Source organism: Trachurus japonicus, chromosome 17 (genome assembly GCF_045865225.1).
Source record: "Trachurus japonicus isolate A0001 chromosome 17, Traja_1.0".
Taxonomy (NCBI): Eukaryota; Metazoa; Chordata; class Actinopteri; order Carangiformes; family Carangidae; genus Trachurus; species Trachurus japonicus.
In genome coordinates, this window is record NC_140923.1 from 36,312,024 (window position 1) to 36,576,776 (window position 264,753).

At 42.7% G+C, this 264,753-nt stretch overlaps 18 protein-coding genes, 1 long non-coding RNA gene and 1 pseudogene across 37 annotated transcripts; 12 read left to right on the forward strand and 8 right to left on the reverse strand.

Annotated features, from left to right (window-relative positions):
* Positions 1 to 2,633: 2,633 nt before the first annotated feature.
* Positions 2,634 to 37,932, forward strand: lingo3b (leucine rich repeat and Ig domain containing 3b). Its single transcript, XM_085805823.1, has 4 exons — positions 2,634 to 3,168; positions 30,942 to 31,551; positions 31,863 to 32,606; positions 33,456 to 37,932. Exons 2-4 carry the CDS (start codon positions 30,997 to 30,999, stop codon positions 34,023 to 34,025), a joined length of 1,869 nt encoding a protein of 622 aa, XP_085661949.1. The 5' UTR covers positions 2,634 to 3,168; positions 30,942 to 30,996; the 3' UTR covers positions 34,026 to 37,932.
* Positions 37,933 to 42,848: 4,916 nt separating this feature from the next.
* On the reverse strand, positions 42,849 to 58,683 carry onecut3b (one cut homeobox 3b). Its single transcript, XM_085805828.1, has 2 exons — positions 57,488 to 58,683; positions 42,849 to 47,399 (listed from the first exon to the last, which is right to left on the reverse strand). Exons 1-2 carry the CDS (start codon positions 58,566 to 58,568, stop codon positions 47,038 to 47,040), a joined length of 1,443 nt encoding a protein of 480 aa, XP_085661954.1. The 5' UTR covers positions 58,569 to 58,683; the 3' UTR covers positions 42,849 to 47,037.
* Positions 58,684 to 67,829: 9,146 nt separating this feature from the next.
* On the forward strand, positions 67,830 to 72,468 carry LOC146971295 (organic cation/carnitine transporter 2-like; annotated as a pseudogene). The gene is made up of 9 exons (XR_015038118.1): positions 67,830 to 68,095; positions 68,226 to 68,323; positions 68,486 to 68,655; positions 68,773 to 68,944; positions 70,347 to 70,437; positions 70,576 to 70,670; positions 71,464 to 71,662; positions 71,777 to 71,959; positions 72,419 to 72,468. The product of XR_015038118.1 is annotated as an organic cation/carnitine transporter 2-like (transcript).
* A 176-nt stretch (positions 72,469 to 72,644) lies between these two features.
* On the forward strand, positions 72,645 to 73,147 carry LOC146971296 (uncharacterized). The gene is made up of 2 exons (XR_015038110.1): positions 72,645 to 72,779; positions 73,026 to 73,147. It is a non-coding gene; the product is annotated as an uncharacterized LOC146971296 (long non-coding RNA).
* A 1,580-nt stretch (positions 73,148 to 74,727) lies between these two features.
* Positions 74,728 to 79,372, forward strand: map2k2b (mitogen-activated protein kinase kinase 2b). Its single transcript, XM_085805829.1, has 11 exons — positions 74,728 to 75,624; positions 75,731 to 75,941; positions 76,054 to 76,200; positions 76,986 to 77,063; positions 77,373 to 77,424; positions 77,671 to 77,795; positions 78,151 to 78,364; positions 78,455 to 78,507; positions 78,655 to 78,716; positions 78,911 to 78,956; positions 79,224 to 79,372. The coding sequence occupies exons 1-11, from the start codon at positions 75,536 to 75,538 to the stop codon at positions 79,332 to 79,334; spliced, it is 1,188 nt and encodes a 395-aa protein (XP_085661955.1). The 5' UTR covers positions 74,728 to 75,535; the 3' UTR covers positions 79,335 to 79,372.
* Positions 79,373 to 84,201: 4,829 nt separating this feature from the next.
* On the forward strand, positions 84,202 to 109,110 carry tcf3a (transcription factor 3a). Of its 15 annotated transcripts, none has more exons than XR_015038108.1 (20): positions 84,202 to 84,518; positions 88,094 to 88,190; positions 88,619 to 88,691; positions 95,144 to 95,217; positions 96,058 to 96,133; positions 96,803 to 96,843; positions 97,046 to 97,181; positions 97,594 to 97,643; positions 99,146 to 99,245; positions 99,609 to 99,745; positions 99,920 to 100,070; positions 100,205 to 100,263; positions 100,397 to 100,475; positions 101,866 to 101,942; positions 102,083 to 102,253; positions 102,426 to 102,528; positions 102,884 to 103,016; positions 103,900 to 105,842; positions 106,227 to 106,373; positions 106,498 to 107,022. XR_015038108.1 is itself a non-coding variant. In XM_085805810.1 (20 exons), exons 2-19 carry the CDS (start codon positions 88,137 to 88,139, stop codon positions 106,364 to 106,366), a joined length of 1,923 nt encoding a protein of 640 aa, XP_085661936.1. In that variant the 5' UTR covers positions 84,202 to 84,518; positions 88,094 to 88,136; the 3' UTR covers positions 106,367 to 106,373; positions 106,498 to 109,110. The 15 variants fall into 15 exon arrangements, 13 of the variants coding, with proteins under 13 accessions (XP_085661936.1, XP_085661937.1, XP_085661939.1 ...); XM_085805810.1 differs by having other exon boundaries at positions 100,370 to 100,475; positions 103,900 to 104,141; positions 106,498 to 109,110; XM_085805811.1 differs by having other exon boundaries at positions 100,370 to 100,475; positions 105,601 to 105,842; positions 106,498 to 109,110.
* Positions 109,111 to 109,717: 607 nt separating this feature from the next.
* On the forward strand, positions 109,718 to 112,755 carry uqcr11 (ubiquinol-cytochrome c reductase, complex III subunit XI). The gene is made up of 3 exons (XM_085805843.1): positions 109,718 to 109,855; positions 110,547 to 110,677; positions 112,364 to 112,755. Exons 1-2 carry the CDS (start codon positions 109,806 to 109,808, stop codon positions 110,665 to 110,667), a joined length of 171 nt encoding a protein of 56 aa, XP_085661969.1. The 5' UTR covers positions 109,718 to 109,805; the 3' UTR covers positions 110,668 to 110,677; positions 112,364 to 112,755.
* A 948-nt stretch (positions 112,756 to 113,703) lies between these two features.
* Positions 113,704 to 120,855, forward strand: mbd3a (methyl-CpG binding domain protein 3a). 2 transcript variants are annotated; one of them, XM_085805837.1, is made up of 7 exons: positions 113,704 to 113,836; positions 114,736 to 114,901; positions 118,219 to 118,359; positions 118,665 to 118,755; positions 118,852 to 119,029; positions 119,747 to 119,909; positions 120,020 to 120,855. In XM_085805837.1, the coding sequence occupies exons 1-6, from the start codon at positions 113,823 to 113,825 to the stop codon at positions 119,895 to 119,897; spliced, it is 741 nt and encodes a 246-aa protein (XP_085661963.1). In that variant the 5' UTR covers positions 113,704 to 113,822; the 3' UTR covers positions 119,898 to 119,909; positions 120,020 to 120,855. The 2 variants fall into 2 exon arrangements, with proteins under 2 accessions (XP_085661963.1, XP_085661962.1); XM_085805836.1 differs by having other exon boundaries at positions 119,747 to 119,902.
* A 1,431-nt stretch (positions 120,856 to 122,286) lies between these two features.
* LOC146971301 (RNA-binding protein MEX3B) lies at positions 122,287 to 130,991 on the forward strand. Of its 2 annotated transcripts, none has more exons than XM_085805807.1 (4): positions 122,287 to 122,391; positions 123,117 to 123,699; positions 125,497 to 125,738; positions 125,830 to 130,991. In XM_085805807.1, exons 2-4 carry the CDS (start codon positions 123,192 to 123,194, stop codon positions 127,105 to 127,107), a joined length of 2,028 nt encoding a protein of 675 aa, XP_085661933.1. In that variant the 5' UTR covers positions 122,287 to 122,391; positions 123,117 to 123,191; the 3' UTR covers positions 127,108 to 130,991. The 2 variants fall into 2 exon arrangements, with proteins under 2 accessions (XP_085661933.1, XP_085661934.1); XM_085805808.1 differs by having other exon boundaries at positions 122,295 to 122,395; positions 123,119 to 123,699.
* A 1,200-nt stretch (positions 130,992 to 132,191) lies between these two features.
* LOC146971302 (protein unc-13 homolog A) lies at positions 132,192 to 165,976 on the reverse strand. The gene is made up of 41 exons (XM_085805800.1): positions 165,814 to 165,976; positions 161,344 to 161,373; positions 160,973 to 161,072; positions 159,116 to 159,233; positions 158,839 to 158,962; positions 158,190 to 158,260; positions 157,903 to 157,957; positions 157,455 to 157,484; positions 154,937 to 155,150; positions 152,139 to 153,266; positions 151,913 to 152,015; positions 150,574 to 150,617; positions 149,901 to 149,979; positions 149,225 to 149,299; positions 148,897 to 149,116; positions 148,011 to 148,238; positions 147,627 to 147,768; positions 147,368 to 147,537; positions 147,083 to 147,198; positions 146,415 to 146,578; positions 146,048 to 146,201; positions 145,658 to 145,726; positions 145,356 to 145,445; positions 144,813 to 144,947; positions 144,543 to 144,670; positions 143,757 to 143,842; positions 143,456 to 143,582; positions 143,261 to 143,357; positions 142,137 to 142,280; positions 141,937 to 142,014; positions 141,419 to 141,496; positions 141,240 to 141,328; positions 140,995 to 141,138; positions 140,639 to 140,762; positions 139,917 to 139,973; positions 139,724 to 139,804; positions 138,791 to 138,938; positions 138,372 to 138,428; positions 137,480 to 137,566; positions 137,192 to 137,348; positions 132,192 to 135,532 (listed from the first exon to the last, which is right to left on the reverse strand). The coding sequence occupies exons 1-41, from the start codon at positions 165,833 to 165,835 to the stop codon at positions 135,244 to 135,246; spliced, it is 5,652 nt and encodes a 1,883-aa protein (XP_085661926.1). The 5' UTR covers positions 165,836 to 165,976; the 3' UTR covers positions 132,192 to 135,243.
* Positions 165,977 to 168,527: 2,551 nt separating this feature from the next.
* btbd2b (BTB (POZ) domain containing 2b) lies at positions 168,528 to 173,499 on the forward strand. The gene is made up of 9 exons (XM_085805824.1): positions 168,528 to 169,075; positions 169,208 to 169,327; positions 169,525 to 169,681; positions 170,139 to 170,244; positions 170,337 to 170,534; positions 170,670 to 170,862; positions 171,950 to 172,037; positions 172,134 to 172,280; positions 172,371 to 173,499. Exons 1-9 carry the CDS (start codon positions 168,552 to 168,554, stop codon positions 172,530 to 172,532), a joined length of 1,695 nt encoding a protein of 564 aa, XP_085661950.1. The 5' UTR covers positions 168,528 to 168,551; the 3' UTR covers positions 172,533 to 173,499.
* A 1,108-nt stretch (positions 173,500 to 174,607) lies between these two features.
* LOC146971304 (elongation factor 2b) lies at positions 174,608 to 183,389 on the reverse strand. Its single transcript, XM_085805804.1, has 14 exons — positions 183,265 to 183,389; positions 181,547 to 181,761; positions 179,798 to 179,979; positions 179,477 to 179,688; positions 179,208 to 179,386; positions 178,921 to 179,026; positions 178,406 to 178,658; positions 178,123 to 178,318; positions 177,874 to 177,997; positions 177,486 to 177,728; positions 176,376 to 176,729; positions 176,099 to 176,281; positions 175,851 to 175,983; positions 174,608 to 175,296 (listed from the first exon to the last, which is right to left on the reverse strand). The coding sequence occupies exons 1-14, from the start codon at positions 183,265 to 183,267 to the stop codon at positions 175,103 to 175,105; spliced, it is 2,577 nt and encodes an 858-aa protein (XP_085661930.1). The 5' UTR covers positions 183,268 to 183,389; the 3' UTR covers positions 174,608 to 175,102.
* A 6,541-nt stretch (positions 183,390 to 189,930) lies between these two features.
* Positions 189,931 to 198,369, forward strand: LOC146971305 (cyclic AMP-responsive element-binding protein 3-like protein 3-B). The gene is made up of 10 exons (XM_085805830.1): positions 189,931 to 190,065; positions 190,316 to 190,411; positions 191,497 to 191,770; positions 192,330 to 192,460; positions 192,658 to 192,768; positions 193,038 to 193,144; positions 195,341 to 195,409; positions 196,538 to 196,622; positions 197,529 to 197,622; positions 197,711 to 198,369. The coding sequence occupies exons 1-10, from the start codon at positions 190,045 to 190,047 to the stop codon at positions 197,896 to 197,898; spliced, it is 1,176 nt and encodes a 391-aa protein (XP_085661956.1). The 5' UTR covers positions 189,931 to 190,044; the 3' UTR covers positions 197,899 to 198,369.
* An 8,238-nt stretch (positions 198,370 to 206,607) lies between these two features.
* Positions 206,608 to 208,225, forward strand: LOC146971306 (relaxin-3 receptor 1-like). The gene is made up of 3 exons (XM_085805838.1): positions 206,608 to 206,892; positions 207,089 to 207,532; positions 207,614 to 208,225. The coding sequence occupies exons 1-3, from the start codon at positions 206,686 to 206,688 to the stop codon at positions 208,223 to 208,225; spliced, it is 1,263 nt and encodes a 420-aa protein (XP_085661964.1). The 5' UTR covers positions 206,608 to 206,685.
* An 8,573-nt stretch (positions 208,226 to 216,798) lies between these two features.
* Positions 216,799 to 226,957, reverse strand: sirt6 (sirtuin 6). The gene is made up of 8 exons (XM_085805834.1): positions 226,784 to 226,957; positions 225,580 to 225,707; positions 222,717 to 222,899; positions 221,287 to 221,346; positions 219,485 to 219,580; positions 219,310 to 219,390; positions 218,238 to 218,364; positions 216,799 to 218,066 (listed from the first exon to the last, which is right to left on the reverse strand). The coding sequence occupies exons 1-8, from the start codon at positions 226,847 to 226,849 to the stop codon at positions 217,749 to 217,751; spliced, it is 1,059 nt and encodes a 352-aa protein (XP_085661960.1). The 5' UTR covers positions 226,850 to 226,957; the 3' UTR covers positions 216,799 to 217,748.
* Positions 226,958 to 228,624: 1,667 nt separating this feature from the next.
* On the reverse strand, positions 228,625 to 232,672 carry LOC146971308 (ubiquitin-conjugating enzyme E2 R1-like). Its single transcript, XM_085805840.1, has 5 exons — positions 231,894 to 232,672; positions 231,479 to 231,565; positions 231,267 to 231,364; positions 230,623 to 230,757; positions 228,625 to 230,523 (listed from the first exon to the last, which is right to left on the reverse strand). Exons 1-5 carry the CDS (start codon positions 232,077 to 232,079, stop codon positions 230,313 to 230,315), a joined length of 717 nt encoding a protein of 238 aa, XP_085661966.1. The 5' UTR covers positions 232,080 to 232,672; the 3' UTR covers positions 228,625 to 230,312.
* A 675-nt stretch (positions 232,673 to 233,347) lies between these two features.
* On the forward strand, positions 233,348 to 239,194 carry cactin. Its single transcript, XM_085805803.1, has 10 exons — positions 233,348 to 233,666; positions 234,398 to 235,004; positions 235,116 to 235,211; positions 235,305 to 235,450; positions 235,634 to 235,796; positions 237,095 to 237,209; positions 237,379 to 237,571; positions 237,698 to 237,820; positions 238,008 to 238,378; positions 238,491 to 239,194. The coding sequence occupies exons 1-10, from the start codon at positions 233,359 to 233,361 to the stop codon at positions 238,979 to 238,981; spliced, it is 2,613 nt and encodes an 870-aa protein (XP_085661929.1). The 5' UTR covers positions 233,348 to 233,358; the 3' UTR covers positions 238,982 to 239,194.
* A 705-nt stretch (positions 239,195 to 239,899) lies between these two features.
* sema4e (semaphorin 4e) lies at positions 239,900 to 245,817 on the reverse strand. The gene is made up of 15 exons (XM_085805805.1): positions 245,667 to 245,817; positions 244,288 to 244,600; positions 243,976 to 244,121; positions 243,421 to 243,483; positions 243,235 to 243,333; positions 243,027 to 243,126; positions 242,816 to 242,926; positions 242,538 to 242,689; positions 242,194 to 242,372; positions 241,902 to 242,058; positions 241,505 to 241,727; positions 241,281 to 241,396; positions 240,982 to 241,139; positions 240,845 to 240,897; positions 239,900 to 240,765 (listed from the first exon to the last, which is right to left on the reverse strand). Exons 2-15 carry the CDS (start codon positions 244,394 to 244,396, stop codon positions 240,092 to 240,094), a joined length of 2,340 nt encoding a protein of 779 aa, XP_085661931.1. The 5' UTR covers positions 244,397 to 244,600; positions 245,667 to 245,817; the 3' UTR covers positions 239,900 to 240,091.
* A 1,284-nt stretch (positions 245,818 to 247,101) lies between these two features.
* On the reverse strand, positions 247,102 to 251,713 carry stap2a (signal transducing adaptor family member 2a). Its single transcript, XM_085805841.1, has 11 exons — positions 251,548 to 251,713; positions 250,603 to 250,674; positions 250,384 to 250,503; positions 250,207 to 250,263; positions 249,958 to 250,109; positions 249,741 to 249,872; positions 249,577 to 249,646; positions 249,032 to 249,134; positions 248,845 to 248,940; positions 248,632 to 248,760; positions 247,102 to 248,545 (listed from the first exon to the last, which is right to left on the reverse strand). The coding sequence occupies exons 1-11, from the start codon at positions 251,653 to 251,655 to the stop codon at positions 248,490 to 248,492; spliced, it is 1,095 nt and encodes a 364-aa protein (XP_085661967.1). The 5' UTR covers positions 251,656 to 251,713; the 3' UTR covers positions 247,102 to 248,489.
* A 317-nt stretch (positions 251,714 to 252,030) lies between these two features.
* LOC146971312 (endophilin-A2-like) lies at positions 252,031 to 263,020 on the reverse strand. 2 transcript variants are annotated; one of them, XM_085805831.1, is made up of 9 exons: positions 262,843 to 263,020; positions 259,187 to 259,255; positions 258,810 to 259,026; positions 258,438 to 258,571; positions 257,987 to 258,145; positions 256,337 to 256,440; positions 255,774 to 255,907; positions 255,559 to 255,615; positions 252,031 to 254,719 (listed from the first exon to the last, which is right to left on the reverse strand). In XM_085805831.1, the coding sequence occupies exons 1-9, from the start codon at positions 262,885 to 262,887 to the stop codon at positions 254,535 to 254,537; spliced, it is 1,104 nt and encodes a 367-aa protein (XP_085661957.1). In that variant the 5' UTR covers positions 262,888 to 263,020; the 3' UTR covers positions 252,031 to 254,534. The 2 variants fall into 2 exon arrangements, with proteins under 2 accessions (XP_085661957.1, XP_085661959.1); XM_085805833.1 differs by lacking the exon at positions 255,559 to 255,615.
* Positions 263,021 to 264,753: the final 1,733 nt, after the last annotated feature.

Genomic DNA, 264,753 nt, shown 5'->3' on the forward strand with positions numbered 1-264,753 from the left:
TCATTCGATCCCTCTATCTGCGTGCTTCAGGCAAAATGGGGGAGGTGATTAAACAGAAGAAACCCACTGTGAGAGTGACATTCACAAAGAGTCATTTTTGGAGCCTAAATCCGCTTTTTGTATGTTGTGATGGATATGATATTGTTTCAGGGCAGCTTGGTGTGTGGTTCGACACTGCAGGAAAATTACTCACAAGACCACCAGTCGAATGCAATGCAACCAGATTTTTACCGTGCAGATTTTAAGATTTGAATGAATATCCTGAAGGCATCTCAGAATCAGCTCTCAGTAGCTGACATGCTGAACTGGACTCTTGCAGTCAAGGGTCTTGACTCTCAGGAAATTAAGAGAGCTGGCTCTTTATCTCTGTATCCGAAGACGTTATTGCAGGAAAACAGATATTGTGTGTCTCCTTTAGCCAGACAGTTTGTTTCCCATTATCTCATTCAAGTCACAGAGCCAAGCATGTGTTTCTCTGCAGGTTAAAGCCCTGGTTGTCTTTGAAAAGCCCCAAAGGTTTAACATTTAACTCCTACTGCTGTCAGAATGGAAAAAAGGAAAAATCCACTGCAAGACAAGAACAAAAAAATTGCACTGGTTTTCTTGAATGCAAACTTCCCATCCAGGTAGACAGAAATGACATCTGTCTTATGGCGCTTTTCCACTGCAAGGTCATGGTACGGCTCAGCACGGCTCGATTTAGGTGCTTTTCCATTACAGCTGAGTTCTTTAGTTCCTCCTCAACGTGGGTGGGGTCATCATAACATGGCGGCTACGTCCACGTTGTCTCGCTGTCTTTTTTCAATCCTCTTGTCAGCTCCAAACCAAGGGGGCAGTTGTGGGTCTGAGAAGTGAAGCTCACTTCCGCGTTCAAAAAACTGCAATCCCCTCGGATTCCTCTGGGGGCTGGTGTCAGAAGGGAGCATTCCCCATAGACCCCCATGTTAAAATCGCCGACTTTACATCCTCAGTAAACATGTTAAAAGCCTGGTGTCAGAACGTTTTTTCGTCTCAATCGATAGTTTCTACCCCCGCACACACTCTGAGGGGGGTGAATTTTTTTTTAACTCTACCGTTTTACTGTTATTAGGTTAAAACTCTGGCCAATTAGGGCGCGGAAACGTTGAGTGACAGGTCCGAGCAGCTCCGTGGACAGCTGCTTCGAGGCCAGTGGGCGGGTTCTCGGCCGGCCAATCCAACATGGCGCTGTTCAGGCCGCCATATTTGAGTCACAAAAACGACTCCCCAAAACCAATGGATGACGTCACGGACGCTACGTCCATTCTTTTTACAGTCTATGCTCCAAACTCACTCGTCTGCCCCTCGTTAATGGACCACAGCGTGGTTTCCCACACAGCAGTCATTTAACTCACATGAAAGAACAACAACAGTCTCAGTACAGATCAGTGGGCGCTGTTGTTGGTGAGTAAAATTAGCGGGTTTGATTCTCGTGTCGGACGTTGCACTCGCGACTCAGTGGAATCAGTGGAAGGCAGTTGGCTGGCGTCATGTTTTAGTATCGCTTCGGCTCGCTTGGAACCCGGGCTGAGGCGTTACCAAAAAAGTACCAGGTAGCTGGTGGAAAAGCAAAAAAAAAAAACGTACCGCACCGTTCCTTGCCGTGCCATACCACGCTAGTGGAAAAGCGACATTATACAACAAAAGTCTAGTAGGAATGTTATTGTTGGAAGTAACATTTATATAGATAAATATAACTGATAGAAAACTGATTCATGGTGCTCAGGTCATACTGTTCATGTGTATTGATCCTATCAGAAGCTACCACTTCTGACAGGATCATAACCTTGGGGACTTTTCACTTGCTTGCAACTTCCAGAATTTGTCCAGAATTTTAAATTATTTTTACAAAAGTGCAAAACACACAAGCGCCAAACGCTACATGTCAAAGCAGCTGCTTCCATGGTTTTCTATGCAGAACACCACCCGAGACGCATGTCAGCGTGTCTCGCTGTTCTGCACCGCGCCTCTTCATGCCAATGTTCATGCTGCCACCACAGTTTTCCCTATCGCCCCCTGTTGGCCACCCATAGTAGCTTCTTACTGCATCAGTCAAGACCGCGTATTCTTTTAATCCTCATATAAGAAACTGTTTTTGAAATACCTTCAAAATGAAGATAAATGTTGACCATCACCTTCCACCCAAGATTACCTTCATCAAAGATTTTATCTTTCAGAAAAACAGATCTGTCCTTTCATTTCATTTTTTTCTTTCATTTAATCCATTCATATTTTTAAAACAACAACAAACGAAAAAAACATCCAATTAGCTTTTACACACCTGTAATTTACACATTATTGTCTTCATTATTATCATGAGTATTTTTCCTCTGTTATTTGTTAGAAATGCAGTCGTGTCCCTCTCTCCCGTTTCTCCATTCCCTAATCTCAGTCTCTTCGTTTTTTCCCGTGCCTGGCTGTTTAGAGACACTCCCTAAACCTCACACCCGGCGGCTCACTGAATTGTAAATCCAAACAGCCGGAGCAGCAGCAGCAGATAGACAGTGACTGAGAAGAGAGAGAGAGAGGAGAGGTGGTGAGAGATAAAGAGAGAGAGGGAGAGAAGAGGAGGAGGAGGAGGAGAGAGTGAAAAGCATCCTAAGCGCGAGAGAGGCGATCACAGTGAAGGAGGCGGCTACAGCAACAGCAACAGCACGCTCCTTCCTTCCCCATCATCCTCCCTCTCCTCTCTCTCATAATCCCACATCCACACCGGGGGGAGATGGAGGGCGCCCCGACCCACTGAGGAGCACTGTCTGAAAGAGAGGAACATCTCCAATGAACCTCCCCCTCCTCCTCCTCCTCCTCCTCCTCCCGTGAGTGGTGGGGGGGGGACAATAACCAACAAGGAGTGAAAGGAGGTGTGTACATACGAGCCTGCTGGAGGGAGGTGGAGGAGGAGGAGGAGGAGGGAGGAAGAAGAAGAGGAAGAAGAAGGGGGGACGAGTGGCAGGTTCGGCACAGCTGCTGATGCCAGAGTGTGAGAGTGAAGCAGACTGAGAGAGGGGGGATCCGAGGAGTGCACGTGTGGAGCGGAACTTGTGGAGCCAGGAGGAGGAGGAGGAGGAGGAGGAGGAGGAGGAAAATACAGTCACATTCGCGCACAGCTGGACAGATGAGGAGGCATCAAGGACCACGCTTCAGTCCTGGGTATGTCCACCTATACTACACACACTAACACACAAACACACATACTATAGGCTATATGTAGCTACATTTTGTCCTCCGTCGTTGCTGTTGCTTTTACCATCGGAGCGCAGACACACTCGAGACGCAACAGTGCGTGTTTGCAGATCCTCAGTGTTGACGACTACGCACCCTGACAAGTCTCCCTACTTGCCCTGAGATAGTTGTTGCAGCAAAGGAAGGAGAGATACCGTGTGTGCGTGTTTGTGTGTGTGTGCGGATTTGTGTGGTCATGCTTTCTTACCATCTACATCTTGTTATAACATTACTGATTTACTGTGCACCACTAGAGGCATTTCATAATGGCTTTCGTGAGCTGTCAGAGATGATGCAAATAAATCCTACGTGTCGTCGGACAAATTAAACAATCCACTCGTCTCAGCACACACAGCGCCGCTCATCACATTAACTTTTGCACAGCTCTTCGTCCTGCACACATAATTTGTGCACACACAAAAAAAATGATGACAGGCAAACTTGTCAGTGTGTGTGTGTGTGTGTGTGTGTGTGTGTGTGTGTGTGTGTGTGTGTGTGTGTGTGTGTGGGAAGAGTTGAAGTGAAGACTTGTCTGTGAGCTCTTGTGTGAGACATGTTTAGCTCTGCTTACCCATGCTACGCTGCAGGATGCCATGTGTGGTAACATGACATGAGGGGCCATGTGTTATGTCACGTTGTGGCAGGGTGCATATGGCTCATGGCAGTCGGCCTGTTTCTCTCTACCTCTCCACCTGAACACCTCCCCCTCTCTTCTCTACACCTCTTTTTCCACCATCGTCCCTCTTTCTCCATTTCCAATTATAGGCTGTCACCCCCTCTCCCTTTCCCTCCTGATCCTATCTCCTGTTTCATTCTCTTGCTAAGCAATTACCTTTACCTGGCTCTGCCCCTCCGGACAGCATGGCCGGCTAGTTTCCTGTCTGCCTTCTCAACAATCAAAGTGAAGGATGGGGTGGTGATTTCATGGCCGTTTTCTTACGGATGCCCAAACCTGAGTGAAAGGAGTGTGACCCTGAACGCAGCAGCGGCTTCATGTTATTGCTGCTCCACCTAGATTCAGAAAAGATATGCAAATATGAAATAGCTGTGGGAGCCGTTCAGTGTACAGACGAATTATGCCTCTAATCATGCAATCAGCTCATTATTTCCTGGTCCTCATTAACTTGTTTGGGTTCCTAACTTTATCGCTGTTCACAGTCTCGTCTTCAAAACAAAACAAGAAGGGAAAAAAAACCCAGACAGAGCTGGCGGGCAGATCGTTCTCAGCATATGGGCAGACTTGCTGTTGGCGTCTGAGAGAGGAGAGATTTGCCAGAGAGCTGTAACCCCCCCTGAATCATAACCTCTCTTTCCTGCTGACTTCTTGAACCACCTTTTTGTCTAGCTTTTCTTCTTCTTGTTCTTCTTCTTCCCTGGCACCTCTGTGGTAATGATCCCACTTTACAACCTCTTCCCTACAAAAGTGCTACACACATATCCATATATTACAGGCACACATACCTCCAGCACCAGCCCAGTATAATCCTTTTAGCGCAGCAGTGTGACAGCTACCTGAAGTGTAGCAGTCCGTTCTCCTGCCAAGCCCATGAGACAGTGTGAAAAGACACAGATGGAGCCTGATACTGGAAATGTGACATATAGTATAGTATAGGACCACTGAGGAAGATGAGAGGAACAGGACGTAATGAACAGAAAGAGGGAGATGGGGAAAGCGATTTAGTCGTGGATTACATAAAAGAGGGCCGAGGTGAGTGTGAGGGGTCGCAGGGGCCGAAGCACTTCAGAGGGTGACAGAAAAATGAGAAAATGTGGGTGAAAATGTTTTGGCCCCGGAGCTTGACAGGTGCTGATTGCTGATGTCATTTTCCAGTGAGTGGACACAGTGGCAAAGTGATAGTTTCCAGACACACCCTGGGGACAGAGGGTGGAGATAGAGACGGAGAGACAGAGATTCACAGATGGAAACACAGAGTTTTATTTATTTATAAAACACCGTCTGCTGCGTTCAAACCTTTTTCTCATTTTGTGTAGTTTTCCCCATCATCCTATCAGTTAGATAGGTAATTGAATGATAAAGATTAGACATTCACACCACCATTGTAAAACACAATTCATTTAAGACATTATTTATTTATTTATTTATTTGGAGAAAATAGCACAACTATTATAACTTATTTCCTTATATTTTACTGTTTAATCTCTTACTTTTCTACTTATTTTTCATTATTGTTCAATTATTTTCCTATGTTATTTGTTTTTAAACCGTACCAAATTTGATCTTTGAATATGTTGGGTGAGGTTTTCATATAAGCCCTCTTGGGTTTCATACCTCCCCTTTGCACATCCCAGTAATGTTGATTGTTCATGTTGTTTATTTATATGATATTGTTTGTGCTAAATAAATAAATAAAAAAAATAGCACAACTATGCACATCCAAAATGTTAAACTTCACATTACAAGCAAAAACTATGTGGGCCCACTTAATGTTGCCAAGCATGGATCAGTCAGGACATTCATGTTACAGTTTACATTTTTTTTTACTGTGTATTGAAACATGGCGTGTGATGTATTGGCAGTCGACTCCTTAATAAATCTGGACGAGCTCGACACCCACAAACAGCAAACTTGTTTTGGTTCAGTTTCACCACAGGACAAGCCTGTCCTCAGCCAAGTTGCGATGTTTAGTCTGGATAATAATTTCACCGTTCATCTTAGTTTTCTCTTCACTGTAATCAAAACATAAATAACCTAGTGCTCAAGAACAAAACTTTTCCCCTTACCTTTCCGCTTTTTTATTCACAATGTGGCAGTGTTGCCAGATTTCAGCAACAAATTTAGTGAGTTCAGTGTCCTCGTAACAGGGAAGAATGATGGGCACGGCTATGAAATGAGACACAGATTGTGTTTAAGTTGCTATAACAGAAGGTTTAAGCTTCAGAGGAAGATGTGAGCACACTGTTCCTGCTGGAGGGAGAGGAGGGAAGGAGCTATGATGGGCCGCGCACGAGAGGCTTTGATTGGGAAGGTGACCGGGGGTACGTAGGCGTGCTGAAGGACCTTTGATCTCAGTGTGAGGACGGGTGTGTGTCTCAGTGTGTGTGTTTGTGTGTGTGAAGATGATGATTGACCTTGAGAAATGCACCAAGGGTCTAAACGATGTCCTGCGTGGAGATTTGCTGCTATTAGATTGCCAGATGGTGATTGAGGCGCATGCACGGACAAGGGCGCAGACACACTTCTACAATGCCCACAGCTACACACACACACACACACACACATACACACACACATACACATACACTAGTTTTATTATTAAGTGTGGAATTACAGCACAGAGCCTTGAGGTTGCATCAGAGGTCGTTCACAAAACCGAATTTAATGGTTTTGCTTCCAGTATCATTCAGCACAACAGCGTGAGTGAGGGTGTAATATTTCCACTCAGTGTGTGAATGTGTGTGTTCACTGAGGTTATTAGGCTTCTGAAGCGCTGGCTGCTGCTGGTGTCGTCGCACACGAGCGTGTAAAATACTGGGTATGAGCCCAGTCAATAAATGAACAAGTGGGGCTTCAATCTCAGGGCAAATAACCCGCAGATGTGAACTCAGGACTCGTCTACAGGCTCAGGCTTCCTTTACCGCTCTGCAGTTGCCCCCCCACCCCCTCCCCATCACCTTCTTCTCCCCCAACCTGCTACTCCCTCACCTCTCCTCTTTCTAATACTCTCCCACCCTTTTTTGTGATAAATTATTCTCTCTCACACTTTTGCTGTTTTCCTCACGATGCCCTTTCGCTTTCCATTTCGCTTACTTTAATTTACTTTCCCGGCTGCATTTTCTCAGACGTGACCCCGAGGCCCCTCAGATTCTGTTGCTCGTTCTTCCGCTCGCGGACCTGCTCGCTGTCTGTCTCTCTTTCACTCTCCCTCCTCTCTCTCTCTCTCTCTCGACTCTCACATTCAGCTCTGTGGCTCTGATAGGAAAGTTTTAAGGTCACCTGGTATCTCTCGTCCAACACTCATAATGAATTAGCATTTAGCTTTGCTTCATTTTTCAGTCTGATTCAACCGTCCCTGGAGCCATTCCCAATCTTTGTAAAATAAACTCTCAAATTGAATTTAGTGATGATTGAATCTTGCCTTGAAATTACAAAAATCTTCAAAAAAGTCCTTGAGGATATGTCCATCCCATTCTGCTGCGATCACTCAGCTCGATACAAATTCATTTAAAAGTCAGATAAAGGGTCTCATTTTACTTTCAAACCCTTTACGTGTATTTTTAAAGAGACTTGATTTCATTGTCTAAAGTTATTTTATGGCTTCACCTCTTTCAGAAGAGAGCTTCTTACTTTGACACCTTACTTTCTTAAGACATTTCTTTGTTCCATCGCAGGAACCAGAAAAAATATACTGAATGGAGACAGATGGCCTTTAACCATAACATCACATAACTGCAATTAATATTACTCCCTACCAACAACCATTTCCATTTGACAGCTTTTACAAAGCAGCGGAAAAAGAGTCAAGGAAATAAACCGGCCTGGTGCTGGCTATGAAGAGATTGGTTCTTACAATGTGTAGTAGGAGCCAGTTTTGGGTTTCATTTTGATGTTTATTTTGTGCTTTATTTTGGTGGGGTGTGTTTGGTTACTTCTTGGGGACAAGGAAGTGATGTAAGGCACTACAGGTCACGGGGGTTATTTGATTAGGGTGAGCAAGTGGCTGATGAGGCGCACGTTTCTTTTACCGTGACATGCAGTGCTGGAATTTAAGTTATTTATGGTAAGGACAAATAAATCCATCTTGAGTAACATTGAAACTTTCGTTTGGACTGGTTTAATTGCACCCATGCGCGTCAATATCGTGTATCAGCCACAGTATAGTGGAGAAAGAGAAAGGCCACTCCACAATGGACACATTAAAGCAGCTAATTCATTGACCTTTGAGCTTCAAGCCTTGAACAGACACTGCTACGTTGTTCCTCTGTTCAGTCAGTAAATGTAATTTCACTGGTATTCAAGCAGCAGCTGATGGTTCAGAAAGAAATCAATCCCGACTATTTACAATCTTAACAAGGATGTGAAGAGTCAAGCTGCTCTCGGATCAATCACACAGCCAGACCTCTGTCTTTTCTCTCATCAGACTGGTACTTCAGTGTATTTCAACAACTCACTTTACTGTATATCTTTATCCATTTTCTCCAGATCCCTATGAGTTTGATGAGCCTAAGTGAGTGTGTTTGTGTACGTGTACATGTGGCAGACCTCTCATTACCTGCATTGCTTGAATTAAAGACTCATGTTTCTCAGACTCCATTAAATGTTGATGTGGGTCATGAAGTTTGTCCTCCACTCACCTGTGCTCCCATTCCCTCCGCAGATGTTAATGCAGGTCAGTGAGAGAAGATTACCCTTTACATATGTGCGTGAGAGAGAGAGAGTGAGTAAGTGTGTGTGCATTCACAAATATCTGATAGTGTTGATTGAATGTCAGTGCAGGCTAAATAGTGTCACCTTACGTTTTAATAATGCAACTCAATTAATGACCACACGCGAGATGCAGGAGCTCCGCTTCCTCTCCTCACTTTCTCTTTTGTTTTTGGCTCTGTGTTTGTGTTTGTGTGTTTGTGTGTGTTTTGTTCCTCAACCATTGTCATTTCGGTCGGTCCGGTTGAGACGGTTAATTCTTGGGTCTTAGTGGAAGGGTTTCGGGGTTTAGACATATTTGTGTTAAGTTTTAAGTGAGGGGCCAAGGAATTAATTATGTTAATGGGTGTCCTGTCCTCACAACTAACATAGGACGTGTGTGTGTCTGTGTGTGCGTGTGTGTGTGTGTGTGTGTGTGTGTGTGTTACCATCTAATGCCATCTGTAGAGCAGACCTTCAGGGCAGGGGGGACGTTATTCATTAACTCTAACCGCATGCCTTCTAGGCAAGAGCACAATCGAAGTGTCTCTGTCAGTGTGTGCGTGCATGTGTGTGTGTGTGTGTGTGTGCGGCGCGTACTCTTAATACACATAAGGTCAATCAGTCTCACTTGTACGCTCTACTTTCCCCCTCTGCTCTCTCCTCCCTCTCTCTCTCTCTCTCCTTCACTCTTTCATCTGTGATTCTTAGTAGATGAACAGCTTTCTGATCCATGAGGACTCTGTTAATGAATGCTGTATTGCTATTGATTTCTCCTCTGATCCCTCAGTTTGTTCTGGCACAATACAAACCAGGTTTTCCTGTCAGGTTGAGGGGAGGGTTTGGCTGATAGCCATGATGGAGTGTTGTACCTCGGTGCCGCAAATTGGATTTTAATGATTCAAGTATCATTTCTTGAACACTGCTTGCTCCCTGCAGAAATTAAAATGTGATGCCCTTTATGGAAGACTGAGTGAGAAAGGGTCAGGGAGGAACCAGAGTTGTGTCAAAATACTTTAAAGTGTGGAAATAATCGTGATTTTTGCTTTAAAGGATCATAGGGCAGGATTTGTGAGAAAATACCGGAAAATACCCATGCGTTTTACGTTTTTTAAATAATAATGGGTGAGGAAGCGTTCAAAACCAAAAAGAACGAGCCCACCCGCGTATCTCTCCATTGCTCTGAACGGGGTCTGTGCTGCAAAATGCGCTGCAATTCAGGGGGTGAATTTCGCGCGCTGGCCGGCGGACCTGACGTCAGCGCGTCCACGACTGCCTTCGAATGGATCAATGGAATGGAGACATGAAGAGGGCAACCGCGGCAGAGCCACTGATATAGTAACAGAGTGGCGACACTCCCTGTATTATAACACAACTGAAAGCCCTGTTAACCGCCCCCCCCTCTCCCCCTCCCTTCACACACGCACACAGCAGCAGGCAGGCCACTAACTTACACACCCTCTCCCTCTTCACTACTGTCTTATTATTAGCCGTTAGCCGCAGCTAGCGGTTAAAAGCCGACGTTATAACTTTAACAACGTTATCAGGCAGGTGGACAAACGTCCTCTTTTGCCCGGACACGTCCACTTTTCACGTCCTGGCCGCCGTGTCCGCGACGCGTCCGTTTTTTTTTTTTTTTTATGAAATCATGAATATGTCCGGTGTTTAGTGGTTTTCATGGGACCGCGGACCCTGACAGATGCGGCCCGACACCCGGACCCGGCGCGTTAATTCTCGGTACCGGCCTGTAGGAGCAGGAGCCCATACAGATCCATGCAGAGGAGCTCAGAGGAACAGACAAGCAGCCTCCTGCTGCAGCACAGTGAAGGTGTGTGTGTGTGTGTGTGTGTGTGTGTGTGTGTGTGTGTGTGTGTGTGTGTGTGTGTGTGTGTGCGTGCGTGCGTGTGTGTGTGTGTGTGTGTGTGTGTGTGTGTGTGTGTGTCTGTCTGTCTGTCTGTCTGTCTGTCTGTCTGTGAGAGCGAGAACCTACAGTAAAATACCCCCCCTCCCTCCCCAGATAGGAAAGACTGTAAAAAGTAAAGTAAACAGTGAAGAGTCTGTGCGCGCTCCCGTGCCGGTGGCTTCCCTGGTTGCTGTAGTTACGCGCAGCGGCCGTCGCGTCACTGGCCGTTCTCATTAATCCTGCCCTATGATCCTTTAAAGTTGAACCGAAAATAAAATCAAGAAATCAAAAATAGCTGTAGTCAAACTAGTGTAAATCTCCGTTTCAGACTAAGAATTTGATTGGTCCGATAGCCTATTGTGTAGGTGGACACAAAGCAGTTTATGATTAATATGTGCAATGCAGCTATTTTCCTTTCCGATTAAATAAAACCCAGACTGTATTGCCAATACAGTTGAGAGCAAACAGGTTTCATAAAAAATGAACTGGGTCACAGGTGTGCGTTTAGTAAGTTATGGTGTGTTGCCTGTGGAGTAAATCATTTAAAATATATATGTATGCTTTACATTAAAATGCACTGGAAATAAAACAACCATTTAACCATTCAATGTTTTGAAGATTATAATAATGAAACTTAGAAATGTGTTTATGTAATTGTTGTAATTGTTGTGACAGCGATATTAATTTCAGATCTTTAGCTGTTTACTGTTGCATGAATTTATTTATTTCACTTTAATAACCAAATATTAAATTAGCGTATAATTCAAATATGAATCTGAATAAGTCTGTGGTTTTATGAAGCCAGGGAATCCCAGTTGTTTGAACGTCAACACACACAGTCTGCAGCCCAGAGAGATGCGTATCACTTTCCTACGGTCGGTGACAGTGATAAACGTCGCCTATAGCTACACGCTGTCTCTCTCTCTGTACCTGGATAGTGTCTGCCACAACTAAAGGACTCTGTGAGTGAAGTCTGTAGCAGCATCTCTGCAGCTGCTCGTCCTCAGACCGCCGCTGTATTACCTCATCATAGTCTGCATTGTGATTAAATCTTGTGCAATGCTTAACAAGATTTGTGGTATTGCCGCAGTACTTTACAATCCTCCCACGCACATCACATCGAGAGTCGTGGCTGCTCTCGGGACAGAAAAACTTCCACACGAGATTGCACTTACGGTCAGCCGCCATCAGTGTCAACACATACTTAAATTAAGCAGTCAACTTAAACTGAAACTTCACTGTGTGACGATCCAGATTAAAGTAAACAACATTATCCAACAGTTGTGAGATGGACACTTTGCTAATGCCATGTAACCGTGGCCATGTAACCACCATGTGGGCCTGTTGGGAACAGCGTGCTATGTCAACATTTGTGGGCTACGAGGCTATGACATGTTTCAGTGCACCAGGGAAGTTGACAGTGCATTGCCTAGCAACGCATCCTCTCAAATGTCAGTCAACCTCTTCCATGGGAAAAATGCCCACCGAGAAGCTTGGACGGTGTCTCCACAGATATGTCAAACATGGGGTTTGTCTTGTTACGTTGCAGTATCATCATAGTTTGTATTTCTTTATGAAGAGAGGGAGAAATCAAATTTCAGTTGGACCTTAACAGATGTTGTGATTTGAATGTGTCTATAGTTTTCATCCCAGTGTGCAGTTTTTCATTTTAAACATCCTCCATGCTGCTGTGGGAGTAATTTGTTTGGGTGAGTGTAGATGGACAGATTCTTTGTAATGTCCTTCAGCACTGACCCCGTGTTCTGCACACACACACACACACACACACACACACACACACACACACACACACACACACACAGACGCATATTTCGCTCTGAGGGAGCACAGATTCAGACATTACTTCTGCCTCACTGCTACACAAACAGGCTTGCAGAAGCCTGGGGACTGTTCACCATTGGTGTGCGTACATGTACACACACATAGACACACACACACACATTTGCGCAGGCATACATGTGCGTCACCCTCTCTGCAGGACTTGAGGCATGTGGAAGTCACTTGGGGATGCCAGCACATATGTGTCACTTTGTCCTTTATGTGTGTCACTATTATAAAGAGGCCAATAGTTGAGTCACTGCGTAGATGTATACTGGTGTCTCTAAAGGTTCCCATGGAGCTAAATGTTGCCTCTTTAAAATGAAATCACTCTTTACTTGGCTTCTCCTCTCGTTTGTACAACAAAACTGTATCGAATCATGTGCTCAATTGCGTGTTGACCTCTGTGTTTTTCACCAGCGTTATATCAGTCTGAGACTTGTTGCCCTTTAGCAAGGCAGTCAGGGTGTGTTTTAACATGTGAAAACAAACTCCAAAGCAGAGACGCTGAGTTTGAGCACTCTACTGTACACACACTGAGTTGCAGAGAGTGATGAACAGACAGAGGTTAGCTCGCGGTCTGCATGGTGCCGTGTGTCCCCTGACTCAGTTTGTTTCTGCAACTTGTTAAAAAATGCGAGAGAACAAAAGCCTGTGGCAAGTTGCTTCTCTGCTCCTTTGTCATCATGCGTCTCCTTCTGCAGATCATCTGGTGCTTTGCTTCCTACAAACGACTGTACTGGCCCCATTATAAAGATGACCCAGCTTTGTTGTTTTTTTGGAGGCCATTTGAAGACAAGAAGCACTTTAACGGATGAATGCTGTCGGACAAGTTTCCCTGGGACACTATTAGTTCAGGAAAAAGATATACAGTAGTTCACATTGTTACATACATCCATACATCTGAAACATGCCGAAAAGGCAGGTGATTAGATGAACTATCCATCTATCATATGACACAACACAACAACAAGCCACAGTCTGAGGAGCTGCACTATTAATGTCCAAGGAAGGAAGATTTGCATTCAAAGACCAAATAATACCAAAACAGCCACTTTTCTGTAGCTGCCTTTAGGAAACTGATTATTTTGATTAATACAATCCATAAATAAATAGCTTGTTTTCATTTTTCCTTCATAAGAAACCATGTTAACTTTCATAGGTTAACACTGAACTTGAAGAAACAACCCATGACAAAACTAGAGTCTTACATTCAGACCCGTACAGTTATTCATAAACCGTAGTATTTGATTCACTCTTTTCCTTTTCCCGTTTCCCCACCCAGCCTGTCAGCTTCACTCTCACCTGATCCTGCCTTAATATGCTGTGTCAGCTGTGCCTTCATGTGTGTGGATTTTTTTTCTTTTTCCAGAGAATCTACTTTAACCCATTTATCTCTAAACCCTCTACATCCGCTTCCACCTGAGAGCCTTTATTCCTCAATCTCCTGTTTTCCTCACACTGCACCTTCCTGTGTCATCCTTGTTTCACGCTTTCACCCACCTGGCCTGAGCCCCCTCCCTCCCTCCTCCATCTATTTTCCTTCCTTTTAAACATAGGAGTCATGAATTTATTATGTGAATCAAAATAGAGCAATGACTCTTTGTCCCCTTCTCTGCATGTCATTGCTCTACAATGAATAATTCAGCCACTGTGGATGAAATTAGGATCAGGGAGAAAAAGGGAATTATTTTGGAGACGCACTGTTCAGGCTATTTTCGAAGCGGCGAGCTGTCAGCGCCTTTCCTGCAGCTCTCACTCTTTCTTCCTCTTCCTCTCTTCGTGCCTCTCTCTCATTCCTCCCACCAGTTCATTCGCTATCATTTAAAGATAGAGCAGATTCTTCTCTGTCTTCTCTGTCCTTGGGAAAAGACTGCATACTAAGCAGATGGGCTAGGATTGATGGTGTATAAAGTCATCTTCTGTGTGTTTGTGTATCTACAGTATAAGATTGCGTTGTGTGTGCATTCAACCATGTGTATTGGGGGTTGCGTGCACATTTGTTGTGCCTTATTTTTTGCCATCTTTACGGTATGTTTGTTGATAGGGTGATTACGGACACTGTGCTGCACATTTCTGATGAATAGCTTTGATGGCACAACATGCAACAGAGAGTTTATTTCAGCAGCTCTCTCCCTCTAAGACATCCACTGATCTCATTATGGAGCACTTGCCGTCTCACTCTGTTTGACTCACATTCGATATTCAGCGTTTAAGATGTGGAATGACGGTTATTGAACGCCCCGAAACAAGTCCCACCGGCTCTCTGTTTGAATTTTATGATACTTTGCAGAGAGAGAGGAAGTAACAGGGGAGAGGTTAAAATGCTTATCAGCTCACATCACATCTCCTGTTTGGGATGCAAAATGGTGCAGCGACTTGAAGCGGCAGGCGATCCGATAACCCCCGCGAGGGCGCAACAGAGGCCACTGAGCGGTCAGCCACCTACACGTCTATACATGATCTCCAACGCGGAGGGGGGGAAAGAAAACGCACACGCTCCGTGCGCACATAAGGTCAATCATGCGGTCGGATACACACACATAGATGCAGACGCACACTTGGATGATTATTCGCGGCCTCCTGGGGCATCATTGAAACTTTTCAGCTGTGACCTCGCTAAGAGGGAGAGAGGGAGCGAGATGAGCATTGGAGAGAGCGAAAATGAGAGACGGAGAGAGTCCTTGAATTTTAACCGGATGCTCCCTGGGGAGAGCTCCCATCATCTCTGTGTGTCTTCAGCGCCGCAGCGGCTTTCTTTAGGAGCACGAGGACCCTGACTACTCTAATATTCTCTCAGGAAAACTCGTACACCATCACTCACTTCTCACGGGAGAGAAATCATTTGATGAATCAGTGGCAGAGGGGTTCTCATATCTGGTTTTAACGCTGGATAATGACATTCCTCCGGCGGTAACCGGTTCTTCCAGAGCAGAGGATGCACCTGCGGATAAAGACTCACTATGATCCATCCCTACGGTAACATGCATTATCATCATCATCACCATCATCGTTTCTTTCAGTGGTGAAGACATCGCAGACGCCATAGTGGTTCAAAAATATGGGAAAACAGCTTCTCTGCGTTCTTATATTGGAGTCTGTCAGTTCATGTTTGACCTTGGAAACAGCAGTTCAAAGTTTCACCATGACGCCCAGGAGCAGCTGGCCATCGCACAAGCTCCCTGAGCAGATGGAGTTTGTCCAGTTGTGCTGGAACTGCAGATGTTTCTAACCATGATTTCTCCTCTGTGCTGACGACGTGATACTGTTGAAGTTTCTTACCTCTCAAGTGCAGAGTCCACAGTCCAGGTCAAGGTGATTCAGTCAACAGCTGCAGAGGAGCTGTTGTTGCTGTCGGTTCACGTGTCAGTCTCTCTGTCCCTCTTCATTCGCCCGCCCTTAAAATGAATTTGAAGGTGTTCAGAAATGGCCGTTTGTCCTGTTTGTCGCGCCTCCTTCCACAAGTTGCCGCACGAGTTTACCCGAGTAAGGAAAACAAATTTGATTGGTCGTTATCGAGCGGGCGGGATATTCAATGTTTGGGGCGAGACCGAGCTTGTGTGTGTGTGTGTGTGTGTGTGTGTGTGTGTGTGTGTGTGTGTGTGTGTGTCTCAGACGTTTGATTGACAGATGACGGATCCAATATTAGTGCGAAAAAAAACTACCCCACTTTCATCCTGGATTTACTCGAAAATAGAATTTTGCATGAGTTTGGGCTACATCATCTCACCTTTTTTCAATTTTAAGTGAATCATTGAAATTCAATTTTGAAATAATTTTCTCCCTCATTTTCTTAACCTTGAGGCCAGGATGGGAAACCTGGCAAACAAATTCTTCTTCATAGTCATCTTTTATTTCAATCTGAGTTTCTGTAAGGTTTAAAGAGCCACTTGTGCGTAAAACATTCCAGCAAAAACAAAAAAATCCCCAAAAATCTAGCAAGTTTAACAAATTGTACATTAATAAACACAAATCTGTAGTCTTTCTTGACTTACCTTCAGTTCTAGACACAAATCTGAGCTCATGGACGTCCTACAGTACTAACGGTGCAAAATGCAAACAAAACGAGAAATAAAATGAAAATAAATAAATCAAATATTGCCAAAGAGTGCCCACACATGTATGTAGGCGCAGACATGAGGAGGCTAATAGAAGCTGTCACGGTGCTCTGACTCCAGATAGTCTGCTGTCAATCAACAAACCGACCCTGAACTCTCCCTAAACCTGTCAACCTGCTCCGCATCCACAGATCTGTCTCTTCCTCTGGCTCATCCTCCCTTTAATCTCCTCCTCTTCTCTATTCTCCCTTCCTGTGTGTTTTATTTTTCATTTTACCGTCTTCTCACTCCTCCAACATCCCTTATTTGTTCAACCGCCTTTATGACCTTTCCAGAAACTTCCTCCCCTGTGATCCCTCTCCTTCTCCTCCTCCACCTCCTCCTCCTCTTCTTCACAGTAATCTGTTTCTTTTCACCACCTTGCTCTGCAGTGTTTACAAAGCCTTCACAACCGCGCGTGTGTGTATGTACATATAAAAGTGTGTATCTGTGTGTGCGCGTGAGAGAGAAAGAGAGAGAGAAAGGATGGCTTGTTTGTCCTCCTCTGGGATCTCTGGTGAGAAGAGGATCCAGGAAGTGTGATGATCACCTAATGTCCTGTGAAGCAGTGTCTCCTTTTACACACACACACACACACACACACACACACACACACTCTGTTGCTGCTGTACAACCACAAGCTGAACAGTTTTATCAGTGCTCAGGGATTGTCGCTTTTGTTTCCTCAGTACAAAGGATCCAGCTCTCTCCTCCACATCCCCTGCTTTCTTTTATTCCACATCTCCATCCTTGTCACTCTCCATTTTCTCTCCCCTCCCCACGTCATCCATTCCCATGTTTTTTTTCTCATGCCTTCACCTCTATTTCTCTGTCTTTCTCCCCCCCTCTCTTTCCAACCCCTTCATCCCGACATCTGAAACGGCAGCAACGGCTCCTATTGGTCGCTCTGGCAGAATCAGAGAGACGGACAGCCAATAAGCTTTTGGGCTAACAGGGTCACTATTATCCATGAAGCAGTGCAATTACTCTGCTGTCTACATCCCTGCCATGTATGCATATGCAATGCTCTCTCCGTCCTTGTACCTATGCTACACATTTCCACTGTACGTGAACATCCTTTCTTGGTAATATGGTTTTATCTCACCACGGATTGAATGGAAGCGAAAGGTCATTTAAAATGCTCGAGGCTGATTTGATGTCAAGGTCTTGAGAAATCCGACAAGATAGCACGTCAGAGAGTCTGAGTGCATTTTAACATACATTTGCAATCAGTTTATGCATTCAGGTCAAAGCTGTGTACATATTCATCGTAAAGTCTTCCCGTGTGAATCCGGCACCATGCTGCTCTTCAAAGACTAGGGAAAGGAAAGCTGTCACACTCCTCCCATCCCCCTCCGTTCTCCCTCCAAGTCATTCCTTTTTCTCTCTGTTTACTTGCCGCTCAGTTATATATTTGTGCCACGTACCAGTCAGTCACTCAGTCAGGCTGCGTTCAGCTGTACAAATCACACAGGTTTTTCCTCTTTTCTTTCGTCTTTCCCTGGACATATGTGACCTTTTCAAACTGTAAAATGACACTTGAACATTTTTTGACATGTTGTGTCTCATGAGCAGAGGATGTTTAATATGCAAAAATCCAGGCATGTGTTGTTGCGAAACATCGGGCTTCCTGAGCCTGGCCTCTCTCTCTCTCTCGCGGCGTCTGATTGAGCATCAGGCCTAATTTGCATCATTCGATTCTCTCAACTGTGGAATGGCTTTGACCTTCCTCCATCATTAGTGACAGAGAGAGACAGAGCGTCCCCCCACCACCACCACCACCGCCACCACCATCACCACCCTCGCCCGCTCTTTTCCTGCTCTTTCATCCATCATACTCTCTACTTTCCTGTCCTCCGTGTCCATCACTTCTTCCCTTGATGCCCAAATTTATCCATCGCTCACATCGCGGTCATATTATGCAGCCCCACACTTATTTGTTTCAATCTTCCCCCTTCACTTTCTTTTCATCACACTTTTTCTTGCACCCGTCTCATTCGGGGTGGTATATTGAGAAGGTGTCGTCCGCCTTCTGTCTTAGATTCCCCATTTGGCTTCCACCGATCTAACGAGCTGGAGAATCAAATTAATTTCTCTTCTTCTGCAGACCAGAGGGATATAAAAACACATCTTCCACACTTCACACACACTCACAAACATGCACACTAGCACACACAAACACACACACACACACACACCACATTGAGCTGTGCATGGTGAAAAAAGGGGCCGTTGCCTTTCAGGTGAGATGTCTCTGGGGAAATGTTTTCCTTTACAGAAATCGGCCAGCTATCATCACAATCTGCAGCTGCTCTGTTGGCGCGGAGCAGAGGACGTGATTTCCCTTTCCAATGACCAGCCCTTGGGATCAACCCACCATTTTGTTATCTGGGAACTCATTAGCCTTTAGAAAGGAAATGACACCAGAAATGGACTCCTTTCATATCCCATCTTGAGGCCAGTCATCAGGGCTGTGATGACAGGGTCTCCCGTTTGCATGAAGGCGAGGTCTGTCTTTTTCTGCAGCAATAAGACTCCACATTCGTCAGCATGACCGAAACACTCCACCGATGGGCGAAAATGAGACAAAATATTCTGTATTTATTGAGGTAGTAACATCATATTCGGCTGGTGGCGGTGACCAAGCTTTTTCGAAGCATGTGTGAGATAATTAATGAGTCATTTCAATCCACACCAGTAATAAGGCCACAGATCCCCAAAGGGCAAGACTAATTCCAGGCTGTTCAGTCACTTGTCGTAGTGTGTGTCACTCAAAATGATTGGTGTCTGCATGTGTGATTTTTTTTCTCAGGGAGACAGGTCAAGTTTGATTAAATGATTTTTATCTCCCTGCTGTTCTTAACTCTTTCTCCCCAACTTGCACTCTTGCTAATGGTGTAATAATCTCTGCACTCGCTGGTTAATTACATCCCAGGATAAACAATTGCCACACTAAATGCTTTTTCTCAATACACTTATAAAAAGCCATGTAAACAGTGGCTTATTCGCGTGCATGCACAGGCACAATTTGTGCAGCTTTGTGTAGCTTCAGCAGCGCACGTACCAGACTTAATGACTTGTAAGTCTTCTATCTGCCTACCAGCTGGCGGGTGTCCAAACCTCTGATCTGCAGAGCAAGCTCTTCATCGTTCCTGAAAAAACATGATGGTGCACATGCAGCACCGTATCACACAGACCGGTGCACACGACACTTCAACACATCACACATCTGGGTTCAGAGTCGAGCCTGCTCAGCTCTGAACCCAAAACATGAAGGTGATTTTGTTCATCTGTCAGCATGGAAGAAATGGACGCTATAGTTTCTCCATCCTGCTCACTAATGAGGCCCATCCTGGATAACAGGACAACTCTTGTAGTTGCTGTAACTGCTGAATGCACATGGAAGAGATGTAGTGAAGGAAAATCTAGCAATTAGAGAAACATTCTTGCACATTGCTTACTTGTGAGGAACAAGAGGACAAATTTGTCTGGTGTCAGTACCACAAAGTTTTTGTGATTCTTGGTCTTTACTTTCTAGTATCTGCCTGTGTAGGTAGTGGTACTATATGTGGCATCAATGTGTACACACATGTGAGTCAGAGCTGCCTCTGACATAAATATATAGAGTTGAAACAATCTCAGTGATTTAGTGATAATGAGTGGTGGACTTTAGCTGGGATGTAAACCAATCTGTTCTCCTTTTAGCCCCGGTATGCCATGAATGTCTGCCGACTAAGCCCGAATGACCACTGCACTGGAGATTTATTATAACACTGTGACCCCTGACCCCCTGCAGATCACATGACTTCATTAGGAGTCGCAGAGGAAAGTGTGATGTCATGTGGTGGAAAAAAGTGCGCACAGGTCTACCATGACTGTGACAGAGAGAGTCGAGTGAAAACCTAACACCAGAGCAGAGGCCATATGGCTGCGAGGCGAGGTTACAGATCTGATAAGCTCGATTTCTGGGCTTCTCTCGGTTGTTTGTTTACTACACTATATGTATCTGCCCGTGTGTGTGAGCCTTTTCATGTTTCTGCGCTCTCAGCATGTGTAGCCATGTGCTCAGGTTGTAGCCAGAGAAAAGCAGGTCAAAACACTGCAGGGTGTGAGAATCATCAGAATAGCTACAGCTAATTAATCGTGCCAGACCTTCCAGTAAAACAAAGGGATCCATGTTAGTTCGCTGAGGATGAGCTCTGATCGAAAGTGACGCCTTTTTGTTTTCAAAACATCACACTTTGGATGAGTTTAGATGCCTGAACAACCTTTAACCTCTGCAGACCCACTGTCTACTGTAGAGGAGCATTAAATACTGTATGTATTGGTCTGGGGGCCAATGAAAATACACTGCACTTTATGAATGAATGGACTTTAACCAACCAGTTTTCACCCGACAAGTTGTTTGGTGACACAGACATGAAGGACTCACAGAACAGGAAGAAAGTTTTTTAAAATGTCAATGAATTGTATGCAAGCTGCTTTCTTTTTTTAAACATGGGTTACACCCCAAGTGCACAAGTATAGAGGTGAAATAACAACATGATTCATGTGTGTATGAAATTTAAAGTTCCACTACAGCTTGAGGTCTCACCATGAACAGAAAGAAATAACGTTAATGAGCATTCATAAAGTCTAAATAATCAAAGTATGGCCATTAAGAAGATTCTTACAGAGAGACCCACTTGGCCTTTAGATTTTTAATTCATTAATTATTTTTTTATTAGGTGTCCTAATTCTACCCGTATACTCTATATTTTTGTTATTGTCAATACATATCATCATCCATATTTTCCTGTCTGTGGCAGCAGATATACTATTTTTAATGTTTCACTTTTTAAAATTGCCATTGTAGTTTTTGTTTTGTTTTGTTTTTTGCGAACATTAGTCAAGAGTAAACAGTGCATTTGTCTAAAACTATTTTCAGATGCAGATTATTTATGCTCAAAGGATTTTCCAGCTGCAGGACAGTGAATGTGGGACTGACCCAAAATAAACTACAGTGTGCATCATGTTCATGATAATGAACAAACACGTCACCCAGAGCCACAGTGTGTTTTTTAGTAGTTGGACAGTGTAGGTCTCTGTCACAGAGCAACAACACAGAACAAACTTGTTATGAGAATCAGTTCACAGCTGACAGTAACAAACATGTGAAACTTATTCTTATCATTAACTTCTTAAATGTGAAGAACACATGATATCATCTCAGTGGAATAAAGATGTGATGATGACAACGTTATTCTGATTGGCTTTCTGGCTTTAGTCAAAACAGCCATTTCATTTGTTTTGTTATCTTATATAACCTGCAAGTTACATATTATCTTGTCTTATCAAAGACTTAAAAAAAATAAACAATCAGTCAGATGATTATGATGACTAGTTAATTCTGTAACTTTAGATTGTTTTTGTTGTTATTTTGGTCCTAATGTTTGTTTGTTTGTTCAAAATATGTAATAATACATCTGTCAATCCGTGTCAATGTGCGTTTGTTCCACAAGAGTCAGAAATAAAAGGCAACAGATGGGACGCAACAGCATTATAGATAAATTCATAGACGTTTGTTCTACTTTTGAAGAGAACAAACAGTGTTTGAAGTGATGCACTGGCTGCTGCAATGTTTTGTTTTTGTTTTTCCCTTTAATCCCACCGTCCCTCTGTGTATATTTATCACAACTGTCAAACAGAGGACTCTCCTCAGCTGTCAGATTACACCCAGAAAGAAGGAGAGGAAACAAAGACAGGCGGAGAAAGAGGGATAGAAAGTGTGGGTGTGAGTATGTGTGTGTGTGTGTGTGTGTGTGTGTGTAGCTTTACATGTAGGACTCCACTTTAATCTATTTTAGTTACACAGGGGATTTGACGTTAAGGTTGAAATACCAATGCTGTGAAAGCCGAGACACAGAAAACTGTTTAGATCTGAAGTTTGGGATTAGGAATACTTTTGTCCAATTGCCAGTTGTCACTCTAACCTGAGTGGGTTCAGCTGCTGTGACGCTTCCACAGTGGACAGTTTAGCGAAGGCTTCACACAGTTTCTTGCTGGTCTGCGAGGTTTACAGTGAGCTGAGAGAAAATAATTACAGCAGAAAAAAACTGGATGTACTGATATGATCACTTCAGAAGACTGAAGCATGCCCACACACACACACACACACACACACACACACACACACACTTCATTGATGTTTGTCATGGATTTGATGATCTGGACTACACAGCACTGTTGCTCATTATAACAGAGAGGAAAATAACAAAGCCCACATTGAGTGGGAGCAAAATCAAGCAGGGAACAAAGTAGCACAAGACATCAAAGACATGAAGTAAATATATTGTATCTTCCCAATATGCATGTTCTCGGTGGCACAATTGATTCAAAATCTTCCACTAAATTATATTTGGAGCAACAAGGACGGTGAGATCTCACCAACATCCAGTTGTGCATCAGATACTTGTAGTGAAGCAGTAAACAGACACCAGAGAATGAGGCAGCTTCTCTGTTCTTCAGACCGGAGTATTAACAGTATTTGTTGATTTTATATCTAGTTATTGTCAGCAAACTGCGTTTATTTCATATTTCCCTGAGGAGAGGCGAACAGACGTTAATACCATGGTTCAATAAAATAATTTACAAGCTATAAGAAATGTATTTGTTGATGAAACGTCTCCTCCTGCATTAATTGAAGGCTGTTTTTTTTTGTCTCCAGGGCAAAGGGGAACCCTGTACAGTGTAGGTGCAAGTGTAACCGGTGGTACAGTCCTTACAGTATCTTTCTTGCTTAACTAAAACTGTGAGATAAATGTAGGTCTACTGCAGTAGAAAATGTAACATTCCCAGTGGAGTGGAAGTATAATGTCATATAAACTGGAAATACAAGCAAAAGTATCCGAAAAATTGTACAGGGGCGGAGGCGCAGGCAACAGGGCAGGCAACCGAGCTGGAAGGCCCCCCCACCCCCCCAGAGACGTCTGACATTGGTCCTTATCAATGACAACATGATGGAGCCCCTTTAGACACTGCAACGACACATTGGTAATGTCCCTGATGGGCCCTCTCTACCTGCCGGCTTGGGACTGGTGGCAAATCCATGTATTTGCAAATGAAACATGAAGCGAATTTAACCAAGAGGAGGAGGAGTTATTTATATTCTTCATTGTTATTTATGACCTGTAAGAGTAGAAACTATTTTTGTTAAAAATTAAATTCTTGATTATTTAGTGAGTCATCAGTAGTTTTGGATTAATTAATTAATAATGCACGTAATTGACCAGGTCGTTCACCTTCACATTGTAGCCTGCATGGTTTCAGACATGAGATCGCGTCACCCGACAGACAGACAAAACAAACAGGATCTCCTCTGCAGAACTGTTGAATGTTGACAGTTTAGCATTTTCCTTAGTAACAGAGTATAGAGCAGGGCTGGTAACTTACATAAACCTCAGTAAATATTCAGTGATGGCGTCGTATGGATTAGCTGCTTGTGACTAATCACTTTGAGTAAGTTCTGCTGCAATGAGTGAAACTGATACAGACTAAACCTATCAGTGTCATGGGATTTGCCAGTCAGACTCCCCGCTGTGCCAGGCACCCCTCGCTGAGGTCTCAGTGTTGGTGAAGTTCAAAGTGAAAACATGACACACACACAAACACACACACACACTTGGATACACGCATACAAACACACACACATGGATAAAACGACCTTTTGGGCTCATCTCCCTTCTAATCCACTTAACGTTGTCTACCTCCTGCCCACACACCAACCCAGACAGCTCCTGTCTGAATTCATGGACATTTATAGCGTCAGTGAGTGTGTGTGTGTGTCGGTTCTGACATTAAAATTATTTTTAGCGTGACGACAGTAACTTGTTTTTCGATGGTGTGATCTTGTCGGAGAAGTCGTTTGAGGACTGGAAAAGAGTTTCCCCCCTTAACGAAAGCAGCATATGTATTTTTATTATTTTATGATTGTTTGGGGGTTTCATCTCAGCTTGTTTTAGCTGTTTGTTGCGTTGTTGATGCTCGGTGGCTGTCAGGCATTTGTTCTTGATGCACTGAGCATCGTGTTCTGTTTCAATGTGATTCTGGCTTTGACTTTGATGCCGGTGGAGAACTGAGGCTGAAGTTTGGCTTCCTCAGTTCCTGCTGCTGCTTTTTTTGTTCCTAATAAAAAACTCTCAGTACTGGTGATGTCTCACTTTGGTGCACTTCTCAGGAAAGATGCAGCTCAGAGATTTCACAGCGTTGTGTGAAGTATTTTGGGGATCACCCGGCTAAAGGGGAAACGGTACAGTAGGATGCTGCGTGAGTCAGAAAGCGTCTCTCATTTCGTGAAACATCATCCTCTGCACGAGGAGACATCAGCAAGGATGCTTCTTCAAAATGATGATGAACCGTTTGTGTGTGTGTGTGTGTGTGTGTGTCGATTTGGTTGGGTGTGTGTGTCGATTTGGTTGTGTGTGTGTGTGTGCTGTAAGCCACTTGCTGTGCTGCAGACTCATGCTGTCAGGAGTATATGAGAGGATTGAGACTGACAGTCTGGATATGTTACCTAGCATCCTCAGCTCAACAGCTTGTCGACCAGTGTGTGTGTGTGTGTGTGTGTGTGTGTGTGTTCATCCTGGGCCAATATTTGTTATAAACTTATCATAATCAAAATTAAAGATTCACTTTGTTGGAAAGGTTTTCTGGAAAGACAAATTTGTAAATCTCTCCTTTCTCCAAGTTTCTACAGCTTCCACTGCTTCCACATTCCTTTTTTATTGTCATCAAGAAGTATACTGATTATAACCACTTGCAAAGTTTTTAAGAAGAAGATATTTAAGATTTACTTGGTGCACATTTAGTTTTGTGAACCATCTCGGCCTGTAATCTAAACTTCATCCAAGAACTTTAACATGCTCCACATGCACCTGAAACAACCAAACTGGATTTGAAGGATGTGACTCTCATAACTTATTGAACTACAGGATTTCATGTCTTTGAATTATTAACTATCTTTTACAGTAATACTGTATATTGCAATGTGCTGTCCAGTGAAACTCTAATGCAGCAGTCAAGTCCACGTTGTGTTTTTGTCCGTAATCAGCTGAGGGTCAAACCAGGCAGCATGTCACTCTAGATCAGTTCACACTCGCTGCCTCAGTGACTCAGAGTTCTTGGAGGAAGGAAGTGGGTGAAGCTACAATGGGATTGCATGGCACCAAGCGCCGTCATGAGTACCGCCTCTCTTTGCAAACTCAAAACGACTGCAGCGTCCTTGACGTTTCACACTGCAGCTCACTGAACTGATGTCAGCTCGGAAAGCGTTCAGTTTCCTCTGTGAACACCGGGAGCTGTGGTTTGTGGTCACGTCGACGTTGGCTGTCGCCGGCTGCTGTTGTCACGATGGAGCAGAAGTTTGTGAATGTGTTCATATTGTGTTTGTTCCAGTTTTTCATTCATATTCATATCTTGGTGTCCCCCCCTGATATTCTGCCCACTGTGGATTTGTGAAGCTCTTTCTCCATTTTTCACAAATTATGTTTTGATGACAATTTTTCTTTGTCATCATCAACAGCTTCAGGCGTTGTTGTTTTGTTTTGTTTTTTAATCTTTACTGAGACTTGAATGTAGACCAGAGGGCCCATGAAAAGGCATAATAGAATTTTTCAGATTAAAGAACCTTTTACGCTGACAAATATGGCCAAATTTAAACTTAAATGAAATCTTAAATATCTGTTTTGAAGGAAATTTACCACACTCGTCTTCTCCCCTGACCGTTCACTCCCACTCCTTACCCAAAGAGCTGCTAAATTATATTCCACTCTTGACATGGGCTTAAAAAGGAGTGACTAAGCACAGATTTAATACTGGGTTTATAGCTACTTAGTAATGGAAAGTACAAACTGTCAGCTTTGCTCCGGATGTAAAAACGTCAGGTTTGCGCCTCGGTTTGTTTGTAACAATAAAATGTAAAAAGTTTTCTTCAATACCCTGCTGACTGCTCAACTGCTCATACATCACTGATGCTGAATTGTGTCTCTTTGAGGATTTTATTGTGTGTGTGTGTGTGTTTGTGTGTGTGGGTATGAGAGAGAGAGAGAGAGACAGACAAAGCTTAAGAGGAAGGGTTGAGGAGAGCCACGCTCTGCTGGCCAAATATAAAGGCTTATAAAGGCTACCAGTCAGCATGGATGACCTATTTACGCTCAGACACACTGCCTCACAAACACACAAATACACACCAAGACAATGTCCGCCACCTTATTTTTCTCCACAGTTATTCGAGAGGCGTCTTTCCCCGGCCACGCTGCTTGTAATCAGACTGACCTGACAGTGTACATCAGGTGAAACAACGGGAGTTTGAGACATCTGGCTGTGGTCATGAGCGTTGTGGTGATGTATGTGTGACTGGGCATAGATGTCATTCCTCCAACATCTGTTCATTAGGTCGACTCTCAAAAAAGTTGGTTATTTTTAGCTTCTGGGCTGATTTCTGTCCCATTCTTCTTCCATTTTCTCCACGGACATCTGGCCCGTGGCACACTCTGTCTTCCTCGCTGTCGAGAGAGTTGCCACTGCTGTTGCCTCAGCATCTGGCAGATGTTAATTTACAGCGTGTAGTGTGGATTTGGGGACTCCTGCTGTGATTTTTGTGTGTGTCGCTTGTCCAGGTGTAGGAACATGCTGTAAGAGTAACCCCGTACTCTTTAGCTTTCTAGATAAATATGGAGGCAGTCAGATGCACAGACGGAGACAATCTGCTACTAAAACCACCTGCTGCAAGAATAGCTGAAAAAATATCCTCTGTATTTGGAAATACAGCGAGAGAATAGGTGTATATTTATTCACCTGCTCACTGGATGATGTGCAGACTCCTCTGGGTCTGTGTGTTTGATGAACTGTGTGTGTGTGTGTGTGTGTGTGTGTGTGTGTGTGTGTGTGTGTGTGTGTGTGTGTGTGTGTGTGTGTGTGTGTGTGTGTGTGTGTGTGTGTGTGTTTTAAGGATCCCCGCCTGTCCTTGAGTCAAGCAGTGAGGACCTTGTGTGCCTCCACGATGTCAGCTCACTGATTCATGCTGCGACTCTGCCACTGACCCATAGGATGACTCTCAAGGGGGGTGTGGAGGCAGGTTGCATCCATCACACTGCCGAAGAGCTGGGCAGATGTGCACTGACACACAAACACACTCACACACACACACACTCATACAGACACTAACAAATAGAGTATAGCCATGCTAGCAGCCTAAGCAGAGAAGTGCTTTAAGCTAAATGTTAATATCAGCAGGGTATTGTGCTCGCAGTGATAATCTGTAACACTATCCTCAGCAACTTGTTTTATCATATGGAAATAATCAATAAACGGTAACACTTTACAATAAGGGTCCCTTAATTAAAATTTGTTAGTACATTATTAAGCATTAATTAACTGTTTACATATATATTAACAATCATTATTGTGTATTATTTAGGATTAGGAAACACATTAAAGCAGATATCATCGGCATGGCCGTTTCGGCTAATGCTGTGTTCAAGGCAGGCTTTTGAAACCGTAAGTTACAGCTTCAAGTCACAACTACGACTTGGTAGCGTTCCAGGTAACCCGTAGCTCGTGTTTTTACCGTCCTGTTGTCTGTGAAAGTTCCCTATAACGGCCACTCGTAACTTCCGACCCGTGAACTCGTACCAGATCGAACTGGTATGACTTCACAGGAAGGAAAAACACAAAGTACGAGTTTCCTTGAACGCACCATGAGTTAGCAGCCCCCGCCCTTGTCAGGCATCAATTGGTCCTCGTGCTACGTCACCACATTCACGCGCATCCCTTGGCTGCACACACAGCCCTTCATGCCGTTCTCTCCCCTCATTGGATAACACTTGTATCCCACAAGGAAAATTTTCTCCTCGGGTTACAGCAGAGCAGAGTGACGGAGAGACTCGTGTTTAGGCTGAAATACTTCATGTAAGTGATTGCTGATGGAAAATAGGACTATTTAGGACTTATATTAACAAAAACATTCCACTGATATCTGCTTTAATTAATGTAGCCTATTAGTAAGCCGTTAATTAACGTTTACTACTCAAAGTTAGTTAATACATTTAAAAGTTGAATAATGTAATTAGTTATCATTATGTATGCATTATTCAGCATTAATTAACAGATTAGTTTATATATTAATGCTTAATAATGTACTAACTAACGTTAATTAAGGGACCCTTATTGTAAAGTGTTACCCAATAAACACCAGCTGCAGGTAATCAGAAACAGAATTTGACCTGAAGATGGCACTCGATGAAATTATATTCCACGATATTTCAATAAAAACAAAAAATTCAGGCCATCATTTAAAAAAAAATAGTTGTTCACCTTATGATCAAAGTTATGAAGATTCATCACGATTCGTTCATTCTGCACAAAAGTTTCGTGCCTCCCACTGCGTAGATGTTGAGATTATTCACTGAAGTTTGGCCTCATTGGAAGAAAAATCTGAGGAATTTGTCCTTGTGAGACCCTGAATGTTTGCTTTATTTCATGGCAAACAACCCAATAGTTGTTGAGATATTTCACACTGAATCACAAATGTCAAGCTCACTGTGGCACTAGAGGAAATGTCACAGGATCACTGAAGTCATCCTTGGGGGGTGAGGGGGGGAAGAGCTGTCAGGATATCTTAATCTGGGCCAAGGCAGTGAACTAGCCAACCAACGTTGCCAATCCCCAAATATCATCATGTGACTGCCCCCAAAAAATTAGCCAGATGGTGCACGGACCCCCGAAGAAATTTTGTTTGATTTCGTTTTATAAATAGCTCGTTATTTCAGAACATCTGTATACTCATGTTTGTTTTTCAGATCTCTCTGTTCCTCTCCTGGGCTCTATTCCACGGAGACGTTGAGGTTTGCTGCTCCGTTGTTGTGGTCATGGTGAGTTGTTGCTGGTTGACAGTGCGAGGCTGAGCTGTTGCTGAGAAATGGGTCACTTTCCGCAGCAGTCGGCACAGCAGCTTCTCCGTGCCTGAGTATTGTCTCCAAGCGAAAAGGAGAAATGGTGCCAGATTTCAACCAGATCCTTCAGATACAGGATCTGTAAACAGAGTGTTTTCCTGGCCTGTCGAAAATTGTGGGATTTATCCAGCCTGAGGCTTAGTAGATGAGACGCAATCTCTTGGGCTTTTTTTTTTGTGCAGTTTGTGTGTGTGAAAATATGAGTGGTGTGTGCATGTGTGCAAAGAATTTATGTCTGCCATCATTTAAATTTAGCTTTAATCCCATTTCATCCTGTTTGAGCCCATTGATGCCAACGCATTGAAACAGTCAGATATGATTAGGCATTCAAGAAGCTGTTTTCTAAATCCAACTTGCTAGAAAGAGAACTGAGGCGAAGCCGGCGGCGGCCAGGCGAACTGACGACTTTTGGCTCTTTCAACTGTGCGACTCACCCTCTGAAGACTGCCCATTAAGCACAAACCAGCCCATATATTATTAATCTGTTTGGCTCGTTCTCCTTCCACTGCCAGCATTTGTGCCGTTTGTGCATTTTAACATGATGCTCCCCAGCGATGATGATATATACTGTATCCTCTCTCGATTTTACTTCATCTGAAAAACAAACATCCACGTAAATAGTCAGGAGTTTAACATCTGAGGTGCCTGATAAGCAGTTTGTCTCTGAAGGTGCAGAACAAACTTTCCACTCTTTCTTCATGTGAAGGTGTTCCTGTCCTTTCCTCCTAACTGGACGGACACTGAGCTGCGTTCCAGATCTAAAGCCAGGTGCTCTTTGACTGTCTCCGAGTGGAAAAATAGTGCGTGGGAGAGATGACAGGTTGCCTGAAGGAATGTTAAAGCGCGAATGATTCATCTCATCTTCGTGCAAGAGGGACCAAAACAAATTTTAATTCATACCCAGCAAAATGCCACATCCTACGCACACATGCATCAGCACATACCTGATCAAACACTTAATATATGACTTGATTCAAACACTTACTTCTATTCGTGTTTTGGACGGGGACGGCGTGCGTGGTTGTTAAGTAGCTCCGTCTGTGTTGGTGCGTGGTGATGATAAATTCATTGTGTTTGTCAAAATGGAGCAGACGGCCTCAGTGCTGCAGGAGCAGAGGAGATGCAACATGCATGAATTCAGCTGAAGCGAGAAGGTCCCAGTGTCCCAGTTTTCCAACTGAATCCATAGATGAATTAGTGAAAAGACAAATTATGTTAAATATCTTAACGGGATCTGTGTTCCTGTAATGGGGTCTCGTCAGTTGTATTTTAATGTCATGTCATGATATGTCTCAGATCTCCCCAGCTTCCAGTACAATATTACTTAAACTGCAAGGACACATAGATAATTCACAGCCATGTGGATGTAATTTTTATGAGCCCGGGGTATGGTGGATGATAGACCATCTTTTTTTCCACATCATCTTCATGCGTGAACTCACTCTCTTTTTTCTGTCCCTCTGCTCTCTGCTTCCACTCTGTCCCTGTCTTCCCTCCATCTCGTCCTGCAGGTGTATGGTGTACTGACCCTGCCTGCGACAGGCGAGGAGTCAGAAGACCAGGGCCATGATTGGCTCACCTGGCCCTGGTGGGCGTGCCTTAATGCCGTGGCCGAGGGTGTGGCGGTGGGTCCTGGCTGCTTTTCTGGTTGCCGTGATAACCTTGACGCTGCCAGGAAGTAGCCAGGCCTGTCCGCCACGGTGCGAGTGCTCGGCTCAGCTGAGGTCGGTGTCGTGTCAACGGCGGAGGCTCACCAACATCCCAGAGGGCATTCCCACAGAGACACAGCTCCTGGACCTCAGCAAGAACCGACTTCGCTGGATTCACGCGGGCGACCTGGCGCCATACCCACGACTGGAGGAAGTGGACCTCAGTGAGAACCTCATTAACACATTAGAGGCCAATGCCTTTGCCCCTCTCCAGAATCTTAAAGTGCTGAAGTTAAGGGGAAACCAGCTCAAGTTAGTGCCCATGGGGGCCTTCGCCAAGCTGGGCAATCTGACCAGTCTGGACCTGAGTGAGAACAAGATGGTGATTTTACTGGACTACACCTTCCAGGACCTGAGGAGCCTGAAACATCTGGAGGTGGGAGACAACGACCTGGTTTACATATCCCACAAGGTAAGCTGTCCAGCATTTTGCCACTCCACTGTGTGACTGTTTCACTCATGAAAAATGGATGGAAGAAGAACATTTATTTTTTAAAACATCTCCTTGGAAATTAGATCGTGGAAGATCAGACTTTTGTTCTAGCAGTGGAATATTTTATGAGGTCTATTATACAAGACACAAGCTTTCTCATGGCACATTAAAGGGCCTTTTACATTTCTGTCACCAGATTGGTGTGAACCCACATTTTGTCTTAAGTTTGTTTATGTAAACGTCAACATTGAATATTCACATTAAACTCCTCTTTCATCTGTGTTTTCCAGGCGTTCTCAGGGCTGCTGGGGCTCGAGGATCTCACCATAGAGCGCTGCAACCTGACATCCATCTCTGGCCAGACGCTGTCCTATCTCCGCAGCCTTGTCACTCTTCGCCTCCGTCACCTCAGCATCATTGCCCTGGAGGACCAGAACTTCCGCAAACTCTCCAACCTGCGAGGTCTGGACATCGATCACTGGCCGTACCTGGAGTACATCTCCCCTCTGAGTTTCCAGGGCCTGAACCTCCACTGGCTCTCCATCACCAACACCAACATCACCTCTGTCCCTTCCGCCTCCTTCAAGGATCTGGCGTACCTCACCCACCTCAACCTCTCCTACAACCCCATCACCACACTGGAGCCCTGGGCCTTCAAGGACCTGCTCAGGCTGAAGGAGCTCATCATGGTGAACACAGGGTTGGTTACGGTGGAGCCCCATGCCCTCGGAGGCCTCAGACAGATCCGGGTGCTCAACTTCTCCTCCAACGACCTTCAGACTCTAGAAGAGGGCTCCTTCCACTCTGTCAACAGTCTGGAGACCCTCAGAGTGGACGGGAACCCCCTGATGTGTGACTGCCGTCTGTTGTGGATCCTGCAAAGACGCAAGACCCTCAACTTTGACGGCAGAGTGCCGGTGTGTGCGGGGCCGGTGGAGGTGCAGGGGGTCAGCCTCAGCTCCTTCACCGACTCTGCACTCTTCGATCACTTTACATGCCAGAAACCTAAGATACGTAACCGCAAACTGCAGCAGGTAATTGCATTTAGTAGGGATGTACAGAATCCAGGATTTGGTTTCGGATTCGGCCAAATTTTGATGGAGTTCGGTTTCTGCCGAACCCTACACCTGCCCTACACATCAACGTAATGACGCCGTGATTACATGAAGGTTTACGAACGATATTCTGCCGTCCCTGAACAACAACATTCAAATCACTCTCAGCACAGCCAGCATCACTCCCATTATCACAAACTAAATATAAAGTCCACTAGCTTGATGCTAACATATAATGGAAAACATCATAGACAGGCTCATGGAAATTAGCATCGATAAAGGAACACACAGCTGTTATTTTAACATAAACATGTAAACATGCCTAAGTAACACATACAATAATACTTACAGGCATGTATTTTCTCTGCTCTGTGGATATAATTTCACTTTTTGGTCTTTTTCTTTCTTGATTTGAAGGAGAAAATTACTAAAAACCTGTATCTTGAATGACTTGTAGCATAAATGGTCGGTGTGTTCAAATGCCAAATAGTGGTGAAAGTTATTGCCCATTGTTTTTTACAGTTAGAATAAAACAGACTGTGTGATGTTTACTGCATTCATAATGTGTTTACTGTATGGGCCGATGATGGGAGCAGGAATCGGTAGCTATTCGCTTTGGATTCAGACAAATCTTTAAACAGTGGACACGGTATTCGGCAGAACCCCAAATACCAGGATTCAGTACATCCCTAGCATTTAGTGAAATCTGTATGAATTCACATGGTTTGATGACTGAATGATGCTAATGACTTCTACAGCTGCTACGTACATAACCATCTGTCCTATTCTGACTGTCCTCTTACACCTTCTTTACACAACCTCTCTCAGGTGGTCGCTCGTGAAGGCCAGCCAGTGAGTTTTCTGTGTCGAGCCGAAGGAGAACCTGCACCTGCTATCGTCTGGATTTCCCCACAGCGCAGACGGATCACAGCGAAGAATTCAGGGCGCATTACTGTTCTCCCTAGTGGCACGCTGGAGATCCGCTACGCCCAGCTCATTGACAGCGGAACATACATCTGTATTGCCAGTAACGCTGGAGGCAATGACACCTACTTCGCCACGCTCACAGTGCGTGGCCAGCCGCTTGACGCCGCCTCAGCCTTCTTTCTCAACCGCTCGCTGTACAGTGGCGAGTTCTTCAACGACACAAATCTAAACAGCACACGGGTTTTCCTCAAGTTCACCTTGGACCTGACCACCATCTTGGTCTCCACGGCAATGGGTTGCATCACCTTCCTGGGGGTGGTCCTCTTCTGTTTCCTGCTGTTGTTCGTGTGGAGCCGTGGACGCGGCCAACGCAAGAACAACTTCACAGTGGAGTACTCTTTCCGGAAATCTGAACCAGCGACTGGAGGCTCTTCAGGAGGGACCAGGAAGTTCAACATGAAGATGATATGAAACAACGCAGCCAGGGGTCCCTCGGGGGAGGCATGAGCACGTCCCAAAAACGTGTTTGACACACGCAAACGCACACAGCCACTGACTCGCAAAGAAGTCTGAGAGCTCAATGTGAGTTCCTGTCTGTGGCTCCATTCAAAATTGAGCGCCCACATCAAAACCAGAGCCATGACATGATTTGGTTTGATTTATGAATGAGAACAAAATGACCCTGATCTCTCTGCCTCTCAGTGGTTTCATTCAGCATGTGGTGAAAAACTTGGTTGAATTATACCGTAATGTACAATAACATTGATCAATTGGAAAGAGCTACTTGCCATCCATGCTTGATAAGAATAATAGATTTAAAAACCATAGGAGATAAGTTGTGAATTGGCATGATTAATGAGCTGTGAAATACTGGTAGTCCTGTCTCTCAGTTATATAAATGAGGAAATAAAAAAGGTTTCCTTTTGATTAAAATTTCCCTTTACTGTATTCTGTGCAGTCAGGGGTTTTAAGAGGAATGTAATGTAAGAAGACCTGGCTACCATCCATTTATAGAATTTGTAGCTATGCTCCTCAAAATCTGCCTTGTTAAGAGTCATGGATGTAGTCAGAGTTAAGTTGTAAATTTATACCGCTAAATAAAACACATGATTTTGAAAGAAAATTTGAATATGTTTTCTATAGATTATTGAGTATGACAACCAGCTTTATCTATCCTGACCACGGCTGAACAGTGAAGAGGATTATAATGGGTCAAACGCTTCATACCATATGTCATTCACTTTGATGAGCAAAAGCTAAATGGATGTCAAAGATGATCTGATTATGAGATCTGGTGAGAAGGAATTTGAATTGGATCATTCACATAAATGACAATTAGACAAACAAAACGTGATTTGGCCTCATCTTCGTTAGACTTTGCGACAACGTTAGCTGTGTGAGTTTGGGATGAGCGCACTAGCCGTGACTTGCTGTGGCAGCCCGTGGCCCTGGGGAGTTTGGTTAGGAAGTCAAGCCCACTGGACACGGGCTGCTACGGTGACCATAGCAACCAATACAAGCGAGAGCAAGGGGGGGGACCGGGCCGGGGCCCACAGGAGAGCGCTGAGCATGACCTCTGCTTTCTCTCCTCTTGATCATATGCTCTTTCATCAACAGGGGGCCTCCGCCCTGCCCCGTCCCTGCCCTCCCCTGTGTTGGTGGATGCCTGACCTTCCCAGTGCTGCCAGGGGGGAGCAGCCTGGAGGGTTGGGTCATACTCAGAGGCAGACAGAGGACACACAGTTACACTATGGAAACATCTGCACACTCATCCCCAGTAGTGTATGGCACGTTTTCTCAGGAAAGGTGCAATAACTAGCCAACAGAGTGAGTGTACCCACACAACAACACATCGCTCTGTTAAAATAGTACATTCCAACAATACTGTAAGTAAAACCATGAAGCCAAAAGTCATTCTCTGAGAGAGAACTGATCTGACTGTAAATTTGTGAGTGAAGAATCAAAGCCATAGTATCTGTAGGTTGTTTTTTTATGCAGTAGTGTGCGTGTGTGTGCATGATTCAGTTATATAATAATAATTATTGTCACTGCCATTTTACAAGCTGTTGGGATAATCACAAGACCATCTGCTGTAACTGTGCTTGCATAAAGTTGCACTCCATAACGCACACGCATTCACACAAAACCAACATCAAGTTTATTTGAAGCGGTAGGAGCAACAATCACAGTGAGGCACCAATAGAGATGCGAACTGACAGTGCGCCTCAGTGTGACACTGAGTGGTCTTTGTCTGTCTCTGAGTCGGCCAGTGTGCGAATGTCTCTGCCCCCCTAGCCCAGTGCATCCCCCCTCCTCACCCCCACCCCCCCCATACACCCCCACTGGGTCCTCCTTTGGGAGGGGTCCCTGGCTGGAGACTGAGGATTCAAATGTAAATGAAGTCGTGTTAACCCTACCCACGCCATGTGCATCGTATAGTGGAGAGTAGTACTGTGGTTTAAAAAAAAAAAAAATACAATGAGAAAAAAGTTTCTTTGAAGTGTTCTGTTGTTTAGTTTGTCCACCGTTTTAATTTACTCAGCTGTTGTTCTCCGTGACCTTTTAGCTGTTTACCGTTTTAAAGCTCCTCGTCCTCCATGTGGGACTGTTCTGTTCTCAAGACCCAATAAAGCTCACTTACACTATAGGCAGTCTGCCTCTCCGTTGGCAGAGCAATATCTTAGTCAACAAAAGGGACATCAATTGAAGCTGTGGTTCCTAATCTAGTGTCACAAGTTAAATCGGAGGCACTTCCAGAGACAGCTAAATTAAAAGATCGGGCCCCACATATACCTGGGTCCTCAGCCCGAGTCTGGCCCGTACACTTTCACATCTGGGCTGTTTCTAGCTGTTATCCTCCAGTGTTGGCTGACAGCCTGGAAGACTGTGTGTTTGTGTGTGTGCCAGAATTGGTCCAGATGTGGAAGTAGCATCTGGCAGTCGCACTGTATGTGGGGTGAACTTGTGCCGAGAAACTGGGCATATATAAAAAAAACAAAAAACAAATATGTACCCTTTTTTTTTCGAACATGAGATAGCTTTAACTCTTTTGGAGAGAGCGCACAGGTCTTTGTAAGTTGATATGACACAAGTTCATAGTATAATTTAAAGTGTTTAATAAGTAGAAATGTGTAACAGCTACAACTGCTGTTCATATTAATGTTCACATAAATGTAACAGAATGACTCTTGATCAAAATATTGTGCGTAAAATGTAAAGGTAAAATGGTTGGATTTCAAATTACATTTTATCAATATGAGCACTATCCCTCAACTTACAAAACCTTATGTCAACAACATGGGTATAGCACAGACAAATAGGTGAATACTAACTCTGAAATACGTATTTCCCCAACTGTTATTTGGCCACTAAAACTGTTATTTTAAGAGGTTTTACAACTTGTGACACTACGGACCATCACTACTGATGTTTCCCATGTGTAGCCAATATTCACGTTGTTTTTATGGTGCAGCCTGATTTATCACAGTCACTAGTTTGAAGCTTTACACACAAATGAATCAATTCATTGATGGTGTAACTCACTAACTGAACCAACTGACACGGCTGATGTTAGACTGACTGGACATTGGTTAGGTTCATGATTTGTTTACATGTGCAACATACAGGTTGCAAGTAAATAGAGTTTTAGGCTACTGTAAAAAATAAAATTAAAAAAAAGACATGTAACAGTTTCTGCACACAGGCTTGCCTCAGGTATGACAGGGCCTCATGCTCTCGAAACTTTTGCAAACTATATCCTGCAAACTCCATTTTTGTCCCTCGTGAGGGATGATGAAACCCCGGCTTCTGTGTCAGGATTAATAACTGAACAGCTGTTAAAAGATTCATGAGGCCGAATGAGAATAGATTAACAATGTGTCAGCGAGCATTTGGGCTTGCACGGTGTTGAGAACAGGACGTTGCCTTCATGGACATTTCCTCTCCCTGAGCCGACCCTTTTGTGTTTCCATTCCCCGGTATTTCTCAGTGGAAACTAGGTCTAGAAGACAGTGAGAATGTCTTTAGTGGTTTATGGTGGTGTTGTTGTGTAAGCATCAATCACAAATGTAAGCATAGATGAGGGTGTGTTTCATTTTCTTATCTTCTCCTCCTCCCACTCTTTACCGTCCTCCTCCCCTCTTCCTGTCCCCTGTCTTCTTAATAACATTTCCGACCCTTGTTGTCCCTGTTCACAGTATTAGGCTGGAATATGGTTGTGTGGTAGTAGACACGTGTTCTGTGAGTCAGTGTTATCGTGTTATGATTATTTGCTCCTTGTGATGACATCGAATACGGAGCAGTGATTGGATCAATGGAGACAAAAGATGAAAGGGGTGACCCAGGTTCCTACAACAACGAAAAAAAACCACAAAAAACATTGGTTCCCATTTCATGCCCTTCTCATTCCTGAAACCCCCGTCACTGGAACTTTCTCGCTCTGCACAGTGCCACTCTGGGATCTTTCTCTGGATATACGAAAACCCATGGACTGTACTGTATGTATTTTCTCTGCTGATACACTTTAACCTTCAAATGTAGAAAGGGGGGTGTGGGGGGGTGGGTGTTTGGTTATTGTTGTTGCCTATACTGTGGTTCACTGAGACAAGCAAAAAGTTCATTCACTGAAAACTGATATTTCAATGTTGGTCAGGGTTGGAAATAAGCACTTGTATCTATTCAAGCTATAAAAGTGAGAGGGACCTTTCTTCCAGCTGAATGCTCTCTGAGAAAAACTGCTCCAACTATTCCCTCCAGTGTAAAAAAAAATTCCACCCAGAATCCATCATCAAAGGTTTTCAGATTATGTTAAATATTTTAATTGATACAACAAAGACTTTGCTAAACAATCCTTCAGCAGCTCTCCACAAAGAGAAGGTGCCAGCAGCTTTGCAAGCCAAGCCAGTCGCCCTCAGTCTGGCTGACAGACTCCCAGTGTTTGTAGACACCGGTGGAGCAGAGCCGGATTCATCTCCTCTGCCATGGTTCTTGAGAAAGTAGGCTGAGCAATCCTGTGCTCCCTCCTCTGGTTCGTCCTTGCCTGGGGTTGGTGTGCCGTAGTCTAGACGCTCCATTTACAGCAGCAGCAATCTCACTGTCAGGGATACCTTCCACTGGGGAGCTCTTCAAAGACAGAGACTAAAATAAGACAAACCCTTAGACACAGATAATCACAGCACCATTAACAGCCGAGCTTTAATTATTCATTTGTTTGGTTTGTGAGGATATTTTCACTTTACCCCTAAATTAAAGAGGGTTGTGCTTTTAATATATTTGTGACTATATTGACAATAAGAATTTCAGTCTCACATTCAACACTACACCTCTGCAGCCTTGGTCTGGTCATTTCTGACTCCATATTAGCTCTAAATGAATTCATCTCTTACCCCAGATCCTACAGCTGCTGTTTTGATTGGATTAGACTTGAGTTGAATTATCGGAGCTGAGAGGAGCAGTAATGGGATGACGGAGAAGTGAGCTCGGCTGATTGGGTGATTACTTGGCTTATTAGTCTCATTTCCATAGCAGACCTCTCAGAGCTGGGTGTCATATAAATAATGGAGGCTGAATTCATGCCGTTATGTTAGCTTTTTACGTGTCTGTTAAGCAGATAAACTACCTACGACAGGGTCTTCTAACTGGATAGAGAGAGGTTAATGCAAACAGTCACATGTGTAATAGGACATGTGGCAGAGTGTTGGTGAAGGATTGTTTAAAAGCACCTTGGACAGATAACTGCTCCATCTTAACCTTGACCAGACAAGTACATGTGCCCCCCTTTCTACGTGGCAATACTGACCCCCAGTGGTCGATGTGAGTAACAGCAACAAATGGGACCATACTGTTGCCACTGATGTACCGGTATTGTATGTGATAGGAAAACAAAGCAACAACTCTGGGTCTCTTACAGTGAAACACGTAAGAGAGCAAATTGACTGTTAGCTTCATAAGTCAGTGAGTCACTGATTTTCTTATAGCCATAGCGTGACCTCCTCTCCACTCTCGGTGTCTGGGGCGAGTGTTTTGACCTCAGGCACCCGTGTGGGGGAAAAGGTGTTATCAGGACAGGCCTCCATTTGATCAAAAGCAACAGTGCTGACCTGGTTTGCTGGGACTCAGTCTGTAGATTAGACAAATACTTTCTGACGCCCCCACCAGTCTCACCACCTACATAACGAACAATAGGCGACTAGAATATCACAGCATCATTCTTTCTCTGTATATGACTGAGAGCTGATCGGCCAACGATCGGTTCCTCTCTAGAGAACAAACTTTCTTTCTTGTGGTCTTAGCAGGTTTAATCTATGCATGCCTTTTGTATACAGTGATTGGTCTTGCCAAACTCTCACCTACACTAGTATGGAGAGCTATGGGTGCCATATAAGTTGCTGGCCATGGGACTGGATGAAACAAACCACAAATGAGACTACTAAAATGTTTTGAATTTGGTACAACTCAAAGCCAGGGAGGAGTGATAATCTGCATTCATGGATATTCAAAGAAGTGTGCATCTTACAAAGGAGGCATTTATTTACATGAGATGATTGTACCTGTTCACATAGTACCTATATCCACACACATAGGAATCGCTCAGATATGTAAAGCTGTAGAGAAAGCGATTGATATTCCAAGCAGGATGGTGGGACTGATCAATGCTGTATGGGAATAGGATTATTAATGGCATACTTGCATTGATCTATCTTGAACCCTGTCACTCTCCCAGAATCCCTCTGGAGTCGGAGGAGGCGTACAGAGCTCTCACAGACCTGGTTGGCACTCATTCCTAGGTTTCCACATTACCAATTTCACATTTCCTCTCTTAAGAACGAGATGGTGCCAGAATTTGACTTTATTCTCCAGGTCTGTGCCGAAGTACCACTCTCTCACCTCTCCCACTCCCCCGAGAGAGGAGGCTGTCATTGACATAACTCTGCATTTGTTGGAGCCCATTTAATGGAAAATAATGAATCGTATTTCTCAAATTTTGCTGGGATGTTCATATCCTTTCCTCTCTCTTTCTTTCTGTCTCTCTGTTGTTTTCTAACTGTCTACTCTGTCTTTCTCTTGCTCTGTCTCTCTCTCCATCAACCTGGCACCGACCTCGTGAAACACTTTGAAACATTTTTAATCGATGACTCTCATTTTTGCACTACTGCATATTTGTTCCTCTTTCATATTGTCATTACCGAGTTCTGAAACCTAGGAATGGGTGTTGAGTGCTCCAATCAAATGCAGAGCTAATGTAAAGTTGTTCAGCTGGTCAAATTGAACTGTGTCAAGGGCTGGGCTGACAGTAGCGACTGTTATACAATAAGTAAGACATCTGGACTCTTCTTCTCTCTGGCTTAACAAACATCTGGCTGTACCCGAATTATCACATTTATATTTTCAATGTGTCGATCCTTGGAGGTGAAGAACAGATACTGTACATATTAGGTCTATTAGCCATATCATGTCATCCAATCTGTAGACCTCCTTGCCATGTCTGACAGAGGAAAATGACTGTTGAACTGTAAATAGTGTAGGTATAGTAATATAGGATTTAACTGCTGCTTCTTTTCTCCAGGGATCTCCCATGTTTTGCCCAGTCCCATGGCTGCTTGGTCTCAAAAGAAGGGATAAGACAATAATGTACTTGTCTATAAAAACACATAAGTTCTTTTTTTTATTTCAATGTATGTTTTATAAACTGTCTGTCTTGTAAATTAACTCCTTTTTCGTCATAAAAGCATGATGTGACTCTGTCAGCTGTGTCCTGTGTCCCTCCGTGTTGTCAAAACAAAAATAATTATCGTAACTGCAGAATACAATATTCAAGTATGAAACCCAAAGCTTTCAACATTGAAAATGATATTAATAATTATCTAGGTTAATGCACACAAAGTTCTCAGCCGCTATAATCAGTATATTTACTAACAAAATATCATAGCACTTGCTATGTTGAAAGTCACTCAATTTGAGAAACCCCACAAAGAATCATCAGCTCAGCTCTGTGGGGCTTTATAATGTCTTCCAGACCATTGGTTGGCATATACGTATATTAAGCAGCGGCAGCCAGCTGTGCTCATCTAAGATTAGAGCTATAAAAGTCTCAGGCGGTGAAGATAGAGGAGTTAAAGAGTCAGATATTTCCCTCATGAGTCGGTACAGACCAAAAGCAGAGCTTAAAGGTAGAGTCTGTAGGATTAAAAGAAAAAAACTAAATATAGACTTAAACAAAAGAAATCCTGCTTAACCATCACCTATGAGCTTCTATAGGTACTCAGGTGTGGTGGTGACTGTGTCTACTTAAATTAGTCAGACGTCTCCACATCAGTGTCAATGTTGCCTCTGGTGGAAGTAGGCTACTTATAGTTCACCAACCTAAAAGCTGTTGATGTGTCTGTTTTTGTTCATGAATTACCGTCACTGCTCTCAAATCATAAATCTTCAAATGTCAGTTCATACATTACACATGACGGATACTTTTTCAGTCAGAATAATTACAAGCTTGGATCCAATTAAACGATAAATAAATTAAAGCAAAAGTAATTTTTTCCCAGAGGTATATTCATAGCAGTGTAAATAAGTATAAATGAGCATCAAATATTTAAGTAAGTGTATGAAATGAAATATTTAAAAGATGAAATGTGGTGATGTTCCAGATTAAGTCCAAAAAAACCAAACCAGCCCTGACCGATGGTACATCTTCTGCAGTCATGTAATGTACAACTTTACACCACCAGGTGGCAACAGAGCACCACAATAAGAAAATATCACACAGAAAATGAAAAGCCAGTCCGCCAATTGCTTGTTTTTTTATTTGTTTTAGTCAAAACACACAATTTACCCATACTGGTTTTCATGTGGTGTATTATTCCTTCCAGTTCCAGTTATTACTTGATTCTCCCTCCACAGGCTGAAGGCAGACCTGACATATTCACTGTATTTCTGGGAGATGAAGATCAGAAGAAAGGCTCTCTGCATGATGATGACCATGTGTGTGTGTGTGTGTGTGTTTATGCGCTCTGTGCATATGTGTGCAGGCATTTGATCAACATCTTCGATTAAATGTCCACTTAACAAGTCAGATCCACCACCACCCCCTCCCTTGAAGTCGGGGGAGGGTCCTGGGTGTCTTGACCCCCACCGTAAAGGTCACTCTGAAGGGGTTAAAGGTGATCACACACACACATACACTGATCTCTCCGAGAGCCATCCTTCCTCCTTTCCTCCCACCTCTCCTGTCCAGTCAGTTTCTCTGCCCTCCTCCATCGCTCTTTCTCTCTCCTCCTATTTTTTTTTCTTTTTTTCTTTGTCTCTGCTCTATTTGAAATTGATTGTCTTCTACCATCACAAAGACACTTGGTTCTGATTGATTGATTGGAAAGGGAAGAGGAAGAGAACATCGACACTGGGGCTTCCAGAGCTCTGAGGTCTGTCTGAAGGAAAAAGCAAATGATGCCATTTTGATGCACTGGAAGAAACCGCATTTCAGCTGCCTGGCCTTCTGTCTGTTTAGGCTCCTAAAGCAGACAAACACCCAGGCCGATCAAATTCAGATCAGATGAGCTGAAACACAGAAACAAAACAGGGAAACTCACACACAAACTCACACTCACACCTGTGTGATGAAACAAGGGGTAAATACAGATGCAGACAATGGATGTGCGGAGGCTATTTCCACACAAGAGGAAGAGGCGGGGTGTTACAACAGGGGGGAGAGACACAGTAATGAAGCTGATACACATACAAATACACATTTTTATACAAATACACAAACAGCACATAAAAGACAGAGCTATAAAAGAATGTAAAGATTATTTGGAAATCAAAACCCAGTAGATATTTTTCCCTGTTTCTCTCCCTCTCCTCCACCTGTAGAGGTACAGTTCATCCTGCAGTTTATATACACTTATATAGTATCCATGCATAAAAGAATCGCTCATCCCACCCCTAATAACAGAGGTGCTTTGGTTGGATCTTCTTTTTTTTAATATGTTAATCACCTTAACACACATAGGAGACACTCTTCAAACACAAAATAGGCCAACAAAAAATGATGCAAAACATAAATTAGTGTGTCCTTGATGTCTCATCCTTGACTTTATCTCAATTTCCAAATCCTGCTTTGTATTCATAATTCTTCTCTGATTTCTTCTCCTCCCCCTGCTCCTTTGTCATACAATGTCCTTTTCCACCTTTTTTTCATTTACTCCCTATGTCTCTTTCTTTAACACAAAAAGGACAACGTGCAAACCTACAAATAACTCAAAAGATGTCGAACAGCTTATACTTCACACGCTGGTTTAAAGAAATATAAAAACAGAACAATCATTTTGCCGTGACTTTAATGTCACTCTCATTGCTAAACATTGTCATTATTGTTTCACTACATAACCTTTACAATAAAGATTTGAGGTATATCAAGATGAATTGTCTACACATGCCTGCCTCGTTGTGATGCTACCCTGGACGGAGGGACCAGCGAAGAGGGTTTGGATGGATGGGGGTCACCGGTGGGCGTCATGTGTGTTGAAGAGATGAAGGCTCTAAGAATCGGAGCACTGATTGCTCATTGGTTGGTTGTTAGATGTGATCAGAGGGCTTTGTAAACTGCCAGATAGACACACACACCTACACTCGGTTTACAAATTACACAAAAATATCTCTGGTGGGAGTGTGTGTGCATGTGTGTATCATGGAGAGGACTTGATAAGATGACATCTTACCAGCATGTTTAAAAAAAAGGGTGAAAAAAGGGGTGGCGGTAAACAATCTCCCACCCTCTTGTGTGGAAAAAAGTGCTCTTCAAATCAGAACAAGTGTTGATTTTAATGTCATGAGGACCCCTCCAGTGTTGCTCCCCCTTCACCCAGTGTGTGCCCCCCTTCACTTTAAACCCCGTGTGTGTTCGTGTGTGTGTGTGTGTGTATGTGTTCAGAGCAGTCCAACCCCTGGTTGAAGGAAAAAGGCACTCAACTCTTCCCACATGACAAACACCTCTGTGTGTTTGCCATGCAGCACGACTGCTCTGAAAATGTCTATGTGCACATAGAAGCATATCTGCGCCTGTGATTGAATATGCATATGTGTAGTGTTTGTGTGTGTGTGTGTGTGTGTGTGTGTGTGTGTGTGTGTGTGTGTGTGTGTGTATGTGTGTGCACGTCCCAAGTCCAGTATGAACATGGCAGGCTTGAAGTATCTTTGGTATTGATGGCTGTGTCACAGTCCACTCCATTCTGTGAGGTAGCCACACACACACACAACTGTTTCCGTCACTTACACTTCTGATTTGTGTCTGAACCTCAAACATCTGCACTAAAAACCTACAAAGTTTAATTCCATCTGGACTCTATAGTAGAAATCCCAAACGACACCTCCAACAAGGAATCTGTTATAGTGCACTACGTAACAATCAGAGCCCAACCCATGGAGGAATGTCGCTTGGATGTTTCCTACCAGTCTGATGACAGGCCTCTGATGCTCCCGCCTCCCCCGCTGCTCCCCTCTTCCTCCTGTCTGCGTCTCCTCTCTAATATGATTATCTCCCGCTAGAAGATGCTACACAACAAGTGGCTTTGCCCACAAAAAATTAAAAACAACCAAAAACTTTTTAGGAAAAAAAAAAAAGGCATAAATAAAATGAGGCGGTTCTCATGGTAACCAAAAAACACCATCAGCAGAGGAATACAGTGACAGTTCAAAGGGGTCTAGGTTCAGGGATCAAGGAAGAGGTCCTTCACATCCAGACAGTCCACACAGGTATTCACAAATATGCACAGTTCGTCACTTGTGGTATCCATTCCTTGTCTGTGCATAGGATCAGTCTATGACATGATGAGTCTTTTTTTTTCAATCTTTAAGTTTTTACATTTTGTCGACAAGGTGCTTCTTTACATATAGGTTCAGCACAACATAGCACAATAGTTACGAGAGCGAAACCATGTGTCTATGGTACTATAAATACCCGCATCAATAATAAGGAGGGAAAAATAAAGGAAAGACACAACAGGAGGGGTTAGCAAGAGAGTAGATAAATAGATAATAGATAAGACAGAGAGACGGAGAGATGAACTTAAAGATTATTTACAGTTATTTTCATTGTGTTTCATGTCGATCACATCAATGTTTTTCTGAGGTATGGAATAGGCTACATGCCCATATAGTGCTCGCAGTTTGAAGGTTGTAATGACACAGGCCAGACACAGCGGGGAGCATGGCGACGGAGCAGGCTGCACCTGTTCTCTGATTATCATAAAGAGGCAAACATCATTGGCACTCAGGATCCTATATTGTGACATTTGACCTCTACATTTGGCCACTAGAACAGAGCAGACCCCCACCCCCCACCCCTCACTCCCTACACTCAGGGACGACACCTTTTAACATTGGAAGCGTCGTCCCAGTTTGATTGTTCTCCTCTTGTAACCTGAAAATCTCCTCTCATGGGCTATGGCCATGTAGCCACACAACAACTCTTAAGACACAAACATTCAAATATGTATAAAAGGGCGCGTGGATTATCTCGTTTTATCATTTTGTCTCAGCGTGTTTGTTGTTTACAGGGCTACACTTACGCTTATATAGAGTATTGGTGTCTGCATCCTAATAGAAATCTACACTGCAGGCTACAGTGTGCTGTAGGCCTGCTGGACATATGAGCTGTAACTGCACCAACATGCTCTCAACATGTCCAGATGTGGTCTAAACAGACAGCAGGTGGCACTGTTACTCTGACCAGGAACGGGCTGAATCACTGCAGAGGAATTACACCTGTGGCACAATGTGAACATTACGCACACGCATGACACACACGCATGCAGTGATGCAGAGGGGTGGTACGTGGTTAGCAGGTCAAAGGACCAGCTGAGAGCGTTTCACAGACACTTGACACTCAAATGCACCTCTCAATCAGCCTCAGTGTCTGTTATTGAAATAAGGAGTGGTTGATCACGGCCCGGCGGACACATCTGCTGTCTGATTTCTGCTTGATTTGTGAAGACCAACGTGTGGCCGCTTAAGGTTCCCTGTCTGAAACCTATCGGTTCCTTGTCATGAGTGATTCTTTGGTGTGTTTACATCCTGACAAGAGGCAAACCCCCTCCTCCCATTTCAAGGCTTAAACATAGACCCACAGCGTGATTACGTAAGTGTGAATGGATTTTCTTTGGTTTTCGGGTGGATTAACAAAGAGCCACCTGTGGTTGTTTGAGGGCAACTCTCCTAAAGCTACTGCATCTTTGGTTTGAAGAGCCACGATTTCAAATGCAAGTTAGCCCCTATGAGTGACATTCAGATTAATAGAAAACACACAGAGCACTGAGAAGATCTGATTCATCTACCCAAGTCCTCAGCAATTTGAGCAGATGAATCGGATGAGTGATCCGAAGCTACACACCCTATAGCTATGCAGGATCACGGTTTAGAGCCCACTGTCTGCTTTAGTGTAAAAACACCCCCCTCCATCCTCCATGCATGTGTTCAACGATCCATCCTGCCACCGTCAGGCCTTAGAGAACGTGCTCGCAGAGGAGGTACCGGGTTGGATGGGTGAGGCGTTGTTGTTGTTGTTGCTGTTCCCGTGAGGAGTGTGCACGTGGCTGTGACCGTGCACCCCATGACCATGTTCCTCTGTGTCCCAGCGGTCCGGACAGCGGCGGCGTGAGTTCATGAAGAAGTTGGAGACGGTGGAGAGCTCCAGGCCCAGCTGCTGGGAGATGGTGACCTGCATCTCTTTGGAGGGGCGGCGGTTCTCTCTGAAGATGGCTACCAAGGTGCGACGCTGCAGGTCGGTAAAGACCAATCGTTGCTTTTTTGGCACCTGGTTGCGCTCTCGTCCTCGGTCCTCCTCCTTGCGTTTACAGGCTGGAGAGAGAATGCGGAAAGAGGATTAAGGGAGGAGGGGAGAGGAGAGGAGAGAAAGACAAGCTTTATTGTTATCAACATAGTCTGTGCTCCTGTAAAGGTACAAAACACAGAAACAAACATTGCAACACACATACTACTATATTATTTCTACATCAGAGTCAGATGTCCTGGACACATACGGATCACATGAAGTGAAGAAAAAACAACAACACAGAAATCAAGACTTTAGGAATTTAGGCCTAAATGACTCAATGGAAAATCATCACTCAAAGCAAAAAATTTAAAATGGGCCATTGGCAGGTTTCTGTGTGTATAAATAAACATGTTTGTGTACAGGGAATATTTAATTCAAATGTGATTGTTTCCTGTATTGTATGTAGCCTAGAAATTGTAATGCACAAATCTGAAGATGAAAATTGTCATGCACATGCAGGAGAGTTTACAAGAAATAAAAGGAAGCGTGGAAAAATGGAAAGACAGAGAGGATAACAAAAAAAAGTCGATGAGTCAACACTGGTGAGTGAAAAGACAAAATTAAAACAATGTTACTGTGAAGGCTGTGAATTTGTACAGTAGCTACTTTGTACAGCTTTCAAAAAACATCAGCTTAAGTCACTGTAGTGGAGCATGAGACCACTTTACAAGATTACAGTGTATTTTCTTGGTTTCAGTTGTTATTCTACTTCTCAAGACATTGTCTCAAAGCAGGCTGTTTTTTTAAGTATACTCTGATATGATTGTTATTTTTGTTTAACATATAAAATGTGGGTTAATATGTAAAAACTAGACCTGGAGCATTGATGATACATTTAGGATAGGCCCTGTGCCCCGCCCACCACCGCCGCACAGCACGCGCTACGTTCAGTGGTTGATTGAGTGACGCGTAACAACGTGGTTGACATGGAAACATCGGTAACAGACGGTCGGTCACAGCTACACGTCTGAACCAACTCAGGAGCTTGTTATTTACCACAACACTGTTATTATTTGTGTGAAACCTTTCAGAGTGATCTGACAATAAAGTGTAATCTTATCTTATCTTATCTTATCTTATCTTAACAACCCGCGACTGGAGGTCGTTGAAGACCGGGGTGAGTGAAGCTTTGTGTTTCTTTGCTTGTAGCTGACTAGCACAGTGTTGCTGCGCTAGGTGTTATATCTATCCCTCTGGGTGTTGGTACTTACACGGTTACGGTGGCAGGTGAAGAGCAGTGTAGCTAACGTTGTGTCATTATGATGATCCTCAGAGGAGCCGCACCAGAGACTCAGGAGGAATCTGCTGTAGCCTACTAAATAAAATATGTCTGACTGACAGGCCTACCCGGAACCGTCTGCACAGTGAGCGGCTTTTATTGTTTCACGTTACCAGCTAGCTAGCTTGTAACCGGTAGTGTCTGACACAACCTATTACCTACTATTACCTACTGGTTTTGCTAATGCTAATACTCTCGGTCTGTCTGAACAAACTCAGGGGTTTATTTTGCCCGCCGCTCGTCCCCGGGATTGGTGACGTATGAAACGACAGACTGTTTTTTTTTTTTAGTTACACAAGAAACTAGATTTTGTTTGGGGGAACTTAAAACTGTTTTCTTACCTTTGAGATGTTTTCTTTCACTATGGTATTAAAATCAACTTGAAGACTTAAAGACATTGTTTTCTTTTACGCCGGTTTACAACTCAAAACACTTGGATAAAACTCAGTTGTAGAGATAATAGCCTAATTGTATTTAATAAACAACTAGATACAAATTTTGGTCACCGGCCAGTTCTTCTGTTATTGCTGATATTCATACAGTAGGCCTATCATGTAAATCTATTTTTCAGTAACTGGACATGAGCGCCCAAATGTCGAACTGTCCTTGAATGCTACACAAAGATCACTTTTTGCCTGCCACTGAGGAGGCTAATCTAAAGATTTGAAACTTGCCTGAAATTTCAAATCTTTAGAAGTTGATTTTTAAAGTGCAGTGAAATGAAGTGAAACCAGTTGCCACCTGGAGGATGAGAAATCAATCAAAAAATGTAGATGGTTTGGAAAATGGTCATCAGTAGCCTAATGTAAAGTGGGCTGGGCACTGGGCAGTCTGTGGGTAATGGGCTACCCGCAACTTTCAAAAACTTAGTGTCTATTTAAAGTTACTACAGTGGCTCAGGGACATGTTAATGATAGTTAATCATTTACTGTCCAGATCTAATCATATTATCCTCTTAAAAAAAAAAAAAAAAAGAGGTCATGGTGGATGGGTTGTTTTCATTGTGGGTCTGTGTGTCTGTGCTGAAACTGGAGGAGCGTGATGTGAAATGCTGACAAAGAAGCGGTCTGCCGTGCCTGGATGCACCGTCAGTTGGCTCGGCTCTAGCTGTGGAGACTGGAGGGAGTCTGTTCTGTGCTGCTGCCCTAAAAAGCTGCAATGATCGATTTTCCGCGGTTTTCTCCCGAACACGTGGTCCAGTAATCAGGGCTCCCTTCCCCACCCGATCGATCCCCATCGATCCGCGAGCCCGAGGTGTGTGTGTGTGTGTGTGTGTGTGTGTGTGTGTGTGTGTGTGTGTGTGTGTGTGTGTGTGTGTGTGTGTGTGTGTGTGTGTCCGCCCGCGCGCGCCAGTGTGTTTGTTGGGGAGTACAGCTCAAGAGCGCGCTTTGTGACAGACAGATGGAGAAGAAATTGTTTATCTGTGGAAGAACAAAGGAGATGTGGCGGAAAAGAGTGGCAGTCATCCATTCTGAGAGCTCAGAAGGAGGACAAAAGAATGACTTTCATGTACGTCACTGATTATTATTATTATTATTTTGTTGTATTATAAAGAGAAGGTGTGCCTGTGCAAGATGGGGTCTGTTGGCCTGCATGCCCAAGAGAAAGAAAGAAAGAAAAAAAACAACAAAGTATGGAATGATATTCATCCTCTGTCTTGGGGTGTTGGTGCACATGTGTGGAGGAGGAATTAGGGGAGGATGAGAGGAAGGAAAGGAGGGAGTGAGGATATAAAGGTTGGCTGCAATGTGGAGGTGGTGTATGCAAATGATTGATGACTTTACAGCGGGTTTAGACAACAGCAGTAAACAGATTTGACTGTGAGGGGGAGATCAATATGAATGTGCACATGTGTATGCATGCCTGTGTGTGAGCGTGCATGTGTTTTAATTGCTATTGTTCAATGGTTTGTTACTGCAAGCAAAGCATAATCACAAGATATTTTTCCTCAGCTGAGAGTACAGGTTCTGTATACGTTCATGTCTACGTTACAGATCTACATCACTCCATCCCCACTCCACTTCTTCAACTGTTTTCCTCTTGTTGTTTTTCTCAATTGTTTTAATTTGCCCTCAGATTGATAGCCCCCATATTGATTGATCTGCACTTCAGAACCATTTCATGGAACGTTTATTCAATTGGTTCAGGCCCAGCCATGCCAGAACCTCCTCACGGCTCTCTAAGTGCTGCCTCAAACCAAACTCAATACTCCCTAATGTAATGACTGAATGCTAGTGCTAATATAGTGATAATTTAATATGTAATGCCTGTTTTTCGAACAACTTGTGCTACCGGCCATTTTACAATGCCAACACCACTCTGGTTCTCCTCCATCAGCTCAAATGCGACTCCACAGCTCAGAGGCCCCCGCAGAGCAACACAGCCGCCGAAGGAGTTAGCACAAGACCCGAGCCTGCCTGGTCAATACATATTTCAGATAATCAATAGGTCCATTTCAAATGAGACTCCGCTGGCCCCGCGAACATCCCCTTACCCAGCAATGAATAGGACCACAGGGAAGGAAAAGAGGGAGCTGCTCATTAAAGCGGCCTCTCTTGAGACAAGAACCAAACCGTTGCAGGCTATCTTTAGTTGCCTCATTACCAAATGGGCTTTTCTGAAGAGACAAGCGGGGACGCTCAGCAGTCTCAAGTGGCACTTGCTCATGTCGTCTCTTTCATATGCCCTGGTGTCAACGACGCTAAAGGTGTCAGGCAACTGCCACTTTGCTTAATCTCAACCTCTTGCTGATCCTGAGATTAACTCTCTCTGGCTGTGCACATTTTTGCGCTGGTGCCTCCTTTAAGAGCAGCTCTGCTTTATCACTTAAGTGGCTGCTGTTGTTTCTACTTTGACCATGCACTTATATGTGAAGATGAGAGGGGTAGATCTTGGCTGACCTTTGTCTGTTATATATTACTACATGTCAGTACTTGATAGAAATGTCAGACTAAAAGGAAACTAACTCAAATCACTGCTCTTCATATTCAGCAGTAAATGTCCCTCCTCTAAATGTGTTATAACAAAATTTCCTCAAAACAATCTGATTGCCAAAAAACACATTATGTCTGTGAAAAGTTCACTGTCATTGTAGATCAGACTTTTGTACGCTCTACTTTACCATGTTGTCACAAATCCTGTTATGTTGTAACATCTTCAACAGAGAGAGATACTTTCCCTATCAGGAGATTACAGTAAGCAACCGTCTGGTATCACAATCAGCAGGAAGCAGTTCAGATAGCAGTAAACACAACATATTTTCCCTTAACACTCAGTCAGTCGTGACTGAAAACTGCTGATTATAGCTGTATTATACAGGCTGGATCACACAACAGAAGGATTGCAGGCTTTTGCCTGGTGTGTTTTGAAATATTGAATATGCAGAGGGGGAAACATGAGATTATCAGATGGCAGCTAGATGTCCTTTTAAGGATTTAACAGAAATGAAAACCAATAAGTAGTAGATTGTGTGTCACACAGTTCACTTATAACCTTATATATAGCTGTGTGCGCGTGTGTGTGTGTGTGTGTGTGTGTGTGTGTGTGTGTGTGTGTGTGTGTGTGTGTGTGTGTGTGTGTGTGTGGGTGGCCTCTAGATCTAATGAAATGATGATTTATTATGATTTTATTAGGCTAATTAAAATACAGAAAAACACATATGTGTAAACTAAAAGATGATGTGTGTGTGTGTGTGTGTGTGTGTGTGTGTGTGTGTGTGTGTGTGTGTGTGTGTGTGTGTGTGTGTGTGTGTGTGTGTGTGTGTAGGTGTGTGTGTGTGTGTGTGTTGTGATGTGATGTGATGTGAAGATGAGACATGATGTGGATGTCGGGGGATGGGATGGGGTGGGGAGGTGTGGTGTGATGGGGTGTGGGGGGGCAGACGGTGAACTAACCGCACCGTGCTGCTGCTAGTCGACGCCTGGACGGACGGATGAGATCGGGCTTTGTGTGCGGTGAGACGGGCCCTCTCCCGCCCTGGACGGACTACTGCAGGCGAGAAACAGTTTGGCGTCAATCACTCTCTGTCACACCTCTCAGATGTACGCTTATTGATTATATTGATCAGGCCTATTCATTGTTGGGAGGTAAAACGCCCGATTGCCCCCCACCATCACCTCCCTCCTCCATCACCACAACAACCATCCTCACCAGTATACACACAGCAGCGGTAAAAACCAAACCAACCCTTCACCCATAAAATAGCTTCCTCTCAATTGATTAGGATTGGATTATTTGAAAGCTTTCGTTTATTTGTCCGTGTAAAGCCTGTGTTGTCTTGTTCAGACGAGTGATCGGCAGCTTTACAGTCTGTCTGATATTGGCTTACAGTCTATAAAACCTCAGCTGGGCTTTTTTTAAATGTTATTCACACCTTATTTTTTCCTGATCGCATCGTGCAGCACAGACTTTATTAACTCCAAAACAGCACAAAAAATAGATAGAGATTTTCCACTGCAGAGAGCACAGGCTTCTGTCAAATGGTGCTGAATAAAACGAGGCTCTCGATGCAAGCGCAAAAAAATAAATAAACTGCGTCACTGAGTGAAACGTTCAAGTGAGAAAAGTCTATAGAAATACCCAGTTGAATAAGAGTTTATCAGAAAATAGAATGATCGTCTTAATTAAATCTGATTTGTTCGAAAACCTGATGTGAAGAACTTTTAATGCTTGATTTTATAGAAGGCACAAACAAAACCATTAAACAAACGTTTCCCTTATTGAATCATTTAACTATTTATTAATAGATATTTATATATATTTGGACGTATATTATCGAAAAAATGACGCATTATTTAGACTTTTAATTCGGTGAGAACAACAACAACTATGAAAGAGCAACGTCTGCTTAACATATTCAGAAATGTGCGGCCTGTACGAGCGCGACACGACCATTGAGTGTTTTTAAAAATTAATTTGATGTTTATAAGAATATAATACTCAAAGTATAAATCGTTTGAAAATACTCTATTTAATGCAGAGTTAATTATAAATTTTCTAACGGCATAACGGAGTCTGTGTTTGTTTCTCCTGCCCGACGATTTAATAATGACATGAGAATGAAAATGGGACATTTTGTAACAATCTGTTTAAATAGCTAGGCTATACATCTAAGCAATTAAAAACACACACACAAATAGACAGTCTCTTATACACACAGGGCTATAATGTTAAAGCAGTTTTGTGTAATAATTATCCCCCAGGGGACAACAAAGCTAAAGTTAAAAAGTGATAATTTAATCATCACTAGTCAGACAAATCTGTGCTCTAAATGTTTTATTGTTATTTTCACCTTTAGCACCAGACTGCTGCTGTGTGGGTGAAGAGGGAGCTGTCTGCTCAGCACAGGAGGCCTTTTCCACTCTTGACACCAAGGTAATTAATGAAGGTTTTCCAAAACAATGTCAGGCTGTTCTTCAGAATAAGAGCCCGTTTTAAGGGTTGCATCAGTTGGACATTACAGCAGCATGTTCACACGTTTTACACATTCATTTTCATTACACCTTTAGGCAAAATAGCAGGAAGCATGAATATCCGTGAGCAGTCGGTTTACATACTATTTCCACCCCCACCTCACTCAAACCATTAATTTTAAACAAAGCGTTGCATCTCCTGAACAAATCCTCAACATTAAATGATGAGCTGTGATTAATTGATTGATTGATGGTTCTTACGTGCTACTGTTCCTAATTTCATCAGGCAAAGGTCATTTCAAATATTTGGCTGTAGGTTGTTTTACAGTTTATGTCTTGCTTGTTTTTGTAGTGTGTTGTATATCCTGTAGCTTTTATAGGTCATGTAATTCACTGTAATTCACACTGAGTGTCGGAGGGTTTCGCAGCAGTGTGCCAGTGTCGTAGCCATGCAAAATGAGTTCAGCCTGTTACAGAGAGAGATGATCAGAGAGCAGAGATGGAATCAGGGTGGAAGGCAAAGGATCTGCTTTGCTGATGCTGGTACAGAGCCAGAAGAGACAGAAAGAGGAGGCAGGCAGGGAAGGAAGGAAGGGGAGAGAGGGAGAGAATGAAAGAGCCGAAGAGAGCAGAGGAGAGGAAATCAATACCGATTCAGAGCGAGTCAGATAAGCCTGAACAATGTATAGTGCAGACACACTCTATAACCCAGTCACACACACATGTGCATGTGGAAGCACTCACACAGACACATGTGCATGCACACGCGCGTGCACACACACTCAGTGAAATGTGCTTGCATGCCTCCATAAAGACGCATTACAATCCCCATAAAGCATAGCAACCTTTAAAATCAAATGACATCACAACCTTGGGTTGCTTTGAGGATTCGCTGACATGAGCAGAAAGCACTCATTACTACAACTCGATAGGCGACTTGATGCTCTGATGCTCTTTGTCTACTGTAAGATGCTCCTCAGCTCTGATATTTTCACATTTGCGTGGTAACACCAGCCTTCCTGCCCTCATTTCACCAGAAATACTTCAAAGCCTTTGTTACAAATTGCCAGGGAGATTTCTTTTCTCGCTTCATAAATGTCTGCGTTTTTCAGCACTGGAAGTCTACACCAACCCCGCTGGTGTCAGATCTGTGCTATTGATATTTCACAGGATGTTTGGGGTGTAAACAGCGCTGTTCAAAACCACTTACACACCCTCTGCCGAGGTGTTCAGGCACTGAGACTGGTGTGTGGTCCTCAACTGTTAACCACAGATCTGACTTTGCTTACCTAGAAGATGCTGTTACACGCGCTAACATCACCACTCTCTGCCTCTCTCTTTCTTCTCCACTCCCCTCCCTCTCCCTCATACTTATCAATTATTAAGGTCGGTATTGATCCTTTCACTACCCTGCCTCTATCTGGCTGTTCACACAAAGCCCAAACCTGCCTGCCCTCACTCAATCAATGGCATCTCCCAGCTCTTCCAGCTCTTTTTCCACATGTCAGTTTTGCTTTTCTCGCCTTTGCACTTAAGCCAGGCCGACTGAAGTTTTATCCCAATTTGGTCTGTTTGGATTCTTCAGAAAATATGAGAAAGGGCAGACTGAGATGAATCTTTCATGGCACAAGCAAGTTTAGCAGGCATTAAAAGATGAAGCTGGTAAGAAAAAGAGCGGCGAGGATGGAAAATGGCTGTGTGCATTGTTTGACTTTATGAAACATGCTCTCATTCATCCTCTCGTCGTCAAGTCAAACATTTTTTTCTTCTTGTTTTGTTCTGTGCTGATCTTTTGAAGCCAAACAACCTGCTCTGCCTGTTGCCAGGTTAACCAGCAAAAGATTAGTGATATTATTTCCGTGCGTTGCAGAGAGAAAGAGAGAGAGAGAAAGAAAAACAGAGAGGGAGAGCACCAGGGAGTGAGAGAGAAGGGGGTTGGGAAGGGGAAACGGCCTTATTGATCTCCTATGTGCAAAGCCAGGCAAACACTGAAAGGACAGAGCTACACTATTAATGACACTCACAGCCTCAGCTACTAATCCTTATCTATCTATCTATCTATCTATCTATCTATCTATCTATCTATCTATCTATCTATCTATCTATCTATCTATCTATCTATCTATCTATCTATCTATCTAGTATCTACTGATGTTGCCAAATGTAGTGTTGTTATTTTGTTAAACTGCATTATCCAGGAAATCAAAGGTCTGACTGTAAAGTGGCAATTGCACTGTAATATAGTCACACTTATGCTGTTGGCTTGGACATCTATTCATCTAAGTTGTTGACCCTTATTTTCCACTGTTACTGGGTAGGCTATAGGGCACATTTTCCTGTAGTCTTGTCGCCCTTTGTCTTTGTCTTTTCAGCCATCAGAAAGTCTATATTCTCTATATTTTTCTAGTCCATACTGGTCCTTGTTACCAATCCCCATCCCAGCTACAATCAATATTTCATCAGAACTGTTCATGCAGCTTAACGTTGCCTTGAAATAGATCTGGGGATCATATACTGGCTGGGTTGGACCCCAGGTTTACTGTATAATCCATGTCTTTGTAAGTTTGTTTTGTTTTGTTTTTGTTTGTAACTATACAGTTACAAGAAGTATTCTGGTTTAATTGAGTGATATTTGTGGTAATATTTTTGATCCATAGCACAGTGGAAGTCGCCACCAGCAGTAATGAGATTGAGCGATTCTACCTGTCTATGGTCTAAATTTAGAGCTTTTACAACAGAGCACTAAATGAAAAGCCGGAGAGACCGTGCGGTTATTGCGTCTTTCAGCTCCGATACGAGTAGGCTATTGATCCGTGTGCCACATTTAAAAGGAAGAGTGGGAACTGGCGTATTGATCATGGCAGCCTGGGGTCACCCCGCTTCTCCCGCGCAACTAGTTGGCCCTGTAGCCCCACCACCGCGGCTCTGTGTGTGTTTGTGTTTATAGTCGGACACAGAGAGAAGGAGAAAAAAGGCGTCGGGGGAGGGAAACTATTCCGAGGTTTATAGTGAATCAATGGCGATTTGCTACGTGCCGATCAGAAATATAGACATACAAATTTAGTCCACAGCAGCTCGCGTAAACGCACATGTACACGCCCAAAGTATAATCATGAAAATCACAGGTTTGTGGAGATCTAAATGAACAACAATTAAACTCCCTGTCTTTCTATTTAACGACCAATATTTGTTAGAGGAAATGTCTTGGACGCACGGTGCTCGTTTCTGTGATGAAGCCGCTGTGCGCTTTGTTTTAGTCGCTGGAACTGTCCGTGGTGCTGAAGCTGTCGGGCCTGCGCAAGTTTTTTTTGGTGTGCATGTTTGTAATTTGACAAATAAAAGGTGGGACGTGGCCTTCATGGCTAAAGAAGACTGATCAGGTGTTGTGTGAAATATTACCACTGAGAGGACGGTTTCTTACCGGCCAGCCGGAGAGCAGACATCCGCTGAAACTCCGGCTCCTGCAGCCACTTCCACATCCTCCTGAAGGTCTCCCGGCCTGACTTGAGCTTACTCCAGGGTTTGGGGTTTCGTAGCAGGTCTGAGAGGGTTCCCTGCGACCGGCTCAAGATCCTCTGGGCGAAAATGGCCTGCGGGATGGAGTACCGCTTTAACTCGGCCGTTATCCTCTGAGCCACCTCTTTCGTGTTGATTTCTTCCGCTTGGATGCCCGACCCTGCTACTCCCTGGCCGGCTCCGTGGCCGTGCCTCTCTCGGTCCCCGAGCATCACCGCGCCGTTCGCCTGGGAGTGGAGGTGGCTGTGCGGGTGGTGGTGCATGCCGCTGAGGTTGGAGATCATGCCGTGGCCGTGACCCCCTAAACTCCTCGCCAGGTGCTCTTGGTCGCTTCGGGACAGCATGGAGGCGTGGGACTCGAACCCCGACACCGGAGAGAGCATCTTGGTCTCGGTGGAGAGGTGCGTACTCGGACCGTACGCCGAGAGCGGCTGCTGAGAGTTGTGCAAAGAGCCCAGCCCGCTGGACAGCGGCGAAAGCGAGCCGTGCCCCATACCGGACACGGACATCTCTTTGGGGTAGTGACCGTACAGATTGCCCATGGAGGCGAGCCCCCGGTGGTCCTCCCGCATCAGCGTGAAGCTGCCGCTGACGTTCCCGGCGGAGAGTCGTTGATGGGCGGCAGCGTGGTGGTGCGAGTGCGGATGGTGGAACTTATCCGAGACGGTGGATATCGGAGGTAGATGCTGCAGGGGGGTCAGGGTGGTGTACGTGTTGCTAAGGCTCATCCCGCTCTCACACATGGTGATGGACGGGTGCAGGTGACCGGACAGTGCGGACGGGTCTGTCCGGTAGTCTCCGCCGGAGCTCTCCAGGAGCGAGGCCATGCCGGACACCATGGCTGACCGTGCGCCGGGACCGTGCGGCACGAGGTTCCGGGGAGTGGAGCTGGGGGACGGCGACGGCCGCCCGTGCGGGGAGTTCATGAGGTCCCCCGCCTGGGAGTGCGAGGAGACGCTGTGAATGTTCTCCATGGTGAGCTCCATAGCTGAAAGGATATACTTCCCCCGGTCCCACCCTCCCCACCCTCTCCCCCTTGTCTCTCCCTCTGGCTCCTGCCGCTCACTCTCACTCAGGGACGCGCGCTCTTTCTTACCCCCTATCCCTCCTGGAGCGATAAAATTACATTTGAACGCCAATCCATTGATTCAGATTCTCCGATCAATCCAGCGTGGTGCAGATGGGTTCTGTTGTTCCGATGCAGGGACAGAACCGACCGACTCCTCGGCGTCTCGGCGCTTTATGCGTTCATGTGGATGGGAGCTCTCCAGGGCGATATCTCATCTCTGGTCCAACAGCGCTTCCACTAAGAGCAGGCTGAGCCACGTGTCAGAGTGATGGGAGCGCGCCCCTGTGTGTTTTAAATGTGGGGCGGGTACGAGCAGAGATTTCTTAATAGGCTTCCTCATTGGGATGAAAACCCAGCTAGTGGAGACATCATCTCATGTTGGATATGCAGTTTTAACTGACCCTGCTTCTGGTTTAGTTTTGAGAAAAGGCACATTTCCCATGTTCACATGGTGTTTGTATCAGAGCGCGCATTGTGTAGCTACCTATGGCCTTTATCGCGTCTCTACCTGTGCCCGCGTGACAGAGACTGACAGGTGATGGCCTGTCGTGTATTTTGCGCAAACTACAGTGACTATCAGCTGCCGGACACAGGAGTTCCTTACAGATAAACTTTGTTTTCCCACGGACTGTATAGTTTTGCATTTATGCGCTTAGTGATAAACCTGATCGAAGTATTGATTGACAGAGATTAATGACGTGGCGCAAGGGGAGGGGGAGGGGTACGAGGGGGTGAGGGAGGTCACAAAGTAAGTTAGGATCCCAACGCTGCAGACAAATGAGAGAACAGCAAACCACAACACGCTGTTTGGTTTGTGCGAAGTTCACCAAGAGCAGAGATGAACTTCAGGTCGTCCTGTTTAGAGAAAACAGGAGCGTACAAGATACAAAAAGATCATTTGTTAGCCTAATTATATTTCCAGATTATACAAGTCAAAGTCACAGGAAATCATACGACCTTCACAGAACAACAAGAGGTCAATTTGTCATTAAAGAGCATTCATGAGGGAATTTATAACACTTAGAATCTGATCTGTATAGGCCCATATATATTATTTATATAGGCTACAATAATGTATATGCTATTCGCCAAATCACACAAGTCTTCAGTTGGATTGTTCATTATGTTAAATCAATAAAAACTGATACTGGTAACTGAAAATAGGCTTACTGTTAACTTTAACTTTCTAACAATGCCATCGCTAATATTATTAGTAATTATAATATAACAACAACAACAAAAAGAACAACAATAATATAATAGGCTAAAATAAATTTGGTGTCATTTAAGGTGTCATTGTTTTTCGGAGAGAGTGAGATGATGCTCTGCCGTAATCTGTTCACTGTGGACAGCTGGAGCAGCAGATCGCTGGGTCGGTGTGTGAGTGTGTCAGAGTGTGTGAAGTAAACCGTGGACAGTTTAAGGACATTTGAGTGGCTTTAAAGCAGCTGTGTCATGTTGCTGCCTCAGTGTTTTTTTGCATTTTATTTTGATGGATTTTCATGTTCTCAGTGCTTTGCTTTTGTTCAAATGGAGAAATAATCAATCAAAAAGAAAGATGTTTATTTCCATTCGTCTTTATCAAACATGCCATGCCAAGTGCCATGACTGAAGAGCCTTAAGAAATGAATACAATTAAATACTTATGATAAAAGGCTGGTTAACAACAGCCTTGTCATTGCGTTTAATACATTTATATAACACATTAATAAATATATAAAGGCCTATACTGTTGCATAAAGACGTAACATTATTCTCTTGTCCAAATACACTCATTAACTGAAAATATATTTCCAGATAGAGTTTTTTTTTAATGTAGCCCTTTTTTATTATTATTATTTAAATAACATGAGTGACAAGACACACGCTCTCTCTCTCTCTCTCTCTCACACACACACACACACACACACTCACTGACAAACATTTTGTGAGTGAGCTGCAGGCCTCCTCTCCTCCCACTCTTTAGACACCTATAGAAACTATAGCCGAAGACTTTTCTACTTTTATTCTCCAGATTTGAATCACTCCTGGATTTTGAAGAGCCTCGCGGGCCAAACATCATTTTAGCAAAGTGTAGCCCATACATTCAAGAGGAGAAGTCCGTCCACACGCCCTGTTATTTCTGTATATCATAAGGCCCCGTGGTTAAGCTGTTTCCTATAAAGTTCAGGAATTGATCTCCGCGTTCGATATATTGATCATCGATCACTTCGTGCTTGCTCGGCGCTGTTTCCTAAACACAGAGGCATTTGTGTGGGATCGTTTCAATGGTTAGGCTTTGACCTGTAGCGCATGAATGACTGACACCGGAAATATGTTGAAAAATAAATGTCAACCGTGTTATTTTATTATCTATTGAGCAAAAGGCCATTAAAACGTGGCTCCTCCTGCCTTCACTTAGGTTAATAATGATAGACGCGTTTGTTTGTAATTTAGCTTTTTACACTGATGTGGTTCACAAGCTGCAAGTTTTTTTCGATTATGATTAAGCGAATAAAACATTCTGTAGGCCTACATTTATTTAATCGAAAAAACTCATCGTGTATTAAGTTGTGGTCAAAATTAGTTTATTTGTGTAGATTTAAACTGCTACACGTTTGATATTTCTTTGCACTTTAGATATTATTTTTCCTATGACGTTTTGACGGTTTCAAACCCAGTGTTTCTGACAAAGGCCAAAACACGGGGCATTTAACTCATCTATAGCCTAGCGTTAGTAAAATATTAAATTTTTATCTAATATTAAAATATTTGGAAAAAAATGTTTGTGGCTGCAGTTTTTAGGGGACAGGGTTGGAGAGCTCTGTTTTTTAGGCTGATGCAGAGCTTCTGAATTTGAATGTATCTTGAAATGAATTTTGAGTAGGCTATACATAATGATAAAATTCTTTCCTAATTCAAGAAATATTTAGCCTATATAAAAAATATATATATATTTTTTCACATATTGTAGCCACCCTAAAAACAAAACAAAAAAAATACCACCCCACAGATCTGTCACAGAGAAAGCCTAATGGCCCCTTGAATAAAGACACCTTTGCAAAAAAAAAAAAAAAAAAAAGGCAAAGAAAAAGTAGACAAGGACACAACAAACAACATATTCTGCAGCAGCAAAAGCAAATGTTTTTTTTTCTCTGTCCTTTTCTCTAAATAAGCTGAATTGCACAGTCTGCATCATGTGTCTGCAGGTTTTTACAGCAGTGCAAACAGTAGCTGGCATCGAAGGGAAGATGGTTAACCTGCAAAAAGTCAATCGGCTGTCTACAGCTAACACAATAACACACAGAGCCGGTTTTACATAAAAAAACAAAAAAAGAATTGATAATACCTCTGTGAGATGACCAAGCCACAGACAAAAAAGATCCCATATAAATAAATAAAAAGGTTAGTGTTTTTTGAGAAAACAGAAAGATACAGTGACATTAGCTAAGAGATTTACAATATCAGGACAAAGTAGAGACACCATAGTTGAACAACAACAAATCATTAAGTATATTGTATTTTTCCCACATTGATGTCTGTCACTTTGATCATTTTTCATCAGTCTTCTCTTTCTCTGCGCTGTGGTAAACAGGAGTGATATATGTATATATTTTTTGTCAATTTTCATTAAAACATTGTCTAAATATTGGATAGATTACTGTCAGTGTATAGAGTATTTTTATGTACGTGTGAAATAAGCGAAGCTTCGATATATTATGACATGAAGCCTGTGTGAAAGATCGTCTCCTACAGCACATTGAGTTTTTATTCACAGAAAACTGAGTGAAAGCCTGTTTACTTCAAGAAACACACAATCTAATTTGACCTCCTGATACAAAATATATTGTGGATTCATGAAGCCGCATCTGAATATTGTATTGATGGACACAAATGGTGGGGTATTGCACCCCTAAGTGGATTTATGGTTGATTGAATAAGATAGTCTAAAAGGTTTAAAATAAATACTCTAAATACTTTTTCCAAAATAAAAGAAAACGGGGTAATCTGATTACAGTAAAAACTCTGATAGGAAATGTAACTGTGTCACATAATACTGATATGAATTGTTGGATATCCTAACAATGTGATGATGAAAGAATAGAGCTGAATAGCCTTAAAAAATATTCTTGAATTCTTAAAGATTGTTTTTACCAACACAAAAACATGTTTTATGAATAAAAAAAAAAAGAATTGATCAAAACAACTCAACAACTTAATCCACTCGCTCAGTTGGTACACTTCTGAAAAACCAAACTGTTATATAGGCTACTCGTCATTGATTATAACTCTCCTGTGGCTGTTGAGTATTTTACTGTAAGTAAAAAATGTAGACGTTCAAGTTTACTGTAAGATAAGAAGAACGTTCAAAGAGTGTGTTTCTTCTTGTATTTGTCTGGCGTTGCACCTGCATTTCACCACATGCAGCGGTAATGGTGACATTTTCATTAATCATATCTCTTTATCAACTGAAAATGCACAGTAGTACAACTTCTCCAGCATCCATATCCTCTCAGGCACTGGTTGCTAAGAAACAGAAGGAGAGATGTATTGAGACAGAATAGTCAATCAATTCTCCTGTGAGGTGAGGTGTGTGTATGTGTGTGTGTGTGTGTGTGTGTGTGTGTGTGTGTGTGTGTGTGTGTGTGCTTGGTGTTTTCACACAACCATATTGTCTCTGTAGTTGAGTACGTGTGTGTCTGTAAGTAAAGGGTTGGTGAATAGGAGTGTGTTTTCAAAGCTGTCGAGGGGATTGAAGTATGTGTGAAATATCCCTGTATTTTCAGCAGGTTCATTCTTCTGGTTGAGTAGATTAGTATTAGTATGAACGGATCGCACATTCCCGGTCATTTCAGCCACTTCATATTTAGAACAACATCATCTTCAAGCATTTTTATACCCAAAGGTCACAGGTCACTGTGCTTCTCCTCCAGGGATTATCTGCTTTTCATCACATCATTCAGTGCAGTTGGAGGCGTACAAGGAGAAACTCTTATCTTCACCATACAGAGGCAAAGCAACAGATTATTAGCTGTCCGTACCCCAAAAAAAAAGGGACTTCATTCACTTGGCCTGGAAACGGCACCAAAACAACAACAACAACAAAAACCTGCCCTCTGTGGACTTTGTTGTTCCTGAACAGAAAGGAACAGAGCAGTTTCCTTCTCTTGTTGCAAACGTTTTGCTGAGCTGTTGAATTATTCAACCGTATAATTGAAGATGAAATGTGGAAAACAACTTTTTTTCAGATCAACTTAATTAGTTTGTTAAAAAAAAAAAAAAGGTTTATGTGTGTGCCCATGTGTGTGGGAGACAGGGTGTTAGGACAGCAGCTGTTGCAAGTTGTGCATTCACAGATATAATATTACATAACTCTGACCTGTATCTGTCAGGTGAAGTGGACGTGGCAAATACTAAATACCAACGAATCCCTCCCATATGTAAACACACAGTTTCTCTCAGCCTTTCTTTCCTAACTTCTCCATGAAAAAATTTGACACTTTTGTTTTAAACGTTTACCACGAGCTTTCAGTTACAGTAAAAAAAAAATGTCCATGATTTTAAAAACAACAAAAAAGCTTGTTCAAAAGACAAATAGAAATGCACAATTTGACTGTAAACCACCTTCTCCATGTCTGCTTCCCTCAGGTTTCCTCCAGCAGGAGGCAGAGAAATATGCTGGTTTCATACACTCCATCGATTTTGCCCTCGAACAAAGACAGACAGAGAGAGATGGAGGCAGGGGAGCGGAGGAGACGAGGAGTGAGAGAAATGAGAGGCGGATAAAGAACACTTTCCACAATGGTAAATTTTCTTGTTTTATCCAAACACACCGCTACACAGATTCTGTCAGGCAATTATTGGCAACTGGAAGAGGGGATACAAGGATGTGAATTTAATATAGGGATAATTTAGAGATTCTCTGTGTGTGTGTTTACTTCGGAGGGGGAAAACAGTCATCAAGCTGGGCTTTGGGTTCTAAATGGAGAAAAAGCGGTGTTTACTCTGTGAATGAGTGTGAGACAGAGCAACAGAGCGAGAGACAGGAATGGAGAGCAACAGGAAAGAGGAAGGAGGAGAGGAGAGGGAGAGAGAGTTGGGCTGGTGTTAAGGTGATTAGTCTGGTGGGTTGGCGATAGAGAGAGTTGATCAATAACCTATCGATCTCCCATTGCGAGTGTCAGGGGGGTAGTGGGAAAGAGAGGGAGGGTGAGAGAAAGGATAGGGAGGGAGTCGGTCCTGGCTTGACTTTTAAAAATCCTTTACTCTGCAGATGACAAATAACCCATTAGATTGCAGGAGAGCTGGAAAATCTGGAGGTCCGTCCTGCTGCACACACACACACACACACACACACACACACACACACACATATATATATATATACACCTGTGAATTTACTGAATGCTGCAAATATTTCTCAATTTCAAATAAGCATGGTACAGACAATTTTTCAGCCGTAGCTGCATGAAAAAGAAAAATCATTTCTGTAAGTAGTGTGGAGGAACTATTGAGCTCAATGCAGTGAAGTTACTTAGCAGACCATTACTTCAAAGAATTCCTCTAGGCTGAAATATTCACTGAAGCAAGCCGCACTCGATACTCACCCTAGAGCCTTTTCAAATGTTCTGCAATAAGTCTGTTAGAAATAGGTGACAAATCTGAAAGCAAACAAAAGCAGGAGGAGAAAGAAAGCTGACCTGCATCTTCTAAGGATTTTTGTAAATTTTAGGGCACAAATGTGTTGCATTAGGGCGATTTTCTATGTTTGGAGCGTTATTCTATATGATAGAGTGAAATTAATAAGATGACAAACAATCTCTCAGCAAAGACCAGTGGTTATTAGAGTCTGAGAAATGAATCCGGAGAGAAAATGAATTTAAAAAGCAGCTACGAGGGCTGAGCTAATGAAATCACTTGACACAGAAAGATCACGCAGTGTGTGTGTGTGTGTGTGTGTGTGTGTGTGTGTGTGTGTGTGTGTGTGTGTATTTCTGTCACCAGAAACAAGGTCATGATGTTACAAGGTTTGTCGCTCCCTGGTGTAATCTGGACCATGCACGATGGGGTCAGAGTTGAGAGGGGTGAGAGGTGAGGGGTCGCTTGAAAATACCACAGAGCCCAAAGGAATGGATGTCAGGGTTATAGGAGAGAAGATGGTTATTGGCCGAGCCGTCATTTTGATTGTCAGCTCCAACGCACCGGAAGTCTTTTGCTACAGCAGGTGGGGGTTGAAGCGTGTGGAGAGAGGTGTCGGGAGTCGTCGCAGGTGCAGGTGTGTGATATGTCTGCAGTGAAATAAGCGCAGCACTCTTCCTGCCGTGAATCACAGCTCTGCTCCGCTCTCTCTTCGCAGAGGTTTGGAAGGTTTGATGCCGGCGAGTGATGGATTCTCCTCGCATTGGGCCTCCGCTCTCAAACAACCATTATCATTACAGATTCCTGCTGACTTCAGGACTCATTTGGACAAATGGATGAGGGGGGGTTTGATATTTAAGGGAAGTCATGTATAAGAATGGTTAATGGGCAAAACACAGCCTCTTTGTCCTGTCCTCTCGCTCTCACCGCACGCTCAGCTCTCCCTTCATCCTTCATCCCGCTTCCATTTCCTCATTTTCCTCTCATTTCTCCTCCTCCTCTGCTTGCCTCTCTCCTTCTTATGTCCTTGTCTCCCATGTGCCACTGCTCCCCCACCATGCCTCCCTCCATACCTGCTCAGAGAGCCCTGCCCCCCACACAGTGTCTCTCCCGCTGCCACGCAGTCTCTCAAATTAATGTAGAGATATTGACAAGTGATGGGCCTGGGAGGCATAGATCATCAGGAGGGAGAGGAGAAGAGAAGAGGGAGAGGATAAGGCCGGGGCGAATGCTCGTCATGGATGTCGGGGGGTTTCCTCCATCATTACCCAGCAGCTTACTTGACTATCTAAAGTGCCATAGACATAGTCTTAAAAGTCTTTCATCTGTTGATTTACTTCCTCTTCGCTTTATGATTCAGCATCATAAGAAGTGGAGGCAGGATGGAGAAAATGTGTGAGGTTTTCAGGTTTGCCACCTTTAAAATAATTAGCAGGCACATAAATATCAGGAATAGCAGCTTCCGTCCTACATTTTACCCTGCGTAAACTGGATAAGGTGCTGCTAACAATGTGCAAAAGGGCCAGTTGGTCAATACGCCAATTACATAGATGAGGGTATGGAAAGGGCAAATGATAGCCAATCAGTGAAGTGCTCTTACTGTCTTCTAGCAAGAGCCGACCCCCTGACCCCATTCAATGACCCCTCAGGCCAGAGGTCACCCCTCTGGGGGGGGGGGGGGGAGGTCAGAGGACATTTTCACGCACTGGCCGCAGAGGTGTTGCTATGGTTACAGCGCTGGCTGGAGGATGGCAAGACCTGGCGTTGGGGAGGCGAGGGGTCACGGTGGACGAACACAGGCTGCAGATGTGATGTGACTTGTTTAAGGTGAAATTTTTAATGTGATCAAAGGTCACAGGAGGTCCGTTCATGTCGGATTGTTTTATCTGACGTGTCACTGAGAAATACTGTGATCCAGTGGAGGAATGTTACAAGTCATGCAGACAATCTGTCTTATTATTAGTATAATTGTGGTACTGATACCGTCAGTTAAGCAAAGTTAAAGGATACTTATTTCTCTACTTTATTGCTTTATTTGAATATAAGATACATGATGTTGCACCATCTTGTGGTTGGATACACAACTACTGTAAACAGATGTTTCTGTGTTTTTATCATTGCTATGTTTTCTGCCCTTTTAGAATTGCAGGCCAACCGCTTGTCACTGAGTTGAATACCATCCTTTCTTGTGGAGATGTTAAGGCGCAGACAAAGCTGTCTTACTGTCTGTGCCTTGATGTATCACCAGCCTCAGTGTATGATGCAGTCATCAGTGGACATTTAACAAAATCATATCACTCGGGATGCTCTCACTGGCCTCTCCTCATCTCACCTCATCACGGTTATCATTGGATTGAGTTCAACATTTTACATTATGAACAAGTACAAAACTATAGGCACACAATCCACTGTCTTACTGTACATTTACTCTTCAGAGATTCAGAAACTGGTTTGTCAGTTGTAGCCAAAGAAGTTGAACTTGTGGGAGAGTCTTGGTATGGATTTAGTCACATAACACTGGGCTTCTTTGCAATCAAAGATGGCTGGAAAACCCAAAGACTTCGACGAAATGACGTCTTTTCTGGGCATATACGGACCTTTTCAAATCCTAATAACTGTTCTGTTCTGTTCTGTTTAAGTGCAATTCCATGTGGCTATGTGGGAATAATCTTGGTTTTTGTTTCGGATACACCTGAGCACCAGTGCAAAGTATCGATCAACTCCACACGCAATGGCACTGATGTGGAGCTCTCAGTAATGACAGAGCCATGTCTGGATGGCTGGGATTACAGCACTGAGAAATACGCCGCAACCATTTTGTCTGAGGTATCTGGATGTGCAGAACAAGTTATTAATCATATTTTTTTCATGTTTATATGTGAAATTATCATTCAGCCTTTACTGACAATTGTCTTGCAGTAATCTGAACTACTGTCATCTCTCATTTGAACTGCAGTGGGATCTGGTGTGTGAGTGTGACAATGCATGGAAGGTCCCTTTTTCCACTTCTTTATTCTTTGTAGGGGACCTGATAGGATCCTTTATTAGTGGTCACCTCCTAACCAACTAAATCTTGTATCACTTTTATTCTTGTTGCAGTTGTAGTTGTGTCCTAAATTACTTTGCATGGAAAAAAATGTAATTACGGTAATTCATTTTTTTCCCAGCACCATTATGACAGTTGGTGTTGCATAACTGTGTTGTTGTGTTTTGTATGCTGTCTTACAGGTTTGGCAGGAAACCTGTGTTTCTTTTTTTCACCATGATTTTACAAACAGTCTCTGCTTTGATCCAAGCCGCCTCAGTCAACTGGATCATGTTCTGTGTCTTCAACTGTCTGAGAGGACTTGGTCAGATGTCCAATTACATGACATCACTCGTACTGGGTGAAACAGAATATGCACTTTTACTGGTGTTAAAAGAGTCCCCGTCTTTTCCCAGGAGAAATTGACCATTTTGTTTTCTCTCATCAAAGCCATGTTCTTGATCCTCCTCCTGGTCAGGGTCTGAGATGCTGAGCCAGTCTGCTAGGGCGAACTTCGGTGTGCTGGGCCACAGTTTGGGTTTTGCAATCGGTTTTGCCTCATTGCCGCTCTTTGCGTACTTCACACAAGGTTGGAGGATGCTGCTGGTTGCTACTGCTATACCCAGCATCCTATTCATTCCAACGTGGTGGTAAGTCTGACAAATGATATTGATCAATGGTTTGAAGGCATCACTGGATGGGCCCGCTGGGCGAATGACCACAAAGAGACAAAAAATGACTTCAGAGAGATTCTAATGACAAAACAATTAAAGAAATATGTATAGGGGGGAGACCGGGTATGGTTGTAACAGCATCACTTTCACCAACAAGGGATAATATTAGAGTTATGTGATCAATATCATGTGTACCCACTCACTCCCTGACATCATGTGAATTTGTATGGCTGTATGAAGAAGTGTGCAGGTTTTATAGCCAAAAAACATTTTATTGTTTTTCATTGATTCAAAAAAAAATTCAGTCATAAAACATGCAGAGCAACTAAGTTAAAATCTATTACTATAGATGTACCATCTCACTGTATTATAAGTGCAAGCTGTTCCTTGGAGATCTTTTTTTTTTTCATAAAACTTTTATTCAGTGCTCTCATTTCCATTTTTGGATTTGCCCAAAAATCTTATTAAGTTGCTTTATATCTAGTGGAACCAAGAATCGCTCTAATACATAGTCCAAGTTTAGGTGAAATCGATTCAAAAGAAGACTATTGTCAGTCAAATGAATTCTACACAGGTGAGTATATGGGTAACATTTGTTCACTCAATTTTTGATAAAGAAATTATTGACCAGCAGAGCCTGCTGGTGAGCTATCTTAGATTTAGATTTAGATTTAAGTTTATTTGTCCCATGGAGAAATTTGTCTTCACAGACTGCACAGCGAGGACATATACATAACAAGACAGACAGCAGGGCAGACAACAATGTATACGCAACAACAGGTAATTATACACACAACGACAACAACATGCACAGCACCAGTGACAACATACATGACGACACAGTGAAACAGCGGACAGACAGATCAGTGTTGGACAGACAGATCAGCGGGGCCTGCTGTTCAGGGATCAGGCTTTTTCCCAGGCGAGCCCTCCTGAACTTGAGGGTTCTGTATCTTCGTCCTGAGGGAAGTGGGGTGATGTATTGGTGCAGTGGGTGAGTGGTGTCTTGAACTATGGAGTTTGCTAGGCGGTAGATGGATTTTTCATTTAGTTCTGTAAGGTTGGTTCTTTGCATCTACGCTGTCTATCACTGGTCTGGCCTACACCAATTCTCAGAGCTGATAAATGTCCGTCTTTATTCAGTCACATGATGTTATAGAGGTAAAGTCGTCTGTCATCCGTTCCTACATCTTCATCTGTCTTGAGTCTTATGGCTCAGCTCCCAACCACATACTGATTTAAGTCATTAACACTGTCTGCATCCTGTAGATGTATGTTAATGTGTTCTTCCCTCTGACTGTCATCCCTTTGAAGTTGTGAAAAAATTTTTTTTCATATGTTCACTGAACTCTGTACGTGTGTTTGTTTGTCTGTTCAGGCTGATTCCCGAGTCTCCACGCTGGCTTTTGCAGAAAGGTCGGTTGGAGGAGGCTGAGCCAAGCCCCTGAAGTCATATTCAGGGCTGGAGAGTGCTTGGAGCTCATGGTATATACTTTTTATTTTGTTCACTGTAATTTCCACTCATCATGTAGAAGCTACTGTGCTCTGATTTCAAGAATGGCCCAATTGTGACTGTTGTTTGTCCTTTTTACGTATGTCTGATTCAGCAAAATGAAGGTGAGCAGGAGCAGGCGTACACTTATAAGCACCTGATACATACCGGTAACATGAGGAACATCACCATTCTAAGTGTTTTTGTATGGTAATGTAGACTTGACTCTTCTTTAATCTGTTTTCTGTTTTTAACCTTACTAAATATGGTTTATATTGGGGCAGTGTTTAGTTCAGTTGGTAGAGCACCCACCCCATTGTTGAGGCCCCGGTTCCTATCCCGCGCCGAGCGGCCTTATCCTGCATGTCATTCTCCCCCTCTCTGCCTCCCATTTCCTGTCTCTTTCTCGACTCTCCCATCCATTAAATGCAAAAAAGCCCCAAAAAATATACTTAAAAAAAGAAAAAAAAGAAGAAAAAAAAAAAATAATATACGGTATATATATATATATATATATATATATATATATAGATAGATAGATATATATATGGTTTATATTACACACTCCCGTTTCTTGATTAGTGAAATGTTTGGAGGCCTTTAGACATATATATTGTAATTGCAGGTACAGTTTTTTTTTTTAATGGGGGGAATAAATCCTACTAACTACAATGATTGCAGTGTTTTATTACATGAAGCGTACTTCCGATAACATGAACTATCCTCTTTCATCATAATTTCACACAACTGAAGAGTTTTTATTTTTTTTTAAATTATTGTGTAATTGTCATCAGACAGTGGCTTGTTTTACTGTGGTGGTCACAATATGACCAGATGACCAGAAGTGAAAAGATTTCAATTTCAGTGTTCAATCATATTTAAAGTGTAATAAGCACTACATTAAATAGCATTATTATAGGAAAACAATATATAATTTAAACATGCTGCATTATAGTGCTATTCAGTGCCGATAATTCTTTGTATTGTTGTTGTGTTTCTGCAGGATGTCTGGCGCCCTGGTCTACTATGGCCTCTCTCTAAATACTAGTAACTTGAATGGAAATGTCTACCTCAACTGCTTCATTTCTGCTGCCATTGAAATGGTGGCAAATGTAGCCTCTTTGCTGCTGGTTAACCAGGTCCCCAGACCCACTTTCCTCTTCTCTACACTGTGATTGTGGTCATCGGGCTGCTTCCCGAGGGTCTGTACTGTAGACACAAACTACAACATTGACTAAACTGGACATTAGAAAACATTATACACATGTAAAATTAATTATGTTTTGTCTAGTCCTCACGTTTGTTTGTCTTTCCAGAAATGCATATCATGCTGCAGGTATTAGCCTTGCTAGGAAAGATGGGTGTCTCTGCTGCTTACTGCTTCATCTATGTGTTCTTCACTGAACTGATCCCCACTGTGGTCAGGAGCATGGGAATCGGGATCGCCTCCACAGCTGCAGAAATAGGCGCCATCATTTGTCCCTATGTGATTTACATGGGTAAGTGTTTTTGTTTGTTTATTTGCTTGTTTGTTTTGATTAATTAATGTATTCATTTAGCTTCTTTCTGTTCTTGTAGTTTTATTTTCACAAAACTATGTGTCTATAACTATAGGAAATAGTGATACACTGTGAACATAGGTAACAGATACTCAAGTTATTTAGTATTGCATTTAGGGATTGCATTGACTCAGTATAACAGATTTGTCACACTCTCACACACACTCATACCATATATGGAGAAACTCGAGATTTCTTCATATTTTGCTATGGCCTGACGTATTTGCTTGATCAGCATCCTTTCTTTTGTTATTGCATGCAGTCTGTCATCATGGTGCTTTACCTGTCATTTTGCATTTGCTGTATGCATTCATTTTGCATCCATAGAACTTACTAACCAGGCTTTTAATATCATGAACCGCACTACAGCACTCTTCCTCTTTGTATCTTTCCCTAAAGAATCAGATCTATTGGCCTTTTTCACAGGTCACAGATATTTTGACTCGTGAGAGCAGGAAAAGCAAATTCAAGCTAAAATCATTGATGATGGCACTGTTCTCACACATTTCTATTATTACTAAAATCATATCATGCTTAGTATTCATTACAACTGTTTCACAGGTCAAAATGTCAGGTAATTTGAAGGTTTGAAAAAACTGAAATGCCTTTTGCTCTGTTTGCAGGGTGTTTACAGCAAGATCCTCCCATACATTGTTTTCGACACAATCAGCGTCATGGCTGCTGTTGTTATTATGTTGCTGCCGGACACCAGGAACACCACACTCCCTGACCTTATCACCCAGGCCAAGCCTCTCAGAGGGTATGTCGCCATATATACCGATGTGTGAGCTATGATTAACAGAAGTAAAGATTATCACTCTTCCAAGAATTAGGCAGCAATTCAATAAAACTGGAACGTGAAGATATTGTAATGTAAAGGAGGATAGGCACAACTGTTGTTGCATCAACAGCAGGTCTACCGCTACATTGACAGTGTTAGAGATGTTGGTGATTTTGTGCATTTTTATTTTTTTTCCTTTCTCTGTTGCCTCTTTCTATTGTGAAGCTGCTGCTGCTGTCCAAAGGAAGGGGCTACAATCAGAGCAGACACAGCTGAAGGCTGCGAATAAATGAGCAAGAGCTCCCCCTGCTGAAAGAAAACACACAGCAAGATTCAAGTGGTCACAGGAGGAAAAAAAGCCTTTATATTACAACAAATGCACAGTGTTTCTGTGGGATTTGATATGTTAGTGTGACATTGATGTAGTTGAGGCTTGTCAAACAGTACAGAAACAAATTTTCAAATTCTACCATCTTGAAATGACCAGCATCTGTGTTTTATACACAAAGAAGTGGCTGGATTACATTTCACATCAGTTGTAGTCTATAGGCCTAAAGCCCAAGGAAATTATCTGTTTGGGGAAGAGATAAGGCATTTCTTAATATTCTTTCAATAAATTCACTCTACTGTGTGTTTGTGTTGTTAGTTTGTTTTTTGTCTGTTTGTTTTTTTCATGTGCTGATAAACTTATCTGCATGAAGTAATTGCCACCTATCACAAGTGTAAAACATGGAAAGTTACATTTTATATACAGTATATACACACACACACTATATATTATACTAGACTATAGTATATACGTATTGCTTTCTTAGAGTGAGTATAAACTTGGGAAGCTGTGTTTTTTCAGTTTGAAATTATTATTTTTTATTTTGCTTACTAATGACTAATGATTAATACATTCACCAGTGAATTGTGAAAGATGGTGATTAAAAAGTTCAGAAAGCTATTGTCATGCCCGCCTGTCCCACCACTGATGTTTGGCTGCTGTAGAGTACCAGATGAGCAAAGCAGGGAATTTCCCCAGGGCTCCAAACCACTAATGATCCAGTGTCCTAGGTCTGCTACATGTCATTTGGTTGATCCAGTGTCCTAGGTCTGCTAGCTACATGTCATTTGGTTTTGGTAATTTGATTAATTACAAATGTGTGAGGGGATTTGCACGTACACGCTACATTATAATCCTATTGTCATTTCTTATAGATGAGCTATGTGTGTCAAAATCTAGTTGACATTAGACATTGCATGAACAATGTGCTGTGTGCCCAAATGATGAATCCAATCATGCCAAGGTCTACAGACCTGCTCTCTTGGTTGCCACTTTATTAGGTAGGTGCCTAAGTACCCATCCATATATTCCTCCATCTATACATCTATATATCGCAGGGGGGTGGAACTAATCCCATTCTCAGGTGACAGTTTGGTGGCTGCAGTGTGAAATTCGGTTGCATTTTGTTGTGTTATACCTGAAACACGTTTCTTATGCAAGTATTCTCTACAGTTCAAAAGCACCACAAACTCCAATCCAATATAATGATGAAGTTGGATCAACTATTTCAACAAAAACTCAACAAAATAAATTTTCATGAAGGTGATATTTATTGCAGGACTGATGCAATTGTAATAAATGTAATGTAATAAAGTTTAGTTTGCATCATCTACTGTTTATACTTTGCCAGATTTGCCAGAAAGAAAGAAAAGAAAAAAAAGAAAAATTAAACGCTCAGAAACCAAATGTCCAATGACCATGTCTAATAATAAGTGAGAACAGTGCTGTTGGAAATATAATCCCATTTTCATACACTGCACAGCTGACTGTCAACGTCTCAAGTATCGCGAGATTCTCTCCGTAGTTAAGCCGAGCAGTGTGAGCTACTCCTGGGCCCCGCTGCTGCTGCTGCCGCTGCCCCCGCTGCTGCTGCTGCCTTTTACTGGGACCCGGTGTGTGTGTGTCTGCAGCGACCACACGCACATACACACTCACACACACCTGCCCGCTTAAACGAAGGGGCAAGGATACGACACTGACCGACACTACGGCACCAAATGAGCTGGTGTTTCTAATTTACAGAGCCGGGGAAACAACGCCGGAAGTAAAGTAAAAGAGTCGCTTACTCTCGTTGTTAGATGTGTTGGTATCGCGCAACAGCTAGCAGTTAAAGTTAGCTCGCTGCTAGTGGTGGCTCTGCTTCTCAAAATGTTTGGTTTGCTGTCACGTCGTAGCTAGTTCAGTGCGGGTTAATTTAAAATCCAGTTGCTGCACGTTGGGACAGTGACCATAACACTAATAGTTGTGTGTCCAAATAACCTAGCCGCCATTAGTAGGTGCAATATTAGCCAACTAGCAAACGGCAGCATTATAGCATCCGATTCTCTTTAATCATCTGAAGCCTTGTTCACTGTATTGGGAATCAGAAAAGGATCGGGTTTATTTTTTATTTTATTTCTTTAGAGAAGTCTGAGACCAAGCAAAGTGTTGAGCCTGATTAATCATATTGAACTGTCCAACCTGGCAACTGACAGGAAACGCGAAGTGCGTTTTGTCCTGAAAGCGTCCACAAGACAACACTGTTTTTTGCTATTTAACCTGCAAACCCAGTGCTTATGAAATTAATACTTATTTCTGCATATCAAAAAATATCTACTTCGAGAGGTTAGTCCCAGTAGATTATTATTTGCAGTCAGGAAAGACAAGTGTCCCTTAACCCCAGCCCATAGTTTATCCACAGTAAATCATGCCTCCTAAAAAGAGACCAGTTCCTTTAAACATTGCACCCACTGGCGATGGATTATCCCCCTCCACCAACACAGATGTTTCATCTGAGTAAGTTATCCTACCAACCAGTTAACGTTGCATCCTGAATAAGATATGTCATTCATTTGCACAACTTAAAAGATGTATTATTTATAGCCCATATCCATTTTCTCAGGGCCAATTTAGAGGCACTTAAGAAAATATTGGAGGAGCTGGACCTGGATGAACAACAGAAGAAACGATTAGAGGCTTTCCTTACCCAGAAAGCCAAGGTAGGCGAGTTAAAAGATGATGACTTCCAACGAATCTGTGAGCTGGGTGCAGGCAATGGAGGTGTAGTCAACAAGGAGTGCCACAAACCATCTGGAATAATCATGGCCCGGAAGGTGAGTAACCGAGGGTGCAGCTGGATGTCTTGGATGTAATAAAAACAAAAGTTGTAGTGTAGGAAAGTAATCCTGAATTAACTTTCTCTCTCGATTCTCTGTTCTGTTTCAGCTCATTCATCTAGAGATCAAACCTGCGATCAGAAACCAGATCATCCGAGAGCTTCAAGTGTTGCATGAGTGTAACTCTCCCTACATTGTGGGCTTCTATGGAGCCTTTTATAATGATGGAGAGATCAGCGTCTGTATGGAGCACATGGTGAGAAACATGAAGAGGAATGACTGTGTGTGTGAGTAGCTGTAAAAGATATTAAAGGGATGGTTCAACATTTTGGCATATTCGCCTATTGCCATAATGCCTATAGTCATATGGGTAGGTTCATTACCTTTAATTTGCCATGCTATGAAATAATCATGTATAATTATATAACATTACAACACTCTGAACTATAGTACTAGCGCTTTTGAAGTCACTCTGCCCAGCAGCCGTGTCTGGAGTGTAGTTTCAGCTACGCATTTGCCTCGAAAACAACTCTGTCTCGTAATGTGACATTATTATTTCATAGCGTGGTGAATGTGCAGGTCACAACGAGAGTGTGACCTGCACAAGAGCCTTTTGGAATTGTTGGATTGTGTATTTGATGAGTTTTGAACTCAAAATGTTGAACTGTCCCTTTAAAGAGTATGTGTTGCCATATGTGGCAATTATCTTATTTTACCCCATTGTTCTAACGTGGTTATTGCTTAACAAGGGTACATAGTATCAATGTCTGGGATATATTAGGTAAGCAAATAGCTGGCTTATACAGCCAGAAGGTTGAATGGGGAAGAAACAGGCAAGTGTAAAGACCTGAGAGACTCTGGCAGGTGTAAAATCATTACGGTACATTACATTACAAACCACTTTGAATACTTGCTCTGAAAAAACATGTTTGTGTATTCCACAGATTGAAAACCAGTAATATCTAAAAGGTACCTTTGAAATTATGTGCATTTTTATTTCATGACCCACTGTATTATTTGTTCTCTCCCTTTGTTGTCCAGGATGGTGGATCTTTGGACCAGGTGCTGAAAGAAGCAAGGAGGATCCCTGAAGAGATTCTGGGCAAAGTCAGCATTGCTGTAAGTACAGCAGTATAAGCCATTTTAATATATGATGTGATAGTAAATTATTGTTTGTAATTAATGAAATAATGAAAAGGCACAGTTGTTTTGTGGAGATATAAAGCATTTTCATCAACAAAAAGATATTTTTGTTGTCATAGTACTCTTTCACTTTACTGTATTGAGCTCAAAATAACCCACAGACTTACAATGCAGATGCACAGCGTGGGCCTAGATGGGTTTCCTGCTTGTTTCTGAATGTTGTTTTCACATTAAGGTTATTTACAGTTATTGACTTGAATAATTTATCTCCTTAAAAAAAAACAGGTTTTGAGAGGCCTCGCCTACCTGAGAGAAAAACACCAAATCATGCATAGAGGTATCAGAGTTTTCATCAAGTTGATTATTTACTTTTCTATTTAATAAAATGGAGATTCATCTGTAAGCCATAGCAGTAGCAAGGTGCCTTAAATTTAGCTGAAGCACATTAATACATGTAGATGCTGAAGATAAATGAAATGTAAATGATTCATTTAACTTTGTCAATAATTGTTATGTATAGTGGCACATTATCATCGATTTCCACTCAGATGAAGTTTTCTTAACGTATCCTTTTTACTCACAGATGTTAAACCTTCAAACATGCTGGTGAACTCACGTGGTGAGATCAAGTTGTGTGACTTTGGCGTGAGCGGGCAGCTCATAGACTCTATGGCCAATTCCTTCGTTGGGACAAGATCGTATATGTCGGTATGTTGGTCTCTCTGAATTATACTCAGTTGCTCAACATTGCTTCGTCTAACTTGGTTCGCTTTTCGAATTGATTGTTTCAATTCTTCATCATTTTGTCAACACCACAAAGCTCTATTAAACTATGAATGACCTCACTTTAACCAGTGCCTCAGTTTGAAATATGTGGTATATTATGTGATTTAAGTTTTTATGAGCAGCCCAGCTGTCCACAGACAGTTCAAAACAAATATAACACCACAACGAAATACGACCCATTTCATATCTGACGTCTAGTGCTTGAACAGCTCCTTGAATTTGTCGATAAAACATGAAATTTTGACCTTGTTATGCGTTGTTAATGTTTGTTGTTTAGCCTGAGAGACTGCAGGGAACCCACTATTCTGTGCAGTCAGATGTATGGAGTATGGGCTTGTCCCTTGTGGAGCTGTCGATTGGACGTTTCCCCATCCCTCCTCCGGATGCTAGAGAACTGGAGGCCATATTTGGACGACCCATATTGGATGGTGGTGAGGGGGAGACACATAGCACTTCACCCAGACCGAGGCCGCCAGGTAGACCCGTCAGCGGTGAGCAACACAAACACAGTCTGACAAAATCAGTGTGTTTTTATGTAACAGTCTTGTTTGAAATGTTGAATATGAAACCACCTTTTCCAGGTCATGGGGCTGTAATGGCCATCTTTGAACTCCTAGACTACATCGTAAATGAGGTGAGAATCTAAACATTTACAGCTAAAAAGAACATGAATCTGATTCCACATAGTGATAGCTACTATATATAGAACTGGTGCTGTTGGTGATATGGTCGTATTTAATCACCTCTTTCTCAATTTTCTTTCCTATTTTCTGTATTTCAGCCTCCTCCAAAACTACCACATGGTGTATTCACTTCTGACTTCCAGGACTTTGTAACAAAGTGGTGAGACAGCAGTTTATCCTGACAACATTGCTCAGCTGTCTTTTGTTACAAACACTGGACACACGCAACACATTTTCAGTTTTGAGTTTAAGCTAAATTGTCATATTATTAGATATGATTTAATGTTTTGTGATAAATTTGATGGATGAAAAGCTCTCTCTAAAAGATTCCTCTCTTCCTCTGTTATTTTACAGTCTCATCAAAAATCCAGCAGACAGGGCAGACTTGAAAATGTTGATGGTAAGTGTTAGACTAAGACTAAGGCCTCTTTGCACAGGGGACATGTTCAATATCAGAAAAATCAAAGATTTAGATCACAAAAAAATATCTGCTGTAGAAACACTTCTACGCCCAATCTGCCTTGAGGTCAGCCTTTTTGATATTTTATAAGAGCAAATGTTGTATTCATGCTCGCTCTTCAGTCTGAGCCGGCAGCACAAACTGTTAATTTCAAGTTTTCAAAGTCTAGCATCTTATTCCTGTGTGATTGTCTGTGTTTTGTTTCAGAACCATACGTTTATCAAGCGGGCTGAGGCGGAGGAGGTAGACTTTGCCGGCTGGCTTTGTAAAACCATGGGGCTGAACCAACCGAGCACTCCCACACGTCCTGCAGACTGAACACACTCTCTGTTTACACTCATGCTCACAGTATGTAAGAACATAGAGAAGCTGCTGCCTAAGACCATACACCCACACATCAACATCTTGTTTGCCACATCCTCCCTCAGGTGAACCCCCCCCTAAATGCTCCAGTCATCAAATGAACTCTGCTGACATTTAATACAGTTGATGGGAAGGATACTCTATCTACAGTTTGTACCTTTTTTGTGGAGTCAGTCCGCTGAGATTCTGTTATCCATGAAATTTTTCTTCTTAAATCAATTACAGCATAATTCCTCTGAATGTTTGTTGGCAACGTGGAGAACATTGGTTATTAGTAATTTGTGTTAAGGTCAATTCAGGACTGTGGGCCATCAAATCTCCCTGGAGACTAACATACCGTTAAGCTTTTGTTCATCTTTGCCTCAATATCCAGTAGTCATACAGACTGTACACACTGTATCCAAACTGGAAGATTTGTCTCTTTAAGTAATTTTAAAACTAATATAATACCTGTGCTCAATTTTCAAACTTGTCTTTCTCTCTCAGTTCAGCATTTTACTTTTCTCGTCTGAATTTCTCCAAAGTGTTCTGGGTCTTATAGCACTTATACGTTAATCTCAGTTATTACAATCATGGTTATGTATCTGTGTGTGTGTGTACAGCCAGATACATCATGTATGGATTTGTTTTTATATATGACATGCAGACACACTGAGAAATGTTTGTTTTTCTGAACAGGTCAGGTTAGGTTTGTCTGTGTTGGCAAGAGGTGACCGAGTTGAGGACATTTTCTGCATTTTTTGACATTTGACGCAAATGATTTCTACAAATTTTGAGATGCCTTCAGATGAAGCACAGCGTTTAAAACATTTTAGCATGACACTCATGTCAGAGCCAAAAAAATAGTTCAAACCTTAAATGCACCCTCTGCTCTCTCTGTCATGTTTGGGGTTGTTTCTTAGTAACTTAAAACGACATCCTCAGTTTGTTCCAGTATCATTAGCTTTAGATTACCTATGCTGGGGCAGAGGCTGCCTTCAAAAAAATAAAATGAATGAATAAAAATAGAGATCCAACCCTGGACAGCGCCATCTGTAAGAAAACTCTTCAGCAAGCTGCATCCCGACTTGTTGTGTAGTCTCAGCTGAAACAAGTGGTAATATCTTTGTATGCGCTCTGGTGTAAACAACAAGACATGGATTTGTCATTGAAGTGCATTTCACTCCTTTGTTTTGTTATTTTTGTGTACTTCCTCCTTTCGGTTATGGTTTAAAAAAAAAAAAAAGTTTTTTATGGTAAAAATCATCAAAGGCTTTTGTCTTTATAAAGTCATAATTGTCAATAAATGGTATGTATTGAAATATCTGAACATAATGTCCTAATTTTCTGGAATATTGTCTTACACTTGTTTCACCAGATGGGGGCAGCATATTAACTGCCTAGCACTGAGGACCTCTGAAGCAATTACTAACCAAAGTAACCAACAAAACAAAGATATGAAAATATGCCCTGACTGAGTGGTGTGTGTACAATGTTGCAACCAAATTAACTTAAAGAAGCCAAGGAAAGTGAAGTATGATGACATATTAGACCTGATGATATTAGAATGATGATATATTAGTCCTCTTTAAATGAGGGGCAGAGTTATTCATCTGTTCGGCCAATACCCGGTGTTGTGATGACATGTCTCCCCTTCAATATTTGTCAACTTGAGTCAGAAAGTGAGAGGCCTTGAGCTCTGAGACGACATAGTGTGGCTAAGTCTGAACAATGTTGATGGGGGTGGGGGTGGGGTGGGGGGGGGGGACTACTGCAGCAGAAAAACAGCACAGTCTGCAGTCATTAATATGCAAATATGCAAATAAGAGGGTAATTAAGATTGGGCGTTTGTCAGTGGCTCTTTGATTGCTAATGAATTCCAATCCGTACGAAAGAGGGAGGGGACGACGAGCTGAGAATGAAGAAAAAGAACAGGATGTTATTGTGCTTTTTCTTGCAAAAAAAGACAAGAAGAGTGAGTGAATGCTCGATGGAATGTAAAAGCCTGATTGGAAAGAGATTATGCTTTGATTTGTGCAAAATCACGCATCTTGCTGCTGTTACACACAAGTATAAACAGGATGACAGCCACCCAAAACTGATACAAAACAGTCATATGTGGGAAATGCACTTAGAAATATGGTAAAAAAAACAAAAACATATATATATATTTCAGCACTAACAAAAGTCACAACATAAAAAAGGGCGAAATGGGGGGCGATGAGTTCATGCCAACACAATTAACCGTGTGCACTGTCACTGACTATTCAGCATGGCAGACTAGAGCCACCACAGGGAGGTAGAAAGATCTAGAAAGATCCCTGCTCATTACGAGTGATGTGGCCGACCCCTGTTGAGAAAGATGCTCGGGTATCCTGACGCTGGCAGTGATGTGCAGCAGCAGCAGCATGTTGTGTGTCACAGAAATTGTTTTTTTCATATTTTTTTGTCAAAGGTGGGGGGCCTCCCGTTCACACACGAGCACACACCGCTGTTATTGCTGTTTCAGTGGTCCCTTGACACATGTACATCTTCCTCCTCGGCACGTGAAATGCGAATATGTAATACATGAAATGAAAACAAATTAAATGTTTTGACACAGCTGCTCATGTCACCTTATGGCACAATGACAATACTGCTGCACGTACTGAACTGAACACATTCCCAAATGCTTGAGCCAGGACTTAAGGTTCGAACACTACACTATAATGTATCTGAAATGGCTGATCCCAGGCCTGCTCTGTTGTAATGAGCAGTGCGAGTGCATGAGTGTGTTTGTGTGTGATAGAGAGTGTGTGTGAAAGAGAGGGGGGCTGTATTTTTCACAGGAAACAGGAAACCAGAAGTCATAACAGGATGCCCCAGGTTTTCATACTGTACCTGATGCGTGGGTGGCTTTACGGGGGTAACCCATTTACAAAGCTTTAGTTCTTGTATAGAAGAAGAAGAGGGAGCCCAGGAAAGCGTGGGTGGAGAAGAGGGTACACACTTTGGGGTTAGCTCTACACTAAATATAGATTTTTTTTGAGACTTGCGCCTCAGTGTTCAACCTTGATGTTGTTTTGCCTCCATGCTGTTCGTCCTACTTTTTAAAAAGGCAACAAACCAGACGTTTGATGTTTTGTGTAGAGCTGCGATATGATCACTTCCATGGCAAATACATTCGCCAGCTTTCCCCAGGTGTACTGTAGGAGCTGCACGAGTGAATCTGTGACATCACACCAGTTTTGTCATAATGAGGTTGATGTGCTCATAGTACTAACTAAATGCTCCTTACCTTATTGCAAAATTGTGCAGAGATGAGTTGCATCCATGTACTCTTACTCATATAACTCCAGCTTTACTTGACATTGCAATTCAAAGCATGCAGTGTCATTTATTTAGTATCACACAGCAATAATGTTACTGCCATTGTTAATAGCATACAGGTGTGACTTGCATGTGTGCAATGCATGCTGAGCATATGTGTGTGTGTGTGTGTGTGTGTGTGTGTGTGTGTGTGTGTGTGTGTCTACATGTGTGCGTGTGTGTCTGTGTTTTGAACCACAAAGTGGATGGCTGAGTTTTCTCGTAAAGGCCAGCACAGATGTTATTTAGGTTGTTTCCCCTCAAACCAGTTGAGGTTTTCTCTAGAAAGTCTCAAAACAAACGCTGACATTAACTGCAGTTTTGTTTACATAACCACCAATGCACAACTCAAGAAAAACAGCAGCCAGACCTTCTCTGTGAGTTAGATGCTGGCCTGAGCCATAAACTCTTTCTCGATTCCAGTACAAGGAAAGGAAGTGGCTGCAGCATTACCTTTTCATCTCAGCATGTTAGAGACTTTTCTTAGTGCAGGTGTTTTCCCCTGCTCCTCAAACACGGTTGCAGTAAATGGACAAATCGTCAATATGTAAACATGTATGTGCACTTAACGTTTTTGTAACCGCACATGTTCTACTACGTAGTTAAACTACTGAACAAAATGGGTATTGTGAATACAAGATGACCCTTAATAACTAGAAATCTTCAAACATTATTATACATGTACGACCCTGTAACTAGTATAGGCTATTTATTTCATACGAATGTTGTCATAGCTATAAGTGTAGTTGTGTTAGCTACCTTAACAATGAACTAGTCAAAAACTATTTCAATGTAGGCTATTTAATATAGCAAATTGCTCTTTTTTGTCATAATAGCCCATTGTTGTGGTGTGTAATTTTTATGGATTATTTATTTATTATTTATTTACTAATAGCAAGGTCACTCCATAATCATGCCTCTTTAGCAACGAGTTTGTAGCCAAATAATGCACTTTAACTTTTTCACAATGGAAGCCATGTTTAATATAATGAAGCATGGCGACCGCCCTCCTCTCTTTCACAAACACACACACACACACACATGATGTGAACATTTTTTGTGGCTCAAGCAAGGTAGTAGGCTACTGAACAACATTAAAACGTAAGTAAATGTACCCCTCAGGCAAAATGAGACTGCCCTAAAGGATGATGTTGAAACATATATGGACGTCCCACTTGCCAATCAAATGTTGGTCGTATCCAATTGGTCCTCCCTCCGATATTATCATTCCATCTTCTACTGGTCTGGTCTGTTTGGCTTTCCGCTGTGCTCATCCGCTACGGGAGATAGATCCGCGCGAATTGGTACACGGATCGCTCTTCGTTTCGCCCGCAGGCTTAAAAACAGTGTCATTTCGCGGTATTTCAGATAACCGCCACACCAATACACACTGTCGAAACCCGCCTCGTTTGGCTACCGCGTTTTTTTTAGTTGAAACTGGACACCGCTGATGTTTCAAGCGTCCATGTCCTCCCATAGGCTGTGCTACTGCCGCGGAGGGATACGCGAAACCGACAATGTGGAGGTTGTGAAAATGTCTACTTGGGAAATGAAATGGTTACAATTTCTCTAACGATAAGGTAACGGACTAACACAAGAGTTATGGTTCGTGTTGGAGACGTGTTGTCAGTTTCGTGACGAAGACAGCGAAGAGACGAGGCGGCGGCGGAGTGGTTCATATTGCCTTTCCTCATCTTCATCAAGCCCACAGCTCCGGACCGCGGGGGGAAGGATCTATCCCTAACTTTGTTTTTCTCTTCTCTACTCCAGCCGCTCATTTCTCCCTGTTGGATGCCACATTATTGAGTCCAGGTAAATGCGTGGACGAATACACATTCATTGCGAGCGTGTGCATGTCAAACAGAAGTTGTCTGTCCCGTCGTTACCGGAGTAAATATTCAAGTTTGAAAAGCGCATCATTCAAGTTGCGCGGAGTGTGCCACAGCAGCCGGGAAAAGCAGCGGGGTCTTGGATCTTCGTCCCTTTTCGGCCTGAGCGAACTTGCAGTGTTATTACTGAGTATCAGTAGGAAAAGACTTTCTTTGTTCACTTCAATGGGCTATAACGTTACAGCACATTAGCATACTGCCAGACTGGATTTATCTGTCTGAAGCAGCAGCAGCAGCAGCAGCAGCAGCAGCAGCAGCACTAATGTAATGTAGGCTATGCAGCTTTACCAGAAACAAATGCAACGGACGTCAGCCCCGAGAAACATTAACATAAACAGACGGTGTTGATTTGTGCTTTAACGGTCCCGGCTGTGGTCAAATTAGCAATATATCCCACCTGTTGTCACGATATGAGTGTTTTATTAACGCAGCCCATGTCATGAATATTACGTATAGAAATACGTAAGTTATACAATGTTCATAAATCCTGTTTTAAAACTGTAACTGGGGGGTGTTTTTTTTTAAATTTTATTTTACCCACCTCCACCAACAACAAACCGCCAAACTAATAATGCATCTTTAGCCTAATTTTCTTACATTTTACACTGTAAAATATACATTTTGAGCAATAATTTGAAGAACGTGTGATATTTCTCCAGATTTGGTTGTGTTTTTACCAACTCGACTCAAACTTTAGTGGCCCGAGTCTTTGTGTCTCAGTCTCCAGCTCGACGTGAGGGCAGGCAACAGGTTTTTAGGTCCTACCAAACGTCACCTTTATTTTTATTTTCTATTCTTTAGCCACGTATAACAGACTTGAGATAACAGCCCGCCTGTTATTTGTCTCCAGCTTTGAGCAGCATTTGTGCGTTAAAACTTTTTTTGTTTTTCCAAATGGGCAGGCCGGAGGTGGGGGTGCCCAAGACAAGCCCATGCAACTTTGTTAGGAGGGGCAAAACTCTTATCCCCCATTTTGACCTCAGCTCACTGTGACATGGAAATTACAAGATTATACGAGGTAATATATTTTTCTAATACAGTTATTGTGTTATCATTAGCTGTTGTGTCACTTCTTCCCCATGATCCAGTATAGCATCCTTTCATGTCACCACTATGGGTTGTTGTTGTTGTTGAAAGTTGTTGTTTTTTAGGTGTTGTCTTTGCCATGGCTTTACTTAGTTATAGGCCTAAACAGAGGAGTCAGATTAGTCACACTATTATCAGGACTATCCCTAGTTAATGTAGCAGTACTGGAGGTGTGTAAAAATTAGCTGCACTTTAAGGAGTGACTGAAGCTTTTGTAGTTGCCATGAATAGCTCAGATGGGTGAAACCAATTAGCTTTTTCTGTTTCTATAGTGTATTATTTTTGGCTAAAAGCACATCTTCAGTCATACCCTGAAAATGATACTGAGTTATTCTCGTAGGCACCAGTTAAATCATCTGACATCTCACAAATGCACTTGAGGTTATGGCTGAGAAAAATATACATCCCACCCCTCAAATTCTTAAAGACACTTTGCGTTTGTCGTGGTATGTTATTTTTGCTTTGTGCTCCCTTTGCTCACTACTTATAACTTGTAAAGCAAAATAAGTGACAAAATAACAGAAGCATGTCAAAACCAATAGATTATACAATTTTCGAGTTGCTAATAATGCTCAACTTTAGTTGTTTGTCTGGCAAAGTACTTGATTCAGTATTGTGTGGTTTAAAGATGTTGTTAATCTTTTTTTTTAACATTAACATTATATTTTATAACATTTTCCAGTGCTTTTTTTTTTTTTTTTTCTCTTATTTTCAGTATTACATAACTTTGCAGTTGTAACAGAAATTCTGACGACATTGTCTCTGCTGGTAGTCATAGTAGATTAATCACTTTGTGCCAACATTGGGAGGCATATGGAGGAAAAAAACATATAGAGTCATTTTCTTAGGGCAACTCACACACGGTCTCTGTGTCATATAACTTGAAGTGGTGAGGAAAAAGACTTCAACATCATGGCAGCAGATCCTTAAGTCAGGAAAACTGCATTAGCCAACAAGAGCGAAAACAAGTAAACCCCCAACAACACAAACTGAAAAACACTTAATCGTATATTTGCTAGATGACAGCAAAAGCTAAGCCTCACACATGAACCCTGAATTTGATTAACACCTCTCACCACAAACAAAGTCATACCATTGTAATTTTCCCCATCTGGTATTTATTGCAGTGCTTTTGTACTGCAGAGTGTTTCTGCTGCTTTGTTCACCCAATGTCGTAGATGTTTTTCACACACGGCGTGCATTTGCTTTGATACAGACTGGTCCTACTACGGTACATTGTCCATTTGGGCGTGCAGCATGCTATGTTATTACCCTGCAAGTTATTCAAAAGAGCTGTCAGAGCAGGTTGGTTTATGAGGCAGAGGAAGCAGCCTGAGCCCAGGGGCTGACTAACAACCAGGGGAGTGTGGCCTGTGGCTGAACCATGGTCACCCTTGTTAGATGTGGGCTTGTAGGGAAACTCTCATTACTTGGTTAATACTCTGATCGTCACAGACGGGGACGATGCTACGTGAATGTTAATTCCGTGGTACGATGGAGCCAGTAGTGATTAATTCATGTTTAATTGTGTCATTGATAGAACGGTTACATGAGCCTGCATAACACTTCTTGAAAAGCCGAAAGAGTGTAGTTGTAGCTTATGTGCAGTGTGCTGATCTCGCCAACATGTTGTTTTATCGACTCTTTTCACAGTTGTATTGAGCAATTTGAATGCTTTTGAGTAATCCTCTGCTGCATGGAGGTGTGAAATAATCAATATTAGATTGGCAAGTGTAGATATTGTCTGGGAGGTGTTTATCATTACATTACCTCAATCTGGGTATTGCTTTTTTAATTTTGTTATTTCCATTGGTTCTGACCACATTTTACTGAAGTGTCCACTTAAAATATGTCACTTAAATCATTCATTTGTGTAAAGTGCAACTTAAAATGTAATATAAACATGGAAGGTCAGGTTTGAATTTCAATCATCTTCTAATCATTGGGGCTTTTTCAGTCTGAAAGCAGTTTGGATAATATAGTGAGATCTTTGGGTAACACATTAAACCAGACTTATTTTAAACTGAAGTCTGATTGTCTATGTGGTTTCTCCATGATGTTATCGTAAAGCTCTGTCTGACACTGTTGCTATTGCCTTCATATCTCAGCAGGTGAGTTATCTGGTGAGTGAAATGTTGGAGGCGATAAGAATAACACGATGACAATCAGATTGCATTTTCAAAACTTAAAAGAGAGCTTTCTTTTTTAAATGCTGCATCACAGTTGAGTGATAAACATTTCCTTCATCCCGAGTACACAGCTCCTGCTGAGTAGAGTCAACAGGAAATTTAGCTCAAGCTCTAGGTTGGTTGTTGGGCTATATAACCCACCTTTTGTTTTGATTAGATTTTGTGGACAGCACCAATAGTCATGGGTCAAATATACTCATATTCTCCTTACCTCTGCTTGTAGTCACTTGCTGAGACTGAAAGGGCCAAGTGAACAGCAGCAGAGAATGGCTGCAGTGGAAACAGACAAGGAGCTCAGCGACTTGCTGGATTTTAGTGCGGTAAGATCTCTCTGAAGATTGCTTGAATTTGTCGAGTATGCATCCTATACAGTTCAGTCTTTGTTCACAGAATGACAAATAACTTTAATTTTCACAACAGGTCTTGTTGTCTAGCAGGTTGAAATGTGAAAGAATGTCAACGCATCCACGAATCGGTCAGTCGGTCAGGATTTGAGGGCCTGTAGTGCGTACATCAGCCAGTTTTTTTATGAGACAGTTGTTGTGTCACTTTAATTTTCATAGTCACAAGGTTCAAGTAGGAATCAATAGATTGATTCATGCCCATTGTAGCTGTTGGCCAAGTGGAATAGGATACAGGATAGGATAGTTTGAAACACCACCTTTTGCTCAGGGGAAGAGGACACAGCTCACCAAAGTCTTAGACAGACTTGCACTCGTTGTTTATGGTTACATTCCTCTCTTTTCAGATGTTTGAGCCTCCAGTTTCAAATGGCAAGAACCGGCCGACGACTCTCGGCAGCAGTCAGTTTGGAGGTTCAGGTAAGACCCTAAAACAAAAACATGTTGTAGACTCCTCTTGTCCCTGTGACTCCTGGCAGAAATAACCACCTTTTAACACTTAATTTTGTTGTTGTTCTGTCTGTCTTTCCCAATGTCTTTGTTTTTCTTAGTGTGTCTGCTTTTCTGTTAATTTGGGTTTTATTGAAAACCGATTTAAAAAGACAGGTCAAAAAAAGAAATGTCACCAATGTCTATGAATAGAAAATAAAAAATGATATTTCTACCTAAAGCTATTGACAGGTTTATTGGTTTGTAAAAAATCCCTAGTACTTTACGTTTACGTGCAGTCAATATTCGGGTTAAGGTCAATATTCCAGTTTCTGAAACATTCGGAATAACCTGTTTCCAAGCGTGAACAAACAGGGTTATACCTGTACACATAATTGTAATCAATTGGGATATCCCGATCAAAACAGCAAAGCATGGGCAACGCCTAGACGCACGGAGGTCATGACGCAATGCGCCCCATTTCTGCTGCTTCTTCCTGTATCCAAAAGCAACAACAACAGCAGCAGCAGCAGCAGCAGCAGCAGCAGCAGCAGCAGCAGCAGCAGCATGGCGGATAATGAACAGCCCGGGGCCAGTAGCAGTTGCCTTCGTTTGCGCTTTGGTGCTGGTACTGACCCACCACCAGTACTTGACACTATTCTTTGTCACTTTCTTCATTCATGGAAAGCGAGAACGTGAAGAAATAGGGAATGGAGCCGGAGCTGTGCCATCCATATCCATGCTACCCGTTTCGTCATGTTTAAAACAAATACTTTCTGTACTCAAAAGACCAAGATTCCTTGTGAATAGAACACAAATTAATGATCCTTTCGATGGGGATATCCCGATAGGCTTATACATGACCAAATATTCAGGTTAGAAAAGGAGTAACCGAGGGGTCATTTTCGGGTTTTTCAAAAGGGTTATTGGTGTTCACATGGCCGTCCGCAACTGGGTTATTGCTAACATTTCGGTTATGAAAGGGTTATTGACTGGCTGCATGTAAACGTAGTCAGTGAAACATGCCAGTGGTGGGCTCTGTCTAGTGTCAGTCAGTACCCCACCTTCAGTCACTGGTTGTGTTTTGAATGGTAATGGAAAAAGGAGAAACGTTCCTGTTCTCCTCCTCATCTCATTAAATTAATTTCAGGTCACAGATTATTGGAAAGAACCTTAGGGAAGCTGCCAGCTAATTTTATGCTATTTAGATGAAGCGTCATCTCCTCCACACTTCCTCCTCCCCGCCTGGCAGGTGTCCCTTCCCTCACCTTCTCAGCTGTTGCTATTCAATCACTTAAGGACAAAGGCAGAGGGGTGGGGGTCGTAGGGAACAACTCAATTAATCTCCTTGCTGTGAAAAAAGTGAATTTCCTTGTCCTGTAATCTTGCCCCCTACTTTTCCTTTTCACCTAGAGCTATTACCCACCCTCATCAACAACATTGCCATCCCAGCCCCTCCAGTCACTATGACCAAACAGTCTCAGAGATACTCAGGATCTTACTCCTTTCCAGTGTTTTAATGTTGTGGTGTTTTGTTTTGCTGCCACCTGCAAAAATACATTCGCTTTAAAAACCATCTCTATCTGTTCCTGTCATTGGAGATTCAGTTGCCCCACATGAACCTTTCTCTGTCACCCTCATATCTGCAGAAGTGCAGAACTGTCTTTCTGGCTGGCAGTAGAAATGAAACAGGATATTTAATTAAGATGAAAGACGGGGCAAGTGTTGGCAGGGTGGGGAATAGGGGGCTATGTTTCTTCTATTCATTTGAGGGCCACTTGCATGTTCCATTGTGAAGGCAAGGTGTGTGCTTACAGGAGGGACTCATAGATTTTATCAGTCCAACGGCTCCTCGTGGCTTTGTCCTGTTGTCGTAAAATTATACTCTACCCAGAAGCTATCCTTTGAGTAGCAAACACCCACCCACCCACCCTTGTAAGACAAAAATAAAGTTGAACAAGGTCCTTGTAAATGTCTACAGCCGTTCTGTATCATGAAATACTTCTCACATCTTCAGTATATTCAAGCATATTCACCCAAATTTTGGCCAGAAGATGAATGATAAAATGCACAAGGTCCATTTGGTACCTTTCCCTCCTCATGTAAAAACATCTCCATCTTAAGTCATTGTAGCTGATTTTCAAACTGACCTTAGTAACTGTTATTTATAAAGGAGCAAACTAGAAACACCCACCTTTTCAAGCTTACAGAGGGTGAGTGAGTGAAACGCTGTCAATATTTTGGGTAGAGTGTCATTTTAAATGAATAGTTTAATATCTGGAAAATACATCTAAGCTTGGCACCAAGACTGGGAGCAGCAGGGAACGGCTTTCCAAAGTCAACAGCAGCCATGACGCTTACTGAATAAGGAGGCTCGGGTCATTTGTTTAATTGTATAAAAATGACTTGAGGGAGAATTTAATGCTGTAAGTGTTTTGGTGAACATCAATAAGCTCCTGGAGCCTTGTCATCAGCGTTGTTAGTACCAGGTTGGGACCTTGAACCCATATATGGAAGTGCCAGGCTGAGGGATAAAGTGATTCCCATCAAATCATAGTGCACTTTTACATTTTTGTATGTGTTCAGATCTTCATTTCATCTCATTCTCTGAAAAAAGACCATTTCCCTAATTAGTATTCAGCACAAACCACACTGTTTGCCTCAGATTGGTCAGAGCAGCACTGCTGGATATTTAGGAAGCACACGTGGCTTAAGGAATCATTTCAGAGGAAAAGTCATCCCAGAGTGCGATTCATGTCTGTGTCTCTATGTTGGAAATTTGGTCATGTAAATGTGTCTGTGTTTTAATGGTCACTCAAGGCTGTGATATCATCTGATCAGCCTCAAATAGTCGGACTTCTAAGAGAATTGCTGCTTTTTGTGGAGCAGCTGCCACATGTTTTCCTTGTAGGATCAGTTGGATGCTTTTTCCCCAGTATGGCTAAGTTTTGGGGTATGTGGAGATTTAGCTTATGTGGCTACGGGGACCCTCCCTGCTACAGCTTTCAGTGATGATAATATGTCTGCTCCGGTCTTATGTGCCGGTTCAATCCCTTTCACTAGTCAGTTAAAGTCATTTTCATAGCACTTTCATTTTTTGGTCACTGGAAACCGAGAATCCTAAAATGTATTTTTAAACTTTGGTATGGCCTGAAATGCAGAAGGGGAGGAGTTTTCAGATTTGCATGAAATGTTACATTTTTCAAACACAGATGTGTCAGTGAAGCACAGAAACTAAAGGGTGTAAAAGAAAAAGAGCAGTTTTAAGTTCCTGATAGGTAAAATGTCTGTGTGTAATTTCACACAGGGTCAGAACAAAGAGATTCAGATGTCCTCTTAGCTGTATTAGTGGGTTAGGGCACGATGTGTTGTGTTTGAGAAGTCTCCAGTGACTCACAGGTTAAAATGGCCAAGCCTGTGTTATTGTACATTGTTCAGTATTTCATTAACAGTATTCACTCTCTTGAGATTTGATCTGACATCATGCTTTGTGTCTGCGTGACTCACTTTGTCAAGGGAAGGAAGAAGGTGTGTAGACAAAATGGCACACTCAGTTTTAGGTGCCTGGGGCCGTGTTCCTGTAAAAACGAAGACATGTCTGCAAGTTTGGTCAATGTATGTGCCAGAGATTTGCTCATGAAGCCTATGACTCAGGCTGGCTGTCTGTTTCCAGCATTTCTTCCTGTGTAATTATAGACCAGCCGTGCTTAAAGGGGCGTTGCATGCTGGGAGGAGAAGTGCATTGGGGTTCACCAGAGAATTTTTGTCTGATGTTACTCACCCTTTCTTCATGTTTCTCTCTCCAGCCCTGATAGTCTGTCTGAGTGCTGCACCACTCACGGGTTTCTCATGGCTTATAAATGATAATGATTAGCACTGTAAACTGTTGTATCTCTTCAGGTACTTCCAGTTTCTCTGCACATATGAGCAATATCAAATTATGAACCGTGCTCCGTCCAAGGGAACAAAAATGAAAAGTATGACAGGGATGAATAAGACAAAGAAAAGCAACGCAACACATTATGAAAAAGCTTTAAAGGAGTAACAACAATTCATCCATCATAAGTCAGAACAAACAAAACACTATTGAAGACGGTGCGAGACCTGAAACGGTAATCACTCTGTGGTCTGTGGTTGAAGATGTGAAGACGATGTTAAAAGCACTTCACTTACAAGCAGAGTATGGTCACACATTTGTCTTGCCACCTGAAATGACACGATGATCACACTAGCAAGGTTAAAAAAAACAATGAGGTTCTTGTATGTTAGAGAACTAAACAGGACTAGACTGCTGAAACAGGATAAGTAAACAATGTAAGTTTCATGTATATATAGATATTAGGGACACGTTGAACATGGTTTTCGTTACCTGTCTATGTGTAGCTGCTTTGTAGTTGACTGAAAGTTCCTCCTTTCTGCCAGAGACTGGATGCAGCTCAGTGGCAACCAGATTAATTTCTAGGCTCCTCAGGCAAATGAAAGCATCAAATGAGTCTTGAAAGTTTCAAACAGCTGTGTGGTGGCATGTAAACCTGCATTATAACCTGAGGTGTATCAAAAAGGATTACATGTCGTATATCCAGCTGATCCAGATGTATCCTATTACGTTTATAGGTTTATTATATCATTGTCATTTCATTCATAGTTGGAAAAAAAAACACAATTGATTTTTGTGCAGGGGGAATTGATAAGTAGTCACACATTAAGAAGTGCACACGATGGAAACCGGATGAAGATGAGAAAAATAGAACCATGTAAACTCTATGCTAGCTATATGTTTTCAGTGTGGAACGCTAGTGAGTGGAGTTGCCAATATATTATTGGCAGAAATTATGGAAACCTGCATAAATATCTACTTGTTTTTGTCCATATCATTAGATCACTTAATTAGGACGAACATAGGACTTAATTTACATTAATTTAATTTAATTTAATTTAATTTAATGTGCCTCCTAGTTCATCATTTGTCCACTCTCCCATGTGTCCTGAGCATTTAACCTATGATGCCATTGTTTCATGTGTGATTTTTACATAAAAACACGCATTATCTCTTCCCTGCCAGTGATTTAAGGAAATTTGTTTCCCATGCACAACACCCGTTAACCTTACATAACCTGCCTGGGGAAACATATTCCTATGCATAAAGGCTGTGGAGTTGGTAAAGCACTGCACATGTACTGCTATTTGTGGAATGGGTGGTGACAGTTCACTTTACTTTTTCTGTTTCCTTAGTCTAAAACACCACACATTCCTGCCTCACTAATTAGCTCAACATTTTTATAGGCTACATGGTGCTGAATACATGGTAATGTACAGTAGGTGTATGAAAAGTGACCACTTCACTGGAGAAGCCCCCTTGTCTGTAAACTTGTATGTAATGTATATATTTGTATTGTATGTAACCTATGCCCTCTATTCAGTTAGTGTACATGTTGAAAAACCTATTTGTAACCTACAAGTATAAAACAGTCACGAAAATATTCAATTGGAAGCTTTGCTTGTCTGGATCTTGGGCACCGATGACTTAGAGCAGAAACGAATGGTTTGTGTGTTTTCTTTATCGTCTTTGATTGACGCGGAGAGTGACAGTCAGCCATAGAGAGGGGACAAGACATTGTCTCCTTCATCTCTTATTCTGCTGGTGTCGTGTGTATAGATCACAGTTGTCACGGCAATCTAGCAGCTCTCAGCGCTGTGGACCCATCACTCTGTTCTACTGCTGATCCTGTCACGATTCGAGCCCGCCTCTACCCCCCCCCCCTGCCCGCTCCCCTCTTCGCTTTTTAATTAGACAACAAAACAAAAATATGAATATTCATAGAGCTGAGCTTCATTAATATGCACAATTATGCAAATCAGCTCGCAATTAAGCTTCAGCTTTCCCCAAGAGATGCTGTGTAGCGGTACGAGTTGAGATTGAGAGAAAAGGGGACGGGCAGGAATTTCTGCTTCGCCAGTCTTCAAAATCACTCCTTTCAAACACATTCACCTCTCTGAAAGCTGCACTGCTCTGGTCAGGGATAACGTGTGTCAGCCATGTACGATTGAGACCTTGCGTCTGTGTTAAAGCGAAGGTGTGGGCCAAATGTGAGAGAATAGATGGGCGATGAATGACTGTTGCCATGGAAAATGTAAAGCAGTGGAGTGGGAGAATGAAGAATGTCGAGGATGATTCTGGGAGCTTCATACTGGGTGTTAATTATTCAAACTTCCTACAGCTCATATCCACGTTATGTGACGGCACTGTCACAGTGCTGTCTCTGTGTGAGCTGTGAAGTGAAGCTCTCTAATGGAGGTTACTTTAAGCAGCCTGAAAAAACCTGCATCAAAGCAAATCATCTTTCTCCAAAGTTAAACTTAGTTTTCCAAAGCCAAAGCTTAAATCTTTGTTAGAAATGTGTCGGCCTTTTGGTGGTTAATAGGCCTCATCTTTTGTCTTCCAGGTATAGATGACAGGAGTGGGTCCAGTCCCTGGGGACCAGGAGGACACCACAGTCCATCTTTCAACCAGGGAAGGGTATGAGAGCTCCTCACTTACAACACTGAAACTGGCTGTGTATGCCATGCTGCTGAGCTTTTATGAAACGCAACAACAGTGTGGTTGTGGTTTCAAACACAGACGCATCTTATGACGTGGAATGATGTAGATGTCAGCGAAAATTTGGCCATTGATACACATCAGCCTGGTCAAATGAAAATACCAAGTTGTCACCTGGTCCACATCTAGTGTTGACTCACCATGCTCAGATTTTAGGGGTTTACCAGTCACCAGAACTGATTACACTCAGGAAGGAAGGAAGCTTTACACATGATCTATGAGCAGCAGCATAAACATATTCACAGTGAACAATAACTTAATAATGCCTCATGACACATTGCACAACATCATGAAGACTGTCTAGACCAGAAGAAGCTATGAACCATTTCAGACGTTCTCATTAATGTTGGAGTCTGCTCATTCACTTAGTCACATTTCCTTTTGTTACCTGTTTGCAACTTTTACATCAATACCTTTTGGGATCATTTTGACAATTTTCCACCATTTTTATTATTATTTTTTAGTCTGCTGAAAGGGAAAAGTTTTGCTATATGTGATGTAGGCACTGTATATATTCCTATAGTAATCCAGTAGCAGTATTCTGGTAACCCTGTATATGCTGAAGAACCCATATTCAACCAAAATCAGAGCAGTATGAACAAGATAAAAAGGATAGTCGCAGTTGACTTATTGAATGAATACACCACAGTTCCTTTTCTCATATAGTTGCTGTGGTGTGAATGTGGTATTAATAATGAGATTTGTTTAGTTTCATTCAGTTATTTTTACATCCCTAAAGCCTCTGCTGTCTTCCCCCAGGGTTATGGAGAAGAAGGCCTTTACAGTCAACACGAAGGCATGGCCTCTGCCCCCATATTTGGATCAGGGATTGTTGGTAAGAAGGTTTATATTGAACTAAGCTGTTGAAGCATAGATACCAGAACTTTCACATCTTCTTTTCTTAAGGCCTAAAACAGAAATGGGGAATTTTAGGGGCAGTGTTTCTAATAACAGGGCTTGACAATGGAAGAACATACACGTTTATTTAAAAGGACTGTGTGACTGAGCTAAAACACAATGAGCTGTTTGTTCGGGGCAGCAGCCATTCTAAGGTTAGACAGTAATGTACCACTTAAGGGCAAACCATATTTATGGTTAGGTGGCGATGGATGAAGGGAGTAGGGTAATCAGGGAGGATGTGGAGGAGGGGTTTATTTGTGTGTTCTGCACGGGAGGGGGTGGGGGTGGGGGGGTTTAAAGGGCACCCATGCACAAACAAGGTTCTCCCCCTGGGACTATGGTGGCCTATAGCTCTCCTCTGTTTAACTGTCAGGGGAGGGGACAGAGGTTGGGCACAATTGCCCCTGAACCATTTATAATGGGCCAATTAGTTGTTGTTTTTCAGTCCACAGCCATAAATTCCACACATCATCCTATATCGTCACACAACAGATGGGAGGCACCCAAACGTAGAGAACAGAATTGCCAGATTGCAATTTAATATTGACATAAAAGCAGAATTTTCACATTGAAGACTTAATTTTATCTTCCCTTTTCCTCGCAGGCAAGGCAGAGCGAGGGCCGTTTTCATCGTTTGCAGCGCAGGTAAATCAGTCAGAAAGGCAGGTGCTCTGCTGCAGTATCATCTCATCTGTGCTTTTGCATTTTTTGACAAAGTGTTTCCCCCAGGCGGATTTCTTTTTTTATGTCACATAATTTACTTTTAGAATAATTTGTGTTTACCTTTTCTGTTATCCTGCATCAGCTTGGTGTGTTTTTTTGTTTTGTTTTTTTGCACCATCTTTAGCCCGGCTTTATGCCCAGTGAGATACCCATGCCCAGTCCTGATCCCCTCTCCCCGCCTGGCTTGAAGTCCAACTCTCAGTTTTATTCCTCCTATGAAGGGAGCAACCCTCGCAGGAGACCAGCACAGGACCCCATTGGTAAGAGTGAAAAGGACTGCTTTCAAGTTCAGTGTTGAACACCGTCGTAGGATAAATGTGCTGTGACAGATTTTCTTTGTTCTGATTTAAATTTAAGTTGGCGTGTATCATCACTTCTCCTGCTGAGGTTTTAAAAAGTGTCTGAGAAGTCTCGCTTCTTCTTAGTCAGAGAAAATGAAATCACAAGTGCTCAATGGACACAGTCATTGAGTAAAATCAGCCTTGAATACCTCTTGATTAATGATAAGTTACAAACACAGATGGATGAATTGCTTTAGCAGGACTACAGAAGGGAGGGAGCTGCTTTATGTGTCATGTCACTGGTGGTTTTATATTCGTTTCTGCAAAGAGTTAAGATGTTTGTGTGGGCAAGTATGGTTTCTGTGATTTCACTCTGCTTCTCTCCCCTCAGAGCCACAGCCAAAAAAGATCAGGAAGGTGCCCCCTGGCCTGCCCTCCTCGGTGAGTTTTGACATCCAGAAATGCTGCAGCCCTGAACCACATTTTAGTCCTTTGCATGGGAGCCTGTGTTTTCATGTTTTACGCCCTTGTCGCATTCCATTTGGCATCTTGAGCCTCTGCTTGGCTCGCAGAGCAGCAGAATAGCTGCAACACAGGTCATCCAGCTCTTACAGCTGTGCATCTGCACCACCAGTGTAAAAAAGGAAAAAATGGGGGGAAAAAAGCCACTCATTCACCCAGTCACTCATTTGCAGCATGTATTTATAGTGTGTTATGTTTGTAGGCCCTTTACTTTATGGCCACATTTCTTCCCCTCAGCCAAGTGTACTGGTTAGATCACTGGAGGGAATTCATACTGGGGTTTGATGGTTCTTACTCCACCTCATTTTTTCGCTCCCACTCTCGCTCTCTGGGCACCCTATTTCCTCCTCTTGTCCCCCCCCTCCTTTCACCACCATGAACAACAGCCCTCCCCTTTTCTCTCTCCCTCCCCCATCCTCTATCCCAGCTGCCAGTGGAGTTGGCCGCCATCCAGGATTCGGCAGATGGTTCAGTAATTAGGAGTGCATCTCTCCGTTCCCTCTTCTCCTCTCCCCTCTTTTTCCTCTTCTTTTTCTCTCTGTTTAATCAAATTACAGAAGACAACTTCAGCCCATTTGGATTTGAGTTTTTCAAACAGTTTGATGCTTGATTTTTGTCTAGAATGGTCTTGATTGTGAAGGATACGGTTGTTCAGAACATTGGCGCCTTTATACTCATCACGACATTCACAAAATCCAACTGCAGCGCCCATTATATGGTCACATCTCACTGTGTTAAAAAAGATTGAATTATGTATCTGTAAACCATTCTCAGCATGCTTTTATTTAACAGGATAGTGCATAAAAGCCTCACTAAATGGTAGACAGGACCCAATAAAATCACTGACACTGCACATTCAATACTTTGTGTTCAGTGCTCCAGTCTGCAGAAATGTTGCAGCAGTCTGTCTATTGAATTAAGTAGTAAAACCAGATAGTAAAAGTAGATGAAAAATAGATTCCTTGGAAGGAACACATTCTCTTAAGAGCTGTGCTTAATCGGTTATTTAATTCATATCTCTTATTATTTATTTAGTTGTTGTTTTTTTTACTCAAACAGATACTATTTCCTATTGAAACCTGATATGTGGTCCCCCCACCACCACTTAGCACAAGGGAGGTCCTAACTTGCTTAAGACTATCTCAACAGAAAAATGCCTTATTTACATACATATTTTTATAGTTAGATGCAAATTTCAGCTTGTTGATTGTGATGTGATGACTTTTACTAGGTTTTAAAGCACTGAGCTGATTTATCTTAATTCACAATTTATTGATTATTAACAGTGCAACAAAAGGACCAACATATATGAATGTGAACAATGACAGGAACAAAACAACATAATATAAAAAACAAACAAACAAATCACTGAGCTGATTTCTAAATACATTGCTTACTCTAACATATTTAATTTTCTGTAGGTTTATGCACACGCCTCAGGAGAGGATTATAACAGGGACAATGCTGGCTACTCAGCCTCCAAGGCAGGAAACGTCTACCCACCGCCATTCTACATGCAAGGTCAGTCTAAACAAGATTTGCACACATAACCTCCCCCTGGTCATTGTGTTGGGTTGAGAGACACTTTTATTAAATGTGGAAATATGTGTTATGCACCATCATAGATATTAATGCCTGGCTAACCATTTGTTTCTGGGTGGCCAGCATGGTTGTGAAATGAGTCCACATGAACCAACTGTAGGTGGTGTTTGCCAGTGAACACCCTGTGGTGCCTGAGTGCTGAGTGGTGCATCACAGTTGAATGAAGTCATCACAGTAATGTGACATGTCTCATATGTGTCCTTCATTGTCTTCTCATCTCCTGTGGCTGGTTATCCCTTGCCCTTCTTGCTCCCCCCTCCTCCACTGGATGCCCCCTGACAGAAGGCCTCCACCCGCCCTCCGATCCATGGGGCTCTGCTGGGTCGATGGCTCAGCCTGGTTTTTCCTCCATGCTGGGTAACTCCCCTCATCTGAACCAGCATGGTCCCTTCACCGCCATCAACCCCCACGACCGACTGGTGAGCTCTGCCCCTCACACTTTGGACTTGTTTTTCTATGAAGACATAATGAAAACATAAAACCAAAGCAATTTTTATTTTATTGTTTTTGTGAAGCACTTAGTATGCAGCTTGTTTTAAAAAAAGCACGTTATAAATTAAGTTATCAATGTATTATTGTTGTTTGCCTCCAAGAAACGGCAGCCATTGCCCCTCTCTCCACAAAACTACCCCCTGCATGGCAGTGAGGTGAACGGGGCTCATCATGCTGGTTTCCACTCGGGCTCCAGCAGCTTTGGAGTTGCTAACCACACACCCCCCATTGCTGGAACTGACACCATTATGGGTAAACCCTTTATTGTGTGCTCTTTTCTTTGAAAAGGTGTTCTTAATGTTTTATTCAACACTGACACATAATTGACTTGTTATTGAGAATAGGTTCTGATTTAAATTCTCTGTGCCCCCTTCCCTTCGCTCAAGCCAATCGGGGAGCAGTACCTGGGAGTTCAGGTGATGAGATTGGAAAGGCCCTGGCATCTGTAAGTAGTAAAAAAAAAGCATAAACATAAATATAAAACTTTAAGTGTTCTAGACTTTGTTTTTCTGTAGTATATAAAGTGTAAAAAAGTACACTGTGTGTGCCAGATTAAAAAGAAAAACCTTTGTGTCCAGATCTATCCTTCAGACCCAAACAGTAACGCTTTCCCACCATCCCCGTCTACTCCCTCTGGCTCTCCCCAGGCTGTATCAGGTGAGTGAGTAGCTGCCGTCATTTTTTCCTGAGGCCTCAAGGTCAGCTGGATCTGGAAGTTTTGTTTGTTCAACACAGGGTCTTTCCTGTTGTGTAAGAGGCTGATACAATCTTTGAGAAATGTATTGTTTTTACTCTGATTACCAATGGTTCATAGTGACAATGCAGCTCCATCTATTGGGTTAGAAGTGGAAGTCAAAGACGCTAGAAATTCTTTATTTTTCTTTATGGACCTTTATTTTCTCTCGTGCAATGCCCAGTTTCAGTATTGTCACAGAAGGACAAACAAAGTGAAACTTAAATAACCCAGTTCAGTTTTTCTCTTTTCTCTCTTTTCTGTCAGTGAGTTCAGTCAGACGTTTTCATGTCCTTGTACTAACAAACATACAACGATAACAACGGCATCTAAGACTATTTGGACATTTAATCATCTGATCTGGTGCAAAGTTTCTTGTAAGAAACACCACGTACCCCTGCATAGATTAAAAAGGGTACTTGTGTTGGTGTTATAATGTTTTATATGTTTTGGAACAGTTTTGGAAAAAACAGACATTCGTTCTTCTGTCAGTGCTTGTGTGTAACTCTTTGTATGAGTACCCCATCCACAGCTTAGTCCTCCTGTGATCTTCACAAACACACACACACACAAATACACACCACCATCAACAAAATATAACTTATGAGGAAGGGAAAATAAAAAGAGGGTGGGGTCACTTCCTATTAGTCTCTGAGTCCGTGAGTGGGCTCATCTCACACTTTAACATCAAAACTGCTGCTGGCACAAGATCAAGATTTGAAGAGAAAAAAACAATAGTTAGGAACCAAATAATATGATAATATGAAATAAGGAAATGCCTTGACTTATATTTGAGTCATACTTTGGCCAAAGTGTAGAACACAATTTTTTTTTTAAATCCACTTTATCGTTATCTTTGGGTTTTTTTGTTTTTTTTTCACATCAGCGTCACATTAGTTTCACATGTTAAAAATACAATTAGAAATGTATTTTCCTGAATGTTTTACATTCAGAATTTTAACCACATAATAGTCAGCACAGTGTGAAGAAACAAAAAACGATTACAGTGCTTCAAAGAATAGATTGACAACATAAATTATATGATGCCTGATGAATATATGAGTATGGAAATACAAATATGCAGCTTTATGTAGAGACTGGAGTTGCCCAGGCTGGACTTGCATTAGTTGTATTCTCTGTAGTGAGGGAGTTTGTTAGATATGAAGATGACTATTACTGTATATCCATTTGGATAAATTGGTATCGACAGAAACCATCAGCTGATTGTGAAGTACTACTTCTGTATTCAAATGTTAGTCTCAGTTTGGATACTAGAACTGATAGAGTAAATGAGCATGTCTTCATTTTTTCCAGGCTCTGGATCCCAGTGGACTCGCTCCTCTGGCCAGGCCACGCCGTCACCCAACTTTGAGGGAGGCATTCAGTCCATGGTGAGTTAATGTGCCTCTGTTTTTCTTTTCTGTCTTCAAGATGGAACAAATTATGGTTCATGTTTTAATACAGGATGCTACAACCATGCATCACCCTTTATGCTTTCTCATTGTTCATTGTTTTTCATCCTTTGTGGCAGAGTAAAATGGAGGACCGTCTGGATGAAGCCATTAATGTTCTTCAGCGTCATGCCAGCGTGCAAGGAGGTCCAGGACTGGCTGAAATACACAGCCTGCTGGCGTCTGGCTTAGGGCTACCTCCAGGCTTCAGCAGTGCAGCACTTGGACTGGCCAGTCGTCTGCCTGGACTGGTGAGAAAAATAAATAGTAGCAGGGGAAATGTATACACAAATGACTGAATGCAGTCGGATAACCTGAATTAAAATCAACACAAAATGAATGTAGTATCACAATTTTGTTCTTTTGGCAATATTACAAACTTCACAAGTGTAACTGAGAATTGTTGTATTGCTTTCTTTCAAGATGTCCAGTCACCATGAGGACTCTGCTGGTCTGCCCTCTAGTGGAGGGATTTTGCATAGCCACCACGGCCCTACATCTGGATCTCAGCCTGAAGGTTTCAGCGGTAAGGCTCTCTGCTCTCAGCTCCTCTGTTTTATTTTCATGTCAGTGTGTGGAGGGAAAACTTTGTCATTACTGGACGGTTAAATGATAGTTGTGTGTGGCTTGATATAGAGAGCCTAAGCGGAAGCGGAAGTGAATCTTGCCATGGGACCTCAATTCGGAAAAAATCTCCATGTAAGTGAATGGGAGTCAAAGTTTTATTTCGTGATCCGATTGAATTGTGTCATGAGAACAAAATATGACCTCTAGCCATTTAAAACATAACGTTTCATGCCACTTCCTGCTTCCGCCTAGGCTCTCTATGTATCAGTGTCTAATACCTGTATCAGTGTCTAATACCTGTATACTCTGTGCAGGCCTGCCCGGCAGCCTAAATCGATCCAGTGTTACAGATATCAAACAAGAGGGGAAGGAGGACGATGAGAATTGCTCCATTACTGACAAATCAGAGGATGATAGAAAAGAAATGAAGATCCGCCCGCGAACAAGGTGTTTACATTTTCCTTTTTTCTATGACATTTATACTGAGTTATTATGAGATGTTATGGCATATAATTATGGTTCATGCAATTCAACAAAATAAATTGAGTTTGGAAGGGCTACAATTGAGAGACAACTATGATCAACTATTGATAAAAATTATTTTCACCTCATCAACACATTAAATTGAGCAAGTCTCTATAGAGTCATACAAGCTCATTTTAAGAAACAAAAAATTTGATTTGTTACATGTTACTGTAGCTCACAGATACTACAGATATAATATAAACATTTTAACAGCAGTGGCACTGTAGCAAGAAGTGTTATTGTGATTTTAGATATTTATACTGAACCTTCCCATGAACATGTATCATTTCTAATAATTAAAAATTTGTGTTTGAGGGGGAAAAAAAGTCAGAAAAGTCCAGATGAAAGAGCCATGTCAGAGCCAGTGATCGGAGGAAAATCTGGTTTATGGGTTTCTAGGTTTTAACCAGATCAACACCTCATTAAATGGGACTTAAACTTGGAAGAAATAAAATCCTAATCACAGTCACTGCTCCAGCTAAAAAATAATATATATTTTGCTATTTGTAACTCAGTTTCAGCCTAACTGCACATCTTTTTTTTCTTCTCTGTTTCAAATGTGTTTCTTTGTTTTTAACAAAGGTATTGCGTTATTCCTGTCAAACCCATAAATGACCCACTTTTGTTACAGTATTTTTAATTTTAATTAAGCCAGTTAGTTAAGTTAATTAAGTGAGCTTTTGATGGGGTATTGACAACACTAAGGACAAATTATTGCTAACCAAAGTTGTAAAGTCATTTTCAGTGAACTGTACCCAAACTGTTGTTTTTCTTCCCTCCTCATCTGCCGTTGGCTCTGGACTAGTCTGGATGATGATGATGAGGATGGCGATGAAGGGCCAGTGGAATTTAAAGCTGAGCGGGAGAAAGTGCGGAGGTTGGCAAACAACGCCCGCGAGCGGCTACGTGTGCGGGACATCAACGAGGCTTTTAAGGAGCTGGGCCACATGGTTCAGCTCCACATGAGCAATGAGAAACCGCAGACCAAATTGATCATACTGCAACAGGCCGTTAACATTATACTCAACCTGGAGCAGCAAGTTCGAGGTCAGTGGGTGTCCAGGGAGGAAGGAAGAGGAGGGAAAGTGTCTTTTTACAGATGAAAACTTCAGCACAGCTTCACTTCTTAGCCATTTTTTATTATTATTACTTTTGGTGGTTGATTTTTACTCTACATATCATGATAGAGGGAGTCTACCCTCTTATATCTACAGAAAACTTAAGCACATCCATCTTGCTGTCCATCTCAAAAGATGTGACAAATAATAATATGGGAAGAAGAAATGAAGCTGTGTGACTGTTTTTAAGACATGCCCATTCTTCAGCTCATCTTCTCAGGTTTTTGTCCCCTGGTAACATGTGCAGGGCTGCTGTTTGTTCTGATGTGCTGTGTGTGTCCTTTTCTTTCAACTGGCTGTTTGTCTCCACTGTGAAAATGCTTACATGTGTGTCTGTGGCACCTTTTGACTGGATTAACGTCTTTTTATTTATACATTTGCTTTGTCCATTTCTGCCTCATTATGCTTTTATTAATCTATGAAGTCATCTTAACTTCATATGAGTTATTTTAGCATTAGGAAATCTTGTTTCTCCAACCTCTGACTCATAGTGTGCGTTACTGCATGGAAGCAGGGTTGTCTGTCGTCATGTGTATTTACCTGTCTGCACCTTTGTTGCAGTGTCTCTGTGCTGCATGTCCCAGCCCTTCAAAAGTCAACCCTTTTTTATTTTTTATATTATGAACCCCTTCTTTTCTTTATCCACTCCCTTGTCCCCATTTACCTTTTACAGATGACAACAGTGATGCGCTCTGCCTCACATTCAGATGAATACATCCCGCTGCTGATGTATTTAACACGATGCCTCCAGTCTCTCCCCTTGGCTTTATCTCTGTGTTCTTCCTATATGCTGCACTTGGCAGAGGGTGCTGTTTCCTCTCTCTCCCTTTCTCTCTCCCTCCTCATAACTTCTCATTCTGCTGGACAGTCACCATACCCCCTCAACTTCCATCCTGGACCCCAATGATCAGAAAGAGAAACAAAGTCTGTGTTGGTGGGTTAGACTTCAGGACAGATATCTTAGAACTGGTCAACTCCGGTATGTCTGTTCTTGGCTTGAAATCCGCTCAACCCCCAACACTTTCCTTTTAGTTTTTTGTTTCATAAAGACGTATTAATCATTATTTACATAATGGAGATCTATTAGATCAATTTCCAGTGTGTCTGTTAACTCTCCCGAAACACAGCTCCACTCCACTGGGCTCCTCTTCGGCAGCCTCATGGGTTTCATTTCAGCATGATACTCAAAATATTTCCCAATAGCAGAATAATTCTGAGGAGGAAAAACACAGTTATATTTCACTCCGGGTTTGAAGCTGTATAACCTTAAAGCAGCACAGTAAATAGCACAGTTTTAATGAGAACATCTAGCCGAGGTTCAGTGAGGGTTGTGATCTGGGTTTGTTAACCAGCCCCTCCAACCCCCCCCTCCTCCCTTCTCCCTCAAGCTGCAGCATTGTCTCGGTGACTGATGAGAACCTGACTGCTGAGGAGAAGGAGCAGAGGGAGCGTGAGCGGCGCCAAGCTAACAACGCTAGGGAGAGAGTGCGTGTCCGTGACATTAACGAAGCCTTCAGAGAGCTGGGCAGGATGTGTCAGGTCTACCTGCAGAGCGACAAGCCCCGGACCAAGCTTGTCATCCTGCAACAGGCCGTCCAGGTCATCCTGGGCCTGGAGAAGCAGGTGCGAGGTAGGTCAGCCAACACAGGAAGGTCTGAACCACGTAGACAGCCAACCGTCTCTTTTCAAACCTCGACAAAACCTGCCAGTCATTTGCCTGAGGGATTTTTTCACCCACCAAGTAGGCTAACATCTACTCTGAACTTCTCTTTGCTTTTTGTCTGTATCAGACTGAAAAATGAAAAAGGGGGTGAAAGGGAGAATCTTAGAGGAAGTATGTCCCTGCTGTTCCTGCCAACATCCTGCAGTTCTCATCCTACTTTTCATTTTCCTGTCTTGCTTTCCCCCCTTTTCCATCTCCCTCTGACCTATTTTGGCCCTTTCTCATGAGATGAACTCAAGTGTTTCTTTGCTGATGTTTTCAATCAGTGTATCTGTCGTTTTTTTTCCAAAGAGCGTAATTTGAACCCAAAGGCTGCCTGCCTCAAGAGAAGGGAGGAGGAGAAAGTGTCGAGCATGGATCCCCAGATGCAGCTTGGTGGGGGTCACCATGGTCTGGGAGGAGATGGACACAACCCTGTTAGCCATATGTAATTCTCAGGTCAGTCTCCACAGTGGGATTTGTCATGTCTACGAGACAATACAATGAAATATACATATTTTTGATGCTTATTTTAAGTTCATTTTGTGGGAATGTACTAATTTCTGTTTTCTTTCTCTTCCAGTTTCTGTTGATTGTACAGCCCTTTGAACATGTGGCCTTAATCTATCATTGTCATGCATCTCAGTGTGTGTTAATCAACCTTTGGGAAGCACACACACATACACACGCACACACACGCACACACACACACATCTCATCACTGACAAAGCAGGTGGCCACATTCCGTACGAAGAAGCACACTCATACAGAAAGAGAAAAAGAAAAATTATTCTTTACATGACAATACCTTGAAGCGAGGTTACTGGTTTGTGGACAGTGGAAATTGGACATAGGACTTTCTTGTGATCTCGTGAACATGATTTTGTAAGACATTTTGAAAAATCGCTTTACATGTTGGGAGCAAATCGTGTTTGGATCAATTAAAACTTTTGGATCAACTGCTCATGTGAGCAGAGTTAGGATTTGTGTCGTTGGATAATTATTGGCATTCCCATCCGAAAAGAAGGTCTTACATTCTGCAGAAGCAACGACGAACACCTGAGTTTATATGTTATGACTGAACAAATACCTTTTGAAAAATGTGCCTGAGAAAGGCCGAATGCATAGTGTTTGTTAAGACAAAAAAACTGTCATCATTGCTATCCTCTAATGTGATGACTGAATTACAAGTTTTGAAGACATCCAGCCACTGACTGGGCAATCAGAGAGCCGACTCCTCTTTTTGATCTGCTGGTAACTCTGGCTGTGTTTTTTCTTTCTTTCTTTCTTTGGCTGAAACGGCGCCACAGTCAGCGACTCACACATGTGGTGGGAACTGTTTGTTTCTTTGTAAACGTGGATCCTTGGCTCTTATCTCTTAGTCCTGTACATGTGTTACTGTCACTGCCATGCAAGTGGAATGGAAAGACTGCTGGAGAGACCCGCCACTGACACAAACACAAGCAAAGACTTTACAAAAAGCAGGATCCACGGTGGTGTTGAAGCAAATGTGCACACGTTCATCCCAACCTTTCCTCTGTGAGGCTGCCGTTGGAAGCACACAGGTGTCGCCCTCATATGTTTAACCATCATGGAGTCAGACATTCAGCCATGTTGTCATCACGAACCCTCTCTGACTAGCACAGCCAGTGTCACATCAGATCATATCTAAAGACGCTGTTAAAACATGGTGAACTTACTCAAAGTAAGTCTCAGAGCAATTTAAATTGTGGTAAATGACATTTTGCTAGAAGGCAGAGAAATATCCGAGTATTGAAGGAGTCACAAGTGTTACTGCTACCTTCACCACTGACTGACTTGTTCTGGTTGTTGCTCTGTGTTGAGCATTTGGGGTTTTGCTTATTTCTTTTCCCCTTTTTGAACAATTGCAAAAGCCTGTTATGTGGATCTTCCTTTTGTAGAATTAATGTGTTTTTTTGTTTATTTTTTACCTTGTAAGATAGTTGTATGAGTTTTGTTTCATGATCTGGAATGCTTTCTTTTTTTTGTTTACATCATTTTAATGTAAGACAACTCTCAATTTAGATTCCAGGAACAAACGGAGGTGTTTTCTTTTGTGCCAGGTGCTTAGAAATGTTAGAAATGACAAAATGATCTGGCTCTAACATACATGTTTTGATATTGCTCTTAAAAAAAAAGGGAAAAAAAAAAGCCTGTTTGAACACAAATCTGTCAGGCCAGTTATAACTGAATTATCCTGGTGTTTGCAACATTTTTTTATAGAAACACTTTTTTTTTTGTCTTCAACGCAACCCCCTCTCTCCTCTCCCTGATGTCCCACCCTGGGATTAGCTTGTTGTCTGGTTTAAAGAAGGGGCAGAAGGGGTGGTCTGCACAATCTACAACATAATTAAATGTGTCATATGGTATGAAGCATAAAATGAATCAAAAAGGGTGGCCTTAGTCATTTTCCTGACTTTGGGAGTTTTGATAATGGTTACTCACCAGTGCCTGCATACTTCTCTGCTACATGGTGGATGATGTTGCATTTAAGGATTTATAGGTTGTACCTTTTCTTATAATACAGATGTATAAAAGCATATATACTTCAGTAACATCTGACAGTGTCTCAGAACATCTAAATGAAGAATTACAGTCGTCGACACTGACTGCCTCAGTCTGTGTGTAAGTTGACTAATAACCTTGTCTACAACTTTGACACTGAAAAACTTTACTTAAAGTTTCTCATCTTTTATGTACTGTTTCTGTTGAATATAATTTTGTCCTTGACTGGCATGTGCATTGTGTACAGCTGTATAATATGTCCCTATCAGCTTTATCACTGCGAGCTGATACTGATATGTAACAGTATTTGGTTTACCTCTACCTGTCATTTCTTCATAAATTTTGCCCCATGGACTAGCCCCAAATATTATTTCCTTTGTCAGTTACTCTAGCCTCTCCACGGGAGTATGTAGTGTTGTGAAGTGGAAGATCGCTACTGAAGGCTTGTGCTTTTATTTCTTTACACGAAAGATATGTATGTCTACAATATTCAAGTATCAAAACATGCACCTGATATTCTTTGTTATCAAAGTTTGGGGACAACATCTACGTAGGCGATGTCCTCAAAGTGCCTCCAGTTTCCTATTTTTTATATATAAAGTAGATAACGAGAACTGTTGTGTCTATAACAGTAATGTAGCAATAAATGTTCCATTTTTATTAAAACAAAGCCCACTTTTTTCCCAATGACTTCTTCCACAAATCTAATAAACACTTACTTGCATTGTCCTTTCTGGAACAAAGGGTGGACCATGATCCAGCTGATTTAATTGATATATTTTATTAATTAAATACATAAAATACCAAGCAGCAAGATTTCATGGACTGGTAGCAAATACGTTTTTCCAAAGTTTGATTTGTCCACTAGGGGGCAGGAACAAGCTTTACCTATGGGCTTTACATACCGTAATACATCCTACTGTAAAGTAGCTGCACTACACTCATACACATTTACATTACATTTTGTATTATACATTTGTAACACATTTGACTTTTTTGTGTAACGACCCAGAGGCAAATTATTACCCCTGAACTGGAGTGCCGTCTGATTCAAGATTGTGTGTAAATTAGTAAATCCTCACTATGGAACATGCAACATGTATGTGCAATGTAAACGGAGTCGGTACGATGTAGAAAAGTGATTTTGACCTTAGTCCGCCGTTGCAAACAGGATTTCCTTGCCATCTAAATGTGATCATGTTTTTAGTCCGTTTTCACCGGCTTTTATTGTTGTAAAGGAGTTCAGCCATAACCGGAAGTGCTCCCGGCGCCTGCGCAGTAGTGTACTCGCGAGCAACATCTCGGAAGTTCTTTTCAGGTTTCAAAGCGGCGCGTCCAGCGTTAGGAGGACACATTTGACCCAAAATGTTCGCTAAATTAATCGGCCAGAAGTATGTGTCCATTGCCAAAACATGGTAAGATGTGTTTTAATAATTTATCAGTCGTTAAAACGTAAAGAAGCCAGGTGTGGGCTGACAGAGTCTCAGTGTGTCCTTGGCTAGCTGTTAGCCTAGCCGAGGTCATCGCTGTGGGGACGAGAACACTTCAGCTAAAGTGGCTAAAATACTCGGTTTTTCAGGTATTTGTGGAAAAAGTGTGAACTCCTTAAATGAAATGTGAAAGAAACGGTGTTTAATTTAACCAAGTAGCTGTACGGTCTCACTTGAAAGGCTTGAACTGCTGTTTTCCTTACAGATTTATCAGGTTGATATTTGGTCTATCTGTCTGCCAGTGTCAGAACAATATCTTTACATGTTTACTTGTTGGCAAACTGATGAGGAATTTTTTTTTTTTTTTTTTAAAGAAGGGAAAAAAAGCGAATCACACTGAAATACTAAATTAGCCAATCTATTTATAGTTTTTCCACCCATTAACAGGGTTAGAGTTGCTTTGTTTTTTGTTTGTTAAACATTTTAGCTGGGGTGTTTGATATTTATTATACAAAGAATAATTTTCTAGGTGACACAACAACTTATTTTATAATTATTAGTAATTGTCTTTTTTTCCCCTCAAAGGTGTGTGTTGTTGTTGTTTTTTTCTGATCACTTCCTTAATTGTATTGTATTTCCAATATGGTAAATCATCACAATGCCCTCTGCTCCACAGGATCCCAACTCTGGCTGTATGGGGCACAGCTGGTGGCGTAGCTCTGGTCCATTTCACAGACTGGCGGTTGTTTTTGGATTATGTTCCTTACATCAGTGGCAAATTCAAGAAGGACGAGTAGTGGCACACAGGTAAGAGATGGCCACAGACACTGAGTGAAAGTAGAGCAGGTCAGGGACATTTTAAGTATAATCCCCAATATAATTTAGTTTTGCTCAATAATCACAGTCAGAGTCATTATTTCTGTATCTACTGCATCTTTTGAAGTCAGAAGCTAAAACACTGTGTTGTATTTACTGTCTGGGCCTGCTCACTTCCAATCTCTTCATCTACATTTGGCTTTTTTTTTGGCTCTTTTCTGCAAATTCTTGTTGTGTTATTTGTCTGAACTCAAAGTGGTTTCTAGCGACTTGTTTCCATCAGTCTAAACAAAAAATCTTATGATTTCATACACATTCAAAATTAGGTTAGTGGTAGTACAGAACTGGTATTTAAGAATATTATAATATATATATTATTAAAAAGATCACATGCCCCCCCCCCCCTTATCTGTAGCAAATTTACTGGGTTGTTGCCTACAGCATTACAGTCTATTGTGTCACTGTGTGTAGCAGTGCTGCTTACTTCACCCTCATAGGCAGAAAAAAGTCCCTAGTGGAGTCTCTTCAAATATTACATGTTTGTTGGGTGTAGAAGATCTTTTTTCCTGCCCGCTATCGTTGCAGCACAGTGAACAGATGCTAAATGACACACAAGTGCAGCACTCATGCACAAATAAATAATGGAAACGGAGGCCGACCTACATCCAGGGACCTCAGGCGGCACTGGGTGGAGATTTGCCCCTGTTTCAGCAATTGTGTCATTGTGACATATTTCTTTATTTCAATGAGCATAGGCAATTTAGTTTTTTCTCAAACAACTACCAGACTGCATTTTTGTGTGTGTCTGGGCAGTTGTGACTTCATGCATTTGTTTACACATCATTTTGCTAGTTCAACCAGCTGAGAGTCAAAGAAAGTTATATTAGTTATATAATTTTGTTATATTGCTATTGATGCTCTTTGACTGCATGTGCTTTAACAATGTGAAGATGGGAACTGTGATGGGGAAATGTAAGATGTCTAAAAAAAACAACAACAAAAAACCAGATTGAGATCATATGTTGACCTTTATTCATGTTGGGTCTTGACCTGCTTGTGTGTGAACACTGACTGTCCTCCGCATACTGACCTGCTGTGAATATTCCCAGGAGCTAGTTATCCCCGACTGTACTGTAGTCTGACACAGAATAGTGTTTTTGTGGAAAACCAAATCCTAACTTGGACAATAGGAGGTGGAGGTCATAACCTGCCTAATAAATTGTTGTTGTTACTTTATTTTTATTGTATTTTAAGAATCATAGTGGTGATGACGAGATACTCATGGAGCACTTGTTCTCGCCAAGGAACAGAAGTGTCGGGGTGGAAATGATAAACGGAGTGAAATTCAGAGACAATAAGCCGGGCAGTTTAGAGGTGTCAGGAGACACGAATCCAGGACAGTGGTCTATTTTAAGGCTGCACTCTGTGTAGCAGCTTTTAACACGAAAGAAACGTCTGAAAAAGCTTGAACCACTGGAAAAGTGTAGCTCATATACCACATCTTTGGTTTTACCTGGAAGAATATGATTTAATTTCTGAACAAAAACACAACTTTGTTGCTCACACTCCTGACCATGTTGTTTTAACGTTCCATCCAGCCTTGGTATTTGATTTTCCTGTTAGAGAAACCCAGATTTCTACTGTACAACATAATGACTCTTTGTTTTCTACTGCCAGGTTGGTGCTGTATTATTACACAAAGACTACTGCTGACTGCTGCGGCCAGTACCTTTCACTGTTGTCCACCTGAATGCCAGGCCACTGGAAGTCTGTCGTCTTCATCCTGCAGCCCAGTCACCATCGAATCTTTCTTCACCAACATCCAACTGAAATGCACCAGGGTTTGGACATTTCAACTTTCCACCGCCAGTGAATGGAGGGAAAATGAAAACAGAGATGATGAATGGACTTTTGTTTTCATTCCCTTGCTTAATCTGGGTTCAGATATTTATTTTAATCATCAGTCTTCTGTGTGCCGTGGATGAAACCTGGTCCACAAAGGAAAAACTGTCCTTCATGTCATGCTGTAATTGTATTGCAGAGAAGTAAAGTATGTAAGATTTACCTTATGTTGTGCTTGTGTTGAATTATTACATTTGAAATGGGTTGATTGATGATTTTGAGTGTTTCCCTGTTTGTAATATCATGTTCCTGGTTGTGGACTCATGAGTGGAGTTTGGCAACACATCACTGATTGAAAGCCATATTAACTGAATTATGCCTTGTCTGTGTTTATCTGCCATTTATAAACCGATCACTAATCTTCTAATCATAATTTCCAATTTTTGTAGAGAGAGAAATTGTTTGACTAGTGACAGAAAATCCAGTTTTTAATGTTTCAAACTGTAAATCAATTTTACTAATGTGCTCACAGACAAGACAAACATTGATGTGAACAGATTCTTAAAAGCACCAGCTAAAACTGTTACACAATAAGTCCGGTCTATTGATTTGGGTGCAGTTTCCTGTCCTGAGTGTTGATGCCAGATATTACAGCTGCTTTTCTTCTATTGGGTATGTGCATAACTGGTATTTTTCTGTGTCTGCAAATCTTATCATACCTTTCCAAATGCAACTGAAGGCTGCAGTGGTGCTACAGAAGTACCATTAATCAACATTCAAATGCAATGTAAATTGGCTGAATCTCCAGCCTGCTGAAAGTAATGCAGAGCAAAAAAAAAAAAAAAAAACGTGCAGTAATTTCTATCTTGTAGCAGGTCCTTGTGGGCTTTGGCAGACTTAACTTTTCAGTTTACGTTTGCTTGAAGTAAATTGTGATATAAATGTAAATAATTATATACTTAGTTTATAAATTAAAACAATTCAAGTTTTATATTCAAATAGTCAAATATTTTCATTAAAAAGTACAGACTAGTGGAGCATTTAAGTGAGTTGCGACGAGATCACTTTCGGACTAGTTACAGGAGTGCGGCGGATGGATTACAATGGTTATTATGTCAGGGGGCTGGCGGAGTGATCTGCAGTTGTAAAGGTCCTGACGGGAGACAGACAGTGGAGAGATCGATAACAAACCGGACTCGGCGTGAATTCATGACTGAAACAAGAAGCAGCGAACTGGCTTCTTATCTCCACCGAGCCGGTAACTTCAGACAGAAGACCCAAGACAACCGGGACCATGGAGAGAAAGAGGTGGGAGATTTAAAAACGTGAAGTCGAGAGGATGTTTTAAAATGAAAGTTTCTCTGCAGGAAACGCACACACGCACGCACACAGAGGGGGAGACATGCGTTTTGTAGTTGAGACGCACTCTGCAGCGAAACCAACACGTCTAGGTTAGCTATTCCCACTTTTTGTTACAGTAGGTAAACTGAGGGTTGAGAAAGTTTACGGTTTCGTTGTGTTTGGAAACTTTGAACGACAGTAATTGATCGGCTGGTGCGCTGACGGTTACGACGCTGCTAGCTTGATTAGCTAGCTAAGTTTCATTGTTTACACACGCTTGACTTGCGGTGCGATGGGCCCAGACACACACACAGGCCGGTCACGGGGGGAGTACGGTCACAAAAGGCACGGCTACGGCACATTGAGCTCGTTAAAAAACTTGGAGGTGAACAATAAACTGTCTTTCATGTGGCTTCACGTTGATTTGTCTGCCCCCAAGCGCCTTGAATAGTTGGACTGCACTCCCCCGGACACAGTGCTAGTTAGAGAGGAGGCAGCAGCCGCTCTGTGTTGTTGTGTTGTCGCACTACACAACTGTGGAGCGGTGTTCACACAGGTGTTCCCCCTCTGGTTGATTGGCCCTCTCCCCCGAGGCTGTGTGGGTGTGCACACATGTGCTTGATTGACATTTCGTGACACTTTGTCATTGCACCTGTCGGGGAGGACAACCTTCAAAGTTGACTACTGTAGTTGAGTCCCCTGAGGAAACCAAGCCCAGCATCAGCAGCTATAGGCTGTCTCAATTAAATTGAAAGGTCGTGTGTGGGTGTTCAAGACTGTAACTGTTCAGTGTGTGGTTTTTTTTGTTGTTGTTTTTTAATGATCAATGGTCGTGTGATAGTGACTTTTCTGGTTTTTCCTCCCAGTGCACCTGTTAAGTGCATTCTCAACAAGCCCCAGATAGTCCGCGGTCTGGGCAGCAACCTGCTCGCAGATGTGAATGCCAGCAACCCCCGGGCCGGACGGCTGCTCCTGACCAAAGTGCCCCGCAGCAGGCACAAGCAGCTCTACAACATCAACCATCAAATCAGGGTGAGGCTGTGTGTACGTTTGGTGTAATGAGGCATTGATGTCTGCAGTGGCTCTTGAAGGAAAAATGATATACTTGATCAGAATTTATAGGGTCCTTCAGTGATTTATGAAATGATTATAATATCCGGTAAGTGACCCCTTCAACCTTCTCATGTTATTGTTTTTTCATAATTGAATCAGTGTTTTAAATGATGCCTTTTGAGAGCATTGAGTCTTTAATGTTAAGTGAACAGTAGAGACATGTTTGGCGGTAATGTCAGGCTCAGGTCTTTGTGCATACCTCCAGGGCTCCAGTCCAGACTAACTTTTTTTACTAGGAGCACAAGCAGAAAATTTAGGGGTGCACACCGTAAATTGACTTGCAGGGCAAATATTCACATTTCTCTCATTATTCACCTTTTCATTCATGATCCTCACACACATTGGTCTGCCACCTGTAATGACAGTTCCCAGATTCTTCGAGTCACCCCTTCCACATTTCACCACTGTTAAAGGGATAGTAGCATTTTTTAAAAATGGGGTTGTATGATCTACAAATAGCCCCAAAGTACTTTAATTGCAGTAGAAGACTCTCTGCACTCCTCCCGTTAGCAACGCCAGCCCATAGCCCTGCCCCGAGATTTACACCTAACCAACTGCTGATCGGCGGGCGCTAACCCTGGGCCAGAGGGATACGTGAGTTGGTTAGGTCCAAATAAAAACTGCGGTTTTCCTGCACTTTGAGGGGCTGGAAAAAATTGTATATAGTGAACAATGGAACTGTGTATTTTCTTTCAGGTAAAACCTCTTTTAGGCCACGAAAATAGGCCGTTTCTTTGGGTCCATTCACAACAATGTATGTTGTAAATCTCTGAGCAGGGCTATGGGTTGGCGTTGCTAACGGGAGGAGTGCAGAGAGTCTGCTACTGCAATTAAAGTACTTAGGGGCTATTTGTAGATCATACAACCCCACTTTTAAAAAAATGCTACTATCCCTTTAAAAGAAAAATAGCAAATTTAGTGGTTGCACATGCGCAAGTAGATTAAAAATTTACTTGCACCGTCTCAAATTTTAGGGGCAGTCTGGAGCCCTGACCTCTGTCACAGCTTTTTCTATCTAGACAGTGATTTTCCCAGTCCCCTGTGAATTTGCATGAGGATCTGCAACAAATTAAGATCTGGACTGATTTGGCCCTTTCTGAAACACATTCTCAAGTTCAGTTTATTGGCGTTAAATCATGTAACTTTCTTCCACTTAAAAATCTCTCATGTGCCTTCAGGCAAACAGTAGTTAAGATGTCATGAGACCTCATTTTTTAACAGTGGCTTTCTGTGCCAGTCTGCTGCAAAGCTGCAAATGATAAGTCGCTGTAGCAGCAGTCATGTTGTACAGTTGCTCTGTCTGAAATAACTCTTGTTCACTCATTTACTATGAACTACAAAATAAACATTTAATAGATCATTAAATTTATTAAGTTTAAGTTTGATAGTGAGTATTGTGCCCTAGGTAGAAGATAACAGGTGGTTATTTTGGACAAATCTACATATTAGTAGATGGTAGTGAAACTTAAAGCAGAAGTAAGCGGAATGTTTGTGTTAATATAAGTCTTAAATAGTTATATCTTCCGACAGCAATCACTTACATAGAGTGTTTGGTCCGAAACACGGGTCTGTCAGTGACTCTGCTCTGCTGTAAGCCGAGGAGAAAACTTCTTGAGCCGTTTTCCCACTAAAATTAGCGGGTCGACGCGGGTTTTTTAAACGCGGGTCGACCCGCTAACAATCGGCATTTGGCCCCTTTCCCATTGACCAAAATGAGCCGAGTCTGACCCCCCGCTGAGGGATCAGACAGAGCATAAACCAGTCGCCCCGCTCTCATCCGCGGTGCAAGAGACACACACAGTCATGCCACAGCCGCCCGCCGCGGAGTGTCCGTCCGCCGAGGCAGACTCTCTGGCTGGCTGACCTGGAGCACCAGGACCGCGGAGGACAGCGAGTCTGCCGTGGCCGGATGACGGACGTCCGCGGCACAACACGTCAGTTAAACAGACTGTCGCTTCTTTTCTTTTCTGTTTTTCTATCGTTTTTGGTCAGTGTTCTCTGATCTTTTGATCCCAGTCTCGGATGAGAGCAGAGCGGAGCAGCGCTTTGTTTTGGTGATATGAGACGCGACCGGCGCGATGACGTAGCGTCACGTAACGTTCAGTGTCATCACGCAAATTAGCGGGTTGACGCGGGTCTGGCGTTCCCACTGCAAGCCGTTCGGAGCCGAGCCGATTAAAGGCGATTTTAACCCGCGTCGCTTGCCGAGTCGTTTGACCCGCGTCGACGCGGGTCGACGCGACTCGGTGCGCCTTTCCCACTGCCACCAAAAGCCAATTGTTAGCGGGTTTAAACGGGTTTTTTGGCCAGTGGGAAAGGGGTATTGTATACTTCCTTGTATCCTACAACCTTTATCCAATGAGGAGAGAGAACGGCATGAAGGGCTGTGTGTGCAGCCAAGGGATGCGCGTGAATGTGGTGACGTAGGGACGAGTACCAATAGATCCATGACGAGGGCGGGGACTGCTAACTCCATCGGCTGACAAAAAGTTAGCCAACCCGACCGGATCGCTTACTTCTGCTTTAAAAAGACCAATATGTAATTTTCTACTGCTAGGGTTCTCTCAATCAAAACAATAATAAAAGACAGTTTGGTGGCATTACACAGAAGCATGGGATCATGGGAATAATAGTTCTCACCATCAGTTTGGATTCCTTTAATGTCAGTTGTTCAGGAGATTTTTCTAGTAGCCAATCTTCAAAACTTTACTTGTCTCAATCCAGGCAAAACGTGCCGCCCCAGAAATGGAAACAAAAACAGTAAAACACTGGCTAAATCTGTGTTTCTACAACTCTGTTTAACAGATATAAGACATCTCAGAGGGGCAGAGAGCCAAGCTGCTGCTAACATTTATGCAGTTGGGTACTCAGATAACTTGAGATCCAGATGTCCCATGACTAAGTATATAATTAAAAATGACCTGGGACGAATTGCTGAATATAACATAAAAATGTGGTTTTGCACTGGATAAAACTTCTGACAGGTGACCACGATGCTGACATATGCATAAAAGGGATATGATGCCATTGACGGGCAACCAAATGAAATGCTCTGTTGCCATGATTAAAATCACAGATTTTATTAGGGAAACATTTGGGATAATGTAAGTATGCTACTCATGAATTAATTAAAACAGGTTAGTAATGTGTAGACATTTTAAAACTGACAGAATTTTTTATTTCATTATGAAAAATGATGATAAAAGATAATCCTCAGCCATGTTTTCCTCTTGAAGGCCAAGCCTGACTTGAACAACATAACACTACCAGTTCGACAGACGGCATCCATCTTCAAACAGCCAGTGACCAAGGTAACAAATCACCCAAACAACAAGGTGAAGACCGACCCACAGAAGGCCGTGGACCAACCCAAACAGGTAAGATCAGGACATGCACCTCTGCCTCGCATCTTTTTACTTTACACAGTAAAAAAAAAACCCATTGCTGTTAATATTGTAGAACTGGAAGTGAGTCAAAAGAAATTACTGTACCTGCACATTTTGCTTGAGAAATTTCCACAGAGTTTAAAGCCTGCTGATTTATCTTGACTCAGTTTTGGCTTTTATCTTTTTTAGAAGGATTGTTAGGATGAATTTATCCTAGTACAGATGTCTTGAATGAATTGTGTTCAAAATGTAACAGGGACCCTCTTGTTTTTGTTGTTTTTTTTCCCAATCTACAGCTGTTCTGGGAGAGGAAGTTGAGCGGGTTAAATGCATTTGATATTGCAGAGGAACTGGTTAAAACCATGGATCTTCCCAAAGGTTTACAAGGTGAGGGTAAATGAAAAACATGACTGACATGTACATCTTCATCTGATCATTTTCAACAAGCTTGACCTCTGCCTCTGCTTTTGTAACTCTTCCCAGGTGTTGGCCCTGCCTGCTCAGATAAAACTTTGCTTTCTTCCATTGCGAGTGCGCTGCACACCAGCCCCTCGCCAGTCACTGGACAGCTCACTGCTGCAGTGGAGAAAAACCCAGGAGTGTGGCTCAACACAACACAGCCTCTGTGCAAAGCCTTCGTAGTGACTGACGATGACATCAGGTAAGATGCCCACACGTGCAGCACAGCTGTGGTTGATTGATATCAAAAACAAACTGATACAAAGCTGAATGCACTTGTTGATAGTTTCTACTTGAAGTAGAAGTTTTGTCATTTATAAGGTTATTGGTTGTTGATGTGTTGTTGAACGCTGATTCACTATTGCAATAGAGTGGCCAAGATTAAAATGGTTACAACTGAATCGTGTCACAGCTTGTGTATAGTTACATAGTCGATGTTGAACTGGAACGGTTTAGTGGACGATTCAGCTCCAGTATCAACAACATCTATAATGTCTTTTTGGCACTGCCCTGATACAGAGGTTTCGGTTCTTGGGGTACCTCTGGTCTGTCTCAGTGGTTGGCTGTGGCTGATGATGACATATTACACACCTTCGTATACTGATGTTGTCTTGTGTTGCCACTTTGAACCTGTCATGTTTGTTGGGGGGGTGGTGCTGCTGGGATCAGCCGAAGTGTCGCTGCAGACTGTGCAGGCTTGGTGTTTTGGATGATATTTTGTGTGTGTGTCTCTCTGTCTGATGATGATAATAAATGAACATGTGACATTGCCACACACACCTTTCATTAGCTGTTAGGATGTTTAAAGTAATAATTGGGTCTGTGCCGTGATCGGTTTGTATTCATTAGCACTGGATATATATATATATTTATATTTATATATATATTTTTTTTTTTTTTCCTGGTCTGTGTCCTCCAGGAAGCAAGAGGACCTGGTGCAGAATGTGAGGAGGCGGCTGGAGGAAGCCCTTATGGCTGACATGTTGGCTCATATAGAGGACACCACTGCAGATACAGCAGCCACTAAAGAAGAGGAGAAGGTTGAGCAGGTGGACAAGGAGGAATTATAGCCAAGGTACACGGTAAGGATCGAGTATTGCTGCATCCATCCCCAGCCTTTTATCATCTTATACTGTTCAGGAGTGTACATAAGTGCACACAGTAACATGTCTCTGTCTCATCTCTCCTACAGGTTTGTTTGACGTGAGGTTTGCTGGTAAACTCCTTTTTATTTTCAAATATTTGCCCCACGAAAATTTTTGTATACACTTTAATTGAAATAGACCCTAAGTGCAGATGTTCTGCAGATTTTGTTAACCTAAAAATGTATTTGTGTTTCTTAAGTTTTATTTTTCTTTTCTTTTTTTTTTACATGTGACCATGTAATCCAAAAGGATGTTTTGAGTTTTACTTTTCAGTTCATTTATACCTCTACCCATGTATGACTGTTTGGATGGTGCTCTAGACAATGCAGTGTTACACTCTGTTAACAGCTATTCAAGTTTAAAGTTAAAACATAAACCTGACGTATGTGAATGAAGTGTGTGTGTGTGTGTGTGTGTGTGTGTGTGTGTGCATGCGTGCGTTTGAGTTGTATCGGTTCATGTTCATAACCTCTGAGGGTGTTACTGTTCAACAAGAACATGTTGCTCTTTTACATTTGAACTCTGGCAGTGTAGGTAGTGTTGTTCAGTTTGCAGTATGTTTACATGCTCACAGCATTCTTGAGGCTGTGTATAATCACATTTAGACTGATTAAAGGTTTACAGTTCAAAGTGGTGTCACACTCACAATATCCTGAGTTTACATGGTTTTAAAGTTTGGACCATGTCATTTGTATTCATAGAAGAGTTGCCTATATTGTTTTGCCAATAACATTTGAGAAAGAAAAAGAAAAGATGTGCACCCTAAGAAAATACAAAAACAATTACAACACTGATGTACCTCATGACCTGATGTACTGTACCTCATTACAAGATTCATTATTTGTCTCTGTATCACTGTCAAATAAATGCAGCTCTTTTGTTAGTGGTGTGGAGTGTGTGTGTTTTTTTTCTCCTTAATTATTACCATTCATAAATGTGGGTGTCTGGGGTAGATGGGCTCATGTTTTAGGATTAAGATTATGGTCCTTTCTTCCTTACGCAAGGCTATCTTGAAACAATACCCTCATGCCCATATGTGCTTCTGGCTGTGAAGAGATCCCTTCTCAAAGCAAAATGAAATCTGCAGTCATTCATCCACAGCTAAAAGGAGGCTGCGGCAGTTAGTCAGACCAAGAATTTATCTTTTTAGCCCTAAATTCCCCCTTTGTGTCACTATCGCTCCACCACAGCTCTGCATGGAAACACAAAGAGGGAATTTGTTAGCCAAAAAAAAATCAAAGGAATCACTTACCAGGCAGCGTGGACAGGAGGAATAATTACAACAACCAAGAGCACTTCCAGTGTAGTGGGCACGAGGGTGCTGTATTATGATTAACTCAAAACAAATACAAACCTGTCCTTAAAACTGATAGCGTTCAACCTATGGTGTTGGAGAAGGAAAAGCTTTGAATATTTTATTCAAACTGTTTGCATGATTTGAAATGAACCCATTGCCCTTCTGTGATTCCCTTTATTGTTTTTTTTTTAATAACCCAGGAAACACAAATAAATGCACACACACTGCATAAGCATCCCTCAGTGCTGTAGTTGGACCACCCAAAACAGCTCATTGGTAGCCATGATGAACACACCCAGCCCTGACCACATTTTATCAGCAGCCAGGGATGCAAAATATAAAATAAATAAATAAATAAATAATTAAACATGCTGTATAAGGAGGAAAAATGAACTAGTAAAACCCTGCAGACGGGGCAGACACAATGGCAGTGACAGTGGCTTTGCGTTGATGCTCTCCCCCCTTGCTGCATGTGGCCTTTGAACCCATTGTTGTGTCGCGGGTGACGTCAGTGCCGTGTGCGGGAGACGGAGCGGCGTGCGCCTGGCGAGACAAAGGCGGCGGACCGAGCGGGGTCAGGCAGCAGCGAGCAGCAGCAGCAGCAGCAGCACTAGCACTGAGCCGACAACCACCACTGTTTTCCCTTTTTTTATTTATTATTATTATTATTATTATTTAACTAAAAAAGGGTAACCGCTAACCTTGGAGAGGGGGGGTTCAGCAGCCGCGGTGGTCTCTCTCTATCTCTCTCTCTCTCTGTCTCTATCCCCTGCCTGACGTGACGGTACGCAGCATGAGGAAGCAGTGACACTCCCAGGAGCGTGGTTTGACTCCAGACAGGAGGAGAAAGAAAAAAAAAACAACAGTGCTGCCCTCCTTTGCGTGTTTGAACGTTTCTCTCCTACGCCCCCCTCTCTCTCTCTCTCTCTCTGCTGCTAGTTAGCTAACCCGCTAGCTTCAACAGCGCTGCACAGCACAACGCTGGTCTCCTCCTCCTCCTCCTCCTCCTCCTCCTATTCCTCCTATTCCTCCTCCACCTTCTCCTCCTGGCTGCTTCTCATCTTTCCCTCAAGAGCTGGGCGACAGCCGAAGACAGGGTCTCGTCGACGAAGGAAAGACAAGGTAAGTTCACTCGGTTTTAGCACTTGTTTAATTTTAAAAATCAACACAGCAGCAGCAGCGGAGTCGGAGTTGGTGTGACACAGAGCGGAGCTAGCAGCAGCTAGCCGAGCCGAGCCGAGCCGAGCCGTGCTGAGCTGAGCTGCTGCTGCTGCTGCTCCCAAACAAAGGGGTCGACAACGTGACTGAGAGAGAGCCGACCGACTGACTGTGTGTGTGTGGAGCTGCTAGCCTGTTAGCTCGGCTGCTGCTGGAGCTAACAACAGCTCAGAGTCGTCTGCTGCTGCTTCTTTTATCCACATTTTGTTTTTTAGTTTCCAACAACAACAACAACAACACCACCACCGCGTACAGGTGTGGGGTTGAAGAAGAAGAAGTGAGTAAGTTAAGCCGTGCAGGCTGTTCTTCTTTACCGCTGCGGGGGCATTATTTAGTTTAGTTTAGTTTAGTTTGACTCGGGTTAAAGCGGGCATGCTTTATTTATCCGGACAAAACAACCGGGCTGGATGGGCTCAGTTGTCAGACAAGAAGCAACAACAGACAAAGCAAGGCGCCCAAACAGCTCTGGGACTGTCTGCTGCTGCCTGTGTTTATGAATGAGCCCCCGGTGCTCACCCCCAGACTCGTTTGCTGTGTGTTTTTTTAATGGTAAACAAACATTTGACTCTTTGTTGTTTTTCCCCCATTTTTTTTTTTTTTTTTTTTTTTTGTTATTTCAAAGGTAGAAGAGGAAGAGCCAGGGTGCGCTCACTCCCAACAAAACAAGGCAATCCGTGATCTGATGTGAGATCCACGGAGAGACTATGCCGAGCCCTTTATTCCACCCCGAGATTATGGACCACGACGTGGTGATCAGCAGCCAGCACAACGGGGTCGGTCTGCCCCGAGAGACGGACCAGGAGTCCCGGGAAGAGGACCACCAAGAGGCGCTGCGCTTCGCCCTGGACCAGCTGTCACTCATGGCCCTGGAGAAGGTGGACTGTGGGGTGGTCGACCCCCTGGACGGGAACCACCAGGGTCCCGGTTCCGAGGGATGCAACGGTGTGGGTGGAGGTGGAGGAGGGGGCTACGTGGACCTACAGATGCTGGAGCAGCAGCAGCATCACCCCAGCGGGTCACGGGACTCCCCGACGTCTTGCTCTCCATCCCCGGAGTACTACGGCTCGGGCGGCTACCACATGACCGGCTCGCACCCCATGCTCCACGGGGAACAAAGCTCCGTCCTCTGCAGCAGGAAGAGAAGTGTCAACATGACTGAATGTGTGCCTGTGCCCAGCTCGGAACATGTGGCTGAAATAGTGGGGAGACAAGGTAAGAGCAGGAGTCTGTGTCTGTGATGCTCGGATTGAGGGTTTATATGTTGTTTATGTCCATGGACGTCTTGGCCAGGCAGCATGCAGCCTGGTTGTTCTTTGTTTGGGTGGCTCCTTGTTCAGGAGGAGGAGGAGGAGGAGGGTCTCTGAACTTTTTCTCCAGACTGAGCTCGCTGCTCTTCTCTGCTGCTCAGACTGCACTAAACTGTTTTGGCTCCTTAAAAGCCAACATAATGCGACCACTACTCCACTAAATTGCCACACTTGTCTGTATATTTGCATGCCGTTTTTTTTTTTAGTAGTAGTATTTAGACAATGCCTTGACAGAGAGTGTGGTGGTTGATGAGTAGGAGGGAGGGGGGAGGGGTGGGAGAGGGTCAGACAAAGCGGCAGATTGTCGGGAGTCTGGACATGTCTAGGAGCCTGCACCAAACAAAGGAAACACACCGAAACATGCGCCCTTTTGGCACATCACAGATATTTGGCGGCAGATTTCAGCAGCGGATTCACATTTCTAACCGGTCCGTGTGTCTGTGGCGGATTAATTGTGTTAGCGGAGCTGATTTTTCAGGCTGAAACGGGGCAGCAGCAGCAGCAGCAGGCGCACAAACACGGGACTGGGCGGTGTTACGCCCTGCACCCAGCTCTGTCTGCTGCTGCTGCCGCTGGCGAACCGAGCAGCAGCAGCAGCAGCGGCTCCTCCGTCCGATTCCCCCCCTCTCCGCTTTGTTTCCCAACCGACACATGTCCCACACTTTAACCCGGGTCATGTTGTGGGTTTGGTTTTGCCCGTCGCCGCCGCGGCAGCGTTACGGCATTGTTCTCTTTGTTTGAAAAAGCCATGCTTTCTGCTTCCCACAATGACATCACACTCAGCGCGTCCTATTGGTCCCCGGGAGTGAAGCGTCCATATTTAAAGAAACAGAGCAGCAGCAGCTCCTCCTGTGTGTGTGTGCTGCTGCTGCTGCTGCTGGAGGAGCTACATGAGTTGACACAAGCAGTGCAGCAGCCATTGACAGTGTGTTTTTTTTGGGCAGACGAGTCTCCTCTACTGCTGCTGCCTTTTTTGTTTCCAGTGTTGTTATTATTAAAAAAATGATTTGGTCTCCATAACAAACATGTTTATTAGCCACGGTGTTCTGTCCTCCTGTTGTTATTTTTTGTTTTTGCTTCTTTGTTTGATTCAATATTCTAGGTTATGCACATCAGAGCTGAGCTATTTGTCTGCATATTCAGAAAAATATTGGAGCTGGTTTCATTTGACTACTTGTTTGTTTTATGGAGCATAATCACTGTTATTTACACACCAATCAGGCTAATGCAACAGTCCCTCAATAAACCCTGCCATGCAGTGTTCAGTTTTCATTTCAGCGGTTTCAGAGAGGTGCTGGTTCAACTTTATTGTCATTTTAAAGGATGCTGTCTATACGCCGTGGGAACTCTACACTGCTTTACGCTGACAGCATGTTTTCATATTCTGTCCACCCAGTTTATATTGATGACTAAATATTAGAAACGATGGTACAGTGAGCTGCAGCATCCAGCACCTCTCGGATTCAACAAAAACTGAACATTACCACAGCGATAAAATGATTTATTGCAGGTCGGCTGTATCACAGCGCAGCAGGTTTAATGTAAAGGCTTTAATAAACAGGGAAACTGAGTGTTTAATGAGCTAATTTTATTTGGTTACATAATCACATCTGCATCTCTACACTGGGTCTCTGTGTATATTCAGTGTTTGTTTTTTTCCAGTTTCTTTTCTAAAACTCCTCCTTCTCTCTACATCTTCCAGGTTGTAAGATCAAGGCCTTGCGTGCCAAAACAAACACCTACATAAAGACTCCGGTGAGGGGCGAGGAACCTGTTTTCATCGTGACGGGGCGCAGGGAGGACGTGGAGATGGCAAAGCGTGAAATCGTCTCGGCGGCCGAGCATTTCTCTATGATCCGTGCGTCCCGCTGCAAGGCCGGGGGACCCGGTGGGGGAGGCTCGCTTCCTGGACCGCCACACCTACCCGGACAGACCACCATACAGGTACAGAAGTTCTGCGTTTTTTTGTTTTGTTTTTCAGGTAACAAAGTTGAAGTTTTGCAGACATTAAGATATAAATCTCTCGTCGATCCAGGTGAGGGTCCCCTACAGAGTGGTCGGTCTCGTCGTCGGACCAAAGGGAGCGACCATCAAGCGCATCCAGCAGCAGACCCACACCTACATCGTGACGCCCAGTCGAGAGAAAGACCCCGTGTTCGAGGTGACGGGCATGCCGGAGAACGTGGACCGGGCGCGGGAGGAGATCGAGACCCACATCACCCTGAGAACCGGGACCTTCGTGGACCTGCAGGGAGACAACGACTTCCACACCAACGGCACCGACGTCAGCCTGGAGGGTCTGGGCGCGCTGAGCGGCGGACTGGGGGCGTCGCTGTGGTCCAGGGCCGCCGCCGCCGCCGCCGCCAACCACCATGCCGCCACCGCCGCCGCCGCCAACCCCCCTCCGCCTCCACCCTCTCCCCCTCCCGCTATTCCCATGTCCATGCACCACTCCTCCGGCCGGAAGATGTCCTCCTCCGTCGCCTATCACTCGCACAACGGCGGGATGAGCTCAGACAGCTACAGCGCCGCCCGCAAAGCCAACGAGGGCGGCAGCCCCACCAGCCCCTTCAGCACGGGCTCCAGCAGCGCGGGGGGAGGGTTCACGTTCGGGGGCGACTCCACCCCGGGACTGCCCTCCTCGGACGAACTGGGCTTTGAGTTCAGTGCTTCCAACATCTGGGCGCCTTTCGTCAACGGCGGAAGCGGCGGCAGCAAGACGGCCGGCTCCTCTCAGCAGCAGCAGCAACAGCAGCAGCAGCCGCTACGTCGCAACAGCAGCGGCCTCAGCGGCGGCGCCATCACTCCACGATTGTCTCCAACTCTGCCTCAGGACACGGGCGTGGGCCCCCTGGATCACCCGCTGGCCCGCCGTGCACAGAGCGACCCCCTCAGCACTCTCTCCTGGCTGCAGTCCGGCAACGCGGGCGGCGGCGGCTCCTTCTCCGGAGCGTCCAGCTCCAGCTCCGGCGGCTCGTCGACCGGCTACTCCTCCTGCTCGGCCTCCTCCCTACCCGGCGGCTCTCCCACCGACTCCGAGGGCGGCGGCAGCGGCGTGGGCCTCAGCTCGGGGATGCTGAGCCGGCTGAAAGGCGGCTCGGGGCCCGGCGGCGTGGCGGGCCTGGTGGGCGTGGGCCCGGGGGTCAACAGGGACTGCTTCGTGTGTTTCGAGAGCGAGGTGACGGCAGCCCTGGTGCCTTGTGGCCACAACCTGTTCTGCATGGAGTGCGCCGGGCAAATCTGCCAGTCAGCTGAGCCCGAGTGCCCCGTCTGCCACACCCCGACCACACAGTGCATCCGCATCTTCTCTTAATGCCCCAGGCAGGGGGAGGGAGGGGGGGGGGTAAAATATGAGGGTTAGGGAGAGGGGGGGTGCAGGAAGAGGACTGGAGTGGGGCACCAGCTGCGGCGGAGGAGGCGATGGAAGGATTCACACTAATAACCTTCATACACACACACACACACACACGATGGACCATAATAAATACATTAATAGAGATGATGATACTATACGGATGTTGATTTATTGCTCATAACTGTCAAGATTAATAATAACAATAATAATAATGACAATGACTTATTTTCAGAGTGAAGTTAATTGAAACTGGTCTGCAGACAGTTGGGGCTCAGACAGTCTCTCGGTGGTGAACTTATGGAAGGAAACTAGTGTCTTATCTCTCTTCAGGCCTTCATTTTGACCCGGAGCAGCCTGCACCGCTGGCCGCCGGTCTGTCTCCACATTTCTTCATTCTGGCTTCTTCAGATCTCTGCCTGCTTTCTCTCTCACAGCCTTTCCTTTTGACACTTTTGTACTTAACAGATATTTTTCGATGAAGCTGTCACTGAGGCCTGCACTTTTCTACTCCTTATTTTAATGTTCTTGACAGGACGCAAACTGTTCCAACAAACAAACCCCCCCTCCCCTCCCCACCCCGCCACCCCTTGCTTTTCTCCCTCTGCTCTCACTCATGCTGTTGTTTGTGACATGAAGCGACGGGGTTGCTATTTTTCTGTAAGCTTGGAACTTTTTTAAAGGTCGGCATGTAGTCAGGCACCAAGCAGAACAATACACCCGAGGGACCTCTTAAGGATGAGTTCCTGTTTCTCGTTGCCACAGATGAAAAATTAGCCATCAGTAATGCCAAATGAAATGAATGCTATTAATAGTCGTCTCGTAATTCCTGATCAAACTCAATAACACGTTGGAGGAATCTGAATGAGTCTACCCCACATTTCAAATGTGGCTGCTGCATTGATTCTCATTAATTATCCTTTAATAAGTCAGAAACGTACCATTAGTCATGCTGAAGGAATGTGTCTGAGGTCTGTACGTTTGGGCTGCCTGACAATCCCTTTACATCTCTCTATCTTGCGCGGGCGTACGTGTGTGCGTATGTATGTATGTGTGTGTGCGTGTGTGTGTGTTAGAGTAATGCCCACTCATGCTGTTCTCCACGCTGGCATCGTCGCGTGTCCTCACCTTGAGAAGGTCTGGTTTCTGTCCTGCTGCCCCTCTTCCTTCACTCGTCTCAGTCTCATAGGAAGGCGACGCTCTGATCCATCCACACCAGGACATTTATCCTCTCACATCCTGTCTGTTACACTTAGATCAACTCATTTAGTGTTTTATACTAGTTTTTTGACTCTTGACTGTCGAGTGTGTGGCTTACAGACATATTTTGAACTTTAGGGTAAGATAGGGCTTCTCTGATGTCACACGTGAATGTTTTTGTCCAATAAGGTAAAGGAGAGATGTCCACTCCTCCCACATGAAATAATAGAAAAGGGGCTCGATTGAAGCATTTTTTTTCATGCACTGTAACTCGCAACCCCTCTAAAAAGAAAAAAAAGAAAAAAAAAACTACAAAAAAGAACAAAAACCACAAAAAAGAAACAGCTCTTACTGTTTTTGTCAAGTTTTGGTCTTCCACCCCATTCTCACAGCAAAGCTGTATGGCACTCTCTCAGATGACACACTGTCACACCCATATAGCGCTGTACTCCTGGCCAAATGTAGTGCACTATATGGTTAGTTGTTTGCAATTTGTCCTGTGTTTCATAGCATAACTTCCGGCGGTTGCATCCTGTTACTGTTTTTTTTTTTTGTTTGTTTTGTTTTTTCAATTTTAATTATTTTTTTAAGAGTTTGCAGTAACTGCCTCCTATAGTGTTAATACTGTATGGAAGATTTGGGGCGGTCGGTGTGATGGTACACGGTTTGCTGTTTGTGGCCCTTTTGAACATGACATGGAGTTAGCTCATAGAATGAGACAAGCCATGACAACTGAATTAAAAACGACACATACCTAATTCTCAAGGGCTTCCTCTGACTGCACAGACACATGATCACATTTTTCAGGCTCGCACAGTAGGAAAGAATCAACTTATCCTTTATGGCAGCTAGTAGCTAGGTCATCCAGGGCTTCCAGACACTCTTTGTGTTCAAATCCCAGCAGCTGCAGAATGTTTTTTGCTCGTTTATGAATTATTTTATGAATTGTCCCTACACAGTCATCACATTCAGATCCTGTTAAGAGAGCAGGGCACCACCGTCACAGTTGTGTCCTCCTCCTTGGACGTAGTCGCAGATCAGGACGGGTTGTGGGGGGGGGTTGGGTTTTAAAAAAAAAAAAAAAAAAAAATCAAGGGAAAAAAGGGTAACTCTACTTGAGTAAACGATGAAATAGGCAGTTGCTGCTGTGCTTTGGTGCTCCAGCCAGTATATAACGTTCAACTTATTTGCTGTGTTGACTGTTTGTTTGCTACTTGGGCGACGGGGGCAGTAGTGAAACTAATAAGCAGCTGTCCTGGTTGAGCGCAGCAGTGCACTGATTCATGTGTCCACACGTGTAGGAAAAATGTGCCCAGGAGCTGAACTGGTAGGCTATAGTCTCCCTGAAGACTCACTCTACCCATGGTGCTTTGGTTGCAGCGGGAGGGCCACTTTAACTCTCAGTCAAAACTCCTGCAGTGCAACGTTAGACCTACAAAAAACCAACAACAACAACAACAACCCTGTTCTCATTCTCATATAACTGGCAACGCGTCCCGGCTGACGTCTGGCTTTTTTTTTTTGTTGTTGTTGCATTTCGTCTCGTACTCGTGCACACTCTTGAACAGATGCAGGGCGGCGAATGTGTCTGAGTGAACAGATCAGTCGTGACTGCTGTGTGAGTGTTGAGGCCAATCTTTGCAGCCCCATCTTCAAACTGTCCAAGTCGACTTGTTAAAGAAATTGTTGGATTTTTGCCAGATGGGTCTATAATGTCAGTCCTAGTGCTGCACCGGGGCGTTTCCTGGCCAATGAGAGAATGCTAGGGTTTAATGTACAGTAGTTTAATTGTTAAAAAGGTACAAATGTTTTACAGATTGACTGCTGAATTTTTTATTTTATTTTATTTTATTTTATTTTTTTAGCCAAACATACCCCCTCCCCCATTTCCTTCCTAAAGGTTTGAAAACAGGGTTTCCTGAGGCATGCTAGCCAGTGACCTCTGACCTTTTTTTTGTGATTAGAGGGGGGATGCAAAGAGAGCCACGCCAGTAAGGGGGTGACAGACCCCCCTTAAGCCTCCGCTCTCCTATTTTTGCTTTAATTCTCTTTGTATGCAGAACCAAAATGTAAAACGTCAGCAAACTAGGTTTCAGTCCTGACCTGTGTGTATATACCCTGAATACAATCATTGGGATCTTGTTTTCAAAAGCAAAATGACCTAATTGAAGATAAGTGTAGTTTCTAAAGAACATGTATCATTATTTGTAAGTTAACCATCTGCATGTCTTCAAGCCACCTGGCATTAGCTAATAATTTTTGAGATTTAAAAAAGAAAAAAAAAAACTTTTTACACATTTTATTTTTTACAATTTATTTGCTTACCTAAATATCCCAGACAATAATGTGACCCTTTTTATTACTTCAAATTTATTTTTATTTTCCATTTTTTATTTTCCTTATTTCCTGTGTACTACATATAGGCAATTTATAACAAAATGAGAAAACTATTGAAGAAATTTTAAAATTGAAATATATTTTATTTGAAAGTTTATGGACCTTTTAACCGTGACCCGGGAAAATTGTATAATCATATAATTTGAGCTGACTTGACGGTTATGAGAAATGTATCAAGAGTTTTATTTTTTATGCTTCTTTAATAAAGTCTTGTTTTTTGGTTTCATTTTTTTACTGTAAAATAAGAATCTGCGGCTTTGTGTCTTTATTCGGCCAAGTGCTGAGGAGTTGATGTGCTGCGTCTTCACCACGTGGTGGCGGTAGAGACGCTGCATCTGAGCCACATTAACACTGAGAATGGGGGAGGAGGGTGGGGGGACTGCAGATCAGACATGTTTGTGTCTTTGCTCATCTAAAAACAGGAGAATGTTTTTTTTCTGTAGAAAACTAAGATCACATTTGAATGGAGACTGATCGGCTTTTAAAAACTACTAACAAATATTGCTTAATAATCACACAATGGGAAATTACAGTGTTGTATTAGGTCCATTATAAAACTTATATAAGAAAATATATGCAGCTTTTCTGTTTTACACCGTTATTAATTAACCAGTGTGAGGTTAGAGATCACTGGTTAGAGACAAAGGCAAATGTAGGTCGTCAGTTTGGGTCATATGGTGTGGATCTTATTGCACAGTAATGACACTGAGTGAGCTTGATCTGACAGGATTGGGAAATCTATTAGCAACAGTTTAGATATTTAATTTTCTGTGATTTTTCAAGCAAAAATGTTAAATATTTAAAGACTCCAATCAAGATTCATTTTCTTTTCCATGTCAAAAATACAGTCGAGTTTGGACGTAGGAGATTATTTGTCACTGTTGTCTGACATTTTATAAATGACTGTTAATTGAAGAAATAAGGGAAATAATTGGAAGATTTATGTGTAATTAAAACATTAGTTTCAGGTCAAAATAAAGTAGGATCAGCTTTGCTAAAGAACTGCTGCATAGTACGACTGGTCCAACTAACCAACAGTAACACATGATGATTGTTGTCACTTTTACACAACTGAGAAAACGTTCCGATCTGTTTTCTGGAGTTTCTTGCCACTTTACTGTGAGACTGAACATTTAAAACATGTGGTGATGTGTGATAGTCCCCTCCCCCCCTCCACCGGGAGGTCAGAGGTCACACACAGAACAGACTGAGGCTCACTGCGTTGGAGGCCTGAAGCTGAGGCTTTGTCTCAGCACAACACCCTGCTGCTGCTGCTGCTGCTGCTGCCTCCACACGTAAGCATCTGTTGACACACTTGTCTGATTCATTTTTCCTACAGGTTGATGATTAATGTGTCTCTGAACTTTACAGATCCTATTTGTACCTTAAATTTGGTTTGGATAGACTGACAGTAGAAAAGAAACCTGCAGTGACGTGACAGAGAGAATATTGTGACACAAATGTCCTTTTAATAGGAAGCAGATCACAATCAGGCTGCATTCCAGGTCCACTTCATCCTCATTAAAGAACAATCAATAATGATAAGAAACAAATTAGAAACATCCTTAGTAGAAAATAATTCTCTCATGCGAGTTCTGTGTTCACACTACATTCATATTGGTTACAGAGGACGTATTCACAAGCCGTTTTGAAAAACACACACAAAAGAAAAACATTGGTGAGTTATCGTTACATAGCTTCGGAAAAATTAAAAACAAAAAAAGGGAAAATTAAAAAGTCAAGAAACATCGAAGAGACGCGTGCTGGCACAATAAAGTTTCCCCTCATGCAATTTGTAAGTTGATTCTATTCACAGGGTGGGCGTCATTGGTCTCCACAGAGTTGTGTCGGCGTGCATGCATGCATGTGTGTCATCTTACATGTGCCCTTTTGTGCTTGAGCAGAGATGGGTGTGTGTAGATGTGTGTGTGTGTGTGTGTGTATATATGTAGATACATGAAGCTGGCAACCGATGAGCCCTGAACTGGACGATCACTCGTGTACATTTTTTTTTTAAATATATATTTGTTGCTTTTTTTTCAGCCGCAACCTGACGTGTCAAGTTTCGTCTTGAGCCCTGGGAGTTACTTAGACAACACATGAAAAAAATGACGCAACTTCACTGTGCGTTACATGGAACAGAGATGGGGCAGAAAGCTTCTTTATAAAAGCTGGTTCACCCCCCCAAAAAACTAACAAAAAAACCCAATAACAATAATAATCAAGCATGATTGAACACATGACCCGTTGATTTAGGTGAAACTTGCAGACCTAAATCAAAAGGCATGAGTTGGTGTTCCCAGCTAGTCGTGGGTTTGGATTAAACATCCCTTTGATCGTGGAAAGAAGGCTCTGCTGAGGATTAATAACATTCACAAGATTTGTATTTGGTAGCATTCAACAGTATTGAGCAAAGACAACATGTGACAGGCCGGCAGTGATGTGTGTTGGAGCTCCACACACAGCAGCCACAGGAAGGAAACAAACCTCTCGCTGTGTGTTTCAATCACTGTTGCCAAAATCATTGAGTTTCACAAAGACACTACAAGACGAAGCCGGACTACGACTGTGAGTGTTTGCTCACCTTGTTTAGTTTTTTTGTAGTGAACAGTAAAGGGGGAAGGTTTTGTCAAAGGACGTGACGAGACTAATACTTGAACACCATAAATGCTTGGCGGTGACTCTGATGGCTTCTCTCTTTGAAAACAAACAAACATGAACTCTGGTTCGTGCAAATTTGGTCCTACTAAAGGCAAATAGTAATCAAAACACTTTCCTTCTCTCTTTTTCAAAATATATGAGAAAAAAAGCGTGCACACTTCCTAAGAGGAATGGGGATTTTATGAGTCCATAAATAAAAAATATCTCAGTGATTTACAAAATAAATATAAGAATCATAAGTTTCCCATTCCTTGGATCTGGATATTGCAGTTGGTTGCTCCTGTAGTTTTACTGACAGCGCATACAGTTTGGGTGTGTAGGTACAATATATTGCTCACAATCTCAGAGCCCGTTTTGCAGGTGTGACAGTCACACTCACGACCTTCACACACATGCACGCACACGTTAAGAAAAACGAAAACAAAAAAAAGACACAGCAGTGTTCACAGAGGGTTTGTTCTTCATCAAACCCACGAGGTTCAGTGAACGTGGAAACAAACCACTATTGCCTTATAGAGATGGGTGTGTGGACAGATGGGGACAGATGTGCAGGTGGTCAGGAGGAAGGTGTCCGTTCAGGGTCCGAGCTCCTCCACAGTCACTCATCCAAGACTTTCTGGAACGGTAGCGCGTCTGCGGTGTGTTGGTGTGTTAGTGCGTAAACTGACATCCCAGTCCACAGATCCTGTAGCCCTTTTTCTTTTTTTTTGTTGGTTTCTTTTTTCTCTTTTAGGAGTTACTGTGCACTCTCGGGTGGGGGGAGGGGTGGGGGGGTAGATATTGCTCCGTTTGTCGTGATGTGAAGCAAGACAAGTTCGATATAAATGCACATGGTGGCCACAACTTCTAGCTGTATCGACACATCACATGTCAGACTCTGGTCAGAGGCTCCCGCTGTCACTGTGTCTGTGAGTCGGCTCTGATTTAGAAAAAAAACCAAAAACCTTACGGGACCGGGGTTATATGCACCATGCTCACACAGGTTATGTGGGAGGGGGGATTGCCATGGTTACAGCGAAGTAAAATCACAGTGTTCCTGGGGTCAACATGCAGGACAATTAGTACATTACAGGACAGACTAGCAGAGATGTTGCCCCTGGACACTGATCTAAGGTCAGTGTTGTCGTGTGTTTTTATCTCTATTTGGGTTCTCGGGCGTCAGAGGAAGCTGATCGTATTGATCTGAGCTCCCGCTTCCGGATTACACAACACATCACACCGTGGGAAGACTACGCAGAGGAGACGACGGGAGGAGGAGGAGGAGGAGGAGGAGGAGGAGGGGGACGGACGGGAAGAAGGACACACAGTCAGGCAGGCGAGCAGACGGACAGAGCATAGCTGGGTAAAGGGGCTGCTCTCCTGAAGACACAGAGAAGCAAAAAGTGCAAAGTGGTCGTTGTCAAACTATTCACATGGTTTTTTTGATGCCGCTCTGCGTTGCATTTCATCGCATCTAAATGTACAGCGTATAAAAGGTGTGATGTGTTGTAGGAAAGAGTGAGCGAGGGGTCGACAAGTGCTGACGTGAGGCTGATGTTAAACTGAGGAGTGTGAGTTGAGCTGCTAAAATATTTGAAATAAATCTAATTTTCTTTTTTAAATAAACATGTTCCGTCATGTTTGCATTGATACCATTGCGATGTAAATGTTGCATAATGTATGCAGATAAGGTTTATGTACAATAGAGGGTTTACATGTGTGTGCTTGTGTATTGCACATGGTGGTCTATCTACGTGGGTGTGAATACTATACGTGTGCATAATACTATGTCTATCAGGTATGTCTCTGGTGTTTCCGTGCACACGTGTGTCCTCTCTCTTTCTCTCTCTAAGTCGTCCCTCAGCTGCGGCCCTCCTCGGCCGAGCGCTGGTCCGACTTAAGCTTCACGAACTCTTTGGCCACGTCGTCGTTGTTGCGCTGGGAGAGGATGCGCAGCACCGTCAGCCCCGTCTCGTCCATGTGGACGCGCCGGCCCAGCGGCATCCAGCAGGTGACGCTGCTCTTGTTGGCGATGTCCTTCACCTGCAGCACGGCCATGCCCACGGTGCGGTCCTCCCTGGCGAAGCAGTAGTCCTTCACGCACACCTGCAGCTCGTAGCTCTCCGGTCCCACCTCGGTGCCCAGGGAGCTGAGACAAGAAGCACAGGTCACAGGTGGAGTTTTATGTTATTGTTGCATGCATTGTGTATGTATGTGTATGTATATATATATATACAGTTATGTTCATAATAATAGCAGTGTGTTTAAAAAGGTGAGTAAAAATTCTTCAAATAAATTGTATTTTAAGGAACACAACTGCATTGGGGACACTGCACATTCTATTTCAAACCAAGAAAATTGGAAAAAGTAATTTAATTTGATAATATTTTACAGAAAGTCAAGAAATATAATGTTCAAAAAAATAGCAGTGTTGACATCTTTCTTTACACACTTGCTGGTGTGTTTGGGGTCATTGTCTTGTTTGGGGTCATTTCCTCTTCAGTATACGGCAACATGACTACTTCCAGTATTCTGGTGTACTCAAACTGATCCATGATCCCTGGTATGCGATAAATAGGACCAACACCATAGTACGAGAAACATCCCCATATCATGATGCTTGCACCACCATGCTTCACCGTCTTCACTGTGTACTGTGGCTCGAATTCAGTGTTTGCAGGACGTCTGACAAACTGTCTATGGCCCTTAGACCCAAAAAGAACAATCTTACTCTCATCAGTCCACAAAATATTACGCCATTTCTTTTTAGGCAAGTCAATGTGTTATTTGGCAAATTGTAACCGCTTCATTACATGTATTTTTTTTTAACAATGGGACTTTGCGGGGGCTTCTTGGTGGTAGCTTGGCTTCACATAGACGTTGTCTGATTGTTACAGTACTCACAGGCAATCTTAGATCTTCGTTGATACTCCTGGAGCTGATCATTGGCTGAGCCTTTGCCATTTTGGTTATTCTCCGATCCATTCGAATAGTCGTTTTTCTTTTTCTTCCTCGCCTTTCTGGTTTTGGCTGCCATTTTAAAGCGTTTGACTGCACTTCTTTATAGGTTTTCCCCTCTTTTATTAATTTCTTAATCAAAGAATGCTCTTCTTCTTAACAGTGTCTTGAACAACCCATTTTACTCTGTTTTTCAAGGACAAATGCACAGCCAGCATATGCAGCATCAGTTGCCTTGATCCTTGAATAAGGGCCACCTGTTTAACACCTATTTTTTTTCACATAATCAATGACCTCAATAATTGAACCTGGCACTGCTATTTTTTTGAACACGCCCCTTTCAGTAAATGATTCAGTTTCACAGAATCAGCAGCATGCACGTCATGCCTGTTGGGTCTGTTGGTTTTCTATACCTTTACTAAACCTTCTAGAAAAAGTTGAAAAAAAAAAGTTGAAATTCTAACAAAATCAGTGATTTATCTTGCAAGTGATGTCGAACTGCTATTATTTTGAACACAACTGTATATAAGTGTGTCTCTATATCTGATTAGATGTTTAGATTATTGGTTATATGCTGTTACTTTTATATACTGTATGTTGTTTATGTAGACTATTTATGGATAATTTGTGTTTGTAAATCTCTTTGTTATGCTTTGATTGTGTATTTCTGATTTGTATTTTTATTGTTACATACTGATCGGACCCCAGGAAGAATAGTTGATGTGTATTACATCAGCTAATGGGGATCCAAATAAAAGAAATCAAATCAAAAGAGACATCTGATCTATGTGAATGTGGCCGAGACGGGAGCCGGGACAACGAGGGGAAGCGGGCTGAAGTGGACACTCACTACTGGAAGCTCTCGCTGAACTTGGGCGACCAGCTGTTGTTCTTGGACTTGGTGGCAAATTTCCTCTTCTTGTCGCTGAGGTGAGGGCCGATGATGTAGACTTCCACGAACGGCCTGAAGCCCTGCGCCTTCCACTTCAGGTCGTTGGCGGCCACCACTGGAGGAAACAGAAAGGACGGGTGAATCACAGCTGGACAGTGGAGCGGCAGAGGAAGGACAGAGAGGACGAAGAAGTGACAGATGTTAGAAAAAGGGACCGTGAAGCAGTCGACTGGGTTTTTTTTTTACCTTTGACACTGATCTTGTGTTCTCCATTAGGTTGGGGTAAGATATCCACATGCATGACCACCTCGCCGACTGCATCCACTCCAGACGCTGTAAAGACACAGTCAGTAAGTGGTTGATTGGTCCATGAGTGTGTGTGTGTTTGTGTGTGTTTGCCTTGAACCCATTTATCTGAGGATGGATATAACTGGTGCTTTTTCAGTCTGCAATGTAGCACGGCTGAGATATATGACTTGAATGCATCAGCAGATTGTGAACTAAATTTAAACATGCAGTAACAACACACACACACACACACACATACACACACAGGTTTTCTGTGATAATCAGATGAGCTGGACTTGGCTGGCTGAAGCAGCCTTTGTGCCAGCTCTAATGCTGAGCAAATGGCAAACTGTAATGCAGTAATAGCTGGTAATTCGTTCTTGACACTCGATTGACACCGAAGAAAAAGAAAAAAAGGCGACGGCACTGGAAGAAACTGCAACTCAAGTTTCTGGAGAAAAGCTGCGTTTCATCATCTGACACAGTCTGACAGCTTCACCTTGATCTCCAGTCACTGCGGTTTTTAACGTTGGAGCTCTGCTCTGCTGTTTGGGACTCTCTAGATATCGGCCTATCTCTGTCTGTTATCTACCACACGTGCACATGCATACGTCTGATGATTAAAAGCAGCTCCAACGGGGAAGTAAAAAGGAGCAGGATGAAGGAGAAGCAGAGGGAGAGTGGAGGTTGTGCCAAGGGCTAACGCTGCTCTCCACGTCCGGTTATCTTTAGGTGGTGACAGTTTGATCACAGAGATGTCTGAGCCTGAGTCAGAGCTGCTGTTAGCTGCTCGAGGGGCGGGGGGGAGGGTGGTTGCATGAAGATTTTACAAAACACGGCTGACACGTACCTTTCTCTGGCGGTGTGTCTTCATTTGCCGTACACCTGATCCCTTTGCCTCCATGGACTGAGAGGAGACACAGAGCAGTGTTAAAACATCAAAGTACTAACACAGTGTTTTCTAATTAAAGAGTCACAGGTTTACGTCCACCAGTGGGATGCTTTAAAGTATATTTTGCTGGTCTATACTATATATGAAATATATAAAATCACATTTTTACGTCTACTGTAATGTAACTGAAAAGAATGAAACATTTCTTCCAACGTTACACTGTAAGCAAGTCAGTCTACTTAATCCCATAATCCTATTTAATTCCAAAAACCATAGTAACAGAAAGAATAAGCAGTTCTTTGAATCTCTCTCTTTGAATGCATATTTGTGTCAAACTGTTTGAATCTATGCGTGTGACTCTGTGTGTGTGTGTGTACCCTGAGCGCTCTGTGAGAGGACAAACTTCCTGATGAGTTTGTCGGTGGCCTGCGTGTACAGAGACAAGGCGTAGCGCAGAGACTGCAGGTCCGGACTCTTCTCCAAGAAGGTTTTCTTCAGGCCAACGCCACCAGCGTGGAAGTATTGCTGTGTAACACAATGAGAGTTGCAAGTGTTGTTAGATGGGTTGACTAAACGGCTTTAAGGTGCAAACGTTTGTTGACCCATGAAGGCCTGAGGCTGGTGTGGTGAGTCACACACTGTTAAATCTACAATAATGTAGACTGTGACAGACTGAAGCTGCCTGACTACAGCTCCAGCTGCTTTGGAAGAAACACTGATCAGCGTTGACCACATTGTCTTCTTCATCTACGCAAAGAGTCAGTTTTAATGTTGATTTTCATTGACGATCGTTTCACTTCTCTGTGGCTTCTGTTTCCCATTTCACCATCATGCTGTGGACTGTGAAACTCATGGAAGTTAAGTCAACAACTTAATTGTTCAGTTTTTTTTTCTTCACAGGAAACTCAACCTTCTTGTTCCTTTAACTGAGATCAGCCCCAACTGTAAGCACTTTTAAATCCAGGTTAAAAACATTTCTCTTTTCATGTGCTTATAGCTGAGCTCTTTTTAATAACTTTAAACTTTATCTATTTTATTTTATTTTATTTTACTTTTTTATTCTTCTTTGCTCCTGTTTTTAACTCTGTGTTTTGTTTTTATGCTGTTATGTTTTGTCTTTATGTAAAGCACATTGAGTTGCCTTGGTATGAAATGCGCTATACAAATAAAGATACCTTGCCCGGCCTTGCCTTGCCTTTAGTTGAGTCACTCACATAAACCAAATAAATATATTGAAAATAAGGGGGAAAAAATCATTGCAGTAAATTCCCTGCTAAGTTTTGAAGTTTATGTAAGAGACCATGTGATACCTTAATAGTGTCCAGTGCCAGCTCTATTACTGCACACTGTTTAGGAGTCAGAGCCTTGGCCTCCTCTCGCCCCATGTGCTCCTGCAGGACAGATCAGACAAAGGAAATCAGACTTGTTGCTGCTGAAACACTGTCTACACTTCAGGTGCTCTTCACATGTTAGCATTTTGCAGTTGCCAGCTGTTCTCATCACCTTGAGCTTTGAAAGCTGACCCAGCTCCTTAGCAGCATTGAAGATCATCTGGGTGCCCTGCAGAGAAGGAACAGACAGATGAGTGAGTGCAGAACGTTAAAGGGAGGTCGTTCAGAGATCAGTAGGGGGGGGGTTTGCAAAGTGAGAGGTGACTTCAGGAGGTTTAGTGATGACAGGCAGCTGCAAATGCAAAAAATTAATTTGAAGAGTGAACGGGAGAAAAGTAAAACTACCTATTTATTATTTGTGTGAACATTTTGTGGAAAATGTATTTCAAACAGACATTCAGGATAATATACGACTTGATCTACGTCTTTGGCTCAAACCAGCATGATCTAAGTGCTGTGGTGCACTGTCATTCAGTATTACAGGGACTCATGGGCAGGCTACGTTGTCAACCCAGTGTTTTGATGCACTGATATCCGCAGAGAGGGGAAAAGAACTGTAAAAGCAGAGGTGAGGAGGCTGCAGAGGGTTGTGTTAAGGTTCCTCTGAAGAGTGTTTCTTCATGCTCACGGAGGCTGCACACACACACACACACACACACACACATACTTACAATAACCTAAGAAAGGGAGGGCAGTAGAGAGAATGGGGCAATGGCAGGATAGAGGGGTTAATGTACTGTCACAGTGGAACACAGCAATGAAAAGCAGTGAAATTTGGAAGGAGAGAGGGGGGAAAATACAAGTGGATGTCTTTTTTTTATTATTATTACATACCGTCTGGTCAGTGAGTGTTGGAAGAACGATTGTTTTTTCCATTGTGTTCATCACCAGTTTCCACAGCTCCTTCAGCACTCTCTTCAGGACTGTCTTCTCACAGATCTTAGCAAACAGCGACAGGCTGAAACACACAAACACACAGGCTCTCAGTTATAAAGGCAGCAGTCAAACATGTTTTAAGTAAGGTTTTTTGATTCCAGTGCCAGAAAATGAAGCATTTTTCTGCAAACTTGTCCATTTCACTGAATTTTTAATGATGCTGAAGAACTTTCCAACAAAAGAGACAAGACCAAGAACCTGTCCAAACCCTGAATGCCAACTTTTGAGCCAGATTTTTGTTCTGATGTTCTTACTTGCTGTCCAGGAAGTCCATGATGGGCTGCAGGACGTTGTCGGCCTCCTGAACCACGCTGCCATTGGCCGGTACTGTCTGACCTTTGACTTGAGCTAAGATGTCGCCCATCTGTCTCACGTTGTCCTCAATCTGGGGCTGGAAACTGTGACACCACACAACACAAGTAACATGGGAAACATCATCAGGAGAAGCTGGTTAAAGTGTCTATATGAGTTCCAATGAAGGAATCAGACAAACACCCACCTGACGGCAAAGATGCGGCTGAGGTCGTCCATGACATTGTTGAGTTTGTTCTGCAGCTCCTTCAGGAAGTCACTGGCCTCCACGTTGAGCTGGAGGAGAGTGACTGGGATTAATATGCGTGTCAAGTCAGAACAGCAGAATCATAACAAACATATAATACAGCGTGTGTGGAAACGTACGTCTTTGCCTCCCATGGCCTCAAACATCTTCTCCAACTGAACTCTGAGCTGCTGGATGTTATTGATGATGATACATGGCTGTGCAGAGAGAAACAAAAATCATTAGACACACACACACACACACACACACACACACATATACACTCAGAGCATTTTATTGTATCAGTAATATCCCTCCTAACTTTTTTTATTGCATCCTTGGCAAAAACACTCTCGGTGATGCAGGGCAGGAGAAGAAGGAATTTTCAGTAATTACTGCTCCTCTGGGGGCTCCTGGTCTCTCTGGGAGTGGAGTGCAGCCCCCCTCCCCCCCTCCAAGCCTATGCCACATTCAGCTAATTACACAGCCCTAATTCACTTTGAACCACTGCCATGCAGTAGCCATGCCCAGGTTGAGCAGAGCTATTGCACTGAAGAGCAGTTTACTGTGAGGGAATCAACCAAACTGATCTTAAAACCTTGATGGCCCAAACTTTTCTGTCTGTTACTTTCTGTCTTCCACTTTGAAATGTACCTACCACTTTCTCCTTCTTGACATGATTTGGAAAGTCTTTCGCAATGATGTCAGCGTAAGACAACAGGACATTGCCGATTGTCTATAAGACAGAAATAGAAGTGAGTGTTGCATAAAAACAGAATTACAGTGGAAATATTGTTTCTAAGTAGTGACAGCTGAGGTAGGAATGTTAAAGCGGGAACATTAGCGGATAAATGTCACCTTTGCGAATCTCTTCATGTAGTTCCCAACAATCTGAGGGTCCGGGCATTCGAGTTTACGGATGATTTCAAAGCTCTGATTGAGCTGAGAGAACACATCCACCACTGAGCAGGAGAACAAAGCGTGCTCCGACGTGACCTGGAACTGTAGAGAAGAACGAGACCGGAGGGAGAAGAGTGTGAGAAGCTGCTTGATGGTGCTGACGCTGCAGTACAGTCACATGAGCACACTTAACACTGACAGCGATGGGTTCGGTTTTCCACTGAGGGGCGTCCCACGGGAGAAGTTGACTGTGCTGTCACACGGTGTAGACAATGACAATAGTTCTTCTTTAGCTGCGCGTCAAGATTTAGGACGTGAGTGAGAGCAGTGGAGGTGATCAGAGGGTCTGACGAGGAGCGGGGCCTTCATTAACAGCCCGGCCATTAACCCAGAAGTGAGTAGTGTTGTGGTGTACGACTGGGCTTGGGGACCGCCGTTCTGCTGACACAGGAAAGCATGCACTGCCTCAGGTGACAGTAATTGGACCCAAAGGGTCTCTGACATATGAGCCGGGAGAATCTTCAGCTGCTCCGCATCGACCTCGCCGCTGTGTGGATACGTAGGCGAGAGCGAGAGCGGGAGCGCGAGTCACTGCGCGGTATGTGAGGCTGTGAGTGTACATCGACTCGCGCTGTAGCATCTGCTCTGCAAAGTTTTTTTTTTTCTTCCATTTGCATTTGGTATTGAGTCTGTATTGATTGCCTTGAGGCCTTCAACCTGCTCTTCTCAGCCTGGGATGTGCTGAGTCAGGAGAGATGGTGTGAAGGGCCTGAATTTGCATGAGAAATGCATGAATACATTTTTTTGGGTGGGATAAATGCTGCATGTAGGAGGTCAGATTTAAGCTTTCATAATGCATTTTATTGCTGTCTCAACAGGATTCGATGAATTTTAGTCAAACTTTAGTCTCATATAACCTCCTGTTTCCTGTTGCCTTTTTTTTCCAGACTCTGTGCTCCACATTTTTCTGCCCAACTGTGTCGAATAGAATAGATGGAAAAGTGGAATAGTTTTGACATTTTGGGAAATATACAGATGCCTTTTCCTGCTGAAAGATGGTAACATGTGAAAGATAAAATTACCCCATCTTTTTTATCCCTCTCCAGAGCTCCGTGGAGAAAATCTCTGGACACCTCTTCATTTTCATCCAGCCACATGACGACAAATGGCTCAAACCAGCTGCAGGAGAAAAGAAATGAGAGGGAGGGATGTGAGTCTTTGTGCCATTCAGGCAAATGTGGCAGAAAAGGTGTGCATGCTGTATAGACAACACTCACGCTGGATATTCAGGTACGTGTTTCTGGAAAGTGGGCAGCTCCTTGCAGTACTCATTATAGAGCCACTTCACCTTGAAGTGCAGGTTCATATAATCTGCACTTTTACACAGGCGATTCTTCTCATGCTCTGAATATCAAAGAGAAAGAATTAGAAAAGTCCCACTTCACCACTCTGCTATGTTTCCATAAATAGTTTACACAGAAAAAAACAAATCCACAAAACACATTCCTGCTACAAACGACTGGCTCCTCTTTCGTCACATCTCCATCATAACAACAGACAAACAGAAAGACAACTCACCCTCCATGGCATACTTCATATCTTGTGCAAACATATTCCACATGACCTCGGCGCTGATCTTGCCCACATTCAGTTCCTGGGGAAACCTAGAAGAGGCAGCACTCAGCCTTAAATCCAGCTCTCAGTGCAGTAATGATCCTTCATTATTTAACAAGATAACCCAGCGTCATTTTTATGTAATTCCATCAGTGTTTCCTCTGTATATATTTAGCAGCCACAGAAGAAAAATGCGTCAGAGAAAACATGAAATTGGACAAATATTATTATCCTCATTGTCTTCCATAACAAAGCTAATGAGTACAATTAAATTCATAATAATACTATTAAATTAACACTTTGGCATGGGAGCCAAACTTCCCCCACCCACCTAAGCTGCTGTTGGGCAGGAACTACTTGTCTGTAAATACACAGAACTGACAAAGCACTTGGATCATAAGAACATAAACAGCAATACAGAAATCTATTGGTATTGATACTACATAGCTGTTTATGGTGTTTTTAAAAGTCTGAAGTCAAACAATTTTCCATTTCAGAACAGAGGAGTTGCCATGTGACTACAAAACAAACAAAGGTTGTTTGTTTGACTGTTTGGCATGTTTCTGTTTCACCCATGTTTTGACACTCCCCTCCTCTATTCTATTCTTTTGTAGGGGGGGGTTTCCTTAAACAAATTCCCCACAGTCGCTTCCTTGTAACGCCCTGGGGTATCTCTAAACTGGCCTTGACAACACTGCCTCTATATGATACACTTGAGCAGGTACACTGACATTACAAGCAAAGACTCACTGATTAAGGCAGGGGGTGTAGGAGTTTTTGTCCTCCTCTATGATGGAGACGATGAGGGTGATGAGTTTGGACCAAAAGTCCAGGTTTTTGATGCTGGGACCCTGCTCATCTGGAGGCACTGCCTTCGACTGCAGAGAGAAAGAGGTTATGGATTCATATCTTAATAGATGCATCCATCAAGAACGTCTTTGTAGCAGCACAGGGAGAGGCACTAAAGAGCAAGAATACTGCAGCACGCACACACACAAAGATACACGCACACACACTTACAGGGTCTGTTTGATATTCCCTGTTGTAGAGGTCGTGGCAGTTGTTGAAAATATACTCGTAAGTGGAGTTGAGACAGGCTTTCACACAATCCTTCACCACCTGGCTTGCCCTGGGGGGGCTCTGCAACTCCTGGACCTGAACGCAAATGTTACACAACATATGAACACCACAAAGTGTCTGTCAGACAAGAGTTTCAGCAGGAGGTTATCTCAGTGGGAATTTACCCATAAACTCACTGAACCACACAAATTGCACCAACATATATTAAAACCCTTACACACATGCAAACACACACACACACACACACACACACATACACACACAGTTTCATGATAATAGACTCTGTTTAGATAGGGTAATTTTGAGCTGATTTTCAGTTTGTGCCTCGGGCTACTTTCCAGAAAGTGCAGGAAATTTGTGCTGGGTATACTTTGGAGTTACATGCAAATGTGAAAAGAACAGAACAGAAAAGACAAGGCAAGAAAAGAAAAGAAAAGAAAAGAAAAAAAAAGAAAAACTTATATTTCTTTTAACAATTCTTACCTTCATCCTGAAGAATGTGATGCTTGTCAAGAGATCCACTGTAGACTTGAGATCTTGTAGTCTTTCAGGACTGCTGGCAGGGAAGTTATTCTGAGAGCACAAATAGTTCACCCACATTTAAACATGTTTACACTTTCTTCAGGTAGAAAGACAAAGAAAATTAATATCAGTAGCTACGTTTTAATTTCCATGCATGTACAAGCAAAAATAGCATAAACAGAAGTAGCCAAGACTGTAGCACTAAGTGTCACAGAAACTAAAGGTTTTTTGAATTTGTCATATAAGTGAGAAGCCATCAGTACCCGGTACATGGACAGGTCGATTCTCAGGGAGTTGTGCAGCTGATCCAGCAGTTTGACAAACCTCTCCTTCTACACGGGGAAATACACAAAAAAGTACAAACCGCTCAGAAACACACCGCAGCTGAAAGGCTATTTGCTAATTTGCCTACACAAATCCAAGGCAGGGCTCAGCTAATTGGACGTGTTGAGAAGTAGGCAGGGCCGGGTTAAACAGAGAAACCAGGTGCTAGTCAATTCTAGTGTGTTTTTAAGAGTTGAGTTATCTTCTGGACATGTTCTATGTATAGCATTTTTTTAAATTTCAAGTCACCTCTGTGGAAAAGGGACAAAGTATTACAATAGTATTTCTGGTAATAATACAGTATAATCAAGTATTTCCCAGGGACTTACGCCAAAGTTTGATGCGGCAAATCTGTCTGAAGCAGAGACGTTGTTGGAGGACTGGGTGGTGTGTGCGTAGTAAGCGTTGATGTTGGCCAGCAGGGTGCTCATCACTGCCGGCACTCCAGGGCACATGTACTTAGATGACAAACAGGCAAAGTGTCTGTGGGGTGGAAGTGGAAAACAGAATATTATGCACATTTACTCATTCCATGTATCTCTATATTGATGGATTTATTAACTGTATCTAATCATTGTCTAAGTGTACATGTCACAAAGTGAGAGTAAAACCAATGACTCTAATTGAATGTGATCTCATACACTCATCTCATAACTTTTAGAGTTTATCATTCAGAGTAAAGTTAGAGGGACTGACGTCATGGCCTGATAGATTGACTCTACTCCATATCTCATGGCGAACTCGTCCACTATCTCCTGAGCTGTCTCCTCGAAATAAACCTTCCAGGCGTCGTCGCCTTTGGCATCAGGGATCTTTACTACACCACTGTTCTGCTCCTCTGTGGTGTACTGGAACAGATGCTGAACACAGAGAAAAGGTGAGTGAGTATGTTTCTGTTTCTAATAGTAGTTGTAGTAGTAACTGTATTAGAGCTTTGTAAAAGACTAAAAATATGTTCAAATCAGTCATTTTAACACAGTGGATTTTCAAGGCTGTTTCCTAGTACTTTACTTATTTCAGGGTTATAACTCACAATCCTGTAATGTAACAGGAGAACACATAAAACCGTGAAATAGTCTCTAGGACTTCATGATAGTCTCATATGACACTACGCCCATGCACGTCTCATATTGAAGAAGTCGAAATTCCCCTTTACTGGTGAAATGATTCAATAATCCCAGATGTCTACTCCAAGGACAAAAGCAGAAACAGAATTTACAAGGTGATTGTGTTGGTGTGAAATTGAGTAGAACTAATTATCTTGGAACAGAGAGTTTCTTCCACTTTTTTCATGTTTTATTTTGAGCGCAAATAATCACAACAGCTTTTGGAAGGTTTCTACCAGACGTTCAGATCAGACTGACCTCGTGTAGACAGGTGTACTGGACGTGGTAAGGAGCTACCGTCTCCTCTCCTTTGATCTCCACACTTATGTGCATCCGGATGGCTCCTGACACAGCAGACTTATCTGTTCTCTTGTCTGTAAGTTCAAAGTAAGATATCATACAACTTAGTTTGCTAAAATATTTATTCACAAGAGACAAGGACTTAAATTATGTGTTTCTTGTTGTGTTGTGTTGTCTTTGTGTAACTCACTGCTCCCCTCATCCATCTCTAATTCCCCATCCCCTTTATCCCGCAAAACTCACCCAGGTTGTACCAGACGTCCATCTCCCCGCTCAGAGTGCGGACCTCGATGATTGTTTGACCCAGGAAGTCATCGCTCTCACGTTTGAACCTCTGTTTCACGCGAGATTTGATGTCGTCATCCTCATCCCACACACGGACCTTGATGCGGTCAGATGAGTTGTGGCATTCGCTAGATGAGGCAGAAAGAGAAAATGTTGTGATGGTTGATTACATGAGAGGAAAAAATATATAATATACATTTCTTCCCACCCAACTCACAAGTGGAAGTTTTCCTCCCAGACAGGGTTGAGGTTGCCGTAGATGGTCTTGGTCCTCTTTTTGGTCTTCCCAACTTGAACTGTGACATATGGGTCACTGGAGCCTGTTTTGTCTTTGGCCTGTAAGCCCTGAGCACAGACCACTGAGGAGGAGACAACAAAAATCCTGACAACTGTCTGACAGGACAGACACCTTTTACTGTACAGTGACAGTATCTTTATTAATACTTATTTTGAATGAGAAAATATTTTTGTGTCAATAATAACAAGAACTGCAAATTGGACTGCATTTATATAAAAATATATAAAATAACAAATTACTAATTTGCTTTGTTGGGCTTTATCATCTATGCACAATCCATGATTCAGATGAAGAAAAGCTCACCAGTGATGCTTATCTTTGCTGACCATTTAGAGGTCCCATCCAGCACGCTCTGTTTGATCTGCTTCATGTGTGTGCCGTGTGTTGACTTGTCGAGGGCAAACACGTCCTGTATCAGCTCAAAGATCTCTGGTTTGTTCCTCTCTCTGATTTTCATGCGGTCCTTCAGGACCATGATGATGTTCTGGGTTCGGTCCTCCGCCCCGTGCTTGGAGCTCTTCTCTGCAGCTCCTGATGAGACAGATAATTGAAGAGTGGGATGCAGGAGGAATAAGATGAAAGTATGAAATATATTCAAGGCAATATGGCCCATAGGCCCAACAGCTTATCTCCTGTTTGCTCCCAATTAAAGCTGAGTACTAACTGAAGACAGTATCTGATCAACTTTGAAACTGGGACCTGGGATCAAACCCCAAACTTCTCAATATTATAGTGTATCCACTTAACCACTGATCTGGTCGGGAAAAAAATAGAGAGAGTGTAAAAGATCAACAGATGTTTTGGCACCAAGATCTCACAGCAGTCTTTGGAGACAGGGTGCGCTGAATTTTGCATTGCGTATTGACTCCAAAATCAGTATGGAATTGGATAAGACACCCCTTGCTGAATTAGACAAAACAGTATGGATGCAAAGGCTATGGGGTGGAAGAGAGAGGCGAGAAGCAGGGGTATGACAGGACATTACTCAGGAGATAAATTGGAAAGGAAGAGGGAGGAGAATGTGAGAGTGGATAGAGGACAAGAATAATGGGATGTCAATCGGGCAGAAGGATACAGAGGAGGGGCTAAATAGGTCTGGTTTTTGTGGAGGACTGGCGGTGTGTATACCTCAGTAAAAATAGGTATTTTATATTTTACAGTGTGTGATTATGTTCATGTGTGTCCTTACTCTGTAGACAGTCTGCATTGAGCAGATCCTGACACTTGTCGTGGCATTTGACACCACACTCAGAGCAGCGCATGCCTTGGCGGGCGATACCCCACAGCAGCCCTTCACATTCGTAGCAGTAGGTGGGGGTGGTGGCGGTCCACACCTCGAAATTGTGTGGGGTGGTGGAGGAGATGGGGTAGATCAGAGCCTGCAGGGTCTTTTTATAAACATGGCTCTTCTGCAAGGGGCACAGAGGAAAAGAAACACAAGTTTAATATGAGCAGTCATAATTAGTTAGAAAAACCTGAACAGAGATGTGAAAAATAAGAGTGAGGAGGAAACCCACCAGCTCTTCGTTCCCAAGAGTGGTGGAAGCCATCGCTGATGTGATTCCAGCTTTACGAGAGTTCTGCACTAGAGACTGTGAACAAGAAGGTGAAGAGTAAAACGTTTATCTTTGAATGTGAACTACGGTGCAGTGGTCAGATTGGTATTTGATTATATTAGGGATAAACAAGTGCTCACCATAGCCTGATGAGGGCAGGCAGTGATGAACAGAGGAGGAGAGGAAAGGGAGATACAGAAGAAACAGATGTGAACATATATTCTATTCAAACAAAGAGCTGTACAAAACTTTATGATGGATTGTGTGCATGTGCATGCGCACACCCCTGTGCATCTGACAGGTGTGCCATAACCTCTAGAAGTAAATTACATTGATTAATTACCGTAATTACATTAACACCAAAGATATGCAAGCATTTCATTTATCAATAAATCAAGCTGATGACACAGCTGTGGAAGGGGCAACAGTGGGAAATCAAAATGGATAGCCTTGATGAGTTTATTCACTTTGGATTATTTAGAAATAAAAAAAGATCAACAGAAGGAGCAAAAACATGCTCAGACTTTCTTTCTTTTTTTAACCAAGAACAACTACAAAAAAATTAGAGGAAAAAAAGAAGAACGGATCTCGGGACACCCCACAAGACTGGTGCATAATGAGTGTGTGTGTTTCTCACCAGGTCTCTGACAAGAGGAATGGCTTTCCTCTTGCGAAGGTCAGGCATGCTGTCAATGCTGTAGAGTGCACCTCCCATTCTGAATAGGAAAAGATATTAAACATTCATATATTCATATAGTTACACTCAGTCACATGGTTTTATAATCAAGGAGTCTGGCTGTGGATTTGTGTTTTGTTACCAAGGGGCTGATGTATTTCCCTCAGTCAGGGTTTCTAGTGCTCCTCCAGTCAAGGACCTCTCAAGGACTTCAGTGGAGAGTTTAATTACGCTGGCTGCCTCATCTCAAATAGTGGGAATGACACTCCACACACCTGGGTATAATTATTGGGTTTCTATTTGGCTAACTTAGCACTTCTTCAGTATGCAGCTTCAGTTCCACTCTGAGGTCTGCCTCCTCTACAAATCACCTGCAAGCTAAGTCAGGGCAACCTACTGCTGTTCAATACTCACTGGCCAAATGCCATGAGCTGAATGAGACGGTGGAACAGAATCAAACAGAAAGGAGGATTCCCAGACTAAAGAAGGGCATTTTCCATCTCAAGAAGTGATGGCAGGTTTCCACAATGATCTGGGTTTAATTTCTGGAGTTACTGTATTAACTTGTGATATATACAGTGTGTTTAGCCTTAAAGAAAGGTCATTACTGGAGGGACTGACAGCAGTCACTCACCCTCCTTTACCAAACCACAGTGAGCTGGAGGTCTCTCCTCGAGCCTGAGAGAGAAAGAGAGCAGTGTCAGAAAAAGAAAAAAAGCAATCTCAAGTTTGTTCCTGCAGCTTTTTCTAGCCTCCATAAAGTGTATCAATAAAACTGTATCACTCACAGTTATTAGATTACAAAGCTGCTTTATCAGGCTCTTCACATCTAAAATCCTGCTCCATTTACATGTTATTGCATCAGTGGTGGCTCAAAAGTCTTAGGTAGTCTTATGCTTCAGTGGGGGAATTGGATTACCAACTTGTACAACTGAGAAATAAAGCTGAAGAAATCTGCTAAGATATGTAATCAATTAGCAATCCATGAGACCTAATACGAAACATGTTATTCCATAAATATTCCCCTTAGTTTAATTCATTACTGAATACATAAACTGGTTATGTAACTACATGTTATGTAAATTTGAACCAGTGTGGCTTATACTCAGACTGGAGGACAGCTCTTGGAGGATACAACAGAAAAGATCAAACTGTTGTGAAAATGAATGAGCAGAGTGAACGTGCCGTTTTATACACAGACAAGACGTGTGTTGCACGCATTTCCATCTTTCTCTCAAGCAGCCAGTCAGGTTGTACCTACCTGTCAACATGCTCCAATGATGGCCGAGCAAAGTGCATGTGAGTGTCGCTATGGCAATGACATGAAACTGGAAAGAAAACAAAGTGGGTCGGCACAAAGAAACAAACGAAAGAATAAAAAATAAAAACAAAGGGAAGCCAAGTGCACAAAAACGCGACGCGACAGACATCAACATAAACATCAAAGCAAGTGATTAATCATCAGCACAACTGAATTCAAAGGTAATGAATAGCAACAAAACATATGAATTAAATATGCAAGTGGAAATTGACCAAGCAAAACTTAATGTACATAACAAAAGCAAACATTTTTGTCAAGCAGTGGTGCAGTGCTGCATCCAAAACTCAAATAAAAAGTTGCTGTCTGTCAAGTATCCTAATTTTAAGAAAACCAAAAGGTATCAATTATAGAATATGAAACACAAGTCTGCTTTCTGGCGTCTCGCAAAAACCATTTTAAAAAATAACTCAAGAACTTACTGTATGTACCCTGTCTTTGCACATAAATAATGCACTACGCATACATATTTCAAAGACTTGGTAGACACTTTTAGAGGCTCTTGAACTCAAGTGTATCTCTTAGATTTCAGGGTGGAGCTGGATCAGACCTACAGCTGTGACTTGACTGGGCGGCTGTGGACAGAAGGTCTGAAATTTGGAGTGGGGGTGGGATTCAAACCAGGATTGAGACTGGGGTGAACTTGTGATCTTACCTCCCGAAGCTGCTCTAAGACTTTGTTGTAAAGTCTCAGCCAGTTCTCTTTGGCTCTGACTGCTGGATCTACTGGCTCTTTGGGCTCCTCTATAACTGGAGGACTAAAAGAAGAAAAGAAATTGAAGGGGTTTGTGATTTCTCATGGCCATATTGTTTCTTTCTAAATCTATTTTTATTGTTGAATCAGTTTATTGATCTCATTCCCTTTTAGTCTTCACTCCTACCTCTCTGGTGGCATCTCTTTTAACTCTGCTGGCGTCTGCGGTCTGCTTTCTTCAAATTGCTCCTCCATCTCCTCCATGGGGAGCTTCTCTTCTGGCTGTGCAGGCGGCGTCCTGGCCTCCCGCTCCATCCTCATTTCCTCCTCTAGCCATGGATCTTCCTCTAGGCCGGGAGCTTGGTCCTCGGGAGCAGGTGACTCTGTGGTGGCGGGATCACTGAGTTGGGAATGAGGCTGTGCAGAGGATGAGGATGTCTGCTGGGAGGACGGGTCCATGGCGTTGGGCGGAGGCTGGGAGGATGAGTTAGCCATGGTGGCTGGGTGGGATGGAGGGACGGAGCTAGCTGCGGCAGACTGGTGCTGCTGCTGAGACACGGCTGAGGCTGGAGGGTGGGCCTGGGCGGCCTGGGCAGTGGGAACTGATGACAGGAAGGTCGAGGCCAGACCTGTGACTGCAGCTGTCAGAGGTTTGGCCATTGAGAAGAAGGAAGTGGCAGATGGGGCTGGCTGTGGCTGTGGCTGAGGCTGAGGCTGAGGCTGTGTTTGGGGCTGGGGCTGTTTAGGTGGTTGGGCGGCTGGTTGACCAGAGGGGGGCTGCGCTGCTGGCGTCGCTCCAGGGGGATGGGCCTGGTTGGATGTTTGGTTGGAGGGTTGAGAGGAGGGCTGCTGCTGTTGGTGTATGGAGGACTGTTTCTCTAGAGGAGGTCTGGAGCTGGGTGCATCAAGAGTTGGAGGGGCAGTTGATGTAGGTGTGGGGGTGAACGGGGGCTCCATATCCTCACTGAGGGTCCCATCCAAATTGTACAAATCCTCATCATCATACATCATTTCCTCATCCTCATAGAGGCCATCCTCCTCCCCTTCATACAGTCCACCATCATCCTCCTCGTACAGAGCAACCTCCTCTCCTCCGTCTTTGCTGTAGCCGCCCTCGTCGCTGTACGCCCCCTGGGTCTCATCGGGGTCCCAGTCTGGAGAGCCTTTACTGTAGCTGACTGAGGAATGGCAGGAGTGGTAGGAGTCGTTCTCATCGTAAGGGTCCCTCTCACCGTACTCGCCGACATAGTCCTCCTCACTCAGCTGACTGCTGCACCGACTCAGCTCTGCAGACGACGCATAGCTCCCCGTGGGGCTGAAGAGACGAAAAGAGAAGAGAAGAGAAGAGAAGAGAAGAGAAGAGAAGAGAAGAGAAGAGAAGAGAAGAGAAGAGAAGAGAAGAGAAGAGAAGAGAAGAGAAGAGAAGAGAAGAGAAGATCCCAGGAGAGAAACTCATGTAAGTACTAAAGAGGGACACAGTTTTATAATGAACACTGAACACTTTCATGTTATCATTGCCATATTATATGTATACTAATTACCATGTACACATGGGTAAAATAAAAAGACTTAGCCTCCGTTTTCTGAACCATAATCTCAAAAATGCTCACATAGCACTTTATTAGAACACTTTCTGGCCTGTACACTTCACTCTATGGGACAACCCTACTTAAAACATTTTCTACATGTCTAGGGGTGGCCAAGAATAATGCTGATGGCTAATCAATAAAAAGCACTGAGGATACAAGAGTAGCAGACAAGCAGCAAGAAATAGAGCAGAACAGAAAGGTGAGAGCCTTCCAGAAAGCTGACAAAAGAAAAAAGAAAAAGCAAACAGAAATGTAAGAAAGGGGGAACTAGAATTACCGTCACAAGGTAGTATCCCTCGGCCACTCAGGTCATTTTAAAGATAACATCCCTGTTCATCCACAATTGCAAGAAATATTTACCAATTGTACGATTTTTTTCCCCTAATTGCTGTGTGTCTTAAAATGTTTTCCGAGGTCACTGTGATCTTGACCTTTGACCCCCAAAATCTAATCAGTTCATCCTTGAGATCTAGTTAATATTTCAGTCAAATTTAAAGAACTTCCATCAAGGCGTTACAGAAATGTCCACGGAAATGGGATGGACGTGTGTATGTCCATTTGGATGGACGGATGGACAACCCAAAAACAATATGCCCCCGACTCTCGCTGTCACCACAGAGGAGGCATAAAAAGTATTTATACTCCTTGATGAATGGGGCTATTAAAAACATAATAGAAGAACAGAGAGGAAAGAGGATGGATGGGGGGAGTGGGAGATAGTGAAAGCAGGAGAGGGGTGGAGAGCACAGAGACAAAATAGAAGGACAGGAGACAGGAAAGTAGGGGGGAGTGGAGAGAGCTGAGAAAATGAGATGAAGAAAAATGGGTGGGAGAGTGGGGAAGTTGCCCCGTCCAATACACTCACACAGGCAGCTAATCTTGTGTGTAGTATTGACCATTAGATTGCCAGTGGAATAATTCATGAAGCAAGAGGTGGAGGGATGTGTGTGAAAAATGCCTGGAACATGTAACAAACACTGCATGGCAGGACTCCATTGAGCATCTTCATTCACTAATGGGTGTTAAGAAAAGCACACATATAAATAATTAAATGAATGATGAAGAAGCTCAATTTAGCTGCTTCACTTCCAGGGACATGGTCTATTCAGGTTTGAATGAAAATGAATGAAAAGCAGGTGTCATTAGTAAAAGTTTAATTTGTTAAAGCAAAATTATGTTATTTATTCTTTCCCAAGTTACATAGCCTCACTTTAAACTTTCTATCATATGAAAATACTAAACTTTCAAATCAAGCTCAAACGTAAAGACCTTTATATTTCAGTTTCAAATCACTATAAACTCAAAACAAGCCATCTGAAGTAATTTTACAGCCCGGGTGATTAATCAATAAACTATATATGAACAGATAAACGGATTGACTGAATAAGGCACATACCTGACAGTTCTCTGATTGTGGTAGTCGAGGTCTTGGCTGTTGCCCGAGCGTGGATAAGAGAAGCTTCTGGAGTTGCGGTGCTGATGGCTGATAGGATATTGGTGGACAGAGGCGTTGGGCTGAGATGTGCTGTAGTAGGGTGGGGGGATGCTGTTACTGGTTTCACTCCGATAATCGCTGTCTCTGTCATCCACGGCGCTGTCTGGGTCCTCATCTACACACAGATACATATTGACATGGTGTAAGAAAAAAGCAGTGTCCATAGAGTGTAGCAGCAGTATGAAGCAGGAAGTCCTAGACTTTTATAAAATAAAGCAGGAAAAAGAGAAGAGCACAGCATGAAAGTGATGATCCCTGTCCACACTGTCACGTGGCACAGAGATAATACTCTAATCAGCACTATGGTAATTAAAGAAAATATAGATGAGCTGGCAGCATGCCACATCTGAAACCCTATTAGACCCATATAGGTCATTCAGAGTGCATCTTACATGAAGCACGTGATGAACATCATCTGGCACTTCCTCTGCACTCCCATCATCATAACTGAATATAGATCCATTCTGCTCACTGAGGAGATGCTTCATTTTTCTGTGGTGTCCATAGATCAGAGATTAACACCCCAGAGGGAAGTGATGAGAGACTTTAACATTGCTGAATCAGTCAAAAGTGAAACCAGCATCTATTAATCATTCAACATTATCCATCATCGTCTCTCACACTCTCAGGAAGGGTGCTGCTGCACCGCTAACGCCGTCATTTCCATCTGTCTGGGAGTGTAAACATTAATTAAAGGCAGCGAACTTTGTTTCTCACTTTAACCGTGTCCCCCACGTGTCTCACTCTCCCTTTCTGTCTCACTCACCCCATCGGTTCACCATCTATAATCGCCCCCCCTGCTCTTACGTTTTTTTTCCTCTGAGTGAATTGAGATGAGATGAATCGCTGCAGTTGTGTGGGTGAGACACTTACATAAGACCATCTGCTAATCACAGCAAGAAAGAAAGCGATAGACAGGCAGGGAGACAGGAGAGGGAGAGACAAATGGAAGGTTTTTCTATTGCATAAATGCATATATGTTATCTAATGGATGAGCTGGATATACGTACGTATGTTCATGTACTACAAGTTCCTGTATGCAGTATGGACAGTAGAGTCCATGTGCATGTGGACGGTACCACTTTCCCTCATTGTGGCTCCATACCAGATGAAGAAAAAAAAATGCTAAAGGGTCAGTTCACCCAAATTACTCTCGATGATCCACAGACCTCACTGTGACTCATTAAAACTACTTTCTATCGACGACAGGTATGTGAGTTATGATCGCTGTCTAGTGTAACAAGGACATCCTTTCTGGATGTTGTTTAATTTTCTGTACGTAAATCAAGGAAGCATAAACCTTATACCAATTCAATAACGTAGGCCATATTTGTGACCTGGTCCCATATTCACAAAGTATTTCATCACTAAGAGTACTCCTAAGTCACACTAGATGTTTCTAACTGTTTTCAAACAGTTTTCTCCTTAGTCCTACTCAGCAAGCAAGAAAAAAGAGAACGTCTGATGTAAGGCTTCGGCTGTGGGTGACGTTAGTGTTCATAGATTGACGTCACAGCAATTGGTTCAAGAAAGACCATGGAGAAAGTCCTGCTGTAATAATACAAAACCCGCTGAGAAATAAACACAAATTAACCCATAACAGATTAGATGCTGTTTATAAAAGAAATGCACTCAATCTGTATGATGTGGTTTGCCTTGACCCACGAGAATTCAATTTTACAATGAATGCTTATATTGAATTCTCTGAATGAAAAACTCAAATGTCACTTGTCATGGAGTACCTAACTGAACCTAAGTGGCAGCATGTTAGGCACAGTCAGTCGTACCAGGGTCAGAGTGCATTTGTTGTGTGGTGAATAGATCGGCTGACGGACAGCTGGGAGATCTCCAAGTTGTCAGCATTGCAAAGTTGCATTTTTTCTGTTGCCAAGTAGCACAGTGTTGCCAAACATTTCCGCACTGATGGAGTTATTTCAGTTGGTAGGAGATGTTATTGCATCCCCCACAAACTCCACAACAATCATTATTACGTTGTGATTGGGTCTCTGTATCTTTTAAGTAATTCAAAAAATACTAGTTCCACTCCTTCATACTTATTTTTAGCTGGGTTTTTTTTCTAAATTAGCCTTAGTCAAAGAAAATTTTAAGTTTTACAGTTACAGCAGAGACATACTCATTATTTTTTAGGAGTTTCTCCTAAATCAGCAAGTTAGGAGCTACTTTTAGTTGTAAGATGCTTTGTGAATACGTTCCCTGAAAATGTAAATAACTGACAGTCAGCTTTTAATAGTGCGTGAAGGCGAACAATCTGCGATTTGTATTTTATTGCATAGATACTCCCTCTAATTAATGAACAATGCAGCGAGACAGTGACAGAAGTCAGACACCTGTTTACCCTCAAACTACCAAGACAGTTAAGAATACCTATGGACTCACTCTACATAATATGTACACTTACTTTGTTGTTCTCCCCATAGGCTCCAGTTACCTGCAATGAAACAAGGGGAGTGTCAGTATCGATTATGAAACAGACTGGTATCTAGACACAAACACGCATTCACGTTATGAACGCTTCAAAGTTCCCAGATGGAGCTAGTGAATGGAAAGAGGGCACAGAGTGCTGAGCCTCCAAGTCTTTCCGCCTTAACCAGACAGCTGGCTCAGCAGGCTCAGCAACACGGGCCAGTGGTCTAAACGCAGCAGCGTCCTGGAGGAGCTCACCTCCGGACATCTGATTCCACTATTGATCCTTTACAGTGCAGCGATCCAGGACCTTTTCCTCTCTCACACACAGCAGCCCATGTGTGGTAACACGCATAATGCACACTAAAGTAATGTAATTACATCTCAGCAGCACACATAATTCTCGTGTTCAGCAAAAACAAATGACTGGTCTGGTCACTTACAGCACTGAGTGCCTGGTACACGGAGAGGGCGTTCCTGTTCCTCTTGGTATGAATACTACAGAAATGAAGAATGTACATTAATGGGAGAGGTTAGCTGGTGACAGAACAAGATTTAAATTCTATATTACATGGGAGGTCATTTTGGTGGGATTGGAGGAAAGCACATTTTTCGTTATACTTGATCTTGTAATGTGTAACATACTGTCCTCATTCCACTATGCTGACATATTCCTAAAATGTGAGGATCTGCTGGGGTATTAAATCAAATGTGGCAATCGATGGCTTACATCTTGGTCCCTCATGGCGTTGAGCTGCTCCAGTTTTTTGGCCCAGTACCTTGCCTCATCCTCAGGGATATCTGAGAACAACAAACCCAACAAACTCAGTAACAAAGCAGATCTGATGGCGCTTCGCCTGGCGCCCTGTGTACCAACTCTCTAATTAGTTACTCCTGAAACTTAACTTCAGCGTAGCTTTGTCCTGTGTAATAAATTCTACCCATATGACAACATGGGAATAAACCCATTTGCAAATATTATTTGACCCAGAACACAGTGACCTTGGAAAGTGGCCTTTCACTCTACAGCCCCAAAGCCACATCCCTAAAAATAGGCCAGGTTCACCAGTTGAGGAGTCAGGTGTATAATATCGACTAGAGGAAGAGGAAAATGACACCTAATCAATTCTAAGAGGAAGACAGCTTGATCACTGAGAGGGAAAGGACACTAACACTTCTCTCCCCCACAGCCTTGAACACATTTCACTGAAAGGTAGGTCAGGTTAATTAATCAGTCAGAAATTATTGGTGTTCATATATCACTGTATGCTGTGTAAATAAACAGACAGGCTTAATTTATTAAAGTCATTTTCCACTTTCCTCGAGGGAAGATGATTTCCTACTTTTCTCTCCCAACTCTCTGACTATTGATTTCTCACCAAGAGGCAGTTCGAAGCGTGTGTCGAGCAGCACCAGATGGAGAGTGGGATCTTTGGTGCCACAGATCTCATTATCCGTCATGATGACCTGAGAGTCCAGCGTGAGCCACTCCCCTGGACCTTCCTGTGTAGAGAAAGACACACAGATGACACGCAAATAATATGATGTGCAGATAGGTGAAAATAATGACAGCGGATTCAACCAGCACCACTGCTAAAGTCCCTTAAGTACAACTGAGCAGTGGGATTTCTCAAGGGCTGGTGGTTAGTGGCAAACCTCATTAGACTGTCGGATGCTACGGAGGGGAATCCACACAGTGCCGACCATGGTGTCCCAGATTAACCCTTTGTTCCACACCTCTACTGTCAGACCCAGGTCCAGGCGGTTAATTTCACTGCAAAGAAAAACAGAGTCTGAAAGGTCAAATACAATACTCTTGCTGCACATTTTGAGATACTTTCATTGTACTTCACTATTTCTTTTGTACTTTGTACTTGTATTTCATTTCATTTCACTTCTGAGGGAACTCTACTTTTTAGTCAAATCCTTTATTGGATTAATAGTTACTTTTACAAATAGAAATTTTGTAAAGAAAAATGAACTAACTTACAATGGACGTGTCATTGAAATTAAAGATTAATGCAGTCGTTCCTAAACATTTTGGTTTGTGACCCTTTTCAAAAAAGCAGTGTCTGCTTGGGGTTCCTTGTTCAGTTCAGATGAAACGGGTTGGTAGCAGCTACATAGTTTCATTCACAGGCCCCATTTCTTGGCATTATGCTTTTATCTTCCAGTGCTTTTATTTAGATTTTTTTTTTTACTGATACTACTGTACTGTACAGTACTGTACTTTATGAAGGACTCTGACTTGTATATGGATCCCTTTAACATTGGTGCACTGGTACTTTTACTTGGGTAAAGGATCTAAGTACTTCATCTTCTACCACAGTTTAAAGATAAATGCTAAACACACACAGGCAGTCAGGCACAGTAATTACTTGTGGGCTTCACTGTGACAAATATAAGACACGTCTCTGTGGGAGCAGTCCTGAGAGAATCTAACATAAAGCATTTACAAGACAGCAGGAAGCAGGACAGAGAGAGAGAGCGATAGATAGAGAGAGAGAGAAATAAAGGGAGGGAAGGGTGTGAAGAAGGCAGTGGAGGAGGTGATTGTATCGCATGCCTGGAGCGAGAAAGTGGGAACTTTAATTAAGAAATAGGGGGACTGGATTTCCCGTCTCAGTGGTGACTCCTTTTAAGAAAAGTGCCTGTTTGATTCATGGCAGTGACTGAGGGGGCACAGTCATTCAAAGTCAGTTTGAAGGAGGGGATGAGGCACTCTCTCTCTCTCTCTCTGCAGCCCAAACATTACATAACACAGCTCCACTGATGCAACCCCAGTACAATACTCAACGCCTCCAAACATACAAATACACAGAACTCTGCAGTCAGCCTGCTTTGCTACATCCCACATGCCTAATGATTCTCACCATTTATCGCCCATATGCTGCTACACTGTCAATACCACACTGGATACTCTGCGTGCTGAATAATAATGATCTGATGATTCCAATATTCACTGAAGAACAAGCTCAAACAAAGTCATTTAACTGTGGGAAATGCTGCTGCTGATGCTTGGAGAGCAGCAATAAAATGAAAGCGGGAGGGAGAATGTGGGGAAAAGTAGGGTTGAAATGGGGAAAGGAGGAGGAGGAGGGGCTGAGAAGATGAAGATCAAGAAGCTGTGTTTAGAGGAAGCGACAGAGAAGGGGAGGAAAAAAGGGGTTGGATGGGAGACAAGGTTGAGAATGAGGATGAGAGGGGCAGAAGTGCCGAGGGAGAACAGATGAAAAAGAGGATGAGGCGGTTGTTGGAGGCGGATTCGGAGAGGAAGAGCTATGTGAAACAATACAAGGATAAAGGGCACTTGTGATGGAGGAGTGGAAAGAGGGGAGGGAGGAAGGTTGAAATATACAGAAAGAGATTTTTTTTTTTAAACACAAAAGCACTGAAGCAGCTGAAGTTGAGAATGAGAAGAGAGGATGAAGAGAAAGTGCAGAGGGAGGAGCAATGGAGAAGAAAAAAACAGAAAGAGAGGAGAGTTTTGTAAGAAGATGATGAAGGACTCACAACATGAAGTCTTGCTCCCAGCTGGGCAAGTTGCCCCGAACAGCGATGGTTGTGCTCTTCACATTTTGTACCTTTAGAGTCACATAAGTGTTGAACTTCTCTGTTAAGGGAAGACGGATGAAGAGATGGCTGGGTTAAAATGAGACATCTATGTGATCGAAAACAATAATGTGCTCCCAGTCAGCCCTGCCGTTATATACATAGATACTGTATACTCCTCCATGCATTATCTGATTTCCATCCCTTCATTTCCATTTATGGCTGCAGCATGTGATGTGTCCTCGGCCTGCTTAAAGATTTATGTCACGTAACAGCGAGCCTCTCCCCCTGTGTGATCTACCTTTTTCTATTTCAAAGATCCCAGGTCTTACCTTGGGGTCCATCCAGCTTGGCTTTCTTCACTGTGGAAACACAGAGAGAGACAAAGTCACACACAGGAACGCCATCTGTTTTCGTTTCTGAACACTCCTGCATTCTGTTTTGGCTTTTACACAGAGAGCGGACAACATGAGGGAGCTCAGGATAAATTAAAACGCAGTCTGTGAAAATTTAATATACCAATAAATGACTATTAAAACAATTATGACGCATTTAAGACAAATAAGACATATTTCCATGTCAATCCACTGCAGCATGTGCACAATACATGTTCACATACTATATGAGTGTTGACTCACAAACTAAAAAATTGCAACTATGCGCATTTGGACCAAGTCCTCTGCCTTTTGTGCCATACGGTCCAGACATGTTGGCACGAAGTGTGATGGCAAAACATAGAAGGACACTGTGCTGGAAAAACATGGGCAGCTTTCCCGCTGTGCTTCATCCGTGTGGCACAGAAATAGTGCAGTATGCCTACATGCAAATAAAATAGCACAGATTTAACAGACAACCGCTCTCCATTTATTATTAATAAGACACATTTATTAGCAGGGATTTTAATTGAAGTCATTGTAAATGGATAGTGAAGTTTAAACCATTCAATTATTTAGGATTTTATAAGTAAAACATGTCCACAGACATATAAAGGCCAAATTTTCTCTGTAAACTTTGAGAGTTTATTTACTGCACAAGAATTCAAAGGTAAAATTTGCCACTGTTATCAAACTGGAAATGTTAGAGGATTTTTCAGTGTATTTTCAGAGTACAGTTAAAGCCCAGGCTCTCTCTGCAGCACCTCTTTACCAGCTTTGACGTAACTCACACATACATTTTTAATGCTCTACTACCCGCTGTGCTGTGCTCCACCACACACTTGCTCCAGAAGATCCCCACACCGACCACCGACCACACCGCAGGTTTGTACTGAGCATACACACAGGTTCCTATCAGCAAATTGCAAACGCAAACTGAGTGTGTTATGTAAGCAAACATTTACTTTTATCATCTAAAAGAAATGTGACGTGGTGTACGTGTACCCCAATCCACTCACCTCAAATATTCTCAAAATTAAATCCATATTAGAGCTTGTCGGCATAGTAACCACCACAAAATGAAAAGTTGATGTGAAATTGCCCTCAGTCAGTAATGCGCTTTTTTTTTGTTTGTTTCCATTTCTCACTCCTTTTACATCATATTTTTTTCATGCAATAACACACACACACACACACACACTCAGGTTGAATCTGCAGCTTAAGTGCCGTTCTGTTATATCAGGACAGAAGCACACATACACACATACACACACTAAACTGCAGTGAGTCACTCACATCCACCTGCAGTAATGATAAAAAAAATATATATAAATCTCTGTTTCCATTCATACCTCAGCCCCTCGAATGTAACCTCAATGCATACAACACACAGACACACACATGTTAACACACACATGTCGTGTGTTATCTTCAAGTTCAGCTCTGGAAAGCAGGCTTTTTGATATCAAGTTCAAAACATAATGAAATGTTTGAGTATATTATTGTGGTACATGAAGGAAACCAAGCCATGTTATCATCGTTATGGCAGCAGAGATCAGAGCCTGGTTTTCGCTGGGTTTCATTGTCAACACTAAAACAGCCCAGGAAATATATCAGTTCATGAGAGGGATCAATGAAAAAGGAATTGGATTTTCGACAGTGGAAAGCTGAAGCTTAATAATAGCACACACTCATAAATCTCTCTGACTGGCTGAGTTACGATGAGAAATGTTCACAAGCCCCACGCCTCACAACAATATTTTGCCACAGTTGCATGTATCTAAGGAGACAACACACAAATACTGTACATTTACGTGCCTATAACTCATGAACAATAAGTGTGTGAAGGGCTGTAACATTGGATCAATTGGCTGAAATGTAGGTTATGGGTGAGTAGCCTATATTCAGAAAACGAGGTCAAAGCTATAACAATCCATCACCATCTGATTAAATGACTTAAAGGCCATAACAAATCAAAGTATGGCTGGTATTTTATTCTTTATTCAGAGGAAGCGCAGCACCATCTCTAAGACCTGATAGTAAATTGTGCGCAATGCCCTTTTCCAGCAGCGACTTCATTCAGGAAGTACCTCTGACACAGCATACTCTGGCTTATGGGAACTCAGCAGATTGCCAAGAAAACAGAGACTTGACGGAGGATCAAGCAAAACCTTCAACTTGAACTGTCAGAGAATGTAAAGTAGGGAGTTGGTGAGCTGAGTTCAGCCATCCAATGTCAAAACCAGGCTGACATGTTTCAGAGAGACACTGCCTTATTCTGAAGGATCGCAGATTTGCAGCAGCAGCCTTTGCGATTGCTGACAGAGACATTACACTCCCTGATTTAGTGTCCAAATCAAGGCAGGGAGAAAACTGCTCTTGAAAGTAAGTGGAATATCTGCAGAAAAAGAGGCCAAGTTTTTCAGAGTTAATCTGTATCTGTGTCTGAATTCTGCTTTGTCGGCAGATGCTCCGAAGAAATGCGGCCTATTCAAGAGGCACAAAGTACTGTGGAGGCCAGAAATAGCTCCAGTCAGGTAAGCATGAATGATGTAACAGGAACAGAAAGGGGGCTCACTGCCAAGTCTCGTACGCCACTGACAGCCGCAGCCAGTGTTTATGAATGAATAACACTCAGGGTCTTAATGACACCTGGGACTGACTCAGAGCAGGGACAGTCAATGGGTGGGCCCAGCGGGACAGAATAAGGTGGAGTAGCTTCTGTAATGGGCCTGATGTATCGAAGGTGACTTTGAAACCCCTTTAACTTTCCTTGACGCCCCCATATTGCCATATTTCATCTGCGACAGATGTCTAGAGTCTAGACCTCACACATACATGTGCACACTCATAGAAAACTACTGTACAAGTATTATAATAAACAATATAGTCTGTATAGAAGGTCATGTTTCACTTATTCCATTAGGAGGGGTTTTTTTTTTTTAGCTGTGTGTGATCAAAAGCTGAGTATCTTTTAGTTTTGGTCTGCTGGTTGTACAAAACAAGCAGCCTGAAGATGTCCCCTTGGGCTTTAGGCAGTTGTGACTGGAACTGAAGCAGCATATAATTATTATTTTAATTATGGATTAATCTGCCAATTGTTTTTCCACCAAATCAATTATTGGCTCGGTCTGGGGAACATTAGAAAAATGTAAAAAAAAAGAAAAAAAAAAAGAAAGAAATGTCAATCCCATTATTCTAAAGGCCACAGTATTATCTTTAATGTAGTTTTGCCAGTGCCAACTTGCCATGCTTATGTGCATAATTATCAAAATAGTTATTGATTAATTTGATTGATTCATCCAAATAGGTTTCAGTATATTCTGAAATTTCCAAATTAGAAATGATCAATAATGAAAATGAAAATTGTTAACTGCACGTCTAGTCAGATTGACAGTTTTGGGTTTAGTAGTGAAATCAAACGTCCTTTTATGGGACCCCCCTGTCTGCTACCTGTCTGCAGCACTTTGCTGATTCAACACCCATCTATCCAACAAAAGCCTCACAACACGTCCTGTCAATCTCCGCCTGGACTGTATTCTCCTTTACTGCGCCCTGTGCTGGATGTGAAGCCATGGAAATGCTTTTTACTTCATGAGCAATCGCACCAGATGCTTATTCATCGCACTGACAGGCAACAGTGTCAGCAGCATCAGGTGCTTTCAGGGGAGTCTGCTGCTGGTGGGAGGAGGTGACGCATCATTTCAGGGAAAACGTTGCGAAATGACGCGCACCTCCAGCCGGCGGTGAGTATTCCCTCACGACTCCAGCGCAGCGGCGAGGCGGCGGCGGCAGGGGCTTTTCCTCGTCCTCCTCCTCCTCCTCCTCCTCCTCCTCTGACTACCCACGCATGAATGAACAGAGTGGATGACACACACAACACAACACAACACACACATACACACACACAGCAGCCGCAACAGTAACTCGCTAGGGGAGGAAACAGCGGTTTTCCTCCTCCATGTAGACATTTATAGAAACTCAAACAGCCTGTGTATAGCTTTGACTGCACTAACAGTCACGACTGTGCTATATAGCCTGTAGCGGATTTTCTTTCTGTTTTTTCGTTGTGAGATAAATTATGACAACAAACAAGGCATCTTTACTTAAGGCCAAATACTACATTTAAACACACATGTCATTCAGCAACAGAGCCGTGAGAAAGTCACCCACTATAATGTGTCTCCATTGAGTCGAGCAGGGCTGCTGTGAGATTTAATGACTATTCAGCACAAACCCCCCTCCTCCTCCTCCTCCTCCTCCTCCGCTGCTGCTCGGGCTACACCGACTTTTCCACGGGGCTGACAGCTCGCAGGCTCTGCCTCTGTCACACAGCTGCTGCAGTTCAACCGTGTGAGCAAGTGATACTTCAAAAACGTCAAAGCACCTCACACTGGCGTTAATTTCCCCGACAGCTCCGTCTCTTACCTCCCACACAGAGCAGGGACATCTCTGCTGATAGCGGCGTGAGCGTCCCCGGCTGTCCTCTGCTGAGTGCTCCGCGGTTTGTTTGGTCAGTCCGTTTTGCCTCCTGATTACTGGAAGAAGGAGGAGGAGGAGGAGGAGGAGGAGGAGGAGAAGCAGAAAAAAACACAACTCTAGCCGCCAAAGCGTTACCCTAACTGGCTACGGAAACACGGCAGCATCGTGTCAGCGGCGCTCTCGTCTCCTTTTCTTCTTGTGGAGCTGTTGCTCTTTCGGCAGGACAAGACAACCCCCTCTTTTTCCTCCTCTGCATTGCCTCAGCTCTCCTCCTGCTCGGCTGCTGCTCCTCCTGCGCGCACAGCCATCTTGTTTCAGCGGCAGCACCCCTCCGCGCGAGGACAGCTCCCTCGCGCCGCGCCGTGCCGCTCCGCTCTGACGTCACGATTGATGAGTATGGTAGCAAGCAAGGGGGTTGGGGTGGGGGTGGGGGTTGGGGAAGGGCGGTGGAGGGGGGTCTGGTGGACGGAGGACACGGAGACGGAGACGGGATAGGCTCTGAATTATTATCAGTGATGCACTCAATGAAATCACGACGTGGAATTTCATTCATTGTTTGTTTTTTTTTCAGTCCTGCCAAGCATCTCAGAAAAGTTGTCCTCCTCGTGTATTATTCATTTAAAATATTCAATGTGCCTGGAGAATCAACCATCCCATAGCCCCAGACATCCAGGGCTTGAAGTCCAAGGTATAATGTGATGCATCCATAGACTGTAAATGCATCATGGGTGGGAAGTAAGTTCTGTTCTGCAGTCCAACATGTGTAAACACCAGGTAAACATGGCCTTAGCGTCCAGATTTTAACACTTATCCAGCTGTTTTTGGTGCATAAAAGGCCACAGATGTTATCAGGTTTGTTGTTGAACTGAAGAGCCTGATTTTTCTGAATAATGCTGTTTTATCTGGGCTGTCTGCACTGTAGACTGCTTGAGTCCAGTGGCTCCTAATGGGTTAGGACCCGGTAAGTAATTAAAGAAAATCTTACGGGTCATATAGCTAATTATTAAAAACAACAACAAATAGCCTACTACTTACTTGAAACACTGGCAAATTGAATCACATATAGGAGAAGGAGAACTGACACATCTGAACCCACCAGCATCCCATTTGCAGGATGTGCACATTGAACATTATCAGGTGTGAGTCAGTTAGTATGTGGGCAATGTGAGCAGATCTTGGTGTCTTGGTGTCTTGGTGTTAAGCCACACTGACAAAGACAGGAAGTGATATAGAGAAAGAACCTGAGCTCTCCAGAGGAATGGAAACCATCAAACATGAATCCCATAAGTGCTGAGTCTGTCAGAGGATGACAAGAGAAAGAAAGAGTGATGATGCAAGTGGATATGACGAAGAACCCACAACAAAGGGAACTCATTTCTAAGGAGTCTGACTGCGTAAAGCAAAATCTGGAGATGAAACACACACAATGTTCTGAGCAGCTATTTAAGACCAAGAGATGCAAAGAGCATTTGCATAAAACCTACAGTTACATCATCACCATTATTGTAAAACATACCACTATTCAAATTATGTAAAAAGATACACATGTTTTGTGTTATCTAAAGTCTTTATTCAAGATAAGATGTAATGTTTTCCTAAAAATAGATTATTTTCAATGAAATATTGGATGTCATATGGATAAGAAGAACATGGATTTTTATGGGGACATTTTGATAAATTGTAAAAATAAAATAAATTTTAAAAAAGGGACATATTTCAACCTGACTATTTTGTAATTTAATTTAATGCACTGCAGCTCTAAAACTGTGCAAACATTCAGATTTAGAAAACGTTCACTAATCACTAATTATTTGTTGAATGGTGGTTAATAGCAAAGAGGGTCCTGGGTTTAACTGATAGTATCATGATCAGAGCATTTAGCCTATGTGAGATATGGGCCAGAGCCTGGACTCAAATGTTGTATTTCAATAGACTGTTCTACAAATAATACTGTTCTCCATGGGCAAATTTAAAACAGGAGCTAAAACAGCAACGCGTTGACCTTTATTCTAAAAGGTGTGCACCAGAGGTGGCAAGTAACGAAGTACAAATACTTCGTTACTGTACTTAAGTAGATTTTTCAGGTATCTGTACTTTACTTGAGTATCTGACTGGCAGAGATGAGAGGTGGTGAAACGCTGTTTAAAAATTCTTATTATTATCATTATTTTGTGAGAGTCTGTGGCGGCCTTCTTTTTACAGTCTATGGTGGCGGCCCAAACGTTGGGAAACACTGTCTCTGGTCAGTTCAATCTTGATTATCCTGTCTGAACTTTTTTTGTTTAACAAAATTATCAAATTATGTGGGTTTCATTAACGGCAAAAATTCATTTTTACTTTTTACTTTTACTTTGAAAGTACATTTCAGAGCCTATACTTTCTTACTTTTACTTGAGTAAAGGAGTTGAATCAGTACTACTACTTTTACCAGAGTATTTTTTTACACATGTATCTGTACTTCTACTTAAGTACAGAATATGAGTACTTTTGTCACCTCTGGTGTGCACCTCTGGGGCACTGACACGTGTACTTGTGAGAGGACACCTGCACCTGTGCAGGTGGAGAGCAGCCTGTAGTACCAGGAGTGGACGCCAGAGGGAAGCCAAAGGAAGCCTTGGCCGTGGAGACTACTGCATATACACAACACGATCAAGTGTGTTGTTTACGCCTACGCTAGGTTCAAGATGGCTGCTGGAGACAACAGCGGCAGGCCTCCTTGCCTTAATTTCTCCGGCCCGGGTCCTTTGGGAAACAGCCAGCCCAGTAACAGCGTCTTCTCCATGCCAGCGTCCAACGGCGGAGCGGTCGGTGCGGCTGGGGGAGCGCAGGGGCCGCCGCGGCGTCCCAACCCGCAGCTGGGGCCTGGCGGCGGAGACGGCAACGGTGTTTCGACCGGAGCTCCGCCGACTGCGCAGAACTCCCTGCAGCAGCCCGGCGCTGCGGCAGGTGCTGCGGCAGCCGGGGCCATGGCCACCCCGGCGTCCAACATGGCAGCGACCGCAGCCTCCAACGCGTCGCAGGCGGCGGCGCCGACCGCCACTCCGGCGGCTGCGTCGGTGCTGGTGTACCGAGAGCCGGTGTACAACTGGCAGGCGACGAAGAGCACCGTCAAAGAGAGGTTTGCCTTCCTGTTCAACAACGAGGTGCTGAGTGACGTTCATTTTTTAGTGGGCAAAGGAATGGGAGTTCAGAGGATACCCGCACACAGGTGAGAGCCCTAACAGCAGCGTGGGTGGGCATCATCCCAACATCAGCTGGGTAAAGGTTGTTCATGTGTAAAGTGACGCCGCTTGACCTCTCTAATGTTGCTTGTTGTCGCTGTGGCCGCTGACATTGGCAGGTTTGTTCTGGCTGTGGGGAGCGCAGTCTTCGATGCCATGTTCAACGGGGGGATGGCGACGACCTCCACGGAGATCGAGCTCCCTGATGTGGAACCAGCTGCTTTTCTGGCCCTGCTAAAGTAATGAGGCACAGCGTGTGATGATGTAGATGTCCTGCAATCGGATGTGCATCATCACCATCATCATCATCATCATTGTGATATTTTACCTAGACAATAGTAATATTCGACAGTAAAATTTAGGATTAGATGATGCATCATTAATCCATCATGATTATGATTCAGGCTGTCTTTTGAATTTGTGTTATCACCCACAGGTTTCTCTACTCTGACGAAGTCCAGATCGGGCCTGAGACAGTGATGACCACGCTCTATACAGCTAAGAAGTATGCAGTGCCGGCCCTGGAGGCTCACTGTGTGGAGTTCCTCAAGAAGAACCTGAGAGCAGACAATGCCTTCATGCTGCTCACACAGGTGAGAGTCCCTGATCATCTTGTAATGTCTAATCAGTGCAGACTGTAGCAGCATGGTTTCATGAACATCATCCCTCACACACCCACACATCAATGGTTTGTGAATGCATATCACAAATCTGCACAGCAGGCCATTGGATGTCTGAGTTCATGATCTGTTTAACAGCGGGGGAAAACTGTAGTCAGTCCTGTATATGCTGAAAAACTCTGCAAAAAAAACTCTCCACCTTGAAGATAACAACAGAGAGGCAAAAAATATTTTTTGCTGCTTCACAGGTTAAAATTTGGTGCATATTTGTTGGACTGCACCTCAAATTAAACTAATACAAGTTATTTCTTCATACAGTACTTTGAAATGTAGTTGTGTAGGTCCAGTTACAGCTTCACAAAACTGAAGCTGTAACTGGACCGACGTGTACAAATACAGTACATTAACTGATGTTTTATTTTGTTTCCAGGCACGGTTGTTTGATGAGCCTCAGCTCGCCAGCCTTTGTTTAGAAAATATTGATAAGAACACTGGAGATGCTCTCGCTGCTGAAGGCTTTACAGACATAGACCTGGGTAAAATCTCCTCACTCAAAGAGACGTTTCCACTCCTTCAATGGCTCTTAGCTGTCTAGCTCACCATTCATTGTTGTCTCTACTTCTGTTAGATACATTGGTGGCAGTTTTGGAGCGGGACACTCTGGGTGTGAGGGAGGTGCGTTTGTTTGGAGCTGCCGTGCGTTGGGCGGAGGCTGAAGCTCACAGGCAGCAGTTGCAGCCCACACCCGAGAACAAACGCAAAGTCCTGGGCAAAGCTCTCACACTCATCCGCTTCCCTCTCATGACCATCGAGGAGTTTGCTGCAGGTAAACGACCAACGCTGTTCCTTCACCTCTTATGTTTGCACTGCTCTCGCTCTTTGTTGACTCTTTCATCTCCCCAAATTCTGATCTTTGTCCGACTCTGATCTTTGTCTTTTGGTTGTGTCATCGTGCCCTCAGGTCCAGCCCAGTCCAGTATTCTTACTGACAGAGAGGTGGTAAGTCTGTTCCTGCATTTCACAGTAAACCCAAAGCCTCGTGTAGATTTCATCGACCGGCCTCGCTGCTGCCTCCGCGGGAAGGAGTGCAGCATCACACGTTTTGGACAGGTGGAAAGCCGCTGGGGCTACAGCGGGACAAGTGACCGCATACGGTGAGTAATGGGAGTGAAGAGAATTTTAAAAAAAAAATTGGCCTCAGTCTCTTTGCAGAAAAAGAATTTAAATTAAGTAGGATATCATGACATATTAATTAAATTTAATCTATTATTTACAGACAAAAATGGCCTATGATTTTAGTCCGCCAAGATAATTACACTGTAGTCAGTGAAAATGAGTCTGCTCTCACAGTTTAACCCAAGAATAAGAAAATGAAATGAAATGGTACCACTCTTTCAGTACTTATTACATTTGCTGCATTTACACATTTTTCATTTTATGCAAACCTTTATGAATTAATGATTTGATGAAAGAGATTGATGTCAATGTATTCAGTTAAGAACTGACCATTAAAAACACAATGTGGCCAAACTTTACTTATATTACATTGGATAACAGAGGGCCAGAGATTCTAGTTTGTTAGCATTACCACAATTGTCTCCTTTGTTCACTCATTCACTACTTTATCGACTGCAGACATTGAAAAGTATTCTCTATAATAACCAGGACTATCAGACACATATTATGATAATAGGTGTAAAGTCACAACATAGGTACGTTGCTTTTTGGGTTTGTTAACATTAAGGAGGATACATGTCTTGGACATTGCTTTTTTTTGTCAGGTTGTTGAAATATTTTAAAACGTTATATAGGGCAGAGTATATAGCAGTCCTGGTCTTGGAGGACAGTGTTTCCAAAATGCGATCATGGATGAGAGTTGTAGTCTCTAAAAGATCTTTTATTTTCACAGCAGACATTTTGTCTTGTTGAAGCAGGAAAAGCAGGTGTAACTACTAACATTAATGAAGTGCTCTGCTAAATTTAAGTGCCCCAGTTTGCAAACCGGCTCGCTGTCGTACCTTACTGAGACGTTTAAAAAGCACAGTCATCATTAATGCAATTAGTTGCACACGCATGCTTTTCCTGCCATGACAAGTCAAAATGTCTAATGTGTAAAGGTCTGTTTTCTAAACAGAAAACTACTTTGGGATGGAAAATAAGATAATGTAGGCCTACATATAGTTGTACCCAGCTCGGCAGCATTGCCATTGAACCCTCCACATGCTCCCTGTCTCCTCTCAGGTTCTCGGTAAATAGAAGGATATTTGTGGTTGGTTTCGGCCTTTACGGCTCCATACATGGACCCACAGACTACCAAGTCAACATACAGGTATGGACCCAGACCTTACAGAAACCTGGTTTCACTGTTGTGTTGAAGCTCCTCCTGTCCTGACCCACCCCAACCCCTCCCTCTCTCTTCATGCAGATAATTCACACCGACAGTAACACGGTTCTGGGCCAGAATGACACAGGCTTCAGCTGTGACGGGTCAGCCAACACCTTCAGAGTCATGTTCAAAGAACCGGTGGAGATTCTACCCAACGTCAACTACACTGCCTGTGCTACGCTTAAGGTCTGGGAAGCGTTGACAGCAAATATCAAAAACGTATTATTAACATGCGCATGCCGTGTGTATTCAGACTCTTCTTTTTCTGGCTTGCAGGGCCCAGACTCTCATTATGGGACTAAGGGAATGCGAAAGGTAACGCATGAGTCATCATCCACCGGCACAAAGACCTGTTTCACCTTCTGCTACGCAGCAGGCAACAACAACGGCACTTCCGTGGAGGACGGACAGATACCCGAGGTCATCTTCTACACATAGTCACCTCTGACATCGCATCGATCCTCCATCAAATGTGACAACCTGACATCAGCGCAGGGCCACACCTCAGCCGCCGTACTGGGGACTAATCTGTCAGACATTATACTGTTCCCTCCATATAGTGCACTACTGTTGGCCACATGGGAAGACTAATAGCTGTGAGGCGATGTAGGTCACTACATGGGGCGTAGCTTGTCATTTGAGATGCTGTCTCTCTCTTTCTTAGCGGCTTCCTTTATCCCTTTGTGTCGTAGTGATGCCAGCCTCCAAAACAGACATGACTGTAACCGTCTCCACAAGGGAAGGAGGGAGGGAGGGAGGGAGGGAGGGAGGGAGGGAGGGAGGAGCCTCTTAGATCATTCACAGTATCCATGTCCCTGCTGTGAATTTTTACGGCATAAAGGCTTGACACTGAATTTTACTTGAGCTGTACGATTCCCCTTTCTCTATTCCACGGCATTAGTGCAAAGGAGAGTCGCAACTGTATGAATGTACAGTACATCAGATTTTCCAAGAAAAGATCCTCATCATTGTCCAGTACAGACCAGCATTTCCATTCAATTCCACATCAGCTGTAACTTCCATAGACTCACAGACCTCTTGGGCTTTATGAACTGTTGGCAAATTTGAACCAAACTAAAAATGACTCTTAACAATATGATCATGTTAAGCAATTTTGGGGGGTTTCTACATACAGTACAATCTGTGATTATCTTGTGTCCTTGCTTGGTAGTTGCCTATACCCAAGATACCTTGCACTTCTTGGCCTTGCATATGTTCATTTGGTAGTTCTATGGATGCACACTGACTCTTCTGATATGTTTCTTTTCAGCTTTGTTTTAAAAAGTGTGGGTGGAAGAGCTTTCCCTCTTGGTGCAGAAGTTAATGGGTTGTATATTAAAGTGGCATTTATTAACATTATATATGTAACATGAAATAACTATTGATTAAAGAGTGAGGAAAAGGACTGTGGTGCTTGTTTATTTTTTTTAATCTAAAACAGAAATTCCTCATTTTGGGAGAACATGCTTTTTATGCTGTATTGCAGAGTTGGTGAGGATTGGTACCACCTTTAAGTCTGTCCTTTAAAAATAATGTTGGACTGAACTCAGAAGCCACTTAGTTTAGCAGAGCATAAAAATGGGGAAAGAGCCTACATACCTTAGCCAATTCAACCAAATCCAATTATCAGTATCTCTCAAGTTAATTTTTTTACAGGGTCATGTCAAGAACTTTTTCTAATTGAATGAAATATGAATGAAAAAGTAAAAGTGAGCAAGAATAAAGGAATTGAGGAAACCATTTAGTGGTTTTTACAGTATGGTACATTTTTGGCGAATTTACTTTAATGTGTGTAAAAAAATAGTTGCAATAATTACACTGCTTGGTTTTTTGTGATACAAAGCCAAACATTACTTTACTGGATAATTTACTGGTTGCATGGTAACAGCTCCCAGCCAGACAGACATATACAGTAGTATCATGCACATTGACAGCCATGTGCTGCACTTGGACAGTAGCTGAATTGTGACATCCCTGAACGGAGCTACGATGGCCATTCTTCCCATGGATGATCAATATCGACATGAGGGGTCCTCTGTCATCCATCTTGTGGTCATATGTTGTGTAGAGGGGCTGTATTCTCTTATTTTTAGAAACACTGTAAAACTAATCAAAAATGATTCTATCATCTGAGAGTTATTTTCTCTAATAACCCATTGTTTACTTCAAAAAATGTACAGAAAAAGTGAAAAACACCCATCATTATTAAAAGTTAAACATGTTGTAAGTCCTTGATTTGTCCGACCAACAGTACAGTACTAAACTTGACATGCAAGAATCACATTTTTGAGTGTTTTCCTCAAAAAGAAAAAAAGGATGCCTATTGACTTTCTGTCAGGTGACTAATCAATTAATTGGCTAATCATTTAGCACTAGAGTCCCAACAAAATTGTTGCCCCAGGGCCTCATGGGAGGTAATTATCTTATTTAACCAGTCTAATGGTGTAGTTCCCCAAACAAATGCTTCAGTTCGTACCTGCTGACTGGAGCAATGACAGAAGTTCAGGAGCCACTTTTCATCATTAGTTGAATGTTTTTAATTCATTACATCCACTGAACAAATGTCCAATCCAGCGAGTTTTGACTTCTGTAACACTTTATTGTGGTTTCCATGGTTTTTATCTGGCCATGTTCCATTTAAATACGCATTATTGCAGCAGTATCACAGTGCACTGTACAGGCCCATCCTGGCAGATGAGTGGGGTGAAAAGAGGAATAGAAGAAACAAGAAATTGATAATACAACTGCTTTGATCCAATTGTTCCCCAAAACCCTTGGCCCTAGGCACTTGGTGTACTGTAGCTGTGAAATGAAAAAAAGCATTACTGCTTCCACTAGCCTACAACAAAAGCATAAGCTTCGTTTCTGCTCGGGACTCAAAGTCAAAACAATTTGTGCAATGTACCTTTAAGCCTGTGCAAAGATTTTAAAGTGCCCACGGGATAGGGTTTAGAGATTGATTTGGTTTTTTTTGTTTGGTTGGGTTTTTTTTAATCCAAGCTCAGTGTTTACAGTTTGTCCAAGTAGTTGTCGAGTGCAGGAATGCCCTCCTTCAGACCTTTGCGTTTCCTAATTTCTGCAACAACTTGGAAAGGTCTGGTGGTGGGGTCGCTGGGGTCTCCCTGGAGAATCTGCCAGTGGTCAAAGACGCACTGAGGGAAGGCCTGGCCTCCAGTATTACTGCGCAGGTCAGCCGTGAACCCTGGAGGAAACGAGTACAGATATAAATAGCACTGTTTCAAATTGTAGAACATCTTTCTCTGCCAAGAATGTGACTCTGATGCACATGCAGTTGGGATTGCTTCACACTTTCATAACTATTGGTTACTTGCTGGAAAGTCAAAATGAGAACTGAGTATGTGTAAACAGGTTTTATAATATGTGTAGTGGTGTAGAGCTGAGATCTTAAAATCATTTAGCTATGTGTATAATATGATGTTTGTGTATAATGATAAGACACACTGATATGGATCCTCACAGACACCCCAATGATCCAACTGAATCTTTACACCTTTTTTCCAGTTTCTCCTTCACTGTCTGATATTTGACTCATGAAGCCTTCCCATAAGCCTGCTCTGCTAAAATTACTAACAAAAAACAGATAAACAGATTGTTTTCTGCTCCTTTGGGTCAAATTACTTAATCCTAAACCTAAACCTAATCCTAAACCTAAACCTAATCTAAAAGGTTAATTTATTATGAAAGTAAGAGTTTGATCCCACGATAAAAGATACACACACTGAGCCACACACTCACCGAAGGACTCGTTGACAGGCAGGTAGGCTTTCACCACAAACATAGGGGTTCCCATCACTTGGGATTCCTCAAACACGTGACCTCGTTTCCTGTTCAACACACCATAGATTCCACCCACCACCTGCTCGGGGCACTGTGTAGACAAAAAGACACAGCAGTCAAGTCACGGGGACTGTTGACGAGCACCGATAACTGAATATCGAGTATTTACAGAGATTCACGGAGGCGAGAGACGCCTCTTCACGTACCTGAATCTCCACCAGGTAGACGGGCTCCATGAGACGTGGCTGAGCTGTGAGCTGGGCGGCGTACAGAACCCTACGAGCTGTGGGAATAATCTGTCCTCCACCGCGGTGGATGGCGTCCGCGTGCAGCGTCACGTCATGAATGTCGAAGCGAATTGCTCGCATGTTCTCCTCACACAGAACACCCTGTGACATAAAGACAGATATCACAGATGAATCCGATTCCACACAGCCTTTAAACCTAAACCTCTAACTGCAGTCAAGAGTAATTGTTGCCCACCTCTTTAGTCGCCCACTGGAAACCGGCCACAACGCTATCCTTGATCTCGTTGAGGTACTGGACTCCCTTTGTCATGTCTGTCAGCAGGTTGGGCCCGCTTCCGTCTGGACCGAAGCACCAGATCTTCCTGGCTTCTGTCACCTCCCACTCGTACTTGTCTGCGAGGTAGCGGGCACGAGCCTTAAGCTCCTGTCGAGCGGTGACGTCCCCCTTCTCGATATCTTCAGCCAGGCCGTCGGGGAAGGGGCGGGACTTCATGAAAAGACGATTGTGCTTGTTGGGGGACTTGGACAGACACATCTGGTTTGACTCCTCTGCCACTGTCTCTCTGTAGGATACGACTGGATCTGATTTCTAGAAAGAGACAACAGGAGAGTCAATCAGAAGTGAGGATATGGGTGAAAATGTCCTTCCTCATACCAAATATTTATACATTTCTTATGGCACGAGTGCAGCCAAGAGAATTTGAGGCGTTTTTGTACTTAAGTAAAGCAATGAGACTGGATCTGTTCGGACTCCTGCTCTTTTATATGGACGTATTCATTTAAATGCAATAAGGAGTTTTCACTAACAAACATCCAAATATCTGTCTTTTTCACTTAAAGCTCCAAGTGAACTCTGCGACTTGGTCGGAAATTTCAATACAATACTCCGTCAGGTCCCTTTATGAACCTCTGCCAAGCACCCCCTACACACACAGACACACACACGTGCAGGCACACACACACACAAATTAGCCATAAAAGCACCCACAGAACCCAATGTGTGTGTGTCTGTGTGTGTGGAAGGAGGGAGGGGGGTTGACAGAGGTGAAAAGAGGGAGCTGACTGTGTATCATCTTGAAATTTCTGACCAAGTCGCAGACTTTACTTTCACTTTCGTCAGTTTACTACGATGCTGCTACCTGACTGGTGGAGAATATTCGGTCGCGGTGGATTTTGGTAAATACGATTACAGGCTGTAGGTGGAGCCAGAGGAGTTGGATTAAAATTACTTAAATTACCCATTTAATGTCCGACTATTAGAATATAGTGACAGTTCCAGCAAATATGACATTTTTACTTCAGCACCCCTTCACAACACCTCTGCAGCTCTGTCCTGCTCGCTCACCTTCAGTGGAATGCAGGCGTGGTCCTCCTCCAGGTCTTTCAGGCAGATCTCCAGGTGCAGCTCTCCTGCTCCAGCGACGATGTGCTCCCCGGACTCCTCGATGATGCACTGCACCATGGGGTCGGACTTGGCCAGGCGCTTCAGACCCTCCACCAGCTTGGGCAGGTCAGCGGGGTTCTTGGCCTCAACGGCGACTCTGACCACGGGGCTCACGCTGAACTTCATCACCCTCATGTTGTGGGCCTGAGGACAGGAGGCAACAAATGACACGCCGGCGGTTTATGTTGCTGCAGCAGGATGAGTTGTTCCAACAGCGTGAATAATTAATGCATCGCTGTGTATAAAGCTACAGGATCAGTTCATACAGGAGATATAAACAATACACTACCTGTTCAAAGGTGGTAATGGTCCCTGTTTTAACAAGGAACTGGTCCACCCCAACAAGACCCACGATGTTGCCACATGGGACGTCTTCAATGGGCTCCACATACCGGCCCATCATCAGAATGGTCCTGGATGAAAGAGGAGAGGGATGTTTTGAAAAAAAACAACAAAAAAAAAAACGTTGCCAACAAATACCAGAAAACACAAGGGGCAGTAGAAAAGCCCTGGTCTCTGTACTGTCAAACTGTCTCACCTCTGGATGGGTTTAATGTAGAGGTCCTCTTTCTTCCCAGGTGTGAAGTTTGGCCCCATGATGCGCACCTTCAAGCCAGTGGACACACATCCAGAGAACACGCGGCCAAAGGCGTAGAAACGACCCTTATCGCTGGTTGGCACCATCTTGGAAATGTACATAATCAGAGGAGCCTTGGGATCACAGTTCTTAATACCTGAGCAGAAGAGAAGATAGTATGTTTCAAAATCAAGTCAAGGGATCATCAGGTTTGCTCGTCGGTGAAAGACGTTCTACTACTGACCCATGGCAGCCTCGTCGTCCCCGGGCCCCTCGTAGAGGAGCTCACAGCGGTATTTCTGTGCAGTGACGGGGGAGGGCAGGTGGATGGTGATCATCTGGAGCAGGGCCTCTCCAGCGGGCAGCCAGCGACGCATCACAGCCTTCAGCAGAGGCTTCCCCTCCTTCTCCTTGTCCTCCGAGTCCAGCTTGACGTCAAGCTTTTCGATCAGTTTTGCTGTCTCGTCCTTCTTGAAATTCATAATGGCATCAAACACCTAAGAGGAGAGAGAGAGAGAGCAAAGAAATAAGACATCATTTTTCATCCTTTACTGGACAGAATCTCTATTCATATGATATTTTTAACGTTTTATCCACTTGCCATCCTCTGAAGTGTAATTTTCTATGCTACCAAAGGACATTAAGGTCATAAATGAATTAATTTGGAGCCATATAGATATACAGAATATGTAAATTTACATTATTCATCACATAAATTAGTTTCAAACTGCAGGGTCGTCTGAGAGCATTTTCAATTACCTTAAAGATGGGGTCCAAAACAAGCTGGCAAAAGGTGCGAGGAAGTTTCTGACCATCTGGACCTGTGGGGGACTTGCTGAACTTGCCGACACTTGGATCAAAATATCTGGAAGATACAATTTTTAATTAAGACATGACATATAAATATCAAGTTGACATCATTCATTTTCCACTGAACGTCCTTAAGGTGCAAGAACATTTTAAAGAACAACATCACTGAAGCAACCAGAGAGGACGCGCTGCTTCAAAGCCTGGTGTTAGCTCACGGTCTTATGTTTCATGTTTACCTGTCTCCCCACAGTTTCTTCATCATGTCCTCCACTTTCTTACACCTCTCTGCTGATCCCAGCTGAGAGTCGCCTTTAGCAGTGAACTTAGCCACATACATCTCGGCGAACTGCTTTAAGGTGAAAGCCCAGCCGTGGAGGCCTGAGCCAAAGCCAACTGTACCGATAACAGGGTCGATCTGAGAGAATGGAAAAGTGTTATTACTGTAGTACACACAAATAAAACATCTGTTTTCAAGCTATTTTAGTGTGTATTTGTGGTACCGTACCATGATGTTCCCCATGGGTCCTCCCTCATCCTCTCCATAGGTGGAGATAATGACGTTGACATTCTCCACGATACGCTGGAAGGTTTGGAAGAGCTCATCTGGCTCCAGCTGAAGCTCAAGCAGAGCACGGTCCATCTTGTTCATCATCAGAACAGGTTTGATGCGCTCGGCGATGGCCTGTCGCAGCACTGTCTCAGTCTGCACGCACACACCTGGCAGAGGAAACAAACAGGTGAATCTAGGTGAAAAGCATGTGTGTGTGTGTGTGTGCTGGTTGGGCGGGATGGGAAGGCAAAGATGCGAGACGGTATGTAATTTTACCAGAGACGCAGTCCACCACCACCATGGCTCCATCAGTTACCCTGAGGGCAGCAGTGACCTCAGAGGAGAAGTCAACGTGACCCGGAGAATCGATCAGGTTGATGAGGAAGCCGTTTCCGTCTTTACTCTGCTTGATGAACGTCAAGTCGTTCTCTCCAAGCTCGTAGTACATGGAGATGGCCCTGAGCGACAGACAGGGAACAGTTAGAGTCAGGGGGCATAATCTCTGTCTACCTACCACCTCATCTAACTAATAAATGCGAAGGAGTTTTTGTAATAATGGCTTCAAATAGGATGAATCATATGAGTTACAGTGAATATATTTCTACAGTGAATCATCACAGTATTGGACTTGAGACACTTTAACAATTTAATTCTTATCTATGCTAATCAGTTACAATACTGGCACATTTACTGGCTTCAGACAGAAACATCATGAGGGAATTTTTTTAAATGAAAAGAATCCTCTCCACATATTTGAAAACTGATATCTAAATAAATCAACATATTGAAGCAGAAGTAAGCGGAATGTTTGTGTTAATATAAGTCTTAAATAGTTATATCTTCCGACGGCAATCACTTATATAGAGTGTTTGGTCTGAAACACAGGTCTGTCAGTCAATCTGCTCTGCTGTAAGAAAACTTTCCTTGTATCCTACAACCTTTATCCAATGAGGAGAGAGAACGGCATAAAGGGGCGGTCCTCTCTGTGTGTGCAGCCAAGGGATGCGCCTGAATGTGGTGACGTAGGGACGAGGGCGGGGACTGCTAACTCCATCGGCTGACAGGAAGTTAGCCAAAACGACCGGATCGCTTACTTCTGCTTTAAAAGATGCCATTTAAAAATGGCTAAATTAAGGGACAAACATGTTGTACTGCTGTTCTTAATGGTTGCTCTATTCACTAGACAGGAAATAGAATTATACTAATAACATGAAAACATAAAAAATATCGTGACCTAGTATCAATAGATAATTTCGTCTGTATGTTTTATATTAGTAGACGGGCAGCTGTTTGGAATAAAGGAAAGATGGTCGTGAAAAAGCTCAAATATATTTCTGTCAGATCAAAAACTCTGAAGGCGTTTCAGCATTTCATATTAATAAGCCTTTGCTGTCGTTGTTCTTATCAGGGAGTGATTGGACCTGTTTTCTCAGGCTCAGTGAGGGACGGTGTCTGAACACGCCAATTTGTGCTCAAGTTAAAATAGTTTGGTTATTTCACATGAGAGATTTCAGTCTGTGCTCTTCTCTCTCAGTAGACGTGAGCAGGGATTTGGGTGGAGAAAAAGTGATGTTACATATTTTAAAGCCAGGAAGAATACAGAGACTCACGCACACTGTTATACTTTATTACTTTATTACAATGTACGGGACTCTCTATATTCTTCACTTTTCCGGATCTACCTGTCCATCTCCTACGCACCAAATTGATGTGCGAAGTATTTTCTATTTTTGAATCACAACTTATTTTCATGCTCCAATGAGGATTTAAAAATCTGAATCTAAATGGCAGTTGTGGGCTTGTTACCTCCTGTTGTCAATCAGTCTGATGAAACCAACCCACAGTCCTGATAAAGGAGATCGGGCTTAATATCTAAGCATGTTTATCTTCACCACCAGCCCCAAGAAGTTAACTTTAAGTGTGGCACACTGACTCCTGCTTGAGACTTCAACCTTGGTGTTCATCTTTAATAGTTTGCACAAAAACACAGAGCCATTACTGAGCCCTCTCTCCTGAACCACATACGTTGATTTGATGGTGATGCAGCGCTCCTGCTCGTCTTTGCGTGTGTCTGTGAAACGGGTCTCTCCGGCACGGGACGAAGCAATGATCCCCGCCTTGGACACCAGGGAGTCTGTGAGCGTGGACTTCCCATGGTCCACGTGGGCGATCACAGACATGTTCCTGATGTTGGACTTCTTGTCCATGATGGCACGGATCTGATCCACTGTGAAGTTCACCTGATGGGAAGGGAGGGGGTCGGGGAGAGGGGGGTTAAATTTCATCCACTTACAACCAGCAGGGTCTCATCGGATTCATTATGTCTATTTATTTAAGGCCACTCTGCAGCCATTCCAAGTTGAGTTAAATAAAGAAACCCGTTTGAAACTGAATCCACCGGCCTGACCAGGAGGAGTGTGGGCACCAGATAAAGACTTTACCTCCTGGTTTCTAACCAAGCAACAAGATCAGGAATTAATGAGTCATCACTCACATGCTGCAGCTGAATGGACCAAGCTGAACCATTTCACAATCACAAGGGAACAGAATCTGTGCATTTTGGGCCTTAACTTACTCTCAAAACATGAATATAGACATTAAACTGAAATGTTCATAAAATAGTAATAGTAATAGTAAAGTAATTCCTAATTGAAGACAACAAATATATGCACTATATGTTGCTCAATCTGCACTTAAATGTATGATTAAGGGGTAAAACCAGTTACTAACACCAATTTATAATTTGATATGTGATATGTAACAGGGTTAGCCCCATATAGGATCATAAGATAAAAGTGAGGCCTAAAATGAAAGGGAAGTGTTAATCAACCAAGGGAAGATTAAAACATTTCTTTTGATCAATTAGGCCTTTGGTGATATGTTTGGTTGAAAATATATTTAGAATATATCATAGGCCAATGTGGGCTTTAGTATGGGCTTACCTCTTATGAAATACGCACTAATATGGAAGAAGAACACTGATCCAGTGTTATTTAACATAATTCTAGCAGATTAAATTCATAAATATTATGAAAATATCAAATAGTCAATGCCCAGGTATTCACTGACCTAACCAAACCCACTGATATCACGGAGAATAGACCATTTTAAACATTTTTTTAGGTCATCCACCGGTGTGAGCCCTGTAATGAAATGCGCTGCAGCTCTCTGTCGGTCGGTGACGTCTTTTTGTAGGCCCATGTGCAATTACATATTTTGTCGCCTCTTTTATGAAATAAGAGTGACGCAGTCCCATTTAATTCAATGTCCGGCCACGGTTTATAGTAAGAAAAAAGAATTTATCGCATTGACATTAAGACATGTGTGGACCATGTGCTGTCCTTATCACATAATATGAACATGATATTTGTGCAGTGACGCTCCGGCAGCTTGATATTAAAGGCTTTGCTATGAACGTCACAGGGAGGCAGAGCGGCCCGTGCGCTGAAGGCCACAGCCCTGCTTTATCAGCTGCTGCCGCTGCTGCGTATGTTGGACCAGATAACACACAGAGCCCTCATCCAGCTACCTAACACCGGGCATGACACCGGGCATCGGCATCCATTTCACAGAAACACACACACACACACTCTCTCACACACACCTGACAGGCTGGCTACAGCTTGTTGCGCTGAAATGGTTATGACTGGACATGAAGGTTATTCGGCGGAGCGACTGACAGCCCGGCTTTCCTCTCATACACACCGGTTAAATACACAACCATTAGAGCAGCATCGACTCACCATTTTGCCTGCAGGTCGTGGGTGTTCGTATGAGACTGGTTATTGCTGTAGACACTGCCTCTGAGGACAGGCAGTCCCGCTGGCGACAGGAGAGACGCTGCTGCTGCTGCTGCTGCTGCTGCCGTGAAGTGGCGCAGGAAAGAATGAGCAGCAGCAGGGGGCGCTGCTGAGCCACAGCCTGGTCCCAGATCAGATTTCTACCGCTGTGTCCTCACTGCCAAGTCTCTATTTGTTGGGGTTATATTAGTGTGTTTGAGTGTTAAAGCGGATATCATCGGCACGGCCGTTTCGGCTAATGCTGTGTTCAAGGCAGGCTTTTGAAACCGTAAGTTACAGCTTCAAGTCACAACTACGACTTGGTAGCGTTCCAGGTAACCCGTAGCTCGTGTTTTTACCGTCCTGTTGTCTGTGAAAGTTCCCTATAACGGCCACTCGTAACTTCCGACCCGTGAACTCGTACCAGATCGAACTGGTATGACTTCACAGGAAGGAAAAACACAAAGTACGAGTTTCCTTGAACGCACCATGAGTTAGCAGCCCCCGCCCTTGTCAGGCATCAATTGGTCCTCGTGCTACGTCACCACATTCACGCGCATCCCTTGGCTGCACACACAGCCCTTCATGCCGTTCTCTCCCCTCATTGGATAACACTTGTATCCCACAAGGAACATTTTCTCCTCGGGTTACAGCAGAGCAGAGTGACGGAGAGACTCGTGTTTAGGCTGAAATACCAAGTGATTGCTGACGGAAAATAGGACTATTTAGGACTTATATTAACAAAAACATTCCACTGATATCTGCTTTAAAGAAAAGAAAGACTTCTGTCTTCTTGATCATAAATGATCCTATATGAATCTGAATGACATTTTCTCTGTTTATTTATTTATTTTTTGCCACATGACGTCCTAAAAAAAAGAAGGAAAAGTTGAGAAAGGGGGGCTGTTTATGTTAATAATTGTTTAAAAAAAAAAAAAAAAAAAAAAAAAAGACAAATAAATAAAAAGAAGAAGAAAAAAAGATAATAATAGGAGTAATAAGTTCAGAATCAGGGGGCAGTAGGTGGTTTGTATTCACAGATCCACACTCTGCAGCTCCAGAGGCAGAAATATCTGCAGCAAGTGTGAGGGAGAAAAATACACAAAACTCACAGGAGAGAGGAGATGCCGAGTTAGTAGCATGCATTAATGAGAAATGAATGCCTACAAATGTAGGGCGAGAGGAGGCTCATGTGAAGTCCCCTGACAGCCTCCGCATAGCAGTAAAACAAAGGGTAAAACTTGTAGACTTGTAGAAATTCGAGGAGCCACAAGTAGATATGGATGAGTGTGAAGAGTTCATTAAGATAGGGGGTAAGGATTATAAATTTTAATTTTAATTTTAATTTTACATGGAGCCAGTACAGAGAAGACAACTCAGGGGAGATGTCATCTATCTTGATTTCTTTCCCTATAGCTTCTGTGCTCACACTGCAGCATTTTGTCTGTAGAGACTTGTTAGGGCTGCCTGATAGTGAGGAAATTCAATAACCCAGCCTGTAGAAAATAACAACATGGAGTATAGTTGTTGTTGTTTTCCGGAAATAAAAAACAGTTGTTAAATTGGATTTCATGTGGATTGAAAATGATGAAGCATAAAAAAAGCATATTCACACCTAATCTAAAATGTTTATCCAGTACATGTCAGATTCAGGTTTTCTGACTCACCTCTGCAGATCACGCTGAATTTCAATCAGTCCGTCAGCCCCAGCTGTAAAGGGCCAGATGTAATTCAAACTTAATGCAAGTTGCATCATCTTGTCTTGTTGTAACATGTTGTAAGTCCTGTATCATTCTATACAGTATGAATCAAGGGCCAAGCTGTAAACATTTAATGCAGCAGACATCCACATACACTCACAAATCATATACGAATATTAAAAAAAAGGTGTCAGAACTTTAAAATGAAGAAATACACTTTGTGTGTTGTGTTTGTTTCACCAGGTGAACATAGACATAAAGGTATACCACTTGGAGCAGCACTACAGCTGTTGAGTTTGTGACTGAAGCACAACAGCTCTTCTCTCCCTTTGTCAAACCCTCAGAGGAAAAAAAAAAAAGGCTGCACAGTTTTAAGTTTTTTATGTTGCAGCTTTCATCTGCCAGCTGAGGGCAGAGTAGGATAAAACATCTCAGTGAGGGTGAAGGCCTCTGAATTGGGACACTGAAATGAGAGGGGAATAAAGAAAAGCTGGATAAAGTGCTATTGTAAATGTGTGCATATGAATGTGCACAAAGGTGTGGTCACGGCTAATTGGATGTTTCTTACCCCAGTAGACTCAATTCCACAGGCTCAGAGGAAAAATACAGCTCTGTAATGAAATATTCATTCCTTGTGGACTGCAGACACATAATGGGCTCTCATAAGAACAGATGTGTACCCGACATGACAGTTTATTATACTGAAAGACCTGTTTCTAACAACAGTAGTCTACGCAAGACTATTAAATTGGGATAGAAATACACAATAGAGCACAATAATGGACTTTCTTTAATCTCTTTCTAGGAGCCAGATGTTCTTCAGCTGTCAAAAAGAAAGTGGTTAAATTGTTCTGTTGAAGAGCAAAGCATGCAATTCTAGTGGAGGATATTATCAATCAGAATGGATTTCTACCTGGAAATCCAGGTTGCTGTAATTACCGACTTATAACTCATCTATAACTAAAGCCAGCCATTACAATTTATAAACTCCACATGAACTACATGTTATTAAAAAGAACGACTGTCTCCATGGTTTGACCAGAACAAGCAAAATGAATTAATTTTTAGGGGGGAAAGTACAACCTCCATGAAGTAAGGACAAAGATTAAAGTTTGCAGTGAAAAAACAAACAAACAATAATTTCTATAGTCATTTAAACTGATGCTGTAGTTTTCTATTTTGTTGCAATACCACCATGCACTGTGTCACATTTGCACCACTGGAGCTGACCTACTAACACGGTAATGCTCACAGCAGATGCTGTCTGAATCCGGGTGTCAGCTGTCACTCAAATAGATGGGCACAGGTTCATTCTCATCAAAAATAAATCCTATGTTATGACATATGTATCAATAGTCCTTCTTATATTTTTATCTGTAGATGGTGTCTGTCTCCTCCAAGCTTTCCCCTGAGGGATGTTGACTCTGCCGCTTCAAATGAAAACAAGCAGAGAAGCTTCAGTCACACCAAAAGGATTTGGATATGCAAAAGAGTGATTCCTAAAATCAAGAGGAGAAGATCAGATTTGACGTGACAGCATTCAAAACCACAGAACTGTATTATCAAATTTAAGATAAAGTATCACCTCCCCTGTAAAGACCATATGTGAACTTGAATGAGTGACAGGGTCACTATAGGTCAAGCTGAGCAAAAACCAAAAACTCAAGTGACTCAAAAAACAATGTCTAATCCAGTGTTTTACAACCTTGGGGTCGGGACCCCACGTGGGGTCGCCTGGAATTCAAAGGGGGTCGCCTGAAATGTCTAGTAATTGATTAAAAAAAATTACTGATAAAATTTTTTAAAACTAATTATTATTCTTTTTAAAAAATATGATTAAAAACACCACACACAAACTTAAACAACTGTATACCTTTCACCTTCTCGAATATAAATCAAGTTCAAATAAAATGCAGCATATAAAAATATCTGAGCTGGCCCATCTTGATTGACGGCTGTGATCACGTGACTGCACATGATCGCGGGGTCGCCAGAAATGTGGGATGTCAAAATACGGTCACGAGCCAAAAATGGTTGGGAACCATTGGTCTAATCTTCATATTGCACACCAGTCTTGCTGTCATGAAATTATTGATTTGACACTTCAGGAGAAGTTTGGAGAGGGGTCATTTTCTGGTGTATAGGGAGATAAAGATAGGGAATAAAAACAGGCAATGAGCTGCTGCCTGCTACCATATTATACTGGCACTTGAAGGTTTAATCTTCCTGTCCTGAAGATGAAATTGCAATTTTGCCAGTTGACAAGCATGGCAAATATAAGCAACCAACTTCACCCCCACAATTGCTTTCATTCTTCATGTTTGTGTGACAGCATGGGAATTTCCCACAAGCTCACAGGTATTGAATCATTTTGTGCAAATCAGAGTTATCGCTGAGCTCCAGATAAGAGCCGTCCAACATGCATTTCACAGCTGTTGGAGTGATAACGGTGTGTGCTTAGAGCACGCTCTCTGCTTCTCACCTGTGCTAATGATGAAAAAGAAGGATATAACTGAGTTGATCTCAATACCTGTAACCTTTCGTCTCCTTTTTTTGAGAACAGCTCAGCTCAGTATTTTAAACATTTCACACATTTCACACCTGCTTGTCAAGGAAATATGAGTTGTTTGATCATTTTTTGTTGGGCTTGAGTTCGAATTATATTTATATTACATTATACGCAGTTGTAATGAAGTAACTGAAGTTGAATCCATGAATGAGGTGCTATGTACATTTCATGAAAATATGATTTTCTTTACTTTAAAACACACACACACACAATCTTTGCATGCTTTTTAAAAGGACTCACAGGTTTACGGTATCATATCAGGCATAATAACACAGCAATTATCTATGCTGAGCTACAACCAATTCATAGATGTGCTTAAAAATGTTATGGTTAGATAACCTCCGCATGTACTTTGAAACTATGATCTGAAGATAGAACAGTAATAAAGATAGCAGAACTCCCATGCCATGCAATTAGGTGTAATACTGTACTGATAATACAGGCTTTTCTGCCATAGATACAGTTTTTAATGCAACAAATACACTTGCAAAGCAAGTAGAGGGGGTTCACACAAGGGCTACACTAACTGATTTTTTTCTTTCTTTAATAAAATAGAAATGAATCTATTCCACAGTGTCCAGAATGAATCTTTGAAACCACATCTCTCACCGGCTCCACAAGAATTGATTTCAATAACATTGACCTTTTTCCTGACATATTATAACCTCATATTTAAGGATTTTTGAACATTAGAAATTCTTGAATGGTATTTTGAATCTGTAAAGACTCTAAAAAGCCCACACGAGCTGTAAAATTAATATCTGTCTCCACAATCAAAGTTCAGAGTTGTTTCAGAGGGTTTGATTTATTCACGCTTAGTGACACAATCAGAAAAGATTTGAAAGAAACCTCTGGCCTGAATCTGACCTGGGTCCTTTGTGGCATGAGATCACCTAACGTTTTTTCCATATATTCATGTGACTGATAAAATATCTGCTCTTATATTTCAGAACGGGTTAGAAAAGGCAAAAATGTCCCAGAGAAGGGAAAAAAGAATCAAAAGAAACCATATCACATCTCAGTCCACTTTGAACCATGTGATGACAGTAAAAATGTCAAAGAAATCATATGATGAGAAAAGAAAATGGGTTTCAATTATTTGAGCTTTTAGAAGTAAAGCTGAATGTCTTTTCTAAGAGGGCTTTGAAGTGATGGGGGGATTGGGGTGCTATTCATTGTGCAAACTAGAGGACACACTGTTCATCCTGTGTTTTCTGAAGTGAAAATACGTTTATTGTTCTGCCATTGGAAGATTATCTTCTCCTCTATTGATAATTAGTTACATACGTCTTTGCAAATGTGTTACTGCTACAGGGACATATTATGTAATTCCTTGGTTTTATGGTGTGTATTCTTAGAAATTACACAAAACAGATGCTCCTAATTATGGCAATAAAGATAAGAGACTGAGGCCGGGTGAGCTCGTTCTGTTACGGAAAGAAATGTTCACCTGAAACTGAATGATAACAAGTGCCTGATTAATACTGCAAAGAAGCTAAAGGAAAGTTTTCCATAAAACTTGGACCAATTGAAAAAAGCTGAACTAAATTCATTGTGAGTCAGAGTGAGTTAGTTAATCAGACTTAGTTGGAAAAGTTTAACAGAGTCAATAAATGTGATATGTGAGGTTCAGACACGGCGTTTCTTGAAGCTACATGCTAAATAGCAGCATGTTAACATGATCATGTTTATCAAGCATAATGCTGGTCATGTCCACCATCTTAGCTTTCCATGTTAGCACGCCATTCAGCAGTAACACATGTTATCAACATTACAACATTTTGAGCTAATGTAGCTTTGAGTCGTTGGGGTCTCAGATCATCTGAGATTTTACACACTTTCCTGCAGCACCATAGATGCCTTATACACACTCTTTCACACTGTAATAGAACTTGCGTGAAGAACTGATGAAGTTCCCCTGGTGTATAGGGTCAACAACATGTCCAACCAATCAAAATAAAAATATTTTTGTAGCTAAACAAGTGTTTTTCTGGGCGCCCTGTCCTCAAAGAGCCTCTGAGATGATTTCACAGTGTGAAATATTGAAGAAGAAGAAAACAAGGCAAACCTTAACCCTGTACACCCTCTGCTTTTAATCAGTGTTGAATGGCTCTAAATCAATCATGTTGCCAAAAAACAAAACATGAATGTGAAACCACACAGTAAATCAATCCTGACTCATAATGATTACAGTTGAGGTCACTCTAACCTAGATGGGAGTGGAGCAAGTCGTCTATCAGTGACTCCTCTCGTTGTGCTGATTGGCTCTCTCAGCTGCCATCTCAACACTGGATTGGACAGTGATCACCTGGGCTGCAGGAAACCGGTTGTATCATCTGGCATTTCAACTTTGTCCCTTGAAACAGACTCAAGCATTTCTCCTAAGCCACAGAGGATCGTCTTGATCCGGTTGTCCGTTCCTGCTGAATTGAGTTTCACTGGAGTTTCATCAGCTGCTGCTTTAATATTGGAATTATGACGCTGATTACAGACAAGGTAAGATACATTTATGATCTGATCACTTGGTGCAACTGCTGTGCAAGAGAATGACTCAGACGGAGTATGCATGAAGAAAAAGATGCTTTCAAAGAAGGTAAAAGCAAGATGCGTATTGATCTTAGTCTAAGGGGAAGTTGGGCAACTACAATTTGAAACATCTGTCCTGGAGAGATTCTTCTTCTACTTCTTCTTTTAAATCAAGACTCGTGAAACCAAGGAACCACTCAGAGATAGTTGTTCGTTACAGGTGCACGGTGGGTTGGACTTCAATGACCTCCTGCTCAGGAACACAGATGAAACCACCAGTTGCCACAGCAACCAGCCGTGGATCACAATTCATGACGTGAGTACGCTGATCATCCTGCCCAGTTGGATTGTGAACACAGACGCTCAGGGGGAGAACCTCATCACAACCACAAATTCACTGAATCTCATTAGTCCGCGTGTTTTGTATTCTCAACATTGTCATGTGTTATTGAGCTGAATCTTAGGATGTACGAGCTCATTTGGAGTTTTGTTGCATCCTCCTGTATGGCTGTAAAGATGACTGACAGCCACGAGGCAAAGAGTCATGAACAAATGAGCTGAATGGCTTATCTTCTTTTCTGTGCATGTGTGTGGGAATATGATTATCAGATCAAGTCGGTGGTGATACTCATGGGCGTGGTAGTTGGGGGTAAAGGGGACCGGACTACCCAGGGCCCGAGTAGGGAGAGAAATTATTATTTTTTTGTGTGATGTTTTTATTTTGAATGAATTGCCCCCCCCCCCCCAATTAATTGGTGTCATAATTTATTTCAAATATATTGATAACATCAACTGAGAGAATGAACTCTGTGTAAAAGTCCTCCCAACATATTGGGAGGCGTAAAATGGTTTAGTCCGCCCATAGACAGCGGCCGGCGACAAGTGTAACGCCGGTGAGCCTAGATTGAATGAGGCTAGCTTTCATCATGCCACCCAAAAAACATAAATCGGGGTATCAGAAAAAGAAAAAGCGGAAAGAAAAAGAAAGAAGGCAGAATTAGGGGAAGCAACTGTTAAAGGGATATTTCAACATTTGGGCAAATTGGCCCAATGCCATAATCCCTATAGTTTTAGGAGTAGATTTGTTACCTTTAATTGTCGGTGCAAGCTATTTTTAGATTGGTGGAGATATGATATGAGATAATAACAGAACGTTACGAGTTGTTTTCCAGGTAAATGCAAAGCCAGTATATTACTTGCCGAAAAACTGCCCTCAACAGAAACACGCTTTGGCGGCTTTGTATACATTTACCTCAAAAACAACTCTGCGCTTCGTGCACTGGCATGGATAGGGGCCCACTGACATTACGAGTGTACAGGACCCAGAATTTGGTGCTACGCCCCTGGTGATACTGACATGTGATGATGTAAACACATATCTCCGTATACATTCCTCCTCAGACCCTGAGTCCTGAGGGAAGTGCTGCGGACGACTTCCTGGATGTCTTGTTGGGTGGGAGCGACTGCTCCTCAGCTCTGGCCTCCCCCCTGTGGTCACCCTGCACCACCGACAGCGGCATTAATGAGGACCCCACAACAGACCCCACAGAGAGCCCTCACCCAGGCTCCAGCACAGATTTCCCAACCTTTGACACGCCAGCTTTCTCTCAGCCACCACCTGTAGAGAGTCAGCTACCAGCAAATGAAAAAACAGCTGATGTTTCCATCGATTTAAGTAAGACAGATTTATGGTGGCAGTTACATAAAAAAAAACATATGAGACTTATACAACCAGAGTAGTGAGCAGAAATGTCAGGTTAAGGTGTACAGGAACAAGGTGAACCAGTCCAAATGAAGAGATTTATTAATTTGCACGTTGTGTCGCAGAATAATGAGACCTATTGACCGAGCCTGTAATAGTGAAAGAAGCTTTCAAAGACCACTTCATTCGGTTTTTCAATTTCGGTGCATTTGTAAAGATAAAACGTTGTGTGACTGCATTTTGGGGGCAAGAATCAGCCTCTTCCACAATGGTGATTGTTAACCTCTCTATGTGGAAAAAATAGGTCCTTTGAAACAGATGAAAATCGGATGTGTAGCAACACAAAGATATCAAGGAGAGGAAAGCGTGACATATATTTTGAAAGGTGGATGGCAAAGAACAGCAGGGGTGCATCAGCTACAGAGGGTTGATTTTAGACACAGAGAGCTTAAACATTTTTGTGCTTTATTTGAATAGAAGATTGTGGCAATTTTGCAAATAATCACCTGCTGTTTTACCGGTTTTACTGCAGGCTGGGAGTCCAGCGAACTCCAGGAGGAGTTTGGAATTGCCTACTACCTCACTGCGAACCAAAGCTCCCCAGTGTCGTCCAATCAGACGCTCACAGTGAAAGACCTGCTGTTGTCAGACCTAGGACAGAAAGTAAGGAGAGAGGAGTTTGGTATTTTGAACAATGCATTTCTGACCATTGGGGGTATTTAAATTAGGTATAAGCTAGCTGTCAGATGTTTATCGTCTGATGATCTGTCACTGCACCAAACATTTTTTTAAAGCTTCTTTGGATAAGCTACTGAGAGAGAGCCACTTTAACTGGACTATTCTGTCCATCTGTTTCAAAGACCCAACGAATCCCCCAGCATTCCCGGCAGGAGCTCGTACTTGACGAGGATGAGAAAACGCTTCTGGCTAAAGAAGGGGTGAACTTGCCCAGCAAACTGCCCCTGTCTAAGGTACATGACCAATACACACTCTTACATCTATGTAGGGCAGATACTTCTACACACACACACACACACACACACACACACACACACACACACACACACACACACACACACACACACACACACACACACACACACACACACACACACACACGTGTGACTGTCCACACTCACACCCTCCTCAGATCCTTCGTCTGTATTCACAGTTACACAATCTCTTTCGTCCTTATTCTTTCTTGTCCCTATCCTCCCATGTGTTTCATCTCCCTGACAAGTTTGAAGAGAGGGTTTTGAAGAAGATCCGGAGGAAAATCCGCAACAAGCGCTCGGCTCAAGAAAGTCGGAAAAAGAAGAGGGAATATGTTGATAGTCTGGAGGGAAGGTAGGAGCCAGCTGCACTCAGCATCCTCACTCAACACGACATTATCTCTGCATACTTTGACCTAGAAAATTAAACTTTTATCGGTGGTTCCCAGAGGCAGTTTATAATGAGCCTTTCTTTGTCATAAACTCAATTAACTTTTACAAACATTGCTTGAGTGGGATGCGACATCATCTAAATATGCAATGCCGCTTATCATTGTTGACAATCTAGATTTATTTATTATTTTTTGATTCCTGATGTTTATCTGGCCTTGCCTTAGAAAAGCTCCTCTGGCTCACAGTCACAGAGGTGGTTTGTTTGTAATAAAAATGCAAAGCTAAGCAGCAGTTGCCGTCATAGCTGACCAAACAGAAAAAGACCAGATACCAAAAGAGAATCAAACTTTTTCGAGGCAGAAAAAGGTTTCACAGCGCTGCTTACAAAATCCGTTGATATCTGCTATTCAGCACCAAAACATCCCAACAATAAAAGCCAGTTTCAATCGATGCCTGTTTTGTACCCTTGTGGCTGGTGCTGTATACCACACTGTCTGTATAAAATGTTCAAAAGGCTCTATAAATAAAGTTGGAAAAAAATTTAAAAAATAAATAAAAGCCAGTTTCCACTTTTGTTGCCAAACTGGAAATGCATGGGCCAAGCAGATAACTACTTTGTTTATTTACTAGTATTTTCACATCAATTCACTTATTCACTGGGGATACATTTAATGTAAAACCATGATCGTTCAGCTCATGGCACTAGATAAAAGGTCATTACTGACATTGTCTGGAAACCAGTGTGATGGCTGAGATATTTCAGTCTGGACCAAAGTGCGGTCTGACAGACAAACTGAGCTGAAAACTTAAATATTCAAAAAAAAAACCAAAAAACTAAACAATAACAAAAACATACATTTCCACAATGGGAGAGGAAGCATTATGGTGCAATGAATAAACAAACAGTCTCAGAATATGATTTCCAGCACAATCTGAGTATTTTACATAAACAGTGTAGCCACTCTGCTTCGGCTCCATTGTGTATCTGATCTGGGGTCAGCTGGACAGACGGCATGCCATCGTGTGATAGACAGCAGCACAAAAGAGCAGTTAAATTGTTCTGTGTTGCAGCTGGAGGGGGAGTGGGCCGAGCAAGGAGAAGCTCAGGATGGTGCACAGTGGCGGCATCGCACAATAGAGGCACAGGAGGTTTTGCCAAGACGAAGCTCAGTGTAGTCCGCCTCTTCCTCCGCCTCTTCCTCCCCTACTGCAGCTCCATGGTGTCTAGAATAAGCCCTATCACACAGGCAGCCAGCGTGTGTCACCAGAATTATTCATCCTGTCTGCCACGCGCCACTTTGATTCAGCTCTGTGAACGATGTGGTGTGATCGAGCGCGATTGATATGGCGACAGTCAGATGCCTCTAAAAAGGCCACAAGACGAAGTTGTCTGACCCTTACAAGCAATCGTCCATAAGCAGCTACAGCATAGGGTGCTGTTGCAGTTGTTGATGTTGGACCACGCATCATACTGTGCATCACTGGCCTTGAAAATTTGTCATCATGGTTCCATCTAAGTCTATAAGAGCCATCTGAGCCTGCATTACAGTGCCATGGGCCACAGCTGAATCTGAAACCAGAGACATATAGAGAGGGAGAGCTTGTGATCCAGAGAAGCTTTGTTGACAGTAAAATGTAAAAGTCCTTTAAACAAGGGAGGGGGTGAAAACCACCGAGTGTATACACAAACTTCTGAAAATTCTTAATTAGTTCACAGGAAGTAATGTGCTGTCTACATCTGATTCAGGCTTTGTTGCCTCCGGGTAACAAGAGTTTCTTGATGGGGGTGAAGATGGTCACTCCCAGCGAGCGGAGTCAGCACTTGTTGATAATTAAGCCGGCGTATCAACGGGGTGTTGTTATCAGTGGTGGTTCAGCTCATGTCAGAGGGCTGTAACGGAGGGTGAGTCACAGCGAGAAAACGAAACGAGAGAGACAGCACGAGAAGAAAGGAGGGGGGAGAGGAGGAGGAGAAGGGGGTGGGGGGTCACTGTGTGATAGAATGGGGTTTGAGATAAGACTCAACAGACTGATATTAGCAAAAAGAAAAAATGAAAGGGAGACAATGCAACATCATAACACTGTATTATTTAATACCCTCTTTCCTCATCTTATCCTTATTTCCTTTTTCTCGTGTATTCTCTGTCTCTTTCTGTAGGATGTCTACATGTAGTGCCCACAACCTCGAACTGCAGAGAAAGATCCAGCAGCTGGAGGAAACCAACAAGTGAGTCCAAGTGAGACGAGAAAACACAGGCCCAGAGCTGATGATTATTTTATCTGATTATTCGATTGACCATTACTTTCATTGTTTTTTTTGTTCAGAGAGATTTTAAAATAGCAGGCTGGATTTGATCAGCGGTAGATATCAGCCATGAATGAATGGGATCTTTAATGTAGCCTATACATGCAAAGAGTTCACATCTGCACCAGTTAGAAGAGCTGCAAATAAACAAACAGCTCTTGTGTTGTGGTATAAAGCCAGTCTTAGGATTTCAACTATGACAAATATGAGATTAGACTGTTATTTCACCTCATTTTCACTTCAGAGTTACAAGAGAAACTGTGACAGATAACCAATATGTTTGTCATACACTATGTATTAACACGCTGTTAAGTCTAATTGTGACACTTGTGCTCTCATGTTGTTAGTTTTGAAAGGTATAAAAAGAAAGACAACTATCGACGCCCTTTAAATGCTAAGTGTCTCTCATGACAGTTGTGTGTCGCTATGGTGGATGAATCATGGCGGGACAGTCTCTGTTGGAGGGGAGGAGGTAGAGAGGGATCAATTCAAGTTTAAAACCAAATGCAGCTGTAAAAACAGTACAACAAACTCATTAATACATTACCTCATTCAGCTCTTACACTTCCTGGCATGGGTTCAATTGTGGGCATCATCTCAAACATGCAACAAAACAACCTTTAAAGTGCTGCCTGGGATATTTGAATGTCTCTGTTCTGTTAATCTTTTTGTTTGATGTTTCCTCTCACTGCTGGGTTTATTTCCAAGGAGCTACACTGTTTGTATGAGTCATCCTGCCTTTTTGCGTCTCTGTTGTGTGTTGTATAACATCCCCCAGTATTTCATTGATCTATATTGATGACAACCTGGTCAAGCAAAACTTTGTAACTTGTTGAAAAATCAGAGCTGTGTGAGGCTTAAAGTTATGAAATGACTAAGCGCATCCAGCTGACACGGTGTTATCTGGCTTTGTTTCCTTGTCGTCCTGCCATCTCATTAAGCTTGTCTATCCCTCACACTTGCTGGCTGCAGTGAATTCAAACAAAAAGTGGGAAGACCACTTGCATACACTAATACCTCTCATCCCTCCTGTCTGTTTTTGTGTTGCAGTGTCCTGTTGGAGCAGCTGAAGGGGCTACAGGCTCTTCTTCCCAACAGCTCCAGCAAAACAACACAGAAAGGGACCTGCATCCTGGTGAGATGTGTAACACAAACCATTTTCACTACTGAGAATTTGCTCAGACATCATCACCTGCAAAAACTAAATAATAGAAACTACTGAGAATTTGCTCAGACATCATCACCTGCAAAAAGTAAATAATAGAAACAAGCAGGGTAGAAATTTCATGGCAGCTACGGCCATCGTTACCCCTCCTTCAGGCCCTGCAATCACCATGCTCCTGTCAAACTCTGCAGCTTGGATCGGTTGTGTGTATATACCATAATACCAGCTTCTAAATAACTAGTTACTCCTGCCCCAGAAAGGAGGGGCAGGGGGTAGTTCCCACACAGAGATGATAAGTCAGTGTAATTTGTTCATTCACCTGCTCCTGCTACCGCTCCGCAGCTGTTCTTGCATTCATCTGCTGGAAGAGGACTTTCTTATAAATGAAATACATTTCCATCCATCCATGCTTACCCTTAAAATACGTCTACACACAGGCTATTAAAGATTCTGGTGATTTGACGGATTCTACCAGATTGAATCTAAAAATATGTTTTATATTTAAATGTGAATAATTCATGATTTTTGAATCAGGAAGTTCAGTTATTTATGTGGACATTAAATCACAGAATGACCATTTGCCCAAATTTTTTGATAGATACAGATGCCTGTATAAAAGCTGAGGCTCAGCTTTGTCTGTTCTGTATTTAAACACCATGTACCCCAGTGTTGTGTTCACTGGTGTTGTGTTTACTTTTATGATGTTTAATGAATCAACTGTTTGAGTAGCACCTGCGCTCATCCTTTGTGCACAGTTGTATATGTAGGTTATAACTAATAGCTTCTTTTCTTCTCCCCCCTGTCCTTGCTGTGATTTCTCTTTGTTGTCTGCACTTGGCCTGTATTTTTTATCCTGCTGTCTGTGTTTGTGTCCAGGTTTTGCTCCTCTCCTTCTCTCTGCTCATTTCCTCAAATCTTCAGCCAGACTCTTACAGCCAACTCAGCCAGGGAGAAAACACAGAGAGCAAAGGTCTGTAGGCACGCATACACACACTGTCTTAGTCACGCCTTCTCACAAACACACACTTACGCCTCTCCACCCCGCCTCTGCCCCTCAGTGCCGTCCCGCTCCCTGCAGTCGATGGATGAAGTGCAGGATGTCCCTCCTCCTCGTCTCGTCTCCGTCTCCTGGGGCTTTAAGGCCTCTCGCAGTCTGACAGAGAAGCTCTGGCCCTGGACAGATTTCTCCAACTCAGACTCCAAATCTTCTCACCAGCAGGATCACAGGCACCGGGACGATCACTGATGTCCTCAGGAACCCCAGGAGGAAAGACAGAGGCACAGGAATGCGGGATGGTCTGCAGGCGCAGCATCCAAATTAGCAATTTTATTGCTTTTCAGAGTGTGTTTCTCACTGCAGTCTGCAGAGACTGAGTGATGTTTCATGGTGTGTTTGCCACCTGCTCTAACACGCAAGCGGCTCGCTCTAAGTTTTTTCTCTAACTGACTCACTCACTCACTCAGATGAGGTCACTGAAGAGGTTTTCCACACAGGTGAATTTTTTCTTTCTCTTTCATTGGAAGAACGAAGCCTCGAGGACCTGGTGGATCGTGTATTTTATTCCTGACCTTTCATGAAGGCATGTACAGTACTGTATCTGTGAAAATGTATATTCACTGCTCTATTTTATTATTCACTTAAATGTACAGTATATGTTGGGGAATCAAAAATGTTCCCAAATGAATTTTGGAAGCACCTGAAAGGTTTTGTTTCTTTTAATAATTTCTTTCAACAATAACAGTTTTGAAGAGTTATGCAATATGACCCATAAACTGGTACGATTTGGTCCTTCAAAATAAAATTCCTCTAAAAGCAGAAGATCTCACCTCATTTTCTAACTTTATTTTCATGCTAGTTGTATAATAGGAACTGAGCTGCATTTTCTTTCTTCACTAAACTAAGGATGTCAAGTGTTAGAGCATCAAGGGGTGGGGGTGTCAAATAAAAATGTTGCATAATCAGCTATTATCTTAGGCAACAGAAACTGTAATGACTGAAGCTGCTGCCTGTTACAAAGAGTCCATCACAGCCAGGGCCGGCTCTAGCCATTTTGGTGCCCTAGGCGAGATTACTCTCAGACGCCCCCCCAACAATGATCATAATGATCATAACGATAACATAGCAGTGTATCTCTATGTCCCCTCTGACCCTGAGATACACAACTTGCACATACAATCAGTAAAATTGCATTGAGTAAATCCTGGATGAAGACATGAAAAAATCAGTCTCTTCACAATCATGAGAACAAACTGTTGTGGTGCTTGAAATGGGTATACGAAAGTCTGGGCTTCACAAAAGCAGTGGAATATACTGTATGATATAAGGCGATAAGTGTAGAAAAAAAATTGTGAAATTGCTTTTTGAGCATATGTTAGGCCTAACTGTCATTCTCACCAAATGTCTCAAATGTGGGATAACAGAAGCTAAATATTGACTTCACGTTACATTTCAAACTTCATGAGATGTGTGTAGCCCTAAATGAGAAATTTTCTCCAAATATCAACTAAATAGACAAAAAACACACAAAATGTACACTATTTAGCCTATATAATGTACCCTATGTGTTGTCACTGTGGTACTGTTTGAGAGGTAAAAAAAAAAAAAAAAAACTAGTTTGAGAGCTCAGCAGGTCTGAATACAGAGCTGGAGCTGTTTGTCATTGTTTATTTATTTGTTTTGGGTTTTTTTTTTCTACACAGAAAACACTAAGTGAGGGGGCGCCCTCACTTTTTTTCCCCCTTGACTGGCGGCGCCCCTCCAGCAGTTGGCGCTCTAGGCGACCGCCTATATCGCCTATGCCTAGAGCCGGCCCTGATCACAGCACGTCAGTACTCATTCTTGCCTCAACTTTGCCGACAAAGCGCCTCACATGATGTTCTCTTCCGTATTAGCTTATGGCAAGAAGGTCTGTGACAAAAAATCTTTATCTCAAAACACAAAGAGGCAACTCTACAGTAGGCTATGTCCATCAAACACTCGCCAGCACACACACTGTAGCCTATGTGCTGCGTAGTGCGTACTAGCCTACCTTTTATTTGCTCAGTGTCTTCCCAGCCAAAAAATGAGGGCAACATCGAGGTCACATTTATTTTTAAACTGCTGAGGTTCAAGCATCCTCTGCTCACGGTTAAAAAGCAGAACTGAGCTCAGCCCAGTCCCACAAGATTGTTACATCTTCCAAGTATTGACATCTTACTGGAATACAGGACAGAGTTTGCCGTGAGGCTGCTTTTGAAATATTTTTTTTGGGATATTTACAACAATAAATTCTTTAGGTTACTTTTCCAAACTCAAGTTACAAAGTGCCTCACACAGAACAGTAGCCCACAGTACAGTACAAATCAGAATAATAATATTAATAGTTTATGCTACACTGCATTTTTAACTTTTAAAAGTTGACTCAAAAAGGGTTCTATGATCCCCATTTTCCCCAAAAGGACCCGGGGAACATGCAGTTTTTACCTGGAAGTAGAGTTGTGACTTTGTATTTTGCCTATTTTTGAGTGAGAAGTTGAGTTGTGACTTTGACTGAGAAGTGGAAATTCAGAACCAAGCCATGCTGTGTGTTTTTCAGACACAGATTCTTGAGCTAAGTACGTTGGATTCCCAGTGGTGCTAAAAATCAATCAGGGGTTCACCAAAGTCACTTCAGGACTACGAACCCAGCATTATTATGATAACCCATGGTTCAGTAGCCTATAAAGTTTACATCAAACTATTATACATGGAGGTATAGATTAGGAATATATAGCCAACACCAAGAGTTATAGGCTAACACATTTGTGATTTCATTTAGTAGCCTGCAAATAGGTGGATCAGTGGCTAATGAGAAACAGTGATGGCAAGTAACGAAGTACAAATACTTCGTTACTGTACTTAAGTAGAATTGTCAGGTACTTTGTACTTTTAGAAGTATTTATTTTTCTGACAACTTTTTACTTTTACTCAGTAAATTTTTAACGCAAATATCGGTACGAGAAATGTCTGAGGTGGCTGTTGTTTAGCTGTGGAGATTTGGACTTAAAGCCTCAGCATTTTCTTAAATCCACAGTCCTATTTGCAGAACAAACAATATTTAATTTAACATTCCTCCCTGAATGCTTTTTGTCCAAGCTTCTCTACGAGAAGAGAGGAGGTAAGCAGAATTTTACACTGTAAAAACAAAATGATTTCAGCAAACCCCAAACAAAAATGCAGGTAGAATACGCACATTGGTGGAGAGGAATGAATTATTGATCAGACACTGCTTTATGCAGTGAGTTGTGGTGGTGTGATAGTTATAGACGTAGGTAGAAATTCAATCTAAATATCAATCGTGCAGGAGTTGAGCAAAGAGACACTATAGCTGAGACTGAGAGGAGGACGGAGAAGGAGATTGAGTGGGACACTGCTAGAAAATTAGTCTATCAAATTATGGATTCATTAAATCTTGAGCAGGGAAGCATATTTTTAATTCTTTAATTCTGAATGGATCTCTGCCTGTCACTGATATCATATTTTATGCATTGCAGCATTGTGGAGGGAGCCATTCAGCCATTCATATGTGAGAAACTCTCTCTCTACTAAACCACTGAACTCTAGACAGCCGTGAATATGTAGGAAATGAGAAGCAGCATAGTGCTGTCAAGGCCACTGTAATAGCGCTCATAATAGAGATGATTATTTTTCTACCGATTAATCTATCGACTATTTTTTCGATTAGTCGGTTAGTCGGTTAGTCAAACGATTCATTTTTTGACTTAGCTTATCTAGCGGTTTCTACAAAAACACCAGAGAGATGCGAGAGATGTATATGGTTCACAATCGCCCGAAAACTTGCAGTTTGTAGGCTATCTTTCATGGTCAGTGAGATGGCCTAAGTCTTTGTAAGTTGATAGATGGGAACATTAACAGTCTTGGCTAGGGGTGAAAGCTTGACCGGCATAGCAACAGTAACGGGGGCGGGGCTTAGCGAAGGGTCGCTGTTCGGCACAAGCCTACACAGAGAAAAATAGGGGTACAGACATAGACTGTAAAAAGAATGGACGTAGCACCCGTGACGTCACCCATTGGTTTTGGGGAGTCGTTTTTGTGACTCAAATATGGCGGCCTGAACAGCGCCATGTTGGATTGGCCGGCCGAGAACCCGCCCACTGGCCTCCAAGCAGCTGTCCATGGAGCTGCTCGGACCTGTCACTCAACGTTTCCGCGCCCTAATTGGCCAGAGTTTTAACCTAATAACAGTAAAACGGTAGAGTTTAAAAAAAAATTCACCCCCCTCAGAGTGTGTGCGGGGGTAGAAACTATCGATTGAGACAAAAAAACGTTCTGACACCAGGCTTTTAACATGTTTATTGAGGATGTAAAATCGGCGATTTTAACATGGGGGTCAATGGAGAAATGCTCCCTTCTGACACCAGCCCCCAGAGGAAGCCGAGGGGATTGCAGTTTTTTGAACGCGGAAGTGAGCTTCACTTCTCAGACCGACAACTGCCCCCTTGGGTACAGAAGGGGGACATTTCTGTACTTAAAGGTACAGTTTTGTCCTACTGTAGCCTATAGGGCCAATTATTGTACTCTAGAGTACCTATGTGTACCTTTTGGGGGTAGAAAAGGCACATAAATGTTCCAGAATGGCAAAAGGTACATATATGTACTCCTAAGGTACACGTATTTACCCCCTAAAGGTACATTATCAGAGACAGTGTGTTAGAAAAAAATAGTAGCTTAAGTAGGAAAGTAGGGATAATAATTAAACATTCAACTAGTAATTATTTTGTAAATATATGTAATGGAGGTCTGCAGGTGTGCCCCAGTCACGAGGTACCAGTAATGAGAAGGTCTTGGCGAAGCGATTAGCATCGTTGCCTCCGGTGCAGGAGGTTGTGGGATCGATCCTCGCTCAGGGCAGGTCGCAGAGCAAACACACACCGGTTACATATATACCCAGGGTATATATGTACAAGTACAAGTAGTACAAGTACATATTGTACAACTACAATTGTGTACTACTGTACTTAAGTACAGTTGTACTTAAACTGGTACATTTTGAAAAGGTACAAAAATGTACCGGCACCAATGGGTATAAAATTGTCTCTAAAAAAGGTACGCCTGGAGCAACAAGGGTTTGTACCCTTTTGATACATTTCCGTATTTCTATTTTTCTCTGTGTAGTGACATTCAATCTTATCAGTTAACGGTTACTAATCGGTTAACGTGCGTCCACTTCTGTTTGTGAACGTGTTTGCATAAATTGCGTATGGACAGATTGTAGGCTACTTGTCAGCGTAGCCTATCGACTAATCGATTAGGTCAATTAATCGGGACGGCTCTATCTCATAATAATCCAAACACAACCACTTCTAATACTTTCATGTTTAGCCTACCCACATAGCAAACATGCATGAAATAAATAACAGTCTACTGTATTTCAGCATGTTCACTGTCTTTCACATAAAAAAAATCTTCTGATTAAATTTCTCAGTCACATATATTCATCTACCTCCCCATTGCTTTGGTTTTTAAGTGAAAAATAAACCCAAACTGATAAAATTGAAACAAAGTATCTTTAAGCATCATGGACAGCTGCAGCAGAAATGACTCAAACTGTATCTTCATTTCCATCTCAATATTTGATGAACATTGAAGGAGAAAACTGGAAACTCTCAACAAATAGCCTATGTGTCTGAAGTTGCTCCAGACTACTTGTGAAATCAGAGAGAGGAACGGGGATGAGAATAAATTACCTCCAAATGTCTTGACTGGACAACATTTGAGAGGAGAGCATGATTTATTTAATGTCCCTCGGCGCAAACTGATGAGGTGTTGCAGTCACACACACTGCTGGGACAAAATCTTTAGCAAATCCCAGAATAAAGAGAGTGAAAGAAGCACGGCACGCATCTCTCTCCTCCTCCCTCCTCTCTAATGCACACACATCTAACAGTGACGCATTATGTGAATATCAACATTGACCGATAAGAAATGCAAATCACACACACACACACACACACACACCTCTGGACCCCAAAGCCTGAAAGCCTGTTTGAGATCTAACACATTAATCCTCTGATGTTCATGTCAGATGCCTGTTAACAAACCCTTGTCGGCTAAACTAACCATCCTGAAATACCATATACCTTCTCATCATACTGTAGCAGGGATTTTTTTGAGGATGGTATTTGGGCATAACATCTGAGGCTGTGATTTGCTGGCTCCATCAAAAAGAGAGCAAGAGAGGAAAAAATAGGGGAGACTGGGGACAGTTGCAACACTTTTTAATTTTTCTCTCAGAGACTATTTTGGACTACACTCACCAATATTTTAGATATAAAACTTACATGTGTCTGCTAATTAGCCATACCATTTAAAGATGGTTACACATCAATCACAATGTCTGTTTGAATGGAAGAATTCAGACGTTGCAACTGACCTCAAACCTGGGGACAGTTGCAACACGGATCAGGGACGATTACAACACATTAAACATATTACACACATGAAATTTCAGTCATTAAAGCAGAAGTAAGTGATATATTTGTGTTAAAGCAGAAGTAAGTGGTCCGGTCGTTTTCGCTAATGCTGCGTTCCAGGCAGGCTTTTGAAATCGTAAATTACAGCTTCAAGTCACAACTTACGACTTTGTAGCGTTTCAGGCAACCCACTCGTGTTTTTCCGACCTGTTTTACCGGTGAAAGTCACTATAACGGCCACTCGTAACTTCCGACCGGTGAACTCGTACCAGATCGAACTGGTACGACTTCACGGTCGGAAAAATACGAGTTTCCTTGAACGCACCATAACAGTCCTCGCCCCTACGTCGCCACATTCACGGCGTTCCTTGGCTGCACACACAGCTCTGCATGCCGTTCTCTCTCCTCATTGGATAAAAACTGTAGGATACGATAAAAGTTTTCTCCTCGGCTCAGAGCAGAGGAACTGACAGACCCGTGTTTCAGTCCAAACACTCTATGTAAGTGATTGCTGTCGGAAGATATAACTATTTAAGACTTATATTAACACAAATATATCACTTACTTCTGCTTTAATATAAGTCTTAAATAGTTATATCTTCCGACAGCAATCACTTACATAGAGTGTTTGGTCTGAAACATGGGTCTGTCAGTCCCTCTGCTCTGCTCTGAGCCGAAGAGAAAACATTTTATCGTATCCTACAGTTTTTATCCAATGAGGAGAGAGAACGGCATGCAGGGCTGTGTGTGCAGCCAAGGAACGCCGTGAATGTGGCGACGTAGGGGCGAGGACTGTTATGGTGCGTTCAAGGAAACTCGTATTTTTCCGACCGTGAAGTCGTACCAGTTCGATCTGGTACGAGTTCACCGGTCGGAAGTTACGAGTGGCCGCTATAGTGACTTTCACCGGTAACACAGGTCGGAAAAACACGAGTGGGTTGCCTGGAACGCTACAAAGTCGTAAGTTGTGACTTGAAGCTGTAATTTACGATTTCAAAAGCCTGCCTGGAACGCAGCATTAGCGAAAACGACCGGACCACTTACTTCTGCTTTAACTTACTCAATAAGCATAGTAGCTATTGCTTAAATATGCATAGTTCTGCAATAATACTATAGGCTAGTATTATTTATTTAATAATATTTATCAAAGAACAGTTGAAGGTTTGTTTTGCGTAGAACATAGGCCTTGAGTCAATGTGCAGATATCACTGGTGGTATTAAAACTCAATACCTCAGTGTGAGACAAGAAGAATGGAACAATTTTGCAATACAAAATATTTCAGTATTCATGTATTTTTATTCACTCTGTGACATCAGATAAATTGAACTTCTTTTGTCCCATAGAACAACGATAGCTGCTCATTTTCTCAACAAGTTATTTTTGGGAATCATTTTGTTTATCTTCAGCATTAGTCTCTCTTGGCTGTTCTGTTCATGATGAGGAACAACATAGATTAATTGTGGCTATTTTGAGATAATGTTTAATTTTATACATTTGTTTTTGCTTATGCACTTCCAAATTTAAAATAAATTCTTGAAATTCAAAAACAAAACTGTTGTAGGGTCTGTTTGTTGCAAGAAGTTTAAGTTTGGATTCACAAAAGGCTTCACTATGACAAAAATACAGCTCATGAAAAAAGCTACTTTCATACCTCTAAAACAACTTTGTCACAGTACAAGCAGGAGCAGAATATGTCATCTCTATTCTTGGTGGGCAGAGGGTCTGACTGTGACTGTGCATGTTGCAGTGGGAGTGTCATCACTAGCATGTTTCTGATTGGAGAAATAAGTCCCCAGTCCTCAGTCTTCCCTAAATGTAAGATGCCAGGAGATGACCTGCATCCCTGTTTCGATTAAAAAAGCAGGCAGAAACACTGCCTCTGAGCAAACAATTAATGTTGGACAACGGAGGTTACTAAAAAACAAAAACAAAAACATGCTGTAAGCTGCTATACAGATTTTACCCACATGCATTCCCCTGTCTGTTTACTCGTGGTTTATCAGCAGCTATTGACCTTTAAATTCATCTGATGGTATCTTTTTTTTCTTTAAGAAAGAGCTTCCTTTAAGGTTTAATCCTGAGCTGTTTCACTCTTTCCGTATACATTCTTTAAAAACAGACAATTGTAGTAGCTCATTGTGTATGAGAAGGCCGTACCAGTGCGCCACCGAGCGGCGGAGGAGCGCGGCAGCGAGTATAAAAGCCTCCAGTCTGAGCGCGCGCTCAGCATCAGTGAGAGCGGAGGCAGGTGCATCATCCTGATCCTTGAACGCACCAAAGTAGCTGCTTCATATTGACCACATCTCTTATTTATTTTTCCCCCCTCATCCTTGGAAAAACAATAAAATGCGTAGCAGACGCACTTTTAGAAATCACTTGGATAAACTGCGCTCTGATCTCCCGCTGAGACTTTGAACACCAACTGCAGGATGAGGACGATGCGGATTTTTTTTTCTTTTCTTTTGCATCCAATTTGGAAGTTAGTCTGAAAAAGGAGGGAAACCTGCGGAAGTTCTTTTAAAAACAAAAGAAGAGGAGGAAGAAGAAAAAGTAACTCCCCCCTTTTCCCTCCGCAGCATCATGCAGAACGACAACAACGCGTCCGGAGCTCTGAGCGCGCTGAGTGTGTGCGGGGGAGAGGAGGATGAGCGCGAAATCGCCCAACTGGTCAGCAGCACGGGGGCAGCCTCCAACCTGGCAACTTTTAACCTTTCACTCAACTGCTGGCTCCACATCCTCTCCAAGGAGTCCTCCATGGACATGCACGGAGACAGCGCCAACCTGGCGGTAGGTTTAATCTTAGGATTTCACTTTATTATGAATCCACATTGGCTAAAACATGTTTGCAAAGAGAGCTTTTTGCATCAAACACTTGATGGTGAGAGAAAGAATTTAAAGCTGTCTCATGTTGTGTTGTGACTTTAATTTACAGGATCCTGTGTTGACTATACAACTTAATGTTAGTGTTGTTGTTTCTTGACAGGTGCGAGTTCTCATTGCTCTGGTTTACCTGGTGGTGTGTGTCCTGGGGCTTGTGGGTAACTTCCTGGCTCTTTTCCTGCTCCACTCCCGTCGCCGTGGCCACCACCACTCCTCCATCGACTGCTTTGTGATGAGTCTGGCACTGACAGACCTCCAGTTCGTCCTCACCTTGCCCTTCTGGGCCGTGGACACGGTGCTGGACTTCCGCTGGCCCTTCGGTCGGGTCATGTGCAAGATCGTGAGCTCGGTCACCACCCTCAACATGTACGCCAGCGTCTTCTTCCTCACTGCCATGAGTGTGACCCGCTACCGCTCCCTGGTCACCTCCCTGAAGATGGAAAGCCCCAGGATCGCCACCGCTCAAGCCAAGTGGGCCAGTTTAACCATCTGGGTGGTGTCGCTGGTGGCTACGCTGCCTCATGCGCTCTACTCCACCACAGTCCAGGTTTTGAAACTGAACTGATTCCCTTACAGTTCATGTTGTGTTGTCTGTGAGCGGCTTCTCATCTGTCTGTTGTGTTCACAGGTATCTGCTGATGACGAGCTGTGCTTGGTGCGGTTCTCTGACTCCGACTCGGGCCACTGGGACCCCCAAGTCCTGCTTGGACTCTATCAAACACAGAAAGTCCTCTTGGGATTTGTAGTCCCCTTGATTATCATCAGCGTGTGCTACCTCCTCCTCCTGAGGTTCATCCTGAGCCGGCGCGTCGTGGCCAGCGTGGTCAGTGCCGGGGTCACTGAGAGGTCAGAGTGCGAGAGGGGACGCCACCGCCGTCGCTCCAAGGTCACCCGCTCCGTCACCATCGTAGTTCTGTCCTTTTTCATCTGCTGGCTGCCCAACCAGGCTCTGACCCTCTGGGGGGTCTTAATCAAGTTCGACATGGTGCCCTTCAGCAAAGCCTTCTACAACGCGCAGGCCTACGCCTTCCCCCTGACTGTGTGTCTGGCTCATGCAAACAGCTGCCTCAACCCGGTGCTCTACTGCCTAATCCGCAGAGAGTACAGAGCTGGACTGAAGGAGCTCCTGCTCAGAGTGTCTCACTCTGTCCAAAACTTCCTCACGCTGGTCCTGAGAGGGAGACGAGTGGAGGAGGCACCGTCCAGTCTGGCTGTGATACAAAAAGACATCAACACATGAATGTTCAAAGAAAATATGCCATTTTTGGAAATGTGCTTCTTTTTTTTCTAAGTATATTTTTTTAGGCTTTTTTGCCTTTAACTGACGGGTTAGTTGAGAGAGACAGGAAATGGGGGAGGAAGAGGGGAAATGACATGCAGCAAAGGGCCTCCCGATGCGGGATTCGAACCAGGGCCAGCTGCAGAGAGGACTGTAAACTGACAGAGAGCACATGGGGTGCCTGCTCTATCCACTGAGCTACACAGCGCCCCAGAAAATGTGCTTTTTTACTTGCTGAGAGTTAGATGAGAAGATTGATACCACTCTGTATGACAACATAGCTACAACAAGTTAGCTTAGCTTAGCATTAAGCCTGAATGTAGCCGGCCCATCTATCCAAAGAAAAACTCTCTAATTCACATCTGTCAGGTGTGTGTCAGTGTAAAAATGATCACTCACTGGTTTACAGATGGGTTCATGCTTGGATACTTCTTGGGAGTGTTTACTTCCTGTAGTCATTGTTTTTTTTTAGTTTTTTTTTAGCATATTTAACAAACTAGATATAGCATGTTACCATTAGTGAACGTCAGAGTGAGAATGAGATGATATTTCCTCTTAAATCCCCCCATTTCCTGTCTGTGTGCGAAGGTAAGCTAACCAACTGCTGGCTGTGGATTCATATTTGACAGACATTATCAATCGTCTCATCTCACCCTCAGAGAGAAAGCCAATCACAAATCACATTTCCCAACATCTCAAACTCTAACACTAAAGGAAAAGCTCTTTCAATGAGTCGTCTCCGTGCACCACATTTTCTTCGGTGCCATTATTTTTAGCCTACGTCTCTGTCTGTCACCTGTCATCCCTCCAAGTCTATTTCGAACACATACACATTACGCTTCAGTGAACACACCTGTTACAGACACACCTGCAGAGCCAGGAACCCATTTTTGGAAGTTGGAGGTAATCTGCGTAATTTACCCAGTATGGTCTTTGAAAATGATCCAATCAGTCAACTCTGAGCGACACTGTGAGCTGATTCTTTTTTTCCCCTCCACATAATCAAGCAAAAAAAAGAAAAAAAAAGAATAGGTAATGGCTTGTGGTTTGCATCTGAAACATCCATACAGGACTGTAAGGAGGATATTGTTACATGAACATGAGGAGTGATGTGTAAAATATGTATTTGTGTTATTGTTGGGAACACGTTTAGGAGACTGAAGTCATTATATGCAGTCAAACCTAACCCTGGGATATTTGTCTTTCAGTGTAGGCAGTGTTTGATGCTATGGACCTGTTGGCCATATTCATGTCTGTGTGTGTGTGTGTGTGTGTGTGTCTGCCTTGCTGTAGCGCTGTGAATCGTTTTGTGAATACACATGTGTTCTGTGACATTAAATAAAAAGAGAGCACAAAAGAGTTTAGTGACGTCTCAGGAAAGTTAATCTTCTCTCCTGCAGTGAAGATGAGGAAAATCAGTCAGCTGCACAAAAGCTGTTCCACCATTTTGCCCTTTTGCAACCTTTTAAAGTCTGTGCACGGATAACCATCTTCAGCTGTCCACTGATAACGGATGATATGCACAAATCTCACACACACACACGCACTAACACAACAACACAGGGCCTTTATTGTGTGCCACTCTGCTAGTAATTACCTCTACAATCAGAGTCACAGATTTATTCAGGAGGTCTTTGCGTGTGGGAGGCTTTGATGCTGCTAAAAAGCCAGCGAGGCCCCAAGTGAGCCTGCATCTTCCAGTGGTAAATGGAAAACAATCAGGAGAGTTATATGAGAACCTCAATTTCTCAGAAATTATAGGCCAGTTCCCTTGAACAGATTATTGCCATGACACCTTTTATCAAACTCACTTCACTTGACTGCTCTCATCAAGCTCATAACCAGGGCCGTTGCTAGGAATTCTGGGCCCCCTTAAAGAATACTAAAGTGGGCCCCTACCCCCTACTGTTCCAGATTTTTTTCTTAGACTACGTATGTATTATCATTTTTTATTTAGCCTATTTTGTTTTGACGCTAATGCATCATTACTATGAGTATTAGTCAGGGTCTTATGCAGAATAAGTCATACAAAGATTAGACTACTGGAGTTTTTTGTGGGCCCCACTGGGCGCTGGGCCCCTAGAATTATCATTACCTTCCTCCTTTATACAACGGCTCTGCTCATAACAACAGGCTACACTCACATCCAGATGACGTTTTATATTTCAGAGCCGCACCACAAAAAAGAAAAAGAAAAAAACAAACAACCAAAACTGAGCTGACAGGTACAAGCACCGCAATCTCCTTTGTGCTCAGCTATTCGTCTTCAAGACACAGACAGCGATTTCACTCATCAGTCCCACTGATGAAAACCACTTGAAGAAATGCATAGATGACTGTCATCCCTGAAGGTACTTGCCTGGCTATGAGAGTGCACTGGTTTTAAGAAGCTTAAGGCTCAAAATGTTTATTGCCCATGAAGAGAAGCACAGCTGTGAATAATGTGAATAAAAATGGGTCAAAGTCAAGGACACTTTGAGGTTACGTGTCAATTACATGCGACATACATCCTACTTAGATATGATAGATAGATAGATAGATAGATAGATAGATAGATAGATAGATAGATAGATAGATAGATAGATAGATAGATAGATAGATAGATAGATAGATAGATAGATAGATAGATAGATAGATAGATGATGGATGGATGGATGGATGGATGGATGGATGGATGGATGGATGGATGGATGGATGGATGGATGGATGGATGGATGGATGGATGGATGGATGGATGGATAGATAGATAGATAGATAGATAGATAGATAGATAGATAGATAGATAGATAGATAGATAGATAGATAGATAGATAGATAGATAGATAGATAGATAGATCCTGAAAAGTCTCAACAAGACATCTTCAGAGCCTGAACCACATGAAGGCCAGTGCTTTAATAGAATCCAAACAAGCGTATTATTTCTAATACAAAATGCAGTGGTCATTATTTTTGCATTTTCCCTGTTACACAGATTCATATTAACTACAATTCTGCTGGCTTGTTTTCATTATGCCAAATGCAGAGGAGATAGAGTTTATTATATATTTATAGTTTATTATAGCTTATTCACATCTCAGTGTTTCAACAGAAGCATTGGATACAGGTCTGATAAACAGGGGTTATGTGACACATACTAGTGCTATTTACTGATAGAATGAATGAATTTATTTATTTCGGTATATCAAGCTTATAACTGAAAGGGTGTAGGTTGAAGCCAAAGCTTATATACCCCTACCCCTTTTACCTTAAAAAATTAAAATAAAATAAAATATATATATATACGTATTAGTACAATAGGATCAGATCACAGACATTTGAAATTAATCAGTACACTTAAATTTCTGATCACAACAAAATAAAGAATTGTACAGCGCATAACCCAAAATAGTACAAAATCATTGAACTTAATTTTCCATACTGTAACGAGAAATTATGTTGTTCTTATAAAGTTTTTTAAAGCTGACTAGAGTACAGCATAATTTAATATTTTCAGGACAATTATTCCAGATGTTAACCCCTCTAACAGAAAGACAGTGATTTTTTGCAGTAGTTCGAGTCTTTGGTTTCTCAAATAATAGTGGTCTTCTCAGGTTATAACTGGAATCCTTCATTTTAAACAGATTCTGGATATCTTGAGGAAGAAGTTTATTTTTTGCTTTGTACATGGTTTGTATTGTAATGTAATCAACTAAGTCCCCGAATTTCAAAATGTTCAGGCGACTAAATAGTGAGTTGGTTCATTATTACATAATCTGAATGGTTGTAATGTTTTCTCCTTGACCTCAGCTGTGGGTGTAGAGGTAGAATAATGAAATATATGACGTGTTTTGCAACTTCAAATAGTTGTTCCTGCTTTGGTAACATTGGCACTCATTAGTTGTCTCAAACAAAGTGTAGATTGCTCAACATTTTCATGCTTTGCAAGCAGCTACTTTTCTGATACTGATGTGGTGCAGGACAAGCCATGAAAACACGGAGCAGTGATTTTTCTATCCTCCGACAGAAGGCTCTGCCACGCTTCAAAGAAAAAACATAAAGGCAGCACAAGACAAAACTCTGAAAGAGCAACTTCCTTGGATGAAATATTTTCTGTTGAAGAGGCCAACCTTCAAAAGGATGACTAATCAGGAGACAGATTTTAAGGGCCCTACTCCCTGTCTGACGGCTTTGACCAAAAGAACCAGACAGGGCCAGAAGAAAATCTCAGCAGCCTCAGCATTGCACTTAATCTGTGCAGTGATGTGAATATGTCGAATTTATGCCAAAAAAGAGAAGCACACACTCTTATATGACATACACTCCAACAAAGAAACACACTTCCTGCTTTGTGATTTCTTTGAGTTCCTCCATCTTCACAGTCACGTCACAGTTCAACTGCTACAAACAGATCAAAGCATAACATCTGGGTATGGTCCACAAAGACCCGGTGGTAGTCACCAGTGATACATGTTCGTGATCACTGCACTGGCTACAACACTCTCTCCTAAAACAACAAAATAATCTTGTCTCAGGCCACTAATTAGCTTTTTCTTTGAAAGCAAAAAGGAAGATCATGAAAGCTCCCCCCAAAAGCCGACCTACATCTCATGGTCAGTCTTACCACTAAACTCTGAGAGCTTTGAGCACTTTTCAATCATGAGGAAATTTTCCAAGTCTTCTTCACAAAGACTGTGAATTGGAGTTGAACACTCTTGTTGAAATTGCAGCTGCCTCTGGTCTTTAACTTAGAAAAGCTTTCAACCAGAGCTCCTGATAAGTGGTTGAAAGTATCAGCTGGGAGTTCAACCGCTACTAATAGTCCCTGTCAACTAAAGGTCAACTTATTGAATTTTACGTACTTACAGTATTTATGATAATGAGCAGCTTTCAACCACTAAAACCACTAAACACTGAAGAAGAAACAAGGACATGATCATGGTGTCTTTGATGGGAGCTACAGCACCAATGATACAGTCACCCAGAGAAGCTTCTTGGTACAACCCTACTGTTGTTTGGGCGAACACACTGCTCTTTAATTTTCCACAAATAGATTGGTCCTGCTGGTTTTAATCATAATATAATAAGTGTAATGAGGATCTGCGTGTACTAAAAGTGTGGCAATGAGATGCACTGACCTATGATATTAGCATTAGGTTTTGGACAAAAACAATTCCTGGCAGTAATTTAAAGTAAATGTTTTAAGCATTTGTGCTGCAGCACAAGCTGGAAGAATAAAAACACATATCTCTGGAGAGTTACCTTCATCAAGAACTGTGGGGGTGAATGTGAATGTAGCTGTTAGAGCTGCTTCAATGCTTAAGAGACGCACGACTCAGTCTTACAATTAAAAAAGCAAGTGTCTTCAAAGGACTCACAGTAGACAACGGTATGTTCTTCTTTCAAGAAGTGTCCAAAGAGTTTTAAAATTACTGAAAGAGTTTTCAAAGAGATTTTCATTAAAATTATTCCTATACGAGGATGAAAAGAAAAGACATCATGAATCATCAACCAGGACGAAGAACAAGCTCATGACTAATCCTGTTTCACTTAGCAGTAACAGCTCAACTGGGAACCTTTTTGAACATTCAACTTTCCATTTGCATGAAAAAGTGTCTCTAAAGACTTTTTGAACTAGACTACGCACTGTCCAGTTTCACAGTGCTTTATCCAGTTTGACATGAGTGCAAAAGATTATTCTATTCTGGTCTTTAGGGGTTTATTAGATTCATCAGAAAGGATGACACTTCTTTTGGATCGAAATTAAAGCCAACTCAGTGAAACTTAGACTATGCAGTATAAACTATGGTATAGAAAATGAATACTGTTTATTGTTTGAAAAGTATTTAAGTGGGTTCCACTTGTCGTGTCTCTTCTATCACATCATTTGTCGTGTTCATGTTCTTTTTTCGGCCTCATTCCCCTCTCGGCTCTCCACTCTCATCACATTTGCTGCACCATGCCTCTGACAGTGATTACAACTTCAGTCCCCCTCCTCCTCAGAGACCTGCTCAGGCTCTCTAATGTCAAATGAGGAGCATCTGTAAACAGAATGAGAACAACCATCTCCATGTCACTTTAATGAGGCTCAAGGACTCCGCATAGTGCCTCTCCATTCACTGCATTATGTGTTTATCTGTGTTGGGGGGCGGCAGTCATGTTGGTGCATACGCTCATTCTGGGGTGTCTGTGACGCTGCAGCAGGTTAGCCTGACCTCGTTGGCTTCGCTGTTCTCACTTTCCTTAAAAGCATCCCAGAAACTCTCTCATCACATGAAGCTGCCACCCTGATGCTTCGCAGCAGAGTGCGTGTTAAATGCTTAATGAGCTGTGCCTAGTTTCCTCCATACTTTGCACTTTGAATTACAACTGAAGAGTTTGATTCTGGCTTCATCAGACCAAAGAATCTTTGATGCCGCGTCTTGTAGTCTCTTTATACCAGCTCCAGTCGTGCTGTCCCTGACTGGCTCCTTATGGCCATTCTATCATGTAGGAGACAGAGCAGCCGTGCACAACCAGTAAAGTAGGTGCTGGACTCAAAAAACAAATTACCAGAATAAACAGTCTGCACACTTCAGCTCCCTTTTCAGTGGATCAAACTAACCCTTGTTGGATGTGCTAAATAAATACACTGAGCTGAAGTGTGCAGACTTTTCCTTCTGTTCATTCCATCATGTAGGACAGACTTACGACGTGCTGCATTGACTGCTGTCCGCCCAGTGCCCTGATGTCGACCGCCTCCATCCTTCTTGCTGGTTTGAGGAGGGTGATCTGTAGGTGGAGTCCGTCTGTTCGTCTGTCTGCTGCTGTACATGGTTTCCAAAATCATCTCCCTACACTTCTGCCACTTCTGTGCCTCAATCTGCTTGTGAATCTACACAGAGGGCAAAAATGGCTTTAACTGCACTGGCATCTTCTATCTACTATACTTATGAAACTTACAGTATTTATTTTAACCAATTTACCATAATTTGTAGTGATCAGGTTAAAAGAAATCAGGGGTTTGGTGACGATTGTATGGCTGTAGGGCCTCTGGTGATCTCATTAAATGCCACCGATTATAATATCTTTAGCATTTAGCCTTTGAAAATAATCAAATGTCAACATAGTACGAGAGGGAGTTGAGCGTCACTTTAAAAAGGGAAGCATACCACACCAGAACACAGACAGAAGTGTTGAGGGACATTGATTGGTGGTCTATGGTGGTCAACAGGTTTCAAGATAAATGTGAGGAGTTATTGAAGAGATATGAAAAATAAACACAAAACAATTTTTTTTCAAAATTTTTGCTTTTCTTCTTGTGAAATTCTGGATGATTCCACCTTTTTGGGCTTATAAAAATCTCTAAATAAGTATAATTCTTTTTAACTGCCTATGTACACATTTTTATGTTACAGCCATATACTATATATAGAATATAGTATACCACACTACTGTGCTGCTAACAAACTAAATGTTCCCACTTAGCCCATATAAAGCACTTAGCCTTTAAGTGTCTCTCTCTCTCTGTGTTTAGAGGCTGTATGCTTAGAGGCTAAGTGCTGTCTATGGGCAAAGTGAGAACATTTTGTTTGTTAGCAAGCAGCATGGGGGCAACTGACAGAAAGTTAATAAACAGAAACAGAAGGTAAGAGCAGTAATGAGGACTGTGCAACAGAGCAGGCAGTTGGCGTTGGCTGTTACATCTGTTACTTACATGTCTGTGAAAACTAAGTGCCTTAATAGAGTGAAACATATTCAATGTCAGGCCCACAGCAACGTGTTCGCTGCAGTAATCATCCTCTTACAGAGACACCTGTGGCCCACCATACAGTCCCAGTGTCTGATGTGAACGCTGTTGTTTGAAAACAAGGAAACTAAGGCGACTTTACGTGGACGATTTAGTTTTTCCTGGTGTTTGAGTTGAGAGGAACCTCATCCCCATTTGACATTGGCTTCTTGAAAAGCAAAATGCAATGATGAATTAACTGAATTAACTGTATACTACACACTTAAAGCAGAAGTAAGTGATATATTTGTGTTAATATAAGTCTTAAATATAGTTATATCTTCCGACAGCAATCACTTACATAGAGTGTTTGGACTGAAACACGGGTCTGTCAGTCACTCTGCTCTGCTCTGAGCCGAGGAGAAAACATTTATCGTATCCTACAGTTTTTATCCAATGAGGAGAGAGAACGGCATGAAGGGCTGTGTGTGCAGCCAAGGGACGCCGTGAATGTGGCGACGTAGGGACGAGGACTGTTATGGTGCGTTCAAGGAAACTCGTATTTTTCCGACCGTGAAGTCGTACCAGTTTGATCTGGTACGAGTTCACCGGTCGGAAGTTATGAGTGGCCGTTATAGTGACTTTCACCGGTAAAACAGGTCGGAAAAACACGAGTGGGTTGCCTGGAACGCTACAAAGTCGTAAGGTTGTGACTTGAAGCTGTAATTTACGATTTCAAAAGCCTGCCTGGAACGCAGCATTAGCGAAAACGACCGGACCACTTACTTCTGCTTTAAGTCTGCAGACTTAAAGACAGTACACAACGTACAAACACACAGCACATATACACAGGAGGTTCTACCAGGAACATATATTTTTAATGCCATATATAAAAAAAACAGTAGAACGATTTTCTCCGTTGAACTCCAATGCTTTTTTTTCCTGAGATACAAACATTTTCCTAGAAACGAAACAGTGTGATGGTCCACTTACAGCCAGCCAGCAGCAGGTGGAATTATACATCTCACCAGGGGGAAGAGGAGTCTTTTGTACAATAAGAGAAGCAGTGTGGTGGAGAAAAACTGAGATTGTTGGGGATAAAAACAAGAACATTCTGTAAGACGTTTAACATATTTGACACTTTGACTTGAAACCCAAGAGAACTTAAAAAATAAAAATCTATTTTAAAAGTTCACTCTCTGTATTAAGCATATTAGTAAAGGAGAGGTTCACAGTATACCTCCTTCTCGTCACAAACTGAACAAAGGTGTCTTCAAAGGCGACGTCTGCAGGGATAAGATCTGGAGCACATGGTTATGTAACACCTTTAATAAGGTGCAGCAACCTTACACACCTTATTAAAACGCATTATTTTTAACTGTGTGTTCCAGATCTTATTGTGTTGTCCTAAAGTAAACTTGGATAACGCGTGTTCTTACGACAGCTGGAGGAACATTTACCTGCAGACTATGAATTGGAAAAGTAACTAAATATTTAAGAAAAAAAAAAAAGTTCAATCATCCCCCGAGGTCAATTTGTGGTCATTCAGCGTGAGAGTCAGTTTGATGTTTCCGTTCACTGTGGCTGTAAGTGTAAGAAATCTGGGTCCTACAAAACCACTACAGGACTCTTAAAGTCTTTTCCCCAGAGGGTGTTAAGATGAGAAGAACCTCCATCCTCTGTGAGACTGATGAAACTGAGCACCTTCAGTTGTAATGTTTGTTTCTGGACGGGTTTGTGTTGTGGAGTTGTTATTGCAAGAAGCAACAAAAAAAAAAAAAAAAAAAAAAATACCTGAGGCTACTTCTCTTCATTTATTGCCACTGGGGAGTCTGCTCTCTCTCTCTTTACTGAAACCTTCTCGTCCTCCTTGACGCTCACGTCGTTTGTGAGCTGTGTTGCGTCTCTTTTCCTCTCCTCCTTGATGGCTTCCTCTTTCACCTTCCTCTTTGTAGTGACGCGCTGTGGTTTGACATCGGCGGCGGACCCAGAGGTCGCCGTGGAGCTCTCACACACAGTCGGTCCCTCCCACTTTGGGATCTCCAATCCCAGCAGCTCCATCAGCTGTTTCATGACCCCGTCCACGTAACCGTTGATACGTAGGTGTGCGTGCTTGTCCTGCGGGACGGGAAAATCACAAGCGTGAAATGAAAACCTTGAGGATGCCTGCCGGAGCTTCACAGCAGAAATTCTTAAATCATGATTTTGTTTCGGATTCACACACAATATGTCCACTTCCACCCCATGCCTCCATAATATGTGCGGTGAGAGTGTGTAGACGAGACTCACATGCTTGGTAGGCTGTAGATTGACAATGACCACCTTCCCCCCTCCTTTGCGCTTAGTGAGGAGTGGAAGATCTCCGCTTGGTTTGATCTGCAAGGATGTGCCAAGCGTCAGTGCCAGGTCTGCTCGTCTACAAGCAGAGAGAAGGAAAACATAAACAATTAGTGTGACATAATATTTATTAGTTATTCAGGATCTTGATAGTGCTATGTTATGTCATAAGAGGTTAGCTGAGGTGCATCTGGGCTGTGGCAGCAGTAGACGACAACAAGGTGACAACAAAAAGTGGAACTGGCCATGTATGACTACGTTTTCTACAAGTTTCCAGTGGAAGAAAGAGCTACAATGACTGGTCAGTTGATTGATGATGAAGTTCACTGATTAATCAGTAGCTAATAACAAATTGACTGTGACAGTCATTTTTACACAAAAATATCAAATGATGGCTCCAGCTTCTCTAGTATCCAGATTTTCATGGCCGTTTTTCATTTATGTTTTGCCGACAAAACAATCAATCATGTTTGAATTATTGATTATGGAAACAGTTGTTTGTTAAAGTTCTAGAGGAAAACATTAACTAAACAGATGAGGGTCAAACAAGATCGGCAGGAAATGAGATAGTTTGGTTGTTTTGTTCTTTTTAAACAGAACAACAAAAGGTATTCACACAGAAACATCAATAGAAAACAAACCAATAACACAACACTGGTGTTTCAACTGCGGTTCAATAGTCAGGGCTGCAAATTGACGCTTTGTAACTGAAATTCAAATTTTAATAATTCACAGAGAAGAAACCAAAATGAAACACAAACGCACTCGAACTGTCTCGCTGTTGTGTAAACAAACAATAAAAAAGGAAGGCTGAAGGTCTGAGCGAAAACACTGACACATGGAGCCAAGTGGAAACATTAAAGCGCACCGTGCTGCACAAAACACAAACATGTCAGTTAAGGGCTTATTTAAATGTCAGGATGCTGACAACAGAGCCACAAGGAAAAACAGAAAGAAACCCATACAACATGATGACACATTTCAAATTCCTCAGGTCACAGGACACGTTCGAACTCCGTCTCACCTGCTTGCGTCTTCTGCTCTGTTCAGGTCTCTGTCAGGAAGAGCGTCTTCCCAGTCCAGGATGGTGCTGATCAGCTTCCCTCTGTTGTAACAAACAACGCACAGATACACTCGTACTGCTGCTCATGATGAACGGTGATTTCGAAATGGACAACGCTTCCACGTGTTTTAGTTACCTGCACGCTCTGAGTCCTCTGGAGCGAACGACGTCACAGTAACGTCCTGTCGGTTTCAGCCCCATCACGCCGATCGCCTTCTCTCTGACATACTGCCTGCAAAACCACAAGTCCCAGTTTTACCGGACGAGGAGACAGAATCTGACGAAAGTCTCCCTGGATGGGCCAATTTATGCACAAGATACAGAACAAAAATAGACACTGGTGTGGCCATTTTATTAGACAACCCTGAAATACTTTTGCCTTAAGGACACAGGCTGATATCTTAAAACTGATCTGAACTGAAATGTTTCTACTTAACTTTTACCAATTGAATAGGGTTGATTGTTATATTGTAAATAACTTAGTATATGGTATATATGGTATATATTGTATATTTTTATTTATGGGGATAGTTTATATATATTTATATTTACATTTATAAGGATATTTATGTAGTATATTTTTATTTTTGTAATTATATATATATATTTATGAAGTGTATATATGGTATATATTTATATAGGTGTATTATGTAGTTAGGATATCTGTGTAGTTACAAACTGAAGGGTAGATAAAAAGGGGTGGGAAATTAAAAAAGTATTGTACTTCTTCCCACTCCTAATGTGCGGTGTTTTGTTATGTCTATTTTTTTTTCTTTCTCTTTTTCTTTCTTTTGTATGTACGAATAGTTTCATACATTTTTTTATACATGTTCGAAATTAAAATTCATTCATTCATTCACACCACAAAGGTTATCTAGTGCCTTTAGATCTTCAGACTGTGCGGGTCACTAGAGCAAAAGTAAGTCACTGTGATATTGAAGCACTTGTTGTGAAATAATGGAAACTGTGAGAAGCAAAATTCAAGTGTCTTAGCTAATATTAGTCTGACAGCATTAACATTTTCAGGTCCCATGTTCATTTTAAATAGTAAATAGACACATTGTTGGCACATTGCAGTCTGGAGGCAGTGGGGAGCTGTTGTCAGTGCCAGAGTATTTTACTGTTATTTTAAGGGCACAGTGTAATAAGGGCCCACACAGGCAGCAGCACAACACCCATACGCCGTGCCTGTGTGGTGAAAATGTGCTTCACGTGGATGAGTCAGGTGAACATTACAATGCAGCCTCAGTAGGTCAGAGAGTTCTTTGCAGCAGAGCATTGTGCTGCGTAACATTGCCAAGCCTCCTGAGCGTCTCCTGGACATAAATGAGGCTCTGCAGAGACAGGCATGCTTTCTTACAGGCCGGTGAATCAGCCACAGTGTTTCCAATTTTCACCGAGTCACACCAGTCAAATTTGGACTCAGGCTGTTTTGGGGGAAATGAAGATTCACTTGGTTTGATTTCATTTTCTCTGGTTTTAGTGATTCCTGGCCAAATGCAGCTTTGTCTTGTTGTTCTTCAGCAGGAGAAGAAACCGTCATGTTTCTTCTGCTGCTGTAAAGTATCTGTGAAGAAGAATTCTTGTCTGCACATCAAAGCTAGAACCTTTGTACTTCATCATTTCCTGTAATCTTTCACAACTCTGGCTTTTTCTGACCTTTTTTTTTTTTTAATTTCTCTTGTTAACAAGCAGCCGCTAACTGCATTTTTTCTGTTTGTTTCCCAAGTCTCTGTAGTGTAGATACCCGCAATATGTGAAGATCTAGAAACACCACATCAGCATCCAAGCTGCACCAGGTGCAGAGAAGTGTGAGTTCTTGTTACCAAACAGATGCACCCAATAAAATGGCCACAAAGTGGAATTCAGCTTGTTAACATGACAATTATCAAAGTGTTTCCTCATCAAAATGTGTGTGTTTGGTGCGTGCACACGTACCTGCCACACTTCTCGCACTCCTCCACAAACATGTTTCCATGAAGCTCTGATAGCAGATCCCTAATTGGGCGAGAGTGAGAGAAATCCACAAAGACGAGAAGATCACAAAGATGATATTCACTTAGATCATTGTCTCCAGAGTTAAAGTTAATGTCAGCTCTTCAACGCAGCTCTTTCTCAGTCCTTTTCTGTAGCTTGTGCTCTGATAAATATTCTGAGTGAGCACTTGTATTTACTTCTGAGTTTTCACCTGGCACCTGCCCACATAAATTCCAAACAGTTTACTTTACTTGTTCGTCTGCTGTCTCACTGATTTCCTCAGAGAGTTGCCACTTTGCTGTCAGGCCTGACAGATGGAGGGTGGAGCGAGGGAAATGGCCTCCAGGGAAAGTGAAAGTCTTGCAACGTGTGTAAAGGATGAATTGAAGTACTAAATGAAAAATTGGATTCCTTGCCTCGGGTTAGTCCGGTATGATTGGATAATCCTGTCTGACCGAACCGTTTCTATTTTACTGAGGTTTTTTTTTTCCTCTTTTTTTTTTTTGATGACGTTTGAGCAGTGTTTGAAGCACCACTCATTTCTGGTGCTGTTATAGCTGCTTCCACAAATGCAGCAGCTTTGCATTCAGAACAGTACGTCAAACAGTGACGTGAAACAGAGATGTTATTGCAGGTAAGTCACAATGCTGTATGCAACATGTTTGTGTTTATAAAACACCAGAAACAACTCAAAAATGAAACAAACTATATAGAAATTGTTCTTTTCACTTCACTGCATTTTCTGAATGAGTTACACCTGTATAAGAATTTCTCACTGACTCATCCCCTCTCCTGTCCACTCACCCTGCCACATTTGCATAAAGTAAAAACAATATAATCTGCTGTAGACAATAAGCTGAGATGATACTTCAAAGCTGAACTTTACGAATATCTTTATATTAACTCTAATTCAATGACTGGTCACTTGTGTAGTGACAAACCCACAGAGAACAGTCACCCTACTTGTTTTAGTTGGAGCAGACGAGGCAGCAATGAGCAGGTGAACATAGTGAAGCATTCAGCAGCTAAATGCCAGATGTTTACCAAGCCGAGATGCAGCTCGTCGGTAAGCGACATGACTCATATTCATCAGGTGGCCGCAAACACGACTCCAAATAAGTGATAATGTTGCTCTGCAAGCACAGGATGTATACAAAATATTTGGTAGACTAAATGATCAATCAATGAATCGCCAAATTAAAGGATTAATTAAATCTTACAATGCTGAATTTACACCTTTTTATACTGCAACATGTCAGGACAAAATACTTTCAGAGCTGTGGTCGATATATGAGATAAAGTATTGATGTCTTACACTTTTGCCTTAGCTACTAAAATGTTTGATGTGTGTTCAACATGCTACAGCACGGGAGGCACAGCGGAGGGGTTACCTGGGGAAGCCTGATCGGACATGCAGGCCGTCCACGTTCTGGCTGATGAGATACTTGAGGTATCCGGCCCTCTGCAGCCCCAGGAGGGCCAGGTGAGTCAAGCTGGGCCGGGCATCTTCGAACGTGGTGTCAAAATGAGGTGACTCGCCCTTTTCTTCTAACGTCCACACGCCCTTAGGTCCCCTGAAACACAACATAGTAGGGGGTTGACTGAGAGTAGATTCGGGTGAGTTGTGATCGCACAGGTTGTAATGCAGTAGCTGGACTGGAGTGCGTCTACAACTAGTGTGTGTGTGTATGTGTGATTGGATCCACGATTAAAGGGATAGTTCAACATTTTGGCAGATTGGCCCATTGCCATAATCCCTATAGTCATAGCAGTAGGTTCGTTACCTTTAATTGTCGGTGCAAGCTATTTTTAGAGCGGCAAAGCAGAGTCACAAGCTGCTCAGAGCTACGCTACGGAGGCTAATGGGATTTCTTGGTTTCCCTCATCAAACTCATCAAATACACAATCCAACAACTCCAAAACGCTCTTGTGGACAAGTTGTGACCTGCACATTCACCACGCTATGAGATAATAACGGAAGGTCACGAGACAGAATTGTTTTCAAGGTAAATTCAGAGACTGCTTGCCACAAAATTGCCCCCGACGGGAACACGCATCCACATGATGAACTATCCCTTTAAATATTAACAATCTGATGGGAAGGAAGTCTGAAATCTGATGCAAAGCAGGTCCAAGAGATTCTACCACTACTAAAACCTACATAAAAAAAAATGTAATTATATCAAACAAAATTGTTCTCACAAACATTTCGTAAAAATATCAACAACTGCGTATGAGAAGAACATTTCGTACAGCGCGGGATTCTCCAGACATTAAATAAATCCACATGCGCCCCTGCCCCATCATTCTGCTCATGCCTCTTTAATTAACCAGTCAGTTGTGGGTATCCGAATGAGAGATGAACGCGGCGCTGCTGTCAGTGCTGGTGCCGTCCTACACCCTGACAGTTGCCAAGTTATTTCAAGGACACACAACTAATCTTTATGCATCAAACAAGGGAATGCTTCCTGTGAATCCTCAAATGCTGCCACAACAGCCTCATTGCTCTCCTTTTTGTATGTGAACTTGAACAGCCCCATCCATCTCTCATCCCGAGGATGATTCACAGCCTGCTCAGCCCGCACCAGTTTAAAGCCGTGCCAGTTTTAACAGAGAAGCATGTGCGTCATTTATTACACGCTTATCACCATGTGAAAGATGCTGCGGGACATGAAAACCACGCAGGAGCTGTAAAGCTCGTAAATTCACATGTTTTGGCGTTGTTGATAATATTAACCCAGGGGCTGTATTTTTTTACTCTCAGCAGGAGCAGGAGTGTGGGAGTGTGAGGGTGAGTGTGTGTATTGTGTGTGTGTGTTTCTGTGTGGTAGCTGGGGGACTACAATTTGCACCAGTGTTCCTTATGTGTATATGAAAAAATCCTTGGTTATAATGATCTCGCCATTCAAGGTCGACCTCACCTGACTGACAGGCAGACCACTCAAATATTAATTAGCCAAGTCTCTCAATCTCCAAGCACGCGTCTCAATTCACAAAAGACAACATCTGATATTCACACCAGATGAGCCGTGAAAAAAATGAATGAAATTATGTCTTATTGAGTAAAAATATTTACAATGAAAATTCTTGCGCCATAATGGAACGAAACAAGGGAGTTGTGATGTATTTCATAGGGTGTTATTGTTTTACAAGGAGCTGCATCTAACAAACAATAAGGAAGTATCACCCTCATCTGCTCAAACAGTGGTATTACAGGAGAAACCAGGAGACTACTCCAGGAGGTCGTCGTGATTTCTACCACATAAGTGGGATGTCTGTGGCAAAGCGCTCGATTCTGGCCCAGGCTCATGAACCACAGAGCTGGAACAATGACATAAAGGTGGAAGTTGTTGTGCAGAAAAATGTCCCTCAGAGTCGTAATGTGATACCAGTGATAACTCATCTGACTGAACTAATTTAAGGCTCCCACTAACCCTGGCTGCACTTTTTGGAGTTCATAATCCATAATTCATGGTTTAACTTAATTGAAACTAAAGGTAATGGGGCTTTTGAGAGTAAAATAAATAAGTAATCATTAAGCAAAAATATATTTTCAGTTTCGAAACTGAATACCTGAATAAAGGAGGAATTAGATTTTTGGCATACCAAGTGAAAATACCAGCTCTCAGTCTAAAAATATAGTTATTCATGTTCACACCATGCTGTAATTATTCAATGGTAGGAATACGAGCAAAATTGGTTAAATGCAAAATCTATCAAAAAATTAAAATGACCACTGAAGCTCAAGAAGAAAAGAAGTGTTAGAAAAGCAGATTTAGTTCTGAGGACAGGAAGAAATTCAAAACAAGAAGACTTAAGGAGTCAGACATCATTTCGCCTCCTCTCCTTCAAATTTCAGATCAACTGTTTATTTTCTCAATGCTCAGAGAGTTTCCAGCAACAGGACAGGATCCAGAACGATTGCAATAATCTCAGTTCATACAACATATATAAATCTAAAACTTGAAGTTGCATTAACAGCTAGAGTCACCACCTCTGTTCAACTTATTAAGAACATTTTTGAAATAGAATTCAATACTACAAGAAAATGTTGTCATTTGTTTGAAACCCCAGGACAGATGAATTGTGGGTTTTCTGATTTGTCATTCACAAAAACATCAGCAGTCTTAAGGTATGATGTCAATATCTTAACAATTACATAAGACTAAATGTTACAAAAAGACAAACGCTTTAGCAAAAATGGTTATATAAGAAAAGAGAGAAAAAAAAGCAGTAACTTTGTTTGTGACTCACCTGAAATCAGGGATTCCTGCTGAGGTGCTGATTCCTGCTCCGGAGTGGACGACCAAGTACTGAGATTCTTTGATGAGCTGGGCGAGGGTCTCCACCTTCGCCTTCAGCTCCTCAGGACTGTCAAACGCCTACCACAGAGCAAAATGCAGCAGGTGTGACAAAGCTGAATTACTCGCCCTCATACAACATTGAGTCTACAGTAGGGATGACTCACATGGTGCAAAATTTACATTTCAGCTGATCAACACATAATATCTTAAGACATCTAAGAAGCACACAAATAAGAAAACACTCACTATTTTAAATTGCTGATCTCCATTAGGAACGTAGCCTATAGTACAGATATTTCAAGAAAATTAGTTTTCAAGAACCACTGTCACTTGTTCAGCTGTTTTGGTAATACAACTATAAACTAAATAACTAATAGTAAACTAATAGTAAATAACAGTGTGACTGTTCATACAGACACACAAGGTATAATGGAGTTCCTCACATTTCAAACAAAGGTGTAAAGTAAAAGACAGTGTTAATTTCCAATTGTATTTTTTTTCTTTATTGTAAATTTGATACTTCTGCTATGTGAAGTTTCACATATAGGAGCCCGATAAGTTATCATAACTGAAGTTAATGTTTTGTCCCTGTTTCTACTTGCAGTTAGCTATTTAAGCTCATGTTATTTAGGGTTACCTGTAAAAAAAACTTCCTTGGTCTTAGTCAGTGCATATGTCTGGCAGTCCACACAAACCAACTTGGAGAGGATTGTTAACAAAAACCTAAAGGTTTAAAATGAAACCACACTGTAGAGATGAAAGATTTGATGTATAGTGTAGGTAGATGTATAGATGTATATGAGTTTACAGTCAGTGAAATATACCAAAACAATTTTTACACAACGATCCCAGGTTCATCTTTCACGGAGTCAGTAAAGATCGTTGTTTTAAAGCGAGATCATTTACATCACAAAGAGTACTTTAATGTTTGGATACTCTCTGATGCTAGCCAACACCGCCGTACTTCTTCTAACTCAGATCTGTAACACAGGCCTTCCCTAAAGAAGAAGCGTTACATCCTTTAAATGGCTCTGCCACCTCCACCTCCACCTCCCAAAGACTGAACCAGGTGAGCAACACACACCCTCCGCTAACCTGCGAGCTAAATTAGCTGTTTAAAGAGCCAGATTACGGATCTATAGCCTGTTTCTTACCTCAGGAAGTCCACAGACACCTTTATCTGCGTACGGCGAGAGCCCAGCAGCATAATTCACAGACATGACCGTCGTAGATGTCGTGCCGTCGTTGTTTTTGTTTTTAAAGTTGATCCTTTATTTACTGTGGAGCGGTCTGTTCACTCTGCTCACTGGTTGACGTCATAAACAAGCGACGAAATATGGTGCCTTCCGTGAAATGGGAAAATCCCAATGTCCAGTTGGACCAGTCGGGATGGGCGCCGATATTCTTTGTTTCACATTGCTGTAGACAACAAAGAAAGGGTAAAGGTTTCCCGAAAAAGTAGCATTGTATTATCTACTATAAAAGTTCATATCTGATGAAATACCCCACGTCAATGTTGTGTTTACACCCTTTACCAATACAGCAACATACAGTTTTGTATCCTTTGGGTGAACTCTATTCAAAAACTACAAAGCTGTTTGCCTATGGTGGACAGTAGTCCATAGCAAGCAACGCATTTTTTAATTTTTTAATTGTCATGTCTCCCTAAACGTCAAACCAGCATACAGTTGCTTCCACAGACATATATACATAGACACCGCATTGGCTGTGGAGCGACGTGCCTACAGCGCCGCCATATTGGAACAGGACTAACAGAGGCAGCAGTGCATAATAATAACAGAGAATAAGCAATAATAATAGCCAATAATATAATAATATATACCCTTAAAAAAACTCCTTAAATAAAGACCTGATCTACATATTTATCATGTCTGACATTTGTTACAAACAAACCCCGTGAAGATAGCTTGACAGTTGAGCGAATTATGATCACTTTTACATCATACCTCGACGTAATGCGCTGTAGGAGTAGTCCTGTTCCAAGATGGCCGCCCTGTAGGCACGTCGCTCTAGCAAAGACGGTTTATAAACCACCTTTCATGACGAGTCAGCTTCCTGTATGCATGTCACGTGGGCTTCTGCACGGCCACGCCCCTTTAGAGAGACCAGAGGCAGTTTGGAGTGTATTGATTCCTATGGGACAATTTAATGTGAACACCGATTATGATCGGGCCTTTCTCCCCACGGTCACTGAAGCAAATTTTGGACTCATTTTTCACAAGCCACATCTCTTCTGAACAGTTTGACACCAAAATTGTAATTTTCAGACGGAGAGATCCGGAGAAAATCCACTTTGTTCAAGACCTGTCTCTGTCTCTACGACACACTCTCGCGAGATTTGGCACAGATCTCCTAGGCAACGTCAAACAAACGGCCGCGAACTCCCGTGAAAATGATTTAAATTATTTTTGGCATGCTAAATATTACTGTTAGTAGTGTAAATATTTTATGTTATCATAAGAAAATATAAATATCTCACTTTCATCTACCTAAAAATTGTATAAATCCACACACACGTTCACAGACGAGGTGGGGTGACGGTTGGCCACGCCCACTTAGAGAGACAGGAAGTGTATACCATTTCATATCATTGGAGCAGCCGCTCATGGAGTATCTTTCCATTTATTGAATATCTTTGGCTCTAGTGGGAGGCAGCAGTCAATGCGGCGTCTATGTATATATGTCTATGGTTGCTTCGAGCTGTGAAATTAATTCTCAATATTCCCGTGTGACTTGAAAGCACCACCGAATTAATACTTAGCAGGACGCACAGAACAGAGAAGCCTATGCAACTTAATTTCATTCATATAGCAGAGTTTATGTGGTAAAGCTAAGCTATGAGTGCACATTTGGTGTTTTGTTTTAAATGCATGTGTTCATTGTGACAGTGACTGTAATCTCCAATAACGTTACTGCTGAAAAAACACTGAAATTAGCATGGCAGTAAATCAACAATTAAAACATCCAGCATATCTTTTTCCAATAAATTTTTATTTTTCAGTTTTAAATAGCCGAAAATAAAAAAAGAACACAAGGAATAAAACATGGTGATCATCCAAACAGCTACATGTGCATATCATTATGGTTCCTGTTGACGCTGTAAACCAATGCTGAAGACCACCTAAAGAAGAAAATATCTGCTTGTCTAAATTGTTTTGTCATATGTAATTTATTATCCTGAGAAATTCAGTATTAAGTCCCAATTTAAGTATGAAATTAAACAATCAATATTGCTGCTGCAAAAATACAAAGAGGACACCCATACACTCTAAAAATTATATCAAAACCCGTCCACTCTCAGCTAACACAAAGGATTTAAATGAAAAAAAAAAACAAAACAAAAAAAACATGGTGGCCTTCTTCACTTCCAGAGCTGCAAAACATTGATGATCCTGACTGATACTGTGACAACACCTTTTGACAGACACTTTTCCTACAGAAGATTTTTTTTGCCAATTAAACCTAATAATCTCATCACAAAATTCATTCTCAAGCTGAGACTGCAGGCATAATGTCTACCCAAAGAAAGAGACTAAAAATTACAAAGCTTGCAAGAGAGCAAACAAACACAAGAATACAACAGTCATAAAATATTTTGGGCTTACTTTTACACTGGTATAGGTCTTTGGCTCCTTCAGGCTGCTCATAGGCAAACCTGAGGAGAAATACAGTTCTGATCAGTAATTAGTTCTGCCCTCCAGCCCCCAGCCCCCAGCCCCACACCCTCTTGTAAAACATGGTCATCCTATACGAACCTTACATCTGAGCTACTTCAAATAACATAACCCCACACTCAAAACGACAGAGAAACACATCCAACAGTAACTAGAAGAAACACAGCAAAGATCAATTTCATGTTAGCGAAAAATTCACGAGGAATTTGACTCAGCTCGCCAGACGGTCCTCCAGACGGAGAGTCCCTCATCGTCACAAGTGCTTGTTATCACTGAGCTGAAAACAGATCATGATGTAGATAAACTGTCCTCCAGAAAAAGAGACACACGGTTTCCAAAAATGTCCTGGCATGCACAGGAACTTTGAAAAACACCGTCCTGCGTCAATTCATATCTGGTCCTATTGAAGCGAGAGACAGAATGTGAAACTTGGAAAATGTCAGATTCTGTGTGTTTGCAGTTCGCTGCTTAACACAACAGAGGGCTGCTTTAAGTCCTCTTCATTCAGTCACTTAGGCCAACTACTGGTGAGCAACACCGAGTTACAATTAGGGAAATAAAGATATGCGAGAGAGAGGCTGAGAAAAGTTTGGAAGTGTTTGCACCAGTGCAAATGTTGCTATTGTTGACAGTGGTATTAATCCGACAACACCTTATACTGTACAGGGGAACAACTCAATGGGATTAAGCAATAGTTTAAGTTATTCTCTCAAAGTAAGGTTTGAAGTGGTGATCACAACTGTTTGCAAAATTGGATAAACTGTGCTGGTGCAAATCTTACCAGGTCTGACCTTTCCACAACGATGCATCGATTTTAAATCTCCGAGAATAATTCAGAGATTTAGGAAAAAACTGCTCTTTTCATTGGTTTAACAAGTGGGAAGCTTCAAATCTTTCTTGGTTGTAGACCTTGAATATCTGGCAACCCGGGTAGAAAAAAAGGGGGTAGCATCTTGTCAGCTAGATTGTGTTGCTGTCAAAAAGCATGTCACGATTCCTCGTTGCCTGAGTCGTCCTCATCGTAGCAGCAGTCGCCGTCCCCGCCCTCCACGTCATCATCGTCATAGTAATAGTCATAGAAGAGGTCGGAGCCTTCGTCGGGGGGCGGGATGCGTGTGCGGACGCAGTACTCGGCCAGCGTGGTGGGGACCTTCACGCCATCACGTTCGGCTTCTGCTTTAGTGGCCAAAACCTGTTTCCTGAGGAAGATGCAAAGAACATACACAGAGGTATCACAACACTAACCCTTCGCACAGAGCTCGTTTATCTTGGGTGTGCAATGATAGCGACATTTTTACCTTATGATTTCTACATATTCACGGTCCTTGCCCTTGCTGTCCCTCCATTTACGGTACATGACAGAGGCGTCCACATTAGCAGGAGAAAAGGTGTTAGGTTCATTCAGCAGCGATATCACACTCAGTAAAATAGTCCTAGAAGAAAACAATAAAGATGAGCGGAAAGTGAGTGTTAAGCCTGCAATGAAATTAGAGACATTGCACAACAGGATATAAAACACATTAATAATGTATTTGATTACCAAATGTGGAATATCTATTCTACATTCTCCTTCATTCTCTTATAACCTGTGTTTTCTACTTTCCAGATATTCAACAGAGCTAATAATTATGTTCACTAACAATTATTTAGCCAATAACTTTAACAGTTGTGGTTAAGTTTTCTGACTCATTTAAATGTTTTATTGTGTTAGCCCAGTCCATAAACTAGCTCACATTACCCATGTGGTGTTGGATGCCCAGATATGGATTCAGTGTTAAGTTTTGAGAACTCAAATGAGACTTCAAAGAAGACAGATGTTATGTGATAAGGGTATGGGCCGGGTAAATTATTGAAGTGCTTTGTGAGAGAGGACAAAGCAGGGAGGTAGCCTACACAAGAAAAGGGAGACATATGAGGAGAGATAATGAGGGAGTGGGCTCACCGGACATTCTGGGTGGGATTCCATCTCTCTGAAGGCAGCTCTCCGCTCTGTGGGTCGTCCACCGGTGGGTGCAATATAGAAATGCACACATCCCCGTTCTGAAATAGAAAGGAAAACCACTCTGATGGGTCATGTAGACATTGATAAGAGCACACACACACACAACAAAAACATTATTTAACTGAAAACTGTGCCAGGGTGTGATACCACACCTCATAAATGTTGGGGTGCCACATCTTGGTGAGGAACCTGAAGGCAGGTGGGGAGTATGGGTAGTCTATAGGGAACTTGATCCGAGCCTGAAACAGAAAACAGACCAGTGAATTAAATTCTTCCAAACAGGCTTGTTTTTAACAGTGTTGTCACATTGGTGGTGCTCCATTGTTTCTCTGTCCATGTAGATTATATATATGTTTTTAAATTGCATATAATCTTATGAGCTCAAACTGCTAAACAGCTTTGGAGCAAGCTTGACAGTAGTTTTTAATCTGTCATATCACTGCATGGTTCATAGCAAGGTGGACCTGGTGAGTAAAGGTTCAAACAGTGTCAATGTCAGTGGTAACAGTATGTTCAAAGACAGTACTCAATAAAATGGTAGTCTATTCCGAACCACCCCCCTCTTACCTTAAAGTACCCCCCCTCATAATGAGTGTTTGGGGGTCCGAAAATGGCCACTTCCCAGTTGTACAAATCAGCCTCGTCCACCAGTGTTATTTTGAATCCCTCGACAGGTTCCTCCTGAAGACTCTTCATTTCCAACATTAATGCTTTCTGTGAGCTGGCCACATGAGAGGGGTCGTGTTGCGCCATGTTGGTCTAGTTAGCTTTCAAGATTATCTAGAGCCGACAGCTGACGGGTTTTGTTTACACGAGCACCGCACCAAGTTAGCCTCACTGGGCAAACAACCGGGCCGGGGCGGACACTGAAAAAACAACTTGTGTTTCCGATGGTCGCAGACAATGAAATAGGCCAAACCAGCCGGGCGGCGCGCGAGCCGAACAAAGCTGGCGCTGATTTGTTCCCAAATCAGATAAATTATTTACCGATGTCAATACTCTGAATATACTGAAATCGGCGGACAGGCCATACCATTGTGGCTGACCGGCGTCCCCAGCTTCAGTGGATCTACCTGGCAGGGCAGCCCCGGGTATAAGCCGCAAATCTACTGGTAGCTGCCTGGCTAATGTGAGCTAGCTGACAAGCTCTACTTTACCGAGCAGCTGGAGACGAGTTTAAAAAAACAAACACCACAGTTTCTAACTCCGGCGAGGACCAGAGTAAAAAAAAAAGAAAACACAGCTACTGGTTTAGTCTGGTCAGAAATGTCGGTGGTAATATCACCACGTAGAGCAGGGTACAGAATAATGTTGTTGAAAGGATCTTCTCTCCCCTCAAAACAGGCAATGGCGCCCTGTGTCGCCTGGGAATTGTAGTTCAATTCAATCTGTAAACATTACTTCCTCACCTGAAAGCAGTCAAAAAGACAAATATGGGCGTTTAACATGACTTTGTCATATGAACTCAAAGTTAACCACGGGTGGTTTTATTTAGTTATAACCACTATTTATTGGAAATTTTATTTAAAAGTGAATTCAGTGAACTACATTTGCCAGTATCACCGCGTCACGACAACGCGAGTGTTGTTTGTGTTTGTGAAAAGCTGCTTTGACCTATTTACACTCTGAAATTATTTTAACACGACATCACATCCCAGTGATTGTAATTTGATTTTAAATGTTGGGAGTGCTGTAAAAACTGTAATTAAACTTAGAGAGTATTTATTATTAGTTTTTTGTTAATCTGTCCATTTGACGTCTCTTTTCTGCGCCACATTGTAAAAGCCCCTCATAGCTGGCTTTCTGTTGCCTGAGTAATTAAAACTGTAACCAAACTATTAATAATGTATTGTTTTCTTTAGAAATTAGAGGCGGACATATTTGCTTTTATACATTTCGAAAAAAAACCCCCGATATATTTCATTGATGTATACCTTGTATTACCACCGTAAGGATGGTAAACTGATTTAATTTGTTACCTCTTATTTACGCGACAGAGCTGCCGTAGGACCCACACAACAAGAAGTTCGCGATGGGCTCGAAGTCACGACGTCGGTCCCGCTCCAAGTCCGGGAGTCGGGGTCGGAACCGGCGGAACAGGTCCAAAATGAGCCGGTCTCGATCCCCGGAGGAAAGGAGAGGCCGCAGTCGGTCCGCGGAGTCGAAGAGAGCCGCCCGTGGTCGCGTCCGGTCCGGCAGCAGGGACTCCAGCGAGGGCTCTCCTGCTGCCAGGCGGCGGCCTCCGCACAGAGACCGTCCGGGGTCCAGGAGCGGCTCCGAGGGGGACAGGAGGCGAGGACCGCCGCGCCACAGGAGCAAGTCGACGGGTCGATCAGTCAGGTAAGTGTCTCCGCTCTCTGGTTTCCCTCTGGTTACACGGTTGTGCAAGGTTTTATACGTTTTCCGGTTCGATGCAACTTCATACAGCGATGCACAACGGAGGGGAAATCACAACTTCAACTACAGTAAAAGTAGACAACTTGTTTTAAGCGGTATTTTCTTCATCTATTTAGAACTACGTATTGTTCCTATGGTAACCCGAGTGGATGCAATGGCAGACGTCATCATTAGTTACACCATCTCATCATGCAATCCAACGAAATTATTTATAATCCATTTACTTGCTGATCTGTCAGATATTCTCAGTGAACTGTTGGAAAAACTAACAGTTACAACGTATTGTAATGGTATCTTTGGTCAACTTGGCTGCAAAGGCTGACGTGGGGGCCAAGCAGCCCAGCAGACTACAGTTCCCATGGAAACAAGACATCAATTTGTCAAGGACAAAGTTGTAAGCACTCGCGGTAACTAACTTTCATATCAGGTGATGAAGACCTGCCAGTAAGAGTTTTTGAGAGAGTTTGTAGAGTGTGGGTTTAGTTTTTCAAGGGCTCACAGATTACACACCAGCAGCTCTTTACATCTTAACATATTATCTATTAAAATATACTGCCATTACTCTGCTGATTAGTAAAGAATACATGTATTCCTGCAGCCTTCAATAAATGGGTGCTCACCAGTAAGTGAAAATGTAAAAAAAATAAATATATATATCACTTCTTCTGTCCCAGTTCTGATTCAGATGATCCCAAAATGAGAAGGAAGAGAGTAGAAGTGGAGACCAGGAGGGGAACATCTCAAGAGAGAATAAGGAGGAGGTCCATGTCCAGCTCTGACTCCCGTGGTGGAAGCAGTGATAGAGAGAGACGAAGACGGAGAAGTCCTGACGAAGGGAGTCCAGCCAGAGACAGACAAAAGAGGGAAAGGGACAGAGATAGAGACAGGTGGACGGGCAGTGGCCGAGACGGGGAAAGAAAAGAGAAAGACAAAGACCAAAGCCAAGAGCGGAGGAGGAGGAGTGAAGAAAGGGAGCGAGGGAGGAGGGAAAGAAGCAGAGATCGGGCGGACAGAGACAGAGGGAGGACTCGCTCCAGTTCGGCTGACTCCTCCGACAGCAAAACCCACGTCAAAGAAAAGGAGGAGCAGAAAAAACAGAGGGATATGTTGAAAGCCCTGGAGACACCAGAGGAGAAGAGAGCTAGAAGACTGGCAAAGAAGGAAGCAAAGGAGAAGAAAAGAAGAGAGAAGATGGGATGGAGTGAGGAGTACATGGGCTACACCAACGCAGACAATCCCTTTGGTGACAACAACTTATTAGGAACATTCAAATGGCAGAAGGTGAGTTGGAGAGCTGCTTCCTGTAGTTAAACATGATCTCAGTCACAGAAGTGTATCAAGTTTCCTGTAATAACTTTTTTTTTGTGAATCTGCGTGATTTTTAATTTTAAGGCACTGGATATAAAAGGCATCGGCCATCTGGGAGAGAAAGATCTGAAAGAAAGGAACAAACAGATTCAGGAGGAGAACCGCAGAGAGCTGCAGAAGGTATGAGCAGAGGGGCAGGTTTTTATACAACAGTACAATGTTACAGAGTAATGAGAACATCCTTCATTGATCGTTCTGCTGGCGTTGACGTAGGTAAAACAACTCCGTCTGGAGCGGGAGCGGGAGAAGGCCATGAGAGAGACGGAGCTGGAGATGCTGCAGAGAGAGAAGGAGGCGGAGCATTTCAAGACGTGGGCTGAACAGGAAGACAATTTCCATTTGCACCAGGCCAAGCTACGGTGAGTCTGAAGCCACAGCCGATGCAGATCCACACATTTTTTCATTGTCTCACTGGGTTTTCTGTTGGTCTATTTTACCTCATGTATAGGTGATGCACTCTGGTAACCATCTTCAGGTTTCCTACAACAGTTCCCGAATGCGTACATGTGTCATCTGAACATCCTTGCGTGCTGTGTGTTTAGGTCCAAGATTCGAATTCGTGATGGCCGTGCCAAGCCCATTGATCTTTTGGCCAAGTACATCAGCGCAGAGGATGACGACCTTGCCGTGGAGATGCACGAACCATATACCTTCCTCAACGGGCTCACAGTCACCGACATGGACGACCTGCTGGAGGACATCAAGGTGTGTTGTTAAGTCACATTTAATAAGTCTAAATGTTCCATACCTGTGGTTTACAATAGCTCCTGTTACACAGAATTGCTGTAATTGGGGGGGATGTGTGCAATGTAATTAAAGGGCATTTCCAGTCGTAATCAATGTTTACCTCAGATATCAGGTCACCTATGATCAGTTCATTTCATACCATCCAACTGCAGCGTGTGGATGTTTATATTCGTTTTTGTTCAAGAATCTATCGTTTTTTCAATGTTCATTGATGGGCTCCGGACTAATTTTAAAATTGTTCTGTTGTCACAAGTAACGTCCTTTTGACCATCATTTACATTTTAAAATTTGCTTTACACTTAAATTAAATCAAAATTCTGCACTGTTCCTTTCTGGGTCAGAGAAAAAACGCCTCACAATCCCTCTACTGTTGTGTTCTCTTTTAACCCAGTAAATAATATGAGCATACATAAAACAGCTCAAATGAACACACCAGAGATTGCAGTGCTGAAATTGCATGAGTCTGGTGATAACTTCAGTCTGAATGAGATTGAGATTTGAAAGATATAAACTGTGTTAGTTAAATGTATTATATTTAGACTTTTTATTTTGATTATGCCAATTTACAAATTATTTAGCAGATATTCTGGTGGGACAATCCTGGTGGACACAATCATCTCCAGTGTCCTCTTAATCAGCGCTTTCTACCAGTGTCCTTCCTTTTAATTGCCACTTGGAGGTGCCAAAAGCTCTAAATTGAAAATCAATAAATTAGGTGCATGTCAAACTCATTTTTGTTCAGGGGTCACATACAATGCAATTTGATCTCAAGTGGGCCCAACCAGTAAAATAAGAGCATAATAACTTATAAATAATGAGAATATTAATTTTTCCCTTTGTTTTTGTGCAAAGAAGTACATCATTTAGATGGTTACATTTTATGAACTATCCTTTCAGAAAACATTGTGAACAACCAGAAACATCCCAAGAAAGACAGTATACGTGCAATTTCAACAGTATTATGCCTCTTCTGTCTTCTATGCAATTTTCACACTTGGCAAATTCATCCCGCGGACGGGATTGGACCCTCTGGCAGGCCGGTTTTGGCCCACGGGCCTTATGTTTGACTACCCTGCAATAAATAATTGGTTCTAGTATAATTGAGATGTCATGCTGTGAACCACATTGTGTCACCGTACAGTCAAATGCAGAGTTTGGATGATCACTGAGCCAGATGCTCAGACAGATGTTGTATGTAACTTAAAATGAACATAATCTGTACACAATTCACTGTAAGAGTGTCATTACACTGGTAGGTGTATATGGAGCTGGAGCAAGGCAAGAACGTGGACTTCTGGAGAGACATGACAACAATCACGGAGGACGAGATCAGCAAACTTAGGAAACTGGAGGCCTCTGGGAAAGGACCAGGTATGTGTGTATTGCACCAACATCGAACAGTGGATTTACACCTCTGCTCTGTGAAGCTGTATTTGCATCCGTCCTCTATGTTTGTCATATTTTGCAACTGTGGTGAAAGCAACAGGGAACCGTGTTTAACCACAGTTGTTTTCCATTACGTTTTTACCTCGAACCTCAGGCGATCGGCGCGAGGGCATCAACACAGCTGTGAGCACGGACGTCCAGACGGTGTTCAAAGGAAAGACGTACAGCCAGCTGCAGGCGCTGCATCTCAACATCGAGACAAAGATTCGAGCCGGAGGATCCAATCTTGATATCGGTTACTGGGAGAGTCTGCTGCAGCAAGTCAGAGTCTACATGGCCAGAGCCAGGTACGTGTGTTCAATCGTTCATGGTTCCTCTCGTTTTAGCATTTTATGGTAAGATGTTATACAGTTGCATTAAGTAACTCGGCAGTGGAAGTTTGTGGATGTAAAACTGCAGATTTAATGTTACAGGTTGAGAGAGCGACACCAGGATGTGCTACGTCAAAAGCTGTTCAAGCTGAAACAGGAACAAGGAGTAGAAAGTGAGCCTTTGTTCCCCATCATCAAAGAGGAGCCTACGAGTGACGAAGATGAGTAAGTTACCGGGAAATCACACGCTGCACACATCCATAAACTGCAATGATCCAGTGGTCAATTCAGTCACCGTGACCTGGGGTTAAGTCTGTTTCACTTCACGTTACATTCATTCTCACTTCTGTGTTTCTGATAAGGTTGTGAATTCCTATTTTAAAGAAAATAATCCCAAATGTGTTTGTAACAGGGAGAGAGCGGGAGAACAAAGCAGGGAGAATGCGTCAGAAGAGCCGGGACGGTCGTCCTCAAAAAGTAAGAGCAGAAGAGAAGCAGAGGATTCAGACGAAGAGGCGGGCCCGTCCACTTCCACAGCAGGAAACCAAGATGAGGATGGAGGTGAAAAGGGCGATGGGAAGGACGAAGAGGACAAGGGTGAGGTGGTGGAGGCCGTGCTGACGGAGGAGGACCTGATCCAGCAGAGCCAGGCCGAGTACGACTCGGGGCGCTACAGTCCTGCGCTCCTCACCTCCTCCGAGCTGCCGCTGGACACACACACCATCAGTCCAGAGGAGGACGCACACAGGCTGCAGCTGGCACGCAGACAGCTACAGGTTACAGGTACGAGAGCATGCACAAAAACACATAACATATAAATTGCGTTGATTTAAAAATGTGATGGGAGGTGTATCGTTTCACTCACTGTCCCTCCTTCGAATTCTTTCTCCATCAGGCGACGCCAGCGAGAGCGCAGAAGACGCCTTCGTACGTCGCGCAAAAGAGGGCATGGGCAACGACGAGGCCCAGTTCAGCGTGGAGTTCCCAGTCACGGGGAAGATGTACCTGTGGGCGGACAAATACCGCCCGAGGAAACCCCGCTTCTTCAACAGGGTCCACACCGGCTTCGAGTGGAACAAATACAACCAGACGCATTACGACTTCGACAACCCTCCGCCCAAGATCGTCCAGGGATACAAGTTCAACATCTTCTACCCAGACCTGATCGACAAACGCTCCACCCCGCAGTATTTCCTCGAGCCCAGTCCCGACAACAAGGACTTTGGTATTTTGAGGTTCCACGCCGGCCCGCCCTACGAGGACATCGCCTTCAAGATCGTGAACAGGGAGTGGGAGTACTCGCACCGACACGGTTTCCGCTGTCAGTTTGCCAACGGGATCTTCCAGCTGTGGTTCCACTTCAAGAGATACCGCTACAGGAGATAAGAGGCCACGCTCCAGGATGGACCAAGAGCCCCGCTGCTGTGTTTTTAACCATACACAGTGTATGGTCTTGGTTGTACAGTCATTTTTGTATTGGTTTGTTCCAGCTACTATCAAAATCAGATTGTTACAGCTCCAAATCTGTACTGTTGTCTGAAAAATAAACTGTAATGCTGTTTGAAAATTACACATTAAAGATTTTTTCCCCCCTTTTTACTTTACCAAAGCTGTGAGTGTGACTGACAGTCACTTCCACATCTGTTCCTCACATTCCTGGCAAGTCCTAACTGGCAGAAACCTTGTAAATCCTGTTTGTTCTGTTTGGATATAGCGAAACAACACATGGTCCAGGTAGAAAAGGTTTAATACAATAAAAAGAAATCTTTGCAGCTAGAGGTTAGAAATTAAATGGCTCAATTTCAGTTATTGTGCATTCCCTGTGTAAATCATACCAGTCCTTAAAATGTATTATCTAAAAAAAAAATAAAAATGTTTTCAACAATTAGTAAGAAACGTGTTTTTAAATGTACATACAACTGTAATAAAACAAAAGTAAAGCAGAAATTCAAGCATCTCATGCTTATTCAAAAACATATGTATCAAAAAAAGGAAAAAGCCACACGCACATCTGTGCCAAGAACTTTGGGCAGGTGCTGAGCCAAAGACTTGCAAGAATTAAAAAGAAAATAGAAAGGCTCGCACACCGCAGGGCTCCAAAATGCAGTCCATTTATTCACAGGAGAAACGTTACAACTGCTCTTCGTCTGATGAAGAGCAGTTGTCGCTCAAAACGTTGTATTTCTCCTGCGAATAAATGGACTGCATTTTGGAGCCCTGCGGTGTGCCAGCCTTTCTATTTTCTATTCAAAAACTTATAAAATCTTTTGGTGTTTTCAGTCTCAACATGTCATAGTGTCTCTCCAAACACGGTTTGGAACATTTGTCACTCCCTTATTGTCCAACTTGTAAAAGTCGACCCATGTAAGTTGACATTTCAGTTCTCAAATATCTCAGTTGAACTGAATCCAGTTGTGGTTAGATACATATGGGTTGTGCCGCTCCCGTTTAACCTTTTAAATGGCGCTCAAGGGTGAACTGTGTCACCTATCATTTTTAAATTTCTGACTCGTCATCAATGTACTGGAGAGATGCGACGTTAACTTCTGCTGCACCGTTCCCCCCCCCTGCAGCACTGAACGCCACTTCTCCTCCGTTGTGGTTGTTATTACTGCTGCTGTTGTCTCTTGCAGACATGAGGGGCTTGTCCTCTGTGGAGACAGGCCTCGGTGGCTCTTGGTAGGGCACAGTGGAGGTCGGACCCTCCTCCTGATGGGATTCGTGGGACTGTTCGCTCTTCTTCCCACAGTTCCAGGGAAGAGGAATATGGCCTTTGTAAAAGTTCCAAGCCAAAAGGCCAACAAGAGCGATCAGTGTAAGCGCGAGTACAGCCTGCAGTCCGGCCACAGAGGCCACGTCTCTCTGAGCCTGTGGAAACAGCGTCTGACCGCCCCTGCCTGAGGCCGCCATCGTGAGCTGGTACTCCGCCACAGTGGATGTGTACTCGTCGGTTTTGGAGCGCTCCACAGACACGCAGCGGTACCGACCACCATCGCTGTCTGTGGTGTTGAGGATGAGCAGTCCGTCCGATAGTAGCTGAAATCGAGTGGAAGGGGTCAGAGGGCGGCCGTCTCGCTCCCAGCTGATTTTCGCCAAGTTGGAAGGTGAAGGGCAACTGAGCTTAACGTTTCCTCCTGGCCAGAAAGACTGATTCTTGGGTTTAATAGGATCTAAAAACAAGACAGATCATTCATGTCAGAATATTTTCTTTATGATGTTTATATATCACACTGCATTTGCACATCTCACCAGGATTGGGGCATAGAGAAGCATTTCCCTCTTTCACACTCTGGATCAGGTCTCTGCAGCAGAAGATACAATATGAAACTTAGTTTGGATAGAACTGGTGTGAACACAGCTTGCTCTGCATGTTGACAGTAGCCTACCTTTGTGAGTTAGAAAGGGCAATACATTTCCCATCAACTTTGTCCCAGCCACAGTATGGGTCTCTGGTTAGGACACAGTCCATGCAGGATAAGGACCTCTCACAGCTGGCCAGTGGGATCTGTGCAGCTCCGTTTTCTGAGCCTGCATAGAGCTGATGCTGTTCACATCACACACAGACACAGAAGAGTTTTGCTGTTGTGTGTGCTTTCCACTGATATACGATGAGCTTACACTCGAGTAATATTTTTTAAAGTAAGTAGCCATTCATTTGACCATGGCATGCAGGGTTTGAAATTACCGTGACATTAGAAAATTTCAGAATCTTGATTGGCTCTGGTGGTTGGAAAAGCTGCGTTTCCTCTATGATGAACATTTCTCCATCGTAGTTCACTGCTTTCAGCATACTTCCTTCCTCTTTTCATGTGAAACAGAAACATGCCATACTTAAACAGTAATATCAAGCTAATAATTATGACTAATAATAATATGACTATATGTAACAGTCATGTTGCCTGCACACACCTGTGCCTATAAACATCACGTTGTACTTCTCGCCATCTGCAGCCTGCACTTGGTTGACTACGATGCGTGTGAATGCAGCTCCCCTTCGCACCAGCACTGGCTTCTCTCCTACTGGCTGGATGGGCTGGTCCATGAGGGGCCGGTCTTTGATAAATTGAAGTGTGCGGTCCGGGAGGTCCAGAGTCTGAGTTATACCCGCTTTACGAGCTTCATTGTTTATACACTGGCAAGAGAAGAGGGAAAGGAAAGAGAAAAGGAGGGACAACAGAGTCAGAGTACAAAAGGAATCAGCTTCCCGCTGGGACACTCGTAAAAAAAAAGAAGAAAAAGGTGTTGCCTTTTTAGATTTTGCTTTGTTTCTTGCACATAGACACACACACACAGTGGGCAGACTTACAGCTCCAGGCCGAGGGACGGGGACATCTCCGCTATACATCACCCACTTAACAAAAGAGGTTTCAACAGGCACTGGAGTCTTGTACTTCCCCTCCGCAAACACTTTGCTGATGTCAGACACCTGGTACACACACACTGCAGAGAGATCCGATGTGTCCCTAAAACACACACAGAAAATGTGAGCCAAAGAGTGAGCCAACAGCCATTTAAGGAAAAAAAAAAGAAGAAAAAAAAGCAACCCTCCTCCCACTACTGAGACAAACACGCCAACACGTTTGTTAATTCATACGTACGACTGCGGAGTGAAGATGGCGTAGAACAAACAGGTCTTCCAGTGCTTCTGAGGATCACACCAGCGGAAAGTGTCCTGGATAATGTATGGCAGCTGGGACTCCAGCACTGGACAGTCCAGTCTGGCTTTCAGGAAGGATGTCCACTTCTTCTGCAGAGTCCTCTGACCTCCAAGATCCCCCTGTGAGCACGGACAGGCACAGTGGTGCCAGACAAACGGGATGCCCAATCAAACAACAGAAAGGGTGGAAGGAAGGAAGCACTGTTTATACATTATGCTATTGTTGTGCATGGAAACCGAGCGGCAAGAAAAACAAATACATGCATGTTCAAGTCTTTAAATCACCTTGCAGACGCGGGCCACACGGGAGACCACCAGTTTGTTGTAACAGTCGCACTCCACAGCTGTTTCACTGAAGAACAGGTAAACCTTGTCATCATCTCCCTCCTCGCTTTCATCCCCCTCTGGCATCTGAGCCATGGAAACAAAACTGGGCTCTGGTGTAGAAAGAACAAAAAATAAAAACATTGAATCAGCTATTAAACAAAAAAATAAGAGGGCTGCAGGAGTACAGTTGAGAGACTTTTCAAGTCCTACCATCTGCTGTTATTGTTACGTCTTACCATTCAGCCAGGAACTCTTGAACTCTGTACGTATGGAGACTGGAGTGCTGCGCGTCACGATTGGTTCAGAGCCCAGGAAGTTCATTGAAGTGGCAGAGTATAAATCGTTATCTGGTGAAAGAAGACGGCGAGCATAGAGATGTTAAATTTTATTATTTTGCTGCGTTTAAACAATATTTGGTATATTGTTTTCTGTTTAATGCCTACTCACCAACCATGATGGAGGCGTATCTCTGGAAAGGATCAAATGGACACTTCCCTTTGCCGTCCTCTTTGTCGTTCTCAAGTATCAGCTCTCCATCTGTGTAGGACTACAGAAACAGACACACTTAAGTCCTTGAGTGATTTGATGCAGATATCTACACGATAATTGATTCAGTCTGTGTAAAGTATGGGATGTGTTTCTGAATTTGTCTCACCATGAAACTGCACTCTGGATCAAAAGCATTGGTTCCACACACATACATCCTGTTATCCTCCATCTTATGCAGTATCCTGATATAGTTCTTGCACTCTGTCTGTAAATACATAAAAAACAAAGCACTGAATACATTTGCTCATGATCACAAGATCAGTTCCCATTGGCAAAGACTAAAGGGACCCACCTCAGGATCTTTTCCTTTGTTTTTACACTCGTCTACTTGCTGATCTGTCACTTCCCATTTCACCTGGAAGAGTGAGAACGATTTTAGTTAGACACTTCTCCACAATTTTTCTGAAGTTAAAAACTGAACAGGACTCACGGGGAGTTAGGATAAATGTAGTCCTGCTCAATATGAGGGAACAATACCACAATACCAAGTTCTATACTGACATCATGACATGTTGTGTGACAAAATGTATTATTTATCATTTACTTAAATGCTCAGGACAAACATTCCCAAATGCTCAGATTTGATGCTCTAGGCTAGAAGGAAGTCAGTGAGTGAGTGTCACGTAACAATTTCATAATGTTAAGGCGTGGGCGTGGGTTGATTGAACTTTAGCAACTGCTTCCTCAGAGGCTGAATTCAGGACACAGCGTCTGGCACAAGACGCAGACCTCATCCAAGAAACCTCTGATAAGGCATTTCTAAAGTTCCCTAATGCTAACCATGAATGGGCGCTGCTCCAAGAAGGAATTGGCTTCAACTGTGTTATTTGCAAAGGTGTGTTCTTACTGAAGCCATTTTCTTGGAGATGTCCTTGAGGTCGAGAGCATACAGCGCCTCCCTGGCACCCAGAACCAGCAGATTCAGGTCTTCTCTCAGCAACATGGTGGAGTAGTTAAACACACCCTCCTCATTAAACAGGTGAGTGTTGTCCCCTGCAGACAAAACATGGTTGATTCAATTCGTTGTCATTTAGAAACCATGAATAACCAGACTCCTGTTTTGCAATTTGTCTGACCAAATTTACACAATGTGTGTCAACACATGAGTAGACACATTGTAAGCCGAGGTTACACAAGAAAGACAGGTAGCAACACTCACCGTCATAACGAACAGATTTACGGGGAACATGGTGCAGTGGCGAGTCTTCTTCCAGGGTCAAGGCCAGAGGAAGAAGCCAAAAGATACTGAGGGACAGCAGCGGATGCATGGCTCCTTTGTTCAAGCTACGAGGAATTTCAGCTTTATTGTTTCCCTAACAGTCAGTCATACATGGGTAAAGACAGCGAGTGGCATCTATGACGTGATGAGGTCTTTGCTGACTGAAGAGCATGGGCCCCTTTACTGGCCCCTCTCAGCAGGCTGTCCATGGTGAGATAGATGGCACAGACCAAAGAAACAAAGCCAAGGAGGGCTGAAAGAGAAAAAAAGGTTGGACGGATATCACAATCAATTCACTAACCACGGGACCTGGCAGAGAAAGAACTCAGGTTATGTATATCAAAACAGAAAACAAAAAAGGGGAAAATGATGCGAGGAAAAACATTGAATATATTATGTTTTAAAAAAAACAAAGTGAAAGAAACAAAAGCAATAACAACAACAAAAAAAATAGATTAATGGCCAGAAAGGGCAGAGTGAGCTAAAGTCAGCACGGCAGTAATTCTGTCAGTGCCATAGTGATGTTAATGCAGGGCCATGAAAGGCATTCAGCAGGGTGCAGGGATGTCAACCTCATCTCTCCTGCAGCACCAAACACAAGCACACAATGAGAGACTCACACAGAGAGCCAGGGTCTGGGCCATATGAGCAAGAGAGAGAGGGTTGCAAAAGATGCCTCACAAACAGGAATTAAAAAAAAAAAAAGTCATCTCCACACTTCAGCACAGACAAAACCAAAGAAATCTTTACCCCACCGCTTCTGCAGTTGCTGCACTGAAGCAATACCAGCTGTGGTTGGTTGGTCATGGTTTTGCTACTACCTGTTCATAGTGGGTGTGTACTGTTGCTGCTGGCTGCAGCTGCTTTCTCAAGAGAGGTGAGCTGGGTTTTAGGCTACTGATGAGCTGCAGCATGTCAGAGAATGCAGCCCTGATAAGATGGTTCACATTTTTGGCCCTGGGGCAAAGACAGCTTCACTCAACAACATCGGTTCACACACACACAAGAGCTGCACTTTGGCTTCAGCCTTTATGCGCCTTTAACGCCCTCCTGCAACAATAAGCACGCTCGTTTTGAAGCATTTAAGTAAGTCTGTTAGCATAATTGAGCGAATAAAGCACCATTAGGTAATTTAACAGTGACAAAGTCATTTGTTTTCGTCGATACAGAGCAGAATTTGTCAATTTAGTCCATATAAATGAACAGAATCATACATTTTCACCCCCCACAGAAAATATCAGTGGTTTCACAGACTGTAGCACAAACAGCAGCAGTGGGTGAACCGTCAACAAACACTCGTATCAAGATTAATCACTTACCTGCGCACCGACACGCCCAAGACTGTAAAGACCTCCATTAAAATAGTCCCAACACCTGTTTAAGCGCAATTTCTAAAACCCATTACCTGCTAATTAACTAACACGTTGCTGGTAAAACTAAGCGTTAGTTTTTCCTTCTTTCTTCTTCTTTTTTATTTTATTTTATTTTTTATCCGTGAGCAGCAGACGAAGCCGACAGACAGGCGCGCGGCAGCAAGTGCCAGCCCCACGCTCCTGGTTTGAGTGGTATAGTCAACCAGAGCTAGCTCGGTGTAACTTCCTTAACTTTGTAGAGGTGCATTTATCCAAGTCACAGGAAGAAAAGAGAAAAAAAAAGTCTCTCTGTTACCACTCAGCAGCTTCTCCGTCTCTGTGTCCCTCTCAAAGACTCAGCGGTCATCCGGCACTGAGCCCGCGGTGTAAAGGAGCTGAATGGCTGCTGCTAGGGTGTGTGTGTGTGTGTGTGTGTGTGTGTGTGTGTTTGGGTTTTTTTTTTTTCAACCCCCGTCAAGCTGCAGTTGAGACGGCGCTGATCTGATCTCGCTCTGATTAAGTTTTCATTGTTTCCGCACACTTTAACGTGACGACAGCGGCTGCAGCTGACTCAACAAGGCCGAGGTGAAAGATAAAAGCAGTCTGTGTGTGTTTTACGGTGTGTGTGTTTTTTTCTACGAGAGCAAACATGTTCAATCAGGGGTGAAGTGATGGAGTAGTGTTACTCAGTGATGATGTGCGAGTGAGTGCTGCACTGACTGGACCGCAGGCTTGGTGGACTATTATCACTGTTGAATTATTACACATTAGAATATGGCTAATGCATTTTTTTTTTTTTTTTACATATAGTGGGGGCATAATAGATGTATATCAGGTGTCATATGGAACAAAATAACTTTCATGCAGAGAGGAAAGTTCAAAGTTGTATGTTATTTTGCCCAAGGACAGGCTTATGGCTGGGACAATAATGGAGAAGTAGTGCATCACCAAGATGGAGCAGCAAATAAAATCATCTCTATTGTTATGAATTCATGAACACATGAAAGAGAGCGTATCTGAATCGCATATTCACCTGTATTTCCACATGGCTCCAGACTAACTTTTTTTTCTAGGAGCACAGTGGCCCCAACTTAAAATTTTAGGAGCGCAGCAGAAAAGGGCGCACACACCAATAATTGACTTGACTGAAAATATTCACATTTTGTTTTCATTCATGATCCTCACACACATTGACCTGCTTCCATGCCAGATTCTTTGAGTCGCTACTTTCACTGGTGTTAAAAACAACAACAACAAAAACAGCAAATTTACTGGTTGCACATGGGCAAGTAGATGAAAAATTTACTTGCACACTCTCAAATTTCAGGGGCAAATGCTCCCATTTAGGGGCAGCCTGGAGCCCTGTTGGACAGGCCAGATCATACACATTTTAGACAGGGTGGATTGTCCAGCATCATCTATAATCATCCACCCATATTGATTTATTCCAGTATCATCTATTGTCCTCATTGTCATGTTGTCACAGGAATGAAAATATGTAATCTGAAAACTGGCCATTAAAAAAAACGAACAAACTGGTCTATTAGTGAAAAAACAAAAGCTATCAATTCATGAGCGACAATCACAATCCATGCAAAACAATTTAATGCCCTTGATATCTAACAAACACTATGCTTTGATAGTGATCAAATAGACACATCACATTATTGTACAAACACAGTAAACTGTTCATTGACATTTACGGGTCAGTTTGCCACGAATACTCACTTAAAATCTGGAGGACTGGCCAATTCACAGAAATGTCCACAAAAAAAAAGTTTCCCATGTAGAAATACAAATCGGTATTGTTGAAACACCTGAAGATCTGTAATAAATAAATATTTTCTTCTTAAAGATAAAGAGGTAGGGCATGGTAATACTGTGATCAAGCCAAAAAGCTTTTGCCAGGTTCAGTCTGCAACATAAAAGGGTCGGTTTATGCCAAGTATCTGGTACTACCCAAAGGCGGTAGGGATCTGTCCCTGCAGGCCACACAGCCACTCCACTAGAGGGCACCCACATATACACTTGATTGATTTTTCTTGAAGAGGGACAGAAGTCACCCAGGTAGGTCTGAGCACTGGTGAGTCATAGCACCATACAGTAGCACACAAACAGTAGCAGAGGATAATGAGACACTTTAAAATGAGCACCAACAATACAGTTTAGGTTAGGTTTTAAATTAACCACAGCAGTGCCATTGAATCAACAACATGTTAATGGTTGCTTGTCAATCACAAATAGCACTTAGAGCAGCAGGCAGAGATTGTGCAGGTTTCAGTTTCTCACCAGCTTGCCTGTATTCAGATGATTTTTTTTTCTTCTTTTTTCTCAGTCATGGCAAATGGAATGAGGCGATGAGGAGAATTACTGAGCTGAGACCTCAGCGTGTCTGGTTTGTTTTACTTTCAGAGCAGATTAAGTGTCTCAGGTGCAGCAGTAACATCAGCAGGTCAGCACACAGTCAGGAAAACATCAGGCTCAGTTGGTGGTCCGGTGTGTGTCAGTGCTTCTCACATAGGTTGTAGCTGCCAGTCACGTAGATTCAGAGTTTTTGTGAATTGTATTCTGAAGGAAAATCATTTGTTGTTGTACTATTTTTTTTTGCTCACAGGCAGTTTGTAAACAGTTTTTATGCATGCGGACAAAGCGGTAAGAGAAAGTGGCGTTGTTTGTAGTCCCTTGTCTTCCACCTAGAAGGCACAGGATGAGTACATAGCTGCGGTGAGAAGGGGTTTGGCACCGAAGATTGAGTACGCTGTGACAGGGAGCCGTTCCTTATGAGCTAAGTCACTCCTGACTGGCCCGTCTCTTCTCCAGCTTCATTTTGAGTTCCTCGTTGAGCGCTGTGGAAGGTCAGAAGATACACTCAGATACACTTTGAACTGCTAATCAACAGCTGCAAGCGAGGCTAGCCCAAATATTCACTCACTATGTGCAAGAGGCGAAGGTGAGAGAATGAGTCGCCTCATTGGGTTGGTGGGCGAGGCCGGCACTGGTGAAGTCAGGATACGGCGGTCCGGGGCGGGGGATCTGGACAGGGGACTGCCGCACCAACGGTCTGCATCAGAATGAAAATAATTAGAAAGTATTTATTTCTGTCTGTGACACTGCACAGGTTTTGCTTCATGTTAAAGGGAGAAACCTTGTTTTGGAGGCAGGGCAGGAGCCTTTGGCAGTGGGCTGGTAGGGGCAGTGTGGAGGATCTTTTCCCCATTTTCATCATTGGCAGAAACATATGCTAACACAAAAAAAACATACACATCTTGAGTCATAGATTTTTTAAAGATATAAACAAAAATGCAATAGGCGGTTAAAACTGTCTGCCTCACTGATATTCTCCTCGTACGGCTCCTCCAGTAGGAAAGGTTGTAGAGTTCCTGCTGTCTTCTCTACCAGGGCATCAATGACTTCATGAAGTGTAGCACAAGGAATCTGTGAGGAGAAGCCTGTTGCATTACATGCTGCTGATTTAATAATGCTATCTACATTACTGACTGCTGTAATCTCAAAGCATAACTCAAATGAATCAAGAATGGCATTCATTTTGTCCACACAGATTGGTACCTGTGCTTATAAGCACTGATGACGAGTAGTTACACATAGTGTGGTGCGCAGATTTAAAATTTGGAAAAAGACAGCACCAGTGGTACATGGTATTCACAGACAGCCTGAATTAAAATATCAATACCAGTGTCAGGGGAGAACCAGTTGAAATGATGCTATTTGAACCCAATATTTCTCCAATAAAAAACAATTGGTAGAATCTTATAAAGTGTAGGAATGTAAAATGTACACTAACAGAATTTTATAAACCCATATGTGAATCTGAAATGTTGATAAATGTGAACCCTATCTGTGAGTATCATACACTTACAGGATTTTCTACATCAATGACATAACCGCCTTGATCCCTCTGAGTCACACGGTAATGTCTGAACACTGACCTACATTTAAAAAAAAGGAGAAACAGAAGTGAAAGTGGTGTCCGTCTATGATATTTGCAGCTGAGCAGTGGAAAAGGTGTCTGCTGGTTTTTACCCATTTAAGTCTTGTCGGGTGGTGACAGCAAGCGAGCATCCATCTCTGCCCGGACGGAGCAACATGTTGCCACAATCTGGGTGTCTCTCCAGAAGGACTTCAGCCTCTGTTCGGGAAACCGGTCGAAAGCACCTGCACGGCAAACATGTAAGTTAGGAACACACAGCCTACAGTTCTGCTCACACGACTAGTTCTCTCAACACAGAGGAGGACTCACGCTGGGATCTCTCCAACTAAAGGCACGGAGAGCGGCGAAGGAGGAGCCCGTGTGGGTGTGCGACTTCTCCGTCGGGACCTTTCTTTGTCCACCACCTCCTTCAGCATTTGCAGCTGGCCCGGCAGCAACGTGAGACAGGACGGTACGTTGAGCTGTGGGGGGACAGAAGGCAGAATGTCTCACCAAATGGCACAAGAGAGAGACACTGGTAGAAGGAAGCAGGTGTAGGATGTGTGTGTGTATATTTACATCTATGACAGAGTAGAGGAAACCTTTCCACAGCTCCCTTGATTCAAGGTTAGGTGCCTGGAAAAGACAGCAGCATTTACTGTGCGTTCACACCAAAAGCTTCTAAAGCGTCAAAAACGCCCGAGGATGCCAGGAGAGTTCATTTTTAATATGTGTCTGTGTGTCGAGTGGCATTACTGTCAGTTTGGTTTCCCCATCCTTCATGCGCAGGATGAGTCTGGCTGCCTCCAGGTTTCTGTCCCGGCTGCAGTCGTCCTTCAGGGACACAAATCCACTGAGGTCCATCTTCTCCACATACTGTAACACAAACAAACACACACACTCCTTAGTATGTTCTATTGTTAATATCCATGCTATAATGCATGACAAACACAATGTTTATATTCTGACACTTACATGAGCGTCCTTAGCATTGTTGAAGAAAAACAAAGAATTCCCACACAGAGAGGTCCATAATCGTCTGGATGCCTGTCAAACACATAGAGATGAGCAGATATGTGGGGAAAAAACAGAGGGGAAGCTGTAATAACAACTGTGCTGGTTGTCACATCTGTGTAATGGATATTTCCCTTTTTTTTTTTTATTGCTCTGTCATTTCCTGTCCCAGGGTGCTAATGGAGTGAGCCTCAGCTGCTGTCAGTCTGTGGCTATGGATCAGTCAAATATCCTGCACCTGAGCCAGGCTCACATTACATGTCAGACCTGAATTTGAAATGAGCCTAATGAGGGAGAAGGGGGTGGGTATTTGGGGTGTCCCATCACCTTATAATTAAACACAATATGATGCAATTTGTTTCATATTGTCGAATTGACTGTGAGCAACTTTGCAGTTGAGATATTGGAAATGCACTTTATAGAGCAGGCTGTCAGAGCAAGATGTCAATGAAGAGTAGCATTGAATTGTGGGTGAGGAAAATGCTTGGCAGACATGCTGTTTGAGACATACAGTACAGTGGGTTCTCTATGTCTCATTGAGCCAAAGGGACACACTGAACTGTTCAAGTGATGTATTTGAATTGACATGCAACGTTTTGACAGCATGCTTCCCTCGATCCCTATATCCCGATTCGTTCTTTAGTTGTTGCAATCGCAATAGAAACAGATTTATAAGAGGACGAAACGTGTGATCTGAGGAAAAAGCCCCGCCACAACCAGTGCTAAGTCTTGCCTCGCCCTTTCCACGACAATAAGGAAGTTGACAGCTCCCTGGGAACTGGGGGGGATCAGCCGGTGTGCTGCTGCTGTGCATAGATATCCACACGCTCTCACATACACACCGGCCACGGCTCCTTAACAGCATGCACCGACCGAGACAACATGGCACTTGATCTGCGGACCTACCTTTTCCTTCGGTCCTCGCTTCTCCAGGTATCCTTCGTAGTAGCAAGGCGGGAACTGCGCCCGGGGTCCCCCCGGCCCGGAGCGCTGTCTGACGGGTGCAGCCGCCATGAGTGTCGCTGGCTGGGCACCGAGGACAAAGGGGATCTGAGTAATTCGGGGGGAGTGACACGCCTTCGCCGATGAGATAGTGCTGTGGCAATAATCCAACAGCTGGCTGGTGTAGCCTGCTGTGTCGGGGGGTCATGCAGACGGGGTGCTTGTGCAGATTAAAAATGGCATGGTCGGGATAAATGTTAAAAAAAATTAAATAGACTTGTAAATGTTAAGTTTAACAAAAAAAAGGTAGTCTATCAGGGAAAATGTAAAAACAGATAATCCTATACCTCTGATTTTCTGTATCACTGGACATAATTTATTTCAATTTTTGGATTTAAATAAAATCAGTTCAGCGGGAAGGGCTGTAATATTCTCACACACCTGGAGCCAAATTATTTAACATTTATTGGAACAAGCAAATGAACAGCATCTGTTCCCCTTTACACAATAACAAAAATATACAATACACATACGATTACATTTAGTATAGAGGTAAACCATACATCCTTAAAATAATCCAGGATAATCCCCCATTTAGTCTCCCCCCAGTGTCACAGTTACAAAAATAAGGCCTTGCTTAAGACAGAAGCTGTAAAGAGGACACATGCAAAGCGGTTATAGTTTAAACAGAAAATTCATTTAAGATGTTTACAATAAAATAAAGCTTTCAAGGCTGATAATACTTCATTCGTTAATATTACACAGTTGGGGCAATTCTGGGTATGGATCCAAAACAAACCATCAGAGAATCTAGTGCTGCAATTAATGTCAGCTCCAGCAGTCGGACAACTATTTTAGCCGTGACAGCAGCGGCACACTAAAATTGATCTTAGCTCTTTGTTCCTTGACATTAATCATCATCATTATACAGGCTGCATAATAGCTCAACCTGAGCCCCTGACCCTCTGCTCCCCTCGCAAACTCTGGGTTTTTGATTCAGTGTAATGAGGCATGTAAACCCACACCTGAACCACACAGTTATTTCTCAGCACAGCCATAGCCCTTGGCCCTATACATAGCATGAATAACATAGGCGATACGCAAACACAACATGATGAGGCATATACTATGGTAACAATGAGATTATTCCAGGGATGGACCAGGAGACCAAGCTCCAGAGGCACCATGGGAGTGGGATAGGGCAGATAATGAGAAAGGGGGTAGGGGTAAAGGGGCAGGTGGTGCATAAAGGCTGGTGGGGGAGGGAGGATATAATCCACTGCTGTGTGCCCTTCCCAGATGAAAAGACCTGTCCGTTCCGCTCCCCATTTAAATAGAGATGGGAGAGTTGAGTGGGGTGGGGGCGGTCTAACAAGGGGATCATGACAAGAGGAGAAAGTTGGCATTTTACTGAACAGCACAGACCCTCACAGTTCATCGTCTGCTTGTAATAGGCTTAAATGAAACTGAAACCAGCCATTGTGAGAGGACTTTCCTCATCATAAGTAAATTCTGAACACAATAGTTGGGAGCTAGCATTTTCTGTCAAGTCTGGTGCACAGTTTCAGAGTGAGAGCTGAGGCAGGTACAAAAACACCAAATACACATCAGAATAATTTCCATGCTCTAAATTATAGGTTAGAGTACTAAAGCCATGCTTCTCCCAGCCTAGAGGGAGAAAATAAATCACAGACTGAAAATCCACTGACAAACATTTGGGTAAAATCCCACAAAACATTGTGAGTGACACTGCCAGCAGCATCACTGGAGCCTGAGAAAGAACTGAGGGATATGTGCTTATGGCTTTGGTGTTATGCTGCAAATTATTTGCGGTTGGGGAAGGTCATGTTGCATTATGAGCTGCACTGTCATGTCATGACATGTTCTGTGAAGTCAGGAGAAGAGAAATCATGTATGTATATACTCATCTTAATTTTTAAATATTCACCGTGCATAATTGTGCACATTAGGCTGTGTGTGTGTGTGTGTGTGCCTGGAGCAATTTGGGAATCTGTGTAATCTTTCTTTGGTATCAACTCTAAGGGAAAAGAGCGTCGTGTGCACTGAAAAGTAGTGTTAGAACGGAGGGTACATTCACTTACTGACAACTTAATAACAATTAGTGTGATGAATGGAATATCAAAAGAGGTGTATTAGTGGACACCTACATCCCTTTAGAAATAAACACTCAAACAACCATTTGGTCTAAAATATACTCGACTAATGTTTGTAAAACTGCAATTACAGTTGCAAACAGCAGTCTGTCAGTCTGTCTACTCAAACCAATTGCTAAGAAGCTAAACTGTAATACCACCAGATGGCAGTGGAGGATAGTGTTACATCAAGAAAAGGCCGCCATTCCTCCATGTTGACTGTGAGACAACAGGACTAAGGCCTTTAGTTAAAGGGCTGAAAACTTGGAGTGTAGAAACAGCACTTAGAAAATGCATGCGTTCACATGCATGTGTGTAGTACCAATATGAGCAATACACAGAACAAGAAATGTCATATTGTCGATATAAAACAGAACAAGAGTATAAGAATAAAGTAGTTGCACTTAGTGTTTGTGGATACTGCTGGACATGTTATTACAGATGTCATTCTCTCTTGTTTTTTCTTCATCAGTCCTGGTGATAGAGGTGTAGTGTACAAAGTGCACAGGTGCATAGAGAAAAAATATAAAGACTCAGGATATGGTAAATGCACCCAGACATTATGCCATAGTTTGTGTTTTCTTGTTTTTTGAATAAACAGCCCACAATCCCTACTGTTTTTAAAAACCCATTGAATTTTGTTAGATTCCTCAAATAACTTTATGGTACAAAAAAATAGGTCCCCGTCTTGAGATGTTTACCCTTAAATTACAACAAACAAAAGATATCTTTTAGGTGAAGTTTGATAACCCATCCGCCCTTTCCATCGTCTACCGTTTCCCTCTTGCCTTGCGATTTTCAGTGTAGAGGCACGACCACTTCAACATAGTTGTTGGGGAAGTATCCCGACTTTCCACGAAGGCTTCCCTCAAACCAGTTCTCATCGATTTGACTGACCAAGGTTATGATGTCACCCTCGCGGAAGCCCAGCTCGCCTTCATTCTCTGGCTCAAAGTCATACAGGGCTTTGCAGCTCGGCTCAGCTGTAGAGAGGGACACAATGTGGAGACATGCAAGGAGGGAGAGAGAACAAACATAGTCATTGTCTGAAAAGAAATTGTGTCAGTTTCCCTTTAACAAGATTAGTATATTTTTGTTCAAAAGCATTTCATTAGAGGCAGTGTGTCATCAGGATGTTTTCCAATAGGACTCTGGAGCAGACCACAAAAGTCATCAAAACAGCACATGTTTACAAGTTAGTGCGGTCAGGGAGTATCCTTCTGAAGCTCAAGATCAAATCAATACACTGATAGGTTACATAGCAATACTTTAATTTCAATCATAAAGGTCGTGTTTAGGTTTTAGGGCAAATACTTTTCAAATTTGCTTTCTTGTGTTGGACTGGGCACATGAAAGATATTAAGATTAGTTTCCTTGTAAAATAAATCATGTGGCATGCAGTGATCTTTCTTGAGGTTCAGAAGTTTCAGTGCACAGGCTGTCAGATACAAACAATTCAGCAAAACCAAAGCTGTGTAAAACGTTTCCTTGAACATTTTTTTACTTGGTTAACAACCTTTATTGAAATACCACATTTATCAGTTAAAGTTAAAGTAGAGAATGGTTTTTGCGAAAGACTGTATGTATCTGCAACCTTGGTTAGGGTAATGTTCACACTGACAAGCCCCTCCTTGTTTTCGGGAACTTGACAGACAGGATTCAGCCGACCCAACAGACACCGTTCTCTAATGTTAGTAGGACAGTCGACCATCACACAGACATGCATCCACTTCTCTGGCACACAGATGTGCAACAGAGTGAGTGACAGTAGGGAAACTTTGTAGTTCTGGGTAAGTGACATCATCTTCATCTGTCCACTCACGCGGCCTGCTCTTGGTGGAGTTTCTTTTGAAGGATGGACCTCGATTTTGTACTGGGGCTGATTAATGTTGCAGAAGGAAAGACACATCAGTCTGAAGAATGAGATTGACTTGCACGTATACCTTGCTCTGTGAAGGCCACACACACGCACACACATATCTAGATACTCAATCACAAATCACACAGCTCTCACAAAATGTAGAAAAATAAGTTTACCTGGAGAGTAACTTGGAGGGCTTGATGAAGCAGGTGCATATCCTCCATTGGACTGTTCTATCTCTCCAAAATCGATGGCTGGTCTGGGTTTGGGTGTGTATTCACGCTTTGGACGGTTCTGAGCCTCAATCACCCTACAATTGAATAAAGAGAAACTTAAAATCTCTGAGCTCTGAGTAAGAAATGTACACAAATGAGAAATCATTCACGTTTCTTGTGGGCTGTTACTGCAAGTACAAATAAATTGTTCAAATCAAAACATATCTACTTCGTTTCATGTTACTCCAAAACAAAGTTGATCTTTTCTTTTTGTAATGGAGGAAAAATGAATTATGACAAACTCATATGAACCCACAAAAATAAAAGATACTTATTTAAATTTATATTGTTTAGTAAAAATAAGTAAATGTGAGCTCAGCTTTAACCGCTTGACAGACATTACTTGTAATCAGATGGGTAAAAGAAAAGATGGTGGGGCTGAATCATCCCTTGTCACGAGCCAGAGGACACAGCCTCAACACACAAAAGACATGCCGTCTTCCACAAATAGTCACGGCACTGACCTTTCTCTCAGTTTGTCAGAAAGCTCCTCAAGGATCTGCGCAGCCTGTTTGTGGTACTGCAGCATAGACTCGACAAAAGAGGACAGCTGACTCACCTGCTCCACCTACATGAACACACAGACAAAAACTATTTTAATATGAGACAAAACACAGAATCAACTCTGGTCCTTCAGTGCATTCTTTTCTAGCAAACTGTTAGCATTCCTATCTCTAGTCCTTCACATTTGTTTACCACTGTGTCAGTATTGTTCACCTGAAAATCATCACTAAAACATTCTGAAACAAATATTAAACCTTGTGTTCGTCTGCTTTCCCTATTTAAACTAAGTTTAACTTGCTTCATGCCACATTCCTGTCTATCCAGAATAATATGAAATAAACTATCAACCATTTGTGTGAAATTTTGTGATAAGTATTGAGTAATGGTCAAAAGGTGTATTCTGGGGTCATCTTTGACAACTGAGAAAAAGCAATTCATTCTCACATCCAACCATGTGCAGAATTTTTAGGGATCTTCTGAAGGAGTTCTAGAGATATTGCATTCACAAGGGCAAAATGGGAGAATGGGACAGAGGGACAACCCAAAAACAATATGTCATTCGCTGTCGTTGACGGGAAGGCATAACAGAACAGGTTTAACTGGCTCAGATAACTGCAAGTCACGATGGAAAAAAACAGGCCAGCTATACTGTACGTCATCCTTAGTGGGAAGCTGTAAGTAGCAAGCAACATGCATTTCCAATTGAGGTCGTCAGATATACTATCCAGATTAAATGCTGTCAGATCCTTGTGAATGGGCACATTAACAAGAACTCTATCATTTATACAGTGTCTCTTTATTTGCTCTTATTTTGTGTCAAATTAGGTCTTTGGAAGGATAAAATGCATTTACTGCGTTTATGCAACCTTACTGAATATGCCAACCATCTGCTTCAGCCATACATATAATTAAATCTCAGTAATTGCATCAGAATGGATTAAAGACATTACTTCCTTTACCAAAGTGAAAACCTTATGCAACTTGACTCACACTTAGCAGTCATGAGATTTTTACAGCTCTTACAAAATCTTATAAGACGCAATGAGACATTTTTACTTACAGAAGAAAGCTAGATATGCTTTACAATCTTCTCAAATGTGAAATTCCTACTCATCTTATTCAGCACCTATTAAAGGGATGCAGCATTTACACTGACACTGACACTATTTATTTAAATATATTATGAATAACATTGTTTGTAAGAAGTGTTTGTTGACTTTCACCATGGTGACATCATTTAGCCTACTTTACTCATAACAGGATTCATTGGAAGCAGAAAAGTAGTGAGATGAAGAAGGGAATAGTAGTGAGATGAAGAAGGGAATTAACAATCTATTGCAGCTCTAAAAAAACTATCTGCATGCTACTGTCTCTGTATTTTTCACCTTGTAGAATAAGGACGGATGCAGCTTTTGTGCAAGTTACATTACTGACCTGAATAGTTTGGCTGGTTCAGTCTCATTAATAACAATTACAGGTTTTTTAACAGCCAACTCTGTAATGAATGTAACCAGACACCTGTTTTTATTAACTTGATGCATTACAAAAACAGGTTTGTGTGGGCCATCTGCAAATCTAAGTGAATCAGGTTTGGTCTAACGGCTACTCACATCTGTTTCCAGCAGATTGTGCATGGAGCCCTCAGCCATCTCTTTGGACTCATGGAACTTCTCCAGGGCTTGCCTGATCTCTTCATCTTGGATTTTACCTTGACGTTTCTTTTTATAATCATAGTCCAGACGGCGGCCCTCCAGCTTCTTCAGGTGGTGCTGAGAGGGTGAAAGGGTTTAGGATAGGAGGATGAGGTTTAGGAGATGATACAGTATTATATCAGTACAGTACAGTACATTTTCTATTTATTTCATTTTCACTTGTGTATGACCCTTTTGAGAAATTTGGATCACACTAGGGGCATAACAAACATTTGCATGCAGTTCACCTGTTATGCACCTGGACTGTTAATACTTTTCTCATACTATTGCAGCTGCCACACAGACTGTGGAGCTCATTAGTCAATGTCTGGCCTGTACGTGCTGGAGCATACTACCTCTTTGATTATACCTGAATGTCTTTGATATCCTTCTCAGCGACTGCCTGCAGGGGGTCAATGAAGTTCTGCTTCACATCAATATCCAGAGAATCCTTGACCTCGGCCATCCTCTTCATCGACTCCCCTGTGTCTATTAGAGCCCCACCTGAAGGACAAATACATGTAAAACACAAGCATTAGGGAGTGCGGGACATTGTGAGGCAAGTTAATAAATATTAATGTTTCTATAAAGACAGCAAAAACTAGATTTAAATACAAGTAAGAATTGGGATAGTTTTATCCTACAGGAAAATATATCCACCTTCAATATCTTGCAACTACTCACACTAAATTTTAACGCTTTTCAAAACACAGACACATCTCCCAGACTCCTTTGTTCTTACCAAAGTTGGTATCCTCGCCCACATCGCGTCCATACTTGGTCATGCTCTCCCCCAGGAGGCCCTCAGGCTGGGGGTAGCCCGGACTATTCACCTGTCCACGGATCTTGGACACTGTGTTGAGCATGGAAAGCTTAGCTCTTGTCGCTGGGTTGGGCTGGAGATACTCTGATGTTTTATTGATGATGTCCACCACTGCTCTGCTGGTGATATCTGCTTTCTGGTGACACAAGTCAGGGAGAGACATTATTTTATCCATGAACCCCTGAATGCAAATGGAAATAAGAAACTTGCAAGAAAATAATTTCATAGCACAGCATATGAGGATATTGTCACTCAACACATTAACTATGGGTGTGATTTTGAAATGTGTGACAAACCTTTTCAAGCTCCTTGAAGTCTTCATCCAGTTTGGTTCCCTCTGCACCTCCGACCTTCTCACTCATCAGCTGTGACCACAGAGCAAACACAACAATGAACAATAAGTAAATTCACAATTTTATGGTGCCAGTTCATGCTCATGAAAAACTTGACTTTCTACACTTGTATTGATGCCATTTCAAAATGTACATTTTGGTGTCTGTTTTCCTCTTTATACTTTTTCAGCTCAAGACTGAAGTCAACAACAGAACTGAATTTCTGGAACTGATGTGGGATCAGATGCTTCTGCTGTGCAGGATATCCCTGTTAAATTTCTCCAAACTTCAATGGATATCTAACAACTTTCGCCATTTTCTATTTTTCCTAGGACCAACTGTAACAATTATCGAAGTCCAGGACATGTTCATGTTTTCCATCAGGAGAGACCTACTCAAGTCTGCATAAAGGAATGAGTTCTGCAAACTAGAGTTTCCACAGCACCGAGAGCCTTGCTTCATAAGGAAATATGCTGAAGGGTTTTCCTTTTTTTTTTCCATCAGGTCAGCACACAGTGCAGTTTCCTACACTACAACCACATTCACAGATTCTTTAACTAAACCCACATGCTAACTTCATCTTGCTCTCATTCACCTATGTATATCCTCACCCGCACATGGCACACACATCCTCAATTTCTCATCAGGAAAACAAACTCTAAAATTCTGCACAGTTGGCTGGCAGGCCATACAGACTCTCATTGTATGTGTGTATGCCTATGTGTGTGTGTGTGTGTGTGTGTGTGTGTGCGTGTACTTCTTGGTTCAACTTGGTGCAGCTGTCAGCACCAGTGCACATAAAACTCCATGACCAGATGGATCAATCAATCTCTCTAGTTTATATAATACACAGGCCTGGCAACGTTCTTTTGTATTAAACATTCAGTGGCTCTGAAAATGCCCTAAGCACTCACTGCCAACTGGCTCATGGGATGTAAATTCAGCCCCACACGATCCCCAATTGTGAAGTCTAATATACAGGATTTTAATTGCAATTAATGCATCTCATGGTACCAGATGTGAAGCTGTGGCATGTAGATGTGTGAGATGCAAACACAAACACACTTTGAGTGCTCCATCTGGTGTCATAATTGTCAACAAAAGTTTTTTTAGTCCAACACAACTAACAAATGTGTCCATTTCAGTCAGACTACGGTATGTAGGTCTGACCAAAAGTATTTATGCTGTTTGTTACTTTGAACTGTCATTTGGGATTGCAAGAGATACAGAGTCATTAAAAGATTCAAAATGGGATTTAGATTTGGTTAAGGCTTTTTGTTACCGTGGAGTTAGGTAGTTGCCCTCGTAGGCCAAAAAGATATAGGAAAACAAAAGGTATGTAATGACAAACACCATAGTGCAAGCTTTAAATAAATTGCAACTTAGCTTAACACTATTATTCTGTTTGTTTAATCATTTATCAAACTGATTATCATCCTCTGCCTTTTTTTTCTTTAATTTTATAGCCTAAGATAAGAGCAGCAATACGTGTTGTCCAGACCTTGGATGGAGGACAAGACGTTCAGTATGGATCTACACGTTTACAGCTCTCCTGTATGTCCCAATAGTTGAGGCATTCACTGTGGGAGTTGACCAGTTCTTTGGTGCTATAGTGTTAACAATGAGTCTGTCTTGTTGTGTTTTCCAAAACAACATGGATCACGGATCCAAAACAACATGGATCACAAGCTTTCAATGTATTCATGGTTATTCTTGTTGTATTCTTGACATATTGACTCAATCTGCATTTTTTCTGGTTACCTGGCAGCTTGAAGCTGGTTTGGGCAGAGTACTCACATAACTAGGATTCCATCATTCGTACACACCCACCGAGCAAGAAGCCATTACTTACAGATCACTAATGTTGGGCCAAAGACAGGACGTGCTGCATGGCAGCTGTCATCAAAACATTGGCCACTGGTTTTACAGCCCCTGCCTCTTATGTTTGTGGTGGCAGGTTTAACTCTTAACTGCCTCTTGAGCCAACAGTACAGCTAATGTGAAAAAAATCCTACTGTGATTATTTTGGAAAACATTGCGAGCATAATAAGTATTTTCAGTTGGTTGTTTTTGCATTGCATTTTCATAATGAAAATATGCCAAAATTACTACAATGTTATAGTTTCATAGCCAGGCCTCTCTGTCGCACCAGGACACTTACGGTGGGGCAAACACAGCACAACTACCCAGCTTTTTTGCAGCCCTTGCATTTTGCATATTGCTCTTGGCCATATGATGATTTCAATTATATTTCAATTAATTGTTCAGCCCTAGTCAGCAGTTTCATTTCCTTCATACTGGTGGTAAGTGCTGTTTGAAAGTTGGAAGCACAGGACAAACCTGGCTCTGTTAGTCTAAGATTTTCAGAAGCAACAAATGCAAGGCTCTGTAAGCCATAAACAGACGACAGTGTCAGTCTGCATACAATCTGGCAGTCAGACAGTTGGCTAACGTGGCATTAAGTCACCTCCATTTGTTTAAATATTTGACATGCTTTTTAATATCCCAGGTCCATCTGGTGTACACTCTGTCTGAAGCACTTAAAGTGTAAAAGAAAATGGGGCTTGTTTTCCATAATAGGATATCCATCATTGTAAAGAAATCAACATTATTAACAAAAGTGTAGTTCCTATGTTAAATATTTAACCTAATGTCTGATTGACGTCCTACAATTTCCCATATTAGAGATGAACAACTGACCTAAGACAGAGACTTGTCTTCCATGGACTGAAATAGATTTGCGTAACTACAGCGGTTTCAATAGAAATATCTTGACATTGCAAGACACAATGTCATCGCACATCCACATCACTTCCGTTTAACATCTAGAAACACGAGAGATAGTTGTAGCTTGGTGATGACAGCATTGATAGATGTGTTGTGGGGTTCATACTGCGGCCTAGTAGCCACAACACATTGACCAATTTGCCTGAAGTGTTTTGAAAACGTTGTGTAATCTGAGAGATAACAAAACACCACTTTGAATGATGTTTCTACCTGTTTTGCAACATGACAACAAAACATGATGAAACCTCTCGTCAGCACATTCAAGTACCTCAAACAAGTCAAACACTATATATTTTCCGTCTGTTCCCTGCAACAACTAAAGAAACTTCAGCAAGTTGTCGTTACTTTTTTCAAAGAAAATTCAGAGACGCAGGCTGCGTAAAGACCTGGCTGCAAAATAACTCCTACTGACCTGCCTACGACTTACTCGGGTTAATATGAGGTAGGAGGTTTAAGGAAACAGTTAAGTACACAAGATTAAAACAAAAACAAAACACTCTCGAAACAGGAAACAGCACAACTTCAACTTTAGTTGGAAGTAACTTCGCTATAACTTCCCAGTCGCTGACATGCTAACTTCAGATTAGCTTCAGCTAACTGTTACCACTGACGTTACCTGTGAACGACAACACATCTGACAGTTGATGAAGAGTTATATATCATGTATATTATAAATAACACAACTCGTCATATACTTTTCACCAAGTAAACCTTGTTCACGGCGCTTAACCAAACAAAAACATGTTTTATATTTGAAGCTAGCGGTATAAAAGTAACGATAATGTCTGCTAGCCAGCTAAGCTATCGGCTAACGTGAAAAGTAACGCGTTTACCTGGCTTGCTTTGTAAAATTGCTTCTTAAATCCTGCGACCGACATCTTGCACCGTGAATAGCACCACCTGGACCTCGACGGGGGGAAATATGTGACTAAAAGTAAATGATGTGGGTCTGTGGGAAGCACAAACAGCGGCCGTGCAACAACTCGTCTTAAAACTTTACTCCGTGGATGTGAAACTTGCTAGGCAACCGCAGTTTCCTGGCTCCAACTTGGTGTGGGAGGTTCCACACGGCTGGATAAAGTGGGTCAGAGCCACAGAGAGAGAGAGAGAGACAGAGGGAAATGAAAATAATGTAGGCTAATACAGCATATTGAACAAAGTAGTTAACATAATGTTATTCGATGATATGTTATTATTTCTCCATGAATTGTTATGTAGCCTACTTATACTATGCAGCAAATATCTAACATCTGGAAAATTCTAATATCTTTTTTGATCAATCTATTAGCTACTTAAAGGGTTGTTTACTTGCTTCCAATTATTATTTTTTGTTGGTTAATCACTAATACAGTCTAATTGATAGCCTACAGTTAGGCTAGTGCAGGGCTTCTGCCCTTATGTGGCATTTTGCCCCTAAAATTTAAGGCAGTGCAAGTAGATTTTTTTATCCACTTGTGCATGTGCAACCAGTAGGCCTACCGTAAATCTGTTTTATTTTTAACACTGGTGAAACTTGGAAGAGGCGACTCAAAGAATCTGGTAGCCTATCTGCAGTGGCGGCTGGTGGTCAAATTAGTTGGGTGGGCTAATAAATAAATTATACCCATTAAATGGTTAACACAGCAGTAGCTCAAAGTTAGGGTTATCCCATCTCACAAAAGTAGGCCTATAGCAACTAACTAGACCTACACACTGCATTAAGTAGAAGGGTCTAGTCCAAAAAAAAAAAACAGTCTCTCTCTCTCACACACACACACACACACACACACACACACACACACACACACACACACACACACACACACACACACACACACACACACACACACACACACACACACACACACACACACACAGTCTCTCTCTCTCTCTCTCTCTCACACACACACACACACACACACACACACACAGTCTCTCTCTCTCTCTCTCTCTCTCACGCACGCACACACACGCACGCACGCACACACACCCGACGATATTGCTCAATTAAAAAAAAAAAAAAGAAGACGATATATGCAGCTCATATCGACGGCCTTTCTGGTCTGTTATCGCCATGTCATTTAAGTCTGGTGCTCCAAGTGAGTTTAGAAACTAGATTCTCCACTTCGTTCATGTTAGCAAAGATAGGCTAATTTATAGCAGTAAAGTAGGCTAATGCTACCTGTGATGCTAGCGCCTAGCGCCGCTGTTTCTGTCTTCTCCCTCCCACAACAACACAACTTTTCCTCCGGTTCCTGTCATTGGTCTGAAAACAGCGGTGTTGGGCTAAATGAAATTAGCCCCAATGACAAGTGAATCAAGGGGGCGGGACATGGCACCTGTCAATCACTGACCCTGCGTCAGCCCGCTGCTGATTGGTCAGAACCGATCGGCCTGTGGGCTGAATGAAATTAGCCCCAACAGTCAGTCAATGGCGAGGGCGGGACATGGCACCTGTCAATCATCCACAGTGGGAAAATGAATGAGAGCAGACTCGGTGAGCTGGGGCTGATTAAAATTAGCCCATTTAGAGATATCCTGTGTTTTTCTTGAAACTATTTAATATTGTTGCCAGTTCCGATTTTACTGAGACAATCTTAGAACAATCTTTTGTATGTTATTTAGAGAATATTTTTTCCTCATCTTTTGTTGTGTAATGCAGGGAGGGCTTAGCCCCACTAGCCCATTGATACCAGCCGTCACTGCCTATCTGTCATTACAGGTGGCAGGGCAATGTGTGTGAGGAGGAGGATCATTTGTTTTGC

Coding starts and splice junctions, on each gene's coding strand:
- lingo3b (XM_085805823.1), top strand. CDS start 30,997: ATGATTGGCTCACCTGGCCCTGGTGGGCGTGCCTTAATGCCGTGGCCG. Junction 31,552..31,862: donor TGGTTTACATATCCCACAAG/GTAAGCTGTCCA, acceptor TGTGTTTTCCAG/GCGTTCTCAGGGCTGCTGGG. Junction 32,607..33,455: donor GTAACCGCAAACTGCAGCAG/GTAATTGCATTT, acceptor AACCTCTCTCAG/GTGGTCGCTCGTGAAGGCCA.
- onecut3b (XM_085805828.1), bottom strand. CDS start 58,568: ATGGAGCTCACCATGGAGAACATTCACAGCGTCTCCTCGCACTCCCAG. Junction 47,400..57,487: donor GTCTGCTCTCCGGCTGGCCG/GTAAGAAACCGT, acceptor TTCTCTCTCCAG/CCTGTAAACGCAAGGAGGAG.
- map2k2b (XM_085805829.1), top strand. CDS start 75,536: ATGCCTCCTAAAAAGAGACCAGTTCCTTTAAACATTGCACCCACTGGC. Junction 78,365..78,454: donor GCCAGGTAGACCCGTCAGCG/GTGAGCAACACA, acceptor CACCTTTTCCAG/GTCATGGGGCTGTAATGGCC. Junction 78,957..79,223: donor CAGACTTGAAAATGTTGATG/GTAAGTGTTAGA, acceptor GTTTTGTTTCAG/AACCATACGTTTATCAAGCG.
- tcf3a (XM_085805809.1), top strand. CDS start 88,137: ATGGCTGCAGTGGAAACAGACAAGGAGCTCAGCGACTTGCTGGATTTT. Junction 97,644..99,145: donor CCCCTGGCCTGCCCTCCTCG/GTGAGTTTTGAC, acceptor AATTTTCTGTAG/GTTTATGCACACGCCTCAGG. Junction 102,529..102,883: donor TCAGCCTGAAGGTTTCAGCG/GTAAGGCTCTCT, acceptor TACTCTGTGCAG/GCCTGCCCGGCAGCCTAAAT.
- uqcr11 (XM_085805843.1), top strand. CDS start 109,806: ATGTTCGCTAAATTAATCGGCCAGAAGTATGTGTCCATTGCCAAAACA. Junction 109,856..110,546: donor GTGTCCATTGCCAAAACATG/GTAAGATGTGTT, acceptor TCTGCTCCACAG/GATCCCAACTCTGGCTGTAT.
- mbd3a (XM_085805837.1), top strand. Junction 118,756..118,851: donor TCTTCCCAAAGGTTTACAAG/GTGAGGGTAAAT, acceptor AACTCTTCCCAG/GTGTTGGCCCTGCCTGCTCA. Junction 119,030..119,746: donor GTGACTGACGATGACATCAG/GTAAGATGCCCA, acceptor TGTGTCCTCCAG/GAAGCAAGAGGACCTGGTGC.
- LOC146971301 (XM_085805807.1), top strand. CDS start 123,192: ATGCCGAGCCCTTTATTCCACCCCGAGATTATGGACCACGACGTGGTG. Junction 123,700..125,496: donor TGAAATAGTGGGGAGACAAG/GTAAGAGCAGGA, acceptor TACATCTTCCAG/GTTGTAAGATCAAGGCCTTG. Junction 125,739..125,829: donor CCGGACAGACCACCATACAG/GTACAGAAGTTC, acceptor TCGTCGATCCAG/GTGAGGGTCCCCTACAGAGT.
- LOC146971302 (XM_085805800.1), bottom strand. CDS start 165,835: ATGTCCCTGCTCTGTGTGGGAG. Junction 147,769..148,010: donor AGCAAAGATAAGCATCACTG/GTGAGCTTTTCT, acceptor TCTCCTCCTCAG/TGGTCTGTGCTCAGGGCTTA. Junction 141,497..141,936: donor ATGTCAAGAAGGAGAAAGTG/GTAGGTACATTT, acceptor CTCTCTGCACAG/CCATGTATCATCATCAATAA.
- btbd2b (XM_085805824.1), top strand. CDS start 168,552: ATGGCTGCTGGAGACAACAGCGGCAGGCCTCCTTGCCTTAATTTCTCC. Junction 169,328..169,524: donor GCTTTTCTGGCCCTGCTAAA/GTAATGAGGCAC, acceptor TATCACCCACAG/GTTTCTCTACTCTGACGAAG. Junction 170,863..171,949: donor GGGACAAGTGACCGCATACG/GTGAGTAATGGG, acceptor GTCTCCTCTCAG/GTTCTCGGTAAATAGAAGGA.
- LOC146971304 (XM_085805804.1), bottom strand. Junction 178,659..178,920: donor TTTTGGACCCCATCTTTAAG/GTAATTGAAAAT, acceptor CTCTCCTCTTAG/GTGTTTGATGCCATTATGAA. Junction 176,282..176,375: donor TCCAGTGGGCGACTAAAGAG/GTGGGCAACAAT, acceptor TTTATGTCACAG/GGTGTTCTGTGTGAGGAGAA.
- LOC146971305 (XM_085805830.1), top strand. CDS start 190,045: ATGACGCTGATTACAGACAAG. Junction 191,771..192,329: donor TGATGTTTCCATCGATTTAA/GTAAGACAGATT, acceptor GTTTTACTGCAG/GCTGGGAGTCCAGCGAACTC. Junction 196,623..197,528: donor AGAAAGGGACCTGCATCCTG/GTGAGATGTGTA, acceptor GTTTGTGTCCAG/GTTTTGCTCCTCTCCTTCTC.
- LOC146971306 (XM_085805838.1), top strand. CDS start 206,686: ATGCAGAACGACAACAACGCGTCCGGAGCTCTGAGCGCGCTGAGTGTG. Junction 206,893..207,088: donor GAGACAGCGCCAACCTGGCG/GTAGGTTTAATC, acceptor GTTTCTTGACAG/GTGCGAGTTCTCATTGCTCT. Junction 207,533..207,613: donor TCTACTCCACCACAGTCCAG/GTTTTGAAACTG, acceptor TTGTGTTCACAG/GTATCTGCTGATGACGAGCT.
- sirt6 (XM_085805834.1), bottom strand. CDS start 226,849: ATGTCTGTGAATTATGCTGCTGGGCTCTCGCCGTACGCAGATAAAGGT. Junction 219,391..219,484: donor AGAGGACTCAGAGCGTGCAG/GTAACTAAAACA, acceptor TTGTTACAACAG/AGGGAAGCTGATCAGCACCA. Junction 218,067..218,237: donor ATCTACAGCCTACCAAGCAT/GTGAGTCTCGTC, acceptor CCCGTCCCGCAG/GACAAGCACGCACACCTACG.
- LOC146971308 (XM_085805840.1), bottom strand. CDS start 232,079: ATGGCGCAACACGACCCCTCTCATGTGGCCAGCTCACAGAAAGCATTA. Junction 231,566..231,893: donor ATGAGGGGGGGTACTTTAAG/GTAAGAGGGGGG, acceptor TTTCTGTTTCAG/GCTCGGATCAAGTTCCCTAT. Junction 230,758..231,266: donor AATCCCACCCAGAATGTCCG/GTGAGCCCACTC, acceptor GTTTTCTTCTAG/GACTATTTTACTGAGTGTGA.
- cactin (XM_085805803.1), top strand. CDS start 233,359: ATGGGCTCGAAGTCACGACGTCGGTCCCGCTCCAAGTCCGGGAGTCGG. Junction 235,797..237,094: donor ACCTGCTGGAGGACATCAAG/GTGTGTTGTTAA, acceptor TTACACTGGTAG/GTGTATATGGAGCTGGAGCA. Junction 238,379..238,490: donor CAGACAGCTACAGGTTACAG/GTACGAGAGCAT, acceptor TTTCTCCATCAG/GCGACGCCAGCGAGAGCGCA.
- sema4e (XM_085805805.1), bottom strand. CDS start 244,396: ATGCATCCGCTGCTGTCCCTCAGTATCTTTTGGCTTCTTCCTCTGGCC. Junction 243,334..243,420: donor ACAAAGGAAAAGATCCTGAG/GTGGGTCCCTTT, acceptor ATGTATTTACAG/ACAGAGTGCAAGAACTATAT. Junction 242,059..242,193: donor GCCATCTTCACTCCGCAGTC/GTACGTATGAAT, acceptor TGTGTGTTTTAG/GGACACATCGGATCTCTCTG.
- stap2a (XM_085805841.1), bottom strand. CDS start 251,655: ATGGCGGCTGCACCCGTCAGACAGCGCTCCGGGCCGGGGGGACCCCGG. Junction 249,873..249,957: donor TTAGTTGGAGAGATCCCAGC/GTGAGTCCTCCT, acceptor TTTGCCGTGCAG/GTGCTTTCGACCGGTTTCCC. Junction 248,761..248,844: donor TGCCCTGCCTCCAAAACAAG/GTTTCTCCCTTT, acceptor ATTCTGATGCAG/ACCGTTGGTGCGGCAGTCCC.
- LOC146971312 (XM_085805831.1), bottom strand. CDS start 262,887: ATGTCGGTCGCAGGATTTAAGAAGCAATTTTACAAAGCAAGCCAG. Junction 256,441..257,986: donor ACAATCTGCTGGAAACAGAT/GTGAGTAGCCGT, acceptor GTGTTCATGTAG/GTGGAGCAGGTGAGTCAGCT. Junction 254,720..255,558: donor CTCCACCAAGAGCAGGCCGC/GTGAGTGGACAG, acceptor CCCTCTCTACAG/CTGAGCCGAGCTGCAAAGCC.